We start from the raw sequence: 288,358 nt of genomic DNA on the forward strand, positions 1-288,358 counted from the left end.
GTATTGAAATTACAAGGTATAACAATATGTGATGCATTTAAAATATATAATAAACACACAAAGATTTGAAATAGAATTCATTACATAAAATTATAAATATCAAGTAATAGAATCTGATTATTGACTCGTAATATAATTAAAACTTCTGAAGTGTTTTAGCTGATTTATATACACTTGACTCTTTTTTTACCTAACAGTTTTTGATTGTATTTTATATTGTAATCACTTTTCATGACTTATGAATATTATAGAGCATTACCACACTATTATAGGTTATTAAATTTAAATCTTAGGAATGAAAAAAAATTGTGTCAAAATGTTAGATAACCAAGTGTATTTTTTAGTAGACTATTCTTGATTCTGAAATAATTTTTTTTTGTTGACTTTAGTAAGCGAAAGTATTTGAACTTCTTATATTTGTTTTTAATTGAATGTTGATTAGCGTTTCATATTTATAGAAATTAAATGGCATCATTTTAGACTATTCTTTTTACTCTTTGGCATTTACATCACAACTTCTCATTAAAATGCTCACGTGTGTGTGTGTGTGTGTGTGTGTGTGTGTATGTATGTGTGTATACATCCAATGCACATCCATGCATAGTAACTCTGCTGTTGTGATTTTGTTATATTCTCCTCCCAGTGGGATGAATTTCTATTTTGTCCCCTTTGCTTCAACCCTGGAAACTCACCCATTCCTACTCTTTGTTATACTCTTTTCCTATGTCTGCCCTCTCTTTCCACTATATACCACATGCAGGAACCTAAAAGATTCTCTAAGGATTCCAGACAGGCTTGTCAGAATAAAACAAACTAGCCCAAAACAACACTAGAACAAATAGTGAATTGCCTAAAATTTCACGTAAAACCTGTAAAGAAAAATGTTTTAGGCTTCCTGTTCCAGTCCAACAGGTGAAGAACTTGGAAATCATCACTTCCATTCACACAACAAGAAAAAAGCTTAACAAACCTAAAATCAATATTCTTCTTAGATCTATTAGAGAACGGAGATCACAGGGCAAACCGTTGCCCCTACAATTGGAAAGGAAGGCAGGCAGGTACACAGAATCACAGCTTGCCTGAGCAAAATCCCATGAGCAGAAACCTCTGTGGGAACCCACATCAAGGTAGGAGAACCTAAATGGTAATTGAAAAATTGCCAGAGGCTCAGTGTGGGTAATTTTGAGAGTTAAAATCTCCAGGAGGACTCAGACTTAGAAGGCCCTTTAAACTTTTGTATTATCTCAAGGAGCTCTGTTGGCTCTGACAGTGAAGGTGGGAGAAAAATCTCCTTGCATTCCTGCAGGGGGAGGAGAAAAGTGGCTGTTTTGTAATAAGTCTGGAATATCTTGTTCTTTGTAATAAGGCCTGGCCTTGAGATGCTATTTCACTAGGGGTTTACAAATTGGGGTAACTTAGGCTGGACAGGGAAACACTCGACTTCAGCCGCTTCTAGCTTTTCTGCCTCACTTAAAGTGGGGAAACAAAACAAAACAAAACAAAAAATCTGAAAAGCACTTGCAAAGGTTAAAATCTAGGATCAGCAGTGAACTGACAGACTAGGCTCTAAAGGACTATAGAACGTTTCCCCTCACCTCATACCTCACACATCAGCAGGACCCCTGTATAATCACAGGAAATACAACTGAAAGAACTGTACATCCGGACCTCATTTAAGCAGAAGTCCCCACGAAACCCCCCAAAAGACAACAAGGGAGACAAAGAGGGGAACACCAGAATAAAATTTTGCCTCTGACAGCTATAGCTACAGCAAACAGCAAATATACAACTTCTCTTCAGATATTGTACAAGCTCAAAGAGTAGAGTGAAATATTTAAGATGTTAGGAAAAAACCAACCTAGAATTCTATATACAGAGAAATTATCCATCAAAAGTGGAAGAAGAAATAAAGACTTTCCCAGTCGAACAAAAATTGAGAGAATTTGTCAGTAGTAGACTTACCTTGTTAGAAACGTTAAAAGAAATTCTTTAGGAAAAAAAAATAATATAGGTAAGAAATTTGAATCTATATAAGAAAGAACATTAGAGAAGGAATAAATGAAGGTTAAATAAAATATTTTATTTTTCTTTTTTCTTATTCTTCATTGATTTATAAAGATAACAGTTTGTTATAAATAATCCAATAGTTATTTAGTGATTATAGCTTATGGATAAGTGAAATGAATGACTACAATATTATTAGGAATAGGAGAGAGGAGTTAGGAATACTTTGCTATAAGGTAATTACACTATCCATGAAGTGGCACAGTCTTATTTGGAAGATGACTTGGATGAGCTGAAAATGTGTACTGCAAAGTCAAGGACAAGCACTAAAAAACTAACATAAACATGAAAATAAATGATATGCTAACAGAGGAAAAAATATAATCATATAAAATGCTTGATTAAAACCAGTGAACTCAGAAAAAGAGTGGAAGACCAAACAAGATACTAAGAACAAGGGAAATAAATAGAAAATAGTAAGGAATTTGTAGATATTAACCCAACTATATCAATAAAGACTTTAAATGGCCCAAATAGACCAATTAAAATCCATAAACCATTAGAGTGAGAAAGAAAAAAAAATGACCCAAATATGTGACATTTTGTAAAAAGTAAAAATATAGAAGCTGTTAAAAAAATCAGTAGTTTCCAGGAGTTTGGGCTGAGGGAAGAAGAGATGGAACTAAAGGGACTTTTAGGGCAGTGATACTGTTCTGTATGATACTATAATGTTGGGTACATATCATTAAACATTTGTCCAAATCTATAGAATGTACAATACCAGGAGTGAATCCTGAAGTAAAATATGAACTTAGTTAATAATAATGTATCAATATTGGCTCATCAATGGTAATGAATGTAACACATTAATTCAATGTGATATCAGGGGAAACTCTCCATGGGGGTAAAGAATATATGGGAATTCTATGCTTTCCACTCATTTTTCCATACCCTAATACTGCTTTTATAAACTCTATTAATTTTTAAAAAGTTTTACTTTACTTATTTATTTGCAGTTGAGGAGTCTAAAGAATGAAAAACTTTTTTTTTTCCTTGTAATTCTTGAGCTTTCTTGACTCAAGGGGTTGATTAAAACCATTTTGAGGGGGAGAATGTCTTTTGAGTCATTGAGCAGAGTCCTGCCAGTTGTCTCTGAGCTAGAGGAAGTGGAATTCAGTCTTTGAGTTGAAGAGATGGAATTGTTCCAACACAGGAAAAGAATGGTTTATAGAAGGAAGAGAGCTGTCTTCAAGTTAGAAAAAAATTATAATTGGATGCATTAGAGCATATTTAAAAATAATTGGCATTTTCACTTTCTGGGCCATTCTCATCTATTTGAATCCACCAGACTCATGAATGTGGAAAGTTGGTGAGAGCATATGAATCATAACACAACATGAGCATGTCTTAGTCTGTCTGCATTGCTGTAAAGGAATACCTGAGTCTGGGTAGTTTATAAAGAGGAGAGGTTTAGTTGGCGTATGGTTCTGCAGGCTGTACAAGAAACATGGCTCCAACATCTGCTTTTGGTGAGGGCCTCACGAAGCTTCCACTTAGGATGAAAAGTGAAGCGGAGTCAGTGTGTAGAAATCACATAGCAAGAGAGGAAGAAAGAAAAAGGGGGAAGGTGCCAGGCTCATTTTAACAACCACTCTCAGGAATCTCTCACAGAAACTAAAAGAGCAACAACTCTCTTATTACCTTGAGGATGGCACCAAGCAATTCTTGAGGGATCCACCCCCATGACTGGAACATCTCCCATTAGGCTCCACCTATAACGTTGAGGATCAACTTCCAGCATGAGGTTTGGGGGTCAAATATCCAAACTACAGGAGGGGGCATTTTCAAAACAAATCCAACGAGCCATCTCATGGCTATTACACTTCAAATCCTTGGGATAATTTATGTTTTACTTTAATTTGGCAATATAATGTTAGAGATTCTTCTTTTTAGAACTTTCTCTTTCTTTCTTTTCTCATTTCATTCTATACCATGAAAGAGAAGGAATGATTAGAATTTGAATTACTTTACTTGATGTGTCAAAGGATACAACCTATATAAAACATGTTTTATACTTCATTCCTCTTGAAGAATAAAAGATTCGATGAGAAAAGTAATTGGCAGTGGATAGGTCACTCTGAAGAAGTTTTATAATTTTTTAAAGAAAAATTACAGTGACTAAAATTACCTTATGATATCTAAATGTAAATCAAATATCAGTGATGTGTTTCAAACTGCGATGCTGCAGACAGGTTTTCCAATTAATACCTGCCTAACCTAATGTCTCCACTGTCTGGTCTCCATAGTGATTAGAGTCTGTCTCATGCATTGGTATTTGCTTAATTCCATTTTGTACTTTACATTACTCTTGATATTATTTTTCATTGAATTTTAAGTCCAAATTTTATGTCCTAATCAGATTGTTACTACATGTATGAAAGTTCCATTGACTTCCCATGACACCTAAGGATGTTGATAAGGCTCCTGATTTTGCAGAAAAAGCATTAACTTTCAGGCCTATCTTACTAAACTTTAAATGTGAGTGTGTTCATGCTGCACTAGCTTCAAATACTCCACACTTTCACTGTGTGACCTTGGGAAAGTTACTTAACTGTTCTTCACCTCGATATCCACATCTGTCAAATGACAGATACCAAATTCACTTGCTTCTTGTGAGAAGTAAATGAGATAAAACATGGAAAGTGATTGGCTGATAGTATGCACTGAACTTTTTTTGTTCTTCCTTAGCATAAATCTAGTATTTAATATTTTTTAAATCCTGTATTTTGTGTGTTGACATTTCATATCATCAGTAATGAATATATAGTATATACAAAGAGGTGGTTTATCTTGTAAGTTGTGCTTGTTTTGCTTTCTTAGAGAAAAGAAAATAGAAGTGATTTTAAGATTACCCAGTCCCAAATTTTTACCTAGAGAAAAACTGTCCATAACCTTTGAAAAACCTCTAACCGAAATCTCTGCATGATTATTTTATGACTAAGAGCTCTTGACTTTTCAAAGCATCCCACCCCACTATTTGACGATTCTAATTGTTGGAATGTTCTCTCTTATTTTGAACTAAAGGAAGTATTTTCCTCCCTTTACCTTCAAACACTAACTTATTATTATTCTGCTTCTTAAGCCACATAAAGTAAATCTATGTTCAATTTCAAATAATATACTCGTATAGAATTGAAAGAGAACATCATGTCAACTATCTTTGGATGAGATTGTTCAACTAGAGAGGAATACATCATCAATTCATATTTCTTAAGCTTATTTGCTAGATAATATGATAGTTTGTGAAATGATGTTCCAAAGGTAAACATACCTCAAATATATTATGAAAATAAATTGCTTTCTCAAAAATCAGAGATAAATATTTATAGCATTGCCATAGTATTCTAGCTAATAATACTATTACAAATTAAAATGAGGTTTGTTTGGTTCATTTATTTTTAGAAAACATATGTTGGATTCTCATAATATTTTTCCATTAATTATTGTTTCTCCATTATATTTCAAAGAGCTTTAATTATAGTTCTGGGATTCTAGTGTAAAACTGTGGCAATACAATAGGTGGAAAGATCCATTTAAACAAGCTAAAATGATTACCTATCTTGAGCTGCCATTTGCCTTCTTCAATATTCTTTTTCATCTATTTTTCCAGTTTAGTTTATATTTTTCAGTTCCAGATTGAAGACTGACATTTGGCAAATAGGAATTGAGTAAATCTGCTGTCATTACTGGAAATGAAAATATCTTATTTGATAGAGATAAAAGTCTAACTTAGCTCACATCTCCTTTCCTCTCTCACTAGGAAGGAAAAAAAAAAAAAAACAGATTTGGGGACAGAGATTTGGGTGGCCCTGAAAGGGGAGTAAAAATGGAAAGAAACTCGCATTTTCCAGACCAATATGACTAACGGAAGAAAAGCAATTCATTCAAAAAGTACATGAAAATTACTAAATAAAAAATTTCAAAAATTGTGTATAGCAACAAGAATTAAAACTATTAATATATTCTCAGCTAAGAATTTTTCCTTTGTGCAGATTGAGACTTTTTATGTACTTATAATTCATGTTTCTTTTATCGACTATACTTTAATTCTAGATTTTAGGGTCTGGGGTGACAAGGATATTGACTCATATATGCTTAACATAATTAACAGGATCATCCAGAATGAGTGTACTTTTTTGTTTGTGTTATTTTGTGTTTATTTTTATTTTGAAGTAGGAATGTAATTAATGTGCCCTGCTTATTAAATTTTTTTCTTAATACCATTTATTTTTTCACTCCAGATATAAATTCAAAAATTTAATTTTTGAAGCAAGATAAATATTTATACTGTTTTCTTGCTTTGTTTCAAATAAGATACAACTACTGTTTTATAGATAATATGGATTAGAATTAAAATATTTCTAAAATAAATTTTTTCTTTCTATTCTATCTTTCAGTTACCAATACACTTTCATGAATTTACACTATGTTGCATTAACCAGACTTGTGATAGCTCCTAAAATATAGATATATTTCACAATCCTGGTGCTTATTGCAAGATTATTGCATTGAAATGCTGTTTGATGTGGTATGTTCAATGGATACTTCGGCTGTTGAAAAATTTGATTATTTTATATTGTACTTAAAATGAAAAAAAATGCAACTTTAGTCAATTCAACAAACTTTGTTGAACTCATATTGTTTGCATGGGACTGTATTAGACATTATTGAGGATGTTTAACTTAGCAAGACATGATTTGTGCTCTCTGTCCTCAAAGATTTTTCCACGGCCAGGGAGAACATGTTGGCCAGAGATTTTTTGTTAGATTGCTACACTGACAATCAGTCTTCACATATAGACAAGGGAACACACTGACATTTTTGAGTGGTGGCTCATAATCATTCTATGCTTCCTTGTGTGCTGATCTTTCTGAAACACTTCTGCCCAAGCCCTCACCTTTCTGTGTATGGCACCATTCATGTCATACCCTCAAGGAAGCCATATGATACTTGTGTAACTAGGTTAATGTCTCTTGATGTATTAATATATTTTTATAGCACTCTCTAGTCATTGTGATTTCTGTAATTTAGTTATTTGTGTTTGTTTAATGTCATCTTGCCTGGTAGTATGTATGCTACCAGAGGGCAGGACCCATTCTTATCTCACCTACCTCCTTATCCAGTATCTACAGGAATGTCTGCCTCAGTGATGATTGAAACAATGAAGGATTGGTTAAGACATATAACTAATACTATTTCCATGAACTTCTTATTTTGAGATAACTGAAAGTTAAAGCTATAATGTATCCTTTTCCTAAATTGACCAGGTACTAACATTTTGCACGTTTGATTTCTTTCCCTCTTCCTGTCCTTCTCCTTATTATATGTAACTTCTGCTATGTATCCCAAGGAACAGGCATCCTCCTACCAAACCATAACACAATGATCTCCTCAAGGAATTTAATGCCGATGAAACAACATTGCATTTCTATAATCCATATTCAAACTTTCAAGAATTTTTCCTATAGTCATTCTTTTTAATTCATGATCCAATCAAGCATTACAGATGCTTTAAATTGCCAGGCAATATTTACTATAATTATTATTACTTAACAGAACAATTATTTTGTTCCTTTGAAACATAAGACTTACTTAAAGTTTACTTTTACTTTGAAAAATACGACTTACTGGAAACTTTTAAACTATTTTAGTTTCTCTAGTACATAAATTACCAAATGAATGAGTGGCCTGAAGGCAAAATTTACATATGTCTTTATTTATCCTAACCCAGTAGGAATATTTTAAATTCAGGCTTTTAAAAAGTCATTACTAATGGTACAGGACGTCGATATTAAAATATGATTTCAACAAACAGGACTTTCAACGCTGACTGAATATGTACATAGTTCTGAAGAACAGATTAGAAAGTTTTCCAGTTTTTCATTTTCTCCTTGAATTACTTTCTTGAATCTACGTTTAGCCTCAGGGCCTTGTAGAAAAGGGGGTGGAGGTGGAACACCTGGCAGAAACAGCCTACAATATTAAAAAAGTATAATTTTTTATTTTTTTAATTTTTAGTACCATGGTGCTTTCTGAGAGAAATCAATGTAGAGGAGAGATACAACAGGAACTGTCCAAAGAACTTCTGCTATTTTAACTCAGCACCATCTTTTTAAAAGCTGCAAGAATAAACATTGTTGCATTGAAAAAGTATTTGCAAGAAGTGAGAATAGATGTTTCCATCTGGGTCCATTTCACATTCACTGTGAACAGTTGGATATTATTGAACAGGCTTTGCCCTTTGCTAGTAAATCCTGCAGCTAATCTTATTAAGAACCAGTGGAAAGGGAAGTTATATAGAAATCAGAAGTCAGCTCCAAGGTAGAAAGTTCAAAGAGATTTTCGTTTTGTTAAGTGCTTTTTCTGTGCTTGTTTATGGAAGTTATCTCATTGAATTAATTATATTTCAAACATTTAAAAATGTAATTGCATGGATTACACACTACAGTTTCCCCACAGGAACACATTCAAAGATTCAGTTTTGTCAAACACAGACCAGTTTGCCTGGAACCTGCTTCAGAAAATATTAAGGCACTTTAAAGATTCTTTGAAGTACATGGACTGTTTCCTTAAAATAATTTTCCTATTCCTTTTAAATAACTGATGGAGGAGAAATGAAAACTAATTCTATAGACTCTCAACAAGCCTTCGTGTCCCTTAAAATATTATATCTAAAAGACATGTCATTGTGCTTTTGTCACCAGGTGAGTTTATGCCCAATTGCTGACTGTTGGAAGATAACCAATTATGGACTGTATTTTGTTTAGGACTCTGTTGTGGGTCAACTGTGTCACTTAACCCCATTAATTACTTAACCTTTCCTATCCTTGGTTATATGTTAATGGGATAGACTAGGATGATTCTATAAAATCTAAGATTAGATCAAATCACTCTTTTTGCTCTTGAACCTTCAAAGTTTCTCTCTCCATTTTATTCAAAATAAAATAAAATGTTCTTAAAACAACTTTCAGGGTCCTCTGTGATCTGTCTTTATTTATTTGTCTAAATGCATCTCTAGCTACTACCCCCCTCTTGCTACTGTCACTCCTGTTTTTAGCCTTCTATACTTCTCTCAAGCCTTTCCTTAAAAGTTACGTGCTCACTGGAGCCTACCTATGCTGGCACCCTTTAAAATTATAGTTGCTGCCATTTGCTCTACATTTTTTTTTCATAGCATTCATTGTGTATATGACACAAGACCAAGAGTAAAGTAAGACAAAGGTGAATGACTTAAGTACTTAATTAACATAATAGTCATTTCTACTATCTCATTTTTTAATGCACCATACTTAAGAAAGTTGGAAAATCAGACATTCGATTATCAAAGTGATCCCAAATTGAGAAAGGACTATCACTTAATAAAGAGGTAGATTGGAAAATTGTGTATGGTACAGAAAAAAAATACATAATTATCAATAAATTAAATTTAATTAAGATTTAACATTAGAATGATGGTTGGGCTCATTTACATAAAACTTACCAAATGCATATGCATATCACAAAAAACTACTGAGATTAACTTGAAGGAAAATGTCTCAGTAAATTGCATATGATATACAAAGTCTCACTCACCATTTGGATGAACTGCCCTCCTTAATGAAAAGTAGTTATTCATAAATAAATGTTCTAATAATTCCCTTGGCAAACTAATTTATGCAATAAATGGGCTTACAGATGAATTATTTAAATGACATCTATAAAAATGAAGCTGGGCTATCAAAAAAGGTTTCTGTTGGTATTACAGATTGATCCACGGGGATAGTTAGGGTTAAAGAAAAAAAGGTTAATATAGTGGTAGATATGATCACTAAAAACTCTAAAACTAAAATTAGAAGCATGCTTTAATTTTATTTGGAAATATAAATTATTAGCCCCTATATACACACTGTACTAGAAACAAAGATATATTAAAATTATTACAGTTTGGGGAGGTGAAATCTACTTTTTGGCATTATTGTTTTGGGGGAAAATGAAGTGTAATGAATTTATGGAACCAAGAATATTGTTGACTCCAGTGGAAGAGGTAAAAGATTAAAAAGTGAAATCACCCTTGTTGGACAAATCCAGAAATACTGGCCTTTAACTATTGTTCAGAACAAATTAAAAGAAATGCAGCTTCATTCATTTTTTATTTCTACAGTGTTTGTAAATGTAAGATTAAAAAATATTAATTAAAAGGGGCATTTTTGGGAGTCTGTGTGTGTGTGTGTGTGTGTGTGTGTGTGTGTGTGTAAAGTTGTATTGGGGAGAGAGGATTCAATAGACAGAATTATGATTTTATAAAAGATTTATGCTTTGTATTATAAGCACATTTAAATTCAAGCCTATAAATAAAGTGAAAGCTAAAAAGTGTAACTCATAAATAGCTTAAGAAGCATTACATTAATTTGCTAAGTGGCAGAAAAGACTCTCTACAGTATTTTTCAGGTTTGTAGTGTGAATGCACCGCACCTTATTTAATATGAAAACTATCACTTCTTTCTCCATTTGTGAACCTAAAAATCAACACACATTCTAAGTTATTGAGTTTTAGATATGAACCTTTATGTTTATATTGGACATATTGTTCAAATTACAACAATATACCCATGCCTGCCAATGTCTACTGATTCTGAGAAAACACACACACACACACACACACACACACACACACACACACACACACACACACGCAGAGCAGACATTCCCTGAGATGCTTCTTAGAGTGCCTCAGGTACTTAAGTTTGCTTATTTTTTGTCACAGCCTCCTTGTAGAAACTTCTCATCAAACTGCCAAAATGTCCTGATGCCAAACATTGAAAAGGAAAGACCAGTCTCCAGGTCTTAATAAGACTTTACAGAAGGTTAATTTAATGAAGATGGTAAATACAAAAAAAAATCTCTCTCTCTCTCTCTCTCTCTCTCTCTCTCTCTCTCTCTCTCTGTCTCTCTCAAGACCACATATTCTTGTTTCCATCCTTATTTTCTTCCTGAAAATGGGGCTCTTTGAATATAATTGACAGTAGGAATACCGAATGCCTTCATGGAAATCTAAATCTCCTATGATAAAGTTAGGATGTTTATCATCTTATGGTTCAAGATGGATTAATTATATGACACTATATAGTTCAACAATACTCTTAAATTATGCTACTTGTAGCCCAATAAGAGGTCAGTCCATGTTGAAATGCACAATATCTAACTTTCACTCTAGGTTAACATGACAGCCTCTCAGTTTGAGTTTATCCAGTTTTAGTACTTGTAGCTTCATCTTATGATGTTCTGTTTCAACTCACCTCCCATGAGCAGCTATTCAAATAAGAAAACACATATATCCACAAAATAACCAATTGTTTACAGCCATAGGATAGACTAAAGGCACAAAGGGAAAAGAAACTTTCTTCCCTTTTATATTATATTGTTACACAAAGACTCAAAATGCAGCTGTTAGACAAGACAAAGAATTAATTATGTGACCAAACTATAGCTTAGCTTCTCCATCTGAAACATCTCTATTGATTACTTACTACTTTCAAATAAGAAAAAAATGAATGTCTACACTTGTGGAAATGACCTTATTTAGATTTTTTCCACCAAAAAAATGGTTTGTCACCAAAGCAAATGAAACTGTTGGAAGACTAAAAGGTTTTAGATGCAATATTTGTTAAAGTTTCAAAAACCTTAGGACACACTGTGGACTCTTATGTTCATAATGTTACTACTAAAATTTCAAAATTATATATCTTCCAAATATTTGTTTTCTTATTTTTTAAAGGTTTTCATATTGTTTATTTGGCTCAAAATTGATTATTATGGAAAGGTAAATCTCTCTCTCTTTCTCTCTCTCTCATTTTTTTTCTCTTTCTCTCCCTCTCTATATATAGATACACAAACCAAAATACACACACACATATATATATACACATTATATATGCGTGTGTATTTGTGTGTGTGTGTGTGTGTGTGCGTGTATCAATGAAGGAAAACTTGAATATGTAAGAAATGTAAAACAAAAAAAACCCTCCAATTCTCATCACTAAGAGACAAGATTAGCATTGCCTATACTTTTTGCCATAATATATACATTTGATTCTATCTATTAATATATAACTATGTAGTGACAATATGTATACACTGACAATTTTATAACCTGGTGTTTTTCAATTAATAGATGAACAATTTTAATTATATATCACAAACCATTTACTATATATATAATGCAGATGAGTTTGAATATTGTACAAAATTTCATTTGATTTTATTCACTATTGGTTGTTATGATGAGTTACATTTACACATAAAAATTTATGTAAATTCTCTTAATTTCCTCCAGTTACTAAAGAGGATTGGCTGGATTAAACGGTGCACATAGAATTTAGTTTCAGCTCCCTTAACACTCAGTACAATTACAGTTCCGTCAGCAGCACCTAGCAAAGCCTATTTCCCCATAATTAATATTTTATGAGGTGAATTATATGGTTACATTATTCATTATAATTAATTATTTGGTGTAAGTATTTTTTATTATATGTTACCATAATTAGGAAAAAGACAAGCTATCACATTTTGGCTTAAGTACTGAGCCTTCAGTTGGTTCTATGTGAAATTAGTTCCTTTAATGAAGAAAACTGGTTGGTTAAAGCTGTGTTTTCCCTCCTCTGCCCACCTTCTTTTCATAGTTATTGTTCCTCTCCTGACCCCTGTGCGTGTGTGCACACACACACACAGACACACACGTTCATACTCATATACTAAAGAAATATGCTCCATTCTACTAAATATTTCACTTACAATTAATTGTTCCAGAAATGGGAAAACTTAGGTCTGATAAAGTTGCGAAACTCCCTGTTAATTTGACTAGGAAGAGTTACATATTCTTTTTTTTTTTTCTTTTTCAAATATGATTACAAGAAACCAATTAAGCCTTTGCATATATGTGAAGTGGTATCTGATTTATTATTTGTTCTCTTTCACAACATTCTAAGTCTTGCTAATTTTAAAAATTAGCTTTATAGTTGAAAAACGAACACACGAAGAGATAAAGTGCCCTAGTGACTTCTTAAAACAACAAAAATAGCCTAACTCAGACTTTCTCAGAGATTTAAATGTATGTATCTGTGCCTTGTATCATTAGTTTTATGCTGTATATATGTGTTATTAGGTGGTGACTAAAATTCCCACAGGTCAAAAGCATATCCTTAAACAATCTTATGAAGTGGCAACAAGACAATACCACAAAAGCAGCAATGAATATTAAAACTGGAAAAGAACCTTGTATTTTTGCCAGGCTTGCCTTTAATTTTGAAAAGGAAAAAGACATTAAGAAGTTAATTATGTTGGCCTATACAATGCAGAGAGAAGCTGGCCTTTAATTCTTTGACTTAGGTGAAAATAGACTTTTATATGCCATATGGAATATAATTTATTAGTTTATAGAAAAAATTAAAGTGTGAATAACATTAAATTCTAAAGCCATATGAATACTACAGAGGGGCAACAGATTAATCTAGGTGGAATTTTATTTTATTTTATCTTATTTATTATATCTAGGTGGAATTTTAAAAGTTTTATTTCAAAAAATGAAAAATTAAATAATAATCTCAAAAACCATTTTGTTTGATTGTTTTCCAGGACTTCCATTTGGTTTGAAAAGTATAATACTATTCTTGTGTTTTTAAAGTCATGGTACATATTGAAATTTCTCTACCATAAAGATAGCATTTTATTGTCTAGAGAATTAAATCAATTACTAAGTTTCAATTGATTATATGCCAATACATTTTAATCCTCTAAGGTAATTTACTTGGTCCTCAACTGAATTTTCTGTTTTAATATTTATCCTCTGATGCTTAATGACTGGGATATTTGTTATTACAAAGTAGGAATCCAGAAGAGATTTGTATCCGGAGCATCTTAGGGTAACTTTATTTTTCTCACTTCTTTGCTTGATAACAACTAGGCAACAGAAAAATGGCAACAGGAATAATGAATCCTGGTTATAAATTCTGTTAACCCACAATCAAGTGGGTTTGTTTTTGGAAGAGTCATTTACCAAATCTGGACTTGAGTATCATCTAGATAGAAGGTACAGTCTCAGTCAAACTCATTCTTTTATAGGATACAGGCTAATAGTTTTAAATAATTAATATTTTATTCCACTTTTATTATTTGTAGAACAAGTCCTTTGATCCAACTGGCCAGAAGCATTAATCTTTCTGGAGAGTGTAGCAGATGAGGATTAATTACAAAAGGGATTTTTTAAAAATGTAATATTCAGTTTTTGATATGTTTAAATTGATGCAACAGGACAATAAATGTGAGAATTAAGAATGTTGGACAAATAAACATTTTTCTAAATTTTCTTAGCTTTCTTATCTGTTCAATATCCTTTATACTCATGAAATTGAGACTTTAAGGCTGTGTTACTGTATAGAACAGAGTTTTAATATGAATTTAACATGAAATTATGCAGCATTTTTTAAAGTATACATCTTTTCATTTTCTTAAGAATTAGTGAAAAGAAAGGAAGATACAAGGGAGAAGAGTGAAACAGAAAATTAACTTTTTTTTTAAGGATTTAGTTTGACAAGGCGATATATTACACAATGGAGGGAAAAAGAAGGACAGAGAGAACAATGACAGCTCCTCCTTTTTTCAGGAATTAAAACAATCAACTCTAGAGTCACAATGTATGCAGCTGAAATGCAGCAAAACTAACTTGGTAATATACTGTGGACCTGAGGTTCCTTTCCCCAAGTTTTTCTCAGTTTTCATCAGGCATGGTTGCTGAATTTCCAGGAAATTACCTCTTGTTGGGCACATTTTTTAGGGAATATTCAAAGGCTGGGAGAAGACTGCGCAACAGGAATAAATGGAGCACTGCAAGGACAATCCCCAGCCCGAGTGGCTGGGAAGTAAAGTGGGGCGGAATCAGGCAGAGAGAGCTGCCGAGCTCTGGCTGAGCCACCGGCCACCGCAGCCGGGACGGCAGGAGGACAGAGGGACCCAGATGACTGAGGTTGTATATCATGATATGTCTCCTCTGTTGGTTTCCTCCAAGTAGGAAGACAAGGAAGAGAAAAGAGGAGGTAAACTGACTTTTTAAAATTCACACAGCATGTAATTCAGGAAGAAGTAAAGCACGGTTTACCTAAACCTGAGTTTACATCCCTTTCCACTGCGCTCCAGGCATTTGGAAGAACCTGTGTATGACTAATCAGACTGGATTATTTCTAAATGTTAGTTAAGCTCTAAAATTCTGTGGAATATTTTAGATAAATTTGTTAGGGATGAAATAAAATGTTAGACATAGCTCTTGTACTTATAAGTTTACAGCTTATTTAGGAAAAAGGCAAAAAGACGTGTAAAGTTAAATATGAAGGTGAAGTTAAATATCGATAGGCAAGTGTATATTTAACATGAAGCATGCAAAAATGGGTTTTAAAATTTTGATATAGGAATAATTTATTAACATTTGAAGTACTGTGTAAGGCATGTTGGGGAACCAGCGTTAAGATGTTAAGATATACTTTAATATATACGTTCCTTTTTACAACTCAATAATGTCTGCTAGAAAATTTGTTATGCAGTGGGGATTCAGAAGTAAATAAAACAAGAGAATGTCCTATCCTCAAGAATCTTACCGTCTAAGCGAATAAGAGAATAAACCCAATAAACAAGCCAAATACAAAACAAGTAGGATTAGTGAGCGTGGGAAGTGTTCGTTATAAAAAATATATAGCCGGGCGTGGTGGCTCACGCCTGTAATCCTAGCACTCTGGGAGGCTGAGGCGGGCGGATTGTTGGAGCTCAGGAGTTCGAGACCAGCCTGAGCAAGAGCAAGACCCCATCTCTACTAAAAATAGAAAGAAATTATATGGACAGCTAAAAATATATATAGAAAAAATTAGCCGGGCATGGTGGCGCATGCCTGTAGTCCCAGCTACTCGGGGGGCTGAGGCAGGAGGATCGCTTGAGCCCAGGAGTTTGAGGTTGCGTGAGCTAGGCTGATGCCACGGCACTCACTCTAGCCTGGGCAACAGAGTGAGACTCTGTCTCAAAAAAAAAAAAAAATATATATATATATATATATATATATCATAAGCATAATACAGACAAGTGTCTCTTAACAACAGGGAGGTGTTCTGAGAAATGCATCATTAGGTAATTTCAGCATAGTGCACTTACACAAAGCCAGATGGGACAGCCTACTACACACCGACACTATGTGGTATAGCCTACTGCTGCCAGGCTACAAAACTATACGGCACATGACCGTACTGAATACTGTAGGCAATTGTAACACACGGGAAGCATTTGTGTACCCAAACATATCAAAACTTAGCAAAGGCACAGTAAAAATACAGTATAAAAGACAAAAAAATAGTACACCTGTATAGGGCACTTACCATGAAGGGATCTTGCAGGACTGGAAGTTGCTCTATGTGAGTCAGCGAGTGGTGAGTGTGAAGGCCTCAGACATTACGTTACACTGCTAGAGGCCTTATAAACACCGTGAACTGAGGCTACATTAAATTTATAATAACGTATTTTTCTTTCTTTAGTAATAAATTAATCTTAGCTTACTATAATATTTTTACTGTATAAACTTTTCAATTTTATTTTAGCTTTTTGACTCTTGTAATAACAGCATAAAATATAAACACATTATACAGCTATACAAAAAGATTTTTTTTATAGTTTTTCAATAAGCTTTTCTTATTTTTAAAAGATTTTTTTATTTTTTAAACTTTTTCTGGTAAACACTAAAATGCAAACATACGCATTAGCCTAGGCCTACACAGAGTCAGAATCATCAATATCTCTGTCTTACACTTCCACACCTTATCCCACTGGAAGGTCTTCAGGGGTAATAACATGCATAGCACCATTATCTCCTATGGTAACAATGACTCCTTCTGGATCCCTCCTGAAAGACCTACCTGAGACTGTTTTACAGTTAACTTTTATATACATTATAAAAGTTACACTATTTTGTATATATAAATATATATATATATACACACACACAAGATAAAATTAGTACATTCTAAAAAACAATAAAAAGCAAAGGATGGTATAGTAAATATATAAACCATAACATAGCCATTTCTTATTGTCAACAATACGTAGTGCACATAATTTTATATGCTACGCTTTTACATGACTGGCAGCTCAGTAGGTTTGTTTATACCAGCATCATCAAAAATACGTAAGTAGTATATGGCTATGATGTTGCAAGACAATAAGAATTTTTTAGCTTCATTATAATTTTATGAGGTTGAAGTTGTATATGTTATCTGCAGTTGACTGAAATGTCATTATGTGGCACATGGTAGTACTTTGTTATAAGTAAGGCTGGAATCTTGGGAGACTAAACACTGGGGCAAAGAGGAGATTTTGAAGGGGAAAAATTAGGTTATTAAGTATGAAATGTCCAATTTCCTTAAGTGAGTTTGACAGTTGATATCTCTGACATTTCATTTTGAAACTTCTAGTTTTATTTTTATTGTGAAGATACATTTTCATTCTTTCAAACACGCAGTTTGACTTAGGATTATTTTCACATTTTTTTCTAGAGCAACTTTTGTGAAACCATGAATAAGTAAAAAGTTAATGCTATTTTGGAATATGAGTTCCATTGTGGAATCAATGCTGCGCAGACAGCTCAAAATATCAACAAACTGTTTGGGAAGGGTGTGCCTAATGAATGTACAGTATGTTGATGGTTTGAGAAGTTCCATTCTGGTGATTTTAATCTTGAAAATGAGCCACGTGAGTGACCTGAGACCAAAGTGGATAATGATGAGCTGAAAGCTGTAGTGGAAGAAATTCCATCTCAACTTCACAGTGAATCAGTACAGTAACAAGGTTTGACATTACTATTCCAACAATATTGGACCATTTGAAACAAATTAGGAAGGAAAAGAAGCTGGATAGATGGGTACCACATGAATTAAATGAGTGTGAGAAGAGAAATCTCGAAGCTTTCCTTTCTTTGCTGTCATGACATAAAGGTGAACAATTTCTACACTGTATTGTTACATGTGGTGAAAAATTGACTCTTTTTGACAGTTGCAAGCATTCTGCACAATGGTTGGATAAAGACAAAGTGCTGAAACAGTCCAAAACCAAATATTTCTCAAAAAAAGCTAATGGTGTCTGTTTGATGGTCCAGGGCTGGTATTATCAACTACAGCTTCAGGAAACCTGGCCAATGGATTACATCCAATGTCTACTGCAACCTATTTGATGAAGTGAGGATGGTTGTGATTAAGCAGCTGAGACTGGTCAACAGAGACAGGTCAATCCTCTTGCAAGACAACGCTCAACCACATGTCACACAAATGATACTGCTCAAACTACAGAAGCTGGACTTGGAAACTGTCATCCTCTTCATTGACCAGACCTTGCACCAAGTGACTACCACTTCTTCCAGGCTTTGGACTACTTCTTGCAAGGGAAAATGTTCCATTCTCAACAAGTCTTGGGAAATGCCTTTTGCGATTTCATTGCCACTCTCTCTCCAGGCTTCTTCGCCGCTGGTATAAACAAGCTACCCTCAGGATGGAAAACTGTGTCAAGACTTTAGGTGCATAATTTGATTAACTGTACTGCTTCTTGAGATATAATAAACTAAACTTTTGACTGGGAATTGGACATTTCATATTTAATGACCTAAAGACGATTAAACTGCAAACACTGATGACAGCAGTCAGACTTTTTGGTGTGCTGATGATTTGCTTCTCCAGTTTACATTTTGTGTAATACGTAGTATGAAATCACTTAAAATTTCTAATCAAAGGAGTGACATTTTTAAAAGTTTTCTTTAGGAAGAAAAATCTAGGCAGGTCCAACAGAGAGGACATAGAAACCTATACAAATATTACTGGATCCCAGATAAATTTGCATGGCAATGCAAGGCTTAGGTAAAGATCTTTTGCTGCTCTGTATTACCAGGAGACCCCTAAAAAAGTTGTCACAGTAGAGGAACTTGCTGTCACTGGCCCAAAGCTGGTAGAGATATCTGCAGACTGGGTAGGAGGGTAAAATCAGGAAGATATGAAATCTAGTTAGTCCCCTATTTATTCATTCACTTAATTGACTCATTCATTTATGAATTTACTCACGAAATCCTTTTTGAATTTCTGTAATATACCAGGGATCTAGTGAATGGTAGGAATCTGTGATTAATAAAAAAATGATGTCCCTTTGGGAGGCATGAAATTGGCACAGTGTCCCTTCACTGTGATAAAGAAAAGTGTAGAAATATGTAAGGAAATAATAGAGGCAGAGAGAAGAGACGGTTCGCTGTGTCTTCAGGAGGGAAACGAGATAAGGAATTGATGATGAAGCTAAGCCTTTTCAAAATAGTAAAAGGGAGGAACAAATGGGGGATAAATGTGCACTAGAGAAAAGGGATAAAATAAGTAAAGAAAGATGATGTTAGTAGAGGGTATTATAGGTGCAACATTGAGTTCCAATGGAAAAGGCTTGTAATTCAGATTGAATCAATAATGAGTTTATCCAAGACTATTGCAGGAATGGAAAATAAAGCTTTTCCAAGTAAGTATTGACAATACTTAATGAATAACTCCTCCCTAGCACAACTAAACATGGTGACATTGAACTTCTGTTATATCTAAATGAAGACTTTCCACCTGCAGTTGAAGTATAATGACTGGATCATGAAAGAAGGATCAGGCATGGAGATTTAAATGTGGGATTTAATCACACAAGGAAGGAGATAAAGAAAACTTTTCTTTATGCTTAGAACTAAGTATTTTTAAATTATTTTATTCCTCCTCCTGTCAAAGTCACTGGAATTAAATTAAGTGAAACTTCTAACTAGACTCTGCAATGAGAAGATGAGCTGTATCTCATGTTTCATTATTATATTTAACTCACAGAAAAAATGCAAGTCATTTAATTTTTAGTCTAATTCTATTGCCAAGTCTGTTCAAATTATATCACTATCTTTGAGATTATCAATTTATCCCCTTTAAAATCAATACTTCAGAATATTCCATGAGCTAAAGTAGCTAAGAGGGAGATTTCTTTCCCTAGATATTTTTGGCTTAAACATATATTATAAACGTCATTCTTTTCTTTGGCAGTAATCTTTTCACAATGAATTAAATTGTGACTTTATAAAATAAGGAATAAAATACTAAAGGAGATCCCTTATAGATGTTTACACTAGAATAAAACTTAGGTAGTTTCTAGCTTAAATTCTTCATATTGTAATTGTCCAGAGAGCATTCTGTGAATTAGAGCTGCTCAAAGGTTGAATCAGGCTTCTTTGGGAGCTAATGAGTCACTCATCAGGGAGGAACAGAATGGAGTTAAAACGTGGTGACATTTAAGAATGTAAAACTTTAAGTGAAATTATTTGCTCAACATTACTCAAGTGATTTGGACCTAGGTCTTTTAACTACTTGAACTCTGTTTTTTTATATCTCAAATCTATAATATTCATCCAAGTTATGATGTAATTTTCATTGAGCAATGCTTAGCAAGCAAAAGTAAATATTGATACCAATATAAACAAACTAATAATCTTCCTTCACCAAGGGTTACATGAAGTCGGGATAAAGCACAATTGTTAACGTACCATTCCTTTTGTCTTTGCACCAGAAACTGTTTGGGGTATAGAGGTCAAGTTCTTTTAATCAATCCAAATCTAGATTATACTCTCATAGTAGAATACTGAGTTTCTGTACTTATTCTTTCAGAACTTGATACCTTAGAGCAGAAATTTCTTGAAACTGCTATTTAGAGATGTCCTTGGACTCACATAAACCTCCTGAGATTAATGTAATGGGAACAGATCTGCCTCGGGACTGCTAAAAGTGTCTCCTCCAGCTGTTCTTTTTTTATTGGTCAACTGCTAATCTGAGAGTAGAGTGACTTATGGAACAGATGCTTAGAGATATTTTGTTTACTCCAGTGTAATAAGCAATGCAGGATTGAAGCATGCTAGGTCAGTTGATATTTGAAATATAATTTTTAGAATGTGTTTATCATACCCTTTTTCAATTGCTGCAGTGAACACATATTAATATGTACTCTTCAGGACCTAAGAATATACTGGTGAAACATTTCGTTCTAATAAGAAAAATACCCCAAAACATAGAAACAAAAACTGATTTTTTAGGGCAGTGAAAATATTTTTATGTTACTATAATAATGGATGCATGTCATTATACATTTGTCCAAACCAGTAGAATGTACAACACCAAGAGTGAACCCTTATATAAACTACTGGGTTATTATGATGCGTCCATGTAGGTTAATCAATCATAACAAATGTACCACTCTGGAGGGGGGGGTGTTAGTAATGGGGAAGGTTATGTATATGTGGGGACAGGAAGATTCTGTTCAATTTTACCATGAACCTACAACTGCATTAAAAAAATAGTCTTAAAAATGATGGTAATTCATATGAATTGTGTAAAATAGGGAGATATGGTAGAAAATGTTTGAAGTTTTCTTTCATGGAAGGATTTACTAATATTTGAGTTGAGAGCATAATGATGAAAAGAAAGCAGCTGTGCAAAGACCTAGGGAGACATATGGGAGATTTTCAAGTACACACATAAAGTGCAAATGTTTTAACACAAAAATGTGCTTGGTCATTTTTAGAGACAAAAAACGTCAGCTGAACCATAGCTTAGAGAGGGTTGAGGACTAGCTAGTGGAATGCCTTCTACAACATGATAATTTCAATTTTATGCATCTCATAATGAACCATTGGATTGTTTATATTTAAGCAGTGAAATATATGATTTATATAACTTTGTGAAGTTGAAATTTGGGGGGCAAGAGTGGAATCAAGGGGTTCAGAATAGAGCTCTTGCAACAAGCAGTTCAGGTAAAAGCTAATGGCAGCTTGGATAGGGTTGTAACTGAAGAAAGTAAGGGATCTGATTCAGGATATATTTTAGATACTGAGACAGCAGAACTTACATGTTAGATAAGGAATGTAAAGGAAAAAATGAAGCAGAGTTACTCTTAGATTCTTGTTATGAATTATTAGATGGAGCCAATCAGAGGGTAAAGTATGAGTCGAGGTTAGAGAAAAGAATCAATAACTGAAATCTTGAGGTGCTTGTTACACATTTGAATAGTAGTCATTGACTATTGACTGTAATACTCTGAAACTCATGGGAATATTCCAAACTGGAACACCAGGAAGTTATCAGTAAACAAAAGACACTCCAATATTTATATGGTGTGGTGGTGAAGTAAAGATCAAAGGAAAAAAATGAAATAGTGACAAAGAAGAAATTGGTCTACTGCTACATCTCAGAGAACTAGAGAACATCATGTTCAACGAAGAGGGAGAGTGATCAGTTACTGCAAATGCAGTTGAGAATTTAAGTAAAAGGAGGACAAAGCTTTGCTCATTGATATGGCAAGATGTAGTCATTGGTGGAAACTCATAGACCTTAATCAGTAACCTTAATATTATCGCTGATGTAGTAATCAACAGTAATGTAATCTGTAGAAATACTTAAAAATTAATCTTCTCTGAAGCAGCGCAAACATTTTGAGTAAAGTATGGCTAAAACGTATGGCATTTCCACCATCAAAGACACCAGTTTATTCCTTATAATTAACTTTATGTTCTCACGCAAACCCAGCAATCCCACAGGGACAATCCCTTCATGATCACCAGACCTCATTTTCAGTTTGATGAATGTGAGTAAATTTTGAAAATTGAAACTTATGACAGCAATTGGCTCTTACTAAATTCGTTTTATAATCTAAAGAAGAGAGACACTATGGTTGATAGGCATTTGATTTGTTTTTCTATATTCATCTTCTGTAATTTATTATTTCTGGTATTAATTGTAAGGTACAAAAGCATAAACTTATTAATATTTCTTAGGGGAACATAAATGTGGGTGAGCACACTCAAATTATTCTATTTTGAATATCATTCAATGCACCCTCTACCAGAGAATGAACCTCATTAAATAAAAATAGATATTTCTAGCCTGAAAAGATATGATGCCTATCTAATTCTACATTAAATTATAATGAAAGAGATTTACTTCTCTTGGTACATACTGATCCATAGGTTCATAGTTAATTATCAGTTGTAGGGGATCCTGAAAACCTCTGTACAAGTGCAGTGTAAATAGACTGGTCTTTTATTAGAAATATTGGTCCTTTGTTAAAATTGTTTAATTGAGTTGATTTCTTTTTAGTTGCTGACTTTTGCTTCCTCCTGTAGGCCTTCGGTTTCCTTAAAAACGCCACAGTGAATTTATCACGCAGCTCCTGTTGCTATAAAGTAAATTTGAGAGGCAGGTAGAGTTTGTAGCACATCTGCTCTTTGCACATGGGTAAGAATTCAAGCTGAAAGAGAAAATAAAAAATGGGAGACCAGAAATTCCTGCTCTAATTTTGGCTTTTTTTGTAATCCCTAGTAAGTCACCTAACCTCACTCGAACCTCTGAAGTAGTGAAGTCAAGAGCGAAAGGTATTGGTGGTTTTCTATCTCTCAGAGGCAGGGGGTAAAATAATAATTGAAGTTTTTGGATGAAAACATGAAGAGTTTGCCTCTTTACAGGTAGAGAAAGCAGATGTCTGTGAGTCTGGAATATTCATATAGCCTATGGAAATCAAAGCCTTTATTTTCTTCTCTAAAAATGTATAGCTCTATCCTACTGCAATTAATGTAAAAGGCACAAAGTATAAAAAAAATTAACTTTAGTTTGAATGTTATAAGAAACTTCAGAGTCAGTGGTTTTCTAACTTTCATGCTGCATAATGCCCTTTATAAAACGTAATTTCTACCTGAGATTAATATTTCATTCAGAGAAAATAAAAGTTACCTTATTTGCTTTAGGAATATGGGCAAGAACACCATTGACTTGGCCTTTCTTTCAATCTCTGCCAGTAGCCCCAGACACCTTTTTGGATAAGAATATGGATGTTCTCAAGTAGATGTATGAAAAAAATAATATAAACTATTTACCATTATTGTACCCAGACATTTCTATCCTGAATGCAACTTAAGCAGAAATGGGTTTAGACTAATTTGCAAAGAAGATAACATTTGCTTGTTGATTATTTATTCTCTGCTTTGTATTCTTTACTCATAAAAAGAATATAGAACATGTAATAGTTTCTTTATGTTTCTTAATCTTCCACCTCAACATTTGATTTTCGTACTTCCCAAGGCTATTTCCCATGATTGGGACATTTAATTCCTCCCACCTCATCCTACTTACCTGGTTGTTGGCTCATTCGCTCATAGTCTTTTCAGTGGTGAATGCATTAATTTCTCCAGTGATGATCTACTGGTTACCTACAAAGAATAAGGCTCTGGCTCTAATATAAGCAGAAACAAAATGTAGTTTCTTCTCTCAAGGAAAGTATAGTATAAGGTAGCAAACAAGAAAGTTAGCCAAAAAGCTTAAGAGAAGTCCTCTTAGAGGCATTTTTATTATTTAATACTTAAATTCCAATATAGTAGGCCACAAAGCAGTACATAGAAATTCATTGATTGTTGTTGACCAATTTGATTCAGTGTCATATGACTTTGAATGCATTTTGAAAATATCAAGGCCTTCATAAAGTGGTAATAATAATAATTAATCATATATGAAGTTTTGGTTCACAGGGCTATTAGGTCTAGATTGTCAAAAACTGTAATAGAAGACAAATAAATGCAATTAAGATGACTCATTTCTGTTATTTACCTTTTCCCAGTACTTAAAAATAAATCTTCGCACCGATGCTATTACTCTTCAGAAAAGCAGAAAACTCAAATCCCTTAAGCCCAGTCATAGAACTGAAGTAGAATTCTTGGAAGGATAATCGATGGAAGTACTATTTGTTCATTAACAAGTGCCTTAAAGCACGGAAGTAATCGGTCATTTCAACCACTATGAGTATGGAAAGGCAGGGCGGAGATAATAAGATGATATTTGGTAACTTTCAAATTTTATATTTCATAGCTGATTTGTATGTTTTTAGGTGTTGCCATCAGTGTTGTGAATGGCAATCCTTGTTATAAATGGTCATTGTGCAAGTTAAGGAAAGAAAAATGGATCTGTTTATTGAAAGACCGTGCAATAAAACTTATCAGCTGTACAAAACCTAGCAATTTTTAAAAGTAACATCTGCCATTCCAAAACAAAAGGTTATTCTCAATAAATCACACAGTGTGAGGGTTTTTGATCACATATTATCCTTTCAGGAGCATCTAAATATACTAGTAATGACAAGATTTGTCATCTGCTGAGAAATACAATAGTAAAAATATGGAGTATGGTCAAATAAAAAAGAGCCTGGAGTGTCTAAAGAAGAGCAAATTGCACCTAATAATCTTCATTATTTTAGAGTTGAAAGCAATCATCTTGTCAACATTCCCTTTACATAATTCATATCACACAGTCAGTAGACTATCTGGAGTAACATACCTGGAATAATTATGAATAAGAATGCATCAGAAACCCTTCCTGTAGGATATCATGGTGCTAAGTATTGGCATCACAACATTCACTTTGTGGAGAATCACGTTTTTCCAATTAAATTTTGAAATTTATGTTATGTGAATATATTATATTTATTATTTAACATTAAATGATACTATTATTTCTGTGAAAAATTGTATAGGATAATATATAAGCAACTATATAGAATTTCATTAAATTTTAAATTATAGAAATTTTATTCATTATACACTTACATATTTATACCAACTTTGGTGTACTCTGGGCTTTCATTCTGAAGATTAATGTTTATGACTTTAGAATTTGTTGCATTTTATGAATTGGTTCATATTCTTAATCACAGTAAAAATGCCTGGTTTCTGAGCCTTGAAGGCCTGTTCCAGTTTACAGAACAAAGCTGTTTTCATGCCTCTAGAACACTGTATTACTTTGCATTTTTATGCAATATTTAGAATTTTACCCAAAACTTTTAGAGGATGATGATTTCAAAGTGTTTTGCTACACAATTATTCCTAAATGACATAACTAGCCAAATGCAAATTCAAATTTAGGTTCTTATAAATTAGAGAGTTGCTACTGAACATATCACAAGTAAAAATTGCTTTGTGTTGATTATAAGAACAACAAAAATATAAAAGAGGGACAAGACTTTTTCATATTAGAAAATAATCTAATATTTGTGTCCCCACCAAACTATAACTACTGAAAATTTTAATTTATTTAAATTTTGAAATCATGCTGTATAACATATTCTCTGTTCTACCTGTTTCATTTAACATTATCTAATTTCCTCATTGTATTATTTCAATGTCTATGTATAATCATTTTAATGATGAGAAAAATCCCAACTTATGGACAAAAAATAGTTAAAATATTTTCTGCTATTGGGCATTTAATATGCCTCCAATATTTATTGAATTTATAAATCATGTTAAAAGAACACCTTTATACATGAACTCTTTTTATACTAATGAGAAGAATTTCAAAATTCATAGATGTCTTAACCTTGGTTCCCTAAGAAAAAAAACCAAAAACGTCTGCTGCATAACTCACATGCTAATACTTTAATCAAGGGCATAATCCTCAGGCAGCAAGTGAGGGAAATTAGATGTGATGCAGAGAAAAAGTAGACAAATATCAGGTGACATACGACTTCACATGAAAAGACAGCCCTCGTCTTAATCATACAGGGCGTTCTGCAGAGGCCGTATGGAAGCCCGGGGCCATGGAAGAGTAGATCAGAGGGAGGACAGGAGCGGAATTTTTCTGCCAATTCTTTCCTTCCCCTGTGTCTCATTGGCCAGCATTTGTCTCATGAAGTGTTAACTTCTCCATGTTTCCAGGATATATCAGCTAGTCCGTCTGAGAGAAACGTAGGCATCCTTTGACCATGCTCTCTGATGCTATTTTATTTGAATCTGGAAGTGGTATAAGCCAGTGCATTCCTGGGACTTGTTGAATGGGAACTGAGCATGGACTATGGTGGGTATCATGGAAGCCATGCAGGGGGCCTAGCACTCACATTAAAGGCAGCCAAGGTAACCAAAGGAGCTACCAAATGAGGAGGTATCCACAGGCACCCAACAGACTATGAGTGAAATGAGGCTTATGTAATATGGTGAATTTCCTGATACACCATACGTCCAATAAAAGGTGTGAAAATTTGCTTAGCACAAACTGAAAATTTCCTTTCAAAAATGTATCCTTTTTTAATACATGTACACATAATAAATGTATTCAGCATTTTCATTAAATCAATAAATTTCTCTCTGAATCAACCAAAAACTTTCCTAAATAGCATTGTTTAATTAAATTTCTATTTTTATAACTAGAACAATTTAAAATTATTCAGGTTTATTCGTCAAAACCTAAAACTACTCTGTATCTGTGTAAATATTTCCCCAAATTATTTAAACATGCCCTACTCCTAACTTTAAAAATATAAAATTACAACTAAAAGAAATAAATTCATATACACGAATCACCTTTCTTCTATTTTTGAGGCAAGTTTCACTAAAGAGTTTTATATAAATATCAAATACAATAACAAAAGCATGATTAAAGACTAAATACCTAGGAATATACTTTTTAAAAATATATAATAACAGTATAAAAATAAATAAATCATTAACAAATCACTCAAAAGGAAACTTGAACAAATGGGAAGACCAACGACATCCTTGGGTTGAAGGACTCAGTAAAAATGGCAACTTTTTTCTAAGTTAAACCATTAATATAAATTTAACATGATTCAATAATCCCAATAAGATTTTTTTTACTTTATTAAGATTTGTGAAAAATGAAACACCAGTAGCCAGAAACTGCACTGTTGTGTGGTAAACCACCACCAAATGTCAGTGACTTCCAGCAATAATCATGTATTTTACACTTTTGGGCCTGTAGGTTGGTTGTAGTTTTGTTGCCCTTGGCCAGCCTTGTCAGTTAGGCTGGACTAGGTCAGGATCAGATTCACGTGTCCTCATCCTAGACCCAAGATGAAGAAGCCCTGGCTACCTAAGGTATGTCATTACACAGCAGACATCAGAAGCTCAAGAGGGGCCTCTTAAGACCTTGAGTCAGAACGGGCTCTGTCTTCTCTCTCTCTTCCCTCCCCTCCATGCATATTATATGAATTTAATTAAATCGCATAGCCAAGCTTAGTTACAGAGGAATTTTACTTCACTCACAGTGAATAACAGCAAAGGTTGAGAAGGAACGTTGAATGCTGAATAAATACATTCTGCCACACATAACTTCTCCATGATTTGTGTCCTGCTTACCTTTTCAGTCTTATCTTAATCTTCTGCTATATTGTTCTTTATTTCTAAAACTTGTGAAATTATTTCTTGCCTCCAAAACATCGTACATATCTCCTTCTCTGTGCCAACTTAATTTTCTCTACCTCCTGGTCATTTTTCAGGTTTCTACTTAAAATTGCTTTTTCAGTCTCACCCAAGGCCAATATTCCTATAGGATCCTATTGTCTTATTTCATAGATCCTGTTGTCTTATTTCAGAGTTTGTGGCATTTAAATAAATCAGTAATTATTTTTTAATGTTGTCTTTATTACTAGACCAACAGTTTCATGAAAGCAAGGGCTGTATTTGTCTTTATCATTCCTATACTCCTAGAACCCAGCTCAAAATCTGTCATAAAGTGAGAACTCAATATGTGTAAATTGCAAGGATACAGGAAAGAATTTAAGTTCCTTCCTTTGGGAATTATGTTTATAGATATATTTTTCAACTATCTACTTGGGATTTCTATTATTTTTATCAGTGGTTATGTACTTACTACGCATATATTATCTCTTTCTCTATTATATATATTTTTTATTCTGCCCATCTCAATTTGAGGTTTTTCTTTTACTTTTATTTATTTGTGTTGCTTTGCTTTTCATAATTAAGAAAATCTAACATAAGAGGCATTTTAAAAAGATAAAATTAAATTATAAATATGAGGAGAAGAAAAAAATTAAAAACCCTATAATAACAAGTATTCGCTTAAGGATAACCAGATATTAGAGAAAACCCTATGCTTCAAGGTGGCAATAGTAGAAAAAGAATAACTAAAAATTAAAAATAAAGAGATTCCTTGACTAGAAATGAATTCCTGATGGATTTGGATTGAGAAATATTAAATGTGCTAAGTTTGCAGAATTTTGATGCTAGTGGGTCATAGTATAAACCAAAAGCAAACTTTATATTCAAACATAATTTAAGAAAACTCTGGCAGGCAGAGAAGGGCCTCTGCCATTCTTTACAACCAGTTAACTATAAAGATCTTCCTTTTCTTCTCCCTATTGCTGCAATTCCTTGTTTGGGGGATGTACATTGTTTTTCATCTTCCTCAGTTAAGAGCCCAGACAATATACCTTCATGGATAATAATGCAGGCCTTGGTGCTATAAAGTCTACCCTGGAACATTAAAGAAAGCGCAGTGCTTAAATATGATAAGCACTGAAAACCTATACTCCTATTACTTCAATATGGTTCATTTTGTTCCTTGGTGATAGGTGAGGATAAAGATTGGGAAGAGAATAGGAGATAATATTGGGATTTATGTTATTTTAATGAAGTTTGGATTGGAATTCTATTAATTCCCTAAAAGTATTAAATCCCATGTGGCCAGTAAATTCTCCCAGTGACTAGAGTTAGTCCCATCTGTTTTCTTTTTCAAAGTTACTCTAGGATAATAAAAAGGCATGCGTACTTGGGCCCTCGGGGAATAACAGAAATTGCCTTACCCAAGGCAATATTTGTATTATGTACAAACAAAAAGGATTTCCATGAATATGAACACAACAATGACTTTTGCTGATGTTATCCATTTTATCTATTTGCAATCTAAAAGGAATCAGACCAATTTTTCCTTTTACCTCTAGTATCCATAAGAGTTTCAGATGTACAAATATGATTATTCTATTTCTTCCTTTAAAATATTTTAACTTGTTCTTTTCAAAAAATTTCATCAGCATTATCCAGAAAATATCATTTTCTTTTCTCTTTTGTTTCAGCTTAGACTACAGGGTCTATTACTCAGACCACTCCATTCAACATATCCTAGAATCCTTTAACCAAATTTTCCTCATCATTCATGCCTGATAATCCTAATTAAATCCAACTTTTGTTTCAAGGGTACCCCTAGTGCCTCGCACCCCTTTGTCCATTCACTCTGCCCTTTTCCTGGATGACTATTTTCATCACTATTTTTCCCTCCTTAAACTTCTAGTATCTCTTCTCTCCCTTTTACTTTCATCTCATGACTTTGTCACCCATTTCACTCAGCAGATAGAAACAATGAAGGGAACTTGCATTTCTACCTACCTGTGTTTCTCCATACATGTTGTCTTCTTTCTGTAGCCCGTTGTGAGTTCCCTATGATCTAGGCCAATCTCTATGCTTGGAGATAGGATCAGCATTGTCTCAGCTATCCAAGGACCATGTTCTGGTAGTGAACCTCTCCCTATTCTGCATCATCAGTTTTCTCTTTACTTGATTATTCTGATGAATATACAAAAGTTCTCTATTTAATTATTTTGCAGAAAAAGAAAACTTTCTTGGCCTCATGTATCTTGAGAGTTGGCAATCACAGTATAAATTAGTTGCCAATAACAAAATGTATGTGCTCCAAATGTAGCTGCTGATGTATTCTTTGATTATGCTCATCATAATTTATTGGCTTTTCATTTCTTATTTTGTCTTCACCTCTTTTGTTTCAGAAACTCTAAATCTATAATTGATTCACCTTGAGGCGTGACTCTTTCAACACCTCTGCATATTTTCACATGCTATTCCTACTACCTGGAATTCATATGATTCTTCTCAGCTCCCTGGTGCTTGCACATTCATGCTTCAACACTTTTTAAATTCTCTCTCCTCTGTGTGGACTTCCCTCATTTCCTTTTAAGTTAGCACATCTTTTCCCTATGCTAGCATTGGAATATTTTATTATGATATTTATGTGATATGATTGGGTTTTGTTATGGGCTGAATTGTTTCTCCTCAAAATTCATATATTTTAGTTCTAACCCCATTACCTCAGACTATAACCTTATTTGAAAATAGGATCACTGCAGGTACAATTAGTCATAATGAGCCTCATTTTATATGAGGTCATACTGCAGTAGGGTGGGTTCCTAATCCAAAGTCCTTATAAACAGTGGAAATTTGAACACACACACACACACACACACACACACACGCACACAGGAAGAACACCACGTGAAGATGAAGAAAGAAATTGGACTGATGAAGCAGAGGCCAAAGCACACCAAAGGTTGCCAGCAAACAACTAGATGATAGAAGAGAAGGATGCACAGATTTCTCCCCGACAGCCCTCAGAAGGAACCAGCCCTTCTAACATCTTTATCTGACTTCTGACCTGCAGATGGTAGGACAATAAATTCATGTCTTTTAAGCCATCCAGTTTGGAGTACTTTTGTTTTGGCAGCCCTAGCAAATTTGCAGGTTTGTTTTCCCCACATATTAAAAACTTCTCTTTTTTGTTTCATTGACCTTTGAATAAATCCTTCCTCCAACTACAACCAATCCCCCAAATCAAACACAGTGTCAATGTAATTAATAAATAAGTAAAAGAATCAGTAAATGAATTATACCAGAGTGAAAAAAACTTCCTAGTTAATTACTGTGGCTTGAGATGATAAGCATAAGAAATCTTTAGAGATGTTGCAAAAAGTATGAAAAGAGCAAAATGAGATGGCAGTTGTTCCACTGAATAGACATCTAAACACTGACATTCATGTGGCCTTTTTCAATACTACAGACAAATACTTATTTCTATTTTGAATTTATGTACCTGAACCCACTCTCTTCACAGTTGCTTCAAGAGACCCTTTGGCATGTAAATCTTGTCTGAAAATAATTCCTTTCTTAGTTATTACCAGCATTCCAATTCCCTATACACAATGTCTTATGTAAACTCCTGTGACAAATGTCCTGACACTTCTCTCTGTTCACATTGGTTAAATCTCTCTATTGTCCCTCTTCAGTGTATATGAATTTTCATTTCCTAAGACACTTGAACTATAGGATAATGCCTTATGGATATCTTTCTTTATATCTCTAATTTTAGGAAGAACCAAAGGTTTTTTTCTGATTTCACTCTACCTTCAAGAAAGAAGTGGAAGAGTTTTTGAAGGGGCCAAGAACAAAACATTATTAAGAAATAAAATTATAGCACATGCTAGACTAAGGAGATTCTAAGATATAAACAGACATTAAATGGAACTGTTCTATGCTTGATTTTTCTTAGGCCACATTTGATAACTTTTTAGATTGCTTTTCTTTGTAGAAATGTTCGTAAATTTATTTGCAGGGAAAGCATCGTAGTCATCAGAGAGTAGTAAAAATGAATTAGGTTACACTTAGGTAAATCATCAAACAAGCTCATTTCTTGGGATTATCTAAAGACTAGAGAAAGGGAACACTCATGCTTTATAAATCCCATCTCACCCAGTAAGACACTATGCGGGTATTTAAAATCAGATCTTTTGCTGATTATAACAAATATATTTTCCAGGAAATCTGGCAAACATTACTTGGTGGAATCTTTAGAAACTCCAGGAAACTGATAAAGTGTGTGAGCTGTTGGGATCATGGACATTTTCATTTATTTCCCATCAAAGGGACATTGCTAACAGATGGTATCTGGATTTACAACTTTGGTATAGGTTCATTGCATTCCTCTACTGCCTCTAAGAGAGCCTACTTAGTTTATTTTACAGTTTCTAACCCAGGAAGTATGTGGCAACGAGTGGTGGCATTACTTTAATTTTTTCACTTTTATCGTGGATTTCTAAGTCAGAATTTATATTTATGATAACAGGTACATAAAATAGGTACACTGAATATTTTTAAGTAGTCTTTTGTCAAATATATATTTTAAGGAAATAAAAAGCTAGCTAGCTGCATTTCATGAAATACTTCTTCATAGTTATTATAATGTATCAGACCTTCAAGAGTTATATTTCTTATAAAAAACTATTTTCTAAGTTAAAAGTCACAAGGAAAAATATATTAAGGCAAAATTATTAAATATCTTTTCTTGTTTATATAGCTATCAAGTCATGAGTATAGCATAGAAAATTTTGAGTTCTCTTTTTTGTTGTTGTTGCACTCTACACCAAAACCGAATTTTACTTTTTTTTCCTTAAAACAACATGTAAGTGTATGTGCTTATTCAAAGGTGGTTCTGAAATGTAGGTAGACAATAGAAGCAGCTTTAAGATATTAGTCAGGATCCTATAAACTAAAAATAATATAAAACCACAATAATGCATGAAAGCTCAACAGTACTGAGATAAATGCATCCAATGCACACACAACAATTCTATTAGCAGATAGTACTAGTCTATTGTTTCTCTACAATGTTACAAAAAACAAATAGCATCTGTAGAAAGAAGCAAGTTTCCATGCTGTGCTATACTAAATATATACTCTTTTCTTAAAAAAAAAAAGGTTTGTATGTAAAATAGGCTTCTGAGAGTAAACAAAACAAAACAAACGAAAACCAAACCTTCTCACACAAATAAGGTATCTTTGTCAGAGAGGATGGTCTAGTTACAGCAATCGCAGTGCAAGACTTACACAGCTACCCAACTGAACACTTACTTGGCACCCATTTCCTAGTGGAACAGGCTCACCAACTTGTAAACAGGCAACGTGCCATCCTAACAGATGGTCGTGAGTATTTGCAGCCAAAAGACCATGAATGAACATCAGATGTGTCTGCTGAGGGCAGGAGTCCTGATCAAAAACACCCAAACAGCTGTCTGTCCCACGGTTATGAACCTAGGGTTGAAGGTGTCTGCCACTCCTAATACATCTCTTGGTGAGATTAAGTTCTCTCAAACCCCCAAGTTGTCGTCTTCCTTTCATAACAAATATTCTTTATACATTGGGCTGTATGTGTTGAACTGTGTTCAGAATAAGATAGTGTTTTACTTGTAAATTTGTTCATTTCAGTTAACATCTTGAATATATGCCCAAAGGAAACAGTAGATATACACTCAAACCTGATATTGGTTGATATGTATTGCCATCATTGTCATAATTATTATTTATAGTGACAAATCTGTCTCTGACCATAAAAGACCTGTATTGTAAGGTTGCCTATTGGATATAAATGACTCTACACTCTCTGCAATGGCAGAAAAGAAAATTGATCTGTTTTTATCTAGATCAATTTCCCCTCAGGTTTTAGGAAATGCAACACAATCTGAGAATGGTAATGATGATCTTATTTCTTAGAAGTTATGTGTAGTAACTTTCATGTATTATAGTTATTGTATCTTCTTCAGCAAATTCCATTGAAGAAAAACACAACAGCTCATATCTACTTTTTAAAGAACTGTTGTGCTGCAACAACCATTTAAGGGAAAATTTAAAAATATAATAGCCCTTTAAAGAATTTTCAAGATACTTGATCCTCCTATTTATAATTGAAAGCATTATAACAAAGAAACCAGGGAAAATGTCTATAGGCAAAGATATCAAATAGACTAATATCCTAATAGTATTTAAAAATATTTGAAAAGTAGTTAAATTATACAATTTCTTTATTTCAGCATATTACAGTGGTACAAATATTTAGGTTACATATATTGCCTTTGCCCCACCTGAGTCAGAGCTTCAAGTGTGTCCATCCCCCCAGAAAGTGCATACTGCACTCATTAGGTGTAAACATACCCATGTCTTAATCTCCCCCACCTGCCCAACACCTGATGAGTGTTACTACTATATGTGCACATAAGTCTTGATCAGTTAATACCAATTTGATGGGGAGTACATGTTGTTCTTGTTTTTCCCTTCTTGTGATACACTTCCCTTAGAAGAATGGGCTCCAGCTTTATCCAGGATAATACAAGAGGTGCTAGATCATCATTGTTTTTTGTAGCTGACTAGAACTCCATGGTATACATATACCACATTTTATTAATTCACTCATGTATTGATGGGCACTTGGGTTGTTTCCACATCTTTGCAATTGTGAATCATGCTGCTATAAACATTCGAGTACAGGTGTCTTTTTCATAGAATGTCTTTTTATCCTTTGGGTAGATGCCCAGTAATGGGATTGCTGGATCACATGGTAGTTCTACTTGTAGATGTTTTAGGTAGTTGCATATTACTTTCCACAGAGGTTGTACTAGTTTGCAGTCCCACCAGCACTGTGTGATTGTTCCTTTCTCTACAATTTTTTTAAAAGATGATATTTTATTAAAATTTTTATTTTCTTTAAAATTATTAGATTATTGGTCAAGAAGACTTTGACACAATAATATACATCATGCCTCAATAATGATATAGTAGTATATATTAGAAAAATTCTTATCTAAAACAAGATGTAGAAAGCATGCTTAGAGTAAAATAACTTTGTCTTTATATTTTATAAATTTATATATTTTATATATTACAGACACATTTGTACACTATAATTAACAATGAGAATACATGAGAGAACATCTTTAAAACATATATGTATCATTTTATGGAAATAGCCTGATTTTATTATTCAAAACTCTAGAAATTCATCTAAAAATTGCAAAGAGTGTATATCATACAATTTATGTACATTTTTATCTATAGATAAAAATAATTTATTAGACATTGGCCTAGGCTAAAAATGTGTGACTAAGACCCCAAAGGCAAATACAGCCACAACAAAAATAAATAAATAGAATTTAACTAAATTAAAAAGCTTCTACACAGAGTGAATAGACAACCTACAGAATGGGAAAAAATATTTGCAAACTATACATCCATTTATCAATTCCAGGACTCTCTTGGTTGAATCCTTGGGGTTTTCTAGATATAATATCATATCATCAGCAAAGAGTGAGAGCTTGATCTCTTCTGCCCCCATTTGGACATCCTTAATTCTACTCTCTTGCCTGATTGCTCTCACAAGGACTTCCAGCACTATGTTGAATAGAAGTGAAGAAAGTGGGCAACCTTGTCTGGTTCCAGTTCTAAGTGGGAATGCTTTCAATTTTTCCCCATTCAGTATGATGTTGGCTATGGGATTGTCATATATGGCTTGTATCATTTTTAGGTATGCCTATTTTGTTCTTATCATAAAACGGTGTTGAATTTTGTCAAATGCTTTTTCTTCATCTATTGAGAGGATCATATGGTCTTTGTTTTTGCTTCTATTTATGTGGTGAATTACGTTTATAGATCTGCATATGTTGAACCATCCCTGCATCTCTGGGATGAAGCCCACTTGGTCCTGGTGAATTATTTTCTTGATAAGCACCTGGATTTGGTTTGCTAGGATTTTGTTGAGAATTTTTGCATCTATATTCATAAGGGATATTGGTCTTTAATTCAGTAAAATCTCAGGATACAAAATCAATACACACAAATCAGAGGCATTCATATATGCCAAAAACAGTCAAACTGAGAACCAAATCAAAGACTCAATAACCTTCACAATAGCAACAAAAAAAATAAAGTACCTAGGAATATATTTAGCTAAGGAAGTAAAAGACCTCTACAGTGAGAACTAAGAAACACTGAGGAAGAAAATAGCAGAGCACGTAAACATGTGGAAAACCATTCCATGCTCGTGGACAAGAAGAATCAACATTGTTAAAATGTCTATACTACTCAAAGTGATCTACAGATTCAATGCAATCCCTATTAAATTACCAACATCATTTTTCACAGATATAGAAAAAATAATTTTATGCTTTGTATGGAACCAGAGAAGACCCTGTTTAGCAAAAGTAACTTTAGGCAATAAGAACAAAATGGGAGGTATTAATTTACCAGACTTCAAACTATACTACAAGGTTGTGGTTATTAAATCAGCTTGGTACTCGCATAAGAACAGGGACACAGACCAGTGGAACAGAACTGAGAATCCAGATATAAAACCATTCTCATATAGCCATCTAATCTTTGACAAAGCAGACAAAAACATACACTGGGGAAAATAATACTCATTCAGTAAATGGTGCTGGGAAAATTGGATAGCCACATGTAAAAGACTGAAACAAGACCCACACCTTTCACCTCTCACAAAAATAAGATACAGTGGATAACAGACTTAAACCTAAGGTGTGAAACTATTAGAATTCTAGAAGAAGATGCAGGAAAAACTCTTATAGACATTGACCTAGGCAAAGAATTTATGAAGAAGATCCCAATCACAGCAACAACAAAAATACATAAATGGGACCTGATCAAATCAAAAAGCTTCTGCATAGCCAAAGATACTGTCACGAGAGCAAACAGACAACCTACAGAATGGGAAAAATTTTCGCATGCTACACATACGATAAAGGGCTGATAACTAGAAATTATTTAGTATTTAGGAAAATCAGCAAGAAAAAAATCAAACAGTCCTATCAAAAAGTGGCCAAAGGACATGAACAGAAACTTTTCAAAAGAAGACAGAAAAATGGCCAACAAACATATGAAAAAATGCTCAACATTTCTAATCATCAGGGAAATGCAAATCAAAACCACAATGAAATATCACTTATCTCCAGTGAGAATGCTCTTTATCAAAAAGTCACAAAACAATAAATGTTGGCATGGATGTGGAGAGATAGAAACACTCATACACTGCTGGTGGGACTGCAAACTAGTGCAACCTCTGTGGAATGCAATATGGAGATACCTTAACCAGATATAAGTAGACCTACCATTTGATCCAGCAATCCCATTACTGGGTATCTACCCAAAAGAACAAAAGACATTCTATAAAAAAGACATCTGCACTTGAATGCTTGTAGCAGCACAATTCACAATTGCAAAGATGTGGAAACAACCCAAGTGCCCCAAAATACACGAGTGGATTAATAAACTGAGGTACATATATATATATATATATATATACACCATGGAGTACTACTCAGCTATAAGAAACAATGGTGATCTAGCACCTCTTGTATTATCCTGGATGGAGCTAGAACCCATTCTACTAAGTGAAGTATCCCAAGAGTGGAAAAATAAGCACCACATGTACTCACCATTAAATTGGTTTCACTAATCATCACCTAAGAGCACATTTAGGAATAACATTAATTGGGTGTCGGGCAGATGTCGGGGGGTGGGGGGGGACGGGATGGACATATACATACACAATGAGTGCGATGCACACCATCTAGGGATGGACACGCTTGAAGCTCTGACTAGGGTGGGGGGACAAAGGCAACATATGTAACCTAAACTTTTGTAGCCCCATAGTATGCTGAAATAAAAAAAAAACAATAAAGTATACATCCAACAAAGTGCTAATATCAAGAATCTATAAATAACTCAAGCAAATCAGCAAGAAAAAAATCAAACAACCCCATTAAAAAGTCGACAAAAAACATGAACAGAAGTTTTTCAAAGGAAGATAGACAAATGGCCAATAAACATAAAGTGCTCAATATCTCTAATCATCAGGGAAATGCCAATTGAAATTGCAATGAGATGACACTACCCCTGTCATAATGACCATTATTAAAAGTTAGAAAACAATAGATGCTGGCGTGAACACAGAAAGATAGGAACGCTTATACACTGTTGGTGGGACTGCAACATAGTACAACCTCAGTGGAAAACAGTATGGAGATACCTCAAAGAAATAGATGTATACCTACCATTCAATCCAGCAATCCCACTTCTGGGGACCTATCAAAAAGGAAGAGAAATAATTTTATTGAAAAGACACCTGCATTTGAATATTTATTGCCACACAATTCACAATTGCAAAGATGTGGAATCAACTTAAGTGCCAATCATTTTTAAGTGGATAAAGAACATGTGACATACACTCACACACACACATATGCATGCACACACACCCACACTCACACACGGAGTACTACTCAGCCATAAAAAGAAATGAAATAATGTCTTTTGCAGCAACTTAGATAGAACTGGCTACCATTATACTAAACGAAGTATCTCAGGAATGAAAAAACAAGCACCACATGTTCTCACTAATAATTGGGGACTAAATGATATGGACACAAATGGGCACAAAGAAATGTAAAGGACATTGGAAAGCAAGAAGGGGGGAGGGTGGGAAGTACTGAGGGATAAAAACTTACCTATTTGGTATAATGAACAATATTTTGGTGATAGGAACATTAAAAGTCCTGACTTGAGCCTTATGTAAGGTATCTATATAACAAAAGTATTTGGGCCCCATTAATATTTGAAATTAGAAAAACAAAAAACCCAATTCATATTTTATATTAAGATAATGGCTAATTAAAAAATATCATAGAAGTATAAATACTTTTGAATATCAAAAGTTTTTAAACTGTTATAATTGGGAAGAAAGGTACCTGCACATGCTGACAGATTAACAGGTGACTATGAAATGAACAGAGATGGAAGATGCTCAACTTTAAGATATCAATTCTCTCTACCTTAATTTGTATATAAAACAATTTTTAATTAAAATATAATCTAAAATATACCTAAAAAATAAAAATGTGAAAATAGCTGGAAAGTTCTGAAAATGAAGCATAATGAGATAAGTCATACTTTATCAAATATTTAAACATATTGTGAAGCCAGCATAATTTAAAATGTGTAATATTGGCACAGAATTGGCTTGCCAGGAAGGTGTGACAAAAATAAATAAAGCCACATATATAAGGAATTCCAGCTGACAGTAAAGAAGACATCTCAAATAAGTGAGGAAGAATATTTCATCTTTTATTTAATAAATTGAACAATGGCTAACTACTTACAAATTTTTAAAAAAGAAGCAAGAGAATAGAAAAAATGTAGGATACCAATTTTATGTCTTTTCAAACAGACATAAAAACAAATTCCAGCGGGATTAACTATTTAAAAGTAAAATGTGCCAGCTTAAAATATTACAAGGAGAAATGTATTTCTAACTCAGGGATAGGAAAGGCACTTTTACAAATGGCATGGAAACCTTCAGGAAACATAAATGAAATGGAAGCAAATAAAACTTTAAAACCCTTTTATTAGTTAGGTTAATGCTAGCTTCTGTAAATAACAATCATAAAGTATTCAGTGGCTTAACAGAATAAAAGTTTATTGCTAGCGTGGTGGGTAGCCTACCATGTTGTTGATCCAGGGCCTCAGGCTCCCTCCTTCTGTCTCCTTGCTGGAGGCTTTTCTGGGTCATCTCAGTCCACAGCACTCAACTGGGAGCTGAGGGCCTGGTAAGGACCCACCAGCTTCTTAAACATCCAGCCTGAAATGGGCCCATATCAGTTCTATTCGTATTACCTTATCTGACTCATCATGTACCCTCACTTCCCTCAGCTTTATCCAAATGTATGGTGAGAACATAATTCCAGCCCGGACAGCTATTTCTCATGCACAGTGTAAGGTGGAGTACATGTAATTAGTGAAAGGTAAACATTATTGCTTTAAAGAAAAAATATACTTAAACATAAAAAATTTCAAAACACAATCAAACACTGGAAATCTGATCAACACATATGACATATGGATAAAAAAGAAAAGATTTCTTAAAGAAAGTACTAAAAATAGGCAATAAAAGGAAGAATTATTAATACAAATGGTCAAGAAATAAATGAAAATATATTTAAGTACATTTTAATTAAAAAAGTAAAATTGAAGCTCTTTGGTGAAGTACTTTTTATTGATCAGATTGGTAAAGGATCTCAATATTAGTTACCCAGAATTAGAGAACAGTTTTCATCATTCTTCATGAGAGCATAAACTACTCTCACTTTCTGTCTCTCTGCCTGTCTCACTCTCACTCATACACACACACACACACACACACACACACACACACACGCAGAGAGAGAGAGAGAGAGAGAGAGAGAGAGAGAGAGAGAGAGAGAGAGAGGGAGAGAGAGAGATGCAGGTGGTCTCCAATCATTGACAGTGATTATCTAAAGAGTAAAGGGCATAAGTACAGAGTTCATCATAGGTATTTATATATCTGTGTTTTTTCCATTTATGTGTTTGCTTTTGTAAAATGTACACATTGATATTGCAATTCAAAAACTTCATGTTTTCAGGGCCGGGCGCGGTGGCTCATGCCTGTAATCCTAGCCTCTGGGAGGCTGAGGCGGGTGGATTGCTGGAGGTCAGGAGTTCGAGACCAGCCTCAGCAAGAGTGAAATCCCATCTCTACTAAAAATAGAAAGAAATTATCTGGCCAACTAAAAATATATATAGAAAAAATTAGCCGGGCATGGTGGCGCATGCCTGTAGTCCCAGCTACTCGGGAGGCTGAGGCAGGAGGATCGCTTAAGCCCAGGAGTTTGAGGTTGCTATGAGCTAGGCTGATGCCACGGCACTCACTCTAGCCAGGGCAACAGAGCGAGACTCTGTCTCAAAAAAAAAAAAAAAACTTCGTGTTTTCAACATAAAGAACACTCTATGAAATGCACAAAATTATAAAAATATGTTAAGATTTTGAGCATTATTAAGCTCAGCTAAAGTTTAATTCAATTTTCCTCAAACTTCAGCTTGCAACGTAATAATATATGAGGTCTAATAAAACACAGTGCCTGTCTTTACATTCAGGGTTTCTAATCAGTATGTCCAGGGAGTAAACCATGAATATACATTATTAATGAACTCTAGATGATTCTGATGCCAGTGATCTCTGTGGAATGCACGTTAAGAAGCACTGCATCGATGAATTTAAAAAAATTAAAACTAGAGTATATAGTAATTTTATTTTGATTATATTTTACTCTACATCTATCACTTTCAAAGCAAATACTGTCCACAATGAATATTTCTCCTTAATCAGATTTCTCTAAGCTATGATGTAAAGAACCAGGCACTTTTTCAGTGTATTCATGGCATCAGTGTTATATTAAAGATTCATCACCATCCAATAACTACTTTTCTACAGATTTGCCTCTGTCTTTTTCATAAACTTTGAGTTTTGTGAAAGCGTATACAGCACCACACTCATTCAGTGAAGAACCCCCAATGTCTTGCATAGGTTTGGCACATAAGAAGTATTAAAAAGTATTTTTGGGATACGGGTAGATAGTTGAAAGTATGAATAAATAAATGAATGTGTTGCCATTAATATCATATTGTTTCATTTTTATATGTTAATATGTATGTTGTCTCTTTAACTGTCCTCATCATTTTGGGGTAGTTGTTTTCTTTATAGGTGGCAATAAATAGAAATACATGGAAAACTTGCTTTAGAGATCAGAAAGAATAACAAAGTACCAAATGCTCTGTTGGAGGTTTTAGTTTATTTACTGTCACTGAAAAGATAATGCATCTGTGAAAAGATGCAGAGACAACACAGAGTGGTTTAAAAGGTAGAATTTTGATTTAGACTTCAGGGATTTGGATTCTGATCTCAACATATTTTGCACTGGTAACATTGGGAATGTTTCCTAGACATCTTACACCTCCATTTTCTTATGTATGAAATGGGAATGATAATAATATGGCTATATCAGTAGATTCCTGCAAAGATTGAATCAATTATGATGATGCCTGACATATAAGCACTAGATAAATAATTGCTAAATAAATTCTGGGTGATATCAATGCAGGCTCTTCTATATTCATTATCATATCTGGGTCTTGAAAGTACAACAATTTTATCAGTTGGTAGTCTATAGAATAATTAATAGTACAGCAGACATATACCATAAGATCAATGCAATTCATGCTTTTAGCCAATGATTCTGTTACTCAGTGGTTGAGTTTTTTGAAATCCATTGATGTTCATCTTCTTATTCTTCCAATAAGTAATATTGAGCGCTTGTGCATTGGGTAAATCCCCAAATTCAGAGATTTTAAGACTACATACATGAGGAGAAATATAAAAATAAACTTAAAAACTGTATAACAAGATTTTATATATGATGTAGAAGATGATATTTATGAATATTAACAGGCAATATGAGTATTTGTCTGTAGAAATCCATTTCCCAAATTCCAAATTTAAGTTTGGAATGATTGCATATATACTTGTTTGTGTGTGTGTGTGTGTGTGTGTGTGTGTGTGTGGTTGCATGTATGTATAGGTTAGCTATCATAATAGAGGGGGAACAATCATTTGAAAGCTTGAGAAAATCTGATGCTTCCAGTTATGGACAAAAAATAAGAGATTTTTATAATGACCTCACCTTAACTCTCAAGTTCTTCTTCAATCTCATACATTTAGCATAGAGTAATTCAGCAGCAATTACTTCTACATCTTCTCACATCACTCTCTTAGGTGCTAAAACCCACGTTTTTAGCACCTAAGAAACCTGAAATAGGTCAGGGACAATATGTTTCTTTGCCAGAAAAGTAGGAGAAGAAGATGAATGAGATGAAAACAGTCCCTGACACACAACCAAGTTTATTTTGAACTTAAAACTTAAAATTCCTTTATTTCCTTGGTTATTTTTAAGGTAGTAATTGAGTTTTGGATACCCATAGTTCCAAGAGAAGATAAGAAATATGGCAGAAAGAAACAAGAGAAAGATATTAGGGGATTTTTTTTTTATTTCTGATAAGGACATCAGAAATTTTTATTCCTGATGACAATTTCATTTGTTCCGATGAGGAAACTTATTTAGAGCAAAAATTCTTCCTTCAATTTTAGTTTTTTTTCTTTTTATATGTTAATGATTTTTCAAAATTTAGATAATCATAATTTGAGAAGCACCTCTTATAAGTGTGACTATCCAAAAAGAAATAAGAAAAAAATGGGGCATCCAAACTGGAATTGTAGCATTCTACTTCTAATATTGTTTGGGTCTACGTTTTTTCAGGGATGTCTCCTGTGAAATACTTGAAGGTGTTTCTGTGGAAAGACAAGAGAAAATTTATAGTGATCTCAAAGTGAGTTATAAAACATATACCACATAATGTGATTCTGATTAAGTTTTATTCACTCAACTCAGTAATTAGTTGATTACTTCATGTGTAGTATATGTCTTTGCCTTGTTCTTAGTCCAAATTATATTCTGTTGATTCTGGTTCAGTTACTCTGAGTAGTTTCTATGTTTTTGGTTTTTATTTTGTTTTAATATTGGGTACTTTCAGGCCAAACAGAAAATATCTCAGTTTGAAACCATTAGGGTAAATGTGCAGCCTTCTCAGGCTCTCTGTCTTCAGTTCCTCAAAAACTAATCCATTCCTACTTTCTTTCTCAAAAGACCTCAACCAGTACATTTAGGGAAACCCTAATTATTTCATTAATTGCATAAATATGGGCAGTGCTAACATTTTCTGATTACAGGGATACAAACACTTTGGTAACATAAACCACCTTTGCACCACCCCAGTCAAAGCTGTAAGAGTGCCCATCCCCCAAACAGTGTGCACAGCACTCATTAGGTGTGAATTTACCCATACCTGCCTCCACTCTCCCACCTGCCTGATACCTGATGAATTTTATGTGCAGTTCTAATCAATTAGTATGAATTTAATGGCAAGTACATGTATTTCTTTTTCCATTATCATGATACTTCACTTAGAATAATGGTCTCCAGTTCCATACACATTAATACAAGAGGTATTAGTATACCATCTTTAATGGCTGAGTAGTCCATGGTATACATATACCACATTTTATTAATCCAGTCATGCATTGATGGGCACATGGGTTGGTCCACATCTTTGTAATTGTGAATTATGTTGTTATAAACTTTGGAGTGCAGATGTCTTTTTTATAGAATGTCTTTTTTTCCTTTGTGTAGACAGATACCCAGTAGTGGGATTGCTGGATCAAATGGTAGTTCTAACTGTAGCACTTTGAGGTAGTTCCATATTACTTTCTACGGAGGTTGCACCAATTTGCAGTCCCACCAGCAGTGTATAAGGGTTCCTATCTCTCTGCATCCACAATAACATTTATTGTTTTGGGACTTTTTGATAAAAGCCATTCTCACTGGAGTTAAGCGACATTACACTGTGGTTTTGATTTGCATTTCCCTGATGATTAGAAATGTTGAGCATTTTTTCACATTTGTTGGCCATTACTCTATCTTCTTTTGAAAAGTTTCTGTTCATGTCCTTTGCCCACTTTTTAATGGGGCTGTTTTATTTTTTTCTTGATGAATTGCCTGAGTTCTTTATAGATTCTAGTTATCAGCCCTTTGTCGGATGTATAGCATGTGAATATTTTCTCCTGTTCTGTAGGTTGTCTATTCACTTTAATGATAGTTTTCTTGGCTGTGCAGAAGCATTTTAATTCGATCAGGTCCCATTTATTTATTTTTGTTGTTGCTGTGATTGTTTTAGGGTCTTTTTCATAAGTTCTTTGTTTAGGCCAATGTCTATAAGAGTTTCTCCAACATATTCTTTTACAATTCTTATGGTTTCACGCCCTGGGTTTAAGTCTATTACCCATCATGAGTTGATTCTTTGAGTGCTGAGATGTGAGGATCATATTTTAATCTTCTGCATGTGGCTATCCAATTTTCCCAGCACCATTTATTGAATAGGGATTCTTTCCCCCAGTGCATATTTTTGTCTGACTTGTCAAAGATTATATGGCTATATGAGGATGGTTTTATATTTGCATTCTTAGTTCTGTTCCATTGGTCGATGTCTTTGCTCTTGGGCCAGTACCATGCTGTGTTTTTTTTGTTGTTTTTTTTTTGTTTGTTTTTTTGAGACAGAGTCTCACTCTGTTGCCCAGCTGGAGTGAGTGCTGTGGCATCAGCCTAGCTCACAGGAACCTCAAACTCCTGGGCTTAAGCTATCCTACTGCCTCAGCCTCCCCAGTAGCTGGGACTACAGGCATGCGCCACCATGCCCGGCTAATTTTTTCTATATATATTTTTATTTGGCCAGATAATTTCTTTCTATTTTTAGTAGAGACAGGGTCTCACTCTTGCTCAGGCTGGTCTCAAACTCCTGACCTCAAGCGATCCACCCGCCTCGGCCTCCGAGAGTGCTAGGATTACAAGCGTGAGCCACTGCGCCTGGCCCTGTCTTAATTACTATAGCCTTGTAGTATAGCTTGAAGTCTGGTAAATTGATGCCTCCCAATTTGTTCTTTTTGCTTAAGATTGCTTTGGCTATACGGGATCTTCTCTTGTTCCATACTAAGGGTAGAATTATTTTTTTTTCTAGGTCCGTGAAAAATGATGTTGGTATTTTAATAGGGATTGCATTGAATCTGTAGATAACTTTGGGTGGTATTGACATTTTAACAATGTTGATTCTGCTGATCCATGAACATGATATGGTTTTCTACCTGTTCTCTGCTAGTTCCTTCCTCAGTGTTTCATAGTTCTCCCTGTAGAAGTTTTTCACCTCCATAGTTAAATATAATCCTAGGTTTTTTATTTTCTTTGTTGCTATTGTGAAAGATGCTGAATCTTTGATTTGGTTCTCAGATTGGCTGTTGTTAGTGTATAGGAATGCTACTGATTTGTGTACATTGATTTTGTCACCTGTAACTTTGCTGAATTTATTTATCGGTTCTAGTAGTCTCTTAGTTGATTCTTTTGGGTTTCCTAAATATAAGATTATATTGTCAACAAAGAGCAATAGTTTGACCTCTTCTGCCCCATTTGGATACTCTTGATTTCCTTCACTTGTCTGATTGCTCTGGCGAGGACTTCTGGCACTACATTGAATAGAAGTGGTGATAGCAGGTAGCCTTGTCTGGTTCCAGTTCTAAGCGGGCATGCTTTCAATTGTTCTCTGTTCTTGCATTAGTTTCACGAAAAGTGTTCTAGAACATGGTGTCTCTTAGGCTGAATGTTACCAGAAGACTTTCCTATGATTCCTTCTCTAAGGCAATCCAATCAGATGCATTGTATCTTTACTCTGTTATAAACAATGCTAGTTTACCTGGGCTTTGTTTTCTGCTAGAATCATGAGCACTTATTTTGGTTCCATTAGCAGTTGTGATAAATTGCCACTCTTCATATTGTGTGTGTTCTTGTACAATAAAAATTGTGACTAATAAGAATAGTCTCTGAGAGTGCTAATTGGAGATAAGTTAACAATCAAAAGCCAGGGAGCTGAACAAGGAACTGGCAGATAAAGGCATGTGAATGAAAATAAAGACTTCATTAATAACCAGTTTACCTAGTAATTGTCATTAATTTACACGTTCAAATGATTTTTCCTCAAACAGTAGAGTAAGAAGATTTTACTATGTAACACTCACACATATATATGTTTTTTTGTTTGTTTGTTTTGTTTTTTTGTTTTGAGATAGAGTCTCGCTTTGTTGCCCGGGCTAGAGTGAGTGCCGTGGCATCAGCCTAGCTCACAGCAACCTCAAACTCCTGGGCTCAAGCGATCCTCCTGCCTCAGCCTCCCGAGTAGCTGGGACTACAGGCATGCGCCACCATGCCTGGCTAATTTTTTTTCTATATAGATTTTTAGCTGTCCAAATCATTTTTTTCTATTTTTGGTAGAGACGGGATCTCACTCTTGCGCAGGCTGGTCTTGAACTCCTGACTTTGAGCAAGCTACCTGCCTCTGCCTCCCAGAGTGCTAGGATTACAGGCGTGAGCCACCACGACTGGCCTGTTTTTTTAATTTCAACTGTTTTTGAAATACTTTTTCTCATTCATTGGATGTTTATTATGCACCAGGGTCTGCTCTATGTGTGTATGTTAGCTAACATAATCTTCATTTTTATCCTATACCTTTGTTACTATTATTATCTCCACTTTATGCATAAGAATTCTGAGGAGCAGTCTGAGATCTCATAGCCAGGAAGCAGTGAAGTTAAATTTCAAATCCATATGTCAGTATGCCGTGCTACAAAAAGTATTCAGCACAGAAAGTCCTTATATGTTAAAGCAGCAGTCCCCAACATTTTGGGCACTAGGGACCAGTTTCATGGAAGACAATTTTTCCACTGATTGGGAATCATTGGGTATCACTGCCCAGCTCCACCTCAGATCACCAGGCATTAGATGCTCACAAGGAACCACAACCTAGATTCCACGCATGCACAGTTTACAGTAGGGTTCGCACTCCTATGAGAATCTAGTGCCACCATTTGTGGGCTGAGCCTAGGAGAAACGATGAATGATGGATGGTAAGAACATGAGCAGGGTGAATGAAGGGTCAGGAGAAAATGCCTGCCTGGAGCTGCTTGTTTGCTGTGTGGAAAGGTCACTGTACGGAAGTTGTTAAAGAAATTAGCAAACGGCCCTGACCTTTTCCACATGTCGTTGGAAATAAATATGGGGAGGAACTTAGCTGAGGAGGCCATTTTCTCCTTCAGACTTTGGCCTCTCCTCTTTTCTCTAAACCCTATGTGTTTCGAGTAATTATTCATTCCTTCACTACTGATTTCATGGAGCTAAAAGCAGCCACAACAACCACTGATCTGACAGAAGGAGGAGCTCAGGCAGTGATGTGAGAGATGGGGAGCAGCTGTAAATACAGATGAAGCTTCCCTCTCACACACACTGCTCCCCTCCTGCAGTGTGGCCTGGTTCCTAACAGGCCACAGACCAGTACCAGTCTGCGGCCAGGGGGGTTCGGGACCACAGTGTTAAAGTACTTCTACCTGTAAAGCATTTTAATAATTCTTCATATGCAACATGAGTAATAAATGTCAATGGCTTTCCGTGACAACAATTCCTAAGGAAGGTGAGAGCCGAACTGCCTGGCTAACTAATCACCAGTTTGTAAAATAGCAACAGAATAATAAATTAGATGAACATTATAACTGGATGGTGGAGGGGAAGATTTGCACATTTAAAATGGAATTTAGGGAAGCAGAATTTATGGTATTAAAGGAAGAGTAATATTTAAATGTTAAATATTTTAAGACCTCAAATTTATATTAAATTCAAAAGGAGAAATGACTATGACTATCAAGATTAACTTCCCTAGCAAAGTGGCAGCTCCTTATTTCATTATCAAACTTGTAATAACAGTACTACACTGGAATCTTTTATTCATTCAACAAATATTTATTCTTTACTACACTATGTCAGTACTCAAAAATCTGTTCTTTTGACTGAACAGAACAGAAAATATTTCTACACCAAAGTATTTTCATTTTATCTAGGGAGCAAACCGTCAAAAAAATGAGGGAGAAGATTTTCAATGAGGGTGCTATAGTAATAGCTAAGTTTTATTGGGTACTTATGTGGCAGGCATTTTTTTATAGTATTTACATCTATTACTCCATTTGATTTTCACAACCACACTGTTAAATTAGAAATATTATCATTCATATTTTTCAGGTGAGGAAACTGAGGCATATACATATTAAATAGTGGGATTCAAGAGAGTCAATTTTTTTAAATTAATGACTTCATTTGTTTAATTTTAGATTTATAGAAAATTGGGCAAATAGTACAGAGAGTTACCATATTCTCTCTTCTTCACTCACCTTTTCCACTATTGTCAACACCTGTGTTAGTGTGGTTCATTTGATACCCTTGAAACAGTATCAAGACGTTACTATTAACTGCAGAATATTAACTAAAATCCATAGTTTACATAAAGATTCACTCCTCGCACTGTACAGTTTTATGTGTTTTGACAAATGTATAATGACATTTATCTACAATTATAATATCACAGAATAGTTTCATTGTCCTAAATATCCCCTGTGCTCCGCCTAGTCATTCCTCCTCCCATTTCTCTGGAAGTCACTGACCTTTTTACTATCTTTAAAGTTTTGCCTTTTCCAGAACATCATATAGGTAGAACGTATAGTATGTAGCCTGGAGAGACTGGCTTGTTTCACCACACAAAATGCATGATAATCTATGTCTTTAAATGGCTTGACAACTCATTCCTCTTTATTGCAGAATAATAATTCATTGTATGGATGTACCACAGTTTATTTATCTATTCACCATTTGAAGGACATCTTGGTTACTTCCACTTTTTGTCAATTACACATAGCCTGCTACTAACATTTATGTGGAGGTAATTTTCAACTCATTGGAATAGACACAAAGGAGCATATCTGCTGGATTATATAGTAAGACTATGTTTAGTTAGGCAAGAAACTTGCAAGGCGGCTGCATCATATTGCACTGGCCCCAGCAGTAAATGAAGATTCCTGTTGCTCCACATCTTTGGAGCATTGGGTGGTGTTATTTTGGGTGAGGGGCATTTTAGCCATTCTAAGAGGTATATGGTAGGATCTCATCACTTTAATTTGCAATTCCCTAATGACATACAATGTTAAACCTATTGCATATGGTTGTTTGTCATCCGTATATCCTTTTTTTGTGACATGTCTGTTCAGATATTTTTTCCCACTTTTTTTTTGAATTGTTTGTTACCCAATTTGTGTCTTATGGTCAAAATCTTAACTGTGATGTTATATCACCTCGAAGAATGCTGCATAGATAATGGAACAAGGTAATGAACAAAAAGACTGCTTTATATTTTATATAGGAATGTCAGAGATGGCCTTTCTGAGGAGGTAACATTATTCACATAAGAACTGAATAACTATAAAAGCCAGACATAAAAATACTAGGAAAGAGAGGGGAGTTTCATCAAACATTCTGAATTACAGTTTCTTGAATTAGGAAATAAAGATATCTTTCTTAAGATGTACTCTCTACTTCCTTATATCAATTAAATGGAAAGAATCGATAATTAATTGTCTTTAAATGGAACATCTAATATATGGACCACTCACAATTGTTTTTCTTCTGTGCTGGTATGTGAACTTTGGGATACCTGATATCCTCATAGATGCACAATGGACGGAATATACAGAAATGATTTCTTTTTCAGTGTCTTCCTATTTTCAAGTGAGTATACGTCTGAACAAATATCAGTGAAAAACTAAATGCTGTTCTAAAAATAATTGTGTAATGATTTTTTTTGCAATTAATGTTTAATTTGTACAAATATTTCATCATGTGTATGGTTTAGCTTTTCAGTTTCAAGCCACCAGGACTGACTAATTTAAGCAGAAAAGACATGTGTTAAGAGAGGGATGGGGATAGATTGCAGACATTTTAGAAGGGCCAAAAAAACCTGACACAGACGCTATGTAGTCTGGAACATTCCCTCTGAATCCTGTCACTTCACTAGTTGTGTTAGACTGTACTGCAGTCGCACTAATGACACTGTGCTTACTGAAATAACATTGGAATTCTCATCACTGTTGCTCCCTAAAACTGGCTGTGGTTGCTGTGCCTGCTCCTAATTTGTGTGTGTGTGTGTGTCTGTGTGTGTGTGTGTTTTCTTCTGGACCGTATCTTTTGCTTTGCACCCCTAGCTTCAAGTTGGGGAGGCAGGTATTTCTGATTATGGCGCTCGGGTCATGTGCCCATCTTCTACTTGCAAGAGAAGCTCAGTAACTAAGTCAATGGTTTGGCATTTTAACCTTTTTTACTGTAAAATAAATGCAGATAAGACAGCATTTTCTTCAAACTTTGAAAAATTAGATGTTGAATGGCCAAAAAGAATAACAATTTTATATAGTATGCCACAATTCAGAATATACTCCTTCTTGAAAAATATATTCTACCTTACAGTCTGTTTTATTGTGGTGTTATCTAGATATTTTTATTAGGATAGATACAAAAAATGTTCACAATTTCTTCCTAGTAGATGTATTCCCCTTTGTTGTTTTTTTCTTTTTTGAGACAGAGTCTCACTTTGTTGCCCGGGCTGGAGTGAGTGCCGTGGCATCAGCCTAGCTCACAGCAACCTCAAACTCCTGGGCTTAAGCAATCCTCCTGCCTCAGCCTCCTGAGTAGCTGGGACTACAGGCATGCGCCACCATGCCCGGCTAATTTTTTCTATATATATTTTAGTTGTCCATATAATTTCTTTCTATTGTTTTAGTAGAGCCAGGGTCTCGCTCTTGCTCAGGTTGGTCTGGAACTCCTGACCTTGAGCGATCCACCTGCCTGGGCCTCCCAGAGTGCTAGGATTACAGGCGTGAGCCACCGTGCCCAGCCTCCCCTTTGTAATCGTGCATTTTAGTTCTCCCATCAAGAGTATATTTCTCCATTTGTGAATTTGGGCTTGCTTTGTGTAAGAACACCTGCTTGTGTTTTAGGGCTTGCTCTTTTGATAATCTTGGGAACATATTAAGCACAACGTGAACAAGCGATAGAACCTGCTGTATGGTGAGTAGAACACATCCCAGCCATCATGCAGGCTGCCAGATGGTGGCAAACGCATTAGTGAGACTAGCTTTTATCATACGGAGCAGCTGAGGGCTAACTCAAATGCCCAACAATAGAAATGAGGAATTAATAGAATACTTGTTGTTTTAATGCACCGAATTTTAGGGTGACTTGTTCATAGTAAAGACCATCTAACACATTTAGTGCTTACTAATTTTCATATATCACAGTATAGCTTTTTCCTCTCTTTTAAATTAATACTCATTTGATGCATTAAAATGAATAGTTAAATATTAATTGATTATTATAGAGTACATGATACATATTGAACCCGGTCTATAAATTAGTAGTATAAAAGACAATATATTTCTACAATATGAGATTTTTAAATTTTTTCAGATATTTTTTAACAGCATGGCATCTTGGCATACTTAACATTTTTTCACATAGATAATGGTGTGAAAAACTTCTATTTTTGCCTTGCTATTTACATATCAATTGGTTTCAGAAGTCAAAGTCCATTATACTAAAGAGAAAATAAACAACAATTTTAGATCAGAAACACATTTATTATTTCTAACTAAAGAAATTGAAAAATGACATGGGCTCTAAATGCTTGATAGATCAGTCATTCAAAGCTTCCATAGAACTGAATGACTGCAGGAATTTCAGTGGATATAGCTCTGTGGGCAGTGTCGGGTATACTTTCACCAGGGAATAGTGCTCAACTCATTTGCTGTCAGAAAAATGTACTTTAAACTGGGCCAGGCGTGGTGGCTCATGCCTGTAATCCTAGCACTCTGGGAGGCCAAGGCAGGAGGATTGTTGGAGGTCACGAGTTCGAGACCAGTCTGAGCAAGAGCGAGATCCTGTCTCTACTAAAAATAGAAAGAAATTAGCTGGACAAGTAAAAATATATAGAAAATATTAGCCGGGCATGGTGGTGCATGCCTGTAGTTCCAGCTACTTGGGAGGCTGAGGCAGGAGGATCACTTGAGCCAGGAGTTTGAGGTTGCTGTGAGCTAGGCTTATGCCACGGCACTCACTGTAGCCTGGGCAACAAAGCGAGACTCTATCTGAAAAAATAAATAAATAAACTCTAAGGAATATGATATATTTGACGGTGTTCACTGAATATTCTAGTGAATAAGTTTCTAAACTGAATTAATAAGTGAATTACAGATGACTTGTTCAATTCTATTGTTGTCATGGAAGGCTAACACATTTTCCCAAAGATTTTCCTCCAAATTATACATATGGAGTAAAGAGTACTGTTCATTTTGCCAAATTTCCAATCAATTATTTCTAATATATAGAAGTGATTTCCATAAGGTGAAAAAAAATAGAAATGTGTTAAATTTGCTAAGTTTCAACTATAAAAACTAGTTTTTGGTAACATATAGATTTTTTTGACTTCATTTCGATCACATTGTTAATCATGTATCCTAGTCAATTGCATTTATAATCCTTTGTAATCTTTTATGCATTCTAATCTTTAATTCATCTTGCAGTGCTTAATTTTAAATGGATTGCAGAAATTTGTTTAGCATTTATAAGCTATAAACACATATCAAGATGTATAACAGAAATTAAATTTTCTAGATAGTCAATTTGTATCAAAAATATTTTTAAGTGCATAGCATGTATAGACTGGTGCATACCTGTGCAAATTAAAAATGTAAGACTATGTATTAAGACAACAGGATCAAGAAAAGTTAGAATTTAGATTATAACCATGGAAAAACACTATAAAAATATTATTTGAAATATGTAACCAGAAGACATTATTTCTGCTTCTCTATATAACAGCTCAGGAATAGAGAGTAAATGGACCCTTGAGTAGGAGAGAAAAATTGAGTAAGATTTGCCCAAGAAATGTAGCAACGATTAATGGGGTATCAGAAAAAAGTAAGCATTAATGAGCAGAACCTCAAAGAGAAAGATAATAACCACTACATTTGTAAATGAAAATGCATTATATATCCAAAATACTGATTAATGATTTTATCTATTTAGAGTAGTAACTACTTTACCGTATTTAATCTTCAAAAACAAAATTTATAAAGATTCAATGTTTAAATCCTGTTAGAGTTTAAATCTAGTCTTGAGCTCCATTTCTAACTACAGTCCCACAATTCTGTTATTTTAAGTAATTTATTAAATGGATGCTGACAGAATTAAATGAATGCTTCATGTACATGAAGACATAAATGATAATCTCCATTAGACTTTCCAACTTAACTTTGCCTCTAAAAACTTGATCGTTCTATTTTGCTTAATTTGACATTTTTTAAAATTTGAAATGTCTAGTTGCTGGCACTATTTCATATAATTATGTATTTAGGATGACTCACAAAATACAAAGAATAGTTTAATTTCTGAAATTTACAAACTATGACCTGATGAACATGATTATATGTCATATGATAAGTAGATCAGTGGCTAGTATTCCCCTCAAGGATTTTTATTCTCATTTCTACAGATGACAAAATTGATACCCAGATTTATCAAGGCACTTATCAAGTAGAGGCCCTGAAGCTTCAATCCACAGCTTTTGATCAAGTCCATTTCTTTTTCTAGTGAGCTTTCAGAAGGAATAAGATTTGTCTGTATATTACCTTAAAATTTGTCATTTCAATGGACCACTGAATTTAAAAATTGAAATATGGGTTATTATATTAATAAATGGAGAAGCCATACAAAAGCTATTCTGCTAGGATTTTTGGTCAATCATAAGTGAGCAATTTGATGCTTAAAATGTGCCCCAAAGATAATGGGTTTTTCTAATAATAACCAACCTGCAACAGGCAGGTTGGACTAAAGTAAGATAGCATTAAAACAAAATGAAACAAAGCATGACAAATGAAGTTGTTGAGTCTAGCTAATGCACAGAACAGTCAAACACGATTGCCTGTGAAGCAAACCAAGCAGGAGCCTCATAAGAAATTAAGTATAATAAATTTATTGAGAAGAATTCAAAATCATAGCTTTAAAACCTTGAAAACTTTAATCTTCATACAATTAATATTCTTTACATTTAATAACTACAGATATGTAATAGCACTATGCTATATATTAATCTGAAAGAGCTCCTAAGAGTAAGGGAATATAACGAAAAATACATACATTTTTCTGTTTATACAGAGTGATTTTTAATAGCTTCTTCCTAGCTAACTAGTAGACATATTAGAACATTATTTCTAGCTAACTAGTAGACATATTAGAACATTATTTAAGGTGCCTCAAATCTTAGTCAAAAAATTTTGCATTTTTCCTTTTATGCTACCAAAAGTCTATAATATTTATTTTTCTCTGAGAACTCTTATAGCCATCACCAGAATAGTAACGTATAATATATACAATTTTGCATACTAACAGGAAATCAATTTTTAACCAAACTGTAAGTAACCTCAAGCCACTATTAAAAAACATTTTAACTTGTAAGACTAGATTAACCTAAAAGATATTAAAAACTGTGATGCTGAAGTTGAGAGATAGCAAAATTCGATAGTGTTTCCTGGGACTTATCAAAAACTTAAGAAGTTATCGCTCTATTATTGCAATGGTAGTTCTTAATTCACTCAAATAATGAATTACCCAGCGTATCTCATTTCTCAAAAACCTGTAGAATTGCATTACACTGTATAAAACAAGTATAATAGAACATGTTTCCTTTGGGAATTTTCATGCAAAATTAATTTATTTTAATATAAAGACTTATTTAATATTACCATCAAAAGAATTACAGTCAACCCTCCATATCTATGACTTCCTCATCCATGAAATCAACCAACTGCAGACCGAGATATTTGGAAACATATGGATGGTTGTATTTGTACAGCACATTATCAGACTTTTTCTTGACATTGTTTTCTAAGCAATACAGTATAACAGCAATTTACCTTGTATTAGCTATTATAAGTTATCTAGAAATGATGGATAAAAGACTTAAACCTAAGGCATCGAACTATAAGAAATCCAGAAGAAAATGTTGGAAAACCCCTTATAGACAATGGCCTAGGCAAAGAATTTATGAAGAAGACCCCAAAGGCAATCACAGCGACAACAAAAATAAATAAATGGGACCATATCAAATTAAAAAGCTTCTGCACAGCCAAAGAAACTATCATTAGAGCAAACAGACAACCTACAGAATAGGAGAAATATATCTGCCTGCTATACATCTGACAAAGGGCTGATAATTAGAATCTATAAAGAACTCAGGAAAAGCAGCAAGAGAAAAATCAAACAACCCCATTAAAAAGAGGGCAAAGACATGAACAGAACCTTTTCAAAAGAAGAGAGACCAGTGGCCAACAAACATGAACAAACGCTCAACACCTCTAATCATCAGGGAAATGCAAATCAGAACCACAATGAGATATCACTTAACTTCAGTGAGAATGGTTTTTATTAAAAATTCCCAAAACAACAAATGTTGGTGTGGATGTTGAGAAATAGGAGAACTCATACACTGTTGGTAGGACTGCAAACTAGTACAATCTCTATGGAAAGTAGTAAGGAGATACTCTGAACTACAAGTAGTTTAATAGAGCAATCCTACTACTGGGTATTTGCCCAAAGGAAAAAAGGCATTCTATAAAAAAGACACCTGAACTCAAATGTTTATAGCAGCAGAATTCATAATTCATAATTGCAAAGATGTGGAAACAACCGAAGTGCCCATCAGTACATGAGTGGATTAATAAACTGTGGTGTATGTATACCATGAAATACTACTCAGCCACAAAAGAAATGGTAAACTAGCACCTCTTACGCTATCCTGGATAGAGCTGGAGCCCATTCTACTAAGTGAAGTGTCACAAGAATGGAAAAACAAGCAACACATGTACTCACCTTCAGATTGGTACTAATCAATTAAAACTTCCCTGTGCACGTATGGAAGTAACATTCATCAGGGATCAGGCTGCTTGCGGGGAGGAGGGGATGGATAAATCAACAACTAATGGGTATGATGTATGCTGTCTTGGGGACGGGCATGCTTGAGGCTTTGATTCAGGTGGTACAAAGCCAATTTATGAAACCAAAACTTTTATATTCCCATAATATCCTGATTTTTTTTAATTTTTTCTATTTCAACATATTACAGGGGTACAAATGTTTAGGTTACATATATTGCCTTTGCCCCACCTGAGTCAAAGCTTCAAGTATGTCCATCCCCCAGACGGTGCACACTGCTCCTTAATAGTGTGTATATACTTAATAGTGTGTATATACCCATCCCCTCTTCCCTGTTCCCATCTGCCGGACACCTGATGAATGTTATTACTATATGTGCACTTAAGTGTTGATCAGTTAATACCAATTTGATGGTGACCACATGTGGTGATTGTTTTTCCATTCTTGTGATACTTCACTGAGTAGAATAGGCTCCAGCTCCATACAGGAGAATACAAGAGGTGCTAGTTCACCTGTTTTTTGTGGCTGAGTAGGACTTCATGGTATACGTATAACATATTTTATTAATCCACTCATGTACTGATGGGCACTTGGGTTGTTTCCACATCATTGCAATTATGAATTGTGCTGCTATAAACATGCTAATGCAGATGTCTTTTATAGATTTTTTTTGTACTTTTGGGTAGATGCCCAGTAATGGGATTGCTGGATCAAATGGTAGTTTTACTTGTAGCTCTTTGCGTTATCTCCATCTTATTTTCCACAGAGGTTGCACTAGTTTGTGGTCCCACCAGCAGTGTATGAGTGTTCCTGTCTCTCTGCATCCACGCCAACATTTATTGTTTTGGGACTTTTTGATAAAGGCCATTCTCACTGGAGATAAGTGATATCTCATTGTGGTTTTGACTTGCATTTCCCTGATGATTAGAGATACTGAGCATTTTTTCATATGTTTCTTGGCCATTAGTCTGTCTTCTTTTGAAAAGTTCCCATTCATGTCCTTTGCCCACTTTTTAATGGGGTTGTTTGATTTTGTCTTGCTGATTTTCCTGAGTTCTGTATAGATTCTAGTTATCAGCCCTTTATGAGATGTGTAATGTGAATATTTTCTCCCTGTAAGTTTTATGCTTGCTCCCATACTAGTTTCTTTGGCTATGTGGAAGCTTTTTAATTTGATCAGGTACCATTTATTTTTGTTGTTGCTGTGATTGCCTTTGGAGTCTTCTTCATAAATTCTTTGCTTAGGCCAATGTCTATAAGAGTTTTTCAACATTTAAAAAAACTAAAAAAAAATAAAAATAAAGTGTATGGGAGGATGTGTGTAGGTTATATGTAAGTATTACACTTTTTATAAAAGAGACTTGAGCATCTGTGGATTTTGGTAGCTGAACGGAGACCTGGAACCAATACTCCACTGACACCAGGGGATGGCTGTATTTAGATTTGAGGCAACTTTTCCTACCCATTCAAGTTATTATACGTCATTCCACAACAGTAATGTGACTAACTTTCCACGTGAGCAAAAATGATCCTGGAAAGTATTGATAAGTGGTCATATCCATCAGCCTAAAACCTAAGAATGATAAAAATTTACTACTTGGACTCACAGAAATAATTTCCAAGATTCATATCAAGTGCCCAATTGTTATAAATTAATTTCTCCAACACTTTACATTTTTTAAATAATCTAGATAAATTCAGTCTACTAAAATTCCATTGGAGCCTATTTAATTTCTTATGGTTTGGTTACATCAGCAAAAGGATTTTGTTTGGGTTTGGGGGTTATGCTTGAGTAAGATTCAAGTTAATCATTTAGGTACTTAAATGTTCTTAACTCAAGGATTCCTCCTGACAGTTATGTCAAGAACAGCTTTATATTCTTCAATTCATCTATTTCACAAGAAATAAATGCGAGGAAATTTTATTCCTCTCATATTTTTCTGCTTTGTCACCAAAATGCATTCCTTGGGGGCAATTGTCATGTACAAAAGACCTATATTCTGCATAGATTTAAGCACCTATATTTCTCAGCTAAAGGTCAAATGGTGTTAATCACAGATTCATAATTGTTCTCTGCCTTCATTAACAGACACCATATTAAACTGATGGAAAGCCTTGTTTAATCGGGCTTTGCTAAAATCACTCAGGTTGGTTATCAGGATGAAAGAGCAGGGAAGCCAGAAATGGGCCTGAGGGAGAACGTGCCCTGATGAAATCTATCTTCTGACACCAAAAGCCAGGTAGTGCTGACAGATCTTTGGAAAGTGAAAGTTCAGACTTACTAGTAGATTTTGTTTTGAAGCATTAGATTTTGATGGTTTAAATTATTGAAAATAAATGAAAGCACAACCTGTTGCAAGATGATTTCAGCAAGGATGTTTTGCTTCTTCAAATATTGTTATAATTCTCCTGTCCAATACTTGAAATGTCTAACACCATTTGTATTTTTGTAGACCACAATTTGTTGTATTAATCCCTCAAAAAGCAGATATGTGAAATAGAGCAGAGTGCCTATAACACAGGCTTTGCATTAATGTATAAATATACAAAGCAAGCATTTAATTCACCTTGAGTTAGCATAGACATGTTCTAACTACTCCTAATATTATGAAACAAACAGAAAGCACTGAAATGTCAAGTGCTTTATATCAGACATAAGAAGCATATGTGTATGTGTAAGCACATATTTGATGTTTATCAAAAGGAGATTTTGATCAAGGAAAAAAGATGTAGGACTATGTGAGAGTGTTTGTGTATCCTATGTGGATATGTAGGACTATGTGAGAGTGTTTGCATTTATGTATATATGGTGAAATTACTATATAAATTAATATTAATTCAATTCAATTAAAAAATTATTTTCACTGTGGTACTACAAAAGACACTAAGCTAAATCTTATGAGGCTATTTAAGTACACTAAAACACAGTTCTCTTATGTTGTTCACTTTTTGAACACACATACACATGCAGTATAAAAGCAGGCAAAATAAGATGCATTATTTTGGTGATATAAAATTTTATACAGCTGCATAGAAAGGAGTTGTTAACTTTGGCAGTGGAGCCATAAACTTTTAGGTAATTCTTCATGAGAGAAGTAATCTTTGGGTCAAATCTTAAAAATGAGTTTAAATATCTTACTGTAGAGTTACCATTTGATCCAGCAACCCCATTACTGGGCATCTACCCAAAGGAAAAAAAGACATTTTATGAATAAGACACCTGTACTCGAATGTTTATAGCAGCATGATTCACAATTGCAAAGACGTGGAAACAACCCAAGGGCCCATCAATACATGAGTGGATTAATAAAATGTGGTATATGTATACCATGGAGTTCTATTCAGCCACAAAAAACAATGGTGATCTAGCACCTCCTGTATTATCCTGGATAGAGCTAGAGCCCATTCTTCTAAGTGAAGTATCACAACAATGGAAAAACAATCACCACATGCAGTCACCATCAAATTGGTATTCATTGATCAACACTTAAGTGCACATATAGTAATAACAATTCATCTGGTGTCAGCAGGTGCGGGGGTGGGGAGGGGATGGGTATATTCATACCTAATGGGTGCAATACGCACTGTATGGGGGATGGACACGCTTGAAGCTCTGACTCCGGTGGGGCTAAGGCAATTTATGTAACGTAAGCATTTGTACCCCTGTAATTTGCTGAAATAATAAAAAAAAATCTTTCCAATGGTATTGGACAGCAACATTTTTTTCTGTATTGTAAGAACAGCTTGTAGAAAGATATCTGATAGCAGGCATATATAATTAGATTTACATGAAATTCCTTTGTAAACCACCATGGCAGAGGATGCTCAATAAGTAAGAAACACAGGGAAAAGTACAAATCAAGAGAAAGGTGGAAAGGAGCTGACATTTCAATGAGGAAAGAACAGGCATTCAGTAATTCAAATGTAAGTTTTGCATCATGAGGATTGTTAGGAAACATAGAGATATTTTAAGCAGGGGAATGACAAGTTCTCATTTCAGTTTCTAAATAATTACTGATGCTGCAGTTCTAGAGGGTATTAAATGGAGGGAGGTTTACATGAAAACTGGAAGATGAGTTTGGATGTGGTTGCTGAATTCCACTGAAAAATAAAAGTAACTTTATCTAAGGGTAATGGCAATGAAAATAGACAGGTATGGACTAATGATAATAAGATAAGAAAGATAGAACTTGGAAATTGATTAAAGGTATGGTCTCAAATATAGCAAAGACATCATTCCAAATTATAGTGTTCTATTATTTGCTATTATTTTATTTTTTGGATGGAGAGGTTATCCTCTCTCTAATCTCTACCATATGCATAATCTTATATTTCTAAGTTAAGAATATCATTATTGATACATTTAAAATCTGAGAATGGAAGAAGAACAAAAGAAAGACTCTAAGATTATATTCTTGGTACTTTGGTTTATGGGAATAATTTTTTTTTAATTCTCCTGTCTTACCTATTAAAATCATGTACCCTTATTGATTTTGGTAAGTATTCTGTAAATGGAGGTTTAAAGTAATATTGTTAATTACTCTAATTCCAGAGATCTCTTTTCCAGTTTATGTGGATATCCACATGTCAGAAATTATATTACAGGTTTGCCTTTAAATTATGATATGATGTTGATCCATCATCAATACATTAATCAATTTGCTCTTATCAATTAACAGTATAAAAGCCCTTCATCATCTGAAACAAATACTTTTTTGTAAAACCCATGAAAATTGCCTGTGAAGTTTGTAGAAAAATATTCTTTGTTACAAAGTTGAATGTGCAAGGATAAGTTTTGATACAGTGTCGATGTATCAAAATAACACATTTCACGCTGTGTGATAAAATTTTCACCACTGTCAAACTCAGAAAAATAATATCTTAACAGGTTTACAAGAAAGCAAAACATGCTTCATTATCGTGTTGAATATTTCATGAGATCAAGGGAAGCATGTTTTTTTCTAGAGAAGAATCTGTTTCGTTACTGAGAAAAACTTGTTTAGCTTTGAAAAGGTCAACATTTCTGAGATAAATGTCATATTTTCCCTTAAAAATTGGAATTTCCAAATTTTCTCAGAGTGAAAACCCACAATTGAATAGTTTCCATAAAGTTGTATTTGTAGATATTCCAAATTGAGTCAATATGTTTTATAATACAAAATTAATCAAAATTAATTTTAGTGTCTCAGATGTGCATTGTGTCAAAGCCATTGGAGTATGTTATCTCTTTATTTGAATCCAAAATCTCCTCCTCACTGTGACAAAATGACTTTTCTAGATCATTGTATTAATTTGGTAAGGATGCATAACAAAATACCATGAACCAAGTAGCTTAAATAAAGAAAATTAATTTTCTCAAATTCTGGAGGACAGAAGTCCAAAAACAAAGTGCTGACAGGGTTTGGTTTCTTCTGAAGGTTCTCTCCTTGCAGTGAAGATGGACACTTTCTCACTGTGTCCTCACATGGCCTTTCCTCTGCATCGGTCCATCCCTGGTGTGTCTCTCTCAGTTCTAATTTCCTCTTCCTACAAGGGCAACAATCAGATTAGATTAGGGCCCACTCTAATGGCCTTGTTTTAGCTTAATTACCTCTTTAAGGTCCCTAAATCCAATTACATCACATATTTGATGTACTAAAAGTTAGGGCTCCAACATATGAGGCGTGGGGGACAGTACTGAATGCATAAAAGCTCTATCTTCTTCAGAATTAAAAAAAAGCAAAGTTATCATTTTTAAAATCACTTTAATATCAACACTGAACAGAAACACATTTTACTCTTAACTCAACTTGACATGGAGTAAAATTAATTCAAGCATCAACACAACTATAAGGAAATTTTTCTGAGATATTATTAAGCAATTACCATTTTTTATTTCCATTTATAGTACTCATAAAACTTTTACTTAACTCCAAATATATCTAGTCATTCATAGCAACATAATATTGAAGCAAATTTTTTCATATCAAAGAAGAACCAAACTAACAAAACAAATATTCTAGGTTTTACCAGGACATATCTCCCCTTGCCTTTCAGTTGATTAACAGCTGGCCAACTCTTCACTTCATCTGTAATCTTAACTCTGTAAACCTCATTTTGTTACCAATCCATATGCCGCCTCGGAGAAGGTTAACAGCTATTCTAGTGTCTATAATAATAAAACTTTAGTAGTAGGTAAGCTTCTTTTAAATTACTGACATGTTTTAAAGCAAGAGGAGAAAGATACTTTCATGGAATGTTGAAGATAATCCATCTCAAGTTGGTTGCCAGTAGAATGTTAAATGGTGATTTAATGGAAACACTCATGCTCAATATTACCAACATAATTTAAAATTATCTAGGACAGCCTGATCGATATATTAACGACAACAACAACAACAACACAGAATCTACACTTCCATAATATATATTAGCAATTCCTTTATTTGAGGATATTAGTTTTAAAAAAACATATGGAGCACTGAGGGAAGCAAGGGGGGATGGATATACCTTTAATTTTTAAAAAATTGGCTGGGCGCGGTGGCTCAGGCCTGTGATCCTAGCACTTGGTAGGCCGAGGCGGGCGGATCCTTTCAGCTCAAGAGTTCGAGACCAGCATGAGCAAGAGTGAGACCCTGTCTCTACTAAAAAAATAGAAAGAAATTATATGGACAACTAAAAATATATAGAAAAAAATTGGTGGGCATGGTGGCGCATGCCTGTAGTCCCAGTTACTTGGGAGGCTGAGGCAGAAGGATCGCTTGAGCCCAGGAGTTTGAAGCTGCTGTGAGCTAGGAGGATGTCACGGCACTCACTCTAGCCTGGGCAACAGAGCAAGACTCTGTCTCAAAAAAAAAAAAAAAAAAAAAATTGAAAAAAATGAAATACTATTTTGTAGGAAGTAAAATTATAAAACACCTTACAAGTAATGTGAGTGATATTCTTCACATTACCTGCACTGTATTTTCAGTACATTTATAATATATAATAAATATACACATACAAGGACTGTCCAGAAACTATCCAGCCATGTAACTGTTCTCGTTATATTAACAATGGCTGGATACTTTCTGGATAGCCCTTGTGTATTTAAAATATATTTAAAAACATATATATTTTTGAGAAACAAAAAATGCATCCTGAGCAAATGTTGAGATAATTCTACATTGTTTCTAGCTATTGGATATTACAAAGATGAAAATTTCTCCACAAATAAACATATATGCTTAGTACAATGACAATCAAATGTGAAATACTTTTTTAAAAATTTCCATTTTAAAATGGATAAATCCATAGGTAAGAAAAGCTAAGAAATTCTGAGGGAGGGGAAGGCCATGGAGAGAACCTGTCTTAGTAGAAATTGAGGATTATATTAAGCTTCTAATAATTAGCCAATTATGGTCTTGTTTCTGGAATAGAGAGCTGATTTATATCCCAGATTGAGAGCCTAGAAGATGCATAATTTAATATATGAAAAAGAAACTAAACAAACAGCTTGAAGGAATAGAATATTTAATAAATAATGCTTGACAAGTGACTGAAAAAACCCATGTCTCAGTGCATATACCAAAAAATAAATTCCATTATAAAATATTAAAGAAACAAGTACAGGTAACTACTCATCTACATTCCGGATGAAAAAAGACTTTTAATAGAAAAAAATGCAAAGGAAGGAAAGAGTGTAGGAAAACTTTTTCGGTCTCATTTCCTAACCCCATATTCTCACTCTTTAACAAATGCTATTGATTTTACTTCCAAAACATATTATTTATCTGTCAATTTCGCTCCATCTTTCCTACCACCACATAAAAGGTAGTCCAGAGCTGGACTAAGACAGCAGTCTCCTCAAGTATTTTAGTGTCCAAAAGCTTGTCCCCTTAGTCTTTTAAACAGCAAGACTATATTCTAAAACCTAATATTTGCTAACAATTATTAAACATTTACTGTAAGCCATGTACTGTTCTGTTTCTTCAGCTATAATAATGCATTAATCTTCATATTAATCTTAATGTATGGTCCTCGTTTTCAAATGAAGAAACTGAAATGTGGAATAATTTATGACCTTAACGTGCATTAATTTAACAAAGTCGCACAGCTGGAGAGTGGCAAGGCAAGATTTACACCCAAGCAGTTACATCTACAGCCTACACTCAATTCTACACTGCATTGCCTCTGTAAAGCAGGCTTGGAATTTATCTAGAATTGAAGAGAATAACCTCCAGTTTCCATTCACGGCATATGAAGCCCCAGCTGAGCTGACTGCCTGCCCCCCTCCTAGCTCGTTCTACATGACCTCCACCCACTCCTTCATAAGCCTTCAGTTATATCATTCTTCCATTAAATTCCTTGCCAGCTTGTTCTTACTTAACATTTTGCATTCCTCTCTGCCTGGCACTTCCCAGTTTCCTTCAAACAGTAACTCCTTTGAGATTACTTACCCTGTATAAAGTAATCCCTCCCCTCAACACGTACATGCTCCAGGAGTTATTACAACATCCTGTTTACTCTTCATAGCACTCATCACTATCATACATTTTCTTTTTTATTTGTTAATTTATTTTTTGTCCTTCCACAATTAGAACATAATCTCTATGAGGTCAGCTTCTTTGCCCTTTTTGAAAGGTGATCTAGCAACAATGACTTAAGCACTATGTGACACAGAATAATTTCTTAAATTAATAAAGGTATGTATTAATGCCAGACTAAAGACGCAAAACTTCTATATGCTAAAAAAGTGCCATTTGAACTGAGTACTTTCCACTCAATTCTTCTGTAAACCTAAAACTGCTAAAAAATAATGTCTAGTAATTAAAATTTAAATAACATTAAAAGAAAAAAGCATTTTCAACATTATGCTACAAAGAATTAAAATTTCTAAATGTGAAACTTTAGAATTTATTTATACATAAAACATCAAGATGCTACTTTTAAAAATGTGCAAAGGACACTGAAGATTTAGGTATTTGGAAATGCAAATGTTGAATAAGTATATGAAATAAATCGCAAATTCCTTCCCTTTGAGAATTTATATTATCCTGGATAACATAGACAAGAAGTATCAAAAAATAAATTTATTCCAACATGTAAATGAATAAATTTGTAACACGTTAGATAATTAGATCTGTTTGATAAACTGATAGGTACAATATTAAAGCAAGGTAAGGATTAGAATGCCATAGATATTTATTGAAATAATTGATAATATTTGTTAAGCATTTATATAAATTTGCACATCTAATTCTTTACAAAAATATTTCATTAAATCCACACAATACGTACGAAGAAATTTCTAGCATCCTAAAATTTTATACGTGGAAACTGAGAAATAGAGAGGTCAAGATACTTGCCAACAGCAAAAGCTACCAAAACACAGAGCCTGGGTTCTAAGACTGTGAAGCCCATACTCTTAAAAAGGACGTTACCACCTCAAATATTTTGTACCAATAATTAGTCAATGAGTAAATAAATGGTTGAATATTTTCTATTTGACCAAATTCATCAAATGATATTCAAAATTACTAAATTGTGTTCAAATTCATTTTTTTTCATAAATACAATACAAAATCATATTTGTATGGACTAATCTTGACTTCCAACTTTGGGAAATCATATTTTGCCTGTCAGAATGGACATTTAGCAAATTAGATATTTGTTTTCATTTATCCAATTGTCCTTTTAAACCTCTTATGATGATAGTTTAACCCCTAACTGCAAAATTACCACTGAAAATATCAAATTAAGCTATTTTCTTTCTTGAAAGACTACTTATAAATCATAGTTATGCCAGAAAGAGCAGAGTCACCTAGATGACTCAATTTCTTTGGTGTTTTGTGAATTTATTCATTAGTATATTCTGTTAGTAATTCATTAAAAATAATTGTGACATTGAGGCCACAATTATGGTAAGAAACATAGCCCAGTTCCATTTTAGATTCTCTTGCCATTCAAATCAAAAAGTTTCACGTTATAATCAAAGGTAAGGGAAAGAAAAAGTTTTAAAGGTATTAAAAAATGGTTATCAGAACATGAGAAGCATTTTCTTTTTCCTTTTCTCAAATATCTAGATTTTTTTCCAATCATGATTTTTCTCCTCATCAGATCCAGAAACACTCATTTGTTGAAACAAAATTCTAAGAAAACTTGAATTGGATGTCTTGGTGTTGGTTTTCTAAATGAATAAATTATGTAGCTCACTGAGTACATTGCTAAAATAATAGGATGGGATTATTACACCTGTAAATGAGAGCTGAAGAAACAAATACAAATTGCATTATTTCTATTATATTCTTATTTTTTATGTTAAATATTATGGATCATAGCAAGTCAATGTTCTAGAGAAATTTATTCCACCATCAAAATTCAAAAGGCAAATACATGTATGTCAGGATATATGTATATTTATATCCACATTGGAGTATAAAGTTTTAATTTGTCACATCACAATTATATTATATTCATAATTGAAATGTTTAATTATAGTACTTTTTGTAAAACTGCTAATGCATCACATGTACCTAGGAAAAAACTCACACATTAGTTTCATGCTGATGTGTGGCAGAACTGTTAAGAAGCTGTTCACAATACAGAATTGTAATGTGATGGTTTTCCATTCTTAGAAACATGAGGTTGAATTCATTTAAGATACCTATTTTCAGTTATTTTTCTATATTCACAAATAAATACTGCTCCAATATCTTGTTTTTCTACTTAATATTCAATATGCTAAAATGAAACCTAATGGCAATTACTGACCTTTGTATCTCATTAAAAAACACTGTATTAAAATAATGAATTCAGATTTTTAATAAATGCTTTTATTTTCTAATTTTCTTATAAAAAAGGCTTGTTAATATCGAACTATAAACACAGATGACAAATCAGCAAGATTTTTTTTCTTTTCTAAGTTCAAGCACTATCATTTATTGTCCCATATATTTGCCTTATCCTACCTATGACCTAATATTTGAGGGGGATTCGTGAATACTTATTTGAGTGTACTGAGGGTCAAGTTGAAGCGAGGTAATGGACCAGCACTCCTTTGTCCTCTCTCCTCTCTGTGGGAGTGGATCATTTCTTAATGTGGCACTTTATACAATGTGTGAAGAGAAAGGATGCTTCATGCCTCCCACTCACCCTCCCCTAGAGGTGCAAAGGCAGAGGACTGCCTTAAAAATGTCATTTCTGTCTGAAAGTGCTTTTCTTTGCATCCAAACATAACAGATATAACAATAGATGTGTGTGCTAGACACATTTTTCTTATTCAGAATGTGAGATTTGGGGTCAATTGAGCTCACTTCTGGTATTTAGCTGTGAGATCACAGGTCCCTCTGTGTGAACAGTTTTGTTTTTGTTTTTGTGGAGAATTCTGCGAGTTTCCTTTGGAACATAATTGCTACCGTTAATGGAGGGAAATGAGCTGATTCTGCCCATATCCTTTTGTCAGGACATGGTTCAGCCAGGCCTGATAGGTCCATTCGGGGGTTTCTCTGACCTGGTTCATTCTACACAGGAGGTTACACATCAAGGACTTTGTAACGAGCTTCAAAATCTAGTCTACAGCAGCCCGTGAACATACAACTTGTCCAGTACATCAACGAATACATAAATTAAGCTGGTAATTGCTCCTTCAAAAATTTACTAAAAAACAATTTATTTTTATGTGGAAGAAGAGCAGTTAATATGACAAATTTTCTGACTTAATACTTTTTTGTTTTAATGGAGAATATTAATATTCAGAGTGGGACAAATGGAATGCATTGATTCCTCATTTATATTATTCAATATAATTTAGCAATATGATTAACCTTAAATAGACACAGTTTACATTATAACTTTAAAATGCTGATTTTTAATAGAGAATGTTTTCTTTTATAACTTGAAATTATGCAACCTTATCAAAAAATCCTAAATTTTGTTTTTTATGCTTTGTGATTCCTTCTCAAGAGAGAGAGTTCCTTTAATACAATAAAGTTCTGTTGAACATTACAATATAAGTACATATGAATACCATAAATTATATATCATTCAAAAGACAAGTCTTTTGAAAGGACATAGATTAAGGGAATAAATGTTTACTTTTAAGGAGGTAAAGTAGAGGGATGGTGTTGGGGTTTTTTAAGAAGCAAAATATATAAGGTACGGTTAAAATGTCAATAATCCTAGCACAAACAGGTGGCATATGGAAGTACAACTCTCCATTTTGCTCTTATTGATTCTGTAATATATTAAAAGTCTAGCTTTTATTGTCATAGTTACAGACCTTAATGGAGCAATTTATTCAACAAAGTTAAATCTCATAGGGCAGTGTTCCCCAGCCATTAGTTGTCCAAATGTGTTTGTTGCCTGCAGTTTATGTTTGAACAACTGCTTCTCTCATGTGTAATTGCTTTATGAACTTTCAATACCTCAGAAAAGTATTACATTATGAAAATAAGAATTAGGTGAGGTTAAGAGGAGGTCAACAATATTCCTTAAAATTAGGCTTTGCTCTAGAAAAATAAATGCAATAATTTTAAGCATAGAAATGTCAATGCTCTTTTAGTTCATTGAGTCAGGCCCCATTTTGTTAGTTTAGTGCTCAGAAGGAATATCTACCTGATTTTCATGCAGATGTCATGCTACAATTTTGCATATGTATGGGTATTTTATTAATCTAGAGCTCCTATTATAAGTTTCCAAATCTTACATGCAAAAACTACACGTTTTTATGAGGCTATAAGAGCAATTCTTAGGAATAAAGATTCATTAAATCTAAGCACATAACTGTCTCACATTCCATGGTGCCATCCTAAAATGGTAATTGAAAAGAAACCCATTTAGCTTTATCTGTCCACCTGAGACTTCTAAGAGCTTATGTAGGAAACTCTGATAAACCAACTTGTTTGGCACATTGAGATGTTCCTTATTGTGCAGTCATAGATGCTTTCTAGGACATTTGGACTAGGGAACAGATAAGGCAGATAAAAACAAACAAACAAAAAAAACATATGAACCAAAAAAGTCACACTGGATTGTTTTGTCTAGCTTTGATTTGTTATATCAAATGTAATTTAAAAAGTAAAAACTCCTTGTACATACTATCTGTTTTCTTTTCAAGACCTAGAACTTTTAATTGTTAACATTGATAATATTTGCAATTTAGGACTAAATTAGATAGAATTATCTCCATAAACCAGTCGTCAATACTTTAACATAAAATGATTATTTGTCTGGCTTCTGATAACACCTCATATTCATTACCTGGTGTTTTTTAATTGTAGTTATTTTGCGGGATTGTCATCTCTACAACTGAATTATAAACTCCAGCAGAGCAATTATGTATCTTTTATTATTAATGCTCCTAAATTAATAATAATAATGCTTTTAATGTTAAACTGTAAAAATTCCATTAATATTTGATGAATTGATGAATGAACGAATGACATTTATAAATAGGTTTAAATATTCTAGAAAGAAAGTTTAGATAACAAATGGAGGTGTGATCACATTAGTGTGTCCTGACTAGGTATAACGTGGACCAACATGGAATAGTATAGGAAAAAAAGAAGAAGCAATAGAGAATGAGAATAAAGTTATGGGATTATGGCAATCAGGCAGGAGGAGGATTATAGCAATCAGCACAAGGCTACAGCAGCAGCTGTAGCATCAATGGTCAGAAGTGGTAGTAGGCCCAGCAAAGGGAAGCAGATAGCAGCAAAGACGAAAAACCCATTCCAAAAAAATGGCGGTAAGAAAGCATACCATCCTGGGTGACACACTTATCCAAAAAAATTAATGCACAAACCCATGCAATATATACTAATAGCCAAGGCCTCAAAGCCTTCAGAGTACAGATGAAAATTACAGCAAAACAAAGTGAAAACAGAGAGAAAGGCAGAGAGAGAAAAGCAATAGCTATTAAAGAACAAAGAGCCCCACAGGCATCTGTGGCTTCTGCAAGAATATTGATTAGTTTGAAAGATCACACTTGCTCTCTATCCGAAAAATGGGCTGTAAAGAGTAGATGATGAAGACTGCATAATGTTGACGCTGTTACCGTTCTTCCTCCCTCCCTCCCTCCCTCCCTCCCTCCCTCCTTCTGTCCTTTCCTCACTGCCTCCTTCCTTCCTTCCTGCCTTCTTTCCACCTTCCAATCCTTCCCTCCTCCCTCTCTCCCTGTCTGCCTTTCTTTAATTCTTTCTTTTTTCCCCCTTCTTTTAAAATCAATGACTCAGACGGAAAGATATGCAATCCCTAACTTACTTTAAACAAAGATACCTTTTCCTTTTTTCCCCTTCCCTTCCACTCTGATCTCCCCCTTCCGCAACTGCATGTCTCATTAAAAGATATTCCATGCACTTTTAAACTGTATTCTTTATAGTTGAATTTGGAAGAGTATTGACAATCAGGATTGTTAATAAACATTTTGTAAACCTCCCTTTCCTGAGGTATAATAACTATGTGCTATTAAAACTGAAGGATGTATTCTCAAGGGTAACCTGCAAAAACTTGATTTAATTTTCCTTAATTGGAAAATTAAATTAAATGTAATTACCAATCTCAAATGTAAAGAAACTTGAAATAGTTTAAGGTAGCCATCAAAATATTGGAGTATCCAACACATAAGCAATTTTATAAAATGATGCTTGTTTTTCTTTCTTCGTCCTCATAATTTACAGTTAATTATTTGTAATACTCTTATTCTGTGGGGGTAGGCTTAATAATGGCCTCCCAAAAATCCTTGCCCTAATTCCTGAAAATTATAAATATGTTACCTTACATGGCAAGAGGGAATTAAAGTTTCAGATGTAATTAAAATTACTAATTAGCTCATTTTAAATGAGATTATCCTGAGTTATCCACCAGGGAAATCAAGTAAATATGATACAAATCCAACATAATCAACAAGATCCTTAAAAGAAGAGGGAAGCAGAAGAGATCAAAGTGATGTTATTTGGAAAGGACTTGACATACCACTGGCTTCGAAGCTGAAAGGGGGCCACAAGTCAAGGAATGTGGGAAGCCTCTAGAAGATTTAAAAAGCAAGGAAATAGGGTCAGGTGCGGTGGCTCACGCCTGTAATCCTAGCACTCTGGGAGGCTGAGGCAGGTGGATTGCTCGAGGTCAGGAGTTCGAGACCAGCCTCAGCAAGAGTGAGACCACATCTCTACTGAAAAATAGAAAGAAATTATATGGCCAACTAAAATATATATACAGAAAAAATTAGCCGGGCATGGTGGCACATGCCTGTAGTCCCAGCTACTCGGGAGGCTGAGGCAGTAGGATCGCTTAAGCCCAGGAGTTTGAGGTTCCTGTGAGCTAGGCTGACGCCACAGCACTCACTCTAGCCCGGGCAACACAGCGAGACTCTACATCTTAGTCGAGAATTTGATTTTAGCCAGGGAGACACATTTTGGATTTCTGAACTCCAGAATCGCAAGGAAATAAAATGGTACTGTTTTAATTCACTACAAATGGTTATTTATAGCAATTTATTACAAGAGCCAAAGGATGCTAATAGTCTGTGTGCTTATAATGAACCTTATACATTGTTGAGGTTAAATATATTGATTTTAGAGGTAACTGGAACAATAAAATAAAAATATCTAAAGATTCTCAGGTTGAAAATAGTAATTGCTCTGATTACTATAGTTGAGTTTAACTAATATTGAATGCATTGTTATTTTAATATATTTTGGGGTTTTCATGGCTACTGGGTTGCAACGTAAATCCAAAGTGAAAGTTTCAAAGTCTCAAATTGCTCATAGGTTTCAACCTGTGTTATTCGAATTCGTAGATTGTACAGCCAGCTCCTACAGTTAGGCACATGTATGATTGGCCACATAGGTGTGCAGCCAGCTCCCACAGCCAAGTACATCTGTCACTGTCCACTGGCTCCTATCACTATTGGCTTTGATCTCTCACTGCAGAACGTGGAGGATACCAACAGCTCATGTATCTGCTGCATACCCCTTTCACCTCTTGACACCAAAGACACACAGTTGCCAATGTTGCAGTCTCCAGCTGCCTGAGTTAAAGAGATACTATGCACCCCAGACTGGGATCCAAATATGCCCTCACACTTGGTGTCCAGTGCCATACTGCAATCCAGCATTCCCTTATCTTCCTCCCCACCCACTCACGTAAAAGTCTTTCCATACGAAAGCCAGTCTATAGTTCTAGAAGGGTGACAGTTTCTTCAAATGTGTGGCCATATACACAAGGCTACAAGGGTCATGAAGAATCACGGAAATGTGACACAACCAAAGCAAAACAATAAGCTTCCAGTAATAGAATACAAAAAAACGCAGATCCACAATTTCCTAACAAATGACTAAAAAATAATTGTTCTAAAATAGCTCAGGGAACTACAGGGGTGAATAGATAAATAAGTTAATAAAATCAGGAAACCAATCAAGAACTAAATGAAGTTTAAGAAAGAAATAAAAAACATTAAAAAAAAGAACCAAACAAAAATTTTAGAGCTGAAGAACACAATAACTGAACTAAAAATACAAGAGAGAGCTTCACAAGCAGACTTGATCAAGCAGAAGAAAGAATTAGAAAACTCAGAACAGGTCATTTGCAATTATCCAGTCAGAAGCGAAAAAGAGAAAAGGAATGAAAAGGAATGAAGAAAGAATATTATAAGAAAAGTTAATATCTGTATCACAGAATTTTCAGAAATAAAATAGAAAGATGGTCAGAAACCTTACTTAAAGAAGTAATGGCTGAAATCTTACCAAATCTGGAGATAAATATGGAAATCTAGAAATATGAAGCTCACAGATCTTCAATAAGATTCAACTCAAGATTTCACCAAGACATAGAATAGTAAAACTGTCAAAAATCACAGATGAAGAAGTAATTTAGGATATCAAAACAAAAGGAGTTCTTCCCATGCAGAAAATCCCATAAATCTATCAGTAAATTTCTTAGCAGAAACCTTACAGGCAGAAGAGAGTGGGATGAAATAGTCAAAGTGTCAAAAGAAAAACAAAATTAAGTGTCAACTGAGAATGTTTTACCTGGTAAAGCTGAAGGAGAGAAAAACACTTTTCCAGACAACCAAAAGCTGAGGGAGCTCATCACCACTAGAATTGTTTACAAGAAATGCTGCAGATAGTTCTTCAAGCTGAAACAAAAGGCTACTAATTAGTAACATGAAAACATATGAAAGTATAAAATTCAATGATAAATGCAAGTATATAGTCAAATTCAGAATACTCTAATAGTGATATGTAAATCATTTATGTCTCCAGCTTTTAACCTTTATGTCTCCAGTATAACCATTTATATTCACCATCTTTGGTAAATCTGGTTTGGAGTATGATGAAACACAGGCTCCGTATACAAGTAGGGTCATTCTTAAAACCTTAATTGACAATTTTGCCAGCAAATGGCCACTGAGGCCTAGAAAATATACCACCTAGGGCATATGTAGTATTGAAGTGAATAGAGTCTTCGAATATACCAACTTGCCCCAAATCACTCTATTCTTGCAAGTCCATGGATAAAAAAAGAGAAGGCAGCAAAGATAAAAAATATCTTCACTCTGGGACTCAATTTAGTAAGTGAGGCTCAATAAATGTCAGGGAATCAAACTAAGGAGTGATATTATTGCCTCTTTGGGTGATGCTTGAAAGGTAATGGTCAAAAGGATGGATGTTAAACTCTATGGAAGTATATTATTTGATTGTAGGTATGATTCATGCTTAATCACTAGGTGGCACTGCTTACAGTCAGGCGTCAAACTCAAGTATCAATGTTTTTCTCACCCAGACTGCCTTATAAAGTAGAGGGAACTATACAAAAATGCATAGAAAAGCACACAGAATACTTTCAGGGATATACATTCCATAGAATTGTAATTTTTTCATATTAAAATAGATTTATTTAATACCTGATGAATGCAGAAGTAAATGGGTCTGGAATTCTTGGCACTAACCTTTCTTTTAAGTTAAGGAAAATGCACTATCTAGAAGAAATAATAAGGGATATGGTGTAGCAAAAAAAAAAAAAAGGCATTTTCTCATCTTGTGTAATCCAAGATAACTATGAAAACTTTAACCTCTATTTCTCCATTTTCACTCTATATGAGGTATTACAAGTCATTCCAAGTTTGTATTTTTAGAATATTTTTCAACATATTCAGCCTTATAATCCCTACTAAGACCTCCTTAACCCAGATTCTCATTAGATCTTGACGTAATTATTTTTAATAGCTACCTGAAAATTTTTGTTTCCTTCCTCAATAATGATCTTTCTAAAATACAAATCTGCCCCCGTTGCCTCATTGTTATAAACATGCAATGACCACTTACCACCACAGAGGACATTTGAGATTTTTAACGTGGCATGGGATACCTTTCATGTCATTATTAACACCTGTTTGTTAATAGCCACATTCCCCTCCATTCTCCATCTTACATGGGAAACTCCAGAAATACTAATATACTTTTTGTTCCATCTTCCTGGAAGAAAATAGTTTAGTTGTCTTCTTTTGGATAATTTCAAACTCATTAAGTTTGACAGAATACCTCCTAATTCTAAAGTAATTGCCCATTTTGATCATGCATTTCTCATGATGTCTTCAACCTTATAGAGTTGAAATTATTATGATATTACAGTTTTAAAAAATCAGTCACAGAGATGGCAGATTACATACTCAAAGTTATACTCCTAGCAACTGCAAGAGTTTAATTTTGAATCAAATCTTTTGTATACTATATTTCACTGCCCTAAAAAGTTTTAAAGGGGCTGGCAATCTAACCTATTATATTTCATATGAAACAACTTTGAACTTGATTTTTTTCTACCATAACACAGAAGAAATGACCCATGATGTCTAACTGACCACAACACCCTTGATAGAGATGACAGGAGACACATTTGTTATGACTATTTGTTGTGACTCTTTCAAAAAATAACTTTGAACCCAAAAGAAGATGATTTTTTTCCTAGTTGCCTTCATAAATATATGTGTGTGTATTAATATGTGTGTGTGGATTGGGTCTATAAAATGTTTTATGTCCTATATTGCCTTATCCTTATCCTTATAATTATAATATTATAATATTTATAATATTATAAAATTAGCATATATATGCAATTAAAAGTATATATTTAAATACTTTGTAAAACCAACAGAAAATTGGTTAGAAAGAAAGCTAATTCTTTAATTGTTCTCATCATGTACCTAAGGTTTCCTTTTTATGTACTTTTTCCTTGTTTATATTCACACTTCTCATCTCAAATACAGTGAACCAAAAATATATGAGACTTGTTCCTTTTGCCTTCAAAAGCTAGATTCTTTTTTCTCTGCCTTCCTTTTTTTCTCTTCTATTCTCTCTTATTTTAAAAATGTGTATCAATAGGATTCTTATTATTTTCTTAAATTACTTACCAGCTACTCCATAAAAAGAAAGATAATTACATATCAAAAACATAAAGCAGGTCAGTCATCGGTGTTATTAGGCTGTTTAAATAAGATAGTATTCCAGGTATATAAAAAAAAAGAGCACGAGACCTACCAGAATGAAATGAATATGTTCAATAAAGTATTTTAGTGCTTTCCAATTTTCTCCTTGTTTTTGATTTTATGATATAACTTGAAATCTTTCCAAATGGAAATTCAGTAGAAGACTGGGAGATTGAAACATCTAGTTCACTTTTCTTTTATATCAATAGTTTAAAGGAAGAAAATACTGTACTGTGCTTTCCATGAATATGTGTTGCAAGCTATTTTGGCATCTTTCAAGTTCCAGCAGGAAATCCTTCTTCTTTTATTGTTTGTCACTAAAATCAGCTCGCGTGATTGAAGCTGCCAGTTCTTTTACTTCACCTCAGCTGCCATCATCCTCCACTTGCCCAATTACCTATTACTTCTTGTTTGCAGAAACCCTCTCCAGCAACGTTGAATTATCCTAGAAGATATTGTAAGTACTCCATGACATCCCTGTTCATTAAATGAGGCTGGCACTATTGTGATCAATCACAGTAGAAGGTGGTGCAGCCTCAGTTTTTTGAAGACTTTCATGAAACTAACACATCCCATTGGTAGGAAACATTAATTCTTTCATTTAAGAAGGAACCATCCATGACCTTTTAACCGTTTGAACCCAGAATATTAAGTTGGCTTAGAAAATAGTGTCAAAAAATGAGAAAAAATTTCTTGGGGGATTAAAGAGGAAAATAGATATCTCGTGTTATATTTGTATTACAGGATCATTTCCAAACCCCTTTTCAGTTTACCAAGTTTGAAATATTAATAGCACAAAAGTAACAAGCACTTGTTAAACTTTCTTTTTTGCTGCTCCATAATCCTTTAAAATAATAATTATGTGATTAATACATGAAGCTTCTCAACAAACATTTTGTTTCTAAATTATTCAATTATGCCTCCACCCTGACCTATTAACACCAAGCAACTGTTTTATTATGAAAAAAAGTAACCACCTTCCATTTCTAAGGCTAATGCAGACCAGCCTATTAAAATATTCCTCGTCAATGTTCTGCTGTTAAATATGTAAATATCAAAAAAATAGCAGGTCAGAATTATGTATACAAATTCATTGTTAGAAACAATGATTACTTGAATGAATTTAAAAATAGGTAGATCCTTATATATAATTCTAAGAAGAGAACTTCATGATAAAATCTTGAAAAATATACCTCAAAACAAGCCTGTCCATAATGTGAGGGACATACCTTGTCAAGGCCAATTCTTACCATTACATGGGGAAGAAAGTAATAAAGGATGAGGGGCAGATAGAAAAGACTTTTTGTTATATCAAGGTTCAATAATAATTTTATTACAGTAATTAACGTCTCTTCTTTAATAGGTCATAGAGTCAATTGACTGGAAGGCAGTTTCAGAGGTCTATGGGTTTCTGCTGATATTTTCCTGAGGATCATATTTAAGAGTATTACAGTGTAAGGAAGGACAAAATAGTGCTTATGTCAAATTATATTCACAAAGAGATTGCAAAGACTATATATACCATCCTGTCTTTTCTAAGTCATCTTTCGTATTGCAAATAAGGCTATAAATTCAGCCCCCTTCACTCCCTTTCATGATAGTGATATCCTGACACTAGATTTATTAAAATGGTACATAACATTTGAATGAGACTTTAAAAAATAAGTACTTTTTTGTTATTTATCTACATGCTCATTGTTCTGCTTACATCTAGTTTATATTTAAATTAAATAATTCAAGCAATTCAGCATATGCTTTATCATAAGGCATATATAAAGAGTAGATGTTCATCCATATTTTCTGTTACTAATAACAAAGGAAACATATCACCTCCTTTACTCATATAATTATTAAAATTATTAGTTATTTAATAAACATATTTATTTTGAATTTATTTAAATAGCTTAGTGCCTGCCATTTATTTGTGGTTTAATATTTGTTCCTTCACTGTAAATGAATAGTAATATATTTAAATGAGAACATTTTATTTATAACATTTAAATAACTTCACTTACCTTATTGAATTTTTTTGTTTGGTCATTTGTTTACTTATTTATTTATTTATTTATATTGAATACTCTTCAGAGTGATCAAATGCCTGAGGGTGAATTCAGAGAAAGCATTTAACCTCTATAATACGTTTATGTGTCAACCTTCAACAAATCTTACATGATAAAATATATCAAGATAGTGCGAATTATGTTTCAAGGCTGTTAAATTCCCACCAACACTCTTTGTCGTGGTATTTCATTTGCAATTTGTATAGTAGCTAAGTATATGTGCATTAGTCACTTTCTTCATTATTTATTACAAAGGAAAAGTTAATACAAATGTTAAAAGGTGTCAACATAAACCAATAAAGCAATTCAGAAGGGATATATTTTAATTTCTATGTAATATTATATGACTTAATTTGTGTTAAGTCATAAACATTTACTGCTTAGGTGATTGAAAATTGCCCACAGACATAGCTATTAATATTTAGAGAAATAAGAGAAAGGAATATAGGCAAATCTTCCAAAATATCTGATCTTCTGTGCTCTAAATTAAGTTTTTAAATTATATCAAATATAAGTCTATTTAGTCAATATGTACAAGTCTACAAGTTTGTGTCATTTATCTTTAAAATAATATATTTTGCCTGCACATATTAGAAATAAGAGTATTAGTAAAGTATAAAATGGAGTTGGAATGAAATATAATATTTTTTTCAAAGTTACATTATATGCTTTAGGGAAAAAAAAGTATTTTTCTCAAATTTTTTTCAAAATAAAAAAAATAGCTCAGAAATAGTTCACACCCTTCATCTTGGAACACCTTAGTTCTTCAGCATAACTTAAATCACCATGGAGCTGATGAAGAATAGTTAAAATGCCAATCAAGGGGCTGTTCCCAGATCCACCCACATGGTTGAAGTCCTGCTGTCAGCAACATATTGGAAAGTTGTTCATTCATTTGAGGTGACAGATACAGATTGTGACAAGCCTCATATTGGGATTCCAGCCCAAGGGGGTAACACAAAGTGAAATGAGGAATGCAAAATGAATGGAGGAAAATGTCACTTGCCAATCTTTCTTCTCACATCTTATTTTGCTTTGGACTGCAATTCACATTATCATTTGGCAACAGAAAACAGGCATATGTGAGACTTTATCTCACATCTTAGATTTGAATTCTTAAAACATGAAGCTTTTATTAAATAATTAAAGGATAAAGTAGTAATTTAAAAAATATTTCAATTAATTGCAGCTTTTTTACACTTAGTGAAAGTCAAATTTAATTACTAGTCAAAATTAGATGGGGGAAATAAAATTTGAAATTGAAAATAAAATAAAAATTATGCTTTACATTTAAAAAGCCTTTAAGTGTATTGGTTCAAGCAAGAAATTAAGTTAAATAAATCATATTGTTTGAAAAATAAACTAAATATGGAAATGTACATCACTTGAAAAATCTATAACTTGAAATATTTCATTGATATTCAAGAAAGTTAATTAGCTAGCATTTATACCTGGGTTAATAAAATTATCATTTTTTAAAATAATAAAACTGGGTGAAGAGGTCATAAAAATAAAAGACAAAAATAGAAAACAAACATTTAAACTAGTTATAAAAATAAAAATAGGTTCAAGGAGAGGAGAAAGCAGCAAGAAGGTAGAGTATAAACTCCGCCACTCATACTCCCTGTAGCACCAATAATTGGTAGCCATCCATGGACAAAAGTGACTTTGTGGGAACTTTGGGATGCAGGTAGAAATTGTGAAACCCTGGTGAAACCCAAGACCAAGGAAGGCCATTTTTAAAAGACAGGCCTATGGCTAGGTGTTGGGCTTGCTGACTATGGTCCTGCTTACACACTCAGAAAGAACCTCTTCCCCCTTTTGACTAAACCATAGCTCCGTTTTGTCTTGGTCTCAACATCAGCACCATCTGTCAAGGGACCCAGGAGAAGCCCACCCACCCATGCCTCAGGAAACAGGCTCACCATCTCACCAACTTGTGTCATGGCCGTGGACACTGAAGTTTCCTGTGACTTATCTCCAGTCACTCTCAGCTACAGTCTTGGAGCAGTTCTGCATACCCGGGGACTCTGTGGGAGACATACTTGTCCATGGAGGCAAGCCCACATGTTTGTGGATTAGAAGAAGTAATATTGTATGAATGTCCATACTACCCAAAATGATCTACAGATTTAATGCAATGTATATCAAAACTCCCATGACATTTTTATAGAAATAGAAAAAAAATTCCAAAATTTGTGTAGGACCACAGAAGAGCCCAAATAGCTAAGCAACTTTGAGCAGAAGACCAAAGGTGAAAGCATCAAACTTCCTGATTTCAAACAATATTACAAAGCTATAGTAATCAAATCAGTATGGTATTGGCATGAAAACAGACACACAGGCCAATGGAACAGAATATAAACCAAGAAATAAACCCAGGTGTGTATATTCAACCAGTCTTGCACAACAATTCCAAGAATATATCATGGAGTAAGGACAAATTATTCAAAAAATGGTGTTAGAAAAACTGGATATCCACATATAAAACAATGAAATTGGACCCCTGTCCAATGGTGTGTTGAATTGATTTTTGCATTATACCATACACAAAAATCAATTCAAAATAGATTAATGACTTAAACATAAGACCTAAAACTATAAAATTTATAGAAGAAAACACAGATGAAAAGCTTCATGACATTGGTCTTCACAGTGATTTCTTGGAGATGACACCAAAAGTAGAGGCAACAAAATAAAAAAAAAATAGATACATAGGACTACATCAAACTAAAAAGTTTCTGTAAAGGAATCTATCAACAAAGAGAAAAGCCATCCTATAGAATAGCAGAAAATAATTTGCAAACCAAATATATCTGATAGGCCTTAATATCTAAAATATTTAAGGAACTCATACATCAGAATAGCAAAAAAGAAAGCAAGACAAAACAACAACAATGAAAGTCAAAATCGAATAATCCAATTAAAATATAAGAAAAGGGTCTAAATAGGCATTTTACAAAAGAAGACATACATATGGCTAATAGGTATATGAAAGGGTACTTATAATCATCAGAGAAATGCAAATCAAAACCAGAATGAGATACCACCTCACACCTGTTAGGATGGCTATTATTAAAATGTCAAGAGACAACATGTGTTGGCAAGGGTATGAGAAAAAGGAAATTTTTGTAGATTGGTGGTGGGAATCTAAATTGACAAAGTCATTATGACAATCACTATGAAGATTATTCAAGAATTTAAAATAGAAATATATAATCCAGCAATCCCACTTTTGGGTATATAGCCAAAGGAAATGAAATCAGTACTTCAAAGAGATATCTGCACTTTAATGTTCATTGTGGCATTATTCACAATAGACAAAATATAGAAATAACATATTATTTTTATTATTCAGCTGATTAAATACTATTCATCCTAAAATAAGACAGAAACCTTGCCATATAAAGCAACGTGAATGAACAAGAAAAATATGCTAAGTGAAATAAACCAGACACAGAAATACAAATGCTATATGATCTCACTTAAATGTGGTGTCTAAAAAGTCAAATTCATAGAAACAGAGAGTAGAATGGTGATCACCAGTGGTCAGAAGGTGGAGAAAATGGAGAGATGTTGGTTAAGGATACAAACTTTCACTTGTGCAGGATAAGTTCTGGGAATCTAATCTAGAGCATGGTGACCAAACTTAATAATACTGATATGGATACTTGAAACTTCCAAGAGAGTAAATCTTAAGTATTTTCACCACACACACAAAGCAGTAACTATGTCAAGTGATGGGCATGATAATTAATTTGATTATGGTAATCATTTTTCAATGTATATGTAAATCAAATCCTCACACTGTATACCTTAAAAATATAAAATTTTATTTGTTAAAAATTGATATTAGAATATATTGAATGGTTGCTAAATATTTAGCAATTCTAAATATTTATGCACTGAAAAGGGGTGCCCAGATACATAAAGCAAATCCTACTTAATCTAAAAAAATGATAAACAGCAGCACTGTAATAGCTGGGGACTTCAATACCCCATTGACAGAATGGGACAGACCCTCAAACAGAAAATAAACAAAGAAACAACAAACTTAAACATAACTGTAAAATAAATGGGCATTAACAGAGATTTATAGAACATCACACCTGAAAACCACTGAATATGTCTTCTCATCAGCTCATGGAACATTCTCTAGGATTGATCACATCCTAGGACAAAAACATGTCTCAACCAATTAAAAAATAAAATAAAAATTACACAATCTATCTTCCCAGACAACACAAGAATAAAATTAGAAGTCAACTCCAAAAGAATCACTCATCTACCTACAAAGTCATGAAAACTAAACAACCTAGGCTGAATGATAGCTGTGTCAAGGGGGAAATTAAGATGCAAATCAAAAGATTCTTCAAACTAAATGCAAAAGGGACAAAAGTTATCAAAATCTGGGAGACACAGCTAAAGCAGTCCTGAGAGGAAAATTCATAGCCCTATATGCCTATATCTGCCAAAAGACAGAAAGATCACAAATAAACAATCTAATGAATCATCTCAAAGAATTTGAAAAGGAAGAGCAAACTAATCCCAAACCCATGGGAAGAAAAGAAATAATAAGATCAGAGCAGAGCAAAATGAAATTGATAGCAAAAGAATTATAAAGAAGATCAATGAAACAAAAAGTTGTTTCTTTGCAAAGATAAACAAAAGTGACAGGCCTCTTGCCAGATTAACCAGAAGCAGAAAAGGAAGGATTCTAATAAGCTCAATCAGAAATAATAAAGGAGAAATCACAACTGATAACATGGAAATACAAAATATCATCTTGGAATAGTACAAAAATCTCTATGCACCTAAACTTGAAAATGTGGAGAAAATGGACAAATTCTTGGAAGCACACAACCTCTATGGGCTCAATCAGGAAGAAACAGAATTCATGAACAGACCAATATCAAGTATCAAATTTGAAGCAGCAATAAAAATTATTCCCACAAAAAAAATCCCAGACCAGATGGTTTCACACCCAAATTTTACCAGACCTTCAAAGAAGAACTGGTACCTATACTGTTGAATTTATTCCATAACATCAAGAAGGTAGGAATTCTCCCCACCTCATTTTACAAAGCCAATATCACCTGATACCAAAGCCAGGAAAGGACACAACAAAATAGAAACTACAGATGAATATCTCTTATGAATATAGATGCAAAAATTCTCAATAAAATACTAGCATACCAAATTCAGCTGCATATCAAAAAAATAATCCACCATGACTAATTGGACTTGATCCCAGAAATGCATGGAAGAGTCAATATATGCAAATATATAAATGTAATTCACCACATACATAGAAGCAAAAACAAAGACCATATGATCCTCTCAACAGATGCAGAAAAAACATCTGACAAAATTCAGCACCCTTTTATGAAAAGAATGCTCAACAAAAATAGGTATAGATGGGACTTACATCAAAATTATAAAAGCTATATATGACAAATCGATAGCCAACCTCGTATTGAATATGGAAAAATTGGATACATTCCCTCTTAGAATTAGAACTAGACAAGGTTACCCAGTATTACCACTTCTATTCAACATAGTGCTAGAAGTCCTAGCCAGAGCAATCAGACAAGAGAAGGAAATCTAGGATATCCAAATGGGGAAAGAAGAGGTCAAACTGTCGCTTTTTGCTGATTACATGATCTTATATCTAGAAAACCCCAAAGTTCTGCCAAAAGATTCCTGAAATTGATAAACAAATTCAGAAAATTTCAGGTTACAAAATCAATGTACAGAAATCAGTAGCATTCCTTTATGCCAACAACAGTCAGACTGAGAAACAAAGACTCAATAACATTCACAATAGCAACAAAGAAAATAAAGTATCTGGGAATATATTTAATCAAGAAAGTGAAAGACCTATACAGGAAGAACTATGAAACACTGAGGAAGGAAATTGTGGAGTAAACAGATGGAAAAACCTCATGCTTCATGGATCAGCAGAATCAACATTTTTAAAATGTCTATGTTACTCAAAGTCAGCTACATATTCAATGCAATCCCCCATTAAAATAACAATGTCATTTTTCACAGCTCGAGGAAAAGCAGTTCTTTATTTTGTATGGAACCATAAAAGACCCCAAATATCGAAAGCAGCCATCAGCAAGAGAAACACATCGAGAGGCATCATTTTACCAGACTTCAAGCTATACTACAAGGCTATAGTAACCAAAACCAGCATGGCACTGGCACAAAAAGAGAGACATAGACCTATGGATCAGAACAGAGAACCCAGATATAAAACCAGCCTCATATTGCCATTTGATTTTTGACAAAGCAGACAAAAACATACACTGGAGAAAAGAATCCCTATTCAATAAAAGGTAAAGGAAAAATTGGATAGCCACATGAAGAAAACTGAAACAGGATCCACACCTCGCACCACTCACAAAACTTAATCCATGGTGGATAATAGACTTAAACCAAAGGCATAAAACTATAAGAATTCTAGAAGAAAATATTGGAAAAATTCTATAGATTCGGCCTAGACAAATAATTTAATAAGAAGACCCAAATGGCATTATAGCAACAACAAAAATTAACAAATGGGACTTCATTAAATTAAAAAGCTTCTGTATATCCAAGGAAACAATCAAAAGAACAAATAGACAACTTATAGAATGGATGAAAATATTTTCATGCTACACATCCAATAAAGGACTGATAACTAGAATCTATTTAGAACTCAGGAAAATCATCAAGAAAAAATCAAACAGCTCTATCAAAAAGTGGGCAAAGGACATGAACAGAAATCTTTCAAAAGAAGACAGACGAATGGCCAACAAACATATGAAAAAATGCTCAACATCTCTAATCATCAGGGAAATGCAAATCAAAACCACAATGAAATATCTCTTAACTCCAGTGAAAATGGCCTTTATCAAAAAGTCCCACAACAACAAATGTTGGTGTGGATGTGGAGAGACAGGAACACTCATACACTGCTGGTGGGACTGCAAACTAGTGCAACCTCTGTGGAAAGCATTATGGAGATACCTTAAACAGATACAAGTAGACCTACCATTTGACCCAGCAATCCCATTATTAGGCACCTACCCAAAACAACAAAAGACATTCTATAACAAAGATATCTGCACCCGAATGTTTATAGCAGCACAATTCACAATTGTGAAGATGTGGAAACAACCCAAGTGCCCAGCAATACATGAGTGGATTAATAAAATGTGGTATATGTATACCATGGAGTACTACTCAGCTATAAGAAACAATGGTGATATAGCACCTCTTGTATTTTCCTGGAAAGAGTTGGAACCCATTCTACTAAGTGAAGTATTCCAAGAATGGAAAAATAAGCACCACATGTACTCACCATCAAATTGGTTTCACTGATCATCACCTAAGAGCACATTTAGGAATAACATTGATCGGGTGTCAGGCAGATGTGGATGGGGGGGGATGGGTGTATACATACATAATGAGTGCGATGTGCACTGTCTAGGGGATGAACACATTTGAAGCTCTGACTTGGGGGGCGGGGGGCAAGGGCAATATAGGTAACCTAAACTTTTGTACTCCCACAATATACTGAAATAAGAATAATAATAATAAAAAAAAAATCTTAATAATGTTGGTAAAAATTTTTTTTCTTTACATAGTTATGCCCTGCCTAGCAATATTTCAGTCAATTAGAGACCACACAAACAATAGTGGTTCCACAAGATTGTAATACTGTATTTTCACTGTACCTTTTCTGTGTTTAGATATACAAACCATTTGTTATAATTGCTGACAGTATTCAGTATAGTAACATATCTATACCCTATGAGCAATAGGCAATACCTTGTAGCTTAGGGATGTAGTAGGATATACTAACTAGATTTTTACAAGTACACGATATCACATTTCCACAACAATGAAATTGCTTAATGATACATTTCTCAGACTGTATCCCTGTCATTAAGAAAAGCATGACTGTATTTTTCCTACAGTGAGCATGCATGCAAAATAAAATTATATTAAAGAAATTTTTCTGCTTTTTAGTCACTTTTAAATTTTTATTTACCCTTTATGAATATATGAGAGCTATCCAGAAAGTATCCAGTCATGTAATATAAAAAATAATATAACAATGGGTGGATACTTTCCAGACAGTCCTTGTATATCTCATTAACTTATTTCTACTCTATAGATTACTTATCCACATAAGAATAACATAGTCTCAAATAAAAATTAAATATCAACAAGCTCTTTGTAGTGTTGACAGTAGTGTAACAGCTACAAAACATGAGAGCCTAATGAAATTTTCTTTGGATAAAGGAATGTTTTGACTTTCTATTCATTGATATTCTGTTAATGAGACATGTACCAAATGCTGATTTCTCTGCTACTTTTCAGATAGCATCTGCCATTAAAATACTAATAATGAGAAGAATTTTGACCTGGAGGAATATTAGATATGTCTGTTTTCTCAAGTTATTAGGCAAAGACATTCCTCCTCTTTCTTTCCTTTCTTCCTTTCTTCCTTTTTTGCCAATGGCTTAAGAATCTTTCTATTATGGAAGCTTTTTTAGTGGAATAAATAGACTCCATACTAGTAGAAGATAATTCTACATGAATTTAAGTTATTTCCTTGCTATAATTTTTTTTCAATGGATCTCTTTAAATATTTAGTGACAATAGCTAGAAATCACTACATGTTTGGAGGTTGTGGCTAACGGAGCAAAGGAGGAAAGATGAAGAGGACCATATGGAAAGCAAAATAATTCTGATGTTGATTATGAATTAAAATGAATTAAATTTTTATGAAATAAAAATTATGAATTTACCAGCTTATTTATATTTCTGATTTGTATTTATATATCTTTGAAATACCTTATTTAATATCATAGAGAAGACTGTAAACTCCAAGTAGTTTTTCTTTAAATTTATTATTGTAAATTAACATGGTAGAGACAGACATTAACTTCTCTAAGGCCATGGATTATTTTGTGTAGCATCTCATGTACATGTGATCATGGAAGCCATTAAGACTGATCAACAGGAGCTAAAGACATGTCATGCAATTACTGAGGATCAGAACAAGAAGATATGGTGAAAGGAGAGGGGTGATAATTTGATGCACATCTTTGCCCCCAAGAGACAGTATTAGTCACTCTGTAGCACATAATAGTCAGTCTGAAAGTTATTTTAAGTAAATATTTTATAGAAAGAAGTTTCATCTCCAAAAACACAAATTAGTGTATATTAATCTTCAATATTTTTCTCAGGGAACGGTTAAACCATGTGAGATATCTAGATAGATCATTCACTTGATAACATGTTTAGCCTTTTAAATGAAACCAGATATAATTTGATTGAACTAGGCAAATTGTAGAATAAATCAATATTCAGATGTTGGCTTCATATATAAATTGTTTAGACTGATTGGCTAATAGATTAATTTCACTGTAAATCAAGACTGAGTGATGGACACAAGATTGATCAGATTCAACACGCATAAGTTTTAATTGGACTAGTGAAATACACTATAATAAAAAATTAAAATGTACTTGCATATATACTCAATATGCATACACACATATAAATATCCACATATGCAGATAAGAGAAGTAAGGACTTGTAAAGTTTACTTCAAGGGGGCACAAATAGTGAATTAAAAACTTTTGTATTTGAACTAATTTTTACATGTTCAATATGAAAAAGCAATGATATTCTAATAATATATCTCCCAGGAGAAAAGAGTATGTTAAAAAACATAATAGCAATTTAACTGACCCAAGGTGCATAGTTGCAATTAGGAGTGAGAACTTAGGGTAAAACAGTAATGAAATTTATGTTTTCCCCAGTTTCTAATAGCATAAAATTTAGAGTAAACTTCTGCTTCTTTAGACCCTCCCCCAAATAATCGAACGAAAACTCAAATTCTGTGCACAGTTCTTGCTAGCACCCTCTTTTGGAGACATGCCATGGTTACTTATGGTGTGTTTTCTTTTTCTGCATAACTACTTTTTATATTGTAACTTTACTAAATTTCCAATCCCACTAGGATTTACAGTCATTGATACTATCTTGGAAGCTCCCACTAGCTTCATTGTCTCACTTCTGTCTTTACACATCATAAATCCCATTTTTTCTCATTTTCATCTCAAATTCCATTGACTTCTTTCATTTCATTTTATTCATTTAAGAAAACAACAACAACACCATTGTAACTACAATTCTCATACTTTCTTTGGTACTAGCTCTATGTAGCTGTAGAAAAAATGAAAATAAACATGGAGGTAGTTTCCAATTAAATTAATTACCAATAACCCTAAGTAGGCTCTTAATATTTCCATTAATGCTACAATGTTCTGTGGTCCACCACTCTCCCTCTCTCTTAGAAAATATATATATTCCTATCTCTTCTCAAATCTCCAACACTATTTTCCCCAACCTTACTCTCAATAGATGTTTTTGCTTCCTATTCACTAATAAAATAGATAAAAAAGCTGGAAGAAAAATTTCAAAAGCTACCATGAACACATCCAAACACTTACCTGATTTCTGCCCATACACTTCGACATCCTTTGTTACTATATCTGGATTTCTTTCAAAGATCACTCTACTAATTTGCTAGATGTCACCCATACATGCTCCTAAAAACACAACTCTAGTAGCTTCTCTTTTCATATCCAGTTTCTTCAACTTTTTCCTCTTTACTCGATCAATCCATTCAACATTTATCCAACCTTAAAAACTAAAACTTTTAATAAAATAAACTAAACCTTTCCTAACCCCACTTTCTTGCTTTCGCTGCCTTTTCATTTCTCTGTTGTAAAACTCCTTGAAATACTCTTTTACCCTGGATATCTCAAATTCTACTCTTCTTCATGGTATTCTGAAAACAACCCGGTCAGGTTTTTCCTCTGATTGGTCCACTATATCTTCTCTTTTCAAGGTTATCATTATTTCCAAATTGCTAAATTCAATGGAAATCACTTCCTGAAACTTTTTTTGTTTGTTTGTTTTAGCCTCGGCACTTAGGACTTCAAATTCATGTTATTCCTCCAGCTTCATTGGCTGTTCATTCTGAGTCTTCTTCGTGTGTCACATTTCACAAGTTAAGCTCAGAGCATTAGATTTCCCCATGACTTAATCTTGGGAAATTTTTCCTATAGTCATTCACTCCCATTTTATTCTACTCATGGCTTTAAATTCTTAATATATGCCCAATTACACATAATTTTTGCCCCTAGGCAAAAACTTTCTTCATAATTATGGATAAACTTATAAAACTATTTGCTTAATGTCTTTTCTTGATTATCTAATAGTTATCTCAAACTTAGTAGGTTATAAATGAATTGCTGACATTGCCTCAAAAAGTGCACAGCCATGTAACCAGGAAATGAGCTGATATAAGAAAAAATGTTAATATCAATTATTACCTTGGTATTAGTTGCAGAAGAAGGGATTCTATGTATCTTTTTGCATTAACTGACAATTTCACTCACTTTTTAAGATTGTGGCTGCCAATCATCCTGAACTATCAGAACAGGTTTGATTCCATGTAGAGGACTTGTTCTGTTTGGTTCAACGGGTGAATTGTAACAGACACTATTCATGCTTCACCCTATATCCTGTAAATTTATCTGTGCTCACCTATAGCTGTAAACAAAGTTTACAGCACATCACCTCTGCCTTTCAAGAGCCTATGTCTGCCTTATATTCTGTCTGAGAGCATTTTCTAGCACTGCATTATTTTGTACAGCTGCATTCAGAAAAAAAATCCTTACGTATGGAGATCCTCCCTCTACCAATGAAGAATGAAGCTATTGAATATGTTCTTCAGCCACCACATCCTTTAATATGATGAATCTGAGATTTAGCTCACATAGTTTCTCAGAGTTGCTAATGGATTGAGTCCTGGTTGACTGATTGTTAATGTATATTTCATTGTGTTTCTCTTCTTCTCTTACTTTGTCCATTTCTCCTCTTTTGTTTCCTGGGATCATCTCCCAAATCAACTATGTGCATTCAAGTTCTTGCTAGAGTTCCTAGAATTGCACAGAGTTCCTGCTATGGAAGAAAATCCAAGCTAAGATAGGAAGTCATTAAAAGTCCATTTGATACCAAGTTATGTGAAGGACCCAAGGAGTCTGTAAGTTGAGAAGTGGGGAGTAAGGTAATTCAGATAAAGATATGTGGCAAATGAGTGAGTCATAAAAGATAGAGTGTCCCTGGGATGAATAGAAGACCAGTGAAGCTTCCTGCTGGCGAGAATGATGGATAATTTTAGAGAACTATGTAGAGGCCATAGTAATAGTTTGGGGTTTTGAAATAGGAAATAATTTCAGAATTATAAGCAGAGAAGATAGATTAAAAATATATGATTCTGCCTGATTTGCTGCAATAAACCAGGAAAGATTAAAATGGTGAGATATCCAAGGGTAGGAACCAAGGCATCAGAGAACCTAGAAAAATACGAAATGGTGTGTTAAGCCTGAATCAATAGCACTTGGTTTTGGACTAAATGTAGGTGCTGGGGAAGAAGTTGATATCACAGAAGAGTAGAGAATAAACATATATTTCTCAATATATAGATAATAACAGTATAAACTGGCCAATCTCTGGGGAAGAAAATTTAACAATACAGTTCAAATATAAAATAAACATAGCCTTAGATTCATTATTTCTATCCTTAGTAATTTTGTATACAGATGTATATTATCATTTTTAAATTGATGTATTTATTTTATATATTTATTATAAATACACAGGGTATTAGTAAATCATATAATATGTATTCACATATACTTATAGAAATGAAAATTATATATATTTATAAAAATACATGTATTGCTTACAAATTTATGAGGTAATATGTATACAAAGATATTCACTGAAAGATTTTAAAGAACATAAGAATAGAAACAATGCATACATTTAAACTCCTATAGATTATGGAATATTATAAAATGTGGTATTATTCAGTCATTACAAAGACAAAGAAAACTGATAAATACTGATATGATAAGATTTCCAAAATATGTTACCTGAAAAAATCAAAGGGTAGAAAACTTCTGTAGCTTGCTGCCTTTCATATGACATCCTATATTGTCTAATACACATTAAAGACAAACTTTAATTTATTAGTTAATTTCACTGATATTCTCTGAGTTTCTCTTTATGAGAAGAATTATAGGATCAAGAAATAAAGCAGGGAAAAGGATACCAAACTATTGTCCTCTATTTCTTATTAGTAATAATGTTATTATTTTTAAAGCATTGACTCTTGATTTCACCTCTACTTTAATTTTAAAATGACATGTGGAATAGTCAAGTCCACAGAATTTTGACTCTATACCCTGTCTTAATGATTTTTACCTGTGGGATTTTGCTGATTCTTCTGCTTTCACTCTCTTAGGTTTCCTTTCATTTTGAAATGCCTGTCAATCATGATCACCAGTTATTATTGATATCTCTAGGAAATATTTACATTGACACATTTGGGTACATTTTAGTTCTGTCATTAAAAAGTAACCAAATAGAGTCATGAAAAATTGGTAGCTATTAAAATATTTTTTTCACAAAGACCAATGATTAAGAATATTAATAAGAATAGGCAAGAAGTAGATATGAAAGTATTATATTATTCCTTTTAAATTATTTTTTAAAAGTTCTTGAGTCTGAAGGTGACTTCACAAATAATCTTCAGATAATATTTTCCTACTGAGTTATACTAAAGTAGATGTTGATTATTTAATATCAAAATTCATCTTTTATATTCATTTGGATTAGGGTATTGCCTTCATGGAAAAGACAGTAGTAAATCTTCAAATATAAATGGAATTAAATGAGGACAGATGGGAAAGATTAGACTTTCGGGGAAATTTTTTTGTGTGTGTGTTCATTTTTTAATGTAAATTTGTACCAAGTGAATTTCAAAAATATAATGTGATTTCAGATTATTTAGTATTTAGATGAAATTGAATCAAAAGGACAGAATATCATCAAAACTAAAATAATTCCTATGTTTATAAATATTTGAAATAATTTAGAATCTTCAAGGTTCCAGTTTGTCTATGCTGAAGGATGTACATACAGCTTCTTCCTCACTCCACTCATAAAAAAATTTGAGTTACCTCATCTCAACCAGATATTTTCAGTGAGGTACAGAGATTTTTCCTCCTTAATATAGTCTTGATATTTTCTGTCTTTCTTCTATAGTTGCCATGAACAATCTCAATGAATGTTTACTTACATTTAAATTTCCTTTGAATTAGTCATCAAACTGCAATTTACTAGTAGGTAGAAAAAATATTAAAGAAGAAATGAAATGCCACATCTAACAAAAATTTTTAAAAGTAACTATAACAAGAAGAATTTTGGGAAACAGGCATGTTTTCTACATTGCAGTTGGGTGTGTGAATTGCTGACGTCTGTTGGAAAATAAAGTAGAAATATCTATGGAAATTTAAAATACATACGACTTTCTACTATAATCCCACTTTGGGTAATAATTTCTATGGAAATAAAAGCACTAGGGAACAAGGATATATGAACAAATATTGTGATTGCAGCATGGATTATAGCAGCACAAAATTGCAAACTTGAGTATCTATTGATAGAGGAATGCCTGAATAATTGAAGTCTATTCATAATTTGGTATGTATTCATCAACTCAAAAAAGTGAGTCAGATCCACATTTTTTGACTTGGATGGAAGCTCATGATGTGAAATTTTAAGTGATAATAGTGAGATATGGAGTATGTATATAGAATGGTTTCATTGTTGTAGAAATAAACAACAATAATACTGCATTTTATTGATTTAAAATCACATTTTTTTTCACATTGTACCATCATAGGCATATACCTTATGATTATAGGAGAGCACATGTTAAAAATTAATTCTTAAATTTTCTTTCATTGAATTAAAATAAAGAATACTATTTCTTATAATCATTATTTTCTTAAATTCAGTGACATATGATGATAACTATTATTTATCAAATACTCATCATATGTATAATTTCATTTTTATGACTTCCTTGCAAAGGAAAAATTAAAAAACAGCACAGATTAGTGATTGTCAGGAGTTTTGGGTTGGGGGAGGGTTGGCTACTAAAGGACATGAGAGGTATTTTGAGGGTGACAAAATTATCTTATGTTACAATTGTGGAGGTATTTACACAACCATATGCATTTTTTAAAACTTGTAAAACACTAAATGAAAAAGGGTGAATTTCACTATATGTGAATAAATTTTAATCTAAAAATACAAAAAGTCTTAAGCAATAAGTAGAAGGCTTAATGACACATCTGTCTTTTCAATAATGATAATATTTATTTAAAAAGAAACATAAGCGCACTGTCTGGGGAATGGACACACTTGAGGCTCTGACTCAGGGGGATGGGCAGGACACGGGCAATGTATATAACCTGAGCTTTTGTACCCCCATGATGAGCTGAAATTAAAAAAAAAAAGAAACATAGTATGTCTGCATATGATTAAGTTTTCTTTCTTTCTTTTATTGCATAATATTATGGGGCTACAAACATTTCGTTTGTACATACTGCTTTTGTACAGTTTGAGTCAATGTTATAATTGTGCCCATAACCCAGATAGTGCACATTGTACCTCTCAGGTGTGAACTTACCCAACCCCTACTCCTCCCTCCCATCTACTTGATTTCTGTTGAGTTTTACTTCCATATGTGCCTATAAGTATTGATCAATTAGTTCCAGTTTAATAGTTGGTACATGTGGTGTTTGGTTTTCCATTCTTATGATACTTCACTTAGAAGAATGGTCTCCAGGTCCATCTGGGTTGTTACAAAAGGTATTAGTTTCTCATTTTCGTTTTAGTGCTGAGTAGTAGTACTCCATGGTATACATATACCACATTTTATTAACCCACTCATGTATTGATGGGCACTTGGGTTGATTACACATTTTTATAATTCTGAATTGTACTGCAATAAACAGTCTAGTGCAAGTTTTTTTTTTTTTTTATAAAATGACTTTATCCACTGTCCAATAGTGGGATTGCTAGATCAAATGGCAGTTCTACTTTTAGTTCTTTTAGATCTGTACCTCTCACTACTCACAAAAATTAATTTATAATAAAAAGCAGACTTAAACATAAGGCATGAAACTATACAAATTCTGGAAGAAAATGTTGGAAAAACTCTTACTGACATTGGCCTAGGTAAAGAATTTATGAAGAAGACCCCCAAAACAATCACAGCAACAATGAAAATAAATAAATGGGACCTGGTAAAATTAAAAAGCTTCTGCACAGCCAAGAAAACAATCAATAGAGCGAACACACAACCTACAGCATGAGAGAAAATATTTGTACCCTATACATTCTATAAAGGGCTAATAACCAGAATCTATAAAGAACTCAAGCAAAACAGCAAGAAAAAAATCAAACAACTCCATTAAAAAGTACGCAAAAGACATGAACAGAAGCTTTCCAAAGAAGACAGAGTAATGGCCAACAAACATATGAAAAAATACTCAACATCTCTAATCATCAGGGAAATGCAAATCAAAACCACAATAAAATATCACCTAACTCCAGGTAGAATGGCTTTTATCAAAAATTCCCAAAACAACAGATGCTGGCATGGACACAGAGAGAAATGACCATTTGTACACTGTTGGTGGGATGGCAAACTAGTAAAACCTCTTTGGAAAGCAGTACAGAGATACCTCAAAGATTTAAGTTTTCTATAAGCACAAAACATGTATGCATATATCTACATAAAATCCTTAAAATTGGTCACTTTTGAACAGTAGGAGATAGAGAATGAAGAAGATTTAGAGAAAACTGGTAAGCATGGATGTGTGTGTGTGTGTGTATGTGTGTGTGTGTGTAAAGCAGAGAGAAAAACATATGTGTACATGTTTATTTACTCTTTCCAGTGAATGCCTGTTAAAGATTTGTATTATTTGATAATACATTGTCCTTTCTTAGTCTGTTCAGGCTTCTATAACAAAAATACCACAAACTGGGTAGCTTATAAACAAAAAAAATTATTTCTTACGGTTCTGGAAGTTGAGAAGTCCAAGGCCAAGGCACTAGCAGACTGAGTATCTGGTTAGGACTTGCTCTCCAGTTCATATTTGGAGTCTTCCTGCTGTATCTTCACTCAGTACAAAGAGCAAGGTGGAGCCCGTTTAATAAGGGCAATACTTCTATTCATGAGGGCTTTGCTCTCATAAGCCAATCACTTCCCAAAGGCGCTACCTCTTAATAGGTCACACTGGGGATTAGGTTTCAACATATGAATTTTGGGGGACATATACATTCAGACCATAGCATATATTTAATTCCCTAGTAGAACTGTTTGTTATCTCAGTGAGAACTGAGATTTCCGACTTTTTGTTCATTGTGATTTCTAGCATACAGAATCATGCCTGATAACACAGTATGCATTCAGTTAATGTTTCTTAAATGAAATAATTCATTAACATAACATTTAGAGCCTCCAGTTCACATAAGAAAGTATATAATCTCATTTGTAGATATATTACCTCTAACAAGTAAAATTTCTTCCCGGTTCTTCCCAACTGGAAGATGAAATGAAAAATTAAATAGGATATTTGTGGATCTCTTGGTTAGGAAGAAACATGTATTGTCTAACAGACATGACTTTGAGCCCTAGCTCACCACTTACTAAATAAATCCATCCAGGAATATCACCTATGTACTTTAGTCTCATTTTTCTTTCACATAGGATTATCTATAAAAGTAAATGTTTGGGCCAGGCGCGGGTGGCTCACGCCTGTAATCCTAGCACTCTGGGAGGCCGAGGCGGGTGGATCATTTGAGCTCGGGAGTTCGAGACCAGCCTGAGCAAGAGTGAGACTCCCGTCTCTACTAAAACAAAGAAAGAAATGATTTGGACAGCTAAAAATATATATAGAAAAATTAGCCGGGCATGGTGGCACAAGCCTGTAGTCCCAGCTACTTGGGAAGCTGAGGCAGTAGGATTGCTTAAGCCCAGGAGTTTGAGGTTGCTGTGAGCTAGGCTGACGCCACGGCACTCACTCTAGCCCGGGCAACAGAGTGAGACTCTGTCTCAAAAAAAAAAAAAAAAAAATTAAATGTTTGGTAATTACAAGGATAATTTTGTAATTTACATCATTTTCATTTTATCAAAGCAGAGTTAAATTTCACTACTTCATATTCTCTATATATAGAAAAGTATAAGTTGTATATATATTTTGGAAATGATTTATATATAATCCCCTATCAAATCTGAGGAAAACATGTATATTTTAAAGTTCTCTCTAGGTTTATTATTTCATGATTTTTTTCTTCCTCTTTGCTTTTCTTTCTCCTTCCCTCAAATCCTTTCCTCCTTCTTACTTTTCTTCCTTTCTCTTTATTTAATTCAACTGTGTTGCAAGTACAGTGTCAGTTGCTGGGCATATCTTATTGAACAAATGAAACAAAGTCTTTATACTCACAGAGATGCTTATAGATCAAGTAGGCTTATCAATTTAACTGTTTGACCAATATTGGTTGAATGTCTACTGTGGGCTAGACACAGTGCTAGGTCTTAGAAGTTTGCCTGCAAAATCGAGAATGAATGACAGCATCTCTGGCCTTTCCAGCTTTACATATCTCTGTGGTAGGAATAGAGCACATTTAATAAATAAATAATGAAATACATCCAGGTATATTTCCAAATCATGATAAATGTTAAGAAGAAGAAATACAAGGAGCTATGCAATATTGAATACCAAGGCATAATTCAGCTTTGAGAGAATTTAGTTTGTGTTAGTACAAATGTATGACTACTTTGACTACTTTGTTTTATTATCAATGAGATAATAATGGTATAGTTTACCATTACCATTATTTACCATTACCACACACACACACACACACACACACACATACAGAGAGAGAGAGAGAGAGAGAGAGACAGACAGACAGACAGTCCTTCAATTCAAAGTAATTGTCCATTTATTTTTCATCCTAAAACTGTCTGACATGGCATAACCATGGGCACATTAAGGCAGTTAACAAATGATCTGGAGATCATAGGGTTATTACCTATAAGCAAGCTCCATTCTGCCTTTCTCACTATGATTATACTATCATTTAAATTTCCCAACAGGGTCAAACTTATAAGACAGAGGGACTGTACCATTTTTTATCATCTTGTTTTTTTGAGGCTCAGAAAATATACACAAACATTTTCAGAAAATGACAAATGCAAAATTCAATCAAAAATGAACCAGAGAAATAAAATCATGCCATATTCTAGATCATTACATGATATTCTCTTACCAAGGTCATTAAAGATAACTGAAACTAAGTGCTTTTTTTCTTATTTTGATAAATCAAAGTTTAATTTTTCCTGTCTGTCATTAAAGAAAACCACAACCAGATAGTAAAGCAATAAATGTAGATTTTATTTAGAAACTATTGCAATAGGGGAAAAGAGACTTCAGTATAAAACTTGGCTCAATTTCAAATACAAAACGAACAAGTGGAGATTTATAGCCAAAAATCAAGTCAAAGGAAGAGGATCAAGTGGATGGAAAATTACTAAGAGAAGACAGCAAGGGTAGGGAGGATTCTTGCTAAACTGATCCAACAGAATTCTCACTGAAGGCAGGCCATGGTGTTCAGATATCCCCTGTGGAATGAAGAATTTAACAGGATATCAGGTGTGATTAAATATTAAAGGGGGGGCTGTTTTCTCTAAACTATCTTAACAGGATTCTTACTAAAATTTGAAGATGTAGACCCAAGAAGGATGGACATTGAAGCCCAAGGTAGAGAAGAAGGGTCATAGAAGCTTTACTGAGGTTTGGTCACGGAGGACCTCATTGTCATTATACACCATTCCTGGTTTTGATGGCAATGGCTGGTAAAATGCTTCTTAGGATAGGGACGGGAATGACCATCACATATTACACATTTATGCAAAGAAAGCTAAGCATGTTATCATTTTAATGAAAGTTTTAAACAATTAAACCTTGTTTCAAAGTAGGGTGGGTATAGTCCGTGATGGGCTAAAGAACTGCAATATTGTCAGTAGATCTCCTTACCATTCCTTAAGAAAGACATTGTCAATGGCAAAGATTTTCCAGAAAGAGAATCTGATAAAATTTCTGATAAAATTTTCAGATATCAGGACTCCAGAAAAATGCTTGAAAGAATCAAAATGTTGACTCTCATAAACCAGTTCCTCATTTAGTGTGAAAGAGAAAATAAATTACTAATATCCCATGTGGACCCAAAAGGCCTTTAGGAATGAAGAAGAAACGCACAGTTATGGACCAGTGTTTTTGAGTAGCACTGATTGGGACAAACACATACGGGCCGCATTCATGGCACTCCTTTGGCTTTGACATATCTGTGTTCATTTACTTAGAATTGAGATGTTCAATTTTGGAAAATTTTCGACTTCACTTTCAGTGGAAGATTTCTGGAAATTTTGAGGAAATCACTATTTTCTATTAAATATGTTTAGCTCAAAATAAATTCTTTTCTGCAGCTAGCTAATTTGATATATGGGGGTATATTTTCTTTTATTCTAATAATTTAGTGTAATTCCAGGAGAATCCATAAGCCACACAATATAAATTTAATTCTTTTAATTATTTTTTATTTTTTTATTTATGTGAGAGGCTTTATTTTCAAACAAATTTAACTATCTTATTTAATAATTCAAAGAAAAAAGTTATCTCACAGATGTGAATAATTTATCAACTGTTGTGTTTGGTTGCCAGTTGCATATTAAAGCAACAGAGGGTGTGTATTATACTAATACCTCAAAAGTGCAATTTACAAAATGAAATGGAGAATAAGACACTATTGTTTTGGAAAAGAGCCTCATTGCATAGCCATCTTGAAGCCTTCTTAAGGGATTAATTAGAAATAATGAGCTTTGTGTGAAAACTTTTTTATTGAGTCTCAAAGGGATTGTAAATAATAGAAATCTGAAGAGCTAATAAGAAATGACAAATGTATTACATTATATAGAGAACCACTAAAGAACAATTGTTTTTTTTTTCCAATTATGTACCAGTGCTGAAAGGAAAAAGAAGATACAGTCACAAATTTCCTTTCAATTACAATAATATAAAACATAGCATTTTAGCTAGTTAATTGCTACTGTGTCCCAGTATAAAGAGAAATTGTTTAACATAGGCTAATACATGGTCTTTCCACAAAATAGCAACAAAATTTCTTGCTGAAATACCAGACCAGTTCTTATTAACTCACTTTTACAAGTGTGATTCTTAAAGACAGAGAAGTAATTTCACAAATATATCAAAGCCAGAAGTCATGTTTGGAAGTTTCCAATTATAGGACGTGAACTTTAAAATAATAAAAGGTGAAAGAAAATGATGTAATCTATTTTTATGAAAGTAAATCTTCTAAGGTAGATACAACTCTTTTTGCTTATGGAGAATAAAAGCAATATCTTTCACTCACATTCAATAGTAGTCAAGCTATTAAACCTGTAGGTGAATGCAAATGCCCTCCCCAGCCCAAACTCTTTTCTCCAGCCATACACCAATACACCTAATTTCCCATCATAAAGATGATTCAGAAAAGCTGAGTACAAAACACAATTTTAAATAATAAAATTTTGTATTTACCCATCACAATCATAATAGCAGAGATGTCACAGAATAGAGAGAAAAGTTGCTTGAGCTAGCAACTCCTCAAATATGTGCTTGACAACAGCACATCTTTAGGATTTTTAGAGGAAAACAAAAAGTTAAATTGTCAAAAAATAATGTGAGAAAGCTGATTTAATTAAGCTAAGAAAAGTTTCTTTAGTTCTTGTCAAGTTCTTTGATATGCAAAATCGTTTTAAAATTCAAGAACTAGAGTGGATGGTATTTTCCAAAGTATTTTGATATTCTGACTTAAATAGATGACAAAAATGTAAAAACAAACAAACAAAAACCAAGAACAGAACAAATAACCTCATATTTACACAACTAATTTTTATCTTTATTTAATTCACCCTCAGAATTTTTGAAAATGTATTTAAATGGAATATTTAGCCACACCATCCTAAAATATTCATTAAAACATTCATTCCCTTATTGATTCCACACACACTATAAACCTAGAGATCATGTGTAATATATAAAGCACGCTGCAGATTTACTCACCGAGGTTACCCCAGCACACGAGAATGCCTGGTCCCTCTCTTTAGGAAGCAAACTTTCTAATGAGGAGGAGGAGCAGACTGTTAAACAAGGAAAGAATACATAAACAAGATACTTTTCGATTATGAAAGAAATGCAAAGTATGACGTGCTAGGTGGAAACGAGTGAGGAGAGGGGCTGTATGAATGTATTGTGTGGGAAACAGCTCTGTGAAGAGTAAAAGCATTTTGGTCTGAGAACTAAGGGTGCATTGACATTAGAAGTTTGCATCCACCTATGTTTGCAATTATCATGTTTTTGCAATGTCAGCTATTTGCTCATCATTCAATTATTTGGCCAAATTTAGATGCTGGCAAAACCAAGTTAAACAACTATGTGTGGATGTTTAACTCAGCCTGGGGAACATAAACTGCTATTTGTTTGTATTCTGTAATTCCAGCCCAACTACTTCTTTAGGAAGTCCAATTCCCTTGCAGAGCTTACTCTTTTACCAATTAAGCTCATGTCCTTTTAAAATTCAAAAATGCATACCAAAATGTAGACTCCTGAGTGCTTTCATGGAAACATTTGGAGAGCTTTTTGAAAAATGTAGATTATGCATTGTTATTCCACAATTAACCCATCATATTTGCTGAGGGTGGAATGTGAAGAACAGGCTCCCTTATGGGTATTTATGCACACTAAATTTGAGAACCTCTGCCCTAAGCCTCATGTCGGCCATTCTATTTGCTACCACAAGTTAACGGTCATTCTAAGTAATGATATATGTGTCATTTGAGTATCTGTTCCTGAAAGCAAGATTAATTGAAAGTAAAATCCAAAACACTTATTTCCAAATTTTGGTATGATTTTATTTTTAGGTTTTTATTTAAAACTTTATGCAAATAATATAAATTGAAAACTGTACACTCTCGGAGACATTACACAATAAAAAATGAAACAATATGTAAAGATATGTAACATTTGAAGCATTGTCAGTCTTCCAGTAAAATACCTGCTCTATTTTCACATTGAAGAGAATGTCAAGTCCTGGCTTTATGCAACAGTTTCTGTTTTTTCTACAATTAACAGGTTGGAGAGAAAGAGGTAATATCCCAAATATAATATGGGGACATAGTGTATATGATTCCCTGTGAGAATTTTACTTCAATACATAATTAATTCAGACCCACTGAGTGCTGCTCCATGTGTGGTCCACATGCCTGTGCAAGTCTGTGAGCATTTTTTTCCAGTCCACCAGGAGATAAGAAACTTGTGCCAAAAACATAAATCAACCAATGCTTTCTTCATCAAGAAGGTCACTTTATTGCCTTTCCTCCCAAAAAAGTCAGAGAAACTAACCAGTGTGGTGTGTTTACTGTCAAAGTTGATTTACAGTCTGGCTCAGGTTTCCTATCTTCTTAGGGACCAATAACAATGTTTTGAGTAGCACTAATTGGGACAATCACGAATGGGCAGCATTCATGGCACTCCTTTGGCTTTGACACATCTGTGTTCATTCACTCAGAACTGAGATGTTCAACTATGGAAAATTTGCAACTTCACTTTCAGTGGAAGATTTCTGGAAATTTCTAGGAAATACCTACTTTCTATTGAATGTGTTTATCTCAAGATAAAATTCTTTTTTGGCAGATAGCTAATTTGAGTTCATAATCTTCATTGTTAAATAACCTGTATAAATGTAAAATGGAAATTTAAAAGGAATAGTGAATTTATATTAAGCATAAGATCATTTAATTATTGATTATAATTAAGAAAACATGAGGTTTAGCTTTTTCTTTTCTAGTAATGCCTGTTACTTTCTGCTAACACATTCTTAAGTTTTGTGGGCTTTTTTAAAATAATAAAACAGAGAGTGGTATTTGCCTGGTTGGTATGTTGGGAAAAAACCCGATAGTATTAACATGATGATGTAACTAAAGAAACATTAATCATGATTAATAGATAAAATAAAGTCAGTGACATGTGCAACATACTTTTGAAGTTGACTTTTATTAATTAATTGATTTGTTGAAATTTTATCATATAGCATACCATTTAAAAATTTGTAAAGCCCTAGAAAATGTAGGTTTAATTCTAATTCTGCCATGTATTTGCTATTTGATCTTAAGCATGCCATATTATAGATTCCATATATTGATTCCTAAAAATAGTAGTAAAAACACTAATTAATAGTGTCCTTGGGTGGATTAGGAAATATAAAAATGCTAATTACTAACAGGCTTCAGCATATAGTAGGTGCTTAATAAGATCTGTCTCTAAATGAGTGTGTGTGTGTATATATATTCAGTAATCAATTTGTACATGTACACACAATGATTCATTCAACCAATCCTTCACTGAACACAGATTTCATTGAATATTACAGAAATGATGTCAGGCACTGAAGATATGGTGAAAGGGGCATAATACACATTCTCAGTAACTCCGGGAGGGATACAGTTTATAAGTGAAATTCTGTAAAGTAAGTGATCTGGTAATTCTAGTCTTGTTAAAAGGAATAGAGCAATTTGATTTACTAAAGTAAAAATGCCTCCTAAGTGGCAAGTATATCATTGTTCTTGAAAAAAATGACTGTGCCATCTAGATGAGTTAGTATTGAAGCAAATAATAAACATGACTGTGCAAAGGTCTATAATCAATTAATTAATAGATTGATATCCAGATTTATAGAACCAAACAGAAAATCAGCCTTGAGGCACCCATTGCAGAATTTTATTCCCCTGAGACAGAAATGTGTGGTCCAGTTCCTTGTGCATTTACTCTCTTTTGAGGTAAAATTACCAGTTTTATGTCAGGGATTCTGAATGTTCTTGGGAGTTGACTGTATGGATATTTGAATTTATCATTGTGCTGTCTCAAGTGTTCCTAGTACTGATAGCAAAGACAATCCCCTGTCCAGAAGGAGAGAGAAAGAGAGAGACCAAGATGCTACAAAGAAGATATCTAGCTCACTCTTAGAGGCTCCCTTCATTTCTACTTCCTTTGAATATAATATAACGTGTTTCTTGTTTATGATGCTGATTAACAATTAAAAAAATCTGAACCAACACTGAGAAACCCGAAGGGATGAAAATGAATGACCGCACATTAGTTTAGGATGAGGTTTGAGGAGGTAACTTATTTATGAACTAATGAATTAATTCATGAGAATCTGGATGTGGTTAGGGGATTAAGGTTCTTTAATCTTTGCTTGGAAAACATATAGTTTAGAGGTTTTAGCCAGCTGGTGATTAAGACCATTCGAAGAAAGCCAGGCTGGTTTTCTTTTTTTATACTCAAAATCACCTCTAAGCCAAATGTGAGGGCTACATTCTACTTATCAAAATCAGTGTCCTTTTGAGAACAAATATGTTTCACAGAAAATATTTTAAGCTTATTTCAGCCAACATTCCGAATGACTTTCAGATCAATCATTTTTCTTCATAAAGTAAGCAATAATATGAATATAAATATATGATAACTGAATAAACTCCTGAAAAATATCAGTTATTAAATGTGATGCAAAATATCAATTTTTTTGAAACTAATAACTACATATATACACAAACATCCCAGAATATAATCATCCCAGGTCCACAGGAAACACACGTCTTTGACCAATTGTTGGTGTGATCCCAGTCACTTCCCAGCCACAGCTCTCCTTTCTCTCACCCCAGGCCACACTCTTACTCTTCTGACGCATCAGGAGTTGGCAGGACAGCAGTCCAGTCTGGCAAAATATTTCTGGCTTCCTATATGGTCTCATGGACAACTTTCTTGACTTTCTTTCAGATTCTGAGGAGATGGTTACTTAATGGAAGGAAAAAGATGCTCAGTCTCCAGCTTTGCAATAACTACTCAGGTGTCCTAGTTCCCATTTTAGAAAGTGAGAATAATTAGGGCACACACACAAAAAAATCACTCCCCAAGTGATTCAAATAAACAGTTGAATTAAAAAGCATGGCCTGGGGTCCATCTGCATGAATGTCTGAAGGCAAGAACAGATGCCCACACCCTCTTTCCTTAGAGGAAAGCTCAGAAAGTTTAAATTACCTTGCCCAAGGCCACAAAACTAGTGTAAGGCAGATCCTGAAGCACAATCCAAAGTTTCTAGCCCTAGAATTGAGGAATTTTCTATTATTTCACAGTGACTACTGATCATAGAAACCTATAAGATGAAGGTAGAATGGATCTGGTAGAACCAGAAAAAGGACATTTTTATTCACATCATCTCTTTTATCATAGTTTTAATATCTTCTGTGTGAAATACACAATTAGGCTCAAGAAATACAAGCTGTATTTAACTTTCTATGTCTTTTTGCTTTCTGTTCCCTTTGGCTGGAACTCTCGCCTCCCAGATGTCTGTATGCCTCCATCCCCAACTTTGTTAAGTCTCTGCTGAAATGTTCCTTCCCAACAAGACTCTCCAGGTCTGAATTACCCTAAATAAAATAGCAACACTCTCCGAAACAGACTATCCAGTTCCCTTTATGCAGTTTCATTCCTCTCCATAGTCCTTATCACCATGTTAAAAGGTTTATATTAATTTTTATTGTATTTCTATCCCAACTATTAATGGAATGTCAGTTGCATCAGGACAGCTTTTGTTAGTGTGTTTTATTACTATGTCCCCAGCAACTGGGACAGTGCAAGGTATAGAGTGGAAGGAAGCTCAATTAACATTTGTTGAGCAAAGAAATGAATAAATAAATGAATAGAGATTACAGCCTAGTCCAAGCATATAAATCACATACATAAATTACCACAACATAAAGCAGAATGTTACAAATGGGAAAAGAAAAACATTATTTATGGGGTGACCATTAGGTATTAAGGCTAGTATTTAAACCCAATTATAATATCATTTACTAAGCAATGATAAAATACAGCACAACATGGGAAATCAGATGAAAGCAACACCCAAGTGCAGATTAAAAGAAAGAAATAAGAACACTTACTTGCATTCGGCAGGACGTAGAGGCTGGAAGCACACTGTTAGTTAATGCCTGCCTGGGATTCAGATACTGCACCTTCCTTTGATTAATTATGTCACTTCCCTGTACCCACATGTTTCTCTCTGTAAAACAAGAATAATATTAATATGTATTTCATGTAGTGGTTGTGAGGATTAAATGAAAAAATCCAGGTGAAATGCCTGGACAATATTAAATGACCAATAAATATTAATTTTTATTTTTGCAATTTTACATGAAATCATTCCCTCTCGGCCTGGCCCTGAAAATGCACTTATTTAGAAATACGTATTTCTCCATAATAGTAGAGATATAAAATGATAGATCCAATTATAACAACTAAGAAACTTGTGTTATTATGAACAAAGTGCTATTTATATTCTAGCTATGAACATGAATGCTAATGAAGTCAATGTGACATTATTTGACTGGAAGAAATATTTAATTTTTATATAAATATATGGCTCTCAGTTAATATTTAGGTACTAAAATAGATACATAAAATCATGCTCTACAACATTACAACATTAAGCAAACCCTGTTGTACTTGTTCATTAAACCCTTGAAAGTGTTAATATCAGTTTGTCAGCAAACTATGAATACGGTTAATTAAAATTTAAAAGGAATATTTGTATGATTGTTTTCATCAGAAATATGTTTATATTTAACTTATGAGCAGAACTGATATTCAGTTGGAATGCCCTGGTGTGGCCTTAGCAATTGTCCACAATTAGCTGCTCTTCTGGATGGTCGGTGCTTCTATGTGTGCTCTGCTTTATATGTATGTGTTCTGAATTAAAACAGGACATTCAAAATTCCACATTGATTTAAAACAAAAACAGATGACACAAGTATTAACAGTATGACAAATTTTCCTCTTTTATATCAATTTCTAATAGTCAGTTCTTCCCCCAAAGATGCACTTATTGAAGACATTCAGACATTGCTGTTTCTCCTTGTGGAATATGCCCTCTGCTAAAATAGGATATAGTAATTTCTAATAGTACCATAAGTCCATTTTGTTTTCACATTTAAATTTTATTTGAAACTGTTTCAGAACTTTAGTCTTTTAAATTTACATTCAAAGCTGAAAAATTTATTTTATACTAGATTTCATTAGTTTTAAAATGATATGCAACGTAACAGCCACAGTTTTTTTTTAACAGCACTGCTTAAAACCCTACTGGGTATTGTGCAAATTTTATCTCTTGAACAAGTGAAACCAAATGATTTCTACCACCTACTTATTTGTTGTCAATGTGTAAAAAATTATATTCTTTAATTTTTTTTTTTTGAGACAGGGTCTTGCTGGGACTGAAGTACAGTGGTGTCGTTACAGTTCAGTGCAGCCTCAGGCTCAAACTCTTCAGTTTAAGCCATTCCCCTGCCACAGCCTCCTGAGTAGCTGGGATTACAGGTGTGCGTCACCATGCCTGGATAATTTTTCTATTTTTTGTAGAGACAAGATATTGGTATTGCCCAGGTTGGTCTCAAACTGCTGGCCTCAAGTAATCCTCCTGCCTTGGCCTCCAAATGTACTAGGATTACAGGCATGAGCCACTACACCCAACCAATAATTTTTCTTTATATGTAGGTTTGGATATTAATGGGATTGAAATATTTAATGCTAACATAACAGGATTTCTCTTGTATATTTTTTCCTCAAATATTTTTAAAGCTAATTTATTTTCAAATTTCTTTTATTTCACATTGTTTTACCCTGAAAATTATATTAAAATATATATGAAAGTAATATGTCTAAAATATGCAATAGGAAATAAATAAGAAGATATTATTCTGTTTAAAAACTAATAATACAAGAAAATTCTAATAATAAGAATGGAAAATGGCAATAGTTTTGAATACTTAATATGTTCCAGACATCATGCTAAACACCTTATGACAAAGATGAGCTATCTGCTACCCATTTACATAGAATACGCTAGAGCCCAGAAAATATACATTGTCCAGGGTCACCCAGTCAATATTTATAATTATAGCAGGTGGACACTCATTTTATAGATTGAATATGCCATTTTTGTCTTGAAGTTGCAGGTTTGATTATCTAATTCAAAATAAACATATGTACCTTCTTTTAAGGCCAGAGTAGAAATATATTATTCTTAGCCAATTATTAACCTAAGAAAATACACAAACATATTTAGAGGATTGGCAAGGTCAGTGTTAACCTAATGTATTTATAAAGTCATAAAATTGAAATTTCCAGGCACAACAAATTGAGGAGGGGATCTCCAAAATTGCTTAGTAGCACGTTGAAATTCATTTCCAAATTGATTGTTATTACAGATCTTTTAAAATGCTAAAATAGGTTTAAGAAACAAAATTGGATCCCATAAAACAAGAATACAGAGTAGAGTTCCGTAAAACTCCTTTAAACAACCAGAGCTTACATGAAAAATAACCTTATCAATCATATATTTAGTTTGCTAGGTGTAGAACCTGGCACATTTTTATGAGTTATCTATGTTTGTTTGTCAAGTAATAATGTTGCTCATACAGAGTCTTAAATCAAATCTGAACCTATTTTCCCAGGTCTTCTCTGAATCTTTTTGTAGTTCTAGAACTTATAGTCCATCTACCCAGGAGTTTGTTTCTTATGGGCTTCTGTGGTGGTCTGAGCGATCATATTGTACCACAGAGCACCTTCAAATCTTTATTCAAGGAGAACTGGGACTGTTATCACTATGCCTCATCCTGGGAAACTCATGGGGATAGCACTTTGCTACAGGGAACCTCCATAAAAATGTGTAAATTAATTATTAATCAGTTGGAGGACCATATTAATGGATATAAATGTTCAACTAAAACATCTAAGAGTTTCTATTATCTGATTTAACTCTCCTTCATTAAATATTTCAAAAAAAACAAATTTTCTCCAATTTATGTATTTATTATAAGTACATTTTCTCACTGTTTCTATAATCTAAGAGTTTTACTTAAGTCTCCAGGATAAAAGAAGAACCTGACTGATTGAACACCTTTAGAAAACCTCTTCTATATTGTGTAACATAGGTTTTCATTATATGTGTAATTCCTGAATAGGAAAATAAGTTGATGAATGACTATCTCAGTAGTAAATGTCAGGAATGCAACTCCACTTGGCTTAAGAAAAAGTAGTTATTGTTTCATATGGTAAAACTATGGGAAAGGCAAGGGCAAAACTGGGCCTCAAGACAAAATATCTTAATAGCTTCTCTTCCAGGTTTTCTACACAACTGAAAATATGGCCACTTAGCGTCACTTGGCACACATCTGCCACCAGATGCTAGAATCACAGTGGAGGGTATCAGTCGGCCTAGTATGGATCAGAAGTACATCTTGAGTGAATGAATAGGGTGAGTATTCAATGTGCTAAGGTAATATATTTTACCCACCTTAGATCCTAGGCAAATCACTAAATCCAGAAAGCCTGGGTGGGGAAGAAGTTGGCGAAGCCCAGTGAAATCACATAAGGAGATGTGAGCAAGGTACATTTTATAGAAGAAACAGAAGGTTGTTGAAGAGGAACAATAGCATAAATATGCCCTTCACCATGGAACATTGAAATTAGGTGCTTATGAGCAATGTTTTTTCTGTTAGACTGAATTCTGGTTTGTGGCTTACTCATCTGGAAACGTGGACAGGCAGAGGACCTGGCACATAAGAGTGCTCAATAACTGTGACTACATTTAACAGAGTATTAAGATGATGTAAGTTGTTTGTTTCTGTAGTAGTGGTTTAAATTCCATTTTCTACTGGGCACACTAGTTATACCATACTATTTATTACTTAGCTCTGAGTAAATCAAATTATTTGATTTATGTTACATTTCAGTATTTCCTTTGTTATCAATCATTCTAATGCAACTTAGTCTTCTTTATTTTTCAGGGTTTAAATCAATGATGAATTTACATTTCAGTTTAATTCAGTGAAAGTCTAATATTTTTTAGGTCTCCAAGATTTGTCTTCTAAAAAAATTAAATAAGAACAATCATTTTTTATACAAGCTTCATTTCTCAGCTTGTAACCAGGATTATAAACAAGGATACCTTCCAAGAAGGATTTTGGCTCCAAAAATATTTTCAGGCACATTAAAAGATGATGATTCTTAGCAGCGGGGAAACATCACCAACACATGTGTGTTTTTAGTGCTTAATAATAGTTAAATATTTGCTAAAGAAGGTACATTATGAAGTAATTAAAAACTTTCACCAAGGTGTAGTGAGATTTTTGCCTTTTTAGATTCTGTTTTTAATCCCTAAAGAAAATATTAATATTATATTGCCAAAGAGCTTTGTGATTGCAGCATTATTCTCTTCTAAGGCCTGAATAGCTTTAAAGGCTACACATGTTATTTTGCTTTTGCATTCCTGTCATTTTTTTGTTTTAGCAAGTGATGCACAGAACAAGTCAGAATTATATCACTTATCTTGAAGATGTTTTATGTTCTTTATTTGCCTTTGTCTTTATTTTCTGGTACTGACTTTTCATATATAATTCATTACTACAATTATTTATCAAAAAATGCCATCAGAGATTTTCATTAGATATTACGTTAGACTGTGGCAGATTCACCTATTGGTATTTATTAGCCTTCTCCTCATTTTACAAATGTGGAAACAAAAGGATCCAAGGTACGAATTGCCTTACCCAAGGCTGCACAGCGAGTACGACAGCAAAGCAGTGCCTAGAATTTGTCCACTTCACTAAATATAACATACTGTAAAACTATCATAACTACAATGGTCCATTTTATGCAGTACACTACTGCTCTAGCTGCTAAGAATATAAAGACGAGTATTAGCTAAGGTGTGCAGGTCTGTTTGCCTGATGGGTAGAATTTAAGGTGTGGAAAGACCATGAGAAGGTCCACACACACATCCCGTGTTACCAGTGTAGCCTCTGTGAATTTCCCTTCACTGTATAAAATTATTTTGTTAAATGTTAAAAAAAATTCTATGCTGGTTTATATTATTTTGAGGCAAACACATATCCTTTTATTATTTGGAATATCTATTTTAATTCTCATTTGCAACTTTGAAAATTTAAATAAAGTTTATTTAGCCGGGTCATTTTAATTTTTATATCACTGTGTGTCTATTTTTCTCTCTCAATATGTTTTCTTACATGTAAAAAGGAGAGAAAAGTGTAATATTAGAAACCATTGAAAAATAATGTATTTATTTATGCACCTTTTTGTTTGCATTTATTTATTTTAGAAAATGCTCCCCAAGTGTCTGGTAAAAAAAAAAAAAAAGGCTTTTTATTTGAGACTGATTTCTGGTGGCAAAGCTGTTGTGGACATAGCTTGTGAAGCAAAATTTCTGGACAGGACTACCTCTCTGCATGTATTACAGAGAGGAGAATTATCCTTCCCCTGGCACATTTGCAAGAGACAGCTCTTAGAAAGTAAATTCTCTCCACAGGCTATTGAAGGGAAGCCCGCTGATATGCAAAGAACTGTGCAGCTGGTGCCATGGGAGAAGACAGTCAGATCCTTTCTAATGGAAAAATGAAGTCAGACCAAGCTTGCCTCCTTTCTTTACAAAATGTAATTATGTAAACTACAAAGCTCCATTACAGACAATGTTTATAATTAGTACTATTCTCCCCTTAATTTTAAATAAAGGATGTTAGTTGTGAATGTCATGCCAACGTATTTTCTACAGATGCTATAAACAATGAACAATCAGAAATCCATTTGGGTTGTTTTTGTGGTTATTATTTCAAATTGTGAAAACTCATAATAAATATCAATGTAATGAACAAACACCATTATATGTTGATAAACATCATACTCTTTCAATTTCAGACAAAACCAATGAATATTAATCAGAATGTTGGCTCTAAGATGATGACATCAAATGGGATTTCCAATACCTATTAGGTTGCTTTCATAGTTCAGTTCTAAAAAGACCAATGAAGTAATTTATTGCATTCATAACTCAAAAATTATCAGAATTGCATTACCGTATTTATAAAATGCAAAGGGAAATGAAGTACTAGTTTGCTGGTGAAGTGGCTTAATTTCAAAACCTACCTGGCCTTTAAGCAACTTAAAACTTAATCTTTCGTGGTCTCATTACATGAGGTTCCAAATTTTCCTTTACTTTTGAATTTAAATAAACTATGACTTATGGAAAGTGAGGATATAATTTAATACGGAAAGGTGAATTACAGACATGTAAGTGTAGATTTACTTTTCAGATTCTAAATAATACCAAACATTAGTTTGATTTTACTAGCAGCTGTCCAGTTAGCAACAAACCTCCATTTTCCAAACTCGACTCAAATTATGAACCAATAATCTGCTTAGTTCCTTGGTTTTCTCACCTGTAGAAAGATGGGCACTCAGAAGCCTCAACAATGGCTTCTTGCTACACAATGCATCATCTGTGCATTGATGTTGAAACAAATAACCCTACAAAGTTTGGCTATGGCTGTGTCTCCATTAGAATTTTAACTCCTTAACTTCAAGTGTATTAAATTAATTTCATTTGTTGTTGTGTTAATATTAATAATAGAATTATAGAGTTAGGTGAGATGACTAATTGTAAATAGGGATATAGTTGCAAAAGCAGACAAGTTTGAGATTTTTTAGAAAATGGCTAATATAAACTTTTTAACTCATATCTAGATTCTCTTTAATATAAACAAAGACTTTCAAACATTGGTTTATTTGGTTCTATTCAGTCAATCATTGTACCCAAATTGAAAGATTTTTATTTTAAAATTGACCAGAATTTTATGTTCCTAATGTTTAAAAGTTTATCTGTGCCTATATACAGCTTGATTACATATAATATGTAGATTAAAAGTTTATAAGAAGTCAGCTTTGTAATTATTGTATTTCTTTCCTGTCTGACTTTTTGTTATTTCACTTTTTGTTACACCTTTACTGGCAGGGGATTAGGGACAATTAGAAGAGGTAAAAATTAAATCAGTCAATGCTGCTTCTTGTGTTAGCAGAACTGATGGAAAGGGCCTGAAATTATCGTGCAAAATGAATATTTTGAACATATATGATGTGCAATTATATCAAATTACCCATGTTTCCCTTTACTGTAGAATATCAAGAGCCAGATAGTTTACGATAGGACTTCCATATGTTTACTTGGACAAGAAATATAACATCAACAATCATATGCCAACTTCCTTAAAACTTCCATATAATAATAATAATAACTCCTATCTGTCAAACACTATGTAGTACAGTTATCTGTGTGCTATGCAATCATAGTTTTAATTCACCTTATGTCTTCAATAATATGAGTTATGAACTCCTCCCTTTTCTATATCTTTGCAGAGTTTCTTAATCTTTTATTTATTAAAAATGACTATACACACAACTGGCAGAATTAGAGGTGGCTGCTCTCTGCTGAGGGTAACTGGCCACTGCCCTGCAATGGTGGAAGGCAAACGGTGAAACACCAGCTGGGGAGTTATGGTGGGTGGTCAAGAAAAGATAGAGATCATGCTTTCTTCTCCAATATTTCCATTATTGTGCCCATTTATGATTTTTGTTTTCCTTTTACCAAAATATCCATGTACAAATTGATTCTTAGAAACTTCACCAACCTCTTTATTAGACAAGACTTAGAAAAGGATAAATCTTAGTTTGGAATCAAGATGAAAGTCTTATTCCACCACAAAACCAGGCTAGCTACATAATTTTCAGAGCCCAGAGAAAAAGGAAAATGTCAGGGAAATCAATCTCTCTTTTTCTTGGCCCACTGTTCTAATGCACTGTAGATGTACAACTCACAAGGATCCTACCCTCTGCACCAGGACACACAATACCTGGATCAGGAGTAGGTAAGAGGCTTCCACAGACACCTACCATATGCTGTGCTATGCCACTGTCATCCCAAAATAAGGATGGCTGCTTGGCCCTGTCTTGAGAGTCCACGAGGCACGTATCTGACCTGCTTCAGGCTCCCACCATGGGGAGAGAGTGATGGTATGATACTAAGGCAACCCAGTCGCAGCCCTGAGTAGAGGGCAGCTAGAGCTGCAAAGCGTATATGGGGAGAGGGAGTTTGAGTGGGGCCAAGGGTGCCAGAAGGTCAGAAGCGGGTGGCCCAGAACCCAACCTGGGGAGGTTGGGGACAGCAGGAAGTAGGGCCACGTGAGCCCAGGCTCCAAGCTCCCAGTGCATGCTCTATTCATCCACTTAATTTCACTTATAAAACACAAATTGAAAGATAAAATTATTGAGATTTTCAAGATGAAAGCATTAAACTCCAAACATGAAGCCCTTCTGAATGTGGGTCTTCGTGTGACTGCACAGCTATAAATCTGGCCTGTAAGAACTGAAGACGCAGAAAGTCTAAATAATTAACTCAAGATCACCTTTAAGATAAGAGTAAGAGTAATGTTTTTGTCTGTAAAACCTGTATCTTTCTACCCTGCTACCCTGATTATCTGACATAAAACTTAATATGTTGCTTATTGTGCCCATATTCTCCATCATCATAAGATATTTAATGTATGCTTTCTGTCTGAAGGGGCATGACTAGAAACTCTTTATTTCCATTAGTAGAGAATATTAGTGAGAACTCTTTTGATTCTATCAATACCTTGCCTTACTTGGGAAAAACAGAAGAAACTTGTTACAGAGACAGACATTTCTAAGAAAACAAATGGATCTCAAATATGGATTGAAGCTGAGTGTAGGAGCCAGTGATTTTTATCTCCCCTTCTGCTCCTACCTGCATGCCTGCTTTGTCTTTGTCTCTTTCTAAATGAATGTTTCTATTACTTCCTTTCTCAAGTTGGAGATGGAAATTTTTCAATCCACCATTCCTGAGTTTTAATATCACTAGTCCAATCACTCAGGAAAAAATGATTTACTATTCTTAACCCCAGTTCTAAATCTAAGAGAAAGGGACTGATTGGCATTTCCTAGGTCAAAATTACCCAACTCCTACCACTCAAGACTATCTGTTCAGAAATATTAATATATCAAGGAAATAACATCACAGAGCTGCCCAATACCTGTATCTGTAAAGGGAATGGTTTCTAGAAATGAGAGCCTGGGGGGCAACTCATACGCTTCACTGTGGATGGCAAGGCTCTCTGTCATAAGATCTCATCAGACTTATTATGAAATTTTGTGGTAGCATCTCTTAATCCTCAAATTCAACTGTGTGGAGAATAGTTTTTTGAAAAATCACAATAAATTTACTCTATTTCTGAAACTTTATCCAAGAGTCTGAATGACTTTAACTAAGCTCCAAAACAGACCCTATTCATATAAAAAGCAAAACTTCTGTCATCTTCCATTTGTGCTGTATTTGTGACCTGACAGGCCTCCCATCCCTCTCGATGATATACTTTATTGAAAGAGTGAAAACGCTGAAAGCAGAAATACAATGCAGACCATCCCATGGCTATCAATGTCATCTTTGTTCCTGCTGGGATTTCCAGTTTGTCAGAAATGGCCAGAAGTCAAGAGAACTATTTAAACTATGTATATAGGCTACACAACAACTGGGGCCGCTGGGTACTAGAGAAGCCTCTCACAGCAGTGTCAAAAGTTTCATGCTAAACAATACCTACTGCCAGGATGCTAGTGCTGTCCAAGGAGAACTACCTAAAAGGAATTGTGCTCCTGGGGTCTCTCTGTATGAAAAACATGGCCTCTGTGAACCTGAATTTCATCTGCTTATATAGAAATTCAAATTGCACACTTCTCCAGTATATGTTCTCAGGCTTTGCAATAAAAGCAGAGTTCTTTGAGATGGAATTTTGAAGCATAGTGCTGCTATTTTTGACAGAAATGATGTGTCTTCAAAGTTTTGTATTATGCATTTATATTTTGTGTCCTTCAGTGAGTATATTTCACATCATGTCACCTTCCCAATTTGTACATTTTACTGAAAGACAAAGTCTTCATTAATTTTGGGCAATACTTGAGACCAATACTTGAGACTGATGTTGGGAAATATTTTATTTCTTTATAACATGATTTAATGTGTCATAATTCCTTATTGATGTATTTGAAATCCTTGATTAACTAAGTTATTGTGTACCTTTGGAAACAAGACAAAGTTGCTGTTTGTTTTGTGCATGTTTTATAACACTGAGGCTAAAAATTATTAGCATAAGTATATCATGCTGAGGAAATATCTAGAATCTCAAATGCAGTAGATAAAATTTTCATAGATTATATCCTCTTATTTTAACTTTACAACAGCTAAGGAGTACTAACTGAAAAAATGTAAAAGTCTGCATGGGGTTAACAAATTTTAATTAATTTTGAGGGCAAATCATCTGCAAAGAGGGAGTGATTCAAAAATAAAAGTCTATGATTTATTGTTGGATAGACTTGGATTCAAATTCCAGTCCATATGCTTCCTGATGTCCTGCTGTGGAGTAAGTTACTTGTTCTCCATACTTTCCCAATGAGAAAAATGGGGGAATGCTGATCACATCTACCCTGTGTGAAGAACAAATGAGAGATTATATAAGTGCTGATATTTGTCTTCCCCACACTCTTGTGCATTCAGGTTGTAAACAAGCCCCTACTTTTCTCATTTGTTGGGGTCCATGCTGTGCAAATTGTGAAGTATTTTGAATATATGTGAATGCCAATAGCCACAACCTGGAACACCACAGATACTCAACACCATCTAAACACAGTGCATAAACATAACAATTAATATTTTACTCTATATTTGTAGAGAATGTTTTTGAAGACCCTTTAAGGTAAACCTCTCATCAGAAAAGAGCTACAGGCTAGACATGGTGGCTCATGCCTGTGATCCTAGCACTCTGGGAGGCGGAGGCTGGTGGATTGTTTGAGCTCAGGAGTTCGAGACCAGCCTGAGCCAGAGTGAGACCCCCCTCTCTACTAAAAAAATAGAAAGAAATTAGCTGAACAACTAAAAATATACATAGAAAAAAATTAGCTAGATATGGTGGCACATGCCTGTAGTCCCAGCTACTCGGGAGGCTGAGGCAGAAGGATCTCTTGAGCCCAGGAGTTTAAGGTTGTTGTGAGTGAGGCTGACACCACTGCACTGTAGCCTGGACAACAGAGAGAGACTGTCTCAAAAAACAAACCAAAAAAAAAAAAAAAAAAAAAGAAAGAAAAGAAAGAAAAGAAAAGAAAAGAAAAGAGCTACATGCATCAAGACACATGGTTTTAATAAGTAATTCTTACATTAATTTAAATGTTACCAGTGATTTGTCACATGGTCATGTTCACTATTATTACTGTACCAGGCATCATGTCAGATAGATGCTCTGGAGTTGGTATGGTGACTAGATGGTGAAGCATTCATAAAATTTTCAACATAAAAGTTCCAAGCAGTCATTGTAAGATGAAGCCATTCATATTAATAACCCCTATATTTGTATGTTTGTGTCCCATTGGATATTGAGCTGAAACAATGAAATGTGTAATTGCTTTATCTCCCATCAGTAAGAAGAAGAGTAGAAAGAAATAGCATTTTAGGTTAGAACTGCTGACCCTAAAATTCATTAGTTCTTAATCATGGCCAAATAATGGCTTAATTTAAAACCTATTGAACCCTCACTAGATATCAAGTCCTGCCAAATATTGCCCTTGTAATTTTTAATTTAAATTTAAAACAATGTATGATATAGATAACATTCATTTTCCCATTTCACATGGAAGAAAAGTTGTTTTGAAAATACATTATACTTGACAGAGTTTTATGATTATTAGAGAGGAAATAAGATTTGAATGCAGATATGATCAACATAAGGAAATGCACTTGTTTCTGCTATGTCTTACTTTGCCCAGTGCAATATTAATACATATAGTATTGCTTTCAATATTAAACCAACTTTTAAAAATAGTAAATAAATTTGGAGTATCTTTTACTTGTTTTTTTAAAAGGCAGATTATTGTCTATGTATCCATTTATTAAACTCTACAGACAATTTGTGGACCTTCCAGTAAAACCGTAAACTGTGTTGTTATTATTTCTTCTCCAGATGTGAGTGAAATGATAAAAGTTCAAAACAACAAATAGAAAGGAAAGAGAGACCCGATATCAACAAAATTTGTTTCAGTGAGAAAGTAAATGAAAAGTTTTTACTAATGGAACTTAGGAACTTTTATCTCTATTCAAAGCAGCTATAGCCACCTTTCTAGTTGTCAGGCCAAAACCCTTGGCATCTTCTTTAACTGTTCTGTTCATCTCACATCAGACATACAATCTCATCACATTCTGTTTTCTCTAACTTTAAATATATCCCCTATCCCAGGATTTCTCCTCACATCCTCCATCACCACTACAGTATAAGCCAGCATCTTAAATTGCTTAAGGAATTCCAGTTGACTCCAAGCTTATCCAACAGCTTTCACCGAGCACTTTTGCCCCTATAGCCAGCCTGTACTCTACACAGCGATCTGAATACTCTTGTTAAAATGTTTGCCATGCCACATCATTTCTCTGCTCAAAACCCTCCGGTTGCTCCTCATTTCTCTCAGTTTAGTAAAAAGCAATATATATCCTTGTCATGGCCTACAAAGCCCTTGGGTGTATAGCCTCTGATTATCTCTATTGAAGAATTTTCTACAAAGCAACCCTCCTATCTGCTGCTTTATAAACATATAAAATGCTTCTGATGCGAACATTTTTCACTTAATCTTCTCACTGTGTGAATCTCTCTCTCCCTTTCACTTCCATTCGCAGTTTCTTAGTGGGTTCTTCACTGAACAAGCTACTTCATCTCCTGTAGTCCCCACTTCTTATCTTTGCACTATATGGCTTCATAGAACCTAGCACATTTTATTAATAATATGCCTTCTATCATATTTATTTTGGTTTTTGACTACCTATTTCCATCCTCCTGAGACTGTAACCTCAAGAGAGTTAAGAATTTTGTGTGGTTAATTCACTGCTCTATCCCATCACATTAAGTTCATATCAGTTGTTCAGTAAATATTTCTTGATATATCAGATTAATATAAAGCCATATATATGAATGTGTATACATATAGATATATGGCAAACACTGCAGTTGAGAAAGTGTTTGCATGGCTGACAAAACCTTAAATACTTCCAGATAATTAAAAAAAAGTTTCATTCCAAGACAAGTATGAAATTTTCAGACTTTAAGGTCAAAGAGACAATCTGAAGACCTAACAGCAATGGAAGACAACTAACAAACAAACAAAGCAACGATAGTAAATCAGGTTTGCATTAATTTCGTATTAGCCACTGATATGGTCAAATATGTATATAACTGCCAAAAGAAAAAGAAATTGTAAATGATTAAAAATGAAGCCAATGAAGAGGGGAAGCAAACTGAGAGTATGTAAAAGATACCATTTTGGCAGTTAATTAGCTGTGTAATTTTGGGAAAAACATTTACATTGTGTGGATCTTAGTTTCATTATCTCTGGATTTCTATGATCCTTTTCTTTCTATGATTCTTTTTTGATACAACTGCTTTATTCATTATCCAGAAAGTTATTTGTTTTTCTAAGTCTTACATTGTCCTTTGAAAACACATCATAAGATTAAATTATTAAAAGCCCCAAATTTCAAAACTTTCTTCAGAAAAACATGGTAGCCAGTGGTTACCATTGTTACTTCTTAACATTTTTATCACCGCATCTCCCCCTTTCTTTTCTTGTAAAACAAAGCCCACAAAAAATAGGCCTAATCCTAGGAACATAAGTCCATCTCTCTTTTACCCCAAATATAATTCAACTGTTAATAATTCCCAATTACATCCTGGTAATTTCTGATCTAAATATCCCATCAATATTTCTGCCTTAATGCATTGACAACCCCAAGCCAGCGCCTTCTCCTATGGTCACTTACTCTGTTAATAACATCACTGTTTTCTGAGTTACTCAAACTTCCATGTATTCCTTTCCATTTTCTTTTTCTCCTTCTTTCCCAGCAGACTTATTTCTTGCTTGGGTATCTAGCTTCTGTAGGCCTAGCGTTTCTCTGGTCTAAAGACATGCAAGTGGAAGGCAGAATCTCCACTCACTAGAAATCCTCAGTTTATTCTGGAGACTAATGTGTGAACAATTACAACACAATAAACTGAGTATCAAATAAACAATAAATCAACTATGAATAAAGCAGTATGTGAACATAAAAGGAAGAGGGAATGTTTCTGTCCCTATAGGAACCTCACATATATTATCCCACTTAATCTCCTGGGTCACTATCAGAGTAGATTTTTTGCAGTATTGTTCTTTGATCAACTATGTCTGTCTTTAAAACATTAAGAGAGTTTTGCCAAGAGAGTTGAATAAATTTGTATATTGAACATGTAAGACATTTATGGTCTGGCTCTAATTTTTTTCCCAGCCTTATTTCACTATTTCTCATTAAAATTTGTACATGAGCATTATTAAAACATTTGCCTTTTTTTAATTTTCATGTTTTCCTTCATCCATGTATTTGCTCATTCCATTATCTTAACTATATCTTTATTTTTGAAGAAGCTACTAAAATGAACCAGCCCCTGAAGTGCTTGTGCTTACTTTAACATTAAATCACATGTCCCTTCTTTTAAATTATATAGCAGGTTATATACATTATTCCTAAAATGCTTAGCACCTTAGCTTTTGGCATATTTGGTTTTTTTTTTTTTTTTTTTTTTTTTTGGAGACAGAGTCTTGTTACATCGCCCAGGCTGGAGTGCTGTGGTGTCATCCTAGCTCAGAGTAACCTCAAACTCCTGGGCTCAAGTCATCCTCCTGCCTCAGTCTCCCGAGTAGTTGGAACTACGGGCATGTACCACCATGCTTGGCTAATTTTTTCTATTTTTAATAGAGATGAGGTCTTGCTTTTGCTCAGGCTGGTCTCAAACTCCTCAGCTCAATCAGTCTTCCCTCCTTGGCCTCCCAGAGTGCTAGGATTACAGGTGTGAGCCACCGCACCCAGCTGGCATATTTGATTGTGTACCTTTTATGCCTTACAAAATAATATGCTGGCTGAAAGTAGGTATCACTCCTTTATCCCTTAGAATACTGTTCTTGGTGACTTTTGATCAAAATCTTTCTTACAAGCTTAAAGCACACTTAAAACTAAGCATTATTTCATTGTTCTTCCTCATATTAGAGTTAAAAGAAGAAAATAAATTGTGATTTATTTGTATATTCTCATGCAAATTGAACCACAAGCTGGGTAAAGTTATCTCAAAGAGGCAAATTTTACAGTATTGCAACAGTTGAAGTGTACGATATTTACAAAAGCCTTGTGGGAAATCATTTCACAAAATTTCACTCTTTGGCTATTTATTTTACTACTTGAAAAAGAGAGAAACCTGCCATTGACCTTGTTTTATTCCAGTGAGGCAATGAGATTACAATTGGGCCTCACCAAAGCCAATCATTTCTGCCACAAAAGGGAATAAAAGTGGACAGCATACTTTTTCTTTAAATCAATACTCAAGTTGGGGACAAAATCTTTAAGTCAATTCTTACCTAAAGAGAGTTTCTAGATAGTTATGGCATGGAAAAAACTGGATATGTCTTCAAAGGGGAGGAAGTGAGGGACAACTTCAATGTAATTTATTATTATTTAAGGTAGCTTAAACAGGAGGCAGTAGAATAAAGCCTTGATACTGAAACACTGTTATTTTTCCCCTAATTTAATAGAATCAAAATTAAGCTTATCCCAGTGATGAAAGTTATGCCTGAGTTTTTTAATCACTCAAACCAAGCACTAGCACAGCACTTTGTATGGCAAAGGGGACAGACAGTAACTGTTTATTATTGGGAATTAATTTTATAGTTAAAGAGAATAAAAAAATAAACTTGCTTTTGGTTCTATATTTATTTCTTTTATTTACTATACTTGTAGTGATAAAATATAACCACATTTACACAAAAGACCATGCTGAACTCTGTCTCACTCAATTGCTTCTTTAAGTCATTTTGATGTTTGTTTTTAAATAAAGAATTTCAGACGTTAGAGAAAAGATGTGGGAAGTGTAAGTGCTTAAGGGCTTTTAAGAAAGAAAAAAACAAATCGCAAATTGATTTGGTTGTATTGTGCACACGTGTCCAAGCGTAGCCAAACATAGGATTGGCTACTCACTGCTTGAAAGCCAAACTCAAGAGACAATGGTTGCTGGAAGGAAAAGCAGTTTTATTCAAGAGCTGGGAACCTGGGAAGCTGGTGAACTAATGTCGCAAAGACCATCCCAAATGCCTCAGGCTGGCTGAATGGTTTTTCAAAGGGAAGGGCGCTTGGGAGGGGCCGGCTAAATGCAGGCCAGCATCTGCCCTGATGGTTATCTTGAATAAGGCCCTCTGACAGCCTGCCTGTATTGGCTAGACCACAGCAGAACTGAAGGCTAACTGCTTAGCAATTTCCTCCGGGGGACTCACAATCACTGTGGGACAGTTAACTGCACAAAGGTAGCTTCTGAAATTATTAAGCAAGCACACAATTAGGCATTGTAAAAGAAAGAGTGCTTATTTGCTTCAAGATGGTGTGACTGCTTCTGTTACACAAGGAGAGTAACAGTTTGTGAGAAACGCCCAAAGTGACTGTAAGAAAAGTGAGACGTAAAGACACAGAAACAGACATGGAGGAAACAATGTATCATAGGCATTAGAAATTAAGAGAAGTAGTAGCACACCCTGAAAGGACAGTAAAAGTTACAAAAGACCTGCTTTGGTTACACCTTTTGACTCAAAGGCTCTTACCACTTCTTTTGTCTGTTTCTGAAATGCTTATTTAATTTTTAGCATCCTCAGCCTGCCTTGAACCAGAAAAACTTTAATGCTTCTATTTTCAAACTTCACTGTTTATTTTTAAATAAAAATTTATTCTCCATGGAATTAAGGAGTTTTTATACAGGAGGGATACATGACAGATTTTTTATAATTCTTTTTTGGATCCACATACATGTTGGTCAATTTACCAGCTGTGCCAGTCCCTTTGAAATGCAAAGCAGCCTGATTGCCTTAGTTTTTTTTAGAGATCAGGGCAGTCTCATTATGTATGGCTTAAAAGCTATATTAAAACTAGCATTAATTTCATTATTATGAGCTATTTTTCTAAATCAAGACCAACTATTTTCATCTTGTAGGGATAATGGACAGCATGGTTTTAAACTATGCAAATTAAAACTGCAGGAATAAGTTGAGTTTTACTATAATATAGAGATTAAATACTACTTGCAGCTCTTTAAGAGACTTATTTAACCTTCCAAACAATGAATGAAATGTCCATGGCAATCCGAGTAAGGTATGTGTATGTGTGCACAATATGAAGCTTTATTTTCTGAGATGCACGCCTCTGTATTTATCTCAGTCCAAGAGGAAATCATGTCTTTCCTGTAGTACATTCATTATTTTATTCATTCAGCTAGCACATGCTTATTCAAAGTAAATTAAGTGAAACGGAGAGGACTTGATACTAGGATCTCAAAATCTATAATAGCAAAGAAGAAATTTTTTATAAAGTAAGTAATAGTAACACAATGTGAAGCTTACTGTAACACAGTTGTACAGAGGGCCTTTCAGGAGAATAAAGGGAAAGAAATTAATTACTTTTGATGGTGTGTGGACCTGGGAAAGCATAACAGAAAATTTACTAGTCAAAATAGACTATGAAGCATAAAAAGGCTTTCACCTGGAAAAGATAAGAGAAGAATAATTGTCGGGTAATTTTTCCCTTAAATAACCTCCATTTCTTATTGAAAGATCATTTTTTCTATTTTGTGTTTTGTCAAGCTTCCTTAAATGTGTGGGAAAGCCATGGAACTAGCAAAAGTGGGCACACAACACAGGCAAGGCCAACCTAAGTCTATGTACTTGGAAGTTGAATATTAATCACAATAACTCAAGGAAAAAGGGGTAGAAGTTAATCAATCCTAAAAATAACTCCTTGATGAGAATTTCTTCTTGTTTCTGATAATTAGATTTCCAATTTGCCTCTTGTTTCAATTGTCTATGAAACCAGACTATATTTAACTATAATTGTAAAATAGTCAATATATTTGCTTCTCACTCATATACAAAAAAGAGCCAAATGGAAATACAAAAAAAAGAAAAAGAAAGAAAGAAAGAAAAAGAAAAACTACTATCAGAAATGAAGAATTCCTTACAAAATGAATCTTTAAGCTAGGTAGAGCTGAGAAAATAATCAGTGAACTTGAACATAAGTAAAACTAAATTGTCAAAATGTTACCTAAAATTCAGCACTTGTCCCCAAGGCCTCATCAGAAGAACGAGAAGAAGTGATTTGAGGAGAAAAAAAGAGAGATTTATTAATTTGCCAGCAAATGAGGAGGATGTCAGACTTCCATCTTAAAGTACCAATTCCTAATCATAAGCAGAAATACAGAGCTTTTAAAAGGGAGGCTTTTCAGCTTCAGGGCTATTGTTCTTCAACTTTAGTTGATGATTCTGATTGTTCCATCTCCAGTGAAGACAATCCCGTGACCTCCACATGGCTCTCTGCCTGCCCAGGCTTTCCTGGCCTGGACGGCCAGCCCAACAGTTTCACTGAGTCATCTCCTGTGGCACAAAGAACAAAGGACGCTTCCCTGACCCTCCCAACCACTGGCCTAAGTCAGGGATGCAGGTTTTAGTTCTCAAAATGAAAACGGTCAGGGGGTTTAAAAGAGACAGAAAACATTTTTACCCTTTTTCAGAGCATCCTCTGTGTTATGTATTCCCCACTGTCAATTTTACCTTTCCATATCTATGGGAGGAGGGGCGACGTAGTCATTGAGATACTTTCTAGTGAATTGAGGCAATGTTTTAAATGGAAGCTTTGTGCTTATTTATGTCAATAGATTCACAAAGATAAAGAATGCAACAGATTATTACAATGTCTAACACAGGGCTGGATTAGGAAGACACATGGGATCTCTGAGTGCAGAGCTATTAATTGCAACCTGTAGGTAATCTGAGAGACCAGCTTCTGCAAATGCAGAAATCATATGCAGGAATACTTATACCATATGAGGTCTAGGATGACAAACCCAGCAGCAGGACAGATCAGCAGAAGAGGTGATAGCCCAGGGAAATCTTTACTAACGAGTTGTTTCTCCATCCTATAGACAGAACAAATAATCAAAGAAAGATTAGTGAAAATATCCAACATTTTCATTTTTCCTTCTTCTTAAACAGATGCTTTAGATAGCATACAGGCTGGCCCTTCCACTGGGGGCTTGGGTCCTCTTCCTCCATGTGGCACCTTTTTATTCTACAATTTCAATGAGGTGTGAGTTGTTAGAAGCACTTCATAGGGAGCCTTCCAATTCTGTCACTTGTGGTTTGGGCCCTTGTTCTTTCCAGGTTTTAAGTAATACCGGGTTTCCTGGTTTAAAGGGGTGGATGGGGCTTCCAGCTGAGAGAGGACCTAAAGGAGGCAAACTCACGTGTAGTGGTCAGTATTGGACTTGTTTGTTTAATGTATTGCTTTACTCTGTTTTCCTCACTTATGATTATGTTACCATACCTACCTCACGGTGCTAGGAAGGCTCTCCCATAAACTATTTCGCAAGGTCTTAATTTAAGCCTGCTTCTGGTGGCTACCCTTATGTGGAGGAGGGCAAGCGGCAATACCTTATCCCACTTCAGGTGGGATCAGGTGCATCAATTTAGGTATAGTTATCTTTAAAATACAATTCATTTTCTCTGTTTTTCCCATAGATTGAGGTCTCCAGGATGTGTGCAATTTCCATTTTAGATGCAGGCCTTTACTTACTTGCTGAGTAAGTACAGTGAGCTATGATCGCACCACTGCACTCCAGCCTGGATGTCGGAGTAAGACTTCATCTCTAAAAAAGAAAAAAAATAAAATGAGCAAAAGACCTGAACAGACACCAAAGAAGATATGGCAAATAAGCCCATTCAAGAATGCTCAATACTATATTTTACTAAAAATTGCAAATTAAAACAATGAAATAAATCTACATACCTGTTAGAATGGCACAAATCCAAATCCATTTGACAACCCCACGTGCTGACAAGAATGCGAAGCAAAAAGAACTCTCTCATTCATTGCTGTTGGAAATAAAAAATGATATAGGCACTTTGGAAAACAGTTTGGTAGTTTTTTACAAAACAAAACATACTTTTGCCATAGAACTCAGCAATTGTGTTTCTTAGTATTTACCCAACTGAGTTGAAAACTTACATCCACACCAAAAACTGCATACAGTTGTTTATAGCAGTTTTATTCATCATTAGCAAAATTTGGAAGCAACCGAGACGTCATTCAGTAGGTGAATGAATAAATAAACTGTGACACATTCAGACAATGGAATATTATTCAGCACTAAAAATAAATAAGCTATCAAGCCATGAAAAGATATGAAAAAATCTGAAATGCATATTACTAATGAAAAAAGTCAATCTCAAAAGGCTACGTATTATGTGTTTCTAACTATAGGACATTATGAAAAAGATAAAACTATAAAATGAGTAAAAGGATCAGTGTTTGCCAGGGGTGTGAAGGAGGGAAGGATGAATAGGCAGAGCCTAGAAGATATTCAGGGTAGTGAAACTGTTCTCTATAATACTACAATGTGGACACATGTCATTATATATTTGTCAAAAGCCATAGAATGCAAAAAATCAATCTTAATGAAAACTATGGACTCTGGTTGATAACCATGTTTCAGTGTAGGTCAGTTGATTGTAACAAATGCACCACTCTGGTGTGGGATGTAGGTAATGAGGAGGCTGTGCCTGTACTTTCTGTTCAATTTTGCTGTGAATCAAAAAATCCTCTCAAAAAGAAGTTATATTTGAGGAAAGAGAGAGAGAAAGAAAGAAAGAAAGAAAGAGAGAGAGAGAGAGGAAGGAAGGAAGGAAGAAGGAAGGAAGGAAGGAAGGAAGGAAGGAAGGAAGGAAGGAAGGAAGGGAGGGAAAGAAAGAAAAGAAAGAAAAAACAACCTACTGGCAAAGTTGTAGATTTACATTCTTATATTAAACTATATCAATAATTACATTAAATGCAAATGATCTAGGACTAGAAAACTGAAAGGCAGAGATTGTCAGATTGGATTAGAAAACAGTATCAGCTATTTTGCCCTAAAAAGTAGTAGACAGAAGAAGAAACAAAAATTCAAATTACTAATATTAAGAATGAAAAAGGGAAAATATTTTTTAAATGATTAGCAAAAATATTATAAAGACAGGAGGACTGCTTGAGCTCAGGAGTTGGAAACCAGCCTGAGCCAAGAGTGAGACCCTGTCTCTACAGAAAAGAAAAAAAAATGCCAGGCATTGTGGCAGGTGCCTGTAATCCCAGCTACTCAGGAGACTGAGGCAGAAGGATCTCTTAGAGCCCAGGAGATGGAGGTTGCAGTGAGCTCAATGATGCCACTGCACTCTACCCAGGGCAACAGGGTGATACTCTGTCTCAACAACAGCAAAATAATAAGGAAACTGAGCACACCTCCTCACTCCCCTTCCTTTAAAAAAAATATAAATAAATAAATAAATATTTGGATCTTAGGAAAAAATACATAATTAGCACATTACATAATTTTACAGTTATTACAGCTTACAATGAGGCAATATTGAAGTTCAAATAAAGATTAGGTTAAAAAATTAAAAATGTATATAGAGTATTATACCATTTATTTTAAAATGTTGGATAAAATGGGCAAATTGTTTAAAGAACACCAATTATCAAAACTGGAAAAATAAGAAATAAAAAATCTGAATCACCTATATCATTAAGAAAAGTAAAATAATGCTTTAAACCTTCCCTATAATGAAAATTCTAAGACTGCTGCTTTCACTATTGAAAATATCAACTATATAAGAAAGAAATAGAGACAGCTTTTATTAACATTTTCAGAAAAAAAAAGCTAAAATAAAATACATCCTAAATCATTTTATAAAGCTATAGTTTTCATTATACTAAAACTAGATAAGAATATTACAACAACAAAGAAAGCTATAGCCCAATAATCCTGACCAACAAAGATGCAACAGTTAATAAAATATTAACAAATCTAGTCCATTAAAATTACAACATATTATGGCCTGGTGAACATTATCATAGAAAGGCAAGTTTTGTTTATTATTTTTAAAGTATTCAATGTGTAATTAGCCACATTAATACAATTGTCACACGGAAATTTACTTTAATGGAATGATGGTCTCCAAGTATACTCCCAGAAGACCTCCCAGAGTTCATGAAACTGAAGACTTTTCAGTGCAAGATGCTCTAATCACATGGTTTAATAAATCAAATAAAAATACATGGCATCATGAAAATTAGTTAGAGGGGGTAAGTTATCTTAATTACACAGTACGCAAACCAGTAGAAGGATAACCCTACCTGAGTCTTGGGATAAGCAATGCTTAGATGCCTGATCTCTCACTCTGTGCTGCATTAACCTTCCCTGTGGATGGTTATAAGGATTAGATTGTGATTTGAACCAAAGGAAACAAAGATGGAAGATGCCCTTTCTCTATGAGAAAGATGAAAGCGTTCATACTTGGTCATAACTTTATCTTCCAGATTAGCCTATGATCAACTGTGGATTTTATTTACATTCTTGAACTGAGGGCAAATGGGGCCAGAATGAGTCTTGGAAAAGAAATCAAGCATTTCATGGGGAAATAAAAGTTTTTTAATAAATGGTAGTGGAAAAATCATATATAAAAAAGAAAAGAAAATGAACTTCAATTCCTACCATACAACATAAACAAAAGACAATTTGAGATGGACCTAACCATAAAATTTAAATTATAAAGCTTCTAAAAAAGACAATATTTATGGTATTAAATAGTCAAATGCCTTTTATAAAAAATACAGAAATCATCAAGCATAAATAAAATAAATTAATAAATCAGACATTATAAAAATGAAAAATTTCTGTTCTTCAAAAAACAGCTTTAAGACAATGAATACACAATTGGGAGTAGTTCCAAATATTTCTAGCTGATAAAGATCTTTTTAAAAAGAAAAGCCTCTAAGTCAATAAAAAGATAATCACCGCCCTTGCAAAAAGGGCAGACAACTTGAACATACACTTCACTCTAGAAAATAAATAATTTAAAAGTGCTCAATATGATAGCCATTAGATACAGAGAAATTAAAACCACTGTGAGATATCATCATACACTCACTAGAAAAGATCAAATGAAAGACTTACAATCCCAAATATTAATATCACCGAGCATGTAGAACAAACAGTATTCTCTTTTTTTGTTGCTGTGAGAATAAAATGGTGAAATCACTTTGGAAAATACTCTGGTCATTTCTAATAAAGCAACACATGCCCCGTATTTATTTATCCATCATAAATGGATTCTTTGCACTAGACAAATAAAAACAATGTCCACAAAAATTCCTGTGCATGATTATTCATAGCAGCACTATTCATAACAGCCGAAAACTGGAAGCAGCCTAAATTTCTAGCAGTGAAATAGAGAAGCAGAATGTGGTACAAAAAAGGAACATATTACTTATACTTGGAACAAAATGGATGAATCTCAATATAATAATAATAATAAATACTGAGTGAAAGAAGCCTTTCATTTGAGGAAATACTGCATGATTTCCATGAAGTTCTGGAATGGGCAAAATTAAGCTATAGTGCTAGAAATCAGAATAATGGTTGTTTCTAATAGAAAAAATGGTTGGCAGGGAAGGGGCACCAAGAAAACTTTCTGGGGACATGATAATGTTCTATAACTATTAATAGATATGAATATGGGTTAAAAAGCTATAGGTATTTTTTTAAAACTCTTCAAACTACATAATTTAGTCCTGTATCTTTCAATATAATCAAATTATAACATAACTATATTTCAGTAAATTTTAGTAAATAAAAAACAGGTCACATGCAAAATGATTTTTAATGAATTTCTAAAATTACATGCAAAGTATACATATATGCATGTATCTTATATGTGAATATTAAGTCAAAACAAGCCATAATATGGAATGAATTTCAGTGAATTCGTAGTCTCAGAAGTCTATTACTACTTTGACCATTTCATATTAGCTGTTGTGTTTTGTCTTTAGTGAATATTACTGCTACTTTTTATGATGGTCCACTGAATGAGAGCAGCAGATATAGTGATAGAATTTTCTGTTACAATAACATTTTCTTCAACTTTTCAATTGCATGTTAAAATTTAGATATTACACATGTTTATTAAAGTTAATATAGTATTTTAAAATGTTGAAAATGAATCTGGAATAGCTTTTTAAGCTGTGCAGAAGTAGGTCTACCAATGTTTAATATTTTTGTTAAGTCTGTGACAAATCCGTATTTTTTGGTAGTGTATGTTGAGGCTCCCAACATTTATGGGGGTCATTGCAGCTTACCCCAGGCTTGGTTGCTCTCAGTCACTTACTTCTTGTGCTCAGCTTTCCATCCGTCACACATGTATTAGACTCAGAATAATTTTCACTTAATATTTTCTCATATATATTTTTTTTCATCAATGCAAAGGCAGCTACAAAATTTAAACTTATGCAGATATTAAAAATATTTAAATATCTTACTGATGTTTTCACTTAATATTAAGCAAGCATAACAATATAAAACATATTACGGAGAGCTTAATCTGTGCTGGAAACTCTTCCATGCTCTTTACATGTATTATTTCACCAAATACTCTCAACAAGCACTTGAGGGAGAAACTAATGTTATTTTCATTTTGGATGGAGAAGCTCAAAGAGGTTAACCAATTTGCCCACGTCGCACAGCTAGCAAGAGACAAATTCAAAATTCAGACTGATGCTCTTTGACTCTGGGATCCCTGGACAATTCATTTGCACGGCATCATCTCCATAGCAGCTTATGTTTTAAAATAGTCAAATCAATATAAGCATAATATTGTGTTTTCCAAAGAAATAAAATTAAAGCACAGATAGAACTTCATCTAGGCTTTAGCAATAAAAGCCAAGAAAATCAAACCTATAATCTAAAATATTAAACAGCTCACCATTAGGGGTGGAAGGGAATCTTTCTTCCAAAACCCTGCCCTGGCATAGATTCTGGCACTCTATCGCTGATATTTTGTTTGTTTAGTAGATCAAAAATAGAAATGGAAAATTTCATTAAAAAATAATACGAAGAAAGTGTCTTGGAAGGATGACATCTGTTAGATGTAAAAGAGACAGGACTCCAATATTGCAGTGGGTCAGCATCTTGTGAGGTCAGGCAAATGTGGGAACTTAGGCTTCAGGAAAAATCCACAATTTCTAATCAAAATGAGCAGATGCAGTTAATGTTTGCTGTTGTTTTCCATCATTCTGCCAAACTTTTATTTCATTTCCAAATTTATTTTCATCTTGTTAATTTTCCAACATTACCTTATATAAATTGATGTGGTCACTCTCTGGTCCCTTGAATAAATGAAATATCTACTTTATTTCTGTTACTAATTTTGCAAAACCTTGGCTTATTAGAGAAAAAAATTACGACGAGAATGAGGCAAGCTGAATAAGATGGTGACTGACATAAACTTACATCGTTTCCCACGACAAAGTCCCATAAGTTCTGTGCAATATATGCATAAATATGCCTCACACATTTTTACATGGTCTATAAAATATCATCATGCATTTTACAGAAAAAGAAACACGCTCACCACCTGAATATTAGCAAGATAACAATTTTACATTTTTTTCCTATCACAGGAAAACAGACTTGCATCCCTGAACCAACGAATACAAATACAACCAGAAATTTCATTAGAATATTAACCTCTATTTTAGTTTTGAAATGTCAAAAAGAGAGTACTTTCTTTTTCTTTTCTCCCATCTCCATCTTTCATTTCTACAGATCTGAGAAATCATACACAAGATTTTATCTCCAAAGATCTTATCTCCAAATCATACACAAGATTACTTTTTAAGTGCTGAATTTGTTATGCATGTGATCATGGACAGTAGTTGTCTTTTGATGTGGGACGTGAGAAGCCCGAAGTTCCTGGAGCTAAGATTGGGTAGAAGACAGATGCTGTGGTTCCTAATCAGAGGATGAACTTGTTGGGGATTTTTGTCAGCAAAGTGTCAAATGGGCAATCATGGCAAAAAAAAAAAAAAAAAAAAAAAAACCAAAAAACAGCTATATTTGCCTGTTTTCAGGGGTCTAAGCAGGCTTGTGAAGGGTGTGTTAATGGTGACCAGTAAAGGTCAAAGAAGATAAAAGACTCAAGAGTATAAAAATCTAAAGTTTCTGGATTTTCGGACAACAGGAGGAAGGATTTGAAATGAAACCATACGAAGAACTTTTTTCATGAGAAATGTTCTCAAGGCAAAGGGAATGCAGACACAGGACAATGGAATAATTTATGTTAATGAATATTTTTGTCATTATCGGAAGTGAAATATGTAGTAGCTTTATGTTTTCTAATGGATCCTCACTCAATAAAAAAGAGAAATAATTGCAGTGGGTTAAAAATCTGAAGTTTCCGTCATTCTTCATCTCTCTTCTCTCACTTAGAGAATAGTTGTTTTGGGCGATTCCAATCACCACTTCCCCAACTTATTGGCAGTAATGTGCAAGAAACATTTTCCACCGAAATGATCAAATTAGACATATTTAAATGATTGGGTAAAGAAATCGGATGGAGAGATTTCCATTTATGTTTTAAAAATGGAGTACATAGATTAATAAATTATTTTCCCTTGGCCTTGATGTTTAAGCATATGATTATGCTCTTATTTATCACAACATAATTGTTTACATCTAGTGGATGAGGTTTTTTTGTAGTAATAACTCTATTCTTAGAAAAGTATATGATCTATAACTATGCATAAGTTAAGATAATAGAAATAAAACATAAATTATTGGTTGTATTATATTAATACCAGATGTTTTCATTGAATACAAAGGTATAGCAAAACATACTCTGGAATGCTTATATGGAACTAAGTCAATAAAGTAAGATTATACTGCTGGTTAAGAATTTATTATCCTAAAGGAATCTTTCAAAGCTGTAGTTAATTGAATTTATTATCAGAGGTTGTTAATTTCTGAGATTTACATTTGGCAGTAGAATTATGTTGACTTATCCTACTATTTTGTCAATTTTAACTGATATTTTCAGTTCTTTCAATATTCTTTTTTTTTTTTTGCATACTGGTATGTAAATGAGCCAAAGACATCCTCTTTGTATTGGCCCCTGGGATATTTATTACTTCACTGCAGGCTAAGATGTGTTAACTCAAAAGCCCACCAATGCAGTGCCAAATTCAAATTTTATACATTAAATTACTTTAAAAATGGACAAAAAGGAGACTTTTAGCCATTAAGACTCTGCTTGTTTTGAATGTCGTATGCTACCTCAACCAACTTCTGACAACAGTAAATAAGATAAGCCGGGACTATGAAGACCTCAAGCTGCCACTGCCCTTCTGAGCACTCTTGACCCTGAGACTCCCCATCTTGCTGCTGGGTAACATCTCCCACACCTGCAAGCCCTCCCTCCAGCATTCTTCTCACCCTGGAGTTCCCTCGCTCAACACCCCTTCTGAGGAATGAGCCCCATGCCACACAGCCCGCATAGACTGCAACGGTGAGGGAGGCCTCCTGCACTTCAACCTGTCAAAGCATTGCCCGTGAAGCTTGTGTGTGCTACTGCCACCTCGTGGTCATGTCCTTTTCCATGATCAGCACCTAAATCCCTGGAACCCCTTACCCATACTTATGATAAATGTAAAGATCTATTCTGATTAAACTAAACAATACTCTAAACATATTGTGTGATCTGTTTATACCTATGTCCATCACATTTTAAGACAATTCATTAATTCGGTGAAAATCAAAATCATTCTGCAACTTGTTTGGAATCATGTGACCACAAAATCAATTTCACCTATAAATCTTTTTTATTTTTAAAACTATTACTGTGTTTTTAAAACTATTACTGTTTATTCATGCCTATTACACAGGCATGAATAAAAACATCAAAAATGTATATCTTCTGTACAACAAATGTGAGCAATCAAAATATAGAGAAACAAATAAAACAGATGTAAAATTATTAGAATTCATGCTTGATTTTTTGCAGAATAATTGTTACCAGCTTGCCCCTCCTTGGTTTTTAGCATAGAAAACACTAATTCAACTTTTAAAATTATTCTCAAAATTTGATGTCACCTCCTCTAGTCTGTAAAATCCCTTTTATTTTCCAAAACATTGTTAATTTTGTCTTCATCATACTATTACAGTATGTGCTTTTATTATGGTGTATTTTACTATATTGTAATTTATTTTTCCAAATTTGTTTTCTGTCAGACCATGCCTTCTGGAAGAGCCATGTGTTAGGCATCTGTTTTTCAAATACCTTGTACAATTAGTATCACATAGTAGGCTCTAAATAATTGTTAATGAATATGTGAACTTAAATCATCATTATATATACTGGCATGTGTGTGTGTGTGTGTGTGAATATAAGTGTATGTATATTGAAAACAAGAGCACAGGTGTTAGAATTTACTCAGTCCTAACGTGAGGGCTTGTCATAGAAATGCTAACATGTCACATTCATGTGAGCTATTGTGTTTTCTAATATAGATGTTCTTCATTATGATCTTCTAAAATTTGGTTTTGGTTAAGTACAGTCTGGAAACAAAGTCTGAATAGAAGCAACACCAGACAAAGATGTTTTAAATATTACATAATGGAAAAGATTAACATAACAGTGAATTGTTTCGAATGGTATTTCATTTTTTAAAATACAAGACTTTGGATTGTGATCACAGTTCATTTATGTAAAAACATAGCACAATTCACAATCGCAAAGATGTGGAAACAACCCAAGTGCCCGTCAATACATGAGTGGATTAATAACACGTGGTAGACGCATACTATGGAATTCTACTCAGCCATGGAAAAATATGGTGAACTAGCACCTCTTGTATTTTCCTGTATGGAGCTGGAGCTCATTCTTCCAAGTGAAATATCACAAGAATGGAAAAATAAGCACCACATGTACTCACCATTAAATTGGTACTAATCCATCAACACATATGCACATACAGAAGTAACATTCATCGGTTGTCGGGCAGGTGGGAGGGGGGAGGAGGAGATGGGTATATTCAGGCCTAACGGGTGAGGTGTGCACCATCTGGGTGATGGCACGCTTGTAGCTGTGACTCTGGTCGTGCAAAGATAATTTATGTAACCAAAACATTTGTACCCCCGTAATATTCCGAAATTTGAAAAATATATATAGAGATAGATTATATACAAACCAGTGTTTGCAGTATCTCCTACACTAAAAAAAAAAAATGATGTACTTTTGCAAAAAGGGGAAAACGTATATAAGATGGAGTAACTTAGTCTCCTTGCTCTCTTTTCCTAGCACATTCAATACATGCCACAGAGTGGGCTTCAATTCAAGTTTTAATCACATATGAACAGGTTACATCATAATATATATTATTAAAGTAGTGCTGATTGAAACCTAGATACCAGAAAATTGGCTGGGGTTTGGCTGATCAAGTAGATATCAAGCTTAAAAGCTGAGAAGTGACTGATAATTGCATTCCTGTTGAATGTGAAGGATGTTACTAACATCCTGTTTACTGGGGAACACAAGTGTTGGATTGCACTGGAATCATTCAATTAAGTAGAAAGAAGCATTTAAATGCAAACAAAGACCTCATTTAAAGATAAATAAGTCATATTATCAGAACTAGGTTTTATAAAGCTTTTACTTTAAAATCAAATTAGAATTAAGTAAGATCTGAATTGTGTGAAATAAGATGTAAGGGAAGATAATAAGACAGAAGGTATAAAAATAATTAATGTAAGAATAAAAAACCAGAAAAGAGTATCAAATAATATAATCAGTAAATAGAAGTAAGATAAAATGTTCCATTGAAACAAGGAAAAAATCACTGAGCTTACTTGTCCAAAAGGTAGGAACAAAAATGGAAAACAGGATAATTATAAGAAAAAGAAAAGATGTAGAAAACTATTGCTCCTTAAGAAGAAGCTTACATGGAAAGGAAATGAACAGTAACCAAAACTGCAATTTAGTAAAAGTTTTCTGAGCTTAAGAAATACTGCAAAATCTTTAGTTTGAAAAGGTTACTCAATCATAACCTGGTTAAATATTTCAAGGAAAAAGGATTTCAAGGATGAAGAAAAATATATCTTATGAATATCCACATATTACAGCCATTTAGTAACATTGTTAAGGAAATCATATCCAAAATAATTTTTAAAGTTGCTAGCAGTGATATATTGATTTCAAAAGGGAGACAATTTTAGTATGATACCCACCCTGAAAAATTCAAGAAAATGAACTAAAATAATTCAAAAGTAATGATAAACAAGTCTGGAGACAAAACTAATACTAAAAATAACATAGCTATATTTTTACCAGGAACAAATGATCATAAAATATAACAATATCCAAAATTCCCATAGATAATAGCAAAAAAATGAAAAACCAAAGAATATTTTGATAGAAATATGTATCTTTATTTCACTAGTTTCTCATGGCTGCTGCACAAAATTATCGCAAACTTTGTGAATTATAACACACATTTATTCTTTTATAGTTCTGTAGGTCAGATGTCTGAATAATTTTCATTAGACCAAAATCAAGGTGCCAGCAGGGCCACATTCTCCTTGAAGACTAGAGGAGAATCCTTTTTTCTCTGCCTTTTCCAGCTTTCAGGCTTTTGTTCCTTGGTCCATGGTCCCTTTCTCCTTTTTCAAAGCTAGTGAAAGTCATCACACTGCCTTTGTTCTAGTAGACAAGTTTTCCCCTCCCCTTCTCTTATAAGAAGATTGTGATCGCATTTTGGAGTCACCTGGATAATCCAGAACAACATCTCCTTAATTGCAAGGTCTCCTCTGCCATATCCAGTAACATTCTCAGGTCTAAGAATTAGGATCTGGATATTTTGGAGGGGCCATTATTCAGACTACTACATTCATATTCTAAAAACATTCTGATTAAGACCATACAGATTTTTATATTTAATAAGTGGTTTTTGAACAAGAGTCATGGAGCTAAAATTCTATAGAAATTATATAATTTAGCACCACAATAAATCTACTTGGAAGGAAAATTCACTCGATTTTACAGGGAAGGGAGGAGAGGCTCTGGGAGATTTAAAACACTATTAAGAGTTACATGACTATTAAACAGAATCACAGAATAGTAGGACTTGATAATAAACATTCATCCAGGGAGCCATGATTTTAAGTATTACACAAAAACCTTGACAAATAATATGGTGTAAGTTTTGCATTTCTCATATATCAAAAGGGACAATAATAATTTCAAACTTATAAAATTGTTATGAGGATTAAATTAGATTGTGGTGAAATTTCTTTGTAAAGGACTTAGAATATAAGCGTACAAAATGTTATTCTTATTACCATGATTATTATTAATTTCATCCTGACTCCTTCTTGGTTAATATTCTTTGAAAGCCTTTCAAATTATAGATGAGTTTAGTAAAATTTTCATGCAGAATTATAATTACTTTTATTCGGACATATTATTTTAAACTGTATTAAACAGATGTCCAGCTATCTAGTCTAAGGATATGGTGACATTATACCAAATTTAAGGTGAAGGTATCATTCTTCGAAGAAAAGCAATTCATGATATTGCATGAGGGGTTTCAATTAAGAGAGGGGCAATTAGACTTGGTAACCTGGTAAGTAAAAGGCTTAAAATATGAAAAAAATTTTCATTTATATTATTTGGACCTTGATAAATTATATCTCAATCTCAAGTAAAATTGTACCACTGCCAAATTCAAAAGTAACAAAATGATAATAAGTAAGAAGAAAACAACAGCAATAATTTTTTAAAATGGGCAAGACAACCTTTAGAAATTTTGAAAAAATAATATTTTGAAATATTTCAAATAAATATTTGAAAATGTAGCTTGTAATATATTGTGTATTATAAAGCTGCAATATTTCAAGGACTGTGTTACAGACACTAGAATCAACAAATGAATTGATGCAAATAAAAATATGGTAATAATCCCTAAATGTGATATTTGGCATTTGGCAAACACAATGTTCACATAGTTATTTTATAAGTTGTTTGGAGATAATTTATTAATTATTTGCACATAGTTATGTTAAATCCCTGCCTTCCACCACTTATTTAAGATAAATTCTAGTTAGTGATAATATATGTATGAGTGTGTGTGTGTATATCATGGGGTGAGTGCATGTGCATGTGTGTGCGCATTGTTTTTCTGTTACAGGAGGTCCTCGAGATTAATTGGGATTTGAGACACTACCATCCCAAAAGAAATAGATTTCTTTTTCCTTTTCTGTTGAATCAGATAGGATTATGAACTATTTCCTGTTTTCTGAAGCAATATACTAAGGACCATATTGTCTATCCTCTTCATTTTTGCAGACATAGCCGCTACCCTAAATTTTATTTTGGTTATTCTCTTTAGTTTTGCTCTAGTTTTAGTTAATATATGTATCAATAAATAGCATATTAATTAGCTTTACTTGATTTTATAAATTGATACATGTTGTATCTATTCTTTTGTGACTTATATTTGGCTTAAATTTTGTGAAAATTCATCTATTTTGATATGTATATAATGGTTAGTGAATTGACTTCCACTGCTATAATATCATAGTATTTCAACATAAAATGGTCCGTGTTGTCTATTCATGTTATAATAATAGTGCAAATGTTTTACGTATTTTGTAATGAGAATAATCTTCTGATGGCCTTGTTTATACTGCTCTGTATTTGCAAAAAATTGTTTTGTGTGTGAACCTAGGTGTAAAATGTCAGGGTTATAGGATATTTGTTCATTTAACTTAAAAAGTTAATCGCAATTGCAGCCTCTGTTTATGCTAATTTTAAAAAGAAATGTATATAATTTATGTCTCTTTGTAAAATGACTCCCTAGGAGCAATTCACAGATATGTGCATTATATTTTTACAAATAATAGCTTCCAGAAAAGAGAAATCAAATGAAAAAAGAAATGTGTTTTGTTAAAATATTTAAAGATTATTATATATTATGAAACAAAATAGTCTATAAGTACATTCTTGAAATATATGTACACTTATAATTTTTCCTGAAGTCCTAAACAATGTAGATTTAGCTTTGTACATCAGGAAAAATCTTTGTGTTACATTTTTTGAATTGCACCAAATGCTTAATGTGTTAGCTTGCTTCATACATGGACTCTGAATATCCTAAATACCTTGTTGTTCATCTTACTTTTTTTTTTTTTTTTTTTTTTTGAGACAGAGTCTCACTTTGTTGCCTAGGCTAGAGTGAGTGCTGTGGCATCAGCCTAGCTCACAGCAACCTCAAACTCCTGGGCTTAAGCGATCCTACTGCCTCAGCCTCCCGAGTAGCTGGGACTACAGGCATGCGCCACCATGCCCAGCTAATTTTTTTTTCTATATATATTTTTAGTTGTCCAGATAATTTATTTCTATTTTTAGTAGAGATGGGGTCTTACTCAGGCTGGTCTCGAACTCCTGACCTCAAGCAATCCACCCGCCTCGGACTCCCAGAGGGCTAGGATTACAGGCGTGAGCCACCGCGCGTGGCCCATCTTACATTTTTAATTGCCTTCATATTTTTCTGTCTAATGAAATATTATATCTTCTTTCATAAATTGAGTTTTTTTTTTAAATTCATAAAACTAATTTTTTCTCAAAGACTTTTCTCATTGATCCTTTAATTTTATTCCCATCCAATTAATTACATTTTTTTAAATCATGTTTTTTTTTTTATTTTTAATTTCAATATATTTAGGGGCTACAAGTACAAGTTTGTTACATGGATCTATTATACAGTAGTGAGATCTGGGCTTTTAGTGTATTCACCACCTGAATAATGTACACTGTACTCAGTAGGTAATTTTTCATCCCTTCCTCCCACTCTTGGAGTCTTCAGTGTCCATTATACCACTCTGCTATGAGCCTTCCCACCTATAGCATAGCACCCACTTATAAGTGAGAACATGCAGTATTTGATTTTCTGTTCCTGAGTTACTTTACTTAGGATAATGTATTCCAGTTCTATCCAAGTTGCTGCAAGAGGCATTATTTCATTCTTTTTTTATGGCTGAGTAGTATTCTATAGTATGAATGTGTATACCACATTTTCTTTATCCACTCATCAATTGGTTGATTTCATATATTTGCTATTGTGAATTGTGTTTTGATAAACATCCAAGTGTAGGTATCTCAAAGACATTTTTCGATGGATTTCTTTCCTCCTAATCTGAATTAAACTGATTAATCTTAGCCCTGCTAATTGGCTGTCATGATGCCGTTTCTTTTCATGGGGTTAGATCCATTGTTTCATGGATGCTATTTTGTGTGATGGTGGTGTTTTTGTTTTTGTTTCTTTTTCCTGTGGATTGGGGTGCAGAGTGGAGAATGAGGGAGAAAGATTTATTAGTTTTGCTCTTATGGTCCACATACCTGAATAATTTTTACCAGAAAGGAATTATGAGAGATAAACGTTCCATATACTCAGCAATGACACATTTTATGAGCAAGGGTATATAAGCAGAAATATTGTATTTCTCAGAAATTTTTGCTTTCACTTCACTGACCTTGCTCCAGCAGCCATCTTGGGGCTGACAGGTGAACAAAATGGCAGAGAGACTGAAGAACCTTTCACTTCACTTACACGTTTGAGCTGGTGCATCTGCTCCAAACTTTTAACACCAAAATGCCTCATTATTTGATAGAAAAATAAAATACCTATCTATTTTTAGTCACTATCACTTGGGTTTTCCATTGTGTGTGACAGGATACAATTCCTAATGGAGACAGTGTTCGTTCGAGAGTGTGGGTGAGTTCTATGTGACACGTTGCATGAATGTATTTGGACGTGTCTATGTAGGGCTATAAGAGCATGAAAAAATATCAAAGGCTATATTTTCAATTGGTGACAGGTTACTTTGGGATGATAGAGGAATGATGTCAGATGGAGAGAACTTCACAGGAAATGCTGCATGATGCAAACCTTTAAGAATGCATAGGTCATAGTCAAGTAGTAGTGAAAAGAGTGATAAGTGAGTATCAGCAAGCACATTGAGCAGTGTAGCAAATGGCAAAGAGATTAATTTTCCAGTGGCTGAAAAAAAAAATGGAAAACAGTGTAACTGATCATCAGGAAGCCGTAATAAATACTGAAGCAAAATTGAAAAAAATGTGTAAATATAAAAGTTATTTCTTTCATAAATTTCCTTAAATAGTGCCATGGTATTCAACATGCCCAAATAAAGCCCAAAGGAGGATGTCATTTCCATGTGTTTTTAGAAATTTTTGAAATGTACCACTATTAATTGTAAGTGATAAAACCTTAGAATTTGTATTAAATCTGAATGGGACAATATTTTAATAATATATGTTGCTCCAACTTAAAATAAAGAGGTAAAGAAAGAAAAGAAGAAAGGAAACAAGGAGGAAGGAAGGAAGGACAAAAAGAAGAAAGGCTGATTGTAAAGTTATAATTTGGCTGAAAACACTTAAAAATAATGTAGTTACTATTATTTGGAATAATGATATTTTCAGTTTGAATGCTCAAGTTAGCCTTAATAAATTCAGCAACCGCACAATCCCTATCCCAGTGCAGCCATACCATTTTAAAATCATAAAGGCAAAGGATACTATTAAATGTAACTTTTATCTTTACTTGCAGGGATATGAACAGCCACTAAAATCGAGAAGCAAATGGGGTTAAAGTTGCCTCCTACAAGAAAGCACGCAGAGAAAATACTAAAGACTATAAAAAACCAAAAATGTCTTTGATAACACCTCAGTCACTCTGCAGCATAACTAAGCCTCAGAACATTTGGTAATTCACATAAATTATCTTTGAAATATTCTAATCTTTGAAATAAAATGAAAATAGCTACTAGCTTTATGAACATGGCATGACGGGTTTTTTAGCATGCAAAATAACAACAGAAAAAACTATCTGATAGCAAAAATTCTTACTAGAGTCTCAATCTCTACATTAAACTCTGTTAGATTTGCATCTCTGTATACAAAGTTATTTATGGACAAAGTTTCAAAATAAATGACATGCAAATTCTATGAATTCTATTATGTCACTAAATTGGAACCAGTAACGCATACAGAGGCTTTGATGCATTGAGTTGAGAAATAATGCAGAGCCTAGACATTATGTTGCACAGACATTTTCTACCCTTAATTTTTTTTTTTTTTCAGTTTTCACCTGAAGATTTTTTTTAACAAAGATCAAACTGGATATAGAATTAGGGCAATAAAAACAGGAGACATCAGTGAAGTAGTATCTTTAAAAAGTGCAACAGAAACACATAAACCATAAGAATTTTTCTTAAAATGTTAATAAAATTAATAATCCATTAGTAAAAGTGATTAAGGAAAAGAAAATTTAACACAATATACAATATCAGGAATCAACCCAAGAGGCATTCTTTACAGAGTCTGCAGATGTTAACAAGAACTAAGAGGATTTTATAAAATACATATAAATAAAAAGTTGACAGCAGAGAACCAAATGCAGCATGCTTTAAAATTGCAACTATAGTCATCCTACAGTGGTACAGAATACTCTGTCTCATTGACTTGTAAGCATTTTTTTTATTTCAACATATTATGGGGGTACAAATGTTATATTCCCCACAAAAAAAATGATAAATGTTTGAGATTATGGATATATTAATTACCCTGATCTGATCACCATACATTCTATGTATCAAAGCATCAGTATGTACATCATGAATATGTACAATTATTATTTGTCAGTTTAAAAATTAAATTAAAAACATTGTAAAGAAAATAATAAAGTATAATATTCATCAGGGGCTTCAAAATAAATAAATAAAAATGCAACTTACCAAAATGAACACAATCATAGCACAAAATAGAAAAACTCATATCTCTATTAAATAAATTGAATCTATTTTTGAAAAAAATCAAAACTACAAACAAAAAACACACCACAAGCAAAAGTGTACACCATTTAGTGTGCTGTTAGTTCTCGGCTTTTTGATAAATCCCCTTTCTCAGATCATGGAATTTCACTTTTGTTCCTGGTACGTGGAGAGCACACAGTGTGATTAGATAGTGAGTTTTAGCCTACTGTCTTTCCAAATCTATTGAGATAGTCACTTTTTAAAATACATTTAGTTTTCAGAGCAGTTTTTTGTTCATAGCAAAATTAAGTGAAAGGTAAAGAAATCCCCCTCCCCACACACATGCATAGCCTTCCAGCCCACCCCATCATCATCATCTTCCACCAGCATGGGCATTTGTTAAACCTGGGGAACCTACAGTGACACATCATTATAACCCGAAGTTCATAGTTGACATTAGGGTTCACTCTCCGTGTTGCACGTTCTATGGGTTTGAACAAGTGTACAATGACATGTATCCACCATTATAGCATCATCCTGAGTAGTCCACTGTCCTAGCAATCATTAGCAGACACCTCACCAAAGCAGACACACAGATGGAAAATAAGCACGTGAAATGAAGCCTCACAGCATATGTCCTCAGGGAAATGCAAACTAAAACACCAATAGTTTACCACTATTTACCTATTAGTACAGCCACAGTACAGAACACTGACAACAGTAAATGCTGGAAAAGATGTGGAACAGAAAAGCTCATTCACTCCCGCTGAGAATGCAATACAGACACTTCGGAAGACAGTCTGACATTTTCTTTTACAAGATAATATTCTCTTACCATACAGTCCAGCCACTGAACTCCTTAGTATTTAGCCAAAGGATTTGAAAACTTCTGTCTTTACAAAAACTTACACACATATGTGTATATAGCAGATTTATTCAAAATTGTCCCAACTTGGACACAACCAAGATATTCCTCAGTTGGTGAATGGCTAAACAATCTGATAAACTGTGGTGCATCCAGACGATGGAGTATTACTCAGCACCGAAATGACATGCGGTATCAAGACAAGGAAAAACAGAAGAATCTTAAATGCATTTTACCAAGTGAAAGAAGCCAATCTCAAAAGGCTACATATTGTATGATTCCATCTATGTGATATTCTAGGAAATAAAACTATGGAGACAGTGAAAGATTAGTAGTTGCCAAAGAGCACAGAGGATTTTCAGGACAGTGAAACTACTCTTTATTTTTGTAGAGGAAGATAATATTTAAGTTGGGTTTGGAGATGAAAAGATTATTTAGTGCACTTCACTCAGTCCATTCTATTTGAATATGCTTCCATTTTTTCCTTGGTAAGTTGCTGCTGTTTAGATGAGTTTTAAATAGTTTTGCAATTTTGGTCATACTAAACCTAAAAAATATTTTTGTTACCAATAAACCTCTCTGCTGATCATAGCTGCCCAACAAAGCAAGCAGTTGGAATTGTTAATTTCCAACGACTAATAATCTTGAGTGCATGGTGAAATACATTTCCCTTCCTCTCCACCACCCCCAGGAACAAAGAGTTCCACTTATTAGATACTAGGTAACTGAGACTCTGGATGGTGCACATTCTTCGAGCATATCTTAGACAGCATTTTACTTTGTTTGGAAGCTCAATTTAATGTTGTTTGTAAAGAAAGCATTAGTCAATTCTTCAAAATTTAATTATTGGCCATCTTGATCTAAGATAATATTTAGTGGACTTATGGATGATAGTGATGCAATTATACAAGGCATCTGTGTGACAAATCTCGTAGATATGCAGGGAGTTAATGATAGTATAAAGAACAGTGAGCTGTGATTCAGTAGGTCCTATTGCTAATTATAAATATTTTTAAACTAGCAGAGCCTTTATTTCTATATTTGTAAATGGATACTATAACAGTGGTTATAATTTACAGGTTTAATATGAAGAATATGTTGGATAATATCTGCAAAGATTTCTGCAATTTTAATATGGCTTTATAAATTCAAGTGACCATCTTTATTAATTTTTTATTGCTATTCATACTCATTAAATTTCTGGACAATAGCTTGAAGCCATTCTTTCTCTCTGGTAGCCTTCTATATGTTTTAATAATCTTAATAATCTTAATCATTAATAATTAATTGATCAATGTGCTGTATGCTAAGTATCGAGATTTAGAGATGTATATGTCATCATAGTAAAGGTGATGGAAATCTTTTTTGACTGTAGACCTTTTTTTGTTACCACTGTTAGGCAAACAATATCTGTAATATGGTCCGTGCTAAAGCATTGTGATTTGCCATCATATCTATGAATCCAAAACAAGAATTATATGTAATTATGACATGAATTGTGCAGAGAGACTAAAATTCTGTTATTGATTTAAGGTAATTAAAATGAGTTACTTACTTCAAGCTATATATTTATCAATCATCTACTAAGGGTAATGCATTCTGTTATACACTTGCAAATTTTCTTTTGTGTAGGATTGTTTTTCTGAGACAGAGTCTTGCTCTGTTGCCCCAGGTAGAGTGCAGTGGCATCATTGTAGCTCACTACAACCTCAAATTGCTGGGCTCAAAGGATCCTCATGCCTCAGCCTCTCTAATAGCTGGTACTATAGGCGTGCGCCAGGACACCCAGCTGATTTTTCTATTTTTAGTAGAGACAGGATCTCTCTCTTGCTCAGGCTGGTTTTGAACTCTTGACTTCAAGTAATCTTCCCACCTTGGCCTCTCAGAGTACTGGGATTACAAGCACGACCCGCCGTGCCTGGCCACTAATGCTAACTTCTTTGTACAAAAATACTTCCTGTTTCAAATTATTTATCTTCTATTAATATTATAAAGTTGTTTTATTTCAATATTCTCAGTTTTTGAAAATGTGCCAGTATCACGTCAAGAAACTTTGAAGGATCTGACATTTTAAACTACTTCTAGACTAACAGCATAGCCATGGATGCTGACAGAAGATGCAGAATTTACAGGTAGGAGACAAGAACTTTATCACCCGCAGCACCATAAGCAGCAGGAGTGTCATGTTTGCACTGGTTCCACTTGTTCTCCAAGTCCCATGAGTGCAACTCATTGGTGCCCAGTTGATACAGCACATGCAGTGGTTTTGCTTCACAAATGGTTGACTCCAAGTGCAGGGAACCTGAATCTTTGGTAATAAGCTACTTAGCAACTCTGCCTTTTTGCCCAAAGGGAGACACTATTTCTATCTTCCGAGGTTGTTTGCGATAACCTTGAAAAGACAGTTTAGAACAAAGGGCAATTCATCATGCTTCTGCTCACTGACATGCAGCAGCATGAGACAATATGAAGAATTGTATCCCAAGGTATATCTTGAATTTTGAAAAAAGAAGCATGATACTGTCTGAATTTGAGTTATTTTTCCATCTGCATGTGTTAATAAATGCTCCTATAATAAGAAACCACAGAATACTTATTTAAGATACTGCGTCCAAAATAAGTTTTCAGGAGTCTTCTATCTTGACACATGCATCAGGGTTGCTTACACTGGAAGAGCCAACACAGTAAGTCACATACTGGCTCTCAAAGCTGCTTCTTAGAAGTGACATATATTCCTTCCACGCACTTTTAATTTGCCACAGCAAGTCACAGAGTCACATTTAACTTCCAAGAAGATTGGACAGTACAGTTTTACCATGTGTCAGGAAGCTGGCTGGTACTAGTGACAAGTCCACACGTGCATGGAAGGAAGAGAGAACTCGTGTTTGTAGTCAGATCTGGTGATGACCACCAATCGCTTCCACGGCGGTGCTTTCATAATAGTCAACAGAGGAAGAGAAGAAGGCAAGTCCTGTTTGGAAACAGAGTATTTCTTGGAGAATGAGAAAATTGTCACTTCCTTGCCAATTACTTTCTCAGTCCCTAGTTCCACAGGCTAAAACTGCCTGCCATCGTGATGTGTAGGCACCGCAAAATAGCTCTTCAGAATAAATGTATGATAATAGATATTCTGCTGTCATTCGGCTCTGATAACATTCTCATTAACTTTCATGCCACCACTCCACTCACTCTACCATGACACCCTCTCACCTTGTTTAAAAATACTATTCAAAACGGTGCAACTGTTCTGAGTTCCAGCCCTTGACTTAAATCAATTTTCAAGAGCATTAGATAAGCAGAGGTCTTGTCTTAGATTCATATGACACTATAATGAAATTTATTGAACCACTTTGTCTTAAAAATATAAAGAGATAAAATAGCATAAAAATGCAGAGTTGAAAAATATAGGGATCATTACTAAACTGATGAAAAGCTATTCCTCAGGCACATTTCATGCAGTTGAAAAGATTTTAAAACTGCTAAATAGCTACAGCAAAGATAGCAGTAATTAGGACTATCTGTGGTATATTGAAATGTCTTTGAGGTATTAAATACACAAATAAGAAATTGCATTTTTCTTTGTTAAATTATAGGATTTTGCATAAAACAGTAAAACTGTGTTGTTATTATTTTGTTTAAATTTTGAGAAGCTCCTGGCTTATTTACAAAAGAAAATCATTACACAAATAATGTACATATTTTGCAGCAAGAAAGGATAAGGTTTTTTTAAGTTTATGGACTCTTGGAAAAATAATGAGACATAATATTAATATATTTTTCCAGCTTTAGTGAGGTATAATTGACAAGTGAAATTATATACATTTAAGGTGTACAACATGATGGTTTGATATATGTATACACTTTAAAATAATCACCACAATGAAGTTGAAATATATTTTTATACTAGGAAGCAATAGTGGAAAATGAAAACACATTTGGTTCTCACTGAGTATTTCAAGGGATTAGGGAATATAATCCTCAAAGAAAGCAGTGATAACTATAAGCACTTTGAAATCATTAAACAACAGCTCCTCTTATATGAAGCTAAAACAAATTCTGTTGCTCTAAGGTAAGCCGTGGTAGTCATTTGGCGATTCTGGGCCTCACTTTACCTCACTTTTCTTCTCATTCATATTTCTTATCTCATATCATTCTCACTTACATGCCTGGCTGCTCTCCCTCCCTTCCTCCCTTTCTTCCTCCCTTCCTATCTTCCTTCTCTCTCTCCTTCCTTCCTTCTTTCCCCTCCCTCCATCCCTTTCTGCCTTTCCGCTTTCCCTTTCCTTTCCCAGCTCTTGTTCTCATCTGTTATTGTAGCATTTCTAGTGTATTAGTTTTCTATTGCTGCAGTAAGAAACTACCACAATATGGTGGCTTAAGACAACAAAAATTTATTATCTTCCAATTCTGGAGGTAAGAAGTAAAGTGAATGTCATGGGGCTAAAAGCTAGATGTCAGCAGGACTGTACCACTTCTAGAGTGCCTACATAAGAATCTGTTTCCTCACCTTTTCCAGCTTCTAGAGGTTACACACAGTCCTTAGCAATTACATGACTTCAACTTCTACTGCCAGTTGCTTCATCTACTTCTCTGTTTCACTTACAAGGACCTCTGTGCATCCACTGAGCCTACTTGGATGATGTCGAATAATCACATCTGCAAGGCACCGCTTGTCATACTCGCAGGTTCTGGGAATTGAGATGTGGACATCCTAGGCCGCTATTCCACCTACCATACCCAACAAAGTGCCTGAGACAGGGTTCTCCTGAGAAACAGGACCAGCAGGATATGTGTATATGCCTATATCTGTATCTATAGCTGTCTGTGTCTATGGCTATATCTATCTCTCAGGAGATTTATTTTAAGGAATTGGCTCATATGATTGTGGAAGCCTGTTAAGCCCCAAATCTCTAGGGTAGCTATAAGCACCTTGAAGCTGTTATAAACCATAAGCAGGCTAAAGACCTGGGGGAGCGCTGCAGTTTAAGCCCAAAGACAGTGTGCTGGCAGAATTCTTTCTCACTCAGGAGCAGTCAGTCTGTCCTGTTTAGCTCCCCCTCTGACTGGATGAGGCCAATCACTTTATGTAGGGTAATCTCCATTATTTGAAGTCCACTGATTTAAATGTTAGCCTTACAGGGAAAAAAAAAAAAATCATCAAAGAAACATCCAGAATAATGTCTGACCCGATATCTGGGCACCATGACTCAATCAAGTTGACATGTAATATTAGTCGTCATCGTGCCTTTCTCGAGTGATTATTTCTGTGCAGCCCCAAGGTGTGCCACATGTACAGTGAAAGCAAGTCAAGTCCTGCTGGCTACTGCATGTGTGCTCACCGCCCCTGCCACACCCACTGCAGCAGCCCTTGCAGGCTGCCCGCCATTCACTTGGATAAGCCATGGCTTCTGACAGTACCCTCTCCCACTGGGTCCTCCTACCACTGATGGGACAAAGTCCGTGAGATGTTTCCACGTCACAGTGTCCTCCTGAGTACTTTCAGCCCTGAATCCGCATTGTGTTATCTGCTCAAGAGGGGACAAACCTTTATTCTGCCATTTATACACATGCATCAAAGTAGCTGATGTCACCGTATCTCACAGAGTGTTAATTGAAAAACGGCCTATTTTATTTTTCACTTGTGCCTCTCTTTCCCTGAAAGGACTCAAACAGGAGTTCATGGGTGGTTAGCCTCAAAGACAAACATGAGTGATGAACATCATGCTGTACTCAGAATTGCTTCTCTTGGCTGATAATGGAAGCTTTTTTACCAAGCCAAGCTTGACTGCCCGTCTCTTCCTTTATGATGAGCTCTCTCCCAGGGTGCTCCTCGGGGGTTTATCACAATAGACTCTGGAGCAGCTGCCAGACGTATAGAGACATGTCTGAATCCCACGTATGGACAGAGTGTAGGCTAAAGCTGTGACACTTTCCCTTCTCTCAGTCCCCTTGCAAGCTTCTGAAAACCAGTTTTCCCCCTAAAAAAATTATAAAATGTGAAATGAACCCTGTTATATATTAACCATAGCTTTTTAGAAAAATAAAAGAGTGATTCTGGTGCTACCGCTCGATAATACAGAAGAGTAAATGTTGATGCAGAGATGTGAAGTACTTATATTCTTCAACTTTAAAAAGAAAAGTGGGTGGGCATTGGGCTTCTTTTTCATTTAAAGAAGTAAGGTAGCAACAAAAGAAAGGTATATTCAATCAAAAATATGAAGACAGTTTAGGAATCTCTTTTAATTTCACAGTGTTTATTATATGGCTGTCATTTTCTAATTCTCTGTTGTACTTAGTATTAAACTCCTAAAAAGGAGAAAAGGTAGAGACAGTGACCTGCTGCCAATTTGGGGGAAAGGGAACACTCGTAGTAAAATGAGTGATGAAAAATCTGAAAAAGAAAACACAGTCTGAATTCCATGCCTTAATGAAGGACAGTGTATAAATGTCTATGATAGAGAAATGGTGGCTTTAGCATCAAGAGACCCATGTGGGATTGCCTGACATTTGTTTCTGTGAAGTCACATGAGTAGAAAATACTGTATGCTAATAATAATTGATTCTTTGTCAATTGGAAATATTTTAAAATTACTATACACAAGCATTTGGGTAGCAAAATAATGGAATATTTCTTACATATTTCTAGACATTTCTAAATCTACTCAGCTGGTTTGATTTAAAAAAAGACCCTGAAGATTAAAAATGAAGAATAGAAAACAGCCATGTAAAAAACCTTTCCTAGTATGTGTGTCCATTCGTATCAATGATTTCACATTATTGATAAATTTTATCATTGATAAACTGCTGCATTTTATTAATCCCGAATTGGACAAATAAGATGTAGCTGCTGCCTAAGGCACTTTCATTTGCCATAGTTTTCTCAAGGGCTCATATTCCCACATCTTCTGAAACGCTTAATTACTCTTATTTAATATGAGCACATGCAGAACATAAATGGAATAATTTACTACTCATTGAAACTCAAATATTTCCAGTTGAATAAATTATTTGATAAAATATTAAGAGCTTTTTAAAGCTATTTTATATAAGCACTTAGAAGCTATGAATCTAGGACCCCCTTTTTGTGATTTGCATTACCAACATTGACCAGCTGGTTCAGTACAGGTCTCACTGAGCTGCCAAGCTACAGCATTACATAGGTGACTAAACAAAGCTAACCATCTAAGGCTACCAAAGAAGGTCAAATTTGCTTTTTGATTTGCCTGATTTTTATGTAATGACAGGAAATCTTTATTTGAGAGCACACAATAACCTTTTTATATTATAATTGATAAACAAAATGAAAATATGCCACTGAACATATTTACCTATATCAGATAGGCTGACTTGTAAAGAAAATAAAATCATGATTATAAGAATAAAATAACCAGGGTTCGAAATATGCCTTTCTGTGTCCCGAATAATTGTTAACAAAATTACTTCATTTCTCAGGGGCCCAGTTTCCCTGATTGAAAAATGTCGGTAATAATAGCATTATGGTGATGGTGTTTGTGTTGGTCAGCTCAGTCTGCCATAATAGAATGCCACAGACTGGGTGGCCGAAACGACAGAAACTTATTTTTTCACGCTTCTGAGCACTGGAAGTTCCAGATCAAGTTGTCAGCAGGGTTGGTTCTGGTGAGGCCTCTCTTCCTGGCTTGCAGGTGGCTGTCTTCTCACTAGGTACCTGTGCTTGGCCTTCTCTGTATACATGTGCTCCTGGTTCTGTTCCTCTACTTAGGAGGACACAAGTCCTGCTGGGTTAGGCCCCCACATTTATGACCTATTCAACCTAAATTGCCTCCTCAAGGGTCCTATCAAACCCCTAAAGTGACATTGGGGGTTAGAGCTTCAATATGTGAATTTTGGGAAACACATTCAGTCCATAATAGTTTTGTCGTGCTGCTTGAATGACCTAATACAGGGACACTCAGTTTTTAACTACACAGTAAAAACTCAAAACTGTTTACTATTATATTTTAATGTCATCACCTAGGAGTAAATCCTGATCTCTCTGATCTGGATGCATTACCTGCTAGATTAGGTACTTGAACCAGCTACTCACCTTCTCATCTTCTCTATGGCTCAGTTACTGGGATTTATTGCCAAGGAGATGAACCAAACTCCACTCTGTTTTCAGAGATTGTGTTATTTTTCCCTTCTCTCTAGTCGCCATGCCTAGGATTTTCAAATCAATTCACCATTATCACCCAAATCTCAAGCTTTTGCAGAAATGAAGAGCAATACTGCAAAAATAAAGACAAAAACATGAAAGAAATTTAAAAAAACAAAGGTCCGGGCATGCTGAGTGTCACATACACACACCACACACAGAAACACAAAGTCACTCACTCATGGCTAATCTCTACAGATTTGATATGCATTATAAAAGTCAACTTTGCATTATTGAAGGATCTTAAGATTTTATGTGTATTTTTACATAGCTTTTATATCCATCCAATCCTCTAAAAACCTCCCCCCCTTTTTTTTGACTCCTGGACTGCTTTTATTGTTCATTAAGAATACCAATTAGATGACAGTTCTTGATTTTAAATCATGCTATGCAAATGTTGCCTACACATGTAAGTTTATTAATAAACAATATGTGTTTCATTTTCAGTTGCATTAATATTTTACACCTAAAATTGCAGTTATAGCAAGTTTACTGAAAAGACTTCCTAGCTAGAATGTAAATGAAAGAACAAAGAAAGCCATTTAGCATATTGACTTTGGAAGGTTTCAGAACAGATTTTATTTTTAGACTAGATACAGAAAATGTGGAAAACAAGTTCTCTATCTGGAACAACATCTCATTCATAATGACTTGTGTATGTTACTTCAAAACTGCCTAAATAATGAGTTCTGTTTATCAAGAAAGCAAATTTTGCACCATTCTCACGGAAATAAAATAATGATATTTACATAAAAATTAAAATGATGCACTTAAGAAAATTCTGAACCAATACTTTGGATAAGGTAAATATTTTTCTCAATTTTACAAAGGTTGTATTTTAATTTTAAAAATTTATTTTGATATAAACCCTCCAAATAATTACTATTGGTAATTATTTCAGTTTAAATATGCAATGCATCCATAAGTTTGTCTTACACTTGTATAATTCTTCAAAAGTCTAAAATGTTTATACTGATCTCTAATTGCTTCCATAAAGGGAGATTGAGCATCTACATATAAGACAAGGCAATAAAAAAGACTTTGTCTCCTGGGAGTTTACAATAAGATGTTTCACCTTAAATGTGACATTTTTTGATCTGATTCAGACCTAGCCTCTCTATCCAGGATCTGTTCTTAGGCCACTTTAACACATTCTCCTTTGTGTCTGTGTGTCTCAGAGTGCAAAGTGTGGTGGGAAGAGGAAAAAGTGTTTATAAAAACAATTACATAAGCTTTTGAAACTTCCAAGTAGTTTTATAATAATACTTCCTCGTGGGTGTATGATACTTGATATTCAGCTTTCATGGAATACATCAATGAACAGCAATTCATAGAGGAGGGGCAATCTTTTGATGACATTTACGGAAACTCAACTAATTCAAGATTTTAGAGCTGACTGGAACTTAGAGATCATTTGTTAGGTCAGTATAACATAATAATAAAATATATAGTACTGTGATCTCCCTATGTGTGAGGCAGCACTTTAAGTGCTTTACGTATCTTAACACGCTAGGGATGGGTGCCATTCTTGTTCAAGGATACCCAGCTACTGTCACTGGATCTTGGATCTGCAGTGACAAAGTCTGTTTCCGTAATTGGAGCTCTTGAGCACAGTGTTTTACTGACTATTGTGCTATACTTATATTCAGGATACAGGTAAAAAAATCTTCTAGGCATTATAGTAGGTACAAAATGATTAAGGTCCCATCCTTCTCTAAAGGTACAACTTGTAAGCAATTAATTATAATATTAATTAATTGGATTTCAAAAGGATCCAGCATTGATCAAGGTTCAACGTGCTTTGGAGACAGAGGAAATTTTCTGATTAGAGGCGAGGACGTACTTTCAAGAGGAAGTTGTATTTTAGCTAGGTCTTGAAGACGATATTGAATTTCATTGTGGAATTGGTTATTTCTTTCAATTTATCACTCTCTTTCCTAAAATGGAATTGTATATCCACATCCTTTAACAGATGACTTTGGCAGTATCTCCCTCTAGAGTACATGGTGTATTGGCCTATTAGCCTACTCCAGTGATGTGGGGCTTGGTTATATGGATTTTTGTTTTGGTTGTCAGTGGAATGCCAGCAGACATCATATAAACTGGTGTGATTTTGTTTGGCCTCTTGGACTTCTGCCATCACCATGAGAGGAGCATGCCCATTAAGTCACCATATGAGACAAATGAGGCAGTCTTGGACCCAAACTTTAGTGTAGTATCAAATCCAACTGAACCACAATTCATTCAAACTCATGAGGAAGAAAAAACATGTTTCTTGCAAGAAGACATTGAGAGTTCAAAGTTCATGTTATATAGTAAATGCTAAATAACATATATTTTAACAGATAATGCGGTGAGAGAGACAGAGAGTTCAGGGTAGAGGGGATAATATAATCAAAGACATATAGGCCCCCTAAAGATTGAGAGAATAACTACTGAATGCAATACCAAAGGACTGATCTGAAATTTTATGGAAAAGTATAAGAGGTGGTAAAGTCAGATTAGTCTATCAAATTTGAATGCCATGAGGCAGCAGTTTTATTTACTTTATCACTCTATATCCTTGGTATCTCTAAGGGTCTAGCATGCGATAAGCATTTGAAAAATGTTTGTTGGTTGAATGGAGGACATGAATGTAATTAAGGGTGTTTTTTTTTTCCTTCAAATGTAATCTGGTGGCTATCAAATGATTTTTCAAAAGAGGAATTTCAGAATTCATATCAGGTTTAGTGGGAGGGTTTTGGGGGGGAGTGTTCCATTCCTTGGAACTAATTAAGATTCTTTTTTGACATACTCCTTGTGATTCCAGTATAGCAGAGTTTTTTTTTTTTTCCACTATCTATTCTTTCTCATTGTCTGAAGTAGAAGCAAAAATGAGAAACAGAAGGGCAATCAGGATCCTTTGGGGGAATTTATTAAACATAATGTGACACTCATTTTTTGGAAAACTTTTTATAAATTTAATGCATTTCTAGTGCTACTATTAAGATCTTTGCTACCATATCGGGAAAGCCTGCCTGTGACTTAAATCAACAAAGAGAAAAGCATGAAAGGGAAATGCAAAGGGAGAGTGTTGGTGTTAGTTTTGGGTGTTTAGATTCATTATTGCCTGAAGCATAATTCAGCACTTGGAAATTTCTTTCACATTAATTTATGGAATGATATAAATCAGTAGTCTAGCCTGGGTGAATAGTGAAGGCAGAGAAGCAAGACAACAAACAGAAACGTAAAAGTACTTTGTTTGCATTAAGTTTGCTAACGTCTCACTAGGCTAAAGTCTGGCACATGGCCAAGCCAGAATATGAGATCATTTTGAGATTCCAAGTTATTGGAGGGATAAGAGATGAATTGGGGTATTAGCACAGTTATGCTACCACATTATATAATATATATTCGCAGCTCTACCAAACACAGGGAAAACTCACTTTTAGGCTTTCCCTGATACTCTAGATCCTACCCTGAGTTTAAACCTTTAGCTGTGCAGGCACCATGAGCCAAGTACTTTACTAAAATATTACCCCATTTCTTAGCAGAGCAGATTCAGCCTGGAGTGTATTAGTATTTTTCAGAGAGAAACTAGTGGTAAGATCAATGAGAATGAGGGAAAATATTCTTCAATAGCCTTTTCTTACTTCTCATATTTCTGGGTTGTCAGAAACTGACACTCTGGATTCCTTACCTTTTCCTAGAATCGACCTATTCATTTGATATCTGAATTTACAATCTCCTCTTCTGCGTATTCAGATATAATCCGATACTCTAGTCCTATTGAAATAATTCAAAATTCAGGTTCTAATCAAGAAGAGTTCATGCAAGATCTTAATATTTAAAGTGGACTTACGATCATTGATGTAGAAGTTGTTTTTGATTGCTGAGCCTGCAGACTTCCTTTCTATTTGGGGAAAGCCTCACATCTGATGACTATTGGAGTGATCCCAGCAAAAGATGAGCAAATCTGTTACTCCCACTCAGACTTTGATTATTGAGAGAAGATTGCTGACATACAGGAAGCATTTAGATTATTAATTGAGGTGCTGGTGTCATTGACTGCAGCAGTTTTTTCCAGGAATATTGGCTTTTCCTGCTATTGGTATGGGTATTAGTGTCCTGTAGAGTTTTAAAAATACATGTGTTTTACCTTTCTAAAGTTTCCATGACAAGCCTTTCTGGGTTCTTGCAGCTTTCTGAGCTCAGTTCTGGTGTTTCTCAGCCAATTCTATGTTCAGGTTAAAGTTAAAACATAGATTAAAACACTCATCAACTCTACTGGGAGTTTAGGGAAATCTCCAAAGTTTTGAAAACCTTTGTCTCATAAGTTAATTTTTTTCATTAAGCTTCTCACACATCCAATTATTCCCAACATAGAAATTCTAGAACTTCAAGATGATTATTTCTACTGCAATCAGAATATCCCGGGTAAAATGTGATAGCCATACAGATTTTTTTTTTTCAATTAGTAACATGTATGATACAGTTAAGGCACCTGTGTTCTGGGTTATTACAAATTATTGGCTCCTAAGAAGGATAATCCAGTGTCTTTCTACAATGACGTGGTGATGTATTTGGGCAAGGGAAGGAGAAGCAGGGTCAACGAGCTGTGAATATTTGTTTCCCAGGCTTTCTCTGAGGAACATGGTTGATAAACAAAATTCACCTTAATTTTTTAATAGAAAAACTACTTCACATTCTTAGAATGCTATGCAAGTCATTATCCCTAACGATTTAACCAGCTGCTGTGCTTAACTATATTTCTCTGTATGAAAACGTTATGATTAATGTGACTAATGTAATGATACAAGTACCACTTACCTACTTTTAAGTTAAAGAACTGAATTCTCTATTCAAATGCATTGGGATTACAATATTTTCACATTAGCTTGCACAGTTCAGTGTTTCTATCCAGAGGATTTCTTTAGAGATCTCTTATTAACTGCATTATCCTCACAAAGCTTAAGCAATCTTTTTATTAGCTGTATTTTTAACAGTACCCAGGAGTGCTGGAAATTATTTTTAAAGTTAAAAATGAGTGTGTTTACACACTTTTTCATTAGAGACCTAATTATCTAGGTAATTTAAATAGCAGAAGTTGAGAGTTTTATAAAATACAAGAAGAGTGGCTACTTTATAATCATTTCCGTGACAAAAACACTCTTGAAATAGTGCTTGATTTTGTAAATAAACTATTCCAGGACATGTGGAATTTAAAAAGGAATTTTTATAAATTTCATTAGAATTGGGAAAAACTAACTTTAGAGGGGAAAAAAGAACAGACTATGACCTTTTAGGACAACACTTTTTCAGTAATTCAACCATTTAATTTATTCCATTTGACACCTACGAAATGATTTCTTTGCTTCTATTAATCTGCCTCATAATATGTTTGAACTTACTGAAGCTAATTTCTCCTAGAGGGTATGCAAGGGAAGACAAAAGTAAGCTTTCAGGATCAGACAAACTCAGCCCAAGGCATCTTCTGCTCAATGCCTTTAACCACCATCAAGAGAGAAATGGTGGTTCATAATATGGCTATTCATATCCTAAAGGTACACAGATTGGCTAAACTGCACAATTTTCAGGGAGTCTTTTATGTTGGAGTGGAAAATTTAAAACAGGTAATTTATGCTCACGCTGGGATTGTAATGCCTTTAATTCGATCCATACAGTCTTGTTGAGGCTAAATCCTCAAAAGCATTGCAAACTAGCACTTCTCCCCGTTTCAGGTAAGAACAATTAAGTCAATAAATTATAATATTCCATGATATTTTGGATTTAGGAACTCCAAAGGAACACACTTTGTCTGCTCAAACAAATACAAACAACTGAGAAAAACTTACAGAAGTCAGGCACATGGAGATCAAAATATCATCTTGACCACAGGTGGGGAACCTGTGTCCTTAAGGCCACATGTGTCATTCTAGGTTCTGAATTGCAGCCTTTTGACTGAATCCAAATTTTATAGAGCAAATCCTTTTATTTTTATTAATACATTTTTGTTCATCTTTCATATTTTTATTTTATTTTTAAAATGAATATATTGAAAATGCCAAAGAATAAAATAAGTTTCAACAAAATAATCCTCCCAGAATGACCAGAACAATTAGAACATTAGTAAGTCATAAGGTCTAAATTGACAGCTGCTATGTGCATGATTTAGTTCTAACTTCCTGAACCTGACTGGTGCCACTACCACACAACGCTGGTTGGTGAGTGTTTATGGGGGTCAAGTGCACCAGTCTGTTGTCACCTTTTGACAATAGTGCACTGTATTTCTGTCTGAAGCCAAATTTGTGAATAGTTGCACAGCTCAACAGTATTTTTTAATTCTGTCTGCTTAACAGCCCATCATGTCAAAAAAGACAAAGAGGTGCTGAAGGAAGACAGCAGATTTTTTAATGAGGACTGGGAATGGCAATACTATCTTATTTCTGCTAAAGATAAGATGATTTGCTTGCTTTGTGATACTGCAATATCAACTGTAAAGAAATCCAATGCTCATCAGCATTACAACTCTCATAACAGCTACAAATATTTTAAATTAGAGGGAGAGGTGTGAAAGTTATATTGCAAAAATTAAAAAATGAAAAGCAAAAACAAAGACAATCTTTTAAGCAGCAATAAGACCTAAAAATAATGCCACTGAAGCAACCTACAAAGTAGCTTATTAGTTGGGGAAAAAAGAGAAGCCATTCAGTGATGTAGAAATTATGAAAGAATGCAGTGTGGAAGTTGAAGGATGCTTAGACCCTGAAAATACTTCAAAGTACAAACAACTGCCTCTTTCAAGGAGAACCATAACTGATCAGCAGTATGGATTATTGGCCTTCAACTTAACAGAACAACTTCATGTAATACTTCAAAAGGAAAAATATATATCATTCAATCACTTTGGATGAATCAACTGATACTACTGACTTGACACAGATTTTATACTTCACTCAGGTCATAAACAGATTTCCTTTGACAGGAAAAGTTACTCGCTTTGGGCATTGTTGTGAACAGAACATCAGGAATAGATATCTTCAACAACTTTCAAGATAAATGTCATGAAGTTGTACTGAATGTGGTAAATTTAGTGAGTATGTGTATAGATAGATGGTGCACCTTCCACGACAGGAAAATATGAAAGGTTTATTGCACAGATAAAATGACTACTAACAGATCCAGATGCTCTCATTTCTTTTCACTGTACCCTACATCAGCAAAATCTTTGTGCTAAAGCTACTGTTTTAAGTGACACTTTGCAACAAATTTTTATTATTGTTTACTATATTCCTGCAAATGCCACATGGCTTTGTCAGTTTCATCATATGCTAAATTTGAACAGTGAGGTATTCATTGTGGATTTGCTGTATCATTCTAAAGTGCATTGGCTATTGCAGGGACAGGTGTTATTCAAAATTTTTTGTCTGTGAGAACAGATAGTTAAATTTTATGAAGAACAGAATTGGTAATGTGAATTATTGAAAGAATGTTTTTATAGGAATGCAGCTTTTGTATGTGATATCATGTCAAATCAAAACAATTTGAATATTTCTTTGCAAAGTAAAGCTAAGTCTATATATGATATATGGCAAAAAATCCAAGCATTTTGAAAAAAGCTACCTTTTTCAAAACACTTCTTTAACAGGAAATTTCAGATGGACATTTTCCCCCACTGGCAAAGGGCATTGATGAACAGGATGATAAATGGGAATCATTTACAGAACATACAGCTGTTATAGACCTATTAATTGGAGAATAAAATGAAAGGTTCACTGACTTTGAGAGTCATGACATCACATGCAAATTAGCATTTCAGCCTCACCTAGTTAATATCACCAAGGCACCTAAAGAACTATAGATGGAATTGATTGAGCTCTCAGTAGATGACATTTTAAAGTCAGTGTTTGATGCTAAAAAAGATCCAATTGAAATATGGAAAAAGGCAGTAGAATACCCATGCCTTTGGCAACATGCCTGAAGAATGCTTTCTTGTTTTTCAAACACTTATTGCTGCGAATCTACATTCTCCTACCTAACCAAATCAAGACATATTTAAGTTCACAAATGACTGATACCCATCTAGAGGATCAACTGAAACTGCAGACCTGCATGCTTTCCAACAAAAAGCAGACACAACAGTCATTAAAATGTTTGTTAACTTTAAAATTAATAAGTAGTTTTCATTTTTTGAAGTTATTAAGTACATGGTAGTTAGATTTTCACAAAATGTTATACATTTTTAAGTATATCTAATTGAAGTTTCTTGAATGTGGCCTTATTTGATTACAGCTAAATTAAGGTGGCCTTCCAACATGAAAAGCTTCTCCATTCCTGATCTTGACTATTCATAAAGATATGTGGAGAATATGGCTTAGGGGCAACCCAATGGGTTCTTTTGCCCTTTCACTGAATTTCTCTCTCAAATCTTCCTTCCAATGGCAGAGCTTGTCATGCCAAACTTACCATAATTTGGAAAGACAGAACAAAATTGTATCTTCCTTGATGGCCCCCAGTGCATAAAGTGTGGGCACAGAGGTTTCTGAGCCTTGTTCTTGAATTTTACAAATTAGTCTTCCCTCCCTGGGGAGGATTCAGAAGAAATAAAAACCTTCTTGTTTTTCTAACGTAGGTTCTTCCACATGGAGACATAATGTAGGAAAGATAACTGATACTCCTGACAACTGCAGAGGATTTGGTATATAATGGCATGTAGAATCATATTTTTCTCTTCTTCGTTATTGTTTTATATTAATCAAATCAGCCTGAAAAAGAAAAGATTACCTTCTGACTGAAATAAAAATGAAAGCACAGATATAATCAATTATTTAAATGACCATCAACTTTCCAGCATAAATTTTACTACATTAGATAACACATCAGGTACAGAAGACTAAATTTACAAGCAGGAGAGTTCTGCTACCTTAGTGCCCTTTTCATCTTTGGCCTCTGAGGAGATAGACTGGAAAGTTATTCTTGTAATTTAAATTATAAACATGACTTTTTATGGTGTCAGCTGAGGCCATCATCTCATTTCACACAAAACACCAAGCAGCTATCAGAAGTTAATGAACTTTCTTTATTGGCATATCAGGAACATTTAAACCAGTGATCTAGAGAAAACAGGCTCTACGCATCTGATCATAAATTTTGGAGCTTCTCATCACCTTGATTAATATTGTCTTCAAGAGTTGGAAGAATGACATTCAAATGTATGTATATATTAGAATGTTTTTGTGACATATTTTATTATTTTTGGATGGGAGCCATGTAGTTTTATTCAATATTCTTATTAACATAATTTCCTTTTGGTTCTGTAGACTACAAAAAGTTTTTAAAAGTATATAGTTCTATGTATTACACATCACTTAAAAATATATGGTAGGATAAATATAAATATACGTATTTAAAGTATATAAAATTATCTTTATAAGCATATATATTAAAAGGTACCTCTTTTGAGGACAAATACTAAAAAATAAATATTAACATATGAATTTACTATGGGGTACAGAATTGCTACTGATTTTTGTATGTTGAGTTTTTGTATGTTGAATTCTAACAGTTCTTTGGTGGAAGTTGTAGGGTTTTCTATATATATGATCATATCCTCTGCAAACAGGGACAATTTGACTTCATCCTTTCTAATTTGAATGCCATTTATTTCTTACTTTTGCTGAATTGCTCTGGCTAGAACTTTCAGTACTATGTTGAATAAAAGGGGTAAAAGTGTGCACTCTTGTCTTGTTCCAGAACTTAGAAGAAAAGCTTCTAACTTTTCCCAGTTGAGTATGATGTTGACTGTGGGATTGTCATATAAGGGCTTTATTGTGTGGAGGTATGTTTTTGTCTGTACTCAGTTTGCTGAGGGTTTTCATCATAAAGTGTTGTTGAATTTTATCAAATGCTTATTCAGAATCTTTTGAAAACAAATCTCATGATTTTGTTTTTGATTCTATTAATACGATGTGTCATGTTTATCGACTTGAGTGTGTCGAACCTTTCCTTCAATCCTAGGATAAATCCCACTTCCTCATGTGGTGTTGAATTTTATTTGATGGTATTTTCTGAGAATTTTTACATCTATGTTCATCAGGGATATTGGCTCATACTTTTTTTTTGTTGTGTCCTTGTCTGGTTTGGTATCAATTTAATGCTGGTCTTTTCTTTTTTTTTTTCTTTTTTATTTCAGCATATTATGGGAGTACAAATGTTTGGGTTATGTATATTGCCTTTGCACCCACCCCAAATCAGAGCTTCAAGTGTATTCATTCCCAAGATGGTGCACATCGCAGTGATTATATATGTATATATCCATTCCCCCTCCTCCCTCCCATCTGACTGACACCCAGTGAATGTTATTCCTATATGTGCACTTAGTTGTTGATCAGTTAAAACCAGTTTCAGGATGAGTACATGTGGTGCTTATTTTTCTATTCTTGGGATACTTCACCTATTAGAATGGGTTCCAGCTCTATTCAGGACAATACAAGTGGTGCTAGATCACCATTGTTTCTTGTGGCTGAATAGTACTCCATGGTGTACATATACCACATTTTATTAATCCACTCATGTATTGATGGACACTTGGGTTGTTTCCACATCTTTGCAATTGTGAATTATGCTGCTATAAACATTTGAGTGCAGATGTCTTTTTTATAGAATGTCTTTTGTCCTTTTGGGTAGATGCCCAGTAATGGGATTGCTGGATCAAATGGTAGATCTACTTGTATCTCTTTGAGGTATCTCCATATTGCTTTCCACAGAGGTTGTACTAGTTTTCAGTCCCAACAGCGGTGTATAAGTGTTCCCATCTCTCCGCAACCATGCCAACATTTATTGTTTTGGGACTTTCTGATAAAGGCCATTCTCACTGGGTATAAGTGTTATCTCATTGTGCTTTTGATTTGAATTTCCCTGATGATTAGAGATGTTGAGCATTTTTTTCATATGTTTCTTGGCCATTATTCTGTCTTCTTTTGAAAAGTTTGTGTTCATGTCCTTGGCCCACATTTTGATAGGGTTGTTTGATTTTTTTCTTGCTGATTTTCCTCAGTTCCAAATAGATTCTAGTTATCAACCCTTTATCGGATGTGTAACATGCCAGTATTTTCTCCCATTCTGTAGGTTGTCTGCTCTCATGATAGTTTCTTTGGCTGTGCAGAAGCTTTTTTAATTTGATCAGGTCCCGTTTATTTATTTTTGTTGTTGCTGTGATTGCCTTGGGGGTCTTCTTCATAAATTCTTTGCCTAGGCCAATGCCTAGAAGAGAATTTCCAATGTTTTCTTCTAGAATTCTAATAGTTTTATTCCTTAGTTTTAATTCTGTTATACACCGTGAGGTGACTTTTGTGAGAGGTGAAAGGTGCAAATTCTTTTTCAGTCTTATACATGTGGCTATCCAGTTTTTCCAGAACCATTTATTGAATAAGGATTCTTTCCCCCAGTATATGTTTTTGTCTGCTTTGTCAAAGATTAGAAGGCCACATGAGGATGGTTTTATATCTGAGTTTTCATTTCTGTTCCATTGGTCTATGTCCCAGTTCTTGTGCCAGTACCATGCTGTTTTAGTTACTGTAGCCTTGTAGTATAGTTTGAAGTCTGGTAAATTGATGCCTCCCAATTTATTCTTTTTTCCTAAGATTGGTTTTGCTATATGGGGTCTCCTCTGGTTCCATTTGAAGCATAAAATTATTTTTTCCATATCTGTGAAAAATGATGTTGGTATTTTAATAGAGATTGCATTGAATCTGTAGGTCACTTTGGGTAGTATAGACATTTTAACAATGTTGATTCTACTGACCCATGAACATGGTACGGTTTTCCACTTGTTTACATCCTCTGTTATTTCCTTTTCAGTGTTTCATAGTTCTCCCTATAGAGGTCCTTTATCTCCTTAGTTAAATATATTCCTAGGTACTTTGTTTTTTTCTTGCTATTTGAAGGGTATTGAGTCTTTGATTTGGTTCTCAGTTTGACTATTGCTGGTGTATAGGAATGCTATTGATTTCTGTACATTGATTTTGTAACCTGAGACTGTGCTGAATTTGTTTATCAATTCCAATAGTCTCGTGCCAGGATCTTTGGGGTTTTCTAGGTATAAGATCAAATCATCAGAAAAGAGAGATAGTTTGACCTCTTCTGTCCCCATTTGCATGCCCTTGGTTTCCTTCTCTTGTATGACTGCTCTGGGTAGGATTTCCAGCACTATGTTGAATAGGAGTGGTGATAGTGGGCAACCTTGTGTGGTTCCAGTTCTAAGTGGGAATGATTTCAATTTTTCCCTATTCAGTATGATGCTGGCTGTGGGTTTGTCATATATGGCTTATATCATTTTTAGATAAGCGCCATCTATGCCTATTTTGTTAAGCGTTCTCATAATAAAAGGGTGTTGAATTTTGTCAAATGCTTCTTCTGTGTCTATTGAGAGGATCATATGGTCTTTGTTTTTTTTTTCTATTTATGTGGTGAATTACATTTATAGATTTGCATATGTTGAATCATTCCTGAATCTCTGGGATCACTTGGTTGTGATGGATTGTTTTTTTTTTTTTGATAAGTACCTGAATTCCATTCACTAGGATTTTGTTGAGAATTTTTGCATCTATATTCATAATGGATATTGATCTATAATTTTCTTCTCTTGTTGCATCCTTTTCTGGTTTTGGTATCAGGGTAATGTTGGCTTCATAAAATGTGTTGGGGAGGATTCCTTCCTTCTTGATGTTGTGGAATAATTTCTGCAGGATAAATACCAGTTCTTATTTGTAGGTCTGCTAAAATTTGGGTGTGAAACCATCTGGTCTAGGACTTTACTTTTTAGGAAGATTTTTTATTGCTGTTTCAATTTCAATTTTTGATATTGGTCTGTTTAGGAATTCTATTTCTTCCTGGTTGAGCCTAGGGAGGCTGTGTGTTTCTAAGAATTTGTCCATTTCCTCCATACTTTTGAGTTTATGTGCATAAAGATTTTTATAATATTCATAGATGATATCTGGTATCTCATGGCATTAGTTCTAATTTCTCCTTTTTTATTCCTGATAGAGCTTATGAGGATTTTTTCTTTTCTGCTTTTCGTTAATCTAGTCAAATGTGTGTCAATTTTGTTTATTTTTTCAAAGAACCAAATTTTTGTTTTATTAATCTCTGTGTTTTTTTATTGTCAGTTTCATTTAGTTCTGCCTTGATCTTATTAATTTCACTTCTTCTGCTGGGTTTGAGGTCGGTCTGTTCATCCTTTTCCAATTCTTTAAGACTATTCATGAGATTGTTTATTTGTGATCTTTCTGTCTTTTGGAGGTAGGCATTTATGAAAATAAATTTTCCTCTAAAGACTGTGTTAGCAGTGTCCCACAGATTTTGATAACTTGTGTCTCCAATGTCATTTAGTTCAAAAAATCTTTTGATTTCCATCTTTATTTCCTTGTTTATGAAATAATCATTCAGCAGAAGGTTGTTTGGTTTCCATGACTTTGTGTATGAGATGAGAGTTTTTGTTGGGATTGATTTCTAAACTTTTTCCACTGTGATCTGAGAAGATGCATCATATAATTTCTATTTTTTAAATTTTTTGAGACATGCTTTGTGACCTAGGATATGGTCAATCTTAGAGAATGTCCCATGAGCTGATGAGAAAAACATATATTCAGTGGTTTTGTGTAAAATGTTCTGTAAATGTCAGCCAAGTCAATTAGTTCTAGCATTCTATTTAAGTCTATTATTTCTTTGTTAATTTTCTGTTTAGAGGCTCTTTCCTGTGCTGTCAGAGGGCTGTTGAAGTCTATGGCTATTATGGTGTTGAAGTTTATCATTTTGTGTAGATCAAGTAGAGTTTGCTTTATGAATCTGGGTACACCGAAGTTGGGTGCATGAATATTTAGAATTGTTATGTCTTCTTGTTGAACTGTAGGCTTTACCATTATATAGTGACCCTCTTTGTCTTTCATTACTTTTCTTGGCTTAAAGACTAAGTTATCTGAAATCAAAACTGCCACACCAGCCTTCTTTTGGCTTCCATTTGCCTGCAACATTTTTTTCCACCCCTTCACCTTGAGTCTGAATGCATCCTGGCAGGTTAGATGTGTTTCCTGAAGACAGCATATACTTTTTTTTTTTTTTTATTTCAGCTCTTCATGGGGGTACAAAAGCTCAGGTTATATACATTGTCCATGTCCTGCCCATCCCCCTGAGTCAGAGCCTCAGGTGTGTCCATTCTCCAGACAGTGCGCCTGGCATACACCATGTAGTCATATCTCTATCCCCTCCCCCCTCCCACCTCCCCGAGTCAGCACCTTCAAGCATGACCATTCCCTAGATGCAACACACTCATTATGTAGGCATGCATCCATCCTCTCCCCCCACCACCCATCTCAGTCTGATATCCAATTGGTATCCTTCCCTGATGTGCATTTAGGTGATGATTAGGGAAACCAATTTTCTGGTGAGTACATGTGATGTTTGTTTTTCCATTCTTTGGATACTTCACTTAATATAATGGATTCCAACTCTCTCCAGGAGAACCAAAGAGATGTCGTATCATCGTTATTTCTTATAGCTGAGTAATACTCCATGGTACACATATACCACAGTTTACTAATCCATTCGTGGATTGATGGGCACTTGGGTTGTTTCCACATCTTTGCGATTGTGAATTGTGCTGCTATAAACATTCAGGTACAGGTGTCTTTGTTATAGAATGACTTTTGTTCTTCTGGGTAGATGCCCAATAATGGGATTGCTGGATTGAATGGTAGGTCTACTTGAATCTGTTTAAGGTATCTCCATAATGCTTTCCACAGGGGTTGCACTAGTTTGCATTCCCACCAGCAGTGTATGAGTGTTCCTGTCTCTCCGTATCCACGCCAACATGTGTTGTTTTGGGATTTTTTTGATAAAGGCCATTCTCACCAGAGTTAAGTGGTATCTCATTGTGGTTTTAATTTGCATTTCCCTGATGATTAGGGATGTTGAGCATTTTTTCATATGTTTGTTAGCCATTCTTATATCTTCTTTTGAAAAATTTCTATTCATATCATTTGCCCACTTTTTGATAGGATTGTTTGATTTTTTCTTGCTGATTTTCCTGAGTTCTAAATAGATTCTTGTTATCAGTCTTTTATCTGATGGGTTCATGCCCGAATTTTACCACACATTCAAAGATGAACTGGTGCCCATCCTACATAAACTATTCTCCAATATGGAGAAGGATAGAATTCTCTGCAACACATTTCACCAAGGCAATATAACATTGATACCAAAACCAGGAAAGGATGCAACAAAAAAAGAAAACTACAGACCAATTTCTGTCATGAATATAGATGCAAAAATTCTCAATAAAATCCTAGCAAATCGTATCCAAGTGCTTATTAAAAAAATAATTCATCACGACCAAGTAGGCTTCATCCCAGAGATGCCGGGGTGGTTCAACATATGAAAATCTATAAATGTAATTCACCACATAAATAGAAGCAAAAATAAAGACCATATGATCCTCTCAATAGATGCAGAAAAAGCATTTGACAAAATTCAACACCCTTTTATGATAAAAACACTTAACAACATAGGCATAAATGGGATCTACCTAAAAATGATACAAGCCATATATGACAATCTCACAGCCAACATCATACTGAACGGGGAAAAATTGAAAGCATTCCCACTCAGAACTGGAACCGGACAAGGCTGCCCACTGTCCCCATTACTTTTCAACATAGTATTGGAAGTCCTTGCGAGAGCTATCAGGCAAGAGAGCAGAATCAAGGATGTCCAAATAGGGACAGAAGAGATCAAACTCTCACTCTTTGCTGATGATATGATGCTGTCTCTGGAAAACCCCAAGAACTCAACCAAGAGACTCCTGGAATTAATTAATGAATTCAGTAAAGTCTCAGGTTACAAAATCAATACACACAAATCAGAGGCATTCATATATGCCAATAACATTCAATCGGAGAACCAAATTAAGGACTCAATACCCTTCAAAATAGCAACAAAGGAAATAAAATTTCTAGGAATATATTTAACTAAAGAGGTAAAGGACCTCTATAGAGAGAACTATGAAACACTGAGGAAGGAAATTGCAGAACACGTAAATAGGTGGAAAACCATACCATGCTCGTGGATTGGAAGAATCAACATTGTTAAAATGTCTATACTACCCAAAGTAATCTATAGATTCAATGCAATGCCTATTAAATTACCAACATCATTTTTCACAGATTTAGAAAAAATAATTATACACTTTGTATGGAATCAGAGAAGGCCTCGTATAGCAAAAGCAATTTTAAGCAGTAAAAACAAAATGGGAGGTATTGATTTGCCAGACTTCAAACTATACTACAAGGCTGTGGTTCTTAAAACTGCCTGGTATTGGCACAAGGGCAGGGACACAGACCAGTGGAACAGAACAGAAAACCCAAATATAAAACCATCCTCATACAGCCATCAAATCTTTGACAAAATAGACAAAAACATACTCTGGGGACAAGAGTCCCTATTCAATAAATGGTGCTGGGAAAACTGGATAGCCACATGTAGAAGACTGAAACAGGACCCACAGATTTCACCTCTCACAAAAATCAAATCACGGTGGATAACAGATTTCAACCTTAAATGGGAAACGATTAGAATTCTAGAAGAAAATGTAGGAAAGACTCTTACAGACATTGGTCTAGGCAAAGAATTTATGAAGAAAACCCCTAAGGCAATCACAGCAACAACAAAAATAAACGAATGGGACCTGATTAAACTAAAAAGTTTCTGCACAGCCAAAGAAACAGTCACGAAAATAAACAGACAGCCTACAGAATGGGAAAAAATTTTCTCATACTACACATCAGACAGCATATATTTGGGTTGTGTGTATTTATCCATTCAGGCAGCCTATGTCACTTTAATGGGCAGCTCAAGCCATTCACATTTATTGAGAGAACTGATAGTTGGGGCGAATTTCTGTTCCTCCTGTTAAGTTGAACTTTGTTGCTTTGTTTTCTCTCTTCAGTCATTGTGGTATCTGGCCTTTGATCTTTAGCTTTTGAGTGATTTTACATTTGTGAGTGTTTATTGTGCTGATCTGTGCATAACACTGTTTTGAGTACTTCTTGGAATTCTGGTCCTGTCTTGGTGAATTCCCTCAGTCTTTGCTTATCTGGAAATGTCTTTATTTCTCCTTTGTATACAAAACTTAATTTTGCAGGGTACAAGATTCTAGGCTGGACATTATTCTGTTTGAGAAGAGTGAGAATGGGGCCCCAGTCTCTTCTTGCTTGTAAGGTTTCAGTTGAGAATTCTGATGTTATTTTGATGGGCTTTCCTTTGTATGTTACCTGCTTCTTTCACCTTACAGCTTATAAGATGGTCTCTTTAGTGGATATTTTGGTCAGTCTGATGACTGTATGTCATGGTTTCTTCCTGTTTGGAATGAATCTGCCAGGAGTCTTTTCAGCTTTTTTACCTGGATATTTAGATTTTTAGCAAGGCCTAGGAAATTTTCCTCTATTATATCTTCAAATACCTTATCCAATCCTTGTGTATTTTCTTCTTCCTTAGGGATGCCCATAACTCTCATGTTAGGCTTCTTCACATAATCCCACATTTCTTTTAGGCTTTGTTCTTTTCTCTTATTTCTCTCCTCTATCTCTGTGACTGACTTATTTATTTGAAAGGTGTTATCTCAATCCCTGAGATTCTTTCTTCTGTTTGATATACCCTGTTCTTGAGGCTTTCAACTGTGTTTTGTAGTTTCGTGAATAAATTCTTCATATTCAAGAGTTTGGTTTGATTTTTCTTTAATATTTCCATTTCTTTAGTGGAGTTTTCTTCCAAGTCCTCGATTTTTTTTTTTTTTGTGATTTCCTTTTGTTGGTTATCCATTTTTTTTTTTGCATATATTGAGTTTTCTTACAATCCATGTTTGAAATTCTTCTTCTCTCATTTTAGTGTTCTAAATTTGGTTAGTAGCCATTGCTAGAGAGCTGGTGTTCCCCTTTGGCAGTGTGTTTTCTGTTTGATTCTTCATATTTCAGATTTCTTTTTCTGAGTCTTTCCCATCTTGATCAGCTCTTGCTTCCCACCTTTTGGTTTTCATTTGGAAAATAACATGCCCTGTTTAGGTTCTGCTCCAGTAGGTGCTGTTTAGGAGCAAAGCAGATCGCAGCTGCTGCCTACCAGCCTGGATGTGTGCACTTCTCTGGTTGCTTGATCTGCCACTATGTGGAGCCACGAATATGTTGTTCAGGATTCTTCTACCACAGTTGGGAGGCTGCTCCTGATGGTATGGATTGCTTGAGGACCCTATTGTGGCCTCTTGCCATGATTTTTCTTCCCTGACCACGGACTCCACTGTTGGCAGCCAACTGGACATGGAAATCCAGCCCAGTCTTATGACCCTACTTGATGACCTAAACTGGTCTGATGAGCAAAGTCACTGGGCTGTCAACTATTTATCTGTGCCAAGGCCCCATGGATTCACACTAGTCGCAGAGAGAAAGTGGTTTTTCTTGTGTCTCCCTACCTCTAGGCATGGAAACTACCACTTTTGGTGTGAAAGTTGCTGGCTAGCGGGAGAGGGTGGTGTCCCAGTCCACCCAGCACCCCAGCGCCTGTAAGTCCCGCAGGCACTAACCTTCCATGACTGGGGAAGTATTCAGAATTCACCCATCAAAACAGGCCTGGCTAATTGACCATAGGTCATGTAAGGGCAGAGCTTGTTGGGAGAGTCCCCAGGCTGGGTGAAAGGAGTTTTCTGTTAATGCACAGTGTCTGGGTTGTGGACCCCCAAAATTGCCACCACCCGCCTACAGAGCGCTAGCCCTGAGGGAGACTGTTCGGGAATTGGCAGGTGCCAGGTCTGGGAACTGAGTCATCAGGATGCCTCATTGTCTTTTTTATGTCACCCTCCTGCGATCTCACACCTGTGCAGCAGGAGCTCTTGCTCTTTCTGACCCACCCTAAACGGGACTATTCACTTGCAGTGGTATCCAGGTGAGAGTCCCCTACTTAGTGTTCACCTCTGTTGATCTGGACCTGCTGACCACCAGAAACGAGGTGCCTGTCTCCTAACTCCCTCCAGCAGTTGCTCAGACCAGTCTATTCCCCGCCCAGTGCAGTCCTGTCACAGAGCTCTGGGGAGTTCAAGATGCTTCCCGCTATCGTCTTCTCCATAAAGCCTAACATCTCCTGCCACGATTTTGTCTCGATGTTAGGCAGGTCCTCGTCTGAGTTGCTGCGGAGGTCAGTGGGGATGCAGGACGTTCTCCTGTGGGTCTGATCATGCTGCACTAGCTGGCCAGGTGGGCGTAGCTGTCCTACGCTCTATTCTCTATTGTTTGTTTCTCACTCTCCAGATTTCGCGAACGTATGTCCCATTCACCTATTTTTTTTTTTCCTGTTTTGTGTGTCCCACGCTGTCTATCTGCTGAATCACAACCCTGTTCCTGTGGAGGAGTGATCCACTTGTGTGTAGCAGACTGAGATCTACGCCTCTTTCTCTTGGAGCATGAATCCAAGAGGTCACCTTTACTCTGCCATTTTTGTATCCTCCCCAATCAATTTCTTTACGAAAGAATTTTCAAGATAAATTAGCATGCATGTCATATTAAAAGTTACTTGAAAATATTTAAAAATATATCAATTATTTTCATATAGGTTGGTTCTATTCACATTTTCATGTCATTCAATTTTCTTCTTATAACCTCAATGTATGACTGAATGAGTGACTTGGTAAAGTTAATGATTTTGCCTGTGTCTCCTGGAATACAGGTGTTCTTGGTCCCTTCATGATATGTCTGTATGTCTATGTGTATGTGATATTTCTATGTGAGCTAAGATAATTTTTAGTAAACAGAGTTAGTTTTAAAATTGATAAAATAGGAATATATTCAGAATTATCAATATTATATGTAATTAGGACATTTTTTCCTAGGTCTACTGGCCAGAGAAGATTATGTTGCCTCTATTACATATTTTAAGGTCATAAAACCTGCTTCTGTAATATGTTTGAAACTTATGTCAATGAAAAAGAACCCAACCTCTGTAAAATAATTTCAAGAGGTTTATTCTGAGCCAACTGTGAGGAACATGGCCTGGAGCTATGCCCAAGAAGCCTTGAGCAAGTGGACTTGCTAAGGTTGTGTTACAGTTTGGTTTTATAAGTTTTAGGGAGACAGGAATTCCACATAAAGTCATAAATCAATACATGGAAGGTGTACATTGGTTTGGCCCAAAAGGCCGGGATGTCTTGAAGCAGGCCCTTACAGATTATAGGTGGGTTTATAGAATCTTTGATTTGTAATTGATTAAGAAATGAAGCTTTGTTTAAAGACTTGGAATATTTTAAAATAAGGAAGTCTCTTAACAAGAGACGAGCCACCAGATATAGACTTATGAAATCTGTTGGGTAAATTGAGGACCCATAGGTATGGTTTAAGATTTGTCTTGCATAGCCTCATGGCTGTTAATGAGTTACAGTGGATATCTCCAACAAGGCAGTGGGGTATGATGAGGCATATATGACCTCTTTCCTCATGGCCAGCAACTCAGTTTTAGGGTATTTTGGGAGACCTTTGGACAAGTGGGGGTCTATTCAATCAGCTGGTGGGGCTTAAGATTTTATTTTAGTTCTTAGTTGCTCTATTTTCTATAAGTTAAAACTGTATTAAAAAGGCTTATGTGCTCTCTCAAAGCCTAGACATATCTTATTGTGAGCTGACAGTCTTTGCTTTGAGCCTCTGAATTCAGGGGCCTAGGCAAGTGTCCATGGTGAGGCCTGGAGACGTGCAAATCCTCAGCCACCAGCTGACAGGCAGAGCCAAGCCCAAGATGGCCTTATTCTTCCTCACCCAACTTTGCTTCCTAGCCATGCTGGGAGGGGTCACACCCTCCAGGCATGTTCTTTACAGCACTATCCTCTATTCTGAGCTCTACACCTGGTGTGTAAATGCAGGTTCCCAGATGAGTACTGCCCTTCAGAGCATCCTGGGTACCATGTGTGTACTTGGGACCCAGGACAATTGGGAAAAACATTAGGGAGAGTACCTATGTCATAGTTTAAAGGGGTTTTTTAGGAATTTAAAATTTTAAAGTCATGTTATAGTACATTGAGTAATAGATAATCATAAAATGTCTGAGTCATTATTATTAATAAGTACATTAAAATACTTAAACCTACTTACTAAACTTATGTTTATATTTATATACCTTGGTATCTTATTTTTATATGGTATGTGAAAGCTAATGATATATGGATCTGTTAATAAACAAAAATATTGAGGAAATATATTTTCCTAAAAATTATGAAATGGTTTTCATCTATAAATACTGATATAAAACAGTTCAAAATTACTCACTTCTTAGGTTTTTTACTGGCAATTATGGTTACTAAGAGTTAAAACTGTAGTTAATATATGTAATTGAAACTATTAGAAATAAGAAAAATGACTCTTCCCAGAATGTACAAATAAAAGAAAGATATGGTTTTGGTAAGGAAAGTTGTAAAAGCACAATAATGTGTGTCTTGAGAAGAGAATAATTTTGCCTAGTACAGAAGCTATTTAAAAGTGTCTCAAATTGAAGAAATTAAAAAGAGATAGATAAAACTAATGAATGTAGAAACTTGTGAAAAAAAGAGAATAGGAAAAAATTATGAGAGATTATAAAAGGTTTTTGAGTATTTTTGTGGTCAAAACGTGGCTGATATTGGATGTGTTTGTTTATAAGATTTTATTAAAATTAACTTTGGTATGGATAATACACTAGTACAAAAGTGAAACTTGGTTTTCTTTTTTGAACAAGATTTTCATGTAGCATTAATTAGAGACAGTAAAAGATTATTGTTTATGTTTTGAGTAAAGTGCAAACAATAAAATAAAGAGAGAGAGAGGGAGATGGAGAGAGTAATATCCTATCTTTAATAGTTCTTTTGATTGTGGAAAACTGATTCTCTTCTCTATCAAAGAGTAAAGATTTCTGCTTTTCCAAACCTTTTAATTATCACTTTGTCTAAATGAATGACTATTATTTTACAGTGACCAGTGATCCTATTTTGATTAAATGCTTTAAACATTTGACATATTTGACAGGCTTTCCAAAATCAAATTTCAAATTCGAAATTCAGTCTTTTTGACCTCAAACTAACTTTGGGGTTTTACAGAGGGCCCTGAAGAATCCAAAACAGAGATAACAAATGAGCTTATTTGATATGTTAAATTATATGAGAAAAATGACGTTCAATCTTCTTTGAGTTATATTTTTATCTCTCTGTGATTAGTATATGTTCCAAAATTGTATGAGATTCCTAAAATTGTTATGTTTTGGTATGGTGTTATCAGTGATAATTCTGTTTATTATGTTAAAGTATTATAGGCCAAAATAATTTACTATATTCAATTGCTTCTTTAACCATAACTATCTTAAGTTTTGTCCATAGTTAATTGCTTAGTTCTGATGCTTTCTTTGAAAGCTCTTTGCAAGCAATTATAAGCCTTGTCTTCAAGGAGGTTCATGGAAAGGATGGACAGGACCCTAAAAATCACTCTTGAGTAAATATTTCTGATGATTATACCATCATATCATTTGGACTAGGTAAGAATTACTAGAACTGTAATGAAGAAACTGACTGGTTTATAAAACTGCTACGGGAGGCTGAGGCAGTAGGATCGCTTAAGCCCAGGAGTCTGAGGTTGCTGTGAGCTAGGCTGATGCCACGGCACTCACTCTAGCCCGGGCAACAAAGTGAGACTCTGTCTCAAAAAAAAAAAAAAATAAAAAAAAAATAAAAAATAAAACTGCTAACCCAAGCACAACAAGAATTAATTGAATATTTAAAAAAATACTTTTTGCTAGAGTTTCATGCTAAATTAGCCAGTACTGAAATTGTTAAGATATGCAATTTGAATGAACTCTATGGTCCAAGTCAAATTACCTATGATAACCCATTTCCTAAACATTCCTATGCACCTTAATTGGTATTTAAGAGAATATAAATCCAATGTCAAGCATATACTCATAGAGAGCCTGCATAGTTGCCTAGTCCTTCCTAAGTCCTTAAAGCTTACATTATTTTAAAAGCTCTGTATTTCTTGGCTCATCATAAAAGAAATAAAATAATTATAAATGTATATTATATATATATATATATATGTAGAGAGAGAGAGAGTTCTAAACTGCTAAAATGATTTGTGACTAATGCTTGGTTTGTCAAATTCATAATCCTAGGAAGACAATTAAAACCTCAGATACACTTCTGCTCCCTGATGTGCCATTTGAACATTTATAGAGGGATTTCATTCAATTGCCATTTTCAATGCATGTTTTCTGGTTATATATTAATAGAAACTTTTCCATGTGAGAAGGCTGATGCTAAAACATTAGCTAAGAGGTTATTAGGAAGTATGATTTCTTCATGGGACATTAGTGATAGAGAAATATCTAGTGATAGAGGTACTTTTTACACTGGAAAAGTTGTAAAATAGTTAAATAAGGTATTACAGATACAATATCATTGGGGAAAGCTAACTGAATCAACTGATTGCCTTGGTCAAAGGTATTGTATATTGATTACAATCAGATCCACTTTCAATGTAAAACATAAGTTGACCCCTTATGAAATAGTCTTAAATTCTGCAAGGGTTATGTCAAAGCATTATGTCAAAGTATATTTACACTAGGTAAAGGAAGCTTTTCATGATCCATTGACTGAGGACAATCAAACTCTTTATGATCTAGAACCCAAAGATTGAGTCTTTTGAATACCAGAGAAAGATTGCCCTTGTCATCATCCACACTGCAGCTAAACTTTGGGACCTTCAACCTTGGGTCCATAATCTTGCAACTCAGAAGGGCGCCTGCAGACTCTCAGAAACATGCACACACTGAAACAGCAAGGTAAAGCTAATCCAGGAAGTTTCTCCCCAGGAGCAGCCACCACTGTACATGTGGACAGCTTTCCCAAATTCATGGATCAAGACTGCTCTGCCTTCATGAAACTCCTACCTCTCTTAATTTTTTCCTTGTTTAGTCTTCTATGAACTATAGAACTGGAATAAGGGCTTTGTGTGCACCCATGGGGTATACTTTTATTTGTGGAGGATTTCACAGCCAATCTTAGACATGGGCAACTGCATGCCTTGATGGATAGAAGATGAACATCCAGTGTAGGGCTAGGAATTTTAGTGATACCTTTGTTACTACATGGTCAGAAACAGTACATTGATACACTCCTCTTAAACTACATTGTAGATTAAAAAGAACATTTCCAGGAGGCTTTCATTCTTCTTGATGAGCATAATTTTTTAGTCCCTTTTTCCATGATTTGAGTTAAATATAAATGAAGCAATGATTAGAAATTTATCCCTTACCATAGGCTCTATAACTGTATACTGCACAGACTGTGGATACACAGCCAACTTCTTTAAATTCTCTTGCTAAATTTGTGCTAGATAACAGAATTTCTCTAGATTACCTACTGGCTGAACAAGGAAGAATCTGTGCAGTTACTGACACTTCTTATTGCACGTGGATGATTATTATCAGGTACTATAAAGAATCAGGTGCAGGGGATAAGCAAATAGGCTATTTGGTTAAAATGAGTAGATTCTTCATCTGGCTCATTCTTTTATCTATTGGATTTAATGGTTTGGTGCATGGGGACCAAAAGGAGCATACTTCAAAGTCTTGGTATCATCCTCCTGATAGTCGTAATAATAGCTTCTCTGGTATACTGCATTCTCTCTAAAGTTTTTATTTTATTTTTATTTATTTATTTATTATTATTATTATTTTTTTTTTTTTGAGACAGAGTCTCACTTTGTTGCCTGGGCTTAAGCGATCCTCCTGCCTCAGCCTCCCGAGTAGCTGGGGCTACAGGCATGCGTCACCATGCCAGGCTAATTTTTTCTATATTTATTTTTAGTTGTCCAGATAATTTTTTTATTTCTATTTTTAGTAGAGACGGGGGTCTCGCTCTTGCTCAGGCTGGTCTCGAACTCCTGACCTCGAGCGATCCACCCGCCTCGGCCTCCCAGAGGGCTAGGATTACAGGGGTGAGCCACTGCGCCCGGCCTAAAGTTTTAAATGTTTCCATGCAGCCATCCATAGAATGTCACACGGTCTCTCTTCAACAGGAACAACAGGTTAGCCTAAAGATTTCCCCATACAAAGCATGAACTGCAATCTAACTCCATGTGTAAATAGGCTGTATCCTACTAACAAAAGCCAAGTCTCAGCCAATCACAGCGGCTGAGTTTCAGCCAATCATAGGCAGCTAGCTGTTCAAACCACGTTCAGGTAGAGCAAACACAGAGCTGTAATCAATCTTTTGTTTTCTGCATGTCACTTTCTTTTTCCCATCCGTAAATATCATCCAACCATGTGACAGCCCCACAGTCGCTCTGAACCTATTCTGGTTTGTGGGGGCTCCCTGATTCTTAAATCTTTCTTTGCTCAATTAAACTCTTTTAAATTTAATTTGTCTCAAGTTTTTCTTTTAACACTATATTCTTAACTACAATTGTAATCATATGGAAGTTGACACCTGTGAGATTTACCTAAATTGACTAAATTATTTCTCAAATTTCCAATTGCTTTCACAGTGGACTTCTAATTACTGAATTATTATAAGAGAACCAAGGGTTTTTTTTTCCCCCTCAATACTAGCTTGATGACTATCTATTGAAAAACATAAACTATATAACTCTCCTAATAGTTTCCTAAACTTCCAGTTCTAAAATTTTTAGTATTTTAGATATCTATAATTATAGAAACAATTTTATTGTTCTATTGTTTCTGCTCACCTATTTTGAAGGATCAATGTAAGAATTGGTAAAAGGATTAAAGAGACATAGTAATAAAATTTCATTATTGTTGAAAGCTCAAATCTTGAGCTAAAAGATCACTACATTATTCTATTTTTTGAATAAACAGATTCCATTCTATTATGTGCGGGGTTAGTGGAATAATGTGGTATGAACTATGACACTAAATATATCTTTTGTTTTACAACTCTCTTTTATATAGACTGTTAGAAAAACCAAAAACTTTGTCCTCCATGAAAATAAACTTCAGTGAATTGATAGCTCAGAGCAATTAATTTTTCTTTTAAAATTTGTAAATTAGGCACAAATCAAGCATCTGCTCAAACAGTAGGATTTAAGAAACAGTTGCAAAGGCTTATACATACCATATTTACTAGGTGTGTTCCTCTTGCTGGTGGTTTGTACATAACTTATGAGATACATTAGTTAGGCACCTATTGTTAACAGAGAATTAAACAAAATAATCTTTCTTATATAAATATATAGATTGTCAAACAATTGCTATTCTAGTAACTGAAAGAAACAAGTTAATATAAATAAGTCCTCGTTCTAGCCAATTGTCTTCACTGAGCAATTCTTCACTCACTCAAAATTAAGAATCTAGTTCATTTCTGAGAACTGGCTCCAGTAACAGGAATGGTCTTGGACAAATTTTCTAAAGTTTTAAAGATAGATACTTCTCAGTTATTTATCTATCTTTATATCCATACCTATTTTGATAGTTTGGAAGCCTGTAAGTTCCAAATGTAGAGTAGGAAGGCTTAACATGGACAAATGTATAGAAGGGCATTAAATGTAATATCAGTACACTAAGTGAAGTTCTAAACTCCCCCTAATTGAAAACAGGGGTACCTCTGCCAGAGTTGTCTGTATCAATCAATTTAACCATCTCTTGCTTGACTGACTTCCAGAAGGGAAACTCTTGTACTCAGAGAAGGAGGTGTGAGGGTTGTCCCAGAGCAGAGACCGTATTACTGGCAGAGGCAATGCTGTCCCCACAGGGAACGGGTGTTAGTCCATCCAAAGATGGAACTCAAGATCGATAAATTAGGAAGGGCAAAACCTGATAGGATTAGGGACCAGAAGATACTGACCTAAAAGAAACTGAAAGAAGAAAAATGAAAATCTAAAGTATGGATTTGCTGTTTGTATGAAGTTCCTCAGTGACACTAGAAGATATCTAGACGTAGAAAGTTTTAGATTCACACAATTTTCTAACTGGGAAATGTTGTCAAAATCCTGTAGCTTTTCTTAAGGCTCAAAGCAACAGAGGCTGGGTTTGGACAAAAACTCAGATATCCTTCCTGTTATTTCTGAGTTTCTTTTACAGTGGCAACCTCATGTAAAATTTATAAAAGTTCTATCTAAGTGTTAAGTGCTAATAATGACTAGTTTCAGGTACTTGTTATTTCTCATAGCCATAACCTTGCATTGATAGCATAGGGCCCTGACATGACTGGAGCCTCAATTAGCCATGGGATGATGACATTCTGTGCCTTTCCTGGTGCAGTTTCACTTCTTTCCATGCACTTTAAATTGCAACGGACTGCTATGAAATAAATAAAAAAAAGAAAGAACTCAGGCAAACTTTAAATTTGTAGTATTAAAAATATCAGATAATTTGTGCTCCTCTCTAAATTAAAAATACATAACTTCCCTGCTTCTATGAAGATGACAGAACTAGTATTGTACTAAGACTGGGGTAAAAGGAAAATCTCATAAAACAGTGTATATTGCCTGGATCTTGGGGAGAATGTGGTTTTAGGTAGGAGAACATTTGCTTATGCTTATCTGTCAACTTCTTTTAGAAAGTTCCTCCATGGGATCTACACAGCATGGCATGCTGTGGAGATTTAGCAGGTTTGGTAAACTGTCTCAACCTTAATTATGAATTAAGTAAAGATTTATGCAGACTTTATCTATGTGTCAAGTACCATGCTAAGCAATAAAAATGAAGAGGCAAATAGTTAAAAGGGGTGCACAAAGTAACAAATAATTATGATTCATTATGATAAAATATTAATAGTAACAATATTAGTATAATAGTAATTCAGGCTCTAGGACTTGTAGAGAGCTCCAAAAATATGATAGTTGAATTGGACATTTTTTATTATTATTAAATAGGTGTTTATGATGCATTCAAGGTAGAGAAAATGGCTTTAGAGGAGCACAGGTATTTGAGGGAAAAATAGCTTTTTATAGGTAGTCAAGAGGAGGCTTTTGTTACACCAGAGGTGTTGTAGAAGGAACTAATAGCTAAAGACAGAAAGGCATCCAAAAGTAGGTATCGGAAACACTGGGAGCTTTTTTATGGGGAAACTTTGAAGGCTCTTAAACAGGCTGTTGATGGGCATTTCCCTAAGATCATATTATAGAGTCACTTTTTAAGCCATTTAAGTCCAATTCCTTTACTCTGTGTTTTTTCAATGTGCTCTATATCTTAGTTTATCTCTTCTTTCCCCGGAGGTGGCCATTGCTATAGCAGCAATGAAATCGTCTCCTCCTTCTGCTTTTCTCCTATTTCTCCTCTCCCCCCTCTCCCACTCCTTTACTCCTTCTCCTCTTCCTCCTTCTTTAATAATTTCATAACATACTCTGAAAATTACTGGTGCTCTCCATGTAAAAAAAAAATCTGTGAAGCTCATTAAAATCAAAAACTGTCATGCTGAATTATGAAATTTCATAGCTTGTGAAAATTTTGGTTATTACTCTGCTCTGTAAGTAAAATACAAGATGTGTGGCAGGCATACTTTAGAATGATTTTGAATGAGATATTAAATATGAAATATTTTCTAAAAATTTTTGACCCACTTCTATTTAAATACCATTGCTAATAATTTGGGGGACAACAGTTATGTTTATTATCTGCATGATATGAGCTAAATAGTCATTTTAATTTTAATTTTATTGTCACATAACAGATTACTACACATTTAGTAGCTTGAAAGAGTATCTGTGTATTAACTGACAGTTCTGAAGGTCAAAAGTCCAGGCACATGTGACTGGGTTCTATGTTCATGGTCCTGAAGGATGAAATCCAGGCGTCGGCCAGGCTGCATGCCTTTCTGTAGGCTGGGGGCCTCTTGCAAGCTCACATCATTGTTGGTGGAATTCAGTTCGTAGCAATTGTAGAACTGAAGCTATTTGCTGGCGCATTCTCAGCTCCTAGAGGCAACTAAAAGTTCCTTACCTCATGGTTTCCTCAATAGACTCCCTTACACTTTCAATATCTCTGAAGGAGATACTTTGAAGGGCCTTCCTGATTTGAATGTCTCACCTGCTTTGGTCAGGCCCATGAAGATACTTTCGTTGATTAACTCAACTTATTAGATTGAGTTGAATGCTAGGTACATGAATTCAGGTATTATGCTCCTTTACTATTATACATCTGGAAAATCTCTTCACCATATAATTTAATGTAATCAAGGAAGAGATATTTTATCATATCAACAGGTCCCCCACACTCAAGGACAGGGAATCACACAGGTTGCATGGGGGTCATAGGGACCATCTTAGAATTCTGCACACCATATGAGCATTGTGTTAAATGATTGATATGTATTATTTTGTTGCTATCTCAATATAATTTGATTGTCCCAGATTTATTAATGAATAAAGCCAGTCTTTAAGAGGATATGAAAGTTGGCCTAGGTTATAGTCTAAATGCAATAGAATTGGATCTTAAGTCCAAAGACAAAATAATTAACACTATGAGATAATTCCCTGATAACAGAGATAACTTATCATTTAGCAAAGTAGTTAAATTATAACTTTTCAATGAAAGTTATGGACAAATGTTAAATCTATTTTATTTTGTTTTTATATTATTATGCTGATCTGCATGAAGAATTCACATTGGTGTATAACTGGACAAAAAGAATTTTTAAAACGTTACTATCTCCCAAAGGTGTGTGTGCACACACCTGCACCCCTGTGTGTGAAGTGAGAAGTGCTGGCCCAGTAGCGCTGGTTTTATAGGATTCGTTTCTTCATCAAGTTCATCGATAACTTTTGTTTCTTCTCTCTTTTTTGAGTTCCTTTTGTTCTTCTACAGAGTGAAGTGATACAAATGGATTAAAATTAAACTCCAATTCATAAAGATCATTGATCCACATGTGTGGAAGGCATAATTCTAAGACATCCCCCAAGATTCTGCACCTCTCTTATATGTGCTTTCTATAATCCCTGAGACGATGAATATGATGGATTTTGCTCTCCTGATTATGTTTTATGGCACAGTTGACTTCAAGATAGGGAGATTAACTGGTGGAGCTGACACAATCTCCCAAGCCCATTAAACGCAGAAAGGTCTGCTCACAGAGGGGAATGTCAGAGACACTTCGAGGATGAGGAAGGGGCTCAGCTGAGATAGAGGGGACCAAGTAACAAGGCCCTGGGAACAACCTTTAGAAGCTAAGAAAGATCCGTGGTTAGCAGAGAGCAAAACAGGACTTCCTATGACCACAAGAAAACGAATTCTACCAGCTACCTGAAGGAGCTTGGCAGTGGGTCTTTCCCTAAATCAGCTTCCAGATGAGCTGTCACCTAACACCTCGATGTTAGCCTGGTAAGAATCTCAGCAGAGAGTCTAGTTTAAATGTTAAATTCTTAACCACAGAAATTATGAGATAATGAATTTGTATAGCTTTAAACTGTTAAATGTGTGGTAATTTGTCACTCAGCAAGGGAAAACGACTCTAACACATGAAAGGGAGTTTCTAATAGTAGAGATTCTGCAAACATTTAGGTGAATTTCAAAAGCTTCCTTGGGTTCTTGAGGAAAAGCACACAGGCATGCTCAGACATGGACATTGGTTTCTCAACAACTGAATGAGATTACCTGGTCAGGATGCTTCAGGGGGCTGCACACTTAAAACCCACCTGTTCAACAGCTGCGAGACGAGATTTCCAACCGACACATTTGATTGCTCTCATGTAGACTACACAAGGTTTGAAAAGGAAAGTTCCTACACTTGACTGGTTACTTGGAATTAAAGACTAGATTTGGTTTTTTGGAGCTTCTGAATGATAATGAAGATTGATTCTCTTCAAGCTCTTAAATTAAAATCATAATATTGATAAAATTATAATAATAATGAAGTAACAGAGGAAGAAAAGTTAAGAAAGGCAGTTGAAACTGACATCGTGAGGGGCCCTTGTTAGTGCTGGGTGGGACCAACTGAAGCCACCGTGAGGACTATAACCTGGAATTAATCTGGAGCCAACATTTGTGCCTCACATATACGAAATTTCATTAATTTACAGAATTTTTAGATACCCACTGTTATATTTTCTATATATCCAGTATTAAAAGTTGTCATAACATAAGGTTTTTGCAAAGGAGAATTGCTTTCTAAACCCAAAATTATTTTTCCTGAAAGAAAAATAAATGTTTTTTTCTGAGAGAAGGCTGTTGCAAAGAGATATTTTTCTGCTTCTAAATAAGGGACATTTTAAACAATAGCATTCTCCCTGATATACGCATACTGAACTTTTCCCTCCCTATAAAATAATTACTATGAAGTATTGACATTTCGCCTTATATGCGCATGCTGATGAGCACAGGTGTGTAGAAACCATATGGTCACACTCTCTAATTCTTCTTTTTCATTAAGGATACATTAGATTTTATTACAGTGCTTCGGTAATGTTACTTTTTTCATGCTTACATTATTCTGTTTCATCAATATTTCAAAAACAATGCCAAGACTATTTTCTCTTTTGTAGTAAACAGGCAATGAAATTTAAATCAATAAGCATTTTAGTCCTAACACATGCCGCTTGGGATTAGGGAGAAATATGGTATGAATTAGCATCCTCCTTATAGATGAAAAGACTCATTTGTTAAGGAAGAAATTCATATGCTAAGACACCATAATCTATTGGAAATGGTCTAATAAAAAATTGATCACTTATGTTTTCTTATCATTGCAATGCTCAGGAAGCAGAGGTATGGAGTCAGAAAGCTGGCTTTAACAAAAGCATTTTTTAATATAGTAGTGAAAAATACTGATTAAACCATTCCCTACTCCCTGCCAATTATGGGCACTTAGGAGGAGCATACTAATAGAAATTTGAAGGGCCAAAGAAACACTTAAGATTGGAAGGTAGTAAGCTTGGACATATACAGCATTCTTTGCTAATGTGGTCTTTATTGTTTTTCTTTACCTTGTTGGTTATCAGCATGCAGCTACATCTTGATTAAAATTTTAAAAATATCTTTTGTGCCCCAAATCCTTTCAAACTCCATTGTAATTATCCAGCTTACAAGTGGGTGGGCATTCAAAACTAGGCATGACTTAGAACAGTTGCTACATTTCTAGCTTCCCATCATATTATAAGATGGCCAGGAAAAGTTTATATGGCATTACCTGATATTTGTTGCTCATTGTATTACCTGATATTTGTTGCTCACTGCTCAGTCATTTTTCAGAGGAAACAAAAGTTCATATTCCATATTACATGTGAAGAAATGAGGGTCAGTGATACATAGAAAATAAATAGATGCTAGAGATAGAAATTGAGAGATATAACACCACACAAATATTATATCAAATAAACTCTGGACCTCCCCACTCCTCAAAAAAAGAAAAGAAAGGGATCATGTGAGAACAATGGGACAAAACTTGGTAATTATGCCTTGCACGTTACTGCTTGAAATTTAAGGTAATTTTGTATTTAGAGTAACACTGGTAAAAATTCATTCTGGGTACTGAATATAGATTATTGATGCATTTTAAGAATACCCCCAAATTTTCAACTTTAGGGTTGTCAACAGGAACTAGAATATCTTTTTTTATGTGCCCCCCCCTGCCCCCAGGCTAAACAAGGTTTGAAAAAAATAAGATCCACTACTACCCATTGTGTTTGCAGTCTCACTGGTGTACTTGTGATATAAAGTGAATAAAATTGTATTTCATCTCTTCAATTTCTGCTTTGAAATTTCCTTAAAACTGACTTTTAGCACTCTAAGTGTGACTGCTTTATCTAGGTAAACTGTAATTTCAAGTCAAAATACAAATCTGGTGATAGGGTAGTGATAATATCTGTCCCTAGATAACATTATTTTCATTTAACAGTCCAGGAAATCAAGGTAGGCAATGAAGCCTGAGTCACAGCAAATGCCAAATCACCCAATCTGCCTGTGTGAAACAGGACAGCAAAGATACCACCTTGGTTGTGGAGTCTGGCCTTCACACAATTGGTTTGTCATATAGTAGCTTCTAGACTCCACGGTGTATCTCTGTTACAGTGAAGCTGTCGGCATTTTGTGAGTACAGTTTTCGCTACAGATGTGAGAGAATATAATCCTGCTGTTTCAGCAAATTGCTCCACCCTTGAATTAGTTTTCTTTTGAGTCCTACGTGGTATCACTCAGCATCTGGTGGGTGGTGGAACTATCGTTCCCTTGATGCTGATCCAGAAGCTTGAACGGTGTGTTTAGCTTCAAGGAGAGATTTGTTCCATCTCCTTTATGGGGACGTATCTACATAAATTAATTGGAATTCTTTTGCATGGGAGATTTTTCTTTTTTAACCAAATTACTTTTACATTCAATACTTTATATTAATATGGACACATGAATATTTATTTTATGCCTTTGGTTTAATCCAACACTTATTTGTTTTGTTGTTCGAATTATTCCAACTTTGGCCATTAGGGGCTCTTTCAGTGGCCGCCTTTGACATAGCTCCTTAATAAGGGTTGCTGTTGTTTTGGGGCACTTCCTTACTGACTGACATAAGGTTCTCCAGATTCATCCTGTATGTTCCTTGTACCAGTGTTAGAATCAGCCATTTTTCTAAGGATCTATGGCTCCTTTATTTAAGAATAGTGTTAGAAACCAAGATTTGGGTGTTGGGTGTATTTGTTGTGCTACTAAGTTGTCATTAATTCTAGGTCCCCTCAGCAGACAGTTTGGAAAATATAAGTGTATGTACTAACCCCATTTAAGGCTGTTAAGCCAAGGCCATTATATATGGCTCAGACGCTACGAGAATTTGTGTCTCCTGGTGTTGGGCAGTTCACTGACTCCACAGCCAAGTCCAGCAGCTCGATCAAGTCAACACTAAAGTTATATATATAATAATCAACTTATATGAAAATAGCAGAAATGGCCTATCTACTCCTAGTATAGGCTTCCTATCAGCCACATTAGGGGCTAAAATAACTGAATAATTGGATCTATCAATAAGTCATCCAAAGATAAATGTATACATATATAAGTCTTCCTAAAACTTTGATTTACTTTCATTATGATTAATATTGTCCTTTATGTTAATGAGTATATTAAACCACCATAATTAGTAAGGTAATTAAAAAGTAAGTATGACTAAACTCTAGAGATCTGCTGTATAACATTGTACCTATAGACACCAATACTGACTTGTGCAGTTAAAAAATTTATTAAGAAGCTAGTTCTCATGTTCATTGTTCTTACTGCAATAAAATAAAATGCAAATAAGTAAATAATGGCAAATATTTAGAAAATTTTTAATAGTGCTCTTTTTGGGAGTGGGGAAAAGATCTGAACCATTAATGAATATTTGTCTTCTTCCCCTTTGGGATATAAATCTTTATATTAATAAAAGTCCCTTTACCAGTTGTATAACCTTGTATTATCTTTCTGGAGAGCCTGGGATTCATCTCTTTGAAACGCAACCTCCAAGGAAGATAGTACTTTTATCTCTCAATCTCCACGGGAAGGCAAGAAGCTAACTTCCATAGGTACAAATTAGCACACAAATGGCCTAATCACAGAAACATTTGGAAACTCAGGAGTAATTCCATGTGCTTAATGTATTTAATTGATCAACCTCCCTCCTAATATATTTCAGTACTTTTCCCCTAGCTCACCCCATCCCTTAAAATATCCCTGCCTTTTGTGTCAGTGGAATTGAGTTCAGAGTAAGTGCTGGCCTCTCCCCTGTTGTAATAATCTTGAATAATGTCTTCATCATCTGTTTAATTTTGTCCTGTGCAAATTTTTCTTCAACAGTGTGAAAACAGAGTAGTTTCAAGATGTGACTATTTTGTATTATGCAAAGTAGGATTTATGTTTCAACCATATAATGGACTTCTAGAACTGCACAGGAGAAATTTTGAGAAAGTTGAGAACAGGGAGTGGATGTGTTAGGTAGATAGTGAGGGATTCCAGGTCTCTTAGGGATGAAAGTGGGGTCTTTGCCTTGGTGCAATTGTTCCACCTGGGAAGAAGAACCAGGGTGGGCCCCAGCCCCCATCTTGGTCCTACCCCACCCTAATCCTCTCCTGAGCAACTGCCATATCTGGAGGAGGAGGGAATATCCTATCAATCTGCCAATCATAACTAGGACACCAGCTGCAAAAGAATGCAGAAGACTGGCCCATGGGCCAAGCAGCATAGGTACCATGGAGTCCAGAAATTGACCTAGGACAACCCGCATGTGTAGTGAGGATCAGGTCATGCCACTCCCAGCTGTCCAATCTAAGTGGTTCCTTGGTGATGTCTGAGCCACAGGGAGATCCCAATTCGGGCACTATAAAACAAGACACAGATCATAACCAGGCCCTTTTGCCCTTCCTTTTGTTCTCCCTTTGCTGTGTCAGTGGGTCCGGTCATCCTCTGTAGCATATGTATCTTGCCCTGTAAACCTATAGCTTGCTCTTGCTCTATAGTCTTATATTTCTCTCCTCAATAAAGCTCACTTTTGTGCTTGCCTTACTTTGGTGCGTCTGGACATTCTTTGGCCGTGAGCACACTAAGAACCGACATTTCAGACTGAAACCTGACAGATGGACCAGGACAAAGGAGGTGAAAAGTTGTAAGAAGCTTAGAATATAGTTGAGGATGGATAACACCAGTGCTTACATATTGTGATGTGAGTCAAAATAACAGCAACATGAGTCCTAGTGGAATTATTAATAGTTTGCCCCAAGCTTTATAATAGAACAGTTCTCAGCAGGTTGTGGTAAATGTGAAGACAAACTCCTCCCCAGAAGGAATCTGCTGCATCTTCCTTATTTATGTTAGTTTAGAAAGTGACTTCATCAGCTTTTTCGATTGACCACAAGGGAAGTATCCTTCTTACTTGTCCAAGGACCAAATTCGTTCTATATTTATGAAGGTTTAATGCCCAACTGATGTTTTTGTAATCATGATCTCCATTCTAACTTGGTCCATTACCTAATACTCTATGTTTAGTTTCTTCATCTATAATTTGGAGATAAGACGACACAGGGTTGTTGCCAGGATTAAATGAATTAATATACGTAAAGTGCTTAGCACAGTGTCTCGCATAGTTAATGTTCTATAATTATATATTATTATTAACATTATTAATCACAGTCAAGGCAGATCAGCAGGTATGAGGGAGGAAAACTTCTTCACAGTTGTTTTTCTTCTTGGCAATTTGGAAAACAATAGATATGGAAATTTATACTTACCTCCCCTTTCATTCCTTACTTCTCAACTTTACATAACATCTCTACGTCATCATTCTTCTATACAATTTTACCCACCTATTTAGTGCTCAGTGAAGAAGTAGCCCATTTCATTTATAAAGTGAATAAAATTATTTACTTCATATGTGTCACACAGGAAAAAAATGTTTACACTTTGTTTTTTTCAGTGAAACCCAAGATGAATAGAGTTTATAATTCTGAAAGCACAAGCAGGAAACATTCAGGATGATGGTTTATATTCAAATAACAAAAAAAGATTATAAATAAATTTTGATGAATAATGATACTGAAAGATACACTATATTTATAAAAGTGAGGCTTCATTTTATGTTTTATTCTTAAATAAATTACAGTAAATTATATGTTTGTTGTAAGTTAATGTAGTCTTTCTACTTCATCTATGATTCATATAGCACTCTACATTAAATCAGAAAATAGACAGGCTTTTCTTTGATGTGTTGTTATTCTATGTAAAAAAATATAGCAAAAATAATGCAACTAAAATATAACTTTAATTTTGATTCACTATAAACTCATATTATTTCTAGAAATCTCTATGATCAAGAAAAAGGATGCTATTTTAGTTATTAAAGTTAAGTTCCTGTGGGTCTATGATCCATTTTTGTATATCAAAAAATAATCAATTGTTTAAATATGAACAACCTGGTGTCTCCCACAGTGTCAGTAAATATATTTATTATTGAGATCATAAAAAAAAACTGTTTTTATAAATCCAGCATCATTGGATAAGCTATATAAACTTACTAGTCTCTGAGGAAAGGTTGCAAAAAAAAAAAAAAGACTAAAACGGCATTTCAAAATCTTATGTGCTTTTTTGCCTTGCACCATTTAAAGTGGTTGCAATTACATGCTCAAAGCACATTGTAAGATCACTACAATTCTTTCAGCTACAATTAAGTTCTCACTTTGGGTTCTGACATCTTTCATGCCTTTCATATTTCTTCTCAAAAACAATTTTAAAGGGAGAATCAGTGAAAACTATAAATTACCTTATTCCTGATTCTGAAAGAATCAGCAGGAAATGATCATTTCAATCCAACAAAAATGATATGCGATTTGTGTGTGTGTGTGTGTGTGTGTGTGTGTGTGTGTGTGTTAGCATGCCATTGTCCCTCCATTTAGTGCACAGAATATGGATCACTTCATTAGAAATATTCTGTAAAGGGATTTTAAGCAATGACTATAATAAAATAAAGCTTTGGAAATGCACCTAAATAGACATATCACCCCCTTACAATTGAAGTTTCCTATTATTCGAGCTGCAAATTAATATATTTACTCTCACATTTAAGATGAAAATGAATGCCTAAATATAGAGATAAAGAAATATGTCCTGCTTTTAAGTGTTTTTATTTTCCTTTCTTTGTTACGTTGCTGTTTGTTTGAGGTTTTTCTTTTCATACATTTCTCAACAGCAGCAGTTGGGAAGTATTATTCTTTGTTTCTCAGCTGATTGATAACCCTCCCCATTGAGGTTTTTCTTAGTTTTAATCTTAGTTGTCTAAAGCATAGCCTCATTCTGAGCTTATCATCATGAGAGTTTATTTTAAGCAGGTCATTCAACACTCAGTATACTGATGTTGATGTAGAAGTCTGTTTAAATGTACCTTTAATCAAATATCATAATTTTTACACTGGTTCTATCATTCTTAAAATTTCTGATATTTGGCCTAGAATTTCCATAGTGTCACCAACTAGACATACAAACTTTTTAAGTCACCTGAAAAAAAAAACAGATTATTATCATAATTTTTGCAAACATAGTCAATATTTATTGTCTACTTAAATTCTTAATTCTTATGATGAGGAAAAGTAAAGGGGGATAAACAAATCAGGGTTTTGAAATCTGAATATATCTCTTACTTTAGTAGCCAGACTAAAAAGAATATCATACAGTTATACAACACTTGGGATCTATTCAAATCTTTATAGCTCAGTATGTCATTTCCATTATATTAGCATATCACCAAATATGCTTTTTCCAGACTTGGACCATTAAATAATTCTTGATTACACATAACTTGTTTAAGGTGTCTCCCCTGCAACGAAGTGATCCTCAAGAATTCCACAGCTTCAGCTGTTCCCTTGTCCATTCCGCCACTCTCCCAGAATGAGGATGCCAGGATGCCTTTCACATCCTCAGTCTCTCGGGAAGAGCTCAGCCAGCTACACTTGAGGGAGGATCTGCAGTCTGAGAAACTTTTCATCTGCCCTCCTCCCTCCTCTGCCCTTTTTTGTGCTTTCCACTTCTTGAGAACAAAGAGCACAAACTCAATTTCACTCAGTTGTGCCTAATTTATTTCCTCATCTTCACAGTCGTTGCTCTCATCTCGGGGTGGTCCTGGGCATGCCCCTCTGAGGACAAGGGTTCAAAGCCTGACTATGTGCGGGGACAACCCTGTGACCTTTACCATGGCAGCTCCTTTCCCAAGCTCTTGGTACAAAAGCTTCTGATACTTTTAGACTTAACTTTGGTACCTCTCCTTCCAATATAATAAAACATCTTTCTGCCAACTGCTTTTATTTAATATCCTCACTTGAAGATACACTTTTCCATCGTCACCATTGTCCCACATTTTGCTCAAGGGAATGTTGTAGAGAGACTGCTCCAGCATCCTACCTGCTTCAAATCCAAGCTCAGAGGCCACAGAAACTATAGGCAGAGAGAAGACACCAAAATTATCCAAACATACATGTGTGCACTCGAGTAAATACATTTGTGTCTGTGTTTATTTATACATAAGTGTACAGCTTGTTTTTCTGAGAGATTTAGAAATCTAAGAGGCAAACCGTCAGCCTTTTCCATTTCTATCACAGGCAGGGACATCATCTCCTAGGAGAAAAAACATTTTTCAATTTAACATTCTGGGTGTCCATTTCAATTCTAATACCTGGGGATTAAGAATGACCCTGGAAATGTGAAAATACACAGCTCTTTATATTTTCACACATCTCGTACCAATATTGTACAACAATTCCATTAGGCCAGGCATGATTAAACATATCTGTTTCAAGGAAAAATGTTTAAAGGAAATTACCATTAACTGGTGGAAATACTATATTGTTACTTAAAAAAATTTTTTAATGTTTCAATACTAATTTTAACCAAAATGATTTATACTACTGTCACAAAAAGCAATGTCTAAGACTAACTCTCTTTTACATAAGATTAGATACTTATTACACACAGCTTAAAATAGTATTCTCACAGTAAAAACTAACTTGGAATCATTCTCTTCTTTAGCTTTCCTGAGAAAAGTCAATAATAAAAATAGAATTTTTCTTAACTCCTCTGTCACCTTTTCCACATCTTCATCTTTGGCATTTATTTATTTTTCTCTTGTGGAGTCCCCTTATTGCTGACAACTTTCAGAGATTTATCCCTAATTTTCATGAAGGCAGAGTCCCTCATAAAAGAGAACATTTCCCCAGCCACGCTTCTATTATTCTCCTCGGTCAACAAGAGTTGGCCACAAGTATAGAGGCGGGATCCTAACAACCTGTCAGGGATGCTGACGTTTGGCTTTGTACATTACCTTCCTAGTGAAGGTGAAATTCACCTTCCTGAGAGCCCTGTTTTTGTATACTATCTCAGTCTCCACATCGGCCAGATCTCACAGAGGAATCCCCTTGTCCTGGATCTTTGGTGTCTACCTTTCTCTTCTCGCCATTGTTACAGCCAAACTTTTTACAAGGATCCCTCTCTCTCCTATAGTGGGTTTCTGGGTTATTTTGTCTTCCACCTCCTGAGTAACTTTTTCTATGTCATCTTTTGGGTTATCTATCTCCAAAGACCATTTGGGACATGAAAATCTTAACCCACTCCATTTTTTAAGTGGCTCTATTAAAGAATCAAACATGTATTGTCCTAAAATTTTAGAAATTTATGAGCTCTTTCAGAAATTCCTACCTAGGTGTTCATTCTGGACACTATTTTTCAGTCTAGCTGAATCTCCTATTTACCAGCGTCCCAAGATACTCACTCACACTTCCTGCTGGATGCTGGGCAAATCTCTGACACCCTATCTACACTCCACTCTGCAGAGAGCACAGTCCTCCAAGGTGAGCACATTGGGAGAAGAGCGACATAAATAACAACTGTCTGAATTGCTCAGAACCCCAATACAGAGAACCAGGAGAGGAGGATCCATTTTTTTTTCCTATTTTCTTTCCTTGATTTCTAGGGTTTCAAGTTTTGTTGCCTATTAAACTAGCCAAGGCAACATGGATGTATACAACTACATGACTTATCTATTAGCACTGACCCAGAATGAAGAAGTAAGCTGTACCTGAGAAGGTGGGGGGGGAGTGTCTCTCACTTTCCTTAATACTCAGTCTCAAGTTTATTCCTTAATAGTCACGTTCATCCTACATGAAGTTTATCACAAAATGCTCCCCAATTTCTCCATGGCCTCTCCCCAAGGAAAAACTAATGAACCTAGTATGGCTCTTACTTTCTATTTACTTCATTAACCTATATTTTCATCACTGTGATGCTACTGGCATAAGGTGGTGGTTCTGTTGCCAAGGAAACTAAAATGTTTAATTCTACATGTTATAATTTCTACTGAGCTCTTGGACATCTTCACTTTTTTTTTCTTTATTAAAGAATAAAATCCATTCCTTGTTTCTATGTATCTTTTTTTTTTTTTTTTGCTGATTATGTCTTTGCCAATGTGTCTCTCTCACTCCAAGTGTGAATATATTATATGTCTCTCTTACACGTACTAGTTTTTTTCCTTATATTACACTAGCTTACCTGATGTCTCTTGTCCCCTCCTATTTCATAGGTATTTCCTCCAACCATTATTTGTCACTCATAAAGAACCATAGCATAGTTATATTTAAGGAATGTATATAAGAAAAAGAACAAGAAATATGGAATGGGAAGGGGTGACCAGAGTTGGGAAGGTAAACCAAGAAGGAAGTAGATCAGAAAAGACAAAGAGCAGGATTTAGAAGGAGGAATAATCGATCTTGTAAAATAATGGAGATAATTAAGTAGTATACTTGAATAGAAGAGAAAATTACAGTAGAACAATTTGAATGTTTAAATCCAGTATGCTATAGTTTTCAAATATTTGCTTCACTTAAAAATCAAACCCAATCAAACTCTAACTACCTCTCAGGAATTATGCCAGATGCTTTACTTTTTCTTGTAGTATTTGATTATTAAAGCATCAGTTAATTAAAAATGAAGATGGAGGCCAGGCACTGTGGCTCACGCCTGTGGTCCTAGCACTCTGGGAGGCCAAGGCGGAAGGATCACTTGAGGTCAGGAGTTCCAGATCAGCCTGAGAAAGAGTGAGGCCCCCCCATCTCTATAACGCTCGGCCATGGTGCGCCTGTAGGCCCAGGACTCACAAGGCTGAGGCAGGAGGATGGTTTGAGCCCCAGAGTTTAAGGTTGCAGTGAGATATGAGGATGCCACTGCCCACTAGCCAGGAAGACAGAGCAAGACCTTGTCTCAAAAAAAAAAAAGAAAAAGAAAAAGGAAAAGAAAAGAAAAAGATGGGAAGAAAACAGAGATGGTCAGGAAGCAATATCACTAGGGAAACTAGGTGGGACTGAAAGAGTTTTGAGGAGATAGTCAAGTTTTGTAGATTCATTCAGTTTTGAGCATTACTCTTTTTGAGAGTAGTATCCTTTTTAAGTGGTCACACAATGAGTATTCTGACTGTGGAGGCTATTCTCCAAAAATGCCACCTTTCCTCTTGCTTTTTTCCCCAGTCATCCACTCCTGTTTTTTCCACCCTTGTGTAATCCTTTCTCACTTTGAAACAGGGCTGTCTGATCCAACTAACACAATGCAGTGCAGATGATGGTGCAACACTTCTGAAGCTGGGTCATAGAATGCTGGTCATTTCTGCCTGTATCACTTGAATTCTCAGTCCTGATACATAACCATCATGTTCTGAAAAACTCAGGGCACATAAAGAAATTATGCAGTTCCTCTAGGTGACAACCCAAGGTGGGCAGTCATTTGAAAACCGCCACCAGCCAAATGAGTGAGCTTCCTTGGGCTTCCAGCACAGTCAAGGCTTCAAGGCTTCACGTGACAGCAGTCCTGTCCAACAACTGATTATCACTGCTTGGCAGACACAAAGCAAGAACCACTCAGCTACCCCCTGCACCCCACAGAATTCTGAGAGGTAATGACACATTGCTGTTTTAAGACACTAAGTTTTCAGTATTCTGTGATGCAGCAGTAGATAAAGAAAATATAGTGGGGTTTTGTTTGTTTGTTTGTTTGTTTTTTGAGACAGAGTCTTTTTCCATCTCCCCTGTAGAGTGCAGTGACATCATCATAGCTCACGGCAACCCCAAACTCCTGGGCTCAAGCAGTCCTCCTGCCTCAGCCTCCCGAGTAGCTGGGACTACAGGCAGATGCCACCAGCCCGGCTAATTTTCCTATTTTTAGTAGATGTGAGATCTCACTCTTGCTCAGGCTGGTCTTGAACTCCTGAGCTCAAGAAATCCTCCCACCTCTTCAGGTGTGAGCCACTGTGCCTGGCCCAAAATATAGTCCTTAAGCAGAAGATGCTTTATCACCATGACTTCTCTCTAGACTCCAATTCTATACTTCATTCCAAACAGGCAAACAAAGAATCAAACCTAAAAGACATAACTGGACTTCATGAGAGAGATAGTCCAGGATTAAACTAACTACCAATTTATTTCAATGTATACATAAATTGTTATTTTATTGAAATTAACTTTAGTCAAACTGTGTTACCTTATATGAGAATGCCTGTGAATATTTAAGAAATCAACTGAACTATGTTAAAATTGTAGAAAGTTACTTTTAAGTATTATATAATATTATTGCAAAGTTCCCATGGCTTGTTCTAGAATAATAAAACTTGTATGTTTTAATCCTGATGTTTGCTGTAAAGTAGATTATATCTGAGTAAATTTTCTTCGGGAATTTTATGGAAGCAGAGCTTTGAGTGGTTTTGTTTTGTTTTTTGGGTGTATGTTTTAAAAATCTATTGTGTTTGATTTTTATTTTCTTTGTTCCTTTAGTTTGTATCACCATTAGTGACATATTTTCATAAAAGAAAGTACAGTATTAAAATTAGCTGACAAAACTGTCCAGATTTTGACTTTCTTGAAGAAAACACTTAAATTTAAGCTCATATGCATTAACTATTATGTATTTTTATAGATTTGATTCTGACATTTTGTTATATATGCACTTGTTATGCATATTAAAAAGTGTGAATATGTTTTCCTGACATTAAATATACTAGCTTTTATATCATAATTTTAGTGGCTTGATATTCTATTTTATTAATATGAGAGTATATTTAAAAATTCCTACATAGAATATTTTCATAATCATGAAATAGGCTAGCAGTGACCACATTTCACATTTCAAAATAAATTTCAAACACTAATTTAAATAATTAACTAGAACACTTATGCTTTAGGAATAATTATTATGTAACTAATCAGCCCCCATCTTTGTCTTTTATTTTTTTTTTATTTTTTTTTTTTTTATATATATTTTTTTTATTTCAGCTCATCATGGGGGTACATAAGTTTAGGTTATATACATTTTCCATGTCCCACCCATCCCCCCGAGTCAGAGTCCCAAGCGCGTCCGTTCTCATTCTCCCGACAGTGCACCTGGCACTCATCATGTAGTCATACCTCCATCCCCTCCCCCCCCCACCTCCCCGGGTCTGCACCTTCAAGCATGACCATTCCCCAGAGGGTGTGCAACGCACTCATCATGTAGGCATACACCCATCCCCTCCCCCCACCCCCCATCCCAGTCTGATATCCAATTGGTATCCTTCCCTGATGTACATTTAGATGATGATCAGGGAAACCAGTTTTCTGGTGAGTACATGTGATGCTTGTTTTTCCATTCTTTGGATACTTCACTTAGTATAATGGGTTCCAGCTCTCTCCAGGAGAACCAAAGAGATGTCGTATCATTGTTATTTCTTATAGCTGAGTAGTACTCCATGGTATACATATACCACAGTTTACTAATCCATTCGTGGATTGATGGGCACTTGGGTTGTTTCCACATCCTTGCGATTGTAAATTGTGCTGCTATAAACATTCGGGTACAGGTGTTTTTGTTAAAGAATGACTTTTGTTCTTCTGGGTATATGCCCAATAATGGGATTGCTGGATCAAATGGTAGGTCTACTTGAATCTGTTTAAGGTATCTCCATATTGCTTTCCATAGGGGTTGCACTAGTTTGCATTCCCACCAGCAGTGTATGAGTGTTCCTGTCTCTCCGCATCCACGCCAACATGTGTTGTTTTGGGATTTTTTGATAAAGGCCATTCTCACCGGAGTTAAGTGGTATCTCATTGTGGTTTTGATTTGCATTTCCCTGATGATTAGGGATGTTGAGCATTTTTTGATATGTTTTTTGGCCATTCTTATGTCTTCTTTTGAAAAATTTCTATTCATGTCCTTTGCCCATTTTTTGATAGGATTGTTTGATTTTTTCCTGCTGATTTTCCTGAGTTCTAAATAGATTCTTGTTATCAGTCTTTTATCTGATGTGTAGTATGCGAAAATTTTTTCCCATTCTGTAGGCTGTCTGTTTATTTTCATGACTATTTCTTTGGCTGTGCAGAAGCTTTTTAATTTAATCAGGTCCCAGTCGTTTATTTTTGTTGTTGCTGCGATTGCCTTAGGGGTTTTCTTCATAAATTCTTTGCCTAGACCAATGTCTGTAAGAGTCTTTCCTACATTTTCTTCTAGAATTCTAATTGTTTCCCATTTAAGGTTTAAATCTGTTATCCACCGTGATTTAATTTTTGTGAGAGGTGAAATCTGTGGGTCCTGTTTCAGTCTTCTACATGTGGCTATCCAGTTTTCCCAGCACCATTTATTGAATAGGGACTCTTGTCCCCAGAGTATGTTTTTGTCTATTTTGTCAAAGATTAGATAGTTATATGAGGATGATTTTATATTTGGGTTTTCTGTTCTGTTCCACTGGTCTGTGTCCCTGCCCTTGTGCCAATACCAAGCAGTTTTAAGAACCACAGCTTTGTAGTATAGTTTGAAGTCTGGCAAATCAATACCTCCCATTTTGTTTTTATTGCTTAAGATTGCTTTTGCTATACGGGGTCTTCTCTGATTCCATACAAAGTGTATAATTATTTTTTCTAAATCTGTGAAAAATGATGTTGGTATTTTAATAGGAATTGCATTGAATCTATACATTACTTTGGGTAGCATAGACATTTTAACGATGTTAATTCTTCCAATCCATGAGCATGGTATGGATTTCCACTTATTTACGTGTTCTGCAATTTCCTTCCTTAGCGTTTCATAGTTCTCTTTATAGAGGTCCTTTACCTCTTTAGTTAAATATATTCCTAGATATTTTATTTTCTTTGTTGCTATTTTGAAAGGTATTGAGTCCTTAATTTGGTTCTCCGATTGAATGGTATTGGCATATATGAATGCCTCTGATTTGTGTGTATTGACTTTGTAACCTGAGACATTACTGAATTCGTTAATTAATTCCAGGAGTCTCTTGGTTGAGTCCTTGGGGTTTTCCAGATACAACATCATGTCATCAGCAAAGAGTGAGAGTTTGATCTCTTCTGTCCCTATTTGGACACCTTTGATTCTGCTCTCTTGTCTGATAGCTCTCGCAAGGACTTCCAATACTATGTTGAAAAGTAATGGGGACAGTGGGCAGCCTTGTCTGGTTCCAGTTCTGAGTGGGAATGCTTTCAGTTTTTCCCCATTCAGTATGATGTTGGCTGTGGGTTTGTCATATATGGCTTGTATTATTTTTAGGTAGGTCCCATTTATGCCTATGTTGTTAAGTGTTTTTATCATAAAAGGGTGTTGAATTTTGTCAAATGCTTTTTCTGCATCTATTGAGAGGATCATATGGTCTTTATTTTTGCTTCTATTTACGTGGTTAATTACATTTATAGATTTTCGTATGTTAAACCACCCCTGCATCTCTGGGATGAAGCCTACTTGGTCATGATGAATTATTTTTTTAATCAGCACTTGGATACAATTTGCTAGGATTTTATTGAGAATTTTTGCGTCTACGTTCATGAGAGAAATTGGTCTGTAGTTTTCTTTTTTTGTTGCATCCTTTCCTGGTTTTGGTATTAATGTTATATTGGCGTGGTAGAATGTGTTGGGGAGAATTCCATCCTTCTCAATATTGAAGAATAGTTTATGTAGGATGGGCACCAGTTCATCTTTGTATGTATGGTAAAATTCAGGTGTGAACCCATCTGGACCAGGGCTTTTCTTTTTGGGAAGGTTTTTTATTGCTGTTTCAATTTCAGTTGTTGATATTGGTCTATTCAGGAATTCTATTTCTTCCTGATTGAGCTTGGGAAGGCTGTGTGATTCTAAAAATTTGTCCATTTCCTCCTCATTCTCCAATTTGTGTGCATAAAGATTTTTGTAATATTCATAGATAATGTCACGTATCTCTGTGGCTTCGGTTGTGATTTCTCCTTTCATGTTCCTGATGGAAGTTATTAAAGATTTTTCTTTTCTGCTCTTGGTTAGTCTAGCCAGTGGTGTGTCTATTTTATTTATCTTTTCAAAGAACCAACTTTTTGTTTTATTAATTTCCCTTATAGTATTTTTGTTGTCTTTTTCATTTAATTCTGATTTGATCTTAATAATTTCTCGCCTTCTGCTGGGTTTGGGGTCAGTCTGTTCTTCTTTCTCCAGCTCTTTGAGTCTATTCATTAAGTTGTCTAGTTGTAAATTGTCTGTCTTTTTGAAATAGGCATTTATGGAAATGAATTTTCCTCTCAGGACTGCTTTAGCTGCATCCCATAGATTTTGATAAGTTGTGTCACCTTTGTCATTTAATTCAAAGAATGTTTTGATTTCTGACTTAATTTCTTCCTTTAAAAAATTGTTATTCAGGAGAAGGTTGTTTAGCTTCCATGACTTTGCGTAGGAATGAGAGTTCCTGTTAAGGTTCATTATTATTTTTATTCCATTGTGATCTGAGAAGATGCAGGGTATGATTTCTATTTTTTTAATTTTTTTAAGACTTGCTTTATGACCTAGGATATGGTCAATCTTAGAGAATGTCCCGTGAGCTGATGAGAAGAATGTATATTCAGTGGTTTTTGGGTAGAATGTCCTGTAGATGTCAGTCAGGCCCATTTGTTCTAGCATTCTGTTTAAGTCTACTATGTCTTTACTTATTTTCTGCTTGGAGGATCTGTCCTGTGCTGTCAGTGGGGTATTAAAATCTCCAACTATTAAAGTGTTGTTGCCTATGATTTGGTTTAGATCGAGTAGGATTTGCTTTATGAATCTGGGTGCACCTAGATTGGGTGCATATATATTAAGTATGGTTATGTCTTCTTGTTGAATTGTGCCTTTCACCAGTATGTAGTAACCGTCTTTGTCTTTTATTACTTTTGTTGGTTTGAAGACTAAGTTATTGGAAATTAAAACTGCCACACCAGCTTTCTTTTGGCTACCATTTGCTTGAAATATCAGGTTCCATCCTTTTATTTTCAGTCTAAATGCATCTTTGCCGGTTAAGTGAGTTTCCTGAAGGCAGCAGACACTTGGTTTGTGTTTTTTTATCCATTGGCCCAGTCTATGTCTCTTGAGTGGGGAATTCAGGCCATTGACATTTAGTGAGAGAACTGATAATTGGGACAGATTTCTGTTTATCTTAGTGGGTAGAACTTCTTTGCTATGTTTTCTCTCTTGAGCCATTGTGGTGGCTAGAATTTGATCTTTAGCTCTTGGGTGGTTTTACATTCGTGGGTCTTTGTTGTGATGATCCATGTGTAACTCTCTTTTGAGTACTTCTTGGAGGGTTGGCCTTGTCTTGGTGAATTCCCTCAGTCCTTGTTTATCCGAGAATGTCTTAATTTCTCCTTCATATAGAAAGCTTAGCTTAGCTGGGTACAAGATTCTAGGCTGGGCATTATTCTGTTTCAGAAGAGTGAGAATGGGGCCCCAACTTCTTCTTGCTTGTAAAGTTTCAGTTGAGAAATCTGGCGTAATTCTAATGGGCCTCCCTTTGTATGTTACTTGTTTCTTTCTCCTTACAGCTCGAAGAAGGGTCTCTTTAGTGGATATTTTGGTCAGTCTGACGACTACGTGGCGTGGTGTTTTCCTATTTGCTATGAATCTACCAGGGGTTCTTTGAGCTTCTTCAACCTGTATATCTAAAGTTTTAGCAAGGCCTGGGAAATTTTCTTCTATTATGTCTTCAAATAGTTTATCCAGCCCTTGCTTATTATCTTCTTCACCTTCAGGGATGCCTATAACTCTCACGTTAGGTTTCTTCACATAATCCCACATTTCTTGAAGACTCTGGTCTTTTTTCTTATTTCTTTGCTCTATCTCTGTGACTGTCTTATTTAATTGGAAAGAGTTATCTTCGATTTCTGAGATTCTGTCTTCTATTTGATCTACCCTGTTCTTGAGACTTTCCACTGTGTTTTGTAGCTCCCTGAATAAATCCCTCATTTCTAGGAGTTCAGTTTGGTTTTTTTTCAATACGTCTATTTCTTTAGTGAATTTTTCTTCCAAATCCTGGAATTTTTTTGCGGTTTCTTTGCGGTGGATATCAATTTTTTCTTGTATATCATTCAGCTTATTTATAACCCAAGACTGAAATTCTTCTGGTAACATATTGGTATTCTGAAACTGGCTTGTGCCAATTGGAGGAGAGTTGGTATTTCTCTTTGGGGGCGAGGTTTCCGTTTGGTTTTTTGTGCTCCCCATATTTTTCCGCTGAGCCCTTCCCATCTGGCTCTATCGTTAGATCTTTTCTCACAGCTTTAGTCTAGTTAACAGCACGTCTTGTACTCTGTTCTTAGGCTATGGAACAGTCTAGGAATGTTCCTTCCTTTATCTATAGGGGGAGACTGTTGTGTGCTGTTTAGAGTTTCTTTTTTCTATCTCAGTTGGGGGACTGCTTCTGATGGGTCCACCCCCAGAGGGTTGGCTTGACCTAAGACCAGTTTGGCAAGTTAAATCATTGTGTTGCGGACTTTCAGTTAGTAGGCAGGATTCACACGATTTGCAAGCAGAAAGCCTCTTCTCCCTCTCTTTTTTTTTTTTTCCCCCCCCCCCCCTGGCTTTTTGGTTCTTCCTCTGGATGTGTGGTTTCTGTCTCCTTCAGCAGGAAAGACACTGGCTCGGCGGAGGAGGCAGTGCCCTCACTCCCTCAGTGCCCCAGCTGCTGCAGCTCCCACGGGCAAAGGTCTACACTGTCCCAGTGTTCCCAAGGTCCGGGCTCCACACTCTTGCGTTTAGGGAAGCACTCAGTGTTCACACCTGGGGAGGGGACCTGGAGAGGGTCTATGGATCAGGGGATGGAGCCTCCTGGGGAGCCGCCTGGCACCCTATGGCTCTGCAGCAATTAGACCTTGGCCCGCACAATTGTTCCTGCCCACCCGCAGATCACTGGCACTGGGGGGTAATTTTCAGGGTCCGATAGGAATCACAGCTGGGGGTCTGGAGCACTCAGGAGTTTACAGTAGCTCCTGGGCTGGAGGGACACCGGAAAGGAGAAAAGAAAAAGAAAGGAAAAAAGAAAAGAAAAAAAAAAAAAAAAAGGAGAGAAACAATATGAATAACAAGAAGAAGAAAGAGAAAACAAGAAAGAAAAGAGAAAGAAAGAAAGAAAGAAAGAAAGAGAGAGATAAAAAGAAAAAAAGAAAAAAAAAATCCCACTTTAATATTTCAGGCTCGGGGCCCCTCGCCTCGGTGCAGGTCCGCGTCTGTCCCTTTAAGAGATAGGGCACCACGGAGACCCGCCCGAGTCCAAGCTCTCTCCCGCCTATGTCACCTGTCCTCAGAGCTCCACGTCTCCCGCGGTGATTCTGCACCTATTTCAGCCAGATCCCTGACCGAGTGGATGTGGGGGTCAGTGGGGAGATCAAGCCGCTCTGCTGTGGGGCTGCACCCGCCCCACTCGCCGGTGAGGCAGGCACGGCCGTCCCGCACTCCGCTGTCTGTTTTCCGTCCCGCACTCTCCAAATTATCTCGGTCTGATTTCTCACTCGCCTCTGTTTTTTCCTGTTCCCCGTGTCCCACGGTGATTCTCCGTGGGTTCACACCGCCGTTCCTGTGGAGAAGCAATCCTCCAGCGTTGTGGCAGGTGGAGATCCACACCTTCCTCTCTGGGAGCACAAATCCAGGAGGTCACCTCCACACATTTCACATTTCAAAATAAATTTCAAACACTAATTTAAATAATTAACTAGAACACTTATGCTTTAGGAATAATTATTATGTAACTAATCAGCCCCCATCTTTGTCTTTTAAAAAACCCAGGATATATACCTGTTAATTTAGAAATAAATGCATTTATTCTCTTTTGTCTGTTCTAAGAACACTCATTCTTATTGATGAGTGCAAGAATTTCAAAGGCATATTCTGTCTCACTTATTCAATCAAAACAGGGAAGAAATGTATTGTATTTATTCAATTGAAATAAATGGCAGAGAAGAAGAAGATAAGTGAATTGGTCTATTGCAAAGTCTTTTAGAATAAGAAATTAACATTGAATTGCATATGCATTTAACTTTTAGTGTGCAGGAGAAATACTGAATTGAAATTTATATCTTAAAGGTCTGTAGGAATAGGAATTGAGTCATTTACTAAATTATTAAATTGTACTCCAAGAGTCATTAGCTTAAAAGTTTATTATTGGATTAATCTATGCTATCACAGGATTCTTTTCATATTTAATATTCTTTTCAGATTCTTCCACACAATCTCCGAAGGTTATAAAGAGTTTAAGAATGATCTCATAAGAGAGCACTTTTTGTTTTCTTACAAGTTAGTTTAGCCCCCAGACAGAACTATAGAGGTAAAGCAAGAAAATGATCCAATATCTCCTATATTCACTTTATAGTGATTCCTTTTTATAATTACTCATTTAAATGAGGCAGTAGGAATTTTAGCTCTAAGTGCACCTATATTAGTAAGATAGGAGGTGTTTGCTTTTTGCTTAATTTCTTTTATGTATTTATTTAAACTATCATCCGTGGTCTTTGGTTTGCAAAGAAGGGTTTAGCTTGACAGTATAGCAAATACATCAGATTTTTAATCACTCTATTGATATCTTTGCATACAAAGGTCATTGACTAATAGTTACACAGAATTTTCTTATTGGATCAGGAAGTACTGTATAGGTGTTCTTGGATAGTCATAGATACTCACTGTCAAAATACCTAAAGCTGAACTCATTATGTCTTCTAATCTTTTCCCTTCCCTTTCATTTTCCATCTTGGTATAAAATACTTGTCACTCAAGTAAAGACCTGTGGTCTTCTTGGATATGTTTTTATTATTTGACTAGCTTTTAAATTAGTTTTCCTGTTTCCAGTATGGTCATATTCTAAGGCATTCTACATACCATTGCATAATATTTATAAAATTTAAATCTATTCATAATATTCTCTTGTTTAAAAGTACTTAGTGATACCCTACTATTTAGCAGATGCAGTTCAAATCTTTACCTTATAAGGATCTTCATCATATGATTTTTGCTTAACGGTTCTTTCTACTCTCTTTATGTTCAGCTGTATTAGTTAAAATTATGTTTAACTGCTAGGAAAAAAATGAAAAAATAGATTTGTGGAGAACATATGGTTTATTTCATACATACCATGCACACACAAAGTTTAACTACCTGTGTCCCAGGCAGGCAGCAAGATTGAGGAAGGGGCAAAGGAAGTTATGCCCGTGCTTAAGGATTCTTCCAGATGGCATAAAGACTGATCTCTATTTGCACATCCTTGCCCATACCTTAATTCTGTGGCCTTCCTTAAATTTAAAGAAGAAGTAGATATTCTTGTAATTAAGAGAGAAAGAGAGCATTAATAGAGACGTAGAGAAAGGAAATTAATGTTTGATAGGCAACTAGAGTTTCTATCACAGCACTTTTAATCAAGACACAAGGGATGATTTGCTTTTGGAACATACTGTGATGTCTCATGGACACTCAAGTGCTCTGTCTAGAACACCGTGTTCTGTGTTTGCGCGTCTAAATTCAACTTGCTCCTCATAATCAACTGGAGTCTCTTCAGAAACTTTCTGTGACGCTCTCAGTCTTATTTACTAGTTCAGTGCCCTATTTTTATTTATATCATTGTCACTTGCCACTCTAAATACTTTGTCAAACTATTTTGTTTTACTTATACAAGTACAATGAAGTTTTAAAATCTTTTTTGCTTATTTTATTAAATTTTATATTCTTCTACATTTTTGCTCAAAATCAAAGCCTCGTGGGAATGATATAAATAAAAGGATATATGAAATATCAGAGAAGCATAAAATGAATTTTTACCTTGTGTGAATCTGAGAGAAGAACATAATTAAGATTTGTCAGACCATAAGCAGATTGACTTGAGCAAATTCTTAAAAATGTTATTTTACATATAGGACATTTTAAGTCTTTCCAGTTTTTATAGGACAGCGTGTAAGGAAAAAAATGGGTTTTAACCGTAAGTCTCATTTGTTCCTGTGTGAAATAAGTGCTAAACTCTTTTGTGTTTCATTTTTCTTTTTCGGTTCAATAATTAAGATGTAAAATTAAAATCTTCTAATGCCATTTTGCAAACTAAAATGTATAGAAAACATAACAACTTCTTGCCAAAGGGTAAGTGCTTATAGCCATTGAACATTTTATATGATTGCTTTATTTAGTTTCTCAAGCCCAGCTGAAGAGAAATACTTGATTATATGTGATTGCATAGTATGTCTTCCTGGAGAAAAGCTATTATGTTGCCACTGATATTCATCCATAAAATGCAGGATCTGTTCTGACCCTACAAATGAGACTCATGAGCTAGATGTACACAGCAAATAGATGTATAAAAAATAATAAAAAGCAGGGTGCTTCTAAAAGCGAGATGGGAGATGCATAGAAGTAACTACAGCAGGAGGAAATAGGTATGTGCTCCTGCCTCAAATCTGTTAAATCTAAACAGCAGAAAAATAAAGGATGAAACAAACACTCATGTAAGAAAGAGAGTAAAGGGATAAAGGGACAGTAAAATTCTTTTACAAGATAAGAAAGGCATTACCATAAAAATACATCTAGAAGTTACTCAATTTTAAGAAGAATGTTAATAATTATATTTGTAATATTACTTTTTGTACTCTTCAAATATTTAAACATATGAAGAATGGATCACACCCAAACCATTGGTTAAATCAGCTGTCCTTACACATTATCCAGCAAATGCAATTTTGTAACTGGAGGTGTGGGTCCCTCCTACATTTGAGGTTCCCCCTTTTAGTTATCACTTTTCTTGTCCATTCTTACTGACTTTAATAATAACTTAGATGCCTAGTTTGTAATAACTTCTTTTCTGTCCATTTTTATTTCTTTTCATTTTGACTAAGAGAATCTAGAGTTAGTAATTACCAATGTTAAATTACATCAGATGGAAGTGGACAAATAGTGTGTGGGAAGTTCTACTGGTGACCAAGCCAAAAGAAATAACATGAAAATATCTGATTTAATATAAGAAACATAATTCCAGATATGAGGAATAAGTACTATATACATCAAAACCTTCTTAGATTTCAGAAATTAAGGTTTGGTTAAAAAGTAAAAATGGTAATAGGCCACTTTGAAGATTAATTTAAGATTGAATTTAGGCAGAAAAATATGTGTAATCCAAGATGAAAATAAAGTAGCTCAGAGAGAATGGACCCAAAGCTATAGAGAGTAAGCCCTTAATAGTCATTCTAATAATAGTCACTTTAAGAGTGCTGCTGGTTCTTTTGCATGATTTCCCAGAGTTCCTTTGTGATTACCATTATGGGTTCTGTGATGTGATCCCACCTAATTGTATCCAGTTAAGAAATTTGATCCTGAGTGCCCTCCCAAGAAACATGAGGCTCCCAGACCCATTCACTCCTAATCTGAAAGCGGACATGTTGAGTGAAATTAATATCACACCCTGGATACTCACCAATTTCACTGGAGTGATGCCACCTCAGTTCAAAAAGGATTTGGATTCCTACCTTAAAACTCGATTGCCAGTCACTTTTCTGTCTGATCTGCACAGCAACTTGCAGGTATCCAGTGAGCCTGGCAATCGCTACAACCTCCAGCTCATCAATGCATTGGTGCTCTATGTAGGAACTCAGGCCATTGCGCACATCCACAACAAGGGCAGCACACCTTCAGTGAGCCCCATCACCCACTCAGCACACATGGATATCTTCCAGAACCTGGCTGTGGACTTGGACACTGAGGGTCGATACCTCTTCTTGAATGCAATTGCAAACCATCCGCAGTACCCAAATGGCCACACTCACTACTTCAGCTGCACCATCCTGCACCTTTTTGCAGAGGCCAACACTGAAGCTATCCAGGAACAGATCACAAGGGTTCTCTTGGAACAGTTGATTGTAAATAGGCCACATCTTTGGGGTCTTCTTATTACCTTTATTGAGCTGATTAAAAATACAGCGTTTAGGCCGGGCGCGGTGGCTCACGCCTGTAATCCTAGCCCTCTGGGAGGCTGAGGCGGGTGGATCGCCCGAGGTCAGGAGTTTGAGACCAGCCTGAGAGAGACCCCCGTCTCTACTAAAAATAGAAATAAATTATCTGGACAACTAAAAATATATATAGAAAAAAAAATTAGCCGGGCATGGTGGCACATGCCTGTAGTCCTAGCTACTTGGGAAGCTGAGGCAGGAGGATTGCTTGAGCCCAGGAGTTTGAGGTTGCTGTGAGCTAGGCTGACGCCACGGCACTCACTCTAGCCCGGGCAACAAAGTGAGACTCTGTCTCAAAAAAAAAAAATCCAGCGTTTAACTTCTGGAACCACGAGTTTGTACACTGTGCCCCGGTCTAGTCGGTCGCACAGTGCTGCATGGGACAGAAGCAGGCTCAGCAAGTAATGGAAGGGACAGGTGCCAGTTAGATGGAACCACATCTCCGTTGTAAACGTGTCAGTCTGGAGGTCCCACTGCATCAAGTTCATAAACTGACTGAAGAATCCTTTCACCTCTTTGACTTTCCCAGCCCTTTGGTTCTCGGGTAGCTGCTGCAACTACGGTTGGGGTCAGCCTCCTGTGTATGTGGGCACGTTCCAAAGTTTAAATGCATTTTTTTTGACTATTGGCCAAAATTTAGAAGATGCTGTGAATATCATTTTGAATTTGTGTAAAAATATGAAAGAGAAAAAAAATAATAGTCATTCTAATTATTGCATGTTCCCCAAGACTCTGGGGTGGATTGTATTAGACTACTTGTGCTGAGGCTTAGGATCTGCCACTATATATGCATGTGACTTCAAGCAAATTTTCTTTCAGTATTTTAACTAGAATGTTTTAACTAAAGGATCTCTAACTTGTTAAAGTTATTATATGTAACTAAGAATATTTATATACATTTTCCAAATTTTTCCATAATTAGATTTTCCTTAGTCTAATTACAAAAAGATAGTGGTTTGTCTATACTATATATTTCACTTCCTCCCCTACTTCTCACAAAAAATACATTAATTACCAATGCAGTTTTGAGCAAATCCAGTATGTGCAAATTACATTAGAATTTATGCTAACTTTATATAATGATTTCATGACTAAATTCCATAAAAGATTAATACCAGTGTTTCTAATTTGACAACTATTTCCAGCAGTCTATTAAACAGTCTATGATTACTGTATAGGAAATTTTCATAATATAGCTCTAAGATTTCATGAGTATCAGCAAAAACCAGGCTGACTTCTGAAACTGAAATGAATACAAATCAATGCCTCTTAAATGAGATAAGACATGTGCTAATGAGCACGCTACCTTTTCCCTACATACTGACCACCCCTTTGGGGATATTTCCTTTATTAAACCAACTTCAAGTGGTCTCAACTTGGTTATATTTTTTGTTATCTGCTATGACCCTAACTGATATAGTCAGTTAGTACTAGAAGTGTCTCTATGCAACAAGCTATCAAAATAGAAGTCTTGTTTGTTTTTTTCATATATTCAAGCAGCACAGGGTTAATCTCACGTCTGGAAGAAATGTGACACATGTTATTCTTGGCATATGGTTACCTCATGATTATTCAAATCATCCCTGGTATAACAGAGAATAAAATGCAAGAGGAGGGTAAGGTGATAAAAATTCAAATTGCTGTGACAATTAGATGCCATGGTTACAAGGATAAATACAAAGACTTGGCCTCTTCTGACATTCCCAAGGAGCATATATGGAAAAAAGCCAACTTAAAATGTATGTAGATACAAATTGCAAGCTGCGTGGAGAACCAGAAGACTTTCAAGGCAGCTCTGAAGGAGTTTCTATTAACCTATAGTCCGCAGCCAGGTGTGGCTGAGGACCAAGACAGTGTCTTAACTGTACGGGTAGAAGAGCTGCAGTTCCAGTCAAAAGCTAAATCCTGCCAAATCTTTTCTGGTAAGAGGAGGTTGGCAAACTATGGCTTTCAGGCTACCATCTGCTTTTTATAAATACAGTGTTGTTGAGACGCAGTCACAGCATTGCTTTGCATGATATTTATGGCTGCTTTTATGCTACAATGGTGTTGTTGACAGAATTGAGTTGTTTCAGCAAAGGCTGTATGACCCACAATACATAAAACATTTCTTAACTTGATCTTTAAAGAAAATGCTTGTCAACCCCTGTCTCCATGGAAATGACAACTTGAGACAGCGAATGGAGTCTTTGAGCAAATGTAGATGAGTCTGACAAAAGTTAATCTCCAAAATTTGTGGCCTCCTGCCTTCAAATTGTGAGGGCGACAACACACCCACTTTTCCCCAAACCATCGTTTCTACATAAGAAACTTGGGGTAAGGAAACAATTGCCTCATTGAGTACCTCCATTACATGTCATGTAACAAGGGTCATGTAACCCTGAAAGCGAAATACAATACAATGGCTTACACACTAAATGTTCCAATCACTTTTAGCAAGATCCTGAAGCACATACGAGGAAGTGGGAGTTAGACAACAGGGAAATAAAATATAGGGGTCAGTTTGGATAAACTCATTGACTTGTGTGTGTTTACCTGGGTTTTGAGATTTCATGTGTTGGTTTGGTCTACTGGGAGTGATGTTAACAGTCTAGGTTAACTAAATGAAGGTTGGACTTAATGGTGACCTAAAGTCCAACTGTTGGAATTTCTCTTGCATACTATAGAGAAAGAGGCTTCAAGACTGAAGGATTGACAATAGTGGAATTAATCTATTTTAGCAACCTAATCAGCCACCAGCTAATCATAACCCTAGGAGGGCTCAACGTATACTCTTTTCTCCAAGGCATTCAAAATATATTGACTAGGGAAGCTGCAGACAGAAGTTTTTTGAAGAACACTGTGGTGTCTGTTCTCTAGAATGTCATGGGAATTGCAGAGATTCATGCCACTATAAAGACAAATGGTGATGCCTAACATGTTCACATTTAACTTGCTGGCTTAAGCAGTAAAAATGAGACAGAAAAGTAAAGCAACTTGCTCAAATTTATTGAGCTGCTTTAGAAGTAGAGGCAGGATTTTAGTTCAGGCAGTTTGAAACCAGAATTCTTGTTCATAGCAAATACAATATTGTTCTTCAAACAGCTGTGAAGCTAGTCAGTGGAAGTGGAAAGTGAATGTGGACAGCATTTTTGCATATAAAAGGATCAAACGTGCTGGTGGGGGAGGAATGATATGCTTTAATTATAAAACGAGAATGAAATATAAAAGAGAGAATTAGGAATTCCAGGCTGTTAGCATCGTTTTTGGCAAAAAAAGTGACACAATTGTAAATCAATTTCCTTCTTTAGAAAGAGAGAGTGGAAGAATTTTTTAAGTTTCACTAGCATATCAAAAACCCAACTTGGTTACCTGGGAATTTTCAGTGAAATTTTGTTATGGAAAGTGTTGTTCTTTCGAATCATAAAGTTTCCCATGAAATGCCAGTTACATCATGCATATGTAAGATCGACAGTGTCGGTGACTATTAAAAGTATAAGAAATGAGGTTTTTTAGCATAAGAAATGATTGGGAACCTCAATTATAAAAATAAGATATCATGTTTAGGGAACTCTAGTCATAGAATTGCGTATATAATGCAAAGAAATTTGTTTATCTGTATATGACCTGGGTAATGAGGTTTGCTACTTTAATGTAGAAAGAAATGCTATAAAGTAATATGAAATTCTGGGACTTTCTTTGATAATCCCCAGGAATAAGGTCAGAAATCAGTTCAAGTAAGGCATGTGGTCTCCATTTTCTCTCGAGTGAGGTAAAATGAATTAAGGAAAGAAACAGAGGTGCAATAACTTTCATTTTATTCCTGGAGGGAAGAATGACAGTAGGAATTTTTGACTTCTGTGGTTGGGGATGAGGGTAGGGCCTGAGCCAATTTCTTTGAATTATGAAAGAAAGTAATGTTATATTTACTTTATATGTTGTATAGATATAAGTAGTATATATGGACAACTTAGTATCTGGAATATTAAACCGTATGTTAGTATTTGAAAGTGACCAGAAGAGCTATGGATCCGCTCAAATATTCATCAAAGCAGTGAAGGATGATTTAACTGATCTGGATTAAAAGGACAATGAAGAATTTTAAAAAAATGGAAAGTATTGCTGTTGATTTATACCCTTTTTAGCTCAGTTTCTCAATAAACAAATAGGACTTTCCTAGATGGAGAGCTTCAGATGCACAGTTGCATGAAATTCCTGTAGAAAGTTCCTGAGTTATCACATTTTATGTTTAGAACAAATATTCATCTCAAGAAAATGAGTTTCACCAAAGTTAATTTATTCTTAATGGATGACAAAGCTCATCAGATAAAAAGCAAGAATTCCATGCCAGGTTTTCTCAATTCAAAAAGTCGTTTTTCTATAACTTACTACTGCCTGATTAACATAACAATGGTCAATATCAGTCCTTAGATCTAATTGACCACTTGGTTGCTTTAACTGTCAATGAAAGCAATGAAGGACACACTAATACTTCCGTATGAATTTAGAGTCGTCCCAAATTAGTAAAAAATGGTAGAATGGCACAAAACTTTGTGTTTAGCTTGCTTTTAATCTTTAGAAACAGATGCTGTGCAGCGTCTGACCACGTTGCCTAGAATATATTTGATTCTCAACATTTTAAATCACGTGATTTGTAAACATGATTTTTATACAGTACCAAGTGTGTCAAACATGTGAGTCTCAGGGAAAAAACATGTTGGTATTCTAAGAAAAAAATGTATGTAGAGTAGAGATGATATTGAATTACTGTGCCTATATGATCACCGTAAGGATGGCTTGTATATAACAACTGTTGCCATATTTCTAACATGTGAATCACAAAAAAACTCCTTTCAAAATGTGTGAATAAAGATTTTCATTTTGTAGTCTGTAGCAATTTATGCCAATTAAGTCATATATGCTGTATTATGTATTAAACAACTATTTTACTGTCTTCTTAGCTACTTTATTGCAATTTCATGTTTTGGTAAACTTACTATACAAAATGTGCACACATTTTCTTGCCACTGTAACTGTCTACACCATGCTAAATCATTATTCAAAATAATGTATTATTCATAATATTCAGTTACCTACGTTGAAGTGCTTATACATCATCTCATTCTCTATCAGTTGGCAGCAAAGGTTATTTAAAGAGGAGTCTTTTTTACTTGCTGTAAATAAGTTCAATGAAGAACAATGCAGTAAAATATTGTTCTGACTTTTTTCTGTAAAAAAACAGTGAGAAACCATGATCAGTAAACTGGTTCTCTACAAAATGTGAAATGGAGAGAAAATTAAGAAAATATCAGGGTTATTACTGTTCTATTTTCATCTGTGCCTCTAAGTCCAAGTCCAATACCGGGAATTTTCATCTATGGAAAATGAGGCAGAGATTGAGAGGACACCTGAAAAGAGTAACAAGTTAATGAATATTTCAGTGCCCTGGGAAGTTTCCTCCATTAGGAATACTTACTGGAAGGAGGAAAACAGAAAGGAAAACTTAATTGTGGTATTCAGAGTTTTAAAGAGAACGTTAAAAATGAGCACTGTTCATCTACTGAATTGCCCTGCTATGTAATTCTTAACAGAGACATATGGAAATTCAGGAGGCATAAATTTTAAACTGATCAAAGAAACAATTGTTTATGCCCAGTTATCCTATTTTCATGAAGGCAAATCTTACATACAATCACTGAGACAAATACTTGCAGAATGCACTTAGTATTTCTCCAGTTACAATAATTTAACATGAAATGGAGAAACAATAATTTTACCATATTACCTGAATTCAAACTGGGATAAAAACTTTCCCTGAAAAACAATCATGTGGGGAGGAAAAGAGAACAGAGTAGAAGCAGATATCACTCAGTAAATAGTTGGCTTTTTCTTAAAAACAAAATCTGTGGGTCTCCAGAATCTCAAGGCCAATTCCTGCCTATCCACACCTTTGTATGAATTAGGAAAATGCATCTCTTCTGGGAAAAGGTATCTCCACGTGAGCCCAGTGAGAAGAGCAGAGAAAACCTGGATATGTGTGGCCACTAACTTTTAGTGGACAGTAAGCTGCAAAACTACTGACTAAGACAAATTGTACTAGCTCCAGAACCTCACATTTTTCTCTTGATCCAAGAATTTTATTCATTTCTCAACATTTATACAAGGGTATATGTTCAATAGCAGTTAAGACTGAAATGTCATGAATAAAGAAACCAGATATGTATAATTGCAGTAAAAGACAAAGAACTTCATTTTAACTACATAGTAATTTGTTAGTGTCAATATTAAAAATCCTCCAACAATACAAATAAACAAATCTATTTCAGTAAACTATTTCAGGAAATCAGAAAAAATGTGCATCACAAGAATCAAATTCACCATCCTCAGCCTATATAACATCATTGTTGCTATATATTTGGCAAATTATTTCAATGTCCAATGAAATGTTCTATACCTACAATGTTCAATATTCTTGATGAAAAATATTCATGTAATAAAGTGAAAAAATATAAATATCCCTTAATTGGTTTTTGAATGTTGGCATATGCCAGTTCCACTATCAAGTCAGTTAAGAATTTCATATTTGATAAATGTGTGTATTCCAATTCAATATTCAAAACAAACAGCTCTTTCATCACTTTGACTTCATTTAAATTGACAGTGATATGTGGCTGATTTTGAAAAAAAAAAAAAAAGATGCAGTTAAAAGCTGTAATAAAATAGTAAATTCAATGAGTACAATTTCCCAAACTGATTAAATTCATTTTGAGCCCCTATCATGTATCAAGCATTAGATTTGGCTTTAGAGGTTAGGGATTTAAAAAGCGAATAAAAGTTCATCTCTGACCTTAAAGAACTCACAATTGGCTCTTGACAACATAATTTTTACCAAAATGAGTTCTTGGGAAAAGTAAGAGTGATCTTTGCCCTAATGCTTCCCTGTAGTTAATTGGTTACTCAGACAGTGTCCCTAATTCCAATAGCCAGCTCCCTAGGGACCAGGAGCTAAATTGCAGGTCTGTTTAAAGAGCTTTCCTGGTTCTTTACTACAATAATACACATACTCTATTTTTCTCCGTTATCTACAATGGTAGTTTATATACAATAGTAGTTTACATAGTTTATGAGAAAACAATACAAACAGACAGAAACAAATAAGCAATAAGAACAAAATTAAAAAAAAAACTTTTGGGATCTTCTTTATAAATTCTTTGCCTAGGCTGATGCCTATAAGAGTTTTTCCAACGTTTCCTTCTAAAATTCTTATGGTTTCATGCCTTAGGTTTCAGTTTGTTATCCATAGTGAGTTGATTTTTATAAGAGGTGAGAGGTGAGGATCCTGCTTCAATCTTCTACATGTGGCTATCCAATTTTCCCAGCACCAGATATTATTCTGGATGGAGCTGGAGCCCATTCTTTAAAGTGAAGTATCACAAGAATGGAAAAACAAGCACCACATGTACTCACCATTAAATTGGCACTAACTGATCAAAACTTATGTGCACATATGGAAGTAACAGTAATATTCATCGGGTGTCGGGCAGGTAGGAGGGGATGGGTAAATTCACATCTAATGGGTACGGTGTGCACTTTCTGGGGGATGGGCGTGCTTGTAGCTCTGACTTGGGTGGTGTAAAGGAAATATATGTAACCAAAGTGTTCATACCTCCATAATATTTTGAAATAATAAAAAGACCTTTCCAATACTATTATTAAAAGAGAAAATGGAAAATATTCAGTTGAAACAATTCCTGTCATTAACCAAAAAAAAAAAAAAAATGCATAGTAACTTAAAGGAGATATATCTTTTCTTGAGCTCCCTACCATCAAATCAGACAAGTGGTATTCACAGGACTTTGGAGTTCTAAAATCATGGTGCCTTACACTGTGTAATTTTTTTTTTTTTTTTTGGAAAACAGTTTAAAGTGATGAAAAGGCCATTAAAATTAATTTGTAAAAATTGTCTCTTTAAAAATGGTAGAGTACATAGATCAAGAAAATATGAATGATTAAGGAATGATGAAGGATTCAGAAAGGAACTGTTTACCCTCTGTCTTTGGTTCCATGCAATGTTCCTGTGAACTGCAACATTTATAGGCATTGAGGATATTTCAGCGGATAAACTTCAAGGAAATCTAAACCCGATGCCTTCTTTGCCCAAGGCCCAAAATGTCCACAGCAGTGACCCAGTGAGTACTTTAGAAATCTTAATGGAATTTACAGGCTTCTGCCCTCAGAGATTCAGTAATTTTTAATGTAATCTTACCTTGAGGCTATAATCTGGTTTGTGGCCTACCTAAAGTTTATATAACTCCAGAGTGACATTTGATTTTGATGCTGAATTTTACTTGAAAGCAAGATCATGGTATGTTAATTTGTTATGTGATTCTACCTCCTCTTCATATTCTCATCCAGGAGAAATACGTATTGATATCTTTTTATCTACCTATTTTTCTTTATTTTACAAAGTGTCAGTGAATACAACTCTAGGTGTTATACTTTCTAAAAGTTTAAATATTGTTAGGGTTTTTGAACATCAAAGAATTAATAGCTTATGTGGAGTGTCTGATCTTGCCCAGTATATTTTTGTCATTCCACATAGAAACACCTCCTACCTCTGCTAACTAAATTCATGGGAATTTCCAGGAATATGGAGTGTGTCATACCGTCAAAGATTAAAGTATAAAACAGAACTGTGAATAAATTTCCTATCTGACCTTCTAAAGAAACAGAGAAAACTTAATTTTCAAAACCGCTTTTTGGATGATTCTAAAATAATTAGAAATTATACTTTCCTTATGGGACTCAGAAATAAGAACTCTATGAAATCACATTTAGTAATGACCTAGGGGAAAAAATGTGACTTTTCTACTGTGCAAATGTAGAAATATTAGAAGTATCTTCTGTAAAATTATATTGAAGTTTTATTCTACATCCTTTGAGAAACTGGTCTTTAATTCAGCAAATTTTAATTACAGTCATGCCCTGGATAATGATATTTCAGTCAATAACAGACCACATGTATAATCAATGGTGGTCCCATAAGACTATAATAAAGCTAGAAAATTCCCATAGCCTAGTGACATCCTAGCACAATGCATTATTCCTGTGTTTGTGGTGATGCTGGTGTAAACAAACCTATTGTACTGCTAGTTGTATAAAAGTAAAGCACATATAATTATGTACAGTACAGAATACTTGATGACTATAAATGACTATATTACTGGTTTATGTATTTTGCTATGCTATACTTTTTATGGTTATTTTACAGTGTAATTCTTCTATTAATTAAAAATAAATGTAAAACGGCCTCAGGCAGGTCGTTCAGGAGGTATTCCAGAAGAAGGCACTGTTATCACAGGAGATGACAGCTTCGTGTTATTGCCCCTGAAGACCTTCTAGTGGGATAAGATGGAGAGGTGGAAGACAGTGATATGGATCATCCTGACCCTGTGTAGGTTAGGCTAATGCATGTGCTTATGTTTTAGTTTTTAACAGCAACGTTTAAAAAAGTAACAAAAAATATATTTTAATTTTTATTTTATTTTATTTTTTTTTGAGACAGAGTGTCACTTTGCTGCCCTGGCTAGAGTGAGTGCCATGGCAACAGCCTAGCTCACAGCAACCTCAAACTCCTGGGCTTAAGCGATCCTACTGCCTCAGCCTCCCGTGTAGCTGGGACTACAAGCATGCGCCACCATGCCCAGCTAATTTTTTCTGTATATATTTTAGTTGGCCAGATAATTACTTTCTATTTTTAGTAGAGACAGGGTCTCACTCTTGCTCAGGCTGGTCTCGAACTCCTGACCTCGAGCAATCCACCCGCCTCGGCCTCCCAGAGGGCTAGGATTACAGGCGTGAGCCACGGCGCCAGCCCAGCCAAAAAAAAATATATATTTTAAAAATGGAAAAAAGCTTATAGAATAATGATGGAAAGAGAAAATGTTTTTATAAGCTTTACAATATGTTTATGTTTTAAGCTAAGTTCTATTACAAAGGAGTCAAAATTTTAAAATTTAAGTAATAAAATAAAACAGTTATAGCAAGCTAAGATTAATTTCTTATTGAAGAAAGAAAAAATATTTTTTATATATTTAGTGTAGCCAAAATGTACAGTGTTTATAAAGTCTGCAGCAGTGTATAGTGATATCATGGGCCTTCACATTCACTCGTTCATTTGCCACTTACTGATACCCAGAGCAGCTTCCAGTCTCACAGGCGCCATTCCTGGTAAATACTCTATATAAGTGTACTATCTTATCATTTATGCCATATTTTTACTGTATCTTGTCTGTGTTTAAATATATTGATATATGCAAATACTATTGTGTTACAATGCCGAGAGTATTCAGTACAGTAACATGTTGTACAGGTTTGTAGCCTAGGTTTGTAGTAGGCTGTACTATGTAGGTTTGTGTAAGGCACTTTATGGTATTTGCACAATGATGAAATCACCTAAGGACGCATTTCTCAGAATATATCCATGTTGTTAAGTGATGCATGGTTGTACCCGTTTTATTTTCTTTTGTAGACTCAAGTCTCTTTTAATTTGCTCCATGTAAAGTTAGTCTTTATTGTATGACACTTAATTTTCCCAAAATTGTGCTTCAGAAATCAAAAGATGATTAAAACCTATCCTAATCAAATACGATCAGATTTTCTACATTGCCCTTGTAAATGTTTTGTCAATACATATAATAACTTATAAACTATTAGATTCTACAACTATTTTATTATAACTCTTAACTGAAAAACTGAAAACACAGTGAATGTTTGAGAGTGGTATATTTTTTTAGTTGTAAGTAAAGGAAAAATTATCACATCCATGTTCCTGAACATGATTTCTACTTCTAGGGATCAAAAACCAGCTTATTTGTTTCTGTTGCAACATTGCATTCAAGCTTGTATATAATTTGCTTTCTATTATCACCCCTGGGTCTTTTTTGGCACTGAACACAAGTTTTACCTGCCCCTTGAATGTGCCAGGTTATTTTTCCCTAGATAGCTTATGTGGCTTGAATTTTTATAAGCTGATTCTGAGTTCTTATAACCTTTCCATATTTCTAACTTATTTTGGTACAGCTGTTTATTTTTGCTGTCTTCACTTTGTTAACCTGTCCAAATTTACAATAACCTGACAATTTATGTTTATATTCTGATGTGAATATTCTCCCAGAGTTCTAATGATAGATTCAATATTTTTACTTGAATAATGCAGAATAAAATTTTAAGTGTCTGAAATGGCCCAACCACAAGTATAATCTTATGAAATTATAACTTAATTTTAAAGTAATGGCTATGCAATTTTTGAAAATGTACTTCCATAAACACTTTTACAATGTTTTTGGACATTTTACATTAAATGGTGAAACAGCAGCCTGTAAATTATAGTTCACACCCCTTTCTTCCTAAATGAGAACATTCTCTTCCTGAACTTGGAAAAGTTATCATTGTCAAATTGAACAAAATACTCTGAAAGTTGTTATAGCTTATATAATACCATGCAGATTATTTTTTTAATTTTTATTATTATAACTTTATACAGATAATATTTTTGGTATCAGTTTAAATTTATCACACAAACATTGTATTTTAAAGCAATTTTAAAGCCCCAGAACACTTTTACAGCAAGATTCTTTGGTGGTATCATTAGGGCCATCTATATTTATAAATATTGTTCACATACATAATTTTTAGCCATACCTCTGGCTTGGCTTTCTTTGCATTGTTGGTGAATGAAAAAATGTATTTGAAAGAAGCCTTACTGCCATTTCTGCGAGAAAAATAGACTATCCAAAATCACGTAATTGTTCATTTACTTAGGAAAAATTAAGTCAAGATCATACTAGGACAGTGATTAAAGTGTTTTGATTCAACTTTGCAAATCATTTTTCTAAACCATTGGTCTCCCAAAATTCTGTGCTTCCAAATGCATTCTCTAATGCTACCCCTTTCAAATCTTTTTTCTATCTTCTTTCCCTGTTTTTTATTTCATTAGACTCCTCAAACAAAGGTGTCTGGTTCCCATAAACAGGTTTAGACTTTCCCACAGTTTTCCATTAAAATAAAGCCAGAATAAAAAGGAGTGCACAGGAAAGATATTGCATTTCTCATTAGGCCTGCTGCTTTGCTCTCATTAACTCTTGCTCCCTATATTTTCTTTTAGGATCTGTGCTCGTGGTGCAGTGTGTGCTTTCATGGCTACCTAACCGCTGGGCTCATCTCCTACAAATCTTGTAGGTCAGTGAAAAAGCTTGTCATAGAGGTTAATTCCTTTAGATAGCCTTCAGTTTCCAAACTCTAATTTCTTAAATATTTTTGATAAATAAAAACTGACCAAAAACGAAGCAAAACAAAGAGAACTTCACCTCATTTTCACTCCTTTTTTCCATGATATTGCCATGCTTATCACAAAAGGCCCATATTTTAAAAATAATTTTTCAGGAGAGCTTGCAGGTGCATAAAACTCAGCATCAAACAAAAATAAAGTATTTCCAAGACTCTTAATTATGTCCTAGGTTCTATCACCTCTCACTGAATCTCCAAATTTAATTATCTTTCCTCTGTTCTCAGCTCTCATAGAACATTTCTTGAATTACACTTGCTCCTGCCAGATTTATAAAATAAAACTGGTTCCTTTTTTATACTGCACATTTACCAATGAGATTTGCATTATTTTTTTTTCATTCCCACATATATTTTAAATTATGATGAATGAATTGTTTTCTCTCAGCACACAGGAAAAACTAAAACATTATTTTGAGGGACATGCGAGAGTTTTCCTCTAAGATATTGTTTCCTAGGAGTAACGCCAACGTTGTGAGATATTAGGAAAGAAGGACCTGGAAACCCTTTTACTTCACAAATTCTTCCTTTAGGGCTGACCTTGGAATGACCTTTGTATTAAGGTCACTAATATTTGAAAGTGGGATTAAAGAAGAATGCATTTCTAATCCTGTTGTATTTCTACCATGTATATAAAATAATTATGTTTACAAAACTAACCTCGTTCTTTCTTAGAGACTTAGAAAATTGTCTATCCAGGGATCAACCATATTCTTTTGCCTAAGTATTTTGAGTTCAAGCTTAACATGATACTACACTAATTTAAAAAGCCTTTTTTGCATTCTTCCTTCACGTCAAGCCAAACACTGCTTGGTGCTGTTGATGCAAGCAACCAAACTTTTCTTGGAAATGTTTTTTTTATTTCTTTCATTTTTTTTCTATATACAAACTCTGAGAACACCATTGCTCTATATGATCCTTTCCTACGTGATAAAGTTCAGACTGCAGAACTGCCCATGCAATTGATTATGAGAGAATTAGCCGTCTATTCATAATCTGCTTGTAGATGACGCATGTGTTTTGGCAGTGACTTTTGGAGAGATAATTGTGCCAATTTTTTTTATTCCTGGAGAATGGACTAAGAAGATCAGACTGAAAAATTCAAGTTGAAAATAATGGAACATAGATATTTTTGAGGAGGAAAGGATTTGTGGATTTTCTCCATAAAATGTATAGGGTTAGCATCACAATTATATTAATAGATTGCTCATCTTTCATCTCAAGTAACTATTTTCTTTATCAGAGTGTTAATTAGGACAATTTTTCCAAGTTCAAGACTCTGATTTTATATTCAATTAAAGAAATTCAAGAAAATTTCTGAAAGACTCCACAAGCTCAATACATCTAAAATCAAACTCATTACCACATTCCCTACTCCTTTGCACACACATATTCAAGAGTAAACCTATTTTTAAATAAAAAAAAAATACAGCATTTAAATTTAATTATTTCTGATCTTCGTTAATGCTTTCAATTCGGTTTTGCGATTTAGAAATCTGTGAAAAATCTGTGGATTAGCAAAACCCACACTTCACCAAACTCTCCAGGCAATTACTTACACCTCACAAATGTCTCTGGATATTCCCTTCCCTCTCTTGTTGTCCTGAGTTTAGGACAGGATTTCCTTTTTACTTCTACACCCAGCCACTCCTCTCAATTTCTCTTTACTCTAGCCCATATTCCATATTGCCTCTGTCTGTAGTTATGTCCATAAAACTGTATCTGCCAGTAGCTCCATTGTCTTGGGAATTATATTAGTTTGCTAGAACTGCATAGCAAAATACCACACACTAGATAACTCAAACACCAGAAATTTATTTTCCCACAATCCTGAGGGTTACAAGTACAAGAATAAGGTGTTATCAGGCTTTATTTATTCTGAAATCTCTCTCCTTGGCTTATGGGTGACTTCCATCTTGCTGTGTCCTCACATGGTCATCCGGGGGTCTGTGTGTTCCTTGTGTTCTAATCTCTTCTTATAAGGTTATCAGTCATGTTGGATTAGGGTCTATCCATTTGACCTCATTTTACCTTAATAATCTCTTGTGATTTTTCTCTAATTTGATCTTGTGATCTCTCTGCAAAAGGTGGCTATTAAGCCTCATGTCTATAGTGGCTATAAGAGAGCTAATGGGGAAGTTGGAGAGTTAGGTTTTGTTGTATTGGTCAGGTGACACCCAATGAGGAGGTAAAACCCAAAATATTAAAACAGAAGAGGCATATTACTTACAGATCCCAGAGAGAAGAAAGGTGCCCATGAGGGGGCTGATGGGAAGTCTGGAGGCATAAGGGAGCTCAATTAGAGTATGGGGAGAGTAAGAGAAGTTGAGAGAGAGAAAGAGAGAGAGAATAAGGACCTGTGGGACTATGCCTTTATTAAGTCACATGGGTATTATTCTTCAGGCTTTCCCATGGGGGGTTGTGGATTAGCTAGTTTAAAGAAAGCACTCCTTATAGGAGGAACTTATTTACATGACTCTCATGTTAATCATTATATTTTATTGTGGCCTGCAGCTGTGGGATGTGTTAGGTTTTGGGTCTGTGGGATGAGGAACAAAAAACCATACATATTGCAAGAAACAAAACAGGGAGGGGAAATTTTAGCAAGGCCAAAGGTGATAGCAGATGACTGAGTTTCAAATACTTTATGGTGGGTCTAAAAATGGATGCTGACACAGCAACTATATTAAACAAATTTATGACAATTTCTACCTCCAAATACGTTCATATTCTGAATTATTGGGGATCAGGACTTCAACACATGAATTTTGTGGAGACATAATTCAGCTCACGACAATGCCCAGTTATTTTCCCAAGTATATGGGGCCTTTCTAATGTATCTCCTTATTCTCATTTGACAATCCATTCCACTATACTTATCTAGACCTGGTCAAATGTCAGTGAAATTCTTTCTGCCTTAAGTTCCTTTATCACTTCCCCACCTGAAAACAAATCTATTCTTTTTGCAAGTGCTTTCTCAACTGTTACTTCCTAAGTGATAGGGTAATTCCCTCTACAATAATAATGCATTTGCTTATTTAGAGAGTGAAATATAGAGTCAAGCATCATCAAAGTACTCAAAGCTGCCTTATTCTTATCTTCATTTTATGTCTCTTTTTTCCACTCTTCTATTGGACCACTTCTGTTTTCTGTTATATTGTTATACATATCTTTCTAAACTGAATCAAATACTTATTTGAACAAGATGGAATATAAAAGTATTGCTAATATTAATGTTACCAAAGCCAGTGTGGCAGCCCATCCAGGGACACCAAATTCTGTTACCGAAAGTTCAGCACTTGTCCCTGAGGCTGCCTCAGAAGAATGAGGACAAGTGGTTTGAAGAGAAGGAAAGAGAAGTTTATTAATTTGCTGGCAAATGAGGAGGCTGGCAGACTCCTATCTCAAAGTACTGGCATCCTGCTTCTGAGTAGAAGTACAGAGCTTTTAAAGGTTCTGATTAATCCCGTAGTTTCATCTTTGGCTAAGATAATATCATGACCTCTGCCTAGATTAATACCATCTTCTGTGGCACAAAGAAAAGAGGACACTCCCCTTTCCCCCTGGACCACTGGCCTGAGGCAGGGATGCAGGTCCTAGTTCTCCAAAAGAATGGAACATGTTTTAGAGAGACATAAAACATTTTTGTCTTTTTTTTTTCAAGCCACGTCTTCTGTTACACATTCCTCCCTGTCAATATTACTCTTCCATATCTATGGGAGGAGGGGTGACTACTTTGTTACATTAAGTGCATACACAGTCATTGTGCTTATTGCTGAGTCTCGATAATGAATACACTGATCCCTACTCTCAAGGAGTTTATGCTTGCAACAAAACATGGTTACATATCTGTATTATACAATTTGCCACATTGTATTTTACATCTATGTCTCTTTAGCTGGACAGTAATCACAAATATCAAGAACATTAATTATCCATCTGTTCATCCCCAGGACCTAACACAATGCCTGGAATAATAAATATTAGTTTAAAAGAAGAAAGAAGACATCGTAAAAAATAAGATATAATTTCTTCCTCCTCAGGAAAGACCAAGCAGATAATTTATACATTTAAGTGACTAATCTCTGGTTGATCAGAATAAGAACATTTAATTAATGTGGAGTAAGACTTTTAAAATTATGGAATCTCAGCTCCTCTAGACATCAGCTTATTTTATGTCTGACAGAAAGAATGCTCTATTTTTTTTTAAGTATTGAAATCTTTCCTTCATCTCTGTCTAGTTGTAGGAAAAGAAAGGTTTTAAATGTAGGCCATTCTACTGTAGATAGTCTCATTCAAAAGGTTACTCTACCCGGTATACAGTAAGTAATTGGATCAGGGCTTTCAGTGGACGGTCAGTACTTAATCACTGTCATTTGGTCACACAATATGTCAATTTATCTTGTTCATTCAATTTTACTCTGACAAGAGATAGTATGATTATCCAACAGCATGCTGTCTGCCATATTTTAGTAATGTTATAGTCAACAGGGATGATGAATGAATTTCCTGCTTCTGCTTCTTACATGTTGTCAGTTCTCTGTGCTCTAATTTAGTCTCTCTTTTTTCTTTACTCTATATACTTCTCTGAGCACTCTCATCTACTCTCCTGAATTCAATTATATCCTACACAGTGACCATCCCAAAATTTAAATCTCCAATTCAGACCATCCACTTTCAATTCTAATCTATAGAATCAACTTCTTATTTTATATTTCCCGTGGATGTTTAAGAGGTGATATCAATATCTCTAACATTGAGCTCATCTTTGGACCTAGTAATATGCTCATTTTTCTCATAACTTTTTCCACAAATGTTACCACCACCATCATTTACTGACAGATTATTAACTACTTTTTCCCTTTTATGCCCTGCTCGTCTCCAAATCCTTTCTGGAACCTGTGAAATCTTCCCAAAATGCAAAGCCAAACATTTACTTCCTCTGCATAAATCCTTGCAATAGGCCTCATTGCTTTCAGAATAATGTCTAAATCACTTACCTTGCCCTATAAGTTCAATGACTGCTTACCTCTCTATCATCTTGAGGTAAGCGCATCAAATCAAACATGCGCATGCGCGCACACACTCGCACTCTTCTCTTACCCTCATCTACACTGCACACCTCCAAGATTATGAAGGTTCTTCCAGTGAAAAAGTCATGCTGTCTTTGTTTCTCTATCTTCACAAGAGCTAAGAATTTTGCATAGAAATATCAAACTCTTACCTAACTAATCTCTATTTATTTTTAGGCTAATGTTTGACATCCCTTCCTTTGGGAAATGATTCTTAAATTATTCATTCTAGGTAAGATGCCTCTTAATTCTCTTACTTTGGGCTTCCATGCAATGTGGACTAGTTTACCTTTGTACTATGTTACAATTTCCTATTTGCCATTACGACAAGAGCTATTTCTATTTGGTTCAACCTTATATTTTCAAAATTTAGTACAGCACCGTTCATGTATGATAAAATAGATAGCTAATATTCATTGGAGGGATATCAAATGAATGAAGGGACTATGTAAGATACTTTTGGTTTAGGACAGGATTAGCTAATATAGCAGATCATATATTTAAACCAACAGCCACCCAACATCTGTCTTCTCACTAAGAGTAAATTTGTTTAATTTCATATTTTCATGCTCATATCTAACCAAAATAAAAATTCTACTCATTTTCAATAGATACTCACTTTACCATCTTTCCTTAAAGCTGGGCTTGGCCATATGACTCAGTCGTGGCTACTGAGACATGAGTAGAATTACGCTTTAGAAGTATGGCATACTTTTTCTTCTCTTCTCTAATAAAAAGAACTGATGTAAAAAGAGAGCTTACTGCTGCTATCTTTTCCTTTCTGTTCTTGACCCCAAAGCAGGCATGATTCTTGGAAATGTGTCATCCATTTTATAAACCTGACATGACACTTACTCAGGAGGATAAAAGCAAGTATGCTAAAATAAGGAAGAAAAAGACCTTTTGGGGTCATTGAAGAAATTGTTGAGCAACCAGCACAAAATTATTAACTTTGGGCTTCCTACCAAATAAACTATAAATAACCTCAATGGTACAAGCCATTGTCCATAGAACATCTTTATATTATTTCATGACAGATACATTAATACTCAGCCTTATTTGACATAGCTAAGTTAGTAGATTACATGGTCCAAAGCCAATATTAAATAAAATATGTTGCACAAAATCTATAAGGAATGATACTTTTTATTGTTCTGTATATAGTCTCTGTACAACACAATCTCCCCCAAACTCAAATTGATGCAATGTAAATAATTACTGTATTCTTTGAACAGGTAAAATATAATAGTGTAGACACATACTACTAGTCCAGTCATTTTATTGACAATTAAAGATTTAGATACTAGCAAGTAAATAAAAAGAATTAAGTAGCTAGTTAATTATTAGTCGGTAGCATTATTTCATTCAAACAAGAAGACTGAGACTAATCAAACTGTACCTAAAATGTTCATTGTATATTCATATGGATGATGTGATTACATTTACATATTATTAAGTACCCATATTTATGTTCCATAATTTACATATAATAAAGTTGATCATTTAAGTCTTTTAAGATTACATTCCCTCCCAGGAATTTGAGTAAGAAACACAATATACTGTAAATAATAAATTTATTTAAAAGTTTGTGGTATATATCCTTTTTCTTTGACGTTCACAAAAGTGATTCCATTTACTCATAGTTTGGAAATGACTTTAAATTAAATTTTACTTTTACAACCACCTCTCTTCAAAATAGAGCTAAGTCATCAGTAGTAACAGCTATGAGAACTAACAGCAGGAAATCCATATGTCCTGCTCTCTCCTATTGAGTAAATAGCCATTTCTTTATGAACATAAACATATATTTCTATAAAATGTATTTATATATTGATATATCTAGATACCTATGTGTGTGTGTACATATGATGAGAAGAGAGAGAGAGAGAGAGAGAAAACATTTCTAGTAAATATGAAGGTAGGAAATGGTTTAGAGGAAAACTGTATTTTGATAGGATTGGGTGTTGTTTTCTAGTCTCTGGTGTATAAAGACATCCTTTAAAAATTTACATTCTTAGACAAAAGAGCCCTTAATGCACCACAGAATCCCTGTGTTTCTAGAAGCACCTATTTCCTCCCTTCATTATACTTCTGATTGTTTGTGGCAGGATTTAGAAGAGAGCCAGAGTACATTCATTGTCATAGATGAGGGTAGCCAGTGAAATGAAGATGTTGAGGACCCAAAATGGAACAGGTGAAAAGACATTCCTGTATAACCAATCTGTTATGGCACGGTTTCCACTGAGCCTGCAGTTAAGGTTAAGAGATGTTAGGTTAAATTACCTTATCTGCAAGAGGATTCTTAGATATATTGCAAAGCTACTGTAAATATTAATGCCTTTAAGAATGCAAAGATGGGAATAATGTATACATTTGTCTTTTTTTAGAGACACATTTCAAAAACAACTATGTTGCTGTTTCTCTTTACTCAATGATGTTAAATTGGAATACTATATAAACATTAATATCAAGGAAAAAACTTGTCTGGGTTTCCTCCCACCCTTTTTCTAATAAACGCAGAGCAGAACAGTACAATCCATGCAAATACACACACCTGAAGCTTTTTTCAGAAAGATTAAAATTATATATTTAACAAAAAAATGTCTTTGAGGATGAAACTCCATATCCAAGATCTATTTCGTGTCACATTGTAAAATGCACATCTCTAAGAAAACAAATAGAATATTGTAGCATAAAGTTATACTATTTTGTAATATTTCTACATTTCAGAAAATCAATAGCTACTTAGAAAATGAGAGGATATCACTATACAGCTTTCAATAGTCTAATGGGAAGAAATAATCTTTTTTTCTCACATTAATTTTGTTTTCTTTGGCTTTAAAATTTATTGTCTATAATGATAAAAGCTAATAATTTTGCAGATTCTTTTTCTTTTTCTTATTTGTTTGAATGTTGTTCCTTTGTGCCCCTGTGTTGCAATGACAATAATAATGTGAAGATGATAGTAATGACAATGACTATGCTGGTAGCTAACTCTGACTGAGTATGTCATGTGTGTGCTAGGCAGTGTTCTGAGTACTTTAGAAGTCTTCATACTTTACTTTTCAAAGAATGCTGTGAGATAGGTACTGTTAGTTAAAGATGATTAAATGGAGACACAAGTTAATGAACTTGTTTAAAGTCAGCAAGAACATCAAAGGGCCAAGATGCAAATTTGGGCCTTGAGAGAATGTGTTCTTGTCTACTACACAATCCTACCTCTTAGAAGCAGGTTATGCTTTTAAAAAAAATTAATGATTATAATAATAAAACAAGAATGATCTTTGAAATTTATAAGTTTAGAAAGAACTTTTATAATACAAATAAAAAATCTAAAGTCAATGTAAACTTATTCTACATCCTCATTCCATGATGTGGGCAATTTACTTAGCCCCAAATCTGGAGCCTCTGTCATCTCATGTTATACAGGAATAATACAAAATATCTACTTTGCAAGGCTCTCCTAAGTATTATTGATAATGGATCTATTGTGCCTGTCATTACATTTCTTTACTTTTTAATATTTTTCTACATTTTCTAATTTTTGTGAAATGACCATTACTCATATAAGTATAAATATATATAAACATCATTAAACTGAACACAATATTTAATATGTAAAGGAAGTTCAAAAATTTAGTTACTATTTAAAATAAAAATAATGATTCTGGGGCTTTGCGTTTTCTGAGTTAATTCCTATATTATTACCCAATTAATGTTAACGGCAGAGGAGAGCAACATTTTACATACAAAGAACATCATTAACTGGACATACAAAGTATGAATTGGATATGACTTGTCCTACCCCACGTGGCTACACCTTCTACATCATCATTGCATTTAAGGTAGAAGAATTAACTTTAATACAAGTATTAGTCCACTCACCTTTCAGGCTTCTTTCCTATCATTAATGATCATTTTATCTAGTTACTTTCTCATGTATTTTTCCAGTTATTCTGAAAACTATAAACTCTGAATATTTGCAACAGGTTAAAACAGCAAACTAGGTTAGTAATTAAAAAGACTAATTCCAAATTGCCCAACCAAGAATATGCTATCAAATTATGTATTAAAGTTAAAGATTATAAATGCAAACAAATTATGAATATAACTAATTTAAAATATTTATATCCCGGAAATGTTATCCTTAGAAATAAAATAATATAAAATATTTTAGTATGCATTAAACTTATGTGAGGATGGTTATTTTTAAGGAAATAAAAATGTCATATACCCCACATATATATAAATGTGTGTACATTTAGTTATGTGTACATATAGGTAGGTGTATAATTTAAACAAAACAGTAATGTTATGTATACAAATATATGTTTTCATACATGTTAATCTATATGTTAGACAATCATGAAATAAAGATGTATTTAATGTAGGAGCATAAGAGCTGAAATGCATTGAGTTATCAGCAATCAAAAAAAACAGTCTTTAAATTTGGAAAAAAGTTAAAATATATTTTAAAAAAGTGTGCCTTATTTGCCCATCAATTTGTGAGTAGATTAATAAAATGTGGTATAATGCTCAGCCATAAAAAAATGAATTAATACCTTTTATAACAATCTGGATGGAACTGGAGATCATTCTCCTAAGTGAAGCATGGCAAGAATGGTAAAACAAACACCACATGTACTCACTGTTAAATTGGAACTAACCAATCAGTATTCAGTGCACACATGGAAATAAAACTCAACAGAAATCAAGCAGGAGGGAGGGGATGGTACAATGTATACTATCTGGGTGATGGGCACACTGTTAAAACTCAAGCAGTGCAAAAGCAATCCAGGTAACCAAAACATTTATGATCCCATAATATTCCAAAATTTAAAAACAATGTGCCTGGAAGAGGAATTCCCAGTGGTAAGTATAACTTACATAAATATGAAGAAAATTAAATAATGTATTACAAGTTGTCAAGAGCTCTTTATGAGGACCCAAAACAGACAGATTCTGTGAATTGGTTTTGGTCCACTTCAATAAATGTCTATGTTTACACAAAATTCTGCAGTATATTTTTAAACATGTTTTTCACAGTGATATGATTTTTTTCTTTAATGAACATTATACATTGCTTAATTTAAAAGATAAAAGGAAGGCATTAATCTGTAAAAGACAAAATGAAAGAATTTGAATGCAAATGTCAAGTTGCCTGTGTCTAGGATATGAGGATCTTGTAGCTTTGGATTTTCTTTTCTATTCACAGATTCATTAATTAAAGATAATGTTTAATCTGTTACCAAAGTCACATCTGACTTTTTGAATAGTTCCATCAGTGGTACCTACAAGCCATACTTAACATTAAATAGAAAGGATAATCGATTACAAGGTCTTGGAAATGAGCCAGTCTGCACACCCTGAGGTGATTTTGCAAATACAGCTGTAACAGGCTGGACAAATGCCAGAGTTAGATAACAATAGAATCCTTAAGGAAATGTCTTGAATGGAGCCAGGTGAGCTTATGAGGAGGCACTTGTATTTGCCCTTTTGTTTTAGAAAAATTTCACAACTTCCAGGTAACATGTTTTTCATCCATCTGTATTTTATTTCAGATGGCATTAAAGAGACAGATGTTTCCAATACCCAAAAGTCTATAGCAAGCCTACAAAACTTAGTATATTAGTCAACATTTCACTTTCAGAAGGTTTTAACAGAAAATATTCATGCAATGTTGTATCCCAGACAGAGATGTGCCATTTTCTTAAAAGACACTCCTGTGTTTCTTGTCACATGTTTAGCTAGAAATATCAATATTTAAAACAACTACATAAATTATGATGTAAAGGACAAATTAATATTTGAAATAAGCAGTAAAATTTTCAGCTCAAAAGTAACATCTTTAGCTGTAATACACTAACTTGTTTAGATTACTCATATTAATATTATACACATTTGTATCAATCTCTATTCTTCCTTTCACAGCAGCGAAGGTGTTTTGCCACAGAACCATCTTTTAAGAAACAGCTAACCTTTTCTGTGAGACTAAATGCCTTAAACATGTCGTTAACTACCTTAATTTCTCTGGCTCACTTTACCATCTCTCTGTGTGTCTCTCTGTCTCTGTGTGTGTGTCAGACTCTTATTTCTGTGACAAGAGTCTAGTGGTGGCATGTAGGAGGGTTTGAGATTTGAACACGATCAGAGCAACAGTTGGAGCACTAAGCCCTAGGCTGTGGGAGAAGTGCAGTCCAAAGATGATCACAGTTTAGTAAAACCTTAGGAATGAAGACAAATGTTTCAAGGAATATTTAAGCAGAAAATCAATAGACACTGGTGATTAGATGCAAAGACATGGAGGCCTTTCGCTCATTGACATCAATGACCTCAAAACTTTCTCATTCCTCTTTTGCTGGACATGAAACAAATCTTCATGAACTCTGTAGGATGTCGTTGAATGGCATTTATGAAGTTACTGGAATAAAATATCAAAGTTCAAAATTTGATTGATGCGTGTCTCTTGATTCAGTCTTCAGCAGCGCTTAATTTACAGATGGCCTTAATCTCAGGAAAGGGATAGAACGTTGTATCATCTAGAATCAGGTATATTTTCATAGTGCCTATTAAATTTGATAGATAAACAGATGATGTTTTCAGAATAAGAAAAGAGAAGTCCAGGGCCATTGAATCCTAAGATGACCTCTGGAGCCCAGGTAAACAATATCATTTAACTTTATTTTTGTATCCAATAAAGTAGAGAGATCTGCTGAGGTGTCTTGCATTATTATTATTATGACTTACAGTTTCTCTCATGGAAGTAATTAGCTATCATCACCCTTTGTTTCCTTCCCTGACACAAGACTTTTCTGTCCACCTCCTCACTCCTAACACGTAGGCTTCTCAATCCCATCACACACCCTTAGTCATTTAATAACCAATCTCTAGCTTAGTCCTGGCAGTAACTGTGACTTTTATGATTTAAGAGATCCTAATAAATGTAGACTGTCCTCATAGTCACATTAATTGTGTTGTTGTTGCCTATAATTACCTTATCACTTATGAATACTATTGGAAAATTTATCTGAAATTTTAATATAGACAAAAAACATTACTGAGAATGTAGTCAGTATAAGCCTAGACTTGACTTTCTCTTGGATAGGCTATTTTACAACTTTGTAGGATGCATAATTTATAGATTGTTGACTACTATAGATACAAACAATCCAGGTTAAGTAAAATAGAAAATCCCAGAGATTTAAATTTTTTTACCCTGTTGTACAGTAATTAGTGTTGTTGTTTACTCAGAAAACTGATTCTCCTATAAATCCCCAAGCTTCTGAAATGCTTTTTGAATTGGTTTTAAGATCCATTTTCTTCATGAAATAAATAATTAAAATAAAATTTTATAAACTGTATTCATGTCATATTTATATAAGAGTCATAATTTAAACATTTTATTCTTTAAATATTATATTTAAAAAAAGGGTAAAAATTGTACCCTTTAAAAATTATATTTGAAAATTTTACTCATTAAACTGTAAGCACTGGGAACAGTGTGAAATTGTTTTCTATCCAAATATTCAACACTTAACATATAGATGCATATTAGTTTAGTGATATATAAATACATGTCTATAGCAGGTAAATGAATAAATATATTTAATATAATGTAAAATAAATTAAGTGTAGTATAAAATAGATACTTGTATTTATCAATGGGGCACACATGGTACAAAAATATTGTGATCAATTCTAGGTATCACGATATTCATTTCATGATACAGTGAACACTCCCCACCCTATGATAACATCAAGAGCTCAAGTTGCTTAATCATGGCAAGAAACATATACAGAAAGAATATAATTGTGTATATAAGTACAAATGTATAGCCACCGAATGGTGGATATGTGCACTGTGGTATATACATGCAATGGGCTGTTATATAACAGACAAATTACATACGAATGTTCATAAATCCAATTTTCTAATTGCTTCATTAATCCATATTTATATGTTATTTATAATCTAAAATAAATGGTAACGGAATAAATATTTGGGAAATTTTATTCTGTATCACCCTAATGCTAAAATAAATGTAAAAAATTGCTTAGTTTTATAAATGCTGAGCGGATTATGTTATTCTGAAGTACAATTGTTAGCTACATATATTGAGGCAAATAAACTCATATCACAATGAGATCTAGAGATACAAAAAGTTTTATGTGCGTTATTGAAACATTGAGAATCATCTATGTAACACTGAATATTATATCATTTACTAGATAAAATATTCACTTCTATCAAAATGATTGTTCTAGTGATGTAAGTATTGTAAATATATATGTTATGTATTCCACAAAATTTTATGTGACATTGTGACAGCCTGATACAAACTTGACTGCAGAAAATCAACAAAACTTGATGGTCAATCTATGCAGAAAACATAAATTCAGAGGTATCTCTCCTATGCTAGAAATTGTAGCTGGACCTTCACAGGTGAGGAAATATATATTTCCAATAAACATATGAAGCTAGATGTTCAATCAGTGATTAGGAAAACATTTTTTAAGATTAATCTGAGATTCAATTTTATACCCATTTAATTGTAATAAAACCCTGTAAAATAAAAATGAAATATGACAATAATGAGCACTGAAAAGGATGTGGATTCACAAGGTATATGGGAATACAAATTGGCACAATCATTTTGGAAAACTGTTTGGCATTAACTGCTAAAGTTGATCATTCATATACCTTATGACCAAGCACTTCAACTTGTAGGAATACATATAAGGAAAACTTTTGCACATGTTCAATAAGAGACATGTAAAAGGTTGTTCAAGGCAGTATTATTCACAGTAGAAAAAAACTAGAGAAGAAATGTATAGTCAAAGAGAGTGGGTATGGACGCTGTGTCATATTCACACAACAGGATGCTTTAAACAGACAAAACAAATGAACTACAGTGGCATACAACATGGAGGAAGCTTAATCATATAAGATTAAATTTAAAAATAAGTCTCCAAAAGATTGTTTTATGAACACAATAACATTTACTCTAAAATCTTACATATTTTTCAGGATTACATATAGATATAAGTAGTCCATAAAAAAGAAAAGCAAGAAATTATAATGAATAGAACATGCATTTGGATGCAGGCTTTTGTAGGAGTTCTAATATTTATTTGGGGTTATGGATTCACTGGTTATAACATTTCAAAAAGATAAGTGAAAATAAAACAAAACAATAATGTCTTGCCTTCATTTGTTGAGGATTTTATTTTTTATTTTATTTCAGCATATTATGGGGGTACAAAAGTTTGGGTTACATATATTGCCCTTCCCTGTCCTGCCCAAGTCAGAGCTTCAAGCTTGTCCATCCCCAGATGGTGTGCATCTCACTCATTATGTATGTATACACCCATCTCCTCCCTGACTTCCCATCTCCCTGACACCCGAATAATGTCATTCCTATATGTGTACTTAGGTGTTGATCAGTGAAACCAATTTGATGGTGAGTACATGTGATGCTTATTTTTCCATTTTTGGGATACTTCACTTAGTAGAATGGGTTCCAGCTCTATCCAGAAAATACAAGAGGTCCTATATCACCGTTGTTTCTTATAGCTGAGTAGTACACCATGGTATACATATACCACATTTTATTAATCCGCTCATGTATTGATGGGCACTTGGGTTGTTTCCACATCTTTGCAACTGTGAATTGTGCTGGTATAAATAAACATTTGAGTTTAGATGTCTTTTTTATAGAATGTCTTTAGTTCTTTTGGGTAGATGCCCAGAAATGGGATTGCTGGATCAAATGGCAGATCTACTTGAATCTGTTTAAGGTATCTCCATATTGCTTTCCACAGAGGTTGCAGTAGTTTGCAGTCCCACCAGCAGTGTATGAGTGTTCCTGTCTCTCCACATCCACACCAACATGTATTGTTTTGGGACTTTTTGATAAAGGCCATTCTTACTGAAGATAAGTGACATCTCATTGTGGTTTTGACTTGCATTTCCCTGATGATTAGAGATGTTGAGCATTTTTTCATATGTTTGTTGGCCATTAGTCTATCTTCTTCTGAAAAGTTTCTGTTCATGTCATTTGCCCACATTTTGATAGGATTGTTGGATTTTTTCTTGCTGATTTTCCCGAGTTCTAAATAGATTCTAGTTATCAGCCCTTTATCAGATTAGTAGCATGTGAATATTTTCTTCCATTCTGTAGGTTCTCTGTTTGCTCTCACGATAGTTTCCTTGGCTGTGCAGAGCTTTTTAATTTGATCAGGTCCCATTTATTTATTTCCAATGTCTAGAAGACTATTTTCAATGTTTTTCTCTAGCATTCTTATAGTTTCATGCCCTAGGTTTAAGTCTGTTATCCACCGTGAGTTGATTTTTGTGAGAAGTGAAAGGTGCAGATCCTGTTTCAGTCTTCTACATGTGGCTATCCTGTTTTCCCAGAACCATTTATTAAATAAGAATTATTTTTCCCAGAGTATGTTTTTGTCTTCTTTGTCAAAGATTAGATGGCTATATGAGGATGGTTTTATATCTGGGTTATCAGTTCAATTCCATTGGTCTATGTCTCTATTCTTGTGCCAGTACCATGTTGTTTTAGTTACTACAGCCTTGTAGTATACTTTGAACTCTGGTAAATTGATGCCTCCCATTTTGTTCTTTTTGCCAAGGATTGCTTTTTCTATACAAGGTCTTCTCTGGTTCCATACGAAGTGTAGAATTATTTTTTCTATGTCTGTAAAAAATGATGTTGGTATTTTAATAGAGATTGCATTGAAACTTTGGCTCACTTAGGGTAGTATAGACATATTAACAATGTTGATTCTGCTGACCCACAAGCATGGTATGGTTTTCACCTGTTTATATCCTCTGCGATTTCCTTCCTCAGGGTTTCCTAGTTCTCCCTATAAAGATATTTTACCTCCTTAGTTAAATATATTCCTAGATACTTTATTTTTTTGGTGCTATTTTGAAGGGTATTGAGTCTTTGATTTGGTTCTCAGTTTGACTGTTATTGATGTATAGGAATGCCTCTGATTCGTGTGTATTGATTTGGAGTTCATTTATCAATTCCAGGGGTTTCTTGGTTGAATACTTGGGGTTTTCTAGATGTAATATCATATCATCAGCAAAGAGTGACAGTTTGATCTCTTCTGCCCCCATTTGGACACCCTAAATTCCCCTCTCTTATCTAATTACCCTAGCAAGGACTTCCAGCACTAGATTGAATAGCAGTGGAGATAATGGGCAACCTTCTCTGGTTCCAGTTCTAAGTGGGAAGGCTTTTGATTTTTTCCCATTCAGTATGATGTTGGCTGTGGGTTTGTGATATATGGCTAGTATCATTTTTGGGGAAGCCCTGTCTATACCTATTTTGTTAAGAGTTCTTATCATAAAAGGGTGTTGAATTTTGGCAAATGCTATTTTGCCTCCATTGAGAGGATCATATTGTCTTTGTTTTTGTTTCTATTTATGTGGTGAATTACATTTATAGTTTTGCATATGTTGAACCATCCCTGAATCTCTGGGATGAAGCCCACTTGGTCATGATGGATTATTTTCTTGATAAGCACCTGGATTTGGTTTGCTAGGATTTTGTTGAGAATTTTTACATCTATAGTCATAAGGGATATTGGTCTGTAATTCAGTAGAGTTTGCTTTATGAATCTGAATGCAACTAAGTTGGGTGGATACATATTTAGAATTGTTATGTCTTCTTGTTGAACTGTAACCTTTACTATTATGTGGTGACCCTCTTTGTGTTTCATTACTTTTGTTGACTTAAAGACTAAGTTATCTGAAATCAAAACTGCCATACCAGCCTTCTTTTGGCTTCCGTTTGCCAGAAACATTGTTTTCCATCCCTTCACCTTGAGTCTAAATGCATCCTTGCAGCTTAGATGTGTTTCCTGAAGACAGTAGATACTTGGCTTGTGTGTGTTTATCCATTCAGCCAGCCTATGTCTCTTTAGTGGGAAGTTCAAGCCATTCACATTTATTGAGAGAACTGATATGTTGGCAAATTTCTGTTCATCCTGTTGGATTGAACTTTGTTGCTTTGTTTTCTCTCTTCAGCCATTGTGGTATCTGCCCTTTGATCTTTACCTTTTGAGTGATTTTACATTTGTGAGTGTTTATTGTGCTGATCTGTGTGTAACACTGTTTTGAGTACTTCTTGGAGTCCTGGTCTTGTCTTCGTGAATTCCCTCATTCGTTGCTTATCTGAGCATGGCTTTATTTCTCCTTCATACACAAAACTTAGTTTTGCAAGGTACAAAATTCTAGGCTGGGTATTATTCTGTTTGAGAAGAGTGAGAATGGGGCCCCAGTCTCCTCTTACTTGCAAGGTTTCAGTTGAGAAGTCTGGCGTTATGCAGATGGGCTTTCCTTTGTATGTTACCTGTTTCTTTCACCTTATAGCTCATGGGATGGCCTCTTTCATGGATATGTTGGTCAGTTTGATGACTGCATATAGTGGTGTCTTCCTGTTTGCAATGAATCTGCCAAGAGTCCTTTGAGTTTGTCGTACCTGAATGTCTAGATTTTTAACAAGGCCTGGGAAATTGTCTTCTATTATATTTTCAAATAGCTTATCCAACCCTTGTTTATTTTCTTCTTCACCCTTAGGGATGCCCATAACTCTCATGTTAGGCTTCTTCACATAATCCCACATTACTTGTAGTCTTTGCTCTTTTCTCTTATTTCTCTGTTCTATCTCTGTGACTGACTTATTTAATTGGAAGGTGTTATCTTCAAATCCTGAGATTCTTTCTTATGTTTGATCTACCTTATTCTTGAGGCTTTCCACTGTGTTTTGTAGTTCCTTGAATATATTCTTCATTTCTAAGAGTTTGGCTTGATTTTTCTGTAATATTTCCATTTTTTTAGTGAATTTTTCTTCCAAGTCCTAGATTATTTTTTGTGGTTTCCTTGTGTTGAGTATCCATTTTTTCTTGCAAAGCATTGAATTTTCTTACAATCCATGTACAAATTTCTTCTTCTGTCATTTTAGTGTTCTGAATTTGGTTAATGTCCATTGCTAGAGAGCTGGTGTTCCTCTTTGGAGGTGTGCTTTCCATTTGATTCTTCATACTTCCAGAGTTCTTTCACTGTCCTTGCCATGTGGATCAGCCATTGCTTCCCACCTTTCAGTTTTTGTTTGGAAAGTAAGACACCCTGCTTAGGCTCTCCTCCAGTAGGTGTTATTAAGGAGCAAAGCCGATTGCAGCTGCTGCCTACCAGCCTGGATTTGTGCACTTCTCTGGTTGCTTGATCTGCCACTATGAGGAGCCACTAATATGTTGATCAGAGTTCTTCTACCATAGTTGGGAGCCTGCTCCTGATTGGAGGGGTTACTTGGGGAACCTATTTTGGCCTCTTGCCAGGATTTTTGTTCCCTGACCACATACCTCATTATTGGCAGGCCACCGGAGGCAGAAATCCAGCCCCAGATTTATGATCCTACTGGGTGACCTAAACCCGTCTGATAAGCAAAGTCACTGGGTTGTCAACTATTGATCTGTGCTAAGGCCTCACAGATTCATGCTAGCTGCATAGGGAAAGTTACTTTTTTTTCTCTCCCTACCTCCAGAAATGGAGCCTTCTGCTTCTGGCATGAAAGTTGCTGGCTAGGGGCAGTGGGTGGTGCCCCAGCACCTCTAAGTCCTGCAGGTGTTAGCTTCCTATGACTAGGGAAGTATTCAGAATTCACCGATCCACACGGGCCTGGCTAGATAACCATAGGTCGTGTAAGGGCGGAGCTTGTCGCTAGAGTCCCTGGGCTGGGGAAAGGGAGTTGCCCGACACTGTGGTGCAAGGCAGCATCTGGGTTGTAGACCCAAAAATGGCGATCACTTGCCTGCAGAGCGCTAGCCCTGCGGGCGACTGTTCAGGAATCAGCAGGTGCCAGATCCTGGGGCTGAGCCATCAGGATGCCCTGTTGTCTCTTTTGCGTCACCCTCCTGCAGTCCTGCAGGAGCTCTTGCTCTTTCTCACCCACCCTGAACGGGCCTATTCACCCGCAGCGGTTTCCAGTTTAGAGTCCCCTACTTAGTGTTCACCTCCATTGATCTGGACCTGCTGATCAGAGGGGAGGTGTCTGTCTCCTAACTCCCTCCAGCTGTTGCTCAGACCAGCCCTGGCCCGCCCAGTGCAGCCCTGTCACACAGCTCCGGGGAGTTCAAGATGCTTCCCGCTATCGTCTTCTCCACAGAGCCCCACGTCTCCTGCCACGACTTTGCACCGACTTCAGGCAGGTCCCTGTCTGAGTGGGTGTGGAGGTCAGTGGGGAAGCAAGATGTTCTGCTGTGGGTCTAATCCCACTGCACTGGCTGGCCAGGTCGGCGCAGCCCTCCCATGGTCTGTTCTGTATTGTTTGCCTCGCATTCTCCAGATTTCAGGATCCTATCTCTTGTTTATCTTTTTTTCCTATTTTGTTTGTCCCATGCAGATTCTCTGCCAATTCAGAATGCTGTTCTTGCAGGGGAGTGATCCACTTATGTGCAACTGACTGAGATCTACGCCTCTTTCTCTGGGAGCAGGAATCCAGGAGTCACCTTTACTCTGACATTTTTGTCCCTCTTGAGGATTTTAAATTGTTTATAATGATAGGAAAATAAAAAGTTGATACTGAAATTCTCCTATTGGCTTGTGGTTTTCTCTACACATCTATGCCTATAACAATGTATATCAAATTGTCTGATGTGTATCAAATATACACCAGATGTCACACTCATAAATTATTTCACCACCTCCATAAAGTTATGAGTTAAAAACATGTTTTTACCTATCTCCACATTATTATAGAAACTTGAACTTATCTACCCATTTTAACTACTAAATTAAAATTATAATGCTCATATGGGAAAACCAACTATAGAACACTTTCATAAATAAACAAATAAGCAAAGTGCTTATTTCTGAATGGATGTGTTGATCATGGATATGTAATAGGGTTATGTCTATACAATCCTCAGATTATACTTTTAATAGTCAACAAATATGTCCATATGATATCTAACATCTGATTATCTTGGTTGTGATAATTGAGCTAGATTAATATTAAATTGCCGTTTCAAAATCATGTTAAAACCGACTGATTTATTCATCTGTCAACCAACTAATCTCTTTACTGAGAAAGGCATGTAAAGTCATATTACTTTTCAATTCTAAAACCTTTATTTTGGAATTAGGGAATCATGGTTTATATTGGTGTCAGTGATAGAATTATAAATCTCAAAATAAGAAGATTCATTAAAAAAATTCATAGAGATGTTAAAATAAATATAGACTTGGGGAGTTTCAAGAAATTCATTTTCAGCATTGTTCACAAATCTTAAAGTCTCTTAGTATTGTCTTCATCTAATATTGAAAATAGTTATGCAGTGCTTATTATGAGCAAAGGCTTTACAAGTGCTGCATGGATATGAGACATAATCCCATTTCTCAATGTGACCACTGGTAGGAAAACAGGACATCAGGAAAACAAGGAAGCATGTGTTATGAGCTTTATTTAAAGAACAGATAAAGGATTACTATTTGAAAGAATAATACAAATATATACTTATTTCACTAATTTTTATGCTCTTTTTTACTAGAACATTTCTTCTGAGACTTTAATATAAAATGTTTTCTATATAAAAGGTTTGGAATCTATCAAGACCCAGTATATTTATGGAAGCAGAACTTGTATTTTTGTAGCAATGTAATGTCCTTCCCTGTATATTCTCTTTGCCCTTTGATCTGGGGGCCATCATCCTACAGGGAAATTTGGAATATATTTAAAGAAAAAGAGTTGATACCCTATCATGTTGATATACATCTGTCTTTTCTTTGTGCAAAAGATACCAAAATACATTTGAATCAGGTGTGCAGCCTGTTAGAAGGACAATATTTCTTGTTAATTAGAAGCAGATTAAGATTCCCTTGAGTTTTCCTGTCATGGCATATTTTCCAGAGAAAGATTTTGATGTCAATTTTCTCACACATATTTTGAAAAAGATTATTCTAGGTTTTCTGCTTCCTTCTTTTTGAGGGGACAAGGAAGAAGGCCATAGTAACAGAGCCTTGAATAATTAACCAGCTGATCATTGAGCTTCATCGTCGTATTTGTCTAGTCAAATGTGGGTAGAAAGCAGCCCGCTGTCATCAGAACGCCCAGCGCCTGTGTCGTGGTGGATTGTGACTGAGTGCCATCTGGGTAAGCAGCCAGCTTATCACAATCTTGGAAAAGCTCGCAGTTTTCTAAAAAAGCCTCAGGTACCTTTTTTGCAAAACCCAGGGCTTTTCTAAGATTTGTTTTTGCAGGTTGATTTGCCTCAAAACTCATTTTTCTGGAGCCTGTTACAAGAGTTACAGTGTGTCAAAGAATCAGAATGAAGTTTGTTTTTGTCAGGTAACTTAGAAAACATGACGGCAACTAGTAGACGTTTATTATAGCAGGATACATTTTCACAAAATTATGGGAGGGTTTTAAAAATGTTTTACACACATAATAATCGTATTTCTAAAACAATCTTTAAGGGGATTTTTTTTTAACTTTCAAAATGTTAATGGGGTAGAAATGCTTTTGTTACATGGATATATTTTATAATGCTTAAGTCAGGGCTTTTACTGTGCCCATCACTGGAATGAATTTCCACTGAAGAACAGACTGGAAACAATTTGCTAAATGAATCTCATTTTATAATTAATATTTATAAATTAGGTATATATTTGGAAATATATAATAGGAAAACAATTGAGTCTATTAGTAATAGAATGCAAAAAATAAATCACCATTTAAAGATAGTAATATGATTAAGATAAAATACATAAAATTATAGTATTTTTTGGTAATATTGAGACAAAAGTTAACATAAATTTTCATCAGCCTTGAACAGTATCACCTAAGTAAAAGATGCAGGTTTTAGTTTATGAGACAGAGATTACTTACTAAAATCATGCTAACACTTCTAAATTTATGAACATAATCAAGTCTATGTTTTCAAGTGTCTCTTCTTTAACACCATACACAGAAACACACACATACACACACACACACACACACACACACACACAGAGAGGGGGATGGGGGGGACAATATAATTTCTTGAATTTTTTGTTCTTTATTTATATACCTTATCTTTGTAAATAATTTACAATTAGTTGCTGCATTCTTTGAGCACAAACATAAAATTAGAATCCCTTAGTTTGAGTATTGTTTCTGTAAATTACTAATTTGCATTTATTAGTTTTTTTTTTTAATTCTTTAGCTTTGAATTCTTTAACTAGCTTTGAATTTTTTAATGTGCCTGGGCTTTATGTGCATTAACTACAAAATAGGAAATAATAAAACCTGTTTTACATATATGCATAAATCAAATAATATTATGAATTAATGCTAAAATGATTTATATTCTGTAACATACTGTCTAGTTTTTATCTGTAAAATACTTATCTACTATGTATTTAGCATACTGCTAAACTCTGATATAAACATAAAAGTAATGTAAAATATAATAAATCTTTATCAATGAATTCTAATCTATTTGAGAGCAGAGAAATGACCATATGAACTAGTTAAGTGGTGACACAAATTAAAGCAAACAGCATAAGATTGTGCTCCCTATCAGTAATAAATGCAACAGAATATTACCAAAGTTCAAAGGCTTAGCGGTTCAATATGGCATAAAACTATATGGGAGTATATAACAAAGGTTGGATTTGGATAGCTAAAAAGACCCGTATATTTAAGTCAGAATCGTTTTGGTGGCTAAAAGTAGCAAATGAGTTTAAAATTCAGAGTCTTGAGTAGCAAACTAAGAAGCCAGACTCTTTTTCAGAAGGGAATGGGGTTTCATTGTTGGCTTTTGGACAGGGATAATATGGTAATGCAATTAGTCCTATCTAGGCAAATACATTTGGCATGAGAATAACATGTGGATTTACTGGGAAATGCAGTGGGAAAGAGAGAGAATATGAATCTAGAATTCAATTTCATTAGCTTTGGATATTGAGCACAAATTTTGTCACTCAAAATTACCTGCTTTTTTGTGTGTATTTCATCAAATAATAAATAAATCTGCATAAAATTTGACCAAATCTGAAAATAGTCATCCTGTGAAAAGTATTTGTTAGGGAGCAATCAACAAGTAACTTTGTGCATATGCACTTCAGTACCTTATGATGGATAAATTCTTAAAGTGTTAATAATTTGTCAACTTATTCCTTTAATTTCACTTAATTATTCTAAACTGCATTATTCTATTCCAGTGCTAGGAATCTATAAATTATTATTATTATTTTTTAATTGGAACGGAGAATATATAGTTATTATTCTGGTGAATGAGTGATTATTCTAGATTTGAGAAGTGGCATCATGCTCTCCTCTATAGTTCACCGTGAGCAAAGGAGTCAAATAACTAAGTTAATGGATTTAAAATAGAAATCTCAGAAAGTTCTAACTCTTCCTACATGTTGGAAGAACAGAAATAGGAAAATAGAGAAAAGAGAGAAAGAAAACCTGGAAAACAATCATTAGCTATGATCATCTGGTTCTCATAAAGAGAGATTATAGAATACCTAGTCAAATGTATCAGCATTTTTTGTGCTATATTACAAACTCTGATAAGAATGATACTATCTTGAATATGTTTAGTTGCAATGTTAACATTTTAACATAAAAATAAAACTAGTGACACTCTTTAAATTTCACCAAATATAAAATATAAATGTCAACAGTCCTTTATCTTGTGGAATCTCAGAGTAGATCATCACTGTATATGATCTTATAAAGGCATTATTAAATTTTTTATATTTCACTATGCAATACAGAATATGGTGTATATTTGCTTTAACACTATCTTCCTAACAATACTTGGTATAGGTTCATATTTAATTAGTCTGGATTCTCTGAACAAACGTAACCAAGGCTAAAAGCAAAAGACATAAATTATTATTTGCAATCAGGATAAAATAGGTCTGAGATGAAAACATACTAATGTTATTCCACAAAATGGAATGTCCACACAGAGAATATAATATTGAATTGAAAATATTCTGGAAGCTCACACTTCAGTTACACACTAGAGATATGCACAGAACTGAAAATGAAAATTTATGAGTTATAGTTCTACGCTATTTCATGGAAAAAATCAGTACTTTTCCCTTTTCTGTCATAGTTCAGTTTGGAAAAGAAGGGAGTATGGCAGAAAAAAGTTATGAGTAAATATTTTTATGATACATCTTTATTTAGAAAATACAAGAGTAACTGCAGATAGTAATAGGTTATACATAATGCAATGCAAGGTCTATTTTGTCTCTTCTCAAACTGTAATATTCAAAGGAATCAACTGAGCATCATGTTAAAGTGGAGATTCTGATTGAATTGGTCTGGCAGGGGGATCTCTGAAATTCTTCACTGATATCAAATTTCCAGATGACTAAACTTCAATTTGTAATGTTATTATTTTAAATATAGTTGTTTTGCACATATGTGCTTTTCCTTAAAAAAGTTATTTTCTTAGTTGCAATTTTCCAAATGAAGTAAAAATCTCTTGAAATCAAGAACAGTTTTATATCTATTCCTGTATATCCCTAATCCTACCTAAGAAGTGTTTAATATGTATTTTTTGTTAATAGTGTTGATGACAACTCTTGTACAAAAGAATTGCTTTGAACTGTAAGTTTTCCTTGAAGTAGCCGGTGCCAGAGAAAGAAAGACCAGCAGAGTTGAAAGGGATAAGTAAAGAGGCTTTATTGGGGTGCTCCTGGGTGGGGGTAATGGGTCCTAAGAGAGGGGCCCGGGCGAGCCTCATGGTCCCATGAGTGGAACCAGAGAAGCCACCCCGCCCAGAAGTCTGGGCATTTTTAGGGCTGGGGGATGGTAGTTTCTCTGCAGGGAAGGTTTTGGCGGGAAGAGTGAGGAATTTCTTTGTTTCAGCTTTGGGGTGGGTATGGAGGAGTAGGAGGGGCTTCTTCTTTTTCCATTAGGGAGGGGAGGGGTGCCCTCCACCAGCCTTACATGAACAACCCCAAAATCCTGTATTAATTGCTGTATTTGAATGTTTACAAACATTTTGAGAATGATTACCTATATGCCATATTTTGAGTCTGAAATTTAGTATTTGAATCCTGCCTTGGGTGCTTTTTGGCTGTGCAACTTTGGGAAGGTGGTCCAATCTCTCTTGTTTTGTTTTTTATGGATAAAATTAAGATAGAATCTGTGACTGTCAATTAATATTTCAAGGGTTACAGGAAGTAATATATTTATTATATGCTTAGAAACATGTGCCTAGCATATTAATATCTCAATGAATACTAGTTATTTTTATTCTTATTATATTATATGTGATAATATACATATATATTTATGTCATATATATGAAGTTATCACTAGTTTTAAAAATGTATAATATGCTGGTCTCCATTGTATTTAAAATCTGGTAATATAAATCTATACCAATTTCTGTAATTTAACAAGAGCAAATAACATTTCAACTTTGTATTCTGTTATGTAAGAATATACACTTATAAAAATATAATGAATATAATACTTGTTATAATTCAGTAATTGGTATGCTATTCATGAGCAGCAGTACTGATATTTCATTATTCATAATATCACCTGAACATTTCCATGAGCTATACCCCTTATTTAGTTGAACAGCATGTACCACTATAGCCAATAAAATGTAGCTGATTTGTGATTTACTTTATGTATAGTATAGCACTCATCCTCACTCATCATGATTCCTTATGTAATTATAATTATTAAATTGTACATAAATAATGTTACTGTTATATTATTCCTATGAAGAAAAATATCAGCTGAAAGCCCTTTAGAACTAAAAAAGGAAAGCAGAGGAGGAACTTTCCTTCCAAGTTTCCTTCATTCATTACTTTTACAACGTGCACTTAAAGGAACAGTAAAACACATCAGCATATAGAAAAGCTGTATTTCCTTGAAATATGTAGAATTGAAAAGTTTATTTAATTCAACTTTGAAATTTACTATAGCGTATTTACCCAAGGCATCTATTTTTCTAAAAAAAATATCTAGTCATTCATTCAACAAATACTCCTTTAACATCTATTATATTCTGGGAGTTAAATATAAACCAAACCACAGCAGTGAACAGAATAAAAACTCTGCTAAGCAAAGACACACTCTTAGAACACATATATATGTCTCCTAATCTAGACTTGAAAATCTATAAAGGCTTCCTGGAAAAAACAAGTGTAAACAAGATCCCTATAAAGTGAATGATAAAAGCCTAAAACTCCACCCCCCTATGTATTTTCTTGCAGTGTAAACTATATAGGAAACATAAGAGTTTTGTTTCTTTTAAATTGGCTAATTTCCAATCTTCAGTTGCTACCCATATCAATTTTTTCTCTCTGTGTTTCTACATTTGTTATCAAAGCAATTGATCACAAGTATGTGCTTACTCTTTATAATTAAATAAATAAGAAATTGGATAAAACCACCATATATTACTTAATAACCAAGTAAAGGCAGGTTAAATTCTTAGTGTAAGAAGAACAAAATTATGGTGATTATTATGTATTAATACTAATCATATTTATTATTACCTATGACTGAGGGTGTAGTTGTTATTGTTTTTATTTTTATTATGTACTTATTTTTTATAGACAGGGTCTCACTATGTTGCCCGGAGTAGAGTATAGTGGCCAGATCATATATCACTGCAACCTCTAATTCCAGGGTTCAAGTGATCTTCTTGCCTCAGCCTCACAAAGTGCTGGCATTACAGGCATGAGCCACTATGCCTTGCCTATTTTTATTTTTTTTGATTTATTCATTGGTCCTTGAATGGATTGATTCAGGCTATTTATTTAGTTATTTATTCATTTTTGAGAATTCAGTGATGAATGAATTAACTTTTTTTTTCCAAACAGGCCAGATAAATCCTGAAATTTCATATTCTTTATTAATGAAAATTTAATTCCTGGTTAGAATAATTAGAATATGTGCATACTCATACTCTTGTCAAGCTGAAGGAAATCTTAAGGCTATCTTGGTCATTTTCAAATCCACTCTCTCTAGCTTTGGAAATACAGTCAGTATAACCAGACATATGGAAAGTCAGTACTTCATATTGGTTAAAAATTGCACATTAGATAGAGGTGACCTTAAGTTTCAAACTAGCTGCATTGTCTACTAACTATATATTGTGCAACTTCTCAAAACCCTTTGTCCCATTGGCAATAAAGAGGAAAAGAGTGAAAGAAGTCTCTCTAATTTGTTACCAATTTCAACCATTTTTGTAGTCACTAAATCAGCACATCTTTTATTAAGGTGTAAATGTATCACTCATATTTTTATCTAGGAAAGATGATATATGTATGTGCTGGCTTTACTCTGACAAGATTCAGGTGACTATGAAAAACATTCCTCTAGATTATAAATTTCATTAAATGGCAAGAGATTTCAGAATATGGCAACTGTGAGACAGTAAAATATTTATTGATAGACCTCAAAATAGTTGGCACTTGGATGTTAAAGACCTTCTTCATTTTATTTTCTATGCAAGATTTAGTGTCACAAAATTTACCAGTTATTTCAACTTTGATACCCATTCAAAATTATTGTCTTTATTTTTTTTTGCATTTAATCCTAATCTTTCCCCTTTTCAAAATCTTCTTGGCTCTTCAATAAGTCATTATATGTTGTCTAATTTTTTGGACGAGCTCGAACCCCCCCTGAAGGTAAAGACATCTGTGACCATTGCTGTTGGAGGCAATTTCTTCATCTTATCAATTCACCCAGATTAGAAGTTGAATTACTACTTGGCATATGCCACTTAGTTTTTGTTTTTTATTTTTGCATTGTTTTGCTATTTCAGGAAATTACTTACAGATACATTGTAATATTCTTTAAGAAAGTGAGAACTTATTATTTTTTTTTACCGTGAGTCTTAGAAAAAGAAGATAGTCCATCTTCTGTTTTAGTAAAAGAAAAGGAAGGTGATAAAAATGGCAATAACTTAGGAAATTAAGTTTCTTTCTTATATTTTCCCTTGGAACTAAATTTTTATTTACGTGTTTATTTTTTGCTGGTTTATTTTGCTTATTTTTACTTTTTGTTACAGAGATGAGTTTCAGGGACCAAAAATACAAAACATGGAAAAGGGCTGTCTAATTGTAGGTGCCAGAGAAGCTAGCAGCAGATCTGAGGCAATACATAGGATGAGAGTTCAAAATGGGAAAACTTGACTGAAGATAGATGAGGACACTCAGGCCTGGGACTGGGGTGAAGACAAGAGCCCTCCCCAGACTATCAGATAAGCCCTCCAGCAAGCTTTGTGATAAAATCAATAGTTTAAAAACTAAAAATTGACAAGATTGTTTTCACATGATGCTAAATCATTGGTTGTTAGGGATTTTTCATTTATATACATATATATTATATTTCAGAATATTACAGGGGTACAAATGTTCAGGTTACATATATTGCCTTTGCCCCACCTAAGTCAGAGCTACAAGTGTGTCCATCCCCTAGATGGTGCGTACTGCACCCATTAGGTATGAATATACGCATCCCTTCCTTCCCCCTCCCACCTGTCTGACACCTTTGCTGATGATATAATCTTACATCCAGAAAACCCCAAAGACTCTGCCATGAGACTACTGGAATTAATAAACAAATTCAGTAAAGTCTCAAGTTACAGAATCAATGAACACAAATCAGTAGCATTCACATACATCAACAACAGTCAAACTGAGAACCAAATCAAAGACTCAGTACCCTTCACAATAGCAACAAAGAAAATAAAATAACTAGGAATATATTTAACAAAGGAAGTGAAAGCCCTCTACAGGGAGAACTAGGAAATGCTGAGGAAGGAAACAGCAGAGGATGTAAATAAACAGAAAACCATAGTATGCTCATGAATCGGCAGAATCAACATTGTTAAAATGTCTATACTACCCAAAGTGATCTGCAGATTCAATGTGATGCCTATTAAAATATCGACATTATTGTTCACAGATCTAGAAAAAATAATTCTATGCTTCATATGGAACTAGAGAAGACCCTGTATAGCAAAAGCAACCTTAAGCAAAAAGAACAAATTGGGAGGCATCAATTTACCAGAGTTCAAGCTATACTACAAGGCTACAGTAATTAAAACAGCACGGTACTGGCACAAGGACAGAGACATAGACCAATGAAACAGAACTGAGAACCCAGATATAAAAATCATTCTCTTATAGCCATCTGATCTTTGACAAAGCAGACAAAAACATACACTGGGGAAAAGAGTCCTTTTTCAATAAATGGTGCTGGAAAAATTAGATAGCCACATGTAGAAAATTGAAACAGAGTCTGCACCTCTTACCTCTCACAAAAATCAACTTACAATAGATTTTTCATTTGTTTTTAATTTTTTGGATTTGTTTTATTTGGGTTTATGAGGCTGTAAAGTTATTAGTATGAAGGAGTATTAGTGGGGAAATTAGGGGTTTGGGCTGTCCTGTTACTAGCTTCAGAATCCCATATATAGTCGGAAGAAAATTTAAGGCTATAAGAAAAATCAAGTAACACAAAGGCCTTTTAGCAAGATACATTAGGCTGCTAAAGCTTTATCTTCATGATAATTTGTGGATATTGAGAGGAAAAAATCACATTTTATACTTCTTTACATCTCTTTGTAATGTCAGTATAGGTCTTTTTTATGATGGTTGGTCAAAATAATTTAAAAAATGTATTTCTATCAATTGGATAAATAGCAAAGTATGACTTGAGATATTAGTGTACATGATGATAAGAGAGTAGATGCTATGTATTAAACATATGTATTATTAATAACATTCATACATTTTTTTCTTTTTTTTCTCTCTTTTTTAATTTTTTTGGAGACAGAGTCTCACTCTGTTGCCCAGGCTAGAGTGCCGTGGCATCTTCCTAGCTCACAGCAACCTCAAACTCCTGGGCTGAAGTTATCCTCCTGCCTCAGCCTCTTAAGTACTGGTACTATAGACGTGTGCCACCATGCCCAGCTAGTTTTTTCTATTTTTAGTGGAGACAGGGTCTCACTCTTGTGAAATCTACAGAGGTTCCCTCTTGGATATTCAGCTGAATATTAATGAATGCAAGTTCATGAGGCAAGTATCTGAGGATGAGAAAAAAAACACCAAAGAGGAGCAGATGAAAGCTCTCTGGAGCTCATACGGGGCTAGGATAGTCCATATTCCACCAGCCAGAATGGAGCAAACTCTTAATATCTTGGGCATTGAATGGAGTACTCAGAATGATATTACCTCATCGGGACACAAATTTTGCACTAGACTGACAGCTGCTCTGATCCTGACTAGTAAGTTTAATTACAAGTCTTGAAATGTCTGATCTGTTTCCAAGATATTTAACTATGTGCCAAATGTATATTACAGAAATATAAAAATTATCCAGTATGAAACAATGTAAAGTTAATAATTTCAAATCAGTATAAAACAATATAAAATTGATCATTCCTGGCAGACAATCAAAACTCTCAGGCATGCCAAAAGGCAGGGAATGTGGCCGAGAGTGAAGAGTAAAATATATCAATAAAATGTGACCCTAGGCTGGGCGCAGTGGCTCACTCCTGCAGTCCCAGCTACTTAGGAGGCTGGAGCAAGAGGATATAGTTTGATCCCAGGAGTCTGAGGTTGCAGTGAACTATGATGACGCCACTGCATTCTACTCAGGGTGACAGAGCGAGACTCTGTCTCAGAAAAAAAAAAAAAAAAAGAAGGAAACAAAAAGAAAAAGTGACCCAAAAAAGGAAACAAATGATATAACTTATAGATAAGGGAATTAAACAGTTATTAAAATATATATTTTATAGATTCAAGAAAGTAGAAGACAGTGTGACTATGTTACAGAGAGACAGCAAAGTTATATAAAATTAAACCTCAGAAAATAAAAAATACAGATTGTGAGATAAAAATTTAGCTCATGACATTAAAAGTCATTAGACATCCCCAAATGGTTGAATATGTAATTAGAAACATAGAGGGAAAAAAGACCAAAATAATTGAGCAGTGTAACAATGAGTTAGGCAAAATTTTTTAAGTAGGACATAGGAAACATAAACTATAAAGCAGAAAAAAAAATAGATAAAGTAGCATTCATGAAAAATAAAAACTTCAAAAATTTGAAAGATACTCAAAAGGAAACTGAAGGACAGATCATGGACAGGGAGAAAATATTTGGAAACCACATATTTTATGGACAAATTATAACTATAACATACAAAGAATACTCAAAACTCAATAAGAAAACAAGAAATCCAACTTACTGTCCAATTTTTTAAAAATGTGTAAAATATTAGAATAGTCAATTCATCAAAGAAAAGGATGGCAAATAAGGACATAAAAAGATATTTAACATTGTTAGAAACTAGGGAAATGTAAATTTAAAATAAAATGATGTACCACTACAAAATTATTGAATTTTTCAGAAATTTTTGAAAATAAAAAAACAAAACCAAATATTGGAAGGGTGTTGAGCAATTGAAACTCTTACACATTATTGGTGGGAATATGAAATAAAACAACTACTTTGTAAAAATTTTTTGATAGAATCTTATAAAGTTCTCTCATTTTCCTTAAAATTTATGTATTACTATTATTGATTTGTAAAAGATTTGTTTAAATGTACTCAGGTCTGTATTATTATTATTGTTTTTTAGCACCTCAGATTTTCTATCTGGGATAATCTTCTGTTTTACTTACATATGAATACATCCTTAATCAATATATTTTGATATTCTGTTTATATTAAAGTCTCTTAATTTTATTTATCTAGTCATTGTTTTGTTTTAGTTATAAATATTTTCTTACCATAATGAAGCTATTATTCTAATGTCTTCTAGATTTCATTGTGGTTGTTACCAAGTTATTTCAGTCTGAGTGGTATTTTGGTAAGTAATCTGATATTTTTGTTGATTGTTTTCTACTCTTAAGATTTTTTCTTTTAGAGTTTAGCAATTTCATTCTGATGTGTTAGAATTTGAGTTTTCTTGGGCATGTTTTGAGATTACTGCATTGAAGATTTTTTTATATAATTCTAGAAATTCCTAGCCATTATATTATTGAATGTTGAATTTTTCTTCATTCTTTCTTTAGTCTTGTTCAGAAAACTCAATTATAACTATGTAAGACCTTGTCATGCTAGCTTTCAAATCTACCAAACTCTATTTTATATTGTACACACATTTGTTTCCCTGAGGTATATTCTGGTTATTAGTTTTCCTGTGTAGCTTCTACTCCTTAATTCTTTCTTCAACATGGTCTGTGATTTTTTGATGCATTTATTGAATTTCACATTTTACATGTTTTTTTGATACTATAAGTTCTATAGGTGCAATTATATACTATTTAAGTTTTTATATAATAATTTTGTTATTTTTCTAGGTGAGCTTTTAATGTGTAGATTTATAAAGCATAGGTATCTTATATTCTATACGTGATAATTTTTTTAATTCAATATTCTTTAAGAACTGAATTATACTGTTTGTTATCTCTGCTGTTTCACCCCTGATTGATTGACTCCTGTGCATTCTTTTGAAATGTAAGGAGCTAATATTTCTTGACATTTCATCTTTGGGAAATGTTTAAAGCCAAAAGAGTAACTGGGGGCATTATAAACTTAGAATTGTTTAAAATATTCTATTTGAGGCTTTTTGGACTTGATAGGTCATATGGGACTACTCTCTGGACTAAAAACCCAAATGTAGATTGATTCTGAATGCAAAATCTCAACATTTTAGCAATTTTATTTGGAAGTGTTATTCTGGATATTTAGTCTGTCATATATATCTTTATAGCATGTTTATCAAAGGCTTAATATATCTTAGCAGTTAAAACACACTGCCAAAAAGCAACACACATTTCATTTTGTCTCTGTCTCATTATCTCATTTTGTCATGTAGGCATAAAAACTGTAATTACCAAAATGTTAAAGGGAGTAATTCAGAATTTTAAAATTAACAAATAAAGAATAAACTAATTTTTTCTTTTCAACTCATTTGGTTAATCAGCACAAAATTCTGTTCTTGTAGATTACAAATGGAAATTTATGATCAAAGGTTATAAATAATTAATTGCGTGTCCTTGAAATAAGCAAAACACACTTCTATCAGTAGTGATCTAAAAGATATCGTATGCCCCAATGCTTCTGAAAGGATTATTTCAGAAAATAAAAATTGGTCACTGTTAAATTAAGTTTAATGTACGCTCAAGCTACCTCTCTATCTTGAGTCCATACATAACAAACTGCAACCTAACTTAAGAATATTTCTGGTAACAAATATCTGAGTCTCAGCCCATCACAGCAGCTGGGCTTCAGCCAACATAGCCTGAATATATCATATGATGTCCATATAAGGTAAATAAATGCCTCATCACACTATGCCCAAATAAGACAAATACTGAGCTGTGACCAATCAAGCTGTTTCTACATGTCATTTCCATTTTCTTTCTATAAATACTGCCTGCCCATGTTGCTTGGTGGAGCTCTTTGATTCCTAACTGCTTCAGAGTACTGCCTGATCTATGAACTGTTTTTGCTCAAATAAACACTGCCATATTTGTTTATTTTTTTTTCTTTTAACAACCTATTATTCCACCTGCATTAATTTTTAATAGCACAAAGGATTGAGTTAATTACAGAAAATATGGCAATATCTACAAATAGTCCTGGAACACATATTGAGATTTTCATGTATTTCTTTCAAATTTAATCTGTTCTACAATGAGCAAGTATGTATTTTTAAATAAGATATGAAATATATGCAACTGAGTGTTAAATATCTTTTTTTGAATTATTCTGACAGAGCTGATTTGCCAGATGCATAAACACACAGATGCAGAATATTTAGAATCATACTAACAATTCTGGGATGACTTTCAGAAAAAAAAATACAATTTACTGTTAGAAAATACAAAGATTAAACTTTCTACAAAAATTCTTTTTATTTTAAAAACTTGGGAGTTCAACCAAGTTTTAAGATAAATAGAGCTCACTTGATAGGTTGAATTAATGATTTTAAACATTTCCTTATTTGGTAGTTCATAAAAATTTGCTTATATTTGTGTTTGTGTCCTGGAATAAATTTAATGTGATTGAATAATTCTGATTTATTACATTTTGGGTTTTTTCCAGAAAAAAATTATTTGTATAAAATGTGTACATTTTCTAGCTAAAACCAGAAATCTGGAAATTTATTTCTCATTAAGATCAGAAAATGAAATGAACAAATATAAGAGTAATATTAGTTTCAAAATATTTTTAAAACAATGTTATAGGGACATATGAAAGGAAAGCATAAGAAAATGATGTCTCTGAACTACTAAATTCTAAATGAATATTGTAGGATATTCTCAGGGCAGTAAGTACCTAATTGCTTTTCCTAATTCACCCTTGAAAGGAGTCTTGGGGCTAGTTTGTAAAAGCAGTCTGGCTTTACGGACATCCTAAAAGCGTAAGTATATAAAATATCACTCAGTCCAAAGAGTTCAAGTAATAAAATAAGATCATCAGTTAAAGTAATGGGTTTAGTTCTTATTTCGTGTCTTAAAGATGTATTTGATGCCATAATTATGTAGTACTTTAAATTATCTTAAAATAATTTTTAATTATTTAAAAAAACAATTTTAAAACTCAGAAAGTCAAAATTATAATGTGTGCTAGAGGTTGAGTTCCTGGGGAAGCAGAGTCTAAGACATTATTATACAGGAAATTATTTGTGGGGAGCCTCAGGATCAAGACCTATCAGGAAAGGGAAGGAAGCAGGCCTGGGCAGAAAAAGAAATTAGACTCAGTGCAGTCTCAACTGACCCCCCATAGAACTGTCACGCGGGAATGGCTCTTTGGAGTGTTCCCTTGCGGGCCAAGAAACCAGTTCTTTATCTGCCTGTGACAAGCAATCGTAGGATCCAGCTACCTTCAGAAAGAGGGCATGACTTGGGTGAAACAGCTCTTTTCAGCTGAGGACAGCCTTGGAAGAGGTTAACCGTCGAGCTATGTCAGCTACAACTGGGGGAATAAGTCATTCCGTTTTCAAGGGGAGTTTTGAAGTCATCGGAGCATCTTTTACATTATCTGACGTTTATTACACTATATGCTAACTATGTCGCTTCACTGTGCTGAGTGCTTAACATGTGTATTTAACTTTATCCTCAGGACATTTCTGCGCCCCTCTCTGAAGCACATGAAATTAATAAACTTACCCAAGCTACCAGTAAATAGGTAGTACACTTACAATATTAAAGTTTGTTTTAAGAGCTAACACTTTATTTTGCAATAGTGCTTTTACCAGTAAGTCCAGAAAACAATTTTTACAATTTTTTAATTTTTAATTATTAGTAGTACATAAAGCATATATTTTATGTGATGTTTTGATACAGGCATACAATGTGCATTAATCAAATTAGGGTAATTGTGTTATCCATCACCATCATTTATCATTTATTTGTTTTAGAAACATTCCAATTCCATTTTTTTGGTTAAAGTATACCCTAACTTATTGTTCATTACAGTACTTTGTTTTTCTGTCAAATATTGTTCATTCTAACTGTAATTTTGCACCCATTAACCATTCCCACTTTATCCTCCCCTCCCCACTACACTTCCCAGCAACCATCATTCTACTCTGTCTCCAGGAAAGAAATTGTTTTAATATTTAGCTCCCACATGTGAGTGAGAACATGTGAGATTTGCCTTTCTGTGCTTGGCTTATTTCACTTAACATAATGTTCTCCAGTTCCATCCATATTGTTACAAACGGCAGGATTTCATCCTTTTTTTATGAATATGTAAAACTCCATTGTGTATACGTACCACAATTTCTTTATCCATTTATCCATTGATGAACACTTAGGTTGATTCAAAATCTTGACCATTGTGAATAGTGCTGCAATAAACACGGGATTGCAGATGTCATTTCAATAAACTGATTTCCTTTCTTTTGGATAGAAACCTAGCAGTGGGATTGCTAGTTCTATTTTTATAGAACTCAGTATGGAGTTCTATAAAAATTGAGGAACTCCATATTGAGTTCTATAAAAACTGAGGAACCTCCCTACTGTTCCCCATAGTGGTTGCACTGATTTACATTCCTACCAACAGTGTACTAGGATTCCCCATTCTCCACATCCTCACCAGCTTTTGTTATTGCCTGTGTTTTATAAAAGCCCAGAAAACAATTTTTTTCACCAGGTTCCAATTTCTACTGTTCCTATCTGTAGGATTATAAAGGAAAGGAGAAGTTTTTCATGGATTATGAGTTCTTGGAAAGCAGAAATTTTTGCAAAGTAGAAAGATATTCATGATATATATACAAAAAGACAATACAAACTAAAATATGTGTTCTGATTATTATAATATTATGATGCTACTCAGGCAAAAATAAATGAAGAGTTTCCCTCTTTTCCCAATTCTATTCTTTCTTTCAAAATGAGTTTACAGTTTCTTATTGCACACTAGGTACAACCATCTGTTAAGGCTGATTCCTGACATAAAGATATGCCACATCATTTGAAGCTGTTCTTTAATATGTCATCAAGACTTTTATTTTTATTCTTATGTGTATATATGTGTACAAGAATAAAAGTAATGTATTATAATAAAATACATAATAAAAATACAATAAATAACAAAATAAATAAAAAATAATAAATAAAATATATAATTATATATTTTTATTGCCAATGACACTTAAAAGCATTCCATAGTTATATATTCTTTGGTATCTTCTCAAATCTCATTTTCTCCACTTGCATAATTTTTCTACACCAATGTGCTGAAGCCTGTTAATAGGACATAACGTCTCTTTATTGACATTATTATCTTCAATGTGGGCAGAAATTTAAATAATGATGGCAGTTTTGTATGTTTGTGCCTTTTTGTTTTCATATATGGATCCACATGCTATTTGTAAAATCCCAAATCCAAATCCGGGAGCATTGTGCTAACAGAATGTTTATTATTATTTGTACATGGCGACTTTGACGTGAATCTCAGGCCTGATTTTGATCGAGTTACTTAAATTAATTTAATTTCTTTTACTGTAATACAGTTATAGCAGTAATGTCAATTTCTTTGTGATCTCACACTTTCTCCAAAGTAAAAAAATGACGTAAGTAAAAGTGTGAAAAAACTATAAATTACTTAAAAATAATAAAGTAGAGTTATTATTATCACAAATATTATTTTGATTAAAATATTTATGTGCTTTATTTCTTTGTCTAAGCTTTTTCTAAGATTAAGCAGATTACATCAACACAAATTATTTGGAATCCAGTTGCTCTTACCCTCTCTGTATGAACTGGTGCTCTCTAGGCCCACTCAGTTTCTGTTACTGACACGGTGCTGGTTTATACTCACAACCATTTCATATACTCTTACCTGCCTACTGTCTATGGGCATTTATGTTTAAAACTTCTGCTTTAGATTCCATAAAACAATATATTTAACCAATATTATGCATTATCCTTGTAAATTTATGTTCAGAAAACAAGTTAAAATTTTGCACCTGGTTTTTATGCTGAGTTGTTATGCTCATTTTAAAAATGCCTTCAGCATTAATTAAAACCGCAAATGTCAGTAATGAATATTTTCAATCCTTTGTTGTTATTCCCAAACTTTATATGAAGACCTTTGTGGGAAATCTATCTGATTTAGTTATAGAAAAAAATATAATAAACGTGATTATTCAATATAATTCCTTTTAATAATGGGAGCTATATAATTTCTAAAACTACTCCCATGTTTGATACTATCCTGAGACGACACCTCTAAAAAAATTATCCACATAATTTTCCCTGGTACATGATTCTTAATTCGTGTGTCTGTATTTTATTTGTTCTCTTTTATCTGCTTTTAAATTCTATTTAGTTATCCAATTCTGGAAAGCAGAAAGAGAGAGAGGGAAAAATTTGAGAGGAAAGAAGGAAAGAAAGGGAAGAAGAAAGGAAAGGAAGAAGAAAGGAAAAATTGCATCATTTGCATTGATGTGAAGTTCATGATCGTTTTGATACTATAATTGCAATTCTTTCAAAAAAAGTTAACTTCTTTATTGTGAGTCGTTAATTCTGACTTTACAGATTTAAAAAGAATAACATAATTACTAATGCTGGAAGGAAAATTAAAGATTATTTGCTCCAACCTTCATATTTTACCCAGAAAGTTTTAATAGCTTGCCCAAGACTGCAAGCATAGCTGACTTGAACAAGTGAGAAATAAACCTTTGAACCCTTCATCTTTAGATTCTTCTGCTAGTTTTCTTTCTGCTATTCAACCCCATAGTCTTTAAATCCACAAAGCTGGGGGAGGGTGAGGCAGTAAAAAAGAAAAAAAATCTACGAAGCTTTAAGCAACATCTCTGATCTCATTTACACCCAGAAGAATCACAATATATTGGGGTTTTATTATTCTTGTTACCATATCTTCTTCCTTATGTGAAAAGGCAAATTAAAATTTATAAACTTTACTTCACCACTTTCACAAAGAAGTGTAAAAGAATTTTGTCATCTTTGGAATCGTTGCATTTGCTTAAGACTCATGTTTCTGTGTGTGAAGGCACTAAATTTATTTTGAAGTTACATCTTTTAGTGCATGGATGTTAATTATCTGTGACATACAAATTAGTGATTAGTAATCATTAGCAATAACATTAAATATGTGGCATATATTCATGATGTTGAAGCTATTTTGAAAGCTATGTTGGCCAAAGAGAATTCATCTGTAACATTTAACTGATTTTAAAAACACATAATATAAAGCATATGTTTTTTGTAAGGAGGCAAAAGGAATATATGCTTTTTTGACTTCTAGAACTTAAGTCAAAGACATATGTAAACAATCATATTCATTTCAAGGCAAAAGATACACCTGCTATTACAGAAAAAATAACAAGTAATTTCTAGAATATTCTTTTCTTTTTGACTATTTTTGTGTCTTACCATTTTTGATGTACACTTACAACTGCTTGAGGTCATAAACTCTTTTAAATGTATTCTTAAGGAGAAAGCCAAAGGTTTCCTCCTAGTTAAAATATAATCTTTCTGAATACCATGTATTAAATATTTTTATACTTGTTATCCAACTCTATGTGAGTTCTCAGCCTCTAATAGCTAGTTACTTAATGTTATTTATTAAACAAGCAAAAAGAGAGAAGATACAGATGACTATAGAAAACGTGTCTCTAACTTAAGTAATCACACATTCTGGGAGAGAAGACAGACAATTAAACAGATAATTGCAATGTCAATTGGATAATGCAATACAGTATAAGCAACCACTATAGAATAACAGAAAAGGATAATTTAGTTTGCTCAGATAAATGGGATGAACTTTACTGTAAATCATATTTGAATTCCACTGGCGTGGGTGGGTAAAGTTTGCCAGATGGGTACATGCTGGAAAAACATAGATTTATGCAAAGATCGAAGGAAGAAAGGAAGGAAGGAAGGAAGAAAGGAAGGAAGGAAGGAAGGAAGGAAGGAAGGAAGGAAGGAAGGAAGGAAGGAAGGAAGGAAGAAGGAAAGGAGGGAGGGAGGGAAGGAAGGAAGGAAAGTAGGCATCAAGAGCATGAAGGGATTGAAAAGATGATGAGGAATGTGAGACTGAATGAAAGAGTTGGAGGAGATGGGAGAATTTATAAATGAGTTGGAAGAAAAAATTTTGACAAGATTCTGAAAGGCCTTTTTTCTCATGTTAATGAATACAAGTGTTTCAATTGGATTGGTACAACCATAATGAGATTTAAATTGAGAAATAACATGGTAAGACTGATTTTAGAAAGACAGCTGCAGTAACTGAATGGGAGGAAGGCTACCTGGAGAATAAAATGGAAGCCAACAAAAAACCAGAGAGTTGGCTCTTTAACTGAATCCATGTGGGAAATAATTATTGAGGAATAGAATTGAGTGTGAAAAGAAGAGAATGGTTCGTTTTAAAAGGCCAGAAGCCTTGTTTTTATTGATGTTCTGCTACTTATCTACAAAGTAATACACCAGTGAAAACTAAACAGCTCATTTATTCAAGAAAAAATGTGCTGAAAATGGAGTGTGGGACAACAATGAATGTGGTGTAAAGTCAAAACTTTACTGAAATCCCTAATGTCTAAAAAATACTTTTTAAAAATATTCAAAGTGTTTTTGTGGCATGCAAAACAATAGCCCCCAAAGATGCCCATGCCCTAACCCCAAAACCTATGAATGTGCAGGTGTGATTAAGAGGGCTTGGTTTTAATACCCTCCTTGGATACCAAAATCCAAGGATGCTCAACTCCCTTGAGTAAAATAGAACAGTTAGACACCCATATCTGCAATTTCTATCCATGGCTGGTTAAATCTGTGGCTGTGAAACCAGCAGATATGGAGGGCAGACTACACTGAAAAGTTGAGATATGGGAGATTATCCTGGATTATTGGCTATTTCTGGATTATCCAATCAAATCATACGATTTCTTAAAAGTGAAGATTCTATTTCAGTGGGCTTAGAGAGATGAGATGGAAGAACAGTCATCAGAGACTGAAAGTGGAAGAGGACTCAACTTACCTTGGCTGGCTTTGATGATAGATGAAGGAGTGACACATCCAAGATACAGATTCTAGAACCTTTGAATTGCAAGGGGACAGATTGTTATCTAGAGTCTACAGAAAACATGTGACCCTGCCAAATCTTGATTTTAGCCCAGTGAGCCCTATGTTGGAATTTTGACTTATGGAACAGTAAAATAATAAATTTCTGTTGTTTTAAGACATTTCATTTGTAGTAACTCATTGCAACAGTAATAGAAAATGAATGCAGTTACTTAAATATATTATTATTTATTCAATCTCGGTTTACATAACTTGAGTTATAAAACTCACTCTCTCAGTTTTGGATAAAAATCTGACAGGAACCAGTAAAATGTGAGAATAATATACATAAATAAACAAGAAAAGGAAATGACTGCTTATAACCTTGTAGTAGTAATGAAGGTGTTGTTTACTGAGCATTTACTACATTTCAGTTTTTGCTGTTAATGCTATATGTTATTAATAAGCTACTGAATCTCTCTTTTTTTTTTTTTTGCAGGACAGGGTCTTACTCTGTTGCCTGGGCTAGAAGGCAGTGGTATCATTATAGCTCACTGCAACCTCAAACTGCTGTCCTCAAGTGATCCTCCTGCCTCAGCCTCCTGAGCTGATTTCTTTTTCTTAAGCGATAGGGTCTCGCTGTATTACTCAGGATAGTCTCAAACTCCTAGCCTCAAGTGATCCTCTTGACTCAACCTCCCAAACTGCTAGGATCGCAGGCATGAGCCACTGTGCTCAGATCTGATTCTCATTTTAATAAATGTGAACCCCTGGGAGGGTCTTTATGTAGCATAGAGAAAATACTAATGTCTTGTTTTCAAAATTTCAATAGTGTTTATTGAAATAATGACAGGTACCATTATTATGAGGCTATGATTATAGTAGACCCTAGCTTAGTTTGAAAGTGAACACATGACCAAGAATTATATAAATCAGTATGATACATTATATATTAAGGATCAGTATTTGTATGGTATATTATACTTTCTGCTTCAGTACTATTCCAGATCTAGCCATAATCTTAACAATGTCTCCAAGAACAAATATATAGCAAAAACGCCATCAGAAATGGAAAACAAAAGGCTGAAACTGTGACTTTCTTTGGCCTTAGAAGGTCAACTTTTCTTTTGTGACCATGTGTTGATCTGTGCTACTTAATTTTGAATTTTAAATGCTTTACAGATAAATTTAGAATTGGGATCAAGTCTAATGTTTTTTAATTGATGCTTAGCATTAATGGCTATAATAAATATCAAAATTATATTAATATAAATACTAAATAACAAGTAAGGGAACAATAAAAGCAAAGAAAAATGACATTGTACTCACTTTAAAGGAGAAATACTTTAATAATTCCATTTATCATCACAGAGCAGGTACTGAAGGGTGAATTTGTAGCTGTGATGCATAAATTGATAATGGAACAAGTGGGACATAAATTAACCAAACATATCTAATTTCAAAAACACCCTGTTTAAGTGATAAATCTAGATTTTCTGCTCTGATTCCAAATGAAACACACATCTATATTATCTTTTTAATTTCTGTAACAAAACCATATAATGAGAATTGATGGACCAATTTTACTTTTGAGAATAAAATGATACTTGAAGACACCAAAGGACTTTTCCATGTACCCACAGATTATGAAGAGGATAAAGAAAGAATTTTCATTCTTGTCTTCCTAGCTCAAAAGTATTTGGTCTTAAGCTCAATGATGCCATACCTCTTCAGTGTAATGTATTTAGGATTTATTATGAAGTTTTTAGATTAATGAATCATCTTCTCTTATTATTGGTGGTTAAGAATATTTCAGTTTACACTTCCAAGATCATTTTATTGAAAGGAAGGAAGAAAGAAATATCATAAGCAACAATACTACTAACTCAATTATTACTTGACATTTGAACATTTAAGTACAACAAACTTACTATTAGACATTAAAGTGTTACATATGTGTGTGTGTATATATATATGCACACATAAACTTTATACTTTATATATATTTTTAAACTTTATATAAATACATGACTTTAACGTCTATATATGTAAACATTACATATAATATATATTATATATGTAATATACCTAAGGTATATATTATATAATTGAAATATGTAACTTCTGTAATTGGGAAAGAAACAACACTGTTTATTTTGAGGTTTTGCAGAGAACAAAAAGCTTTACAATCAGGAAATCCATCCTGACAACTGCATACATGCACACTGGTCAATGTTCACCATTTTTATGTGAACCAATAGAGTCAATTTTTTGAAAGTTCAGAGATGAATAAATACATTCAAATTTTTAAAAAGAATTTGGCAGTATAGTCCAACTTATTTGAGGCAGATGTAAGAATATCATATGTATGTTTAAAATAATAAGATATTTAAGCATTTGACATCAAGAAAGATGAAAAGAGTGATATTGCCATAGGCAAGAGTATGCTGGTATGGCTGAGTTATGCATAAGATACCTAGTAAATCCACTTCTCTGGAATTGAGTATTGCCCTCTGTAAAATGCTAACCCTATATTTGCTCTGGTATAGTTTGTGAGGATTGAGTTACATTAAATATGTGAAAAAATCTAGGCCTCTGTAGTATATGTAATATTTGCTATTTTTTTTTTATTTCAGCTCTTCATGGGGGTACAAAAGCTCAGGTTATATACATTGTCTGTGTCCTGCCCATCCCCCTGAGTCAGAGCCTCATGTGTGTCCATTCTCCAGACAGTGCGCCTGGCACTCACCATGTAGTCATACCCCCATCCCCCCCCCCCCCACCTCCCCAAGTCAGCACCTTCATCTTAACCTTGGAGAATTCAATTAAAAACTTAAAATTCTGTTTTTGACTTTACCTCTCTAAAAATAAGGCCTTAGTTATTCTTAATATAAATATTTATCATTTATCTATTATCCACTAGGTTTTGTTTTATGCAGCTGAAGAAAACAAGTCCTTGTTTTCATGGAGCTCATTCATCTATTGTTTGAGGCCTAGCACTTCACTCATTCCTGGTGTAATGTTGAGAGGCCATTTGATAAGGTCACACTATTAAAATTTTAGCTTCTAATCTAATTGTGAGATAAAATGTACATATCTTAGTTTATTATAAATTATTTGATTTCTAAATTTGTACAAAATTCTACCTTTATTAGGTTCTATGTGACATCGAATATTGTAACTATATTTAGCATCTAAAAAATTAAGTTTTCAAAATGTTAATTGTCACTAAATTTCTTGACAAAGATTCCTTAAGTCAATATTTTTACTGAAGAAAAAATAAGATAATATGTGTAACGTTATCTAGAATATGTGTTAGATACAGAAGGCTGTTTTCATGTGAATTTCTAGCTCCATAAAAGGTTAGAAGTGAAATTTTGTGTATGAGTTAATATGGTATGACTCTTGAATCTTCAATCTAAGAGTTGAATGATTCATGGGATATTTTTGAATTTCAATTATTTTCTTAATTTCTAAAGATAAAAAGAAAGATTTCTGCAAAGATGATTCCACCATCCAGAATTTATCTATTTCAATCACTAAAACTCCATAAAGGCTCAAATTTCATGAAGAATAAGTTATGTATCTTTTCATTATCCTCACGATTGCATATAACCACCCTAAAAGATTCTTGAAAAGTAAATGTGTGGTCATATCTGTGTTCAAATATTTGAAATAAAATCAGCATAAAAACATGGCTGAAATTTTAAAAATTTAAAAAAGGAACAACGATAATGAATATTAAACTGAAAATACATGGCTTTTTGATGTTTTTCATGAGTTTGTAGTCTCTAGTTTTCTATCCCAGATGTTCTTTGGTCTTCCTCAAATAATACCTTTGGTAAGTCTGAGCCTTTAATATAATAAAACTCATGTAAGTCATAACAGCTGCATCCTGAATGTGGGTAATATAGGGAAATCTATAATAAAGTATAAGAGTATGGCAAAAAGACATTGGGCCAACCAAACCTCAATTAAAATAGTGTTCCCTGGTAAATTAAAATCTGTTTATTGAATGGAGTGGTACAAAAGGAGTATTAGATCAGCCCTCTGCAGTCATAGAATTGACAAACTAATTGAGGAAATGCAAAGTAGGTAGTCTTTCCTTTCCAGATATAATACACTTAGGTTAAGTGGGTGGAAATCAAGTAACAGGCTTAGAGATTATTAAGGGCAACTGTGGAAAAAGGCTATATTAAGCTCTAATTACATATACCTCATCTATATCATATAAAAGTAGATTAATTTTTTTTCTTTTCGAATCTCAGTTCTATCCATAGAAACTTTGCAATCCAACTCTAGAGGGTTACCTACATCCTTGTGAGGGCATCTTATAGCACCAATATATTGAGTTTTTCTAAGTTGCGCATCAACAAAACACAGCAAAATAAGTGTAGGTAACAGAGTTAGCATAAGTACCAATCATATCAATGATTAACATTTTAATATTAGGGTTTTCCAATTTGCATATAGCCAATCACAGAAAGAGTATGAACAGCAACACTACTGGGGAAACTAATCACAGAAACGGAGCTTCCCAACACAGGGGATAAGGATTCTGAGCGTTCATACTTACTCCCTAGCTCTTATTTCCACAGCAGTACATGCTGTTCCCTTTCCTAAGGCTTCACCACTTGATAAAGCATCCATACCAACCAAGCGGCCAAATCACCCAACCAGGGATGACGATACTGTGGTCTTGAACCTCCACCACAAAGAAGTCTGTGTGTGCGTGTGCGTATTAAGAGAAAGGGTTGATACAGATTGTAACATGGTTTGCAACATATCTTAAAACTACTAAGAGAAAAAATAATTTAAGATGTAATATTGAATGTTGTATATCTGACAGGCATATGTTCTTTAATATGCTGTGTATCTTTCCCAATTAATTAAACACAAGAATCTGAAACTTAAATTTACTAATTTCCATCTTTGTGTGGGTTGCTAATAAGGTTTTTGAAAATTGCATTTAATTTCTTTTAAGGTATATACTAAAGGTAATATACAAATAAGTGTGTAACCATATATATATATATATATATATACACTAAACTATTTTAAAGTAGATTACAAGTTGTGTAATTATAAACACCTAAGAAAAATAAATGTATTTGAGTATTTATAAATAACCAGTGTTAATTCGCTAAAAATCTTTAAGGGCTTACCTTACGTATTACAGGGTGAAATATGGTAGCCATAGGAGCTCAAATATTATTTGTTCTATTCTTCCTATGAAAATATTTATAGAAACAAAATAATAGACAGGAAAATTCATTAGAGCTTGAAAAGCTCAAATAGCAGAATCACTGTAGTGAACCCTTGAAATCTGCCCCTTGAATAGTGTGAAATATGTATGAAGAGATGTTAATGTTCTTAGTTTAAAAAGTTGAATTATTATCCATTTCTGATTGATGTATGGTAATATAACTCATAATAATTAATAAAATAGTTAGACATGTTCCTCTTTTAAAATTTAGTTAAAATTTGAAAGTCTACAAATGCTACTGAATGCATTAGCTCTTACTGCCAGACAATACATCACCAGAAAAAAAAGTCAGCCAAATGACTTTTCAGTGCAGACAACAAAAAGCTTTTATAAACACATTAATGATGGAAATAATGTTTTTCACTCAGTATGTACTGAAGCATAATGAAGTTAGGTCTCCAAACCAAAATATGTTTTCCCTCAGGGAAAAGCAATCATTTAAACAGCCATTGATTTGTTACCTAGTGCCTTGACACTTTATGATGAGCTCCTTCAAAGCATGCTGATCTTACTTATCTGACAATAAATAATGCACATAGAAAAATAAAATATATATAGATATATATCTCCCGGGAAATATTTGCCTCATCGAGTGCTGCAGTTCTTTGGGTGTTCAACATATGCACACAGATCCAAATGTCTCTGCATTACAAATGTTAAAATATTCATAAATTTGTTTTAATCATGTTTACTTAGAAATAAACAATGCTCATGACATATATTATAGACTACATTATTCCTCCCAGATCCAAATTGTGGCATTTGCTATTTTATTAGCACAAAATATTTTGAAAATTTCATAATAATTTTGACATTTTAGAATAATCCATATCTATATATGCAAGATAGCTATTGTAAATTTTTTTCTTATTTTTTGCAATGGAACATAAAAATGAAATAAGATACACATAATTAAGATGAACTATTTATTTTATAGAGATAGAAACTAATTTGCACTTCATTTAATAAACAAAGGCATTCTTAATATTTGCTTATGAATCCGGTAAGAACAAATAAACATTCTGAAATTATATAACTTGTGAATATAAAATCAAAATGGTTACAAATCAAAAAGAGTGTTAATTAGATGCCAAAGAAGAAGAAAATCAAAGCTGAATGTTAAATGCTCATAACTTATGATACGCTGATATATTTTTTCTTACAATGATTGATATTTCACCCCAAATTCTTAAAGGCTCATTAAGACACTTAAAGGATCATTTTACTAGTGAAAATCAGGTGAAGGTAATGTTACATTGTAATCTTTATTATAGCTTCCATTAATTTATTTTATAAAAATTTGGATTTTTTTTAACAAATTAACCAATTTTAGAATGAAAAATAAACTAGAAAATTTGAGGGTGCAAGTAAACATCAAGATACTTAAATGGCACTAAATGTCCCTGGACAGACATTCTTGTTATTTAAACTCTATGTAGGGAAAACTACATGGTTAACTATAACCAAATAAATAATTAGAATTTTTTTTTTTGGATATAATTTGAATCTATGCCCAATGCCTGTTAAGGTAATTCTCTGGCAGTTGGGACATCTGTTAACTTTGTTAGATTCCTTGGGCCTATTATTCTGATTGTGTCTGTCTCACTTTAAAGTAATTTTGAATAAATTAACTTTATTCTACACACTAAGGAAGTTAGTTAGCATTTGAAGCATTCTAATCAGAAATATGCAATCCAAGAATTTTTAGATAGATTTTTAAAGATCCACTTGGTTGTCTTAGTCCAGAGTGGATAGGCAAAATTTTAAATATTATGATCTAAATTTGTGCCTAGGGATTTGCTAAATGTCAAGGGATGATAGAAAACATCTCCCATTGATAAAATGAGTGTGTTTAAATTATGAGATTTATGAGATCGATGATCCAGGTCTTAGTTTACTAATAAAGTAGAAGTATTTAGCAAGCCCAGTAAAAGCCTTCTGAGTAGTGTTTTCAGTTCCTGGGTTTCATTTGGTTCAGTGCCACACAACTTCACCCTCATGAAAGCTGCTTATTAGAGCACTTGAGGACAGAGAGCAGGGACTTCTCTACATCAGAAGGTGAAACAACTGTTTTTGTGCTTTATGGCTAATTAATGCTTATTGTTGACAAAAATTAGTCTATTATTTTCACTGTGGCATGTCACCTTCTAGCAAGGTTTGTAAAAGGAGAAATACAGCCTTTGCCTATTTCTCACTCAGAGAGCTACTTTTACTGACTTTCTTTAAAATAACCTGACAATTCCAAGCCTTGTTCAAAGCAGTTTTCAACAGGCCCCAAAGCAGCACCAGTGTAAGAGTTTTGTATGTATTGAAGCTCATGTAACTTGAAAAATATAACACATGAACAGAATATGCATGATAATGGAGAAGTGAGAATGCCTTTTGCCTCCCTGTTTGAAAGGTACTACAGGATTATTGAATGAGTGGCTGGGCTAATTAGAGAGTATGAATTAATGCTCAGTAGAGTTTAGGAATTCTTAGGAGTTAAGAGCAAAGAGGAGAGTTTAGTGGATGGGGCTATGAACCTACTATACCAGATTTCAACAAAAGTAGCTACCAGTACAGTGAAATCACATCAAAACCTGCATTTAACTTACTAAAATTAAATTTTAAATATTCATACCCAGAGTGAGATAGGAAATATTAATGTTGTTCTTCCAAATTTCTGTGTATTGTTTTTTCTGTGGATATCTTACAGCACTGAGTGTAATTCTAGAATCTGAAGCAATATATTTTTCACATGATCTTCCAATTCAAGCCAACCGTTAGTATGCAACCAAAGAAATAACAAACTGTACAATGATGTAGGACAAATTTACTCTGTTGCTTATTAAGAAATTATGTGTTGATCTGAAAAGCAGGCCTTTGTGAGTAATTTTTAGCATAATTTTGATCATTCAAAATTTACTATATTTTGGTCTAATTTGGAATCTAAAGCTGGCATAGGGCCAATCTTTATTGCATGTGCTACACATCGATGTCCTATGTTAAATATTTGTTCAAAGGATTTTGCAGTTGAAACAACTTCAAAAGTCATTGCATCAAGCCAAATTTGAAGCAGTATCCAATCCTAAAACCAATTGATATTACATTCCCTTGTCAAATAAAAAACAAACTCTAGACTTAGGTAAGGAGTAACTGTATTCAAAAGGATCAATGCAAGAGGTGGGAAAGGGACTATCATATCATAATAGGGAAAATGCTGTGAGGATGAAATCTGCAAGATTCTTGGTGGTCAGGCAGAAAAGAGATTTTGTTTTATAAGTAGGAGCAATGAAGGTTGAAATGAACCAGATCTGGAGAAGTGGGATGAACAACAGTGTCAGACGGAATAGCTGACCGGAGAATATTGTACTCTGAGGTCAGTCTTTTCTTGGAAAAAGTCATTAATGGGCCAATGTACGTTGGCTCAGGTAGAGGATGAGTCAAAATGAAGGGTTCTGTAGGAAATGTTGACAAATGACCATGAGGAAGGAAAAGGAAAATACTTTATTTTCCAAGAGACAGTGTGGAGATCAGGAGCATAGAGCCTCCAGGCAAGCAGGAAGCACAGACTCTGAAGGTGGGAGGGGGATAGTTGGCATTTATGTCTTCCAATGTCTGCCTTACATACATATTTAGCAGGTGTGTGGAGAATCTGTGAATATTTATTAGGAAAGTCAAGCACATGCACAGTGGGTAAACATATATGTAGTACAAATCCTACATTCACTTTAAGGTGAGTTTTAACATTAAAATGAGGTGATATTTGACTCTTTATGTCAAAAGGTGAACTACAGGGCATAAATACATTGTGTGCACAGTGTGAGTCACCTGAAACAGGCTTGAACTCTGTGGTTGTTTTCAGGAAAGAATGTTTACAAAGTTGGTCTCCAATTCAATCAGAGTTGCTGGCAGGACTGTAAGTTGGTGGGGAGGGGGTTCTGGTCAGCTGGCATCAGGGGTCAGTTAGGAAACTCCCAGTCATAGCTATTTTGACAATGTTTTTCAAGGACTAGAATCTGCTCAATTATAGGAAACAAGACCTCATGGCAGTTGGCAATACAGGAATATGAGCCAACCCCTTTCCCTGCTGTGGTCACTTAATTCCGTTTCTGGTGTGACTCATCTTAGTCACAGGGAGTCCCTTTCATCTGTCACCCCGGAGTGTATTTTAACAGAGAAGAGATACTTAACCAATGATTGGCTGGCAAGCATTTTGTTACAATTGATCAGTAAGGACAAAACAGTTCAGCTATTCACTTATGAGATTCAAATAGGAATTTACAGGTCTGTGTCTGGCGTTGTTGTAGGTATACAAAGGAGCATCCATGATTCTTATCTAAGTCATGAAGAAAAGGCTGTTTATTTGCAGTAATCTTTTTTTGAACACAAAAGACTGGGGGGATTCCATTAACTTTCACTGTTTTCCAGGCAACAGCTAGTCCAGAGAGAAATCCAGCCCATGCATGGTCTACTGCAGTGATGAGTCCTTGGAGTTACATATCACGTTGTTGGGCTTTATCTCATTGTGCTTCTTCAGATCTGGTGGAAAAGTTCACTTTAGGCAACCTAAAGTTTCATTAGGGATCTGAGCAATCAGGGTTTAGTTCTTACTATCATCAAGTTAGGAGGGAGGGAGAAAAATTGGATATGTTTGTTTGGAAGGTTGTAGCCCAGATATTGAAAGAAACTAGAAGAATTGAAATTTTGGTAAGGATTGACTATGTATGCAAGATGACAGGGTTCAGTCCAATTTATAGGTAGGTAACAAAACTGTTTTGTTTTTTTTTCATATTCACCCGTTAACGAGAAAATTACAATGAATGGCAAAATAGCTCAGAGACAATGAATAGAGCCAGCATTTGCTGTAGTTTTCCATTAAAGCACAAAATTTCTCTCCATAATCACCCTCCTTTTAATCAAAGATAGTACCAAAAAAAAGATTATTCTTTTCACAAAAAAGGCTGATATCATTATATTTGACCTGCTTATTTATATAAGTACAAGAATGGTAAATTAACATATAGACCTTTTAATGTTCTTTTTTTTTTTCTGGAATTTTTCATGAAGAATTTCAGAGTGTACTTTTAAATGTCCCTTGAGCCTAGGAGGTCAAACCAAGAACTCACCAGGAAGATTTCACCTATTATACCTGCAGATTTGGGTAAACCTATTTTCTCAATGATCTAAAATATCTGAAGGTCCCTGAGCCTGCCAAAAAGTTATTTCCTTACTCATCTATAAGTCTTGAAACCCTGTAAATCAGGTATCAAGCCAGTTTTCCCTGGAAGGCTTTGTAAACATTGATTCCATCAAGTCAACCTTGGTTCTTTAAAAGTGTCTAGATGTACCTGAATCAGGTATCATTCCCAAATATGACATTCCACTCAAAGCCTTGGTTGCATAAGCAATGTTTCCAATTATGTTCTGTTAACAAAAAGTGCAGATTCTTGTCCAACATCTTCAAATAATTATATTGCTGTGTAAATAAAAATATACAAGAGATTCCAAACTCCGGAAGAATCAGGCATGGAGAAAAGCATAAATATTTCATTATATGAGTTATATATAGCTTAAGAGAAAATAAAAAGAGTTTCCTTATATCCAAAAAAATTGAACATTAAAGTATCATCAGTATTCCAAACAAAATCCACAATCATCCCTATGTTCATTCAGTTTTACACCATTAATTCTTGTTCCACTCCATTTTGAGTTAGCAATGTAATGAATCCCTCAGCTCTTCAATTAGAGCTCTGGAAATCCTGACTGCCAGTACTGGGCTCTGAAAGTTATTTAAGCATTGTCATCAGAAGCTTGTGCCCAAGAATACCTGGCATATTCCTTACCATGGGTCTCTGAGACAATAATTTTGTTGTTTAAGATGAAACACTTAAAAAATCACATTCAGGGAAATATCAGAGTAAAACAACAACAACAAAAATCTTTAGATTACTAAAGATTTAAAATGACTAATAAAGTTTATTACAAAAATAAGGTAATTGACAAGGAAATTTGTTTGCTTATGTGGCATGCAATATTTTTTTAAAAACTGAAATTATGCCTGATAACACCATAATTTTCTAATATCAGGCAAAGGAGGATTAAGATTCTGACAGATAAAAACATATAATGGTCATCAAAGTCTTTTTCAAATCTCTAGGTACTTCACACTGCATCTGAAATACTTACATTAATAATATTTTACCTGTGCAGATTTAATCTAGGAAAGGTTAAGCATCTCTTGATGTGACAATGCTTCCCATGCATCTCTTATCAAATAAACATAGTTATTTTTAGCACTTCTCCTTTTGCAAAGTGGAAGAACAAATCCTTTGTGATTTTACATGGGCCTTGAAGGAAATCGCAAAGACAGTTTTAAGTACAAAAAATACCATTTGATATTTTATTTTGGGAAGGTAAAATGCCAAGAGATGCTAAACGGGATTACCAAAGTGACCATAAAAGATTTTAAAAGTAAAGAGGAGGTAATATAATTGTTAAAAAAAATATTTTCCTTTTAAAAGTGCAAAGACTTTGTTCTCTTAAATAATCAAGGGCACAATAAAGTCAATATAAAGCACAGGAAATTATTCTTATAAGACACAGAATCTTTGCCTTCCAGGCAGATTACTCAATAAGTAAAGAAAAAACTTAACTTTCTCTTAAGAGAAGACAAATAATTTAAGAAAAAAACAATTGTCATTTTAGCAAAGAGGACAGCAAATTTCAGTTTTTAATGAGTATATTTCATACTAAACTTTGTTTTTAAAATATTACAAATAAAACCATCAAACCTTAGCCAGCTTTTATCTTGGCAAAAAAAAAAAAAATTCCTTTTCCATAAACACTCTACCAGTTTCCATGTCCACTCATATTTTCTTCTTTCTTATTTGGAATTAACAGTATTTAACTGACAAAATTACTCTTTATTTTTTTCTTAACTAAAACAGATCCTGCAATCTTTGTGTACTTAATTTAGCATAAGTCTCAAGTTACCAAAAATTCATGGAAACTATCTTCAAGCTGACATACTACAAAACATAATTGCTTTTGCAATAAAATTTTCTCAAAATAAGTTTACTTTGTTAACAAAAGACCACAAGATCTGTGGAGGCTAAGAAGTGAGCTTTTATTTTCCAAAAAACAATTTACAGATTGGGGAAATGCAGCCTTTCCTAGAAGTGAAACTGTGCTGCAGAGAACAAAGAGAAGGTTTCGCTTTTATACAGAAAGTTCCAGCCCAGGTTCCCAATTGGGTCCACTTATGCAAATGAAGGATTCAAACATCATTAATCCCCATTAATTGGTACAGATGATCCCTGATTGGCCAAGACAGCTTAGCCCTGAATGGATGACTTTTAAGGCTTAAAACCACAAGTCTATGTGAAATTTATCCTGCCTCTGGTTACAGAACTATTCCAGTTCAGGGTTGTAAAACAGGCTGTTTGTCTTGGGTCATATTTTCTGGTAACCCAGGGTGTGTGACTGTGGCTTCACCCATGCAGTGGCTTCTTGACCCTGTTTGATTTTGTGCTGTTTCCATTAACCACAGGAAGTTCATTTTGTCTGCAGGTGTTCTCTGGATGTCAACTGTCATTACTTTCTGGGAAATTTAAGAATATTCAGCTTAAATAAGTACTTAATTATGTCTAAGCCAATCATAACAGCATGCTTTGAAGAGGTTTTATAATCTAATACGATAACATCATCTGACAGTAGAAAAATACCACATATACATATATATACATATATATACCATGGTCTCGCACATACAAATAGAGAGCTTATAGCTTCAATTCTAATATTTTAGTATCTTTTAGCCATCAACACTAAAATACAATGTATTGGTTTATACAACAGAGGACTCATTTCCTTTCCCCACTTTTATATTTTTCTCAGAAATATTTTTCTGGAGCATGGGGCAAGTTGACTTTACCTGTTTTAATTTGCCATGATGTATAATCTTTTGGAATATATGAGCTAGATTTCAGGCGAGGGGCCGAGGAGAGATCACGTGGCCATCTGGGTGTTTTCAAAGCCCATCTGAGTGAATAAAGCATGGAGAATATTTCCAACAGCTTTATCCCCCTCTGGTGGCTCTTGGGGTCTCCTAACCCTTCAAGAAACCCTACTGGGGAAGAGGACTTAAACCCAAATGATTATAGGGAATTGAGAGGCTAAGGTGGCAAGAGAAGTTCTGGCGAGGGTCGAAAGAGGAATGAAAGAGACAGAGGTGGATGTTGACAGGGGTCAGAGCAAAGGATTCCAAGAGGCTGCAGGAAAGGAGGAAATGGTGCAAAGGAGGGAGGAGGAGTGAGAGGGGATGGGAAGAGAGAGCCCTTAGATACACTAATTCTGAGAGATCCCAAGTTTCTTAAAGAGGCTATTTTCACTCTAAATAGCCTTTGGTGGAAAAAAAAGAAATCATTTCTGAGGACATGGGACCGAATTATTGCTATAATAGCAAAGCCAAGCAGCGGGAGAGGAGTGGGAGGGAGGGTGGCCAGCAGAGTGAATTACCTGTGGGACTAAAAAATAGTTAAGTCGAAGGGGTGGGAGGACTTTAGAACTGGGGAGACTCCCACTGGATTAATTTCTTCACACAGTCCCCAGGTCAGAGAGCCAAGGGAACTCCTCAGAAGATCTCTGGGGTCAGAGGAAAAGCAGAAATGCCTCTGTATGCTCCCCAGGTGGGAGAAGCCTGAGAAAAACAGAAGAGGCCTCACAGTAGGGCCAAAAGGAATAATCTCTTTGCTTGCAAGAAATCAAAGTAACTGCTTTGAAACAGGTAAGTGACAGACAAGATGCCTAAGGAACTGGTTCCAAAACTGAACTCATTAAAAGGTCCTCATATTGCCAGCACTGGGGTGGGGAGCCTGCAGCCTTAAAGCCACAGGTGGCCTTCTAGGTCCCTAAGTGTAGCCTTTTGACTGAATCCAGATTTTACAGAACAAATCTTTTTATTGTTATTAATACATGTTTGTGCATCTTTTATATTTTTATTTTACTTTTAAAATGAACTTATTTAAAATACTAAAGAATAAAATAAGTTTCAACAAAATAATCCTCCCAGATTGACCAGCACAATTAGAACATTAATAAGTCCTAAGGGCTAAATTGACAGCTGCTAAGCTAATGATTTAGTTCTAACTTTCCCCACCCGACTAGTGCCACAACTGCACATGGCTGGTTGGTGAGAGTTCACGGGGGTCCAGTACGCCAGAATGTTATCAGCTTTTGACAATGGTGCACTGTGTTTCTGGTTCAAGTGGAATTTGTGAATAGCTGCACAGCTCAACAGTATTTTTTAATTGTCTGCTTAACAGCCCATCATGTCAAAGAAGACCAAGATAACACTGAAGGAAGGAATCCAATTGTTTTAATGAGGATTGAAAATGGCAATAGTATCTTGTTTCTGCTAAAGATAAGATGGTTTACTTGCTTTGTGACACTGCAATATCAACATTAAAGAAATTCAATGCTCATCAGCATTATAACACTCATAAAGACCAAAAATGTTTTAAATTAGAGGAAGAGGCACCAAAGGTTGTATTGCAGAAATTAAAAGATGAAAAGCCAAAGCACTAATTTGCAGTCCCACCAGCAGTGTAAGAGTGTAGTGTTTCAACCTCTCCACTTCCACACCAGCATTTGTTGCAATAAATAAATAAAAAAGAAAAGAAAAGAAAAGCCAAAGCAAAGACAATCTTCGAAATTGCAGTAAGACCTGGAAATAATGCCACTGAAGCAACTTATAAAGTAGCTTATATATGGAGGGGGGGGAGGAAGGAAGCCATTCAGTGATGCAGAAATTGTGAAAGAATGCAATGTCGAAGTTGTAGAATGCTTAGACCCCAATAATGTTTCCAAGTAAAAACAACTGCCTCTTTCAACAGAAGCCATAACTGATTAGCAGCACGCATTAGCCTTCAACTTAATAGAACAACTGCATGCAATACTTCAAAAGGAAAACCTATACTATTCAATCGCTTTGGATGAATCAACTGATACCACTAACTTGGCATAGGTTTAATACTTTGTTTGGGTCATAATAGAAGATTTTCTTTGCTACAAAGAGTTACTTGCTTTGGGTACTCTTGTGAACAAAACACAGGGAATAGATACCTTCAACAAATTTCAAGATAAATGTCATGAAGATGGACTGAATTTGGTAAATTTTGTGAGTGTATGTACAGATGGTGCACCTTCCATGACAGGAAAACATGAAAGGTTTATTGCACAGATTAAAAAAGAGTATTAATAGGTCCACATCCTCTTATTTCTTTTCATTTTGTCTTGCATCAGCAAAATCTCTGTGGTAAAGCCTCCATTTTAAGTGACACTTTGCAACAAGTTATAAGTATTGTTAACTACATTCATGCAAATGCAACAGGGAGTCTTCAGTTTTGTAGCATGCTAAAGTTGAACAATGAGGTACTCAGTGTGGATTTGCCTATCATTCTAAAGTGCGTTGGCTATCACAGGGACAGGTGTTAGCCAAAATTTTATGTCTGCAAGAGCAGCTAGTTAAATTTTATAAGAACAAAATCAGCAGTGTGAATTATTGAAAGAAGATTTATATAGAAATGTAGCATTTCTGTGTGATATCATGTCAAATCAAAATGACTTGAATATTTCTTTGCATGGTAATACTAAGTCTATATATTATATGTGGCAAAAACTCAAGCATTTTGAAAAAAGCCACCTTTTTTCAAAGCACTTCTTCATCAAAAAGAAATTTTGGATGAACATTTTCCCCATTTAGCAAAGGACATTGATGAGCAGGATTACATATGCAAACCATTTGAAGAATACACAGCTGTTACAGACCTATTAATTGGAGAATACAAAGAAAGGGTCACTGACTTTGAGAATCATGACATCACATGCAAATGAGCATTTCAGAATCACCTAGTTGGTATCACAAAGACACCCAAAGAACTGCAGATGGAATTGATTAAGGTCTCAGTAGATGACATTTTAAAGTCATTGTCTGATGGTAACAAAAATCCAATTGAAATGTGGAAAAATGCAATAGAATACGGCCACAAGCCCAAAAAATGCTTTCTTGCTTTTCAACCACTTCTTGCTACATTCTCCTGCCTAACTCAAATCAAGACACCCTTAATGTCACAAATGACTGATTCTTATCTAAAGGATCAACTGAAAGTGTGGACCTCCTGCTGCAACCAAATATTCAAATGCTTTCCAACAAAAAGCAGACAAACAAAATCATTAAAATGTTAGTTAACTTTAAAGTTAACAAATAGTTTTCATTTTTTGAAATTATGAAGTACACAGTAGTTAGACTTTTACAAAATAATGTACTTTCTTTAATATATCTAATTGAAGTTTCTTGAATGTGGCCTTATTTGATTACAGCTCAATTAATACGGCCTTCCAACATGAAAAGCTTCCCCACCCTTGGCCTGGCAGGAAAAGAGTTCAAAGGACTCACAAAGCACCATAATCTGTATGAGGTGGTGCAGGTCCAGCCAGTGAGGCCAAATCTTAACCTGAGTCTCAGCATCAGAAACTGTCAAATGAAGAACAGACTCTGGACCTTAGAGAGTCTTATTGCAAAACACAGGAAAGAGACTCTTGCAGTAGAGAAAAAAAGGCTGTTCTAATAGGGAGAATGTTCTGCCTAAGAGATCTGCCAGCATCAAAAAGTTGGACATAAGGGAGCTTTTGTTTTATAAAGAAGCAAAATGAAGACAAGGAAACCAGACTGAAGAAGTGGTACGAGCAAGGGTGGCAAAATTGGAAGGGAGGTCAGTGAATGTCATATACCAAGGCCAGCCTATTTTAGAGAGGGGCTATTTTGGAGTTGTAGTCTGGTTCAGGCTGAGGTTGGATCAAAGTTCAGAGGCACAAGGGAAGAAGAGAATCTTAACCAAAGCGTAATTGATTGCTGGGGCCAAAGCAGTCCTGATCAACTATTCATTCATTATTCAAAAAATGGAAATTTGGAGGGTCTGGGTCTGGCCTTGTCATAGGTAAACAAAGTGGGCATCCACGAGTCTTACCCCATCCTAAGTCATATGGCAAGAGTGCTTTTTTATGGTAAACCTTGTCAGGAACACAGAAAAGGTGAGAGAGTTTCATTAACCTTCATTGTTTTCCAGGATCACAAGGCTCAGTAAATGCCAACATTGTCACCTTCAGTCCTGTTGCCACAGATTCGGTTGCTCCTGATCCGTCTGCATGGTTCTGTCTGTCAAGCTGTGAACCTTACGTGTCCATTAGAATGAGAGGTAAATTGAGCACTGAGCTATTGAAGAATGCCCTGGTTTGACTTAGAGTCAGGAATCTATTAAGGAAACTACTTGCCTTTGAATCTTACGGTCTCCAGTCCAATTTGCCAACATTAAATTCAAGCAAAATCATTTCCTCGTTAATATGTCTTGCCTTGTGCCATATGGATTATGGACGTAAGAGGCATTTTAGGGAAGGTGGGTGGTATATCTTAAAGATGGAATGAACAGCGTAGACACAGAAGAGAGAACATAAACAGATGGCTGGTACATTTAAATTTCCTATGGAAGTACCACAAGTCTTGACGACAAAGTCAGTTAACAATCAAAAGAAAAGGCAAAATCTGAGAAGGTAAGGAGGAGTCAGATTCAACTTTATAATAGAGTGTGAGTGTAAATAGGATTAATACAATTTAATATAATAAGACATTACTAAGTGCATACTATTTGCAGGAAATTCGTAGGCCACTGAAAGCCAAAGTTAAATCCCAGATGTTTAAACTGAGCGAAAATCCATATTAAGGGAGTAGACAAATGCCTGAGTGAAAGTTAAATTTGGATACAAATAAATAGAAAGGAACCAAGTAGCTGATATGGGAAGTTTGAAGATTTGGAACAGATTAGCACACATGTACATGGTGCAAAGAATAACTATGGCCAAGTCAATGGTTTGTGTTCTCTTTTTTAAAAACAATTTTACTTCTCTGGAGAAGAAGCCCGGCTTTTTAGTTAACGCTTATTACAGAAAGGCAGCACAATCTGGGGTAATATTTAGAGTTATCAAATTTCCATTGTTGCAAATTACTTAAATCTTTGTTTACCATATTTTTCAAATACTTAACCCTTATATTTTCAAGTTATCAAAAGTTGCATGATGATTTATCATACCATATCAAACAGGAATTTTTCAATGTAATATGTGCTAACAAAAAAGACATTGGTTTAGTTTGTTTTGACTCTTCTTAGTAAGAAGATTAAGACCCCATTATTTCTTATAAGAAAAAGGTCTATCACCTGGGCAATTTTAAATTTCCATGATCCATAGTAATACTGTGAAGTGTGAAGTATAAGGACAAAACATGGTCATGGCATTTCTAGATATGCCATGTTTTATTGGTGTCTCTCTCTCTCTCTCTCCCTCCTTCCCCCAATCCTAGCAAGAAAATTTAGAAGATAAATTTAACATAAATTTACCAAGCATTTTCTATCTGCCATACATTGTTAAGCACAGCAGAATAAAGATAAGATAGGAAAAAAGGACACGATCTTGCAGTCGGTTGTGCAACACTGTGTCTTTTTTACTTAATTTTTTTGACGTATAAACCTTCCTCACTATCAAAAAAATCCATCTGTCAGAAAGCTATTTATTTTCTATTTTTATTATGGTAAAGTATTTTTATTTAAGACTAATACTACTGTACCAGACTTTATAATGTTTTGCAAAAATGTGACTTGATATATTACTTTTAAAAGAGGAGTTGATGGCCAGAATAAGAGTTAGGAAGAGAGCAGCAACAGCCTAATGCATCCTGATCTATTCCGTGCCTGGGGAAAAAACACGGCCAGGTTCCTATTTCGACGTTTTCTGGCAGCTGCAGTAAGGAGTGGTGGCACTGCTTGTCTACCACCTGCTGGAGAATAGGAGGAACCAAAGGGAGGGACTGGGTAATAGGAGTCCAAAGCACACCCAGGGGACTATGGAGCCACTGCTGCTGTCAAACACAGGAGGCTCTACTCTGTTGGAGACATGAGACCTTAAGCAGAAGGTTACTTAAATCCCAAAGCATAAACGAAACCGCTGGAAATGGAAGAGCCCTACAAGCCAACAGGCTGAGTTAACCGGCCTAGTGGAGTGTAGAACGTGGCCACTCTTGGCAGAAGCGGTGAATGCTGGGCTTTATGTCAGTGTGATAAATTTCACTTCCCTTTTAATATCTCTATCAAAACCTTGCCCCGGATAAATTGTAAATCAATTGACCAAGGTAATTTACTTATTCTGAGTCGGATGTTTGCGCAGGGTAATTTTGATTCCAGAAAAGGACACAGTCTGCTTGTGGTTTCCTAAGTATTTGGCAGGCAGGAAAAAAACATCAGGTCAGTGGCCAATAATACAGTTGCAACAGCAAATGTGGGCAGCACTCTAGAGGAGGCAGGAAAAAAGACGAGGAGCTTCACCCTCCCTCCCTGTGGGAAAGAAATGTTGCTGGATTGGCAGGACTTTCCCTGAGGATTAATAGAATTTGCTCTGATGACAAGCAGGTCACAATAATTATTCCCACCTCTTTGTAGCCTTTCAATTGGCATTACCCTCCTGTGGCAGCTTATGGAGAGAAGTTGGCATGAAAATTAAGGGCACTGATTATTATAACTAGACAAATATAGGGATAACAATTTTATTCAATTAAAGGCCTTGGCAAAATGACCTAAAATAAACCACAAAAAGATTCAACACACAAAGCCACGTTATACAAATGTCTGTATTTGCATGCAGAATGATGGAATGTGGTTATTGTTGCCAAATAGAACTCTCCAGAGGCAAGGTAAGAATCGATGTCCTTGAATGTAAGTATAGCGAAAGGTGATGATCATTCTAAATGGTAAGGAAAGGGATCCGAACTTTGGTGTTCTTGCTTTCCATTTTCTTATTAAGTCTGATGTCATTTTAGATAGAAAAGGCAATTTCCTTAGAAGGCAGGAATCTGGACCATTATGTTCACTGACATATTCCTAGATCTGGCATTATTCTTGGATTCAAAGGGGCTCATAAAACATTTTTGAATGAATGGATGAATTATGTGATAGGAGAATAAATGAATGGGTAAATGAATATCAGTAGTGAGTAATAGAATTATTAAAAGTCCTCTTGAAAAGCCTACAATATCGGTAGGGGATTCCATCAACTTAAACCTAGAAATCACATTACTAGGTGTTATTTTTCTAACAATTTACTTTTGATGAAAAAATCATCAAAATGTAGTCATTTCATGAAACATATGACTGCATTGCTCTTTTAATTACATTTCAGAAAATGCCCCAAGGATGTGTTACATGAATTTTTTCACATCTGTCCACCTGTCCGACTCTTCTTTCCATTCCTAGTTCCCCTTCTTCCCACTTGTTCATGTTCTAGTATAGTCTATTTACTTTGCTCATTCCTTTCTTTCATTTTTCCTTCATTTTCTCCCCCTCACCATTCATATTTCATCTCTCTCCATTTCATGTGGAACTTCATCAAAAGTTGTCCCTAAGTAAGAAGACATACCATTTTACTCACCCTCCCTTCTGATACCTAGGACATCCAAACTACCTGTCATACTGCTTCTTTGGCCTGACATCTCTTCCTGCCATTCTTGTTTTCTCTCCCTGATCCTTCCATTCTTATCTAGAGGGATTTATAAAACTTTGTTTTTTTCCTAAACAACTTTCCCCGGGGTTCCAGCAGAGTGAATTAATCATTCCCTTCACTGGAATCTTTGCCTTATAGCAAACACCTTTATTCTAGTGCCTATCACCTGTTAGGTAGGGATAAGGAGGAAGGGGAACAGACGCTTTGTCTAAGAGGTGTCCCTTGAGGAGCAGATGGCAGTAGGAGATGCTTTGTCTACACTAGGAGGAACAAATTGACCAGAGGAGGCTTCCAAGGAGGAAAAGATGACATGTCAAGGGGGCTTCCAAGGACTGAGCAGATGTTTGGTCTACAATAGGGGGTTTCCAAGGACTGACCAACCAAAAAGGGATAGAAAGGCCACAAAATAGAACTAACACCAAGGCCACAACAGAGGGTCCTTGGAGCATGCATGTAAGTAAGGTGACAGTATCTTCAAGTGACCTACTCTCATTAACATAGTAAAAATCACACCCACTAGTGCCATGACAGTTTACAAATACCATGGCAAACCCTGCAAATTGCCTTACAAGGTTAAAAATGAGGAAGGCTCCTAATTCTGGGAATTTTCCACCCCTTTCCGAGAAAATCATGAATATTCATCTCTCACTTAACATAATATTAGGGAATCAGCAAAAAAGGGCAAATCTTGTTAAACTCAGGGTCTCCTTGACTCCTGCGGTTGACCTGTTCCTTCTCTGGAATGAACTATGCTTTAATAAACTTTGGCACTTTGCTTACTTGCATCTGCTAGGTCTGCTCATTTGCTCTGTCAACTCCATACCAGTAACCATTCTTCTGTACTGAGAACCAGGAACCAGGGAACGCAGACTTGGCATCTGGTCCCCACACCTGGCATCAACTATCATTAGTATCTATTCCTGTGCCTCTTTCAGCTTGTACCGTCATAAAAATAATAGATATAACACATCCCTCTTAGTATCTATAGTTCCCAGCACATAGTAGTTGCTCAATATTTGAAAAGATTACTGAGAACATTAGGCAATTGAGAGAGTTCACATGTGGTGGGCATACATACTTAACAATAATATTTACTCAAAAATATAAAAGCATCACTCGGTTTTTTATAACATTAAACAAAATTGAAAGCTGAATGCATTAAGACTTAAAGAAATACAAGAATAATCTGCTAAAATTCAAATGAATGAAGCAAGACTAAAATCCAAACATGTCATCTCTTCACATTTTACTTTTTTCCTAATTTGCACATCTTGCTTATATATGTATATACGTGTGGGTGTATATACATGTATATGAGACTCTGAATCTACATATGAAAGGCTTCATACAAACTGAAATAATTCTTTCATATTATTAGCTATGAATATGTGTCTGCAGTGTGATCGATTAAATCTAATCCTGACTGGAATTTATTTTAGTGCTTAGCATTATCCTTTTTCTTCTATTCATTTCATCCTTTCTTATATTTTCTGGGCCCATTTCGTTTAGTGCCAATGCATCTGATTGGACTGTAATACATGAAAAGTGTGGCTTCAAAACACAGCTGGAGCCAAAGTCATTTTTCAGCCAGCTGGCATGAGCCATCATTGTGGAAAGCAGCTGACTTCTGTTTTGATAGAGTAAGCATTCCAATGTGTGCTGCTTGTAATTCGCTCACCATCCAACAAACAAATTAGTTTAGAAAAGAAATATATCAGCCATTGAGAGAAATGAGATTGATTGATAAAAAGGGCTATCAGTCCCTTTTGCTTATGGTACGTAATGTACTTCTTGGGCTGTTAGTAAAGCAGTTTACATCACTTGTAGTGTTTTCTTTCCCAAAAACAAGATATAGTATGAAAAAACACTTGAAATTTTTCGGGGCTCAAGGAAGAAGAGCTTGGAGAACAATACGGAAAATCTATTTCATCTATGTATCTCTGCATATCTATCTATCTTTAACTATCTATTCAACCCATCTGTCCACAGTTCCTTTACCCAATTGTCCACCATATCTTCAACCATCAGTCTGTCATATCTCCATCTGTCAACTGATCTCCATCCACTGATCTATCCATCCTTTCATCTGTCCATCTATTGATATCTATTCTACCACTCTCTCTCTCTTTCATCTATCATTTTCCCCCTATGATATCACAAATAGGTGTTCTTCAATTCTTGCTTACATTTCTCCAGGAATAAAAAAACTCACCATTCTACCTTATAGCCAATTCTTTAATTGCCCAGATCTAGTGCCTAGAAAGTTAACGGCATTTCTATGATCTTCATTCATTAGCTATGGCTTTGCTCTCAAGAGCAGTACAAAATGAGACTACTACACCGTCCACCTGAAATAGCTCCAGAATTTTGAAGAGAGCCAATCATTTTTCTCCAAGCCTTCTGTTTACTAGCCTAAATAAACCCCTTTTTTCTCAAAACGTAGTTTTCTTATGCTGAACTCTAGTGATCTTCACTTGCACACCTACCAGGCTTATCAGTCTCTTTTATTTAAATCACTGTGCCAGATTTAGAAACAAAGGGATCTTAGAACTGTGGCTTATGTTGGACTAATTTCATTAATATCATATGCTTAACAAAGGAAATACCTTTTCATGTTTTATTATTTGTTTATTGCTGCTTAATAAAAAGCTACAAATATAGCAGCTTAACACAGAGAACATTTATTATTTTACAGTTTTTGTGAGTCAGGAGTCTAGGATCAGCTCAACTGCATTCTGCTTAGGATGACACAAGGCTGCATGCAAGTGTCACTTGAACTGTGTTCTCATCTGGAGGCTAGGAAGAATCACCTTCATTTCCATGTGGCTATGGAACCTCCCTGGTTCTCCCTAGGTGACTGCTGAAGGCTTCCCCAGGATCCTAGAGGCTGGCCTCAGCAATGTGCCATGTGAGTTTCCTAACATGGAAGTTTGCTTTTTCAAAGCTAGCAAGGGAGAAATCTCTAGATGGAGTCTGCTAGCAAGATGGAGTCTTATAAAAGGTAACATCATCATGGGAGCATAACCCATCAACTTTGCCAAATTCTATTGGTTAGAACCAAGTCATAGGGCCCACTTGTATTAAAAGGTAGAAGATTAAAAGAAATAGAGGATTACCAGAAGGCAGGTATCATAGGGGACCTCTTTGAGTCTTTCCACCAAATATTAGTCTACAATGAATCAAAAGAGTATCAAGTGATATAGTCTCAGAGTACAAGATAGCAGTTTATTTTTCATGTTCCACAGAATTTCTTAAAAACCAAGAGTGCCATGAAATTTCTCCATTTCCTTGGGAGTGGGGACTGAGTCTCGGTAGATGTTAATTATCTAAATTATTCAAACTTCTCTGTATCCAGCCTCTGCCAGGCAACTCTGCAGCGCTGGTTCCCCGTGAATAGGGCTTACTCTCCTAGCTACCAGACTCCAAGTTCAAAGTGTTACCTGCCGTATCAGTTTATTAGGGCTGTCGTAACAAACTTCCACATACTCGGTGACTTAAAATAAAAAAATAAAAATGATTCTTGCAAGTTCTGGATGGCATAAATCCAAAATCAAGGTGTTGGCAGGGCCCTATCCCTCCAGGGGCTCTAGCAGGAAATCCTTTCATACCTCTTCCAGTTTCTAATGCCACAGGTATGCCTTGCCTTGCTGCATAACTGAACCTACGTCTGTCTTCACATGCCCGTCTCCTCTGTGTCTTCATCTTTTCCTCTTCTCTCTGTTTTAGGACCCTTGTCACTGGATTTAGGACTCACCTGGGTAGTCCAGGATGATCTAATCTGGAGTTCCCTAATTTAATTACACTCACAGTTTCTTGGAGGTGGCATATCTTTTGTAGAGGCCATTATTTAACCTACGACATCTGCTTTGATCAATGAGAAGTTAGCAGATGTGATGTTGACACAGAATTTGTGAGATTAGGCTTCCTTTTTTATACATCTGCCATCTCCATATAAATGACACACTTGAGCCAGCCACCTGGGCACAGGAGGAGGCAAACATGCTGATGACCCAGCACCAGCTCACTTGCAGATGCAAGATAGGATCCAGCTAAGCTCAGCAGAACAATCCAACCAGACCTCGCCTTAACTCCACAAATATGTGAGAAAGAAATAAATGTTTACTATTATATGACACTGTAGTTCTGTCCTTGCTTTTTAGGCAACATCTATGCATGTATGAATGTACGCATGCATACATGTACTTTAATCTCTTTTATCATCTTCAGGATCCACTCTGTGCCATCCTTTCCTCTCATCTCCCCTAATTTCAGGAAACAAAGGTTTTACTTCTGACTCTTGTATTTTCTCCCCAGCAAAACTTGCTCCCATAAAAGTATCTGTCACAATTCATTCACATTTCAATAAAAATTTAAGTCATTTAAATTTATCTCAGGGCTATTTAATTTGCCACTGATAAGATAATAGTTATGAGGCAGATACTGTTACCGTATCAGTTTGACCCACGACAAAACTGAGGCACAGACGGTTCAGGTAAGTCACCTGTAGTCGCACAGTGAGTAGGAGGCGCAGCTTCTCTCAACCCAGGCAGCCTAAACTTCAAAGATTCTGATTAGTACTCTCTCATACCCATGACAATAAAATAAAACCCGACTCCTTTACTCTTAGAATGTCAATCATAGTGTCAGGGCAGATGGAGGAAGGCTATTTGGGGGAAGGCGTCCCTGAAATACAGAATTTGAAAATACTTTTATAAGGCATTTGGGAAAGTTGGGGCCCTGTATTTCTGCTATGGTTCTTATCTCAAATCTGTCCAACCCTGTAAATACTAATGCAAGAATTCGCCTTTTCCTTTTAGCCACATACCTCATGATTTCTCACTGAATACTCTTAGAATTCAAAATCCTTTTTAAAAAATTATAACTATTTTATGTTCCCTAAGCATTCAGTCATACATTAGCTTAGATTTTACTCCCTTTGCCAGTGGTGTTGGTATAATGTGAATACAGTAGCTCCCTCTTATCCTCAGGAAATATGTTCCAAGACTCCCAGTGGATGCCTGAAAACGCACATCAGACCGAGCCTGATTGGCATCAATCAGAACACATTTCTGTTCACGTCCTTCCACCCACAAATTTAATACCATTTCCATCTTCACTAAGCACTTATCACACACAGTGGCCGTAACGTTTGTAGTTTGATGTATGACAGCAAAACTAGCAAAGATTTCTTTTTTCTTCTTCACAATTTCACAGATAGAAGTTCATCCTTACTATGTATCCCAGCAACTTCAACAAAAGATTTTTTATCTTTCCTTAAGTCGAGAACTTTGACCTTTTCACTTAAAAGATGCCCTTTGTGGCTTCTCTTTGGCATATGCAAATTGCTAGATCACCCCTCTTGAGCTTCACATCCATTATTCAGTACAGTAAGGATTACCTGGACAGAAGCACCGCCAGATGGCAACTCAGACCTGATCACTGAGACGGCTACTAGTGACTCACGGGCAGGGGGCAAAGACAGTGTGGACACCCAACAAATGCGGAGTTCACTTCCCGGACAGGACTGAGCGGAACAAAGAGAAATGTCATCACGTTACTCAGCAGGGCATGCAATTGAAAACTTATGAAATGTTTATTTCTGGACTTTTCCATTTAGTATTTTCAGGCCACGGTTGACCACAGTTAACGGAAACCACCCAAAACAAAAATGTAGAGAAGGGAGAACTACTGGATTGCCTAATCTTGCTTTATAGAGGGCATGCATGACATAGGCACCAACTGGTTTTTCCATTTGCTTAGCCCTACAGTGCATGTCAATATAAATTTAACACTAATCCATGGTTTACCATTCTTTGAAAGCTATGAATTATAGAAATTTAATAAATAAATTAAAATTTTAATGTTTATACTGTGCATTATATATACCAGGGAAGTATACAGCAATTCTAATGTTATCACACAATTATTATGTAATGTAAGGATAAAAGTACAGAGACTTAGACATACATCCAACCAATTTTTCATACTGGCTTTGCTATTTATTTGCAGGACCTTGAGCTTGTTACTTCTTTGAATTGCAATTTTCTTTTCTGTATAATATATAATAATAATTCATATGAATGGTGATGAATATAAATTATTTTAATCATCTGAAAAAAAGATTTACTATCATAACAAAATTTCTTTCATATATTTTGCCTCTTTCTTCTTCAAAATAAACTCTGCTATATTCATTGTTGACCTCTCAGTGGCTGTGGTATGACCCATTCTACTATCTTACTTGTCTTCAAGTAGAAATGAAGTTAATAGCTACTAACGTTAGCATTGTATTTATAACCCTAGCTCATCAGGACAAAAGCACTGTCCTGGGCTAGGGTTATAAATATAATACTAACATTAGTAGCTATTAACTTCATTTCTAATTAATTTCCAAATTGATTCTCATTTCTTAACTCTGAAGCCTTCTTTCAAACTGTGTCAGGCTTCAATCATACACCTATTGTTACACTTTTTGGGTTACATCTTATTTTTTTGTATGTGACTCCCCTACAAAACTATTATTTTTTTTATTTTTAAAAACATCCTCAGGCTAATCAGTGGTTCTATCAATAAAGCTTCTGTCAGGAAACAAAGTTCTACTTAGATATTTCAACTCAAATTTTTAACTCAGCTCTCAACATTTTTGCTCTAAGAACCCCCTTCACATACTTAAAAAATACATACTTCACATATTTTTAAAAATTGAGGAATGCAAAAGTTTTTGTTTATATGAGGTAAATCTATTGATACTTACTATACTAAAATTAAAATTGATTAAAAAAATAAAATAAAATTGATTAATTGATAAAATATTTATTACTTTGAAATGAATAATAAGCCTATAATATGTTACATATTTTATGAAAATTATCATGTTCTCAAAAACACTAATTGAAAAGACATATATCATTATAATTTTACATATTGGTTTAATGTCTTGCTTAATTGAAGACAACTTGATTTTCATATACACTTCTGTATTCAATCTATTGCAATATTTTGTTTTGGTTGAAATATATGGAAAACAATCCAGTCCCATGCAAAAAGTCATTTCCATCATTCCATATAGTTTTTGTCCTCTATCAGCATTTTGACCTGATCAGGTTCTTTATCCTAAAGAGTAACCACATCTTCAGTTTCACAAAATCTACTTCTTACTGGTCCTTTCTTTGTTGAATTTCTTCTCCCCACTATATAGCAGCAATCTAATTTCTCCTTGGCATTCAAGATCAATCATCATGGCCAGAAGAGTAGCTCTCTTATTTGCATTCTTGATCCATAAGTCCAAAACATCCACTAGGTATTTCCTGAAATGAGTTGAATGAAATTAATGTTGTATTACTTGGAAAGTAGGACCTCCAAACTCACCATATCATGAGGAAGAAAGGCAAAATAATATAATAATAATAATTACAACAAAAACATTACTAGGTTAGTAGCCATAAGTGGGGCTGCTCTTACTTTCAATTTGTGTTGCCCACTCAGCTCAATTCTATCTCAGGAAAAAGTGTCATACATTTGTGCTGGCACCAGACATGTACCATATTCTGTAGAATAGCACTTCAGCCACTCAAAATGTTGTTTCCCACCTGCTGTAATAACTGAGCTTTCAGGAGGCCATTTCATCTTCTATCAAGTTGGCTGCTTCTGTGTATGGGGTACGTGTAAGACCGATTGTATGTGGCTGGGCTCCTTTCCTCAATTATATCATGGTAAAATGAGTTCCTGTGTCAGAACAGTGGTATACGAGGTAACATAGCAGTGAATAAAACAATCTATCAGCCTATAAATGATAGTACTAGATGAATTGTTTAAAATATTTTTTTAATATCTCTGGGTCATGACAATTTTTTTTAAATTCAGTTTATTTATTCACAAGAGATTGAATGGCTTTCTCTTCAATGAATAAAGGGGTTCAATGTAAGTATCCTTTGTCAGGTGGTTAGCAGGTCTACATGCAAAGTGTTGCCAATCAGAAACTCAATATTGCTCTTTGCTATTTCCAAGTTGGACACTCCGCAAGGGTGGTAGCCAGTCACTCTTGATTAGATGAAACACATCTTGTTGAAATTAGGCTTACCCTGTAACCCCCATTGCTATAGCCACTTTGTACCTGTGTTCACTGAACAAGCACCAGGGGAGATGGGGAAAGAAGATTTGTATACAGAGGATTGATCATTTTATCTAACTGATTATTGAGAGTGGAAGACATCAGTTGCCCATTCCAAGAAGTCTATCTACAAACCATTTTTTCCAGACCTCATTGTAACCAATCTTTTCAATGTATTTTAAATAAGTCACTGAGTAGCTAGGCAATCTATTATCATTATCCATGAGCTAATGGATAATTAGATTTGTAACCATTCCTCTGGACATCTTTTCTTGTCATCAAAGTGGAAAACAAGATATCTTGCGTTTAAATTTTGCCTTCTGGGGCAAATTTCTCTTCACTACTTTCTTTCAGTGTACCATGCAGAAGCATCTGTAACCCTGTGCTTTC

The 288,358-nt window shown here is 34.6% G+C and overlaps 1 protein-coding gene across 1 annotated transcript; it reads left to right on the forward strand.

Moving 5' to 3' along the window:
- The first annotated feature begins 70,500 nt into the window (after positions 1 to 70,500).
- Positions 70,501 to 218,285, forward strand: LOC123637481 (CCR4-NOT transcription complex subunit 1-like). Its single transcript, XM_045550643.1, has 4 exons — positions 70,501 to 70,645; positions 205,318 to 206,038; positions 207,828 to 207,988; positions 218,212 to 218,285. Exons 1-4 carry the CDS (start codon positions 70,501 to 70,503, stop codon positions 218,283 to 218,285), a joined length of 1,101 nt encoding a protein of 366 aa, XP_045406599.1.
- The last annotated feature ends 70,073 nt before the right edge of the window (positions 218,286 to 288,358 follow it).

The sequence above is a fragment of the Lemur catta genome, chromosome 4, assembly GCF_020740605.2.
Source record: "Lemur catta isolate mLemCat1 chromosome 4, mLemCat1.pri, whole genome shotgun sequence".
Classification (NCBI taxonomy): Eukaryota; Metazoa; Chordata; class Mammalia; order Primates; family Lemuridae; genus Lemur; species Lemur catta.

Excerpts from the sequence above, each read along its gene's own strand:
- LOC123637481 (XM_045550643.1), top strand. The coding sequence starts at position 70,501 with ATGGCAATCAGGCAGGAGGAGGATTATAGCAATCAGCACAAGGCTACA. Across the intron at positions 70,646-205,317 it reads CCCATTCCAAAAAAATGGCG|TCACTTTAAGAGTGCTGCTG; the intron begins GTAAGAAAGCAT and ends TTCTAATAATAG. Across the intron at positions 206,039-207,827 it reads GAGCTGATTAAAAATACAGC|CTGCGTGGAGAACCAGAAGA; the intron begins GTTTAGGCCGGG and ends ACAAATTGCAAG.